The sequence below is a fragment of the Ochlerotatus camptorhynchus genome, unplaced genomic scaffold (assembly GCF_037179485.1).
Source record: "Ochlerotatus camptorhynchus isolate MF236.1 unplaced genomic scaffold, CSIRO-AGI_Acam_v1.1 ptg000222l, whole genome shotgun sequence".
NCBI classification, from domain to species: domain Eukaryota; kingdom Metazoa; phylum Arthropoda; class Insecta; order Diptera; family Culicidae; genus Ochlerotatus; species Ochlerotatus camptorhynchus.
The window spans coordinates 2,180,193-2,468,550 of NW_027040712.1; the positions used below are offsets into that span (position 1 = coordinate 2,180,193).

General features: G+C 40.5%; 4 protein-coding genes and 4 pseudogenes across 5 annotated transcripts; 3 read left to right on the forward strand and 5 right to left on the reverse strand.

Annotated features, from left to right (window-relative positions):
- Window positions 1–19,612: 19,612 nt before the first annotated feature.
- Window positions 19,613–35,843, reverse strand: Wdr81 (WD repeat domain 81). Its single transcript, XM_065225168.1, has 5 exons — window positions 35,592–35,843; window positions 35,296–35,517; window positions 20,747–26,241; window positions 20,233–20,694; window positions 19,613–20,169 (listed from the first exon to the last, which is right to left on the reverse strand). The coding sequence occupies exons 2-5, from the start codon at window positions 35,506–35,508 to the stop codon at window positions 19,938–19,940; spliced, it is 6,402 nt and encodes a 2,133-aa protein (XP_065081240.1). The 5' UTR covers window positions 35,509–35,517; window positions 35,592–35,843; the 3' UTR covers window positions 19,613–19,937.
- On the reverse strand, window positions 29,257–30,436 carry LOC135703779 (nucleolar protein 10-like). The gene is made up of 3 exons (XM_065225106.1): window positions 30,317–30,436; window positions 29,943–30,192; window positions 29,257–29,870 (listed from the first exon to the last, which is right to left on the reverse strand). The coding sequence occupies exons 1-3, from the start codon at window positions 30,434–30,436 to the stop codon at window positions 29,257–29,259; spliced, it is 984 nt and encodes a 327-aa protein (XP_065081178.1).
- Window positions 35,844–39,924: 4,081 nt separating the features above from the next.
- On the reverse strand, window positions 39,925–41,180 carry LOC135703791 (uncharacterized; annotated as a pseudogene).
- Window positions 41,181–45,205: 4,025 nt separating this feature from the next.
- dmGlut (Dietary and metabolic glutamate transporter) lies at window positions 45,206–118,334 on the forward strand. 2 transcript variants are annotated; one of them, XM_065225225.1, is made up of 5 exons: window positions 45,206–45,778; window positions 115,790–116,418; window positions 116,485–116,869; window positions 116,930–117,168; window positions 117,231–118,334. In XM_065225225.1, the coding sequence occupies exons 1-5, from the start codon at window positions 45,631–45,633 to the stop codon at window positions 117,435–117,437; spliced, it is 1,608 nt and encodes a 535-aa protein (XP_065081297.1). In that variant the 5' UTR covers window positions 45,206–45,630; the 3' UTR covers window positions 117,438–118,334. The 2 variants fall into 2 exon arrangements, with proteins under 2 accessions (XP_065081297.1, XP_065081298.1); XM_065225226.1 differs by lacking the exon at window positions 45,206–45,778 and adding an exon at window positions 89,166–89,555.
- A 10,203-nt stretch (window positions 118,335–128,537) lies between these two features.
- On the reverse strand, window positions 128,538–150,818 carry LOC135703792 (sialin-like; annotated as a pseudogene).
- Window positions 132,219–133,273, forward strand: LOC135703780 (uncharacterized; annotated as a pseudogene).
- On the forward strand, window positions 133,342–134,384 carry LOC135703781 (uncharacterized). Its single transcript, XM_065225107.1, has 3 exons — window positions 133,342–133,361; window positions 133,432–134,134; window positions 134,376–134,384. The coding sequence occupies exons 1-3, from the start codon at window positions 133,342–133,344 to the stop codon at window positions 134,382–134,384; spliced, it is 732 nt and encodes a 243-aa protein (XP_065081179.1).
- A 52,700-nt stretch (window positions 150,819–203,518) lies between the features above and the next one.
- On the reverse strand, window positions 203,519–205,533 carry LOC135703811 (importin subunit alpha-like; annotated as a pseudogene).
- Window positions 205,534–288,358: the final 82,825 nt, after the last annotated feature.

Genomic DNA, 288,358 nt, shown 5'->3' on the forward strand with positions numbered 1-288,358 from the left:
TTTTCAAAACAAACAAACACAACTCTTTTCGCTTTTTTAAAAAAGTAGACGACTCTATTTTCAATCTTTTTACAATCAAAATTATCTACAAACCCAAGGAATTCTAAAGGTACCACAATTTTTGAAATTTATTAAGAAATGGCTAAGTTGTGCCATTGCAAACTTGCCGTTACACGTTTTTCGTAAGCTTCGTAGTCGGCGTAAAGTTTTTTACCCACCGTATTCGGAGTGTTAACTCGAATTGGAAAAAATGGAAACTGCTTGCTCCAGATTCATTAAACCGGAGCTAAATTGCTTGAAACCCGTTCCGAAATCATTTCGCCGGAATTTGGGCAATAATTTCTTCGTTTTTAGGAGCGTTTGATCCAACGCGGCTGCCCGTTTTTCAAAATCCCGGAAATTTGTGACTGAGTGGTTTTTACTCAGTTTGAAAGTTTTACATTTCTTGTTTAATAACTTTTTGACAACTCTATGTATCGGACGAAAGTGAGTTGAGCACGATCGACTCCCCCGGTGCAAAAGGTGAAGTTACCGTGTGGAAAATTTCGACCGAGGATTCTCCATTTCGGTCGAGATTTCGGCCGCAGTGCAAATATTGATCTTTCTGACGTCTTGAAGTGGGATGTTTGTTATCCTCACTTTCGCTCCAGTCAAAAATGTTGGTTCGTTATTGTTATCCTCACTTTCCGACTATCAATACTCAAGCTCTAGCATCAATACTCGAGTACTGAAATAGTGAAAATCAGTGGAAATGTGTAATCCGAATTTTTACGGCAGCACCGAGACCCTCTTAAGTGGACGATATTCTCCGATGTCCAATTTTGGAGGTTATAGGTATACATAGGGTAAATGACGGTTTCATCAAAACCTTTACCTTTTATCATCAGACCCCAGAGGGAGCAAACGAAGTTCTTCCGCGTTATATATTAGTAAAATTTACTGCCTGACGATAAAAGGTAAAGTTATTGCCATCATTTAAACTGAGTGATTATTGAAAAGTTGATCGTTGAATTTGTAATTATTTTAACCTCAAAAGTTGATAGCAACTTTTTCTTTCGAGCAGTTTAAAAATGCTAGGTATAAATGCCAGACTAAAAAACTATGACCACCATCAAGGAATCTATCTTCTAGCGCAGCACACTGAAAACATCTCGATCCAATCTACACTGCACCATCTGAACGAAGTTCAATTAGTCCCTATTTCCAGTAATTTCAGTAGTGCGAAGTAAGTGTTCTTGTTTTCTGTAGACTTATGTGTGTCATATTTCAGCTAGTTCAATAACAAAAACCCTTACCAACTGATATCCGCAACCTTCGGTTAGAAGCGGGTACTTGTTAATATATTGCTCGGCCTTTGCAAATTGTCTCAAGCATTTCTGACCTCCAGGAAAACTTATCTCCCACTGATCAAGGACTGTTGTCCACGGAAATGTGTTCACCTCCAACCAGGATAATGCAGATATGACGTTCGGTTGCAGGATATTTTCGGATTCAACTGTTTCTGGTTGAAGATGCTTTGCTTCCGAACGATCTCGATGTCTCTCTGATTGTTTAATATAATTTATCCGATTAAACAGTTTTCCGCCTGGATTTGCTAGTCCCTTGCTTGGTATGTAATATATTTCCTGTAAAAATATGTCATCGTGATGAACACCATGATCGTGAGGGTTAAATTTACAGTGGTATTCAAACAATGCTATTCAAACATTATTACCTTTCCTTCTTTGACAAACAAAGTAACAATGACGTCGCTGTACTCGTTGAATACTTCGGCGGATGTTTTTCTGTCCTTTGTTAAGTGGTATCGAGCCACAGCGTCGACAACGAATTTTTTGCCAGCCGGCGAGTTGGTTGAATTCCAGCACACTTTAAAACTTGTTTGCCGAATACGGATTCAGCAAGCAGGTGTTTCAAAACATTTGGTGTGAGATAGTGTAATTTACCCTAAAAAATATTGTTACTTAAAATTAAAAATATTAATTGAGGGGGTCAGAAGGAAAGGGGTGTAAGTGACTTTGATCGATTCTCTTCATCGACTTTCTCTTTTGTTAATAACTAAGCTGCAAACACATTCCTGGATGCGTTTGCCATTCGGGATGCAAGATGAGAACCTCCATTATCAAACTATGTGGCAGAAATAGCGTGAAATCGTTAAATAAAACCGTGGTTATTAAAAGAGAAAGTCGATTAAAGTCACTTACACCCCTTTCCTTCTAACCCCCTCAATTCATAATTTTCGAACAAACCTCTGCCAATGCTGCCGGTGGGTTCTTAGCCATTTTTATGCCAAAAATCTCGTTACTGTTCGCCTAGCTGTTTGCACTGCTGCTTCCGTGCGCGTCGTACTGAATCTGCGTTTAAATATAAGCATAATAACTTCGGAATTAATAAATAGGTTTTCAGTTACAAACCTTTAACGGCGAACTGTTTTGTTCGCAGTTTGGTTCCTCAACGTAAGCTCGGTCTGCCCGCTGTTCCTCCTCCAGAATGAAATTTTAATTTCTTCTTCCGGTTGCTGCTCAGGCGGAATTAAATTATCGAGATGCTATAGGATATATAAATTAATGTTAATAAACGATGATGTCGAGGAATGAAGAAATTAGAAAACTTACGTTTCGTCGTCTCCAATCCAAAATCCAATGGTCTGGTCAGATCCCCAAGAATTTGGAAACGATTCAAGGCTGGTTTTGAAGCACTTTTCGGTTACGGTTAGCAATCCCGTTGTGTTATAGCCGATTCCTATCGATTTGTTTTCAAATATTAACAAAAAAATTAATAAATATTGCATACTTACCGTTAAGAAACGTCAAACAGTCGACAAGAACTTCATTTAAGAAATCCTGCAGCAACGTTTACTTTTCTATAACCACTTCCATCTTGAATTTTGGTTCTGTACGGTCTGAATTTCATAAAGTTCCTTATGATTTTTTTTTTCAAATAAATACTCTTCCAAATTTCAAAACTGTGGCACATGAATGGCTTATGTTCATATAATGAAAACTGTGATGTTTTATATGAAACGCATTACTGACGTATGAAAGATTTTTTTCCTTCATTTTTGAGTTTTCATAATGTTTGAATTTTGGTTTTCTTATGTTCATTTCCCTGCGTGTACTTCTAATCTCTTCTCTGCTCGTTTGACCCTATTGAACAGTTCGTATAATTGCCATCGTACACATTGTACACATATTTGGCCCCTATATTATTTTATTTCAAACCATTCGGATGGGTTCCTCCTCTTGGAATCGTGCGATCCTCATCCGTACCGAGACATAGCGTTTGCGCCGTGTGGCACATTCAGATCTCATCATTATGGACGTATGCACTGACGACGAACGACGGACGCCGAATACCGTACCAAACAAACACCATTCATTCAATGCATCTTTATTAGCTGTATGAAGGCGAACATATAAAAAGTGCGCGCGCGTGTGTTCCGACCGCAACTGGCATCGGATATCGTGTTTTTTATGCATGCAGTTCAACCACCGCTCACTTGTATTCATGCGGGACTTCATGCACTCTTGTTATCCAGAGGATATTGGAGGACGCTGATGACTTCGGGATTTGCCACAGACCTTCTTGAGGGGTGAATTTTTATCCAAAACTTCTCATCTTTATTCTGCTAATGTTTCTCATTATTTAAAAGAAGAATTTTTATATCGAGAGGCTGACGGTTTTATAACAACCATTATAGGCAGTCGATTACCAGTATTTAATGATACACTAGCGATTCGATATGTTGCGTTGCACTTATGCATTATTTAAAACTCGAAACCCCTCAATGTGACAATTTTATGGTAATTAAATGAGAAGCGGATCCGAAGCAATTCTTTCACACTTTTATTATATAGGGTTAATATCCTTAATATCGGTCTAACATTGGTTTCATACATTCATTGTGATAGAAATTATTTTTTTAAATTGTTTCAAAAGTATTGTCCAGATACGGCTGTGTTTCAAGGGAAATTAAAGAATATGAGATTTTTATCGAAAGGCCGTTTACCCTATATGACATTCGAAATGGTATTAACAAATTAAATTTATCGAGCACTGTGGAATTAAATTGAAACATTTATATCATCGATTTATTGCAACCTCAATGAAGTATACACTTGCAGTAACGATACAATAAGGAACAAAACCCATGTCACAAGCAACAAGCGCCCCTCATCATACAAATAAACTACCTCACATCAGCTCTGAACGAAACTCACCACCACCGAACAGCTCGCTACTGCATCATCCCATACAAAACAACAACGGCGCGGCGCATGGCATCTCCGAGAACATGAACTCCTGATACAGCCTAACAGCAAATTGTAGCAAGAAAGCAACAAAGAAATATTCATCCTCACAGCACCCCTATAGGTGGAATATATGACTAGACCTGTGCCAGACGCAGCCGGCGAACAATTCAGCTTGCAGCTCCGTTATAAGACGGCGAATTTCTTGCCAAACCAAAATTGCACCGGCAAGCAGCAAATTGATTTTAAAATTAAATCCCCCTCAGTGTTGCTTCACTCACACAACGGTTTCGTTACGTTACTGTTCTGTTCCGTGTACACACATTATAATTATTTGGCAACTGTGCGCGGTGCTCCGTTCATGAACTCCTGTTCAAAAGTAATCTGAATTCCTGGAAAAGTGTGCACCGGAGTCAACACGTCCGTCCCGACCCGACATTCGATGAAGGACGTCTACGCTGACTACACATAGCAAGCGATCGGATTTCGGTCCCAGTTTCGATTAGTCGCAACCCGTTCCCGACGGAACCATGTGAACGAGTTTGTTTAAAAGTGTACAACAGTAGAATACGGCTTTTGTGGTTGAAAGGTGTCGCAACACATGTGTGTACTGATGGTGGCGAAATTTGTTTAACAAAAAATGACTAGGTAGTGGTACAATCTATAACGCAATCGGCTTCATGTGAAACATTTAATTTTAACATCAGTTGATAGAAGGGGTAAAATCTGATTTGTAATTTTGTACAGTATTTAAATATTAGATTGCTGCAATGTTAGGTTGAAAATCTAATAATAATAATCTATGAGTGTGATATTAAATCAATCAAGCAAACTTAGATCTTAAGATGTATCATAGATTATGCAACTATCTTCAACCATTTTTTTTATCTGAAACCAGCTTTTTAAAACATTACTTCGACTATAAACAGCATGCATCCTTAAAATCTTAGCATGCTACAGATGTAAACCTGCCAGTGCGGTGCTTCTCCCAGCACTGATGAGACTCCCTTCTCCAAGCCGTAAGTCGACACACGCTCGTGACAATTTCGCAAACCAAGTAAATACATAATGTTCACTCAAGACAAAACTCCCACTATATTTTGACGTAGGACTACATCTGTGATTTCTATAAGGGGGGGGGGTACACTTTGCGAAAACCGAAAATGGAACATGAAACAAAATTGTGAAATATTTTGAACGTTAATAGCACAGCTGCCCCCAGTCCATTTTCAAAAAAATTATCACCAATCGATCAGCAATATTTCTACGCATCGATAACAATGCTTCCGGCTGTTGATTTTCAACATGAAACTATTGAAAAAGTGGTAAATGTCCAGCATTGTCCAAAAACGTCGAATTAACTAATAAATCGTACATGCTTATGCTGCTTTCTCAACACAGTCATCAGAGAATCATTCCTAGACGAAATATGTCGATGTAGCATTACGACGAGGCTCGGTAGCTCAGTGGTTACCGTTTCTGCTTACTGAACAGAAGCTCGGGAGACATACTTCAAGTCCCCGCGTACATCGTACGGGTTAGGCAAAAATGTGCGCCGATCTTAAAAACTGTCGCATTAATGGCCCTTCGCTCATTTTCAACTTCTATTCAATTTTCATACTGCCGTACTCTAACGGAACTATCCACCTACCCTCTTCTAAAGATCATTCTCTAGCTAATAAATCATCACACTAAAGCTTCATGTTAGCATTTCCAACCAACTCAGAAGCTCGGGGTTCAATCCCAGGCCCGTGATCTAAAAATAACCTACCTCACTAACACAACTATCCTTCCAGAGACAGCTGTGGAGATGTTGATGAATTTTCGGTCTCTAGTAACAACCGCACTGTGCAAGTTGATTAGTTCTGATCATTCACGGAGGACTAGCAACTAAGAAGGTCGGATAACGTTAACTCGACGGCCAACATTCATTGATACCATTGTTGTTGTGGATGATAGAAGAGAATAGCAGAAATAGTGCGAAATGGGTAAGTGAAGCCATGGTGATCACAAAAGAGGAAATCGATAGAGAATTGGCTTTCATCCTTCTGCTTCTAAGCCCCTTACAGTCGTCGTCACAGCAATGAAAACTAGCATCGCACCGCTTTTGGTTCTAGCAAACTTGCTGGTTGCAATTTTAAGATCAGGATTCAATGTGATGCAATCAGTGAAAACAGCAGAAATTTCCTTCCCAACTCTCTTGTGTAATTTTTTAATGGCTCTGAAAAGGGCCAGTTTTGTTAGATTTCGACGGTGAAATTAAGAGCACGAATACGACGAGCCAGCTGAATGTCCTTTGGCATAATTGTGACACTAGGGTGTTTCATTCTGGAAAAAGATTGATATTTTTGATAGGCCACCCCCTAGTTCAGTTCGTAACACAAAAACAAACATCTGTGCAAAGAATCAGCTAAATTGGTCAACGTTAAGAGGTCGCGCCAACGATTTCAAATTTGTTCGGGATTTCGTCAAATTAGTAGGGTTACGGTATGTAATGTGGGTCTAGTCCTTTCATTCGGCCTATCACGCAAATAAATAATTAATTAAGGAATATTACACAAAAAATAAGGAAAATATTGATCACTGATGATTGATAAATGTGTACCACACACAAATCAATTTATATCACAACATTTCAATACATTTTCAGCTCTCGTAAGTAATAAAACTGGTTGAGAATATCACTCTGTTCGGAGTTTTTAGCCGCCATGACTTCTAAGGTTAAGATGGGAAGGTTGCACTGACGATCATCAAATGGCCTGATTATGGCATTTATTGAATGGAATTACCTGATAATACACACTAGACGTAAAACTCACAGTTACTGTTTGAATATTTTATGTTTATTTTAATTGTTTAACAACGTTTTCACAAGTAAATCATGGACCCAACTTTAGGGACACATTTCTTTTCTATGTTCCTAACTTTGGCCCATGAAATTCATTTGACAGCATATAGCAATAAGAGTAACGTCAACAATGTGGTTTGCATTTGGATGATAAGGAACGAACAGGAAGGGAGATTTTTTCTGCCAAATCTGTATAATGAACATCACAATGTTTTGATTTAGATATTCTGCGGTCGAAAGACGATAAGCGAAATTTTTAATTTTTAATTTTTAACTTGAGTGATTTAATGTAGTTTTCGTAAAATTTTCTCTAAGAAATGTTTTGAGGAATGAAGAGTATTAAGTTAACAGTGATAGTGATAAAAAAAAATACATAAGAAAACGTTACCAAGAGCGTTTTTTTTGAGAATCAAACAGGATAGGACGAAGTTGCATCCATAAATAGACCCAATTTGGGGACAATAGACCGATATTACATACATTTCCCTGGTGAGTTTTTGTCTTAAAAAAAGTAAGTTTTTCAACTTTTTGCGGTTCCTGATAGCAAACGACATGATAAGCATATCTAAGCATACCATTTAGCAGTAGAATATCGTTTGCAGGTAAATTAATTGATGAGTTATGATTAAAAACGTAATCTATGGCTGCATATTAGACCGAGGTTAGGGACGTATACCCTATGTGAGAAAATTATGACCCACTAAAATCATTATAACTTTTTTCTTCAAATCGACAAATTGCAACGGCCGAGCTCTGGAAGCGCAGATCACAGAACACGTTGAATAAAAATTTCAACCGCTTTCTCCTCTATTTAATAACATACTTTTGTTATGTTCAACCAATCATAAACGATGAAAGAACAAAAATGCGACAACTTGCAAAAGAATTTAGCCTTCGAGTAGGTATAAAAGAGGTATTCATGGTCAAAATAAGCATCATTCTCTGCTTGAACGTCAAGCAGTACAGTTCGGTCTTTGCTCGCTCTGTCGAGTTGTTCTAAAGTTTCTAGTTTGTTCCAAACATTCGCAGTTTAATCGCGTCGTCAGTAGTGTGATGGGAAGACACCGCTCCCGGAGCAGGCTCCGAGAGAAAACGGAGAAGAAGAACAACGGTGAGGGTAGCTTGAGTGTACCTATTTCGAATAGGTACGCTACTCTTCCCACCGATGTAGGGAATCCCACCTCAGCCACGGTGAAGCGGTCTAAGAAGAGGAAGAAAAATCAAGGCCAGTCCGATGGTGCGAGTGGACGGGACGATGCCACCGCGACGAACGTCAGCGTCATTGGTGATTTCGGCGACGCCGTCGACAACGAAACTGCTGCCAGCCCGAGTGCAGCAAAAATGAAGCTTCCTCCACTGGTGGTGAAGCAAGTCCCACTCAACACGCTGATTGGCGATCTTTCATCGCTGGGCGTTGCAGCAGCTGAGTTTAAGCTCGGCAGGATCGGCACCAAGGTGATGCTCCGAACCAAAGCGGAGTACGAAGTGGCCGTGAAATATCTGAAGGATACCAAGGCGGAATTCTTCACGCACGACATCCCCGGTGAGAAGCCCTTCAAGGTAGTCATCAGGGGTCTACCAAACTTCGACCCTAAGATGGTCGAAGCCGAAATCAACCGGTACAAGCTAGCCCCAATCGCTGTCTTCCGAATGACAAGGAGAGACGAAAACGTGAAGACGTACCCGGATTGTCTTTTCCTGGTGCACTTCCAGAAAGGGACGGTGACTCTCAATGCGCTGCAAGCCATCCGATCGATCTACTCCATCATCGTACGATGGGAGCCATACCGTGGCGGCCATCGTGACGTAACGCAGTGCCAACGGTGCCTCAATTTTGGTCACGGTACCCGCAACTGCAACATCAAGCCACGCTGCAGCAACTGCGCTCAAGAACACGCCACTTCCAACTGCCCTGCGGATGGAGCCGTGGCGTTAAAATGCGCCAACTGTGGTGGTGCACATCAAGGTTCCGACAGACAGTGCTCCAAACGCGAGGACTTCAAACGCATCCGAAAGCAGGCGTCAAGCAACAATCAACCAGGACGCAAGAAGGACAAAACCCCAGCATTCAGGACGGAGGATTTTCCGCCTCTTCGTGCTCCCCAGCAAAGGCAAGTGAATTCGCGGGTGCAACCCGCCCCTCCTCAAGAAGCTTCCGGTGATTCTGCTGGCCAAAGCTCTCCATCCCCCCCTGGATTCTGGAGACAACCAACAACGCAAAACAACAACCCCGATCTGTTCTCAGCGGATGAACTGATGGAAATTTTCGTCAACATGTCCGGTGCTCTTCGTAAGTGCCGCAATAAGCCCGAACAGATCCAAGTGCTCGGTAAGTTCATCATCCAGTATGGCGTCTAAACCGCTAACTATCGTCACCTGGAATGCTTGCTCCGTAAGAGCAAAAAGGATTGAGCTTGCCGACTTCCTCCGCAAGCACAGCATCGACGTGGGCCTTCTAACCGAGACCCATCTAAAGTCCGGCGACAGCTTCTGGTTGCCTGACCACAACATTATCCGGCTTGATCGCACCAGCTCCAGGGGGGGTGGTGTTGCGGTCGTCGTCAAGAAAGGAATAAAATACCACACTCTGTCCCATATCCGCACCTCTATCATCGAGGCCCTTGGTGTGGAGGTGGAGTCGTCGACTGGATACGTCCAGTTCATCGCCGTCTACTGCCCTCGACAGTGTGCCGCCAGCAGTGGACTAGCGGCTAAATTTAAGAAGGACCTGTCCACCATCACCCGTACCGGTTCCCGCTTCGTAGTTGGAGGAGATCTGAATGCTCGCCATGAGGCCTGGCGGAACTACCAGCAGAACCAGAACGGTCGTCTCCTGTTCGACCACTCACAGCATGGGCTGTACTCCGTTTGGTTTTCGGATGAACCAACATTCATCTCACCGGCGGGCAACCCATCGACGCTAGACCTGTTCCTGACAAATATCGGCTTGTCCAAGCCGGTAGCCTTGAACGAACTCAGCTCCGACCACCAACCGGTGGTGTCTGAGCTGGGCTGCAACGTGGCTCCTGCTTCAAGCCTGCGCAAGGACTACCATCACGTAAACTGGGCCCAGTTTGGACGCGTGGTAGACAGGCACATCATCGACAACCCGCCGCTCGACACCGTGGAGGACATCGACCGAGCGTTGGAGGGACTCCACCAAGCCATAACCGTGGCTGACGAGGCGTGCGTCCGACGAGTTCCTGTGAGGGGTAAGTTTATTGCTATTGATCCCCACACCCAACTCTTAATTCGCCTGAGAAATGTTCGTAGACGCCAGTTTCAGAGGACTGGAGATCTAGCGAGGAAACGTGAAATGGCCGATCTGAACAAGGAGATTGCTTCCAGAATGGTCTCACTCCGGAACAAAAGTTTCGGGCGGCTTGTCCAGAATCTGGACGACCGCTCCAGACCATTCTGGAAAGTTGCCAAGGTCTTAAAGACGCACCCTAAACCCATTCCGCCACTAAAAGATGAAAATGATGACGATCGGCTCATAATCACCCCTCAGGAGAAAGCTAATGCGATTGGTGAGCATATTGCCAAATCGCACATGCTTGGCTCCAACATCCAAAGTCCGCTCGAAGTTCAGGTTGAGCAATGCGTACTCAACCTTGATTCCTCCCCTTGTGCCATCCCTCCGGAGGATATAATCACAGTGGAACAGATTTGCTCAGCGCTGAAATGCACCAAAAACATGAAGGCCCCCGGGTTTGACGGAATATTCAACCTAGTGTTGAAAAATCTCAGCATGAAGGTTCACTCTCTGCTGGCTGCTGTCTTCAACAGATGCTTGGAACTGCACTACTTTCCAAGTATCTGGAAGACAGCGAAAATCATACCTATCCGCAAACCCGGGAAGGACCCAACGCTAGCTTCAAGCTACAGACCAATCAGCCTCCTTTCAGCGCTGAGCAAATTGTTCGAGAAACTCATTCTCAATCGTTTGCTCAAGTTTGTCGAGGAAAATAACATTCTCCTTCCGGAACAGTTTGGGTTCAGAAAGGGGCACTCCACCAATCACCAGCTAGTGCGGGTGATGAATAACATCCGAAGTAACAAAGCTGTATCCAAGTCCACAGCCATGGCCTTGTTAGACGTTGAGAAAGCGTTTGATAATGTCTGGCACAATGGGCTTGTATACAAGCTTTGTAACTTCAACTTCCCATTACATCTGGTTAAAATCACCCGTAGCTACCTCCAGCAAAGGTCGTTTAAGGTATCGTTGAATGGTTGTCTTTCAGACACGTTTTCCATCCCAGCAGGAGTCCCGCAAGGCAGTCTGCTGGGCCCCTTGCTTTACAGCATTTACACTTCCGACATTCCTCCCCTTGGAGACGGTTGCGTGTTTTTCCTGTTCGCAGATGATACCGCAATAGCCGTCAAAGGAAGGATGCCTCGCGAAATAACGAACAAACTTCAACGATGCCTTAACGCCTTTGCTGATTATGCCACCACGTGGAAAATCAAAATCAATGCTTCCAAAACACAAACAATCATGTTCCTCCATCGGCAAACACCCAAACTAAAACCGGCTCCCTCTTGTACTGTAATCATGGATGGCACAAGGGTTGAGTGGTCCGCCGAAGTAACCTATCTCGGGATGTTGTTTGATGAAAAGCTCCTCTTCCGTGCGCATGTAGAGAAAACTGTAGTTAAGTGTTCTGCCTTGGTTAGGTGTCTGTATCCGCTGATTTGCCGCAGATCCCGCCTCTCAAGGGTGAACAAACTGGCCGTCTACAAACAAATCATAGCACCTGCGATCCTCTACGCAGCTCCGGTGTGGGAATCATGTGCACAGACTCACAGGAACAAAATTCAGGTCGCTCAGAATAGATTGCTGAGGATGATTCTTGATCGTCCTTTCGACACTAGAATAACAAATTTACATGAAGAGGCAGGCATTGCCAAAATAGATTCCAAAATTAACGAAATTAAGACTAAATTTGCACAAAAATGTAATTTATCAGAACATGCTTTGATAAGCAATTTGTATATAGTAGGTTAGTTGTAGTTGTAAATAGTAGTTATAAGTAGTCTCCTTTTTCCAATTCAAATCAAACCAATCCCACCACGGTGGTCATACTTTAAAATAGGCCTGATAGGACTAGGAACTGTAAATAATAATTAAAATCTCAAATGTACTAAAGTTGAAAAGACGCATCTGTGTCACTTGAAAATTCATACATGTAAACCACACAATCACAAGAAATAAAGATCATTTAAATGCAAAAATGCTGGTATCAGCTCATTTTCGCTTCGGACGGCGTGGTCAGCAATAGTAGCAGTAGATCGTGGCAAAGGAGGTGCCAATCGTCATCGCAAATTCTTCGAGATAACCACCATCCGTCGTCTGGCTCGCCGTGGCAGTGTCTGACGTATCTCCGGTCTGATCTACGAGGTGTGCTGAAGGTGTTCGTGGAAAATGAGGTCCGTGATGCTGTCACCTACACTAAACACGCCAAGCGTAAGTGGCCATGGATGTTCAATAAAACGGCCCTTTTCAGGGCCATCAAGCTTACATCAGTAAAGAGTTGGAATAGAATTTATCTATGCTTGTTTGTCCATATTCAGAACCACAAGCCCCCAACGACCACACAACCCTAATAAAAAATAACCATAAACGAACGATAACTCAAATCATTGAACTATTCCACAAATGGTTTGGATGATACCCAGAACACGTCGTTAAGCAAATTAACCATACAATTTTTATTAGGGAAACTTGGAAGCAGGGGTGCAAGTGATTTTGATTGATTCTCGTAATCAACTTTCTTTTTGAAAAAGATTACTACAAATTTGGATCGCCTACAATTCAAAACCGGCAAGAGTTGAGATAATAGATATTTCAGGCATAACATTTGATAACGTCACAAAAGCATTTGTAAACAAACCTTCTAAGGCCCTTTACACGCGAACCAAAGTACGCCCACGCAAACCAACTACATCATCGCATAGGGGCAACTATCACCTTTCCGTAAGTGGTATTGGTTTGCGTGGGCGTACTTTAGTTCGCGTGTAAAGGGCCTTAGAATGTTTGTTTACAAATGCTTTTGTGCCGTTATCAAATGTTATGCCTGATTTGATCAATTAAAAGAACTTAATGCTCTTCACATTTATTCCGTCCACTAGCGGTCCTACGTCAAGCTTCCGTTCGTGCCCCTAGGCACAGACCCTTCTACTTTTTTATTTTCGTTTCTTGCTGATAGTCTAGCTAGGCGTTATAGAAATGAAGCGTCGAACACGTATGCATGAGAGAAACAAAACACGAGTTCATTTTAGAGCTTCGAAGATGTAGAGCCCTGATCCAGACTGCCGATGGAAGCAAAACAGTCGTATTCCATAGATCATGGACAGTTGTGCGTTCACCGCCAGTACAAATCTTGTACAGATTTTGAAGATTTTACTGGGATTTATTTTATTAATTAGACATGATGGTTGAAAAAATCATGAAAAAATCACCAGCATTCACTATTAAATGAATTTTTCATCCATAGTGAACATTGATTAATTTTAGTGATTTTTTTCATGATGATATATTCCTTGGCAAATACAATAATGTTTTTATCTTATACATTTCTGTTTTTTTTTAAGTTTTGTAACAGTTACATTTATTTGTACAACATCACATTTAAGATAAGACATAATCAACAATAGTACGCCACAATACTCGGTTTGCGGCTGCCGCTCTCCATCCTCGGTCATGCCCAATGCTCGCTAGATCGCGCTCTACCTGGTCCGCCCATCGTGCTCTCTGCGCTCCACGCCTTCTTGTGCTAACCGGATCAGTAGCGAAAACCAACTTTGCAGGGTTGTTGTCCGGCATTCTTGCAACATGCCATGCCCACCGCATCCTTCCGGCTTTGGCCACCTTCTGGATGCTGGGTTCGCCGTAGAGTGCAGCGAGCTCGTGGTTCATTCTTCGCTGCCACTCACCGTTCTCCTGCACACCGCCGAAGATCGTCCTTAGCACACGTCGCTCGAAAACTTCGAGTGCTTGCAGGTCCTTCTCGAGCATAGTCCATGTCTCATGTCCATAGAGGACCACCGGTCTTATTAGCGTTCTGTACATGGTACATTTGGTGCGGGGGTGAATCTTTTTTGACCGTAGTTTCTTCCGGAGCCCGTAGTAGGCACGACTTCCACTGATGATGCGCCTTCGTATTTCACGACTCACATTGTTGTCAGCCGTCATTAAGGATCCAAGTTAAACGAATTCCTCCACTACCTCGAAAGTATCCCCGTCTATCGTGACATTACTACCTAGACGAATCCTGTCATGTTCGGTTCCGCCTACTAGCATGTACTTTGTTTTTGACGCACTCACCACCAGTCCGACCTTTGCTGCTTCGTGTTTCAGGCGGGTGTATAGTTCTGCCACCGTTCCAAATGTTCTTGCGATAATGTCCATGTCCGCAAAGCACACAAATTGACCGGATTTCGTGAAAATCGTACCCCAGCTGTTGAGCACGGCTCGTCGCATTACACCTTCTAGAGCAATGTTGAAGAGTAGGCATGAGAGTCCGTCACCTTGTCGCAGTCCCCGGCGAGATTCGAATGAACTGGATAGTTCACCCGAAATCCTTACACAGTTTTCCACACCGTCCATCGTTGCTTTGATCAGTCTGATCAGCTTCCCAGGAAAGCCGTTCTCGTCCATGATTTTCCATAGCTCTGTGCGGTCGATACTGTCGTATGCCGCCTTAAAGTCGATGAACAAATGATGCGTTGGGACCTGGTATTCACGGCATTTCTGGAGGATTTGCCGTACGGTGAAGATCTGGTCCGTTGTCGATCGGCCGTCAATGAAGCCGGCTTGATAACTTACCACGAACTCGGTCATTTTAGGTGATAGACGACGGAAGATGATCTGGGATAGCACTTTGTAGGCGGCATTCAAAACGGTGATCGCTCTGAAGTTCTCACATTCCAAATGGTCGCCTTTCTTGTGAATGGGGCAGATTACCCCCTCCTTCCACTCCTCCGGTAGCTGTTCTGTTTCCCAGGTCCTGACTATCATCCGGTCCAGGCAGGTGGCCAACTTTTCTGGGCCCATCTTGATGAGTTCGGCTGCGATACCATCCTTACCAGCTGCTTTGTTGTTTTTGTGCTGCTGAATGGAGTCCTTAACTTCCCTCAGCGTGGGAGTTGGGTCAGTTCTGTCCTCTGCTGCACTGACGTAGTCGTTTCCTCCATTGCAATGGTCTCCCGTGCCTACGTTCTCCTCGCCATTCAGGTGCGCATCGAAGTGCTGCTTCCACCTTTCAATCACCTCACGTCCGTCCGTCAAGAGGCTCCCGTTCTTATCCTTGCACATTTCGGCTCGCGGCACAAAGCCGTTGCGGGATGCGTTGAGCTTCTGGTAGAACTTCCGTGTTTCTTGGGAACGGCACAGCAGTTCCATTTCCTCGCACTCCGCTTCTTCCAGGTGGCGTTTTATCTCCCGAAAGATGCGGGTCTGCTGTTTCCGCTTCTGTTTATACCGTTACACGTTCTGTCGGGTTGCTTGCTGCAGCATTACCGCCCGCGCTGCGTTCTTGTCCACCAAAATCGCTCTGCACTCCTCGTCGAACCATTCATTCCGTCGACTTCTTTCCACGTACCCGATGGTGCTCTCGGCTGCGTCGGTGATGGCTGCTTTTACTGTACTCCAGCAGTCCTCTAGAGGGGGCACATCGAGCTCGCCCTCCTCTGGCAACGCTGCCTCGAGATTCTGCGCGTATGCTAAGGCGACAGCCGGTTGCTTCAGTCGCTCTAGGTTGTACCGTGGCGGGCGTCGGTACCGTACATTGTTGATGACGGAAAATTTTTGGGCGCAGTTTGACCATCACCAGGTAGTGGTCAGAGTCGATGTTAGTGCCACAATAGGTCCTGACGTCGATAATGTCGGAGAAGTGCCGTCCATCAATCAGAACGTGGTCGATTTGCGATTCCGTCTGCTGTGGTGATCTCCAGGTGTAACGATAGGGGAGGTGGTGTTGGAAAAAGGTGCTACGTATGGCCATGTTCTTGGAGGCGGCGAAATCGATGAGTCGTAGGCCGTTCCCGTTCGTCAGCTGGTGGGCGCTGAACTTTCCAATCGTCGGTCTGAATTCCTCCTCCTGGCCTACCTGAGCGTTTAGGTCTCCTATGATGATGTTGACGTCGTGGCTTGGGCTGGTATTGATTGTATGGAGTTACGGAGTCTGATGAGATCTTTGGTAACTCTATCAAGGTTCAGAGTATTGCTCATCTGTCTGGATACTGGCACGTGTTGCTCCCTTGCCCGGGATATCGCCTCCTCGACACCGGTCATCGTCTTCGGGCGTCTCCGGAAAGACACCGTAGTAGACAGTGGAGTCGACACAGTGTTGGAAATGCTCCTAGCTGACACGATGGAAGTTGCGTCGGGAAGGACTAGCGAGCCTCTTGCTGGTCGTCGTTCAGCCTGGTGTTTGGCGTTCTTTTCGTGCCGTTGAGTTAGTTTGATGATGTCCCTCCGCAGGTCTGCTGCCGACCCGTCCCTGATGGTGACTTGCTTGGGGCAGTAGGTCGCAATGATGGTGATAGGACCGACAGGAGTGGAAACTTCTACCCCGGAAGCTTCGATGATTTTCAGCTGGAAGCTCGGCAGAAGCCGACAGCAGATGTTTCCTTTACAGCAATGACCACTCCTCCCTCGGAGCTTAGTAGCCGAAAGTCAGGAAGGTAGACGTTTACCTCCGGTTTCAGGTGGGTTTCGGTGATAACGGTAATTTCGATGTTTTGTTTGTTGATGAAGTCAACAAACTCGATGATCTTGCTCGCTTGTTCCAGTTGACGATCTTGATGGTTTCACGGTCCATAATTGCCGATGAAACGTGATGCAGCAAGAATCTGCTCGGTTCTGGTTCCGCAGGAGCGCTTGATAATGATTGCTTCTGCCATGATGGTAATAAGTTCCTCTGTTGTGAGTAGCTCTTCGTTTTCATGCGATGGTGGGGCATCATCTCGACGCCACGATAGTCCCGGGGGAGGGGACGAAACCGTTGCCGCATAGGACTGACGGCTTGGATTAGCCGGATGGTTTGGCACATCAGCAGTTGGCGGGACCGATGCAGCAGCAGTAGCCAAACGGTTGTTGAGCGGTAGTGGTGGAAGAATCGGAATCGGACGCCGTTGGCTAATGGCGGGGAAATTCAGCTCATTGCGTGCTAGTACCGTTTTTCGACCCGGCTGGTTCTGCGTGGAGGTGCTTTTGCGGATTTCCATGAATTCCACACACTTTGGGCAAGACTTGCTGGTAACTCGATGTGCGGCACCACAGTTGGCGCATTGTGGATCGGCGTTCTCCATCCTCTCGCATTCTTCGGGTGCGTGTTGCTTACCACATTCGTTGCAGTGATGAGCCATGTGGCAATTTTTAATCCCATGCCCAAACATGAGGCCGTTTGAGCATTGGGTGACGTTACGGGGGCGAGGTTGGTAGCGTTCCCACTTAACCACGATGTGGAAAAGCGCCAGAATACACTGCAGGTCCTTCAAACACGTTGTGTTTCGCTCGAGGTGGACCAAATACAATTGGTCACGGTACTTACGGAAGACGTAGTGCCGATTCATCTTGAAGACTTGCAACGGATTTAGGTCGTGCTTCTTCAGCTCATCTGATAGCGTGGCGATTTCCATGTCGGGTAGACCACGCAGGACCACTTTGAACGGCTTGTCACCACGCGGTGGTTGAATAAACACCGTTTGGTGAGATCGGATGGAATTCAACTTTGTAATCTGTGTCAGGGAAATCGCTTTTAGCATGCAGTCGGTGATAATTTTAACTATCATAAAAACAGTTACACATTCCTGCAATTTTCAATAATGAAATTTTGAAAAATGATAAAGTCTTCAATATAACACATGCGTAGAAATATGTCTGATCGATTGGTGATAAAGTTATTTCAATTGGTTCAGGGGCAGCTGAGTTATTAACGTTCAAAATCTTTCATAATTTCGTTACATGTTCCATTTTCGGTTTTCACAAAATGTATCCCCATTTAATTAGGGGAAATGACGGCTTCGGCATGCCAGACTATTTTCGGCAACCCAAAATGAAACACTATTTTCACTGGATTTTCTTACGAAAACACTTCGCTGAATGCATGCAAACGATTCTTTATGCTTTCAGCTTCCTTTTTATCTATATTTTTACCACTGAGAAAAAGCAATCTAGCAAGGTTTTCTTGAAATGAAACACACGCACTACAAATTGTAGCTGATTTCGAGTTGCCGATAATAGAACAGCAGATTTACATGCAGTTCAAATGGAACGGTTGCCGAAGAAAAACTGGTTGCCGACAATACTCGCTTAGAAGATTGGAGCTTTGTAAAAGCGTTTCAAAACAGTTTTTGACAATTCTTTCGACTGAAATTGTTAGAGCATCTGGCAGCAAAAGATTGTAAACAAACCAATACTGCATATGTGTGCGTTTCTTAGAGAAAAAGGCTATAGAAAGAAGGTCGCTGCTTAGATTGCCGAGAATACGTAAATTCCCCTATCTTTAAAATATCCAATAAAAAATAAAAAATAAATTAAATTTTCGATAATTTTCGCAGAATTTCCGAATTGAAATACCAAAAGATATTTTATAATGTTCATCAATTATTGTGAACGACAAATGTCACACGCGAGCTTGATCATGCTCTCGGTGCTGATGGTTTTTTTGCTAATTCATTCATGGATCGCCCCGTCGCGTTGCCTTTTTTCACTTCTCTGTGAAACGAGCGTTCTAATTCTAAATCACAAAATCGCTCAGATTCATGCAAAGCAAGTTGATTCCTTAGGAAAAGGAAGTCTAATGCTTGGGGTTGCGTTACAAAAAAATTGTTTGTTTTGAAATAATGCATTTTACAGGTATATTGTTTTCGAAGGAAATGTTCCTAACAGCATTTTGAAACGATCTACGGAAGTCAAACATAAAATTTCATACTAAATACTTGCGTAATTGATGAGCAAAGTAAGCGACCACTATGATTGTGGTCCTTTAATTTAATATAGAAAATGGTTTTCACAAAATTAAAACAAAAAATCAATTAGTTCTTTGAGTTTGCACGAAAATGTTTTTTTTTTTCGATTGAACGTTGCGTATTTTTGTAAAAAAATCGATGAGTCATTCTGAACCGATGCACTTTCACTTTAATACGGAATTGAAACTCGTGGGATAAAATTTGAATTCAAGACGCAGTGTTCAATTTTTAACAAATTCTCAACAATTTGTGACTCTTTGCCAAATCCAACGGTACGTATGGAAAGGTAAATACATTTTCAATTCACCTATAGTATAATTATTAAATTTTTTGTTCAAAAACCCTATGCCTTTATGTGCAATAGAGGCACAAAAATTTGTTAAAATCGTATTCCAAAAGCCACAAAGAATTGGTTTTGTTTGCAGTCGTAGGACAAGATAAAGCATACAGCACATATCAGATAAAAAATAAAATAAGGCATGATACACAAAGAGTGGGCTGCAGAAATTTCTTTCACATTTTATAAATTCAATAATATTAATTTCTAATCAATCACGCCTATCTTTATTAATTGTTTTGGTATGCTTTACTTCACAATATCAATGCTCATAACCACACTTTTTGTGTATGAGATTCAAATAGTAATAAGTATTTAATAATGATAACTCACACTTTCTTCACCAAAAACATCAAACAATAATTGCATAAGTCCCGTACTTTTGTTTGCATGCAAACGTTGGAATGCTTTCAGATTTCTCCAGCAGTGCTTAGCTTATTTTTTATCTCTAATTTTATGGAAAGGAATGCATAATCACACAAATTTCAACAAATATCGCCCCAACTTCTCTACATGGTAAAATCTCTTTCTAGCAAAGCAAACTAATATTGCCATTATCACCACCGACCAGCAGAATTCGGTTCAGCGGAAGCAGCGCAAAACTGGTCAGTACCCCCTTGAACGTGTCCGAGCGAAGCTTCGTGTACGTATTGGTCGTATCCGTACTGATGGAACCGTAGACGCCGATGCGATTGGTAGGCGTTCCGACGATCAGCTCCGAGCCGTTGTTGATCAAACAGTGGACCGGTTCCGGACGGTTTCTGATGGGGGAAAAAAAAATTGGTTTGGTCATGATTACTTGTTCCGCAATTCAAGGGACTTACTTCAAATTGAACTGTAAATTTCCAGTGTTGGGATTCCACACGCTGACGGAGTAATCCAGGCTGGTGCTGACCAGTTGATTTTCGTTCGGTGCCAGCAGCTGCAGAAGATCGCTATCATTCGCTCGCCAGGAGGAAATGATGAATCCGGTTCGTCCGTCGAGGACGGTTACATGACCGGAGCTGAGCCCCACAGCGATCCACGCTCCAGAAGGAGAAACGGCAATGGTTCGTACCGAGCCGACAGGTGCGTTGGATACACGCCATTCGTGACAGTAGCTGAAGGTACGGGCATCGATCATCCGGACGCAGCTGTCAGCTGTTCCGGCCAGAACTAGACAGCTAGGGGATGGGAAAGTTTTCACCACCGAGACGGGAGTATATTTGGGGACATCGAGCTGACCGATCTGGGCTCCCACGAATGGGTCCCACAGGTGGACTCCGGAGTCGCAGGAAATGGTCAATCTAAAATAACGGAAATAGTTATCAATTCCTCATATATCCATAAATAACCAACCTCATTGATTCCAGGAACGCCAAAGAATGCACCGACTTCCGATGGTTGGTATAGGTGAACTGACAGGACGAAATCTTGCTACCGTCTCCTTCGCTTCTCAGCGACCACAGTTTGACGGTTTTGTCCTTCGCTGCCGAAATGAAGCTATTCTCATTGTCGAGCGCCAGCACTGCTTTAATTGAGCTCGTATGTCCGCTGTAGGTCTGCAACTTGATTTGCTTCAAGTTAAACCGGCTGTCCTTATCCGAACGGCCAATCTCATGTTCCCAGTACGCCAGCCAATTACCTCGTAGATTCCTAGCACTGTTTACCTGCTCCAGGCGGTATGTCACCATCCCGAGGAGCTCCTTCTGTTCCAACTCAATTTTGTTGGAATCATTTCGTACCTCAATCCGATTACCGATGATGTTCGATCCAAACGTATTCGAACAGTTGAGTGAGTCGAGTTGAGCTTCCTCCTCATCCCGATCGGCTTCAGTTTTAAACCGAACGTGATCTTCCCGCGAGTAGTCCGGTTGCTCATGATCGTGGCAGAGGTTCAAAATCAGGGCCATGTTTTTCAGTGTCTGAGACATCTCATACTGACCGAGGTAGTTGAGGAAGGGAAGGAAAGCACAGTAGGCAAGATTTGGCGTGAAGACATCTCTAATCTCTTCGATCGCCTTCGATCGAACACAGCCTTGGATGGGTGGTTGGGATCCATAGTTGGGTTGGAATTCAAGATTGAGAGCACTCGGTGGGGTGTAGCTATCAAGAGGCTCTTGACCTTTAATACGTGCTGGGCGGATTTCCTGACCACTAACGGAGAGTTCACGCGTTCCACCATCGCGACGGAACTCGATGATGTGGGAGTCTTCGGTACCAGAACTACATGGACTGGATTCAACGCGGGACTTGAGATCACTTAGGTGTTCGCTGCGGCCGTACGCTTTGTCAAAGATCAGGAAGAATCGTTGGAGAGCTGGAACGCAAATGTGCTCCCGGGTCATTTCGCGTCCGATGCGAATCGATATCACGTAAAGCGTGTCGATGAGTTTCCGGGCTAAGACCGACCGAGCTAGGAAACCGCTGGGCATGACGAACTTGGTGGATTCCAGCAGTCGGATGATCGGATGAATGATCGAACGGAGAAGAAAGTCTTGCAGTTGATCCATGACGGTGGTGTCGTTCAGGTAAGGAATCAGACATTTGACTAGTTGGAGAGAGCTGATCAGGCCCCCTTCTAGTGTTGGCGTGGTTTTCTTGCGGCAGAGAGCAATCAGTTCGCTGGCGTGAGGGAAGTATTGTAGCAGGATAAATTGATCACCGAAGAGAGCCGAAATTGAGGTTAGACACTCGATGACGCGTTGAGCAGCTTCATCGCCAGCTACACAGCCATCAGCGATCGTGAAATAGTTAAGGCTGATGCTCGTGGATTGACTTCGGGAATGGGAATCGCTCGGAACAAGGTTTTCCGAACCAACGTAGCACAGCGTGAGCATTTTCAGCAGATTGCGGGTGAGGTAGCGTGCGGTCAGAACTGGACCAAGGCGATGAGACAACCAAATCAAACTCTCCGAACTCATCTCTGATATCCGGGTTGATCTAGTTTTGGCTGATTCAGGAGTTTTCTGAACATTTTGGCTAGTAGAACCAGCGTTCTTCGTTGAACCATCAATCTTATCTTCCCGTGGAGTTTTGCACAGGAATTCCATGGAGTCTACACTTTTCTTGCTTCCAATTTCGCATCCTATTGAGTTCAACTCGATGCTCCTCCGGAAGGACGAAGGAATCGGAATGGTTGGTGACTTTGGATCTTCAATGCCCCCTTCAGGTTCCTCGGTGACGGCTATGGTCAAATTGAGCTGCTCCATACTGGCCGACATGGCCTGGTGTGATAGAACAAACTCATCCTCCAGAGCATCTTCGATCGCTTCATCAGCTTGCGAGTGATTCAGCGGTAGATCAAAGCTACAAGCGTCAGCTTTCATATCGAAATCTTCGATAATTTTCTTCATGGCCGTCTCCATTTCCGTGTCACTCAACTCATCACCGCCGACATTGATAATGGTCGTGTACTTTTTTTCCCGATCCGGTGGAGGATCTTCATCGAAACTGAACATTTCCTCGTTGTCCTCATCGATTGACCCGTCGTCCAGTGGTAGATTCTGAGCAATTGTTGGCGAGATCGTCTTGTCAGAGGCATCCGGGGAAACGAGAGTGTTGGAAATGGACAGTGATTCATGTCCTTGGCTTGCATTTCCATTGCCTGAGGTCGGATCAATGCTGCTATCGCTTTTCAGCTTGAAGTTTCGGCAAGAGCGGGATCTGCGGAATTCCCCAAACGGTAGGTTTTCGTGGAAATGATAGGGTTGGTTGAAATCCGCATCTTTGTAGCCTCCAACAGCTTCCACCAGGGGAGCTATGAAGTTTTCCAAGAAGCACCGCAAGCCGAAACGTACGATCAGTTTCAGCAGGAAACTGTGATGGTAAAGTTTGACAGATTTCCGAGACTTGAATGAAGTGTTGCGGGTAAATTTTAGCGTTCCTTGATCCACATTAGCTGGAGGGTTCTGCTGCTGGGAGATTCGAGTCTCATTGTCATCCGATTCGTATAGTAGAAGAATCGGATGCAAGAGGTGCCGCTGAGTTCCTTTGATTCCCAAGGCGGTCGATATCGAATCGAAGAGGTTCCATGCGGCCAAGATCGAGGTGTCGTCGGCCTTGATCAGTTCGATAAAGTGCGGTAGAAGTAGTTCTACGGTGGAGTATTGTTCGGTGCCGCAAGGTTCTAGCAGTCCCTCCGTTAGGGCAACACAGCTGTTGATTTTACATTCAGCTATTCGGCGGCGGAAATCTATTCGAAGTTTGTCGAGATTCACGTAACGGGAGCAATTTTTTCCATCGCAGTCGAAGAATGTGTGCAGATCTAGCAGGTAAGTGGATTCGTCAAAGTGATTCAGAGCTTTGATGGTTTGGTAAATTCGCAGATATTGCGGAGGGAACGGAATGAGGAGACCGGCAAGCAGTGGTTGCAAGAATTGGTGAGGCGACGGATGTGGAAGGCCTTTCTCCGTCACTGTAGTGTCTGATTCCGGGGGATCAATTCCGAGAAGCAGCTTTACTGCATATTGAATACACACCGGTAGTAATTTCAAATCCTTTTTCACGAGCATCACACATGACTCCAATCTGCTGTCGAAATCCTGCTGCAGGCAGCTTCCTAGTGGGCGTAGCTTTGCTGCTAGGAAAAGCTCCACAATCAGACATCCCAGTACCTTCAGATCTTTGGTCCGGACGTCCAGCAGAATTTGTTTGAATGTATGTTTTGACGTTGTTTGGTGCTGTTGACTCTGAGATCTTAAATTCTGGAACATTTTCCTATCTTTCAGCAGGGAAGCCTCGTAGGCTTCGGAAAACAATCGATTCGTAAAAGAGTTACTTTCATAACCCAACTCTCGATCGTAGCTACTGGTGGTGCTCACATTCCAAAGTTCAAAGTCGTCATCCAGTAGTTTGTTCTTTGCAGAATCCTTCTCCGATTCAGCTGAAGCTAGTGACGATTGGAAGGTCTTGAAGACGAAAACCCCCAAGTTTTCTACGGCATTCAACTGTGCTACGGGATTGTAGTTCTTAGGTAGAACCAGTATCGACGGAGCCTTCGCTTGAACATTGATGTGATAGCTTGTCGATCGCTCCATGGACTCGGACTTTCCGGCAGTGCGGAGAATCTGCGAAGAGTAGCGACTCTGTGGCGACGAGGAGTATTCCGGATAGAATCCGGACTCTGATCCGGAGTAACCAGAACTGGAACCCTGACGAGACAGATCTTCCGAGCTGCGAGTCAACCGTTGACGAGATTCTTGGAGCGTTGACAACCTTGGAGGAGCCTTCCCATTCCAGATGGTTGTAAACTGACGGGCTGGATGCGGATTGGTAAACAGCTGAACAACTCCCCGTTGACAGAGATTTTGATGTTTGTCCACCAACGAAAGGCAAACGTTCTTCGACTTAACCGCTGATGAACCGGTCAGCTTGTAGCCAAAGGTGAGATCAATCCAATGGTGCAGCTTCTCCGAAACGTACTGACTCTCCAGTGCTTCTCGATGTTTTACGATGAAATCTTCTGGACAGGTAGCCCAAATCGGAACCTCCAGATCCGGTAGATCTTCGTGAATACTTTTAAATACTGCCGGGTCGGTGAAGAACTCCGGAATACATTCGTCTGGTGTCCACTCGTGCAGGCGTTGAATCGAAATGGGATACTCCGCTGGAACCCAAATCGGACGAACGTACTTGCATAGGACAGACTTGGGCGTTCTTCGAGCCATGTAAACATAATATGTGATTTCCGATAGGACATCCGAAACATGATGCGGAACGGTTCCGTCCGTTCCGATCGCCGCATGAAACGTTAAATCCAGCTGGGCATCGCCTTTGTTCAGTCGGTATTTAGACTTTTTCAAATCCCTCCAAATTTGACCGTTCCTGGTAGAGAAATCTGTAACCCATGGCATGATATGGTGGTGCTCCGGGCATCCGATCTTCCTCCCAGCCAGATTGTTCAAAATCGTGAGGTAGTCAAAGTTAGACAACTGCCCGTGACACCACATTTCGCAGTAGTCCTTCAGTGAGTATTTCAGATCCAATCCCTTGAGAAGCCTGACTTTGGAATCTCTACTCAAAGTCAACCGATTTGAACTCAGTTCCTCCAGTTGCCGTTGAATCTCGTCGTCAAACTCCAACAGATTTGCCTCCAGATTGGGAATCACTCTCAGCCATAAATTTTCCGTCAGACAGATATCACCTAGCCCGATGTTGCCCATGTTTAGCCCACGATCATGAAACGACTTCATCAGATTCAACAGTTGGTAGACCAGGAATAGTGGTTTGTTATGAGATTTCTCCAGGATGGCTGAACTGTAGGTAACGCAATCCAGCAGATTGTTCTCAATATACGGATCAAAAATTAAATACAGATTCAAATTGGTCTCGACTGCTCCCAGGACCGGGTAAAGATTGGCATGCGGTTGCATTAGTGAGCTAGCAGGTTCCGTGACGACTCCACCCTCTTCTCCGCAGACGTCCATCCGTACAACCCGGCAACCGTAGGTTCGGGTCAGCGTTTCACGGAGCACGAAATCATATGGGAACAGTGCCGCTGATATGTTGATGTTCTCCTGCTGTTGTTTCTTTGTACTATTGTTGTTGTTGTTGCTGATAGTGGAACTATTGCCATTGTCGAAACTACCGATGCTAGTCAATTGCTGATGGGCATTGCTTGCGGTCCCTACCGGTTGTGGCGGTTGTTGATGTTGTTCTGGACGAGAAGCGGCATACTTGCGGTAGGCAGTTTTCCATAGATTCTTGTGGTTAGTTTGAGAGACGTACTGCAGCAGTTGCGAGTAGTGCAGCGGGTCTTCGTTTTCCGAAGGATGCGCGTCTCCGTTGTTGAGATTGGCCAGCAGCTTGTTGCGCGGAAGTGGAATCACCTTGCTTGGGTGCTTCTTGTAGACCTGAATGAAAGGAATAGAATGTTTGGAATATTATTAGAACTCGAGCATGGCATGGGCAGCAACATAAACCGTGCAGTATGAAGAGTAAACATTGAATCTTATTTATTGGTTCCGGGTCATTTGGCCGAATGCCGTTTGGCCGAATGCCATTTGGATGAATGCCGAACAACAAAACTTCAAAGAACTGCTCATGTTTGAAAGAAGGAAAATCTTCTTTTTTAATTCTGATTTGTCTTAATTTTATTACAAGCTGCGTTTACTGTGCAAAAAATAATAAGATCATCAAAACTCCAAAGAACTGCTCATGTTAAAAAAGGGTGGCTAAAAATATACCAACTACGTAACTAAAAGCTTATCTTTAAAAGAACAATGAATCCATTGACGATATAAAATTTCAGTTTTATACAATATACAATTTAACAAAAAATCCCAGAATTGCGGAAAGTTAAAAAAAAAAGTCCACAGAGCTGCCATTTAGGAATCTAGTGTGTGTATGTGTGTATTACCTCAAACCCCCACTGCCCGGCAGTGTTATTATGGAACAAATCTCTCTACAATGTCGCATTTATGGTCATTGTAGACAGCTTTAGTCCGGGAGTTAGAAAGTGATAGCTCTATTGCAGATCCAGTAACCCATTTCAGAATGTCTGGAGAGTCACGCCCATTTCGAGGTTACTTTCACTTACCATAAGTTCCGCATGTATGCATCACCGTTATCAAATGGATATTATCATTACACACTCACTTCCAGTTTCAAAATCTTGTTTTGAATTCTGGCACGTATTTAGTATTGTTAAGTTTTAAATTGTAAACAGTATTTGGACGGGTCTCACCATGTTAATTTGATCCTCCAATCCACGGGCTCCATAGTTTTGATTTTCTCTAAGCTTTGCATCTTATTTCGTGATGCACCTTTGTCGTAATACTTCCTTTAACGAACACAAATTGTCTTGCATTACCATGGTCATCTGAGAGGAGGTTCGCGTCTAGTGCTTTCCCACAGTTCACGGCCACCAACTGCCACTGGGCGTATCCAGCGAGGCATTTTTCACATTGCTCGCAATCTCCGACACCGGTGAGAGACCAGCAGCCGAGCACTTTTGTAAGCGGAAAACTTGCTGATTCACGGCAACGTCGGCCACCGAATCAACAAAACTCGCGATGGACACATTATCAATACGTTCCCGGGCTAATTCACCAACCGGACCGATCTCTCAATATAACTACACGCCGAAAGTGTAGCATCCGAACTCGGAGAACTGGGCCCCCGGGAGGCAATGAAAATCGACACCGAACAATGGAACTGAAGCTGCGTCTTATATTTTGGAGGTTACTGTCGTGTCGGAACTCGGAACGAAAAGAAATAATAACCACTTCGCTGCATAGTCTACCATAAACTGCCCGTGTATTTCGTTTTCTCTTCTTTACACACTTATTCTATGCTAGGGTTTACAAGTCACTGACTGCCGTCCAGTAAATCAGAATAGCTCTGTTACGCTTAAGAATTATCCCTATTCTACATCTCTCCTCCTTCTCGATAATCTGTAACTGCACCCAATCGATAATTGCTCAAGTACGCTGGTTTCTTGCTATCTCAATGGGGTCGTTCTGGTAGTGCCATAACTGCTGTTGATCTCGATGAATCTGTTGAAACTGAACTCTCTAGGCCAAGGCTGGAACTGGTCGACGATGATTCTGGAATTTATGGGTTGTTTCCTGGTCTTGTTACCAACCGCTTCAAATGGGATACATCCCGATGAAACACTCTTCCCGTTTCCTTAGAATGCAATTAGACGTCTGGGCCACAACGTTCTAATACCGTTAGCTCTTCCGGACTGAAATTAGTAGCGAGCTTATTGTCTTTCATCATTCGCTTTGCTACCACTATGTCTCTCTCTTTAAGTGAATTGGGTTTAGCTCGCAGTTGAGAATCTGCGTACTCCGCCTCCTTAGCCTTCTTTTCACGATCCCGATCTTGAATTTCCTCAACTAGCTTCATACCTGAATGTTGAACCGCTGGTAGCTTATCGCGTAAAACTCTCCCAAACATTAATAGCGATGGCGCAACTCCTGTCGTTGAATGGGGCATGGAATTGTACATGAGCAAATACATCCGTAAATCCCACTTCCAGTCTGAACCCACGGTTTCCTGGCTTATCTGCAATCTCTTCTTTAATGCTTGATTAGCTCTTTTCACTTCCCCGTTGGCTTGAGGCCAGTAAGGGGTAGTTTTCCGTAGTTCCACTGCATATTCCTTACAGAAAATGTGCAGTGCCTCACTCACAAACTGTGGACCGTGGTCCGTTTTGATTGACTCCGGAATGCCGTATCGACAGAAAATTTCATGGAAAGCTTGAACCGTAAGTTTGTAAGTTTAGCCGTTATTTCCTTCCAGGTCAACTGAGTCACTCAAGGCAAACTCAGGCAAAACACGATATATCACTAAATGATAACTTTATGAGCACGTGAAACTAAATTTCAGCACACAAATCAACAAGTTAAAAAAAAGGTTTAATTCGCTTACAAAAAATACGCAGCAAAAGAAAAACACGTCAGCTTTCATGCGTGGCCTACTGCGATCAGTGTGAATTTGATTATTATTGTCGCATTAATGGCCCTTCGCTCAGTATCAAATTCTGTTCAATTTTCACACTACCGTGTCAATCTATCCTCGTCAAAACTTTCTCAAGCTAATAAAATAAGCTTCATGTTGATATTAGTATAACATTTCGACCCAACTCACTAACAATTATTATTTCCGTGCTGACAACAGTTTTTCAGGATTATAATCCTAGTGAAAACCTCTGGAGACGGTTGCGTTGTAAATCCTGAAGAATTGTGAAGAAAGGTGTAATCTCTTGGTTGCCTTCAAAGAAATTTTCGGATTGCTTAACATACTTAAAAGTTCTTGATATTTAAATTCTTTATTAAATTACACAGGCATTTCCTGGAAATAAACCTCACGAACAAACATATTCTAATAATTAATAGATATTAAACAAGAGTGTATCACCCTCATTTTTTAGACATTCTCTTAAAATTGGTAGTTGGCCGTATCACCTTCTTCCGCTCTTCTCGATGCTTCCTCAACTCCGCCTGCCGTTTCTTATCGTATCCGCTGTTTTTTTTTCTCTCGGTGCTGAACGTCATCTGACGATTTTCCAGCCCTCCAATCGTCTCCATCGGTTTGCCGGCAGCTAACCGTTTACCCAGTCCGGCCTTGCTAATCTTCCGGCTTGTGTGGCTAATGTTGAAATCCGTCTTCTCATGCACCGCTATCGACGGACCTTCATCATCATCGTCATCATCCTGCTCCTCTTTCTGATCCACTTCCATCCGTAGCTCTCGATTCTGATCCCAAGTGATCTTCCTAAACTCCTTCTTAACCTGCTTCGTCCAACCCTGATCGTCGTCGGAGCTTTCGTCCTTTTCACTAAACAAATCCTCATCCGTACTGCCACATTCCTCGAATTCCTCTCCAGCCTTCAACTTTTGTGACCGTGACTTATCAAAACGGGTCAGCACCGGATTCAGTAACCGATACTCGAAGGCCGTTTTGTCTACCACGTAGTCATCCGACATGTTCCTAAATCGATCATCCGACAGCAAAGTGCTAGCCTTCACCGTTCCTTACTGAGTTCCTACGCACCTCACACGCATTGATACTGCTGGCAGAAGTGCTATAAGGTTCAGAAACTGACCCCTCTCGGTATTCAGGCGATAAATCTCCGACGACGCCCCCAACAGGAACAAATCACACGACGGCTTGGGGTAATCCAAATCTTTTCCAAACCTCGGAATGCTGTAGTGCCTACCGTGTGCAGCATGAAACTCCACAAATCGATCCACTTGCAAAAACACAACCTTGCTGTAGTCCTCGCTCAGAATCTTGAATTTCACCACCTCCGAATCGAAGCATCGTTCAAACTTCAGCGACAGATTGTACACATCCTAGCAGTTGATCGGTAGTTTGTATGTTCCCGTCGCCAGAATGTACTGTCCGTCTGGTGACAAATTGATGCTGGGCATCTCAAAGTCCTGAATCAGTTCGATTCGTCTCGATCCGGTCGAAAACTAGACCGTTATCTGGATTGTAGGTGACTTCGTGGATGTTCGTTGCCAGAGATTCAATGATAAATCCTAGGCTGCTCGAAGGCCGTCCGGTATCTTCTTGCATTCCGAAGCGTTCCACCATGAGCATCAACCGTGCGTTTTACTCCGCCATCTGTTGGTTCTGCTGGACAATCTGCTGCATAAGGTCTTCATTTCCACCGGTTGCCATTTCGCGAAATAATGAGTTCTGAAGTACGTCCACATGTTTCTGGATTTATCGTCAACGAAGAAGATGTAGTACCTGCTTCCGTCGTGATAATTCATTTCCATAGGCCACAGATATCGGAGTGCACCACATCGAGTACCTCTGCAGTACGTGAACTTTTCTTGCTAAAGGGATGCCGGAAATGTTTTACATTACAGTCCCCCACATTCGTATCGACGATCGTGATTTCATCCACCAATCCGTTGGCCAGCTTGCCGACACTTTCCAGGTTCAAGTGGCCCAACCTCTGGTGTCAAACGTTTAGATTAATTCTAGATAGAGCTGGAATTAGGGCGTAACAGCTTTTGTAAACAATGACTTCTCTCGAGGATTTCTCGAAAGTTATGGCTTTCCCTGGCAAATCGACATCACGATCGAGTAGGGGAAGACTTCCCTTACTCGATGGATATGTTGGTTTGTGTAGGCGTGCCTTGAATTCCTAAAAATCAACGAGAGAAATCATTGTTTACAAAGGCTGTTACGCCCTAATTCCAGCTCTATCTAGAATTGCAGATGAGCAAGCCAAAGCGTGGATCTATCCGCTGTTGCTGTTCGAGATGGACTTCATGCACTGGAATAATATCCGAACCAGTTCCAATCACATTCATGCTGTTCCTGTTAGTAGCGACGACGGTTCTAGTCAAAGGTTTCATATTTTACAACAACTTGCGGGAGGTAGTCATGTAGTCACTTTCGACATTTCGGCCCTTTAGGGGGATCACTCCTCGTCTCACTCATCGGTATGTACGTTACTTAGATTTGCGCTGAGAATTTTACTGCCCATAAAAGCATATCAGTCCCATATGGAAAAAAAACAGCATGCCGAGGAATACGCTGTTAAAAATTTATTTCTCCGTAAGCTCTTATGGATGGGATAACCTAGTTTGGGTATTTTTCACACAAAACATGTAACTTTTAGTGCACAGTATGAAATGCCGGTAGTTTACAGGATAGCTCATTTCTGACAAAAATCCGTATGAGATGGTTATACTTTTGTGAGTAGTTCACCTACTGTAACAACTTTGTTTTGATTGCTTCGCCGCTGATTGCAATTCTCATTTTTTCAAGCACCGTTATCATCGGGCGATATCCTTCCGGAAGACCAGCCAGCAACAGCGTTCCCACCCACTCGTTGGATCTCGGGAAGTTAATTCCGTTCAACTGGTGCGCGATAGACACAATTCGGTTCACACAATCGTCCATCAAGGTGCAGTTTGTGCAAAAGTCCAACTCTTCGTGTCAATCCTGTATCCTAGAATGCACAATCCAACATCGACGTTTGTTCCTCCTTAACATGCACATAATTAATGGGGTCTAGAAGTAACATAATTTTCGCCCTCGCTCGACGATCCACGGCAGCATTGACCACTTCATAGGTCCGTCCACTTTCCTTACCGGTTTCACCCCGCATAGTTCTCACAACCAGTCAGTCACGTGATTCCCGCCGCCAAGTCCGGCCTGCTTGTCAAACAATTTTCTGAAAGTTTGAGTCGTTCGATCCTTTTCTTCACCACGAGGAAGCTTCAACCGATTTTCTCTTGGTGTTGAAATCGCCTTACAGTCTTCCATGTTGAATCGCTGCAACATATCCTCGAGTTACTGTCTCTGACTGATTCGTATTTCACTCTTCTTCACGTTGCGATCAATACGCATTCCAAGGAAACACTTAAGCTCCCCACAATCAGTCATCTCAAATTCTTGAGCCAAACAATATTTCACCGTCATCACAATATCGTCCTCGTAAATCACCTTAATCACTGTTCCCTTATCGGACTTCCACATGTATAAGCACTGATCGTTTAAGCTTCGCATAAACTTTAGTCTGTTCTTTACAAAACTATGAAACCGCTCGTTCCACGCACGCGACGCTCGATTGGCTATCGCCAACACGGTTCGCAGGATATCCAACTTCGCGACAGGTGAGTAGGTCTCGCTGTAGTCGAAACCTCGCCGTTGGCTAAAACCTCGTGCAACCAAGCGAGCTTTATACTTTTCGGACTGTCCGTCAAAACCACGCTTGATCAAAAACACCGACTTGCTGATTATGGGCGTTCGATTTCCAGGCAACTTCGTTAAGGTCCATATTTTATTCTTATTCAGCGAACCCATTTCCTCCATCACAGCTTCTTCCCATTTTGGCCAATCATACCGCTTTCGTGCCTCCGCCAAAGAGTTCGGAACGTTGTCGACGTAAGGGAGAACAGCCCATAATGCACTCCTGGGGTAAAATGCCCACTTATAGAAAAACAGCGATAACTTTTCCTCAGATGCATTTTCCGGGTAACAGATTGTGTTTGTTTTCAACTGGAGGTTTCACAAGTAATTCTTGATCATAAAATCATACTGATTCCCTTAAAAAAATAGCATTTTGTGCAAAATATGACACAGTTGTTAAAATCGTGGACTGCAAATTAAGCTTTTGACAGCATATATCGCAAAAAATTGAACGAATTCACTTTTCGTATATTTTTTTAGATGTTTTACTTATGAAAGCATTAAAGCATAAAGCAGTTTAACACTCTATTTAGACTTTATCTCGCCTTATTTATGATGTAACATAAAGGAATAATCATTTGGAATACCTCATCCCTTTGCATTATTTACTTGCAGGGGTTATGGTTTGTCTATCATGCGGTGCATTTTACCCCAATGTTGTGGTGCGTTTTGGCCATTGTTGTAGTGCGTCTTGCTCCAATGTTGTGGTGCATATTGCACCATGAATCAGGCGTTTTGCCCCGCTATCATTTTGGAACCAATTTATAAAATACCTTGAAAATCATGGAGATGCATCGTTTTGTAGTTCGAATTCACTTGATTTTCGTAGAAAACATGGTAATGAACCATACACCATTACTTTCTTCTTGATTTTAGCTTCCATACGCCAGCAATTGATGATTTTGCTTAAACGGTGCGGTTTGCACCATCCTACCCTACTCTGTAGCATATTCGACTTTGTAGTCCTTGTGCAACCCAGGAGCATTCCGCTCACGTTATGGCGTTCGATCGTCCTGGTGGTCATCACATAGATCAACATCAGCTTCTAACTCTTCTTCGCCTTCTTCGATTAGACTGCTGAACTTGTCCTTTGAATCTTCTCCTGACGCTTCATAATCACTATCATCCGATTGCTCGCCACCGCTGCACAGTGGTGCCAAGGGTATCAAAACACGCGCTTTTTTATTTACGCTGAAATGGCTGAGTAAAGGTACTATGTGTCTTCTAAGAAGTTTCTCGGGTTACAACACTCCTTCTTTTGTTAAAAAAATTAAAGATTAATGCAGTAAAAGCAGCGTAATGTCAGTTCATGCACTGTTTTAATGATAAATTTGCCCTTTTTAGCAAGTAATATTACACCATATTTTCGACACGATTGAAGTGCATGCACTTTGATGTAATATTAAAATTTATATTTTGCTTTGTGAGTGAATCCGATCTTTAATTTTCTCATATTCGGGAAGTTTTTCGAGGACAATCCTGGAAAAACATGAGGCCAATTTACTCATCGCTGAGTTCCTGCACGTTATGTAATTTATTAGTTAACTAAACTCAAATTTGGGTCGTTCTCATTTGCCATGCACGTTAGGTTTCATAATGGAGAAAGCGAAATTATCAAGAACAGGGTAACAATAGGTAGTTAGCACAGATAAGTTTATAGATAAAACACAGCTTATTAACTTGTACTCCAACGCATTCAATCGAAGAAGTATGAGCGAGTTTAGATGAGAATATTGTCATATTAACCGGTTTCACATTGCCTGTTTTTTTAACAGTTTTTGTACCGTACACATTTAGAAATGATTATCAACCACAGTAATTTTTACCGAACTTTCAACAGCTAAAAATCAGGCATTTTAATTCATTAGTTTTAAAGCTTCAAAACATGGAAAACAGTGCTACAATGGTAAGAATCGACTGTTTAAACAAGGCTGACAGTGTTTTGGAATTAAAATTTAGTGAAAAAGGTTTTGAAATGAGGGTTGTTGCTGTTGAATGTTCGGTAATAAATTATCGAAATCGGTAATAATGTCGAAGTGTGTAACTAAAAAAAAAAAATTATGAAAATGCCTCTTAAATTTTATTCCAGATTTGGTAAGTGCAATAAATTTCCAATAATTATATTTATCAAGAGTTTCTGATATGAGTAGCGCATTAGTTTTGGTGAGTAGTTGTTGATTAGCGTAGTTGAGAATTGCAATACGTTGTAACGTCACGCAACATAGTCGCTCATCAAATCCTTATTAGCTGCTTAAATCATAAAGCCGACGTCAATTCTTATAGGAAATTTACAACACTTTCCATCTCTGCAATCATTACTTTTCTTTTTTTTTAGTTACTGTACATAAACTCTTAACAAATCAGCCAAAGTCGTGTCAATAGCATTTTAATACTTACCGAAACACCAAATTGGTGCTCAAACATTCACGCAGATTGAGGACAGACGAGTTCGAAACCAAAACAAACCATCGCTGCGCATCGGTATTGGTGTTAACGGTGTAAGCAGAAAGCATGCTTTCCCGCCCGATGTGTGCGTGTGACGGAAAACAACAATCTTGCACCTAAACATAAACCCGAAGCCCGTCACTCCGCCTCAATCGATTCGCATCATCAAAATAAAAACATAACAGCGAAGCGCATCGAAAACGGGCGAGCATCACAACACCACTTATGTTACGAAACCACGCAGTTGCCCAACTAGAGCAACTAGAGAGAAAATTTTCCGAAATCGGTGTACTTACGCTGACGTAAACCCTTGACCAGGCACTGCTGGGACCACCACGGGGCCACTCGAATGCTTCGGTGCTGTACAGAGGGAAATCGCTGGATACTTTTCCGCTTTGGGAAATTAATTTCAGCCAAGATTTGTGAGCAAGCAGCTGGAACCGACTGGGGCAGCGGGTTTCCCGAATCTGCCGTTTTGGAATGTTGAGATCTTGAATTATTGCTTCCATTATTGTTGTCTGCGAAGAAATTGAAACCGTTCTGCATCACAAAGAAAGTCACATTCATGCGTTTGTTTTGTTATTGTACTTACTGTGTTGTACGGCCAAATCTCGGAAACGGGGGATTCCCTATGAAACGGTGTTCGCAGCGTAGCTTGTCAAGAGCCTTTGGATGATTTCATTTTTTCGAAATGGATATCAAGTGTTTCTGAAAACTGAAACCACCACGTTTGGGAGGGGTAAAGCACCGAGCGAATGGTACCACTTTTGAGATGAAAAAGCTGGGAAAATAAAGAAAAACACGATTTTTGCACTCGCGGTTCGGAAGCCTAGATAGCAGAAGGAAAAATTATCGCCACTTTTTGACGTTTCTCAACCGACGGGGCGGCTGTGTGAGTGGGTGGAAATCGTGTAGCAATGGGTGTTACGCACACATGGGCTGTAAGGTATGCGATCAGCTGTTCCGCTCCCGCAGCGGCCAAAGTGAGGTCGAGTTATGATGGAATTATGGATTGCAATGGGTACACCATGGTATAAAGAAGCACGTGGGTTGAGTTGTTACAGATTAGTTAGTCATGAAACATGCTTGACTAAATTTCTTTACGAAGAGGTTGGTACCACCAATGAGATCTAATGCCGTTTGTTTTGTATGTAGTAAACAGCAACAAATTACATTTTAATATTACATACAAGAGGATGCACTTTACTCATTTCGAAACCTCGTGTAATTTGTATGGCTACAAAATTAAACAAATGCACTGTAAAATTTGATGATAATTTTGTCCTTTTTGACATTAAAAATTAATTTTTTGCTGTTTAGGTAGGGACCGACAGTCCAAAACGCAAGGCTGGGATAAAATGGCTCGCGTGGATTTTCGTTGCTTTCCCTTTATCAATTCGTAAATTTAACAAGCAGCAAGTGTTGGGAAAATATCAAAAAATCAAATCTCACTAATGATCATGATAATGCTTGATTTTCATACGCAAAAATCTACGAGCAAACTACTGCGGATGATATTACAAGCTTCGAATATCAAGCTAACAATACTCACCAGCTACAATTAATCATTTTGTCAAGTTTCTGCATTCATGCTCATCAGATGTCACTGCTGTTGTTGGCAGTGACATGTATTGGAAACTACACACAATCTGTTTTCCGTTAATTGCTCATGGACACTGCAGTGCAAAACATGTCGGTATCTATGTATGTGCATTTAGATTAAAGGGTGATACGGTCAAAATTTGGTCAATATCAACTTGACGTATTTCTTTCAATTTTGCATTTAAAAAACCTGAACACCCCTCATTTTGAAGGTGTGTGTGTGTAGAATGTTGCTCCTATTTTGATTTTGGAATTTACTCTTCAGTTGTCAAAATGCCGTCCAAGCAAGAAGAGCAGCGTATCAAAATTTTGCTCGCGCATCGCGAAAATCCGAGCTACTCGCACGCAAAGTTGGCAAAATCACTAAAAGTTGCCAAATCAACCGTTACAAATGTAATTAAAGTGTTAGGGGAACGTATGTCGGCAGCCAAGAAGTCTGGATCGGGGGGAAATCGAAAACCGGAAGCCGCTGAGACGACAAAGAGAGTTGCCGGTAGTTTCAAGCGAAACCCTAACCTCTCTCTCCGAGATGCCGCAAATAAGCTGGGTGTATCGTCTACAACCGTGCATCGAGCCAAAAAACGAGCCGGACTATCGACTTACAAGAAGGTAGTGACTCCAAATCACGATGATAAACAAAATACGACGGCCAAAGCGCGATCCCGGAGGCTGTACACGACGATGCTGACGAAGTTTGACTGCGTGGTAATGGACGACGAAACCTACGTCAAAGCCGACTACAAGCAGCTTCCGGGACAGGAGTTTTATACGGCAAAAGGAAGGGGAAAGGTAGCAGATGTTTTCAAGCACATGAAACTGTCAAAGTTCGCAAAGAAATATCTGTTTTGGCAAGCCATCTGTACCTGTGGCTTGAAAAGCAGCATTTTCATAGCTTCCGGGACTGTCAACCAAGAAATTTACGTGAAAGAGTGTTTGAATAAACGTCTGCTGCCTTTCCTGAAGAAACACGGTTGTTCCGTACTGTTTTGGCCGGATTTGGCATCTTGCCATTACGGTAAAAAGGCCATGGAGTGGTACGCCGCCAACAACGTGCAGGTGGTTCCCAAGGACAAGAACCCTCCCAACACGCCAGAGCTCCGCCCAATTGAGAAATACTGGGCTATTGTCAAGCGGAACCTAAAGAAGACCAAAAAAACTGCTAAGGGCGAGCAGCAGTTCAAGGCAAACTGGCTTTCTGCGGCGAAGAAAGTGGACAAGGTGGCTGTACAAAATCTGATGACAGGGGTCAAGCGTAAGGCCCGGCAATTCGGATTTGGAAAAGCGGAAGCCTAACTGAATATTTTTCCTGAATTTTATACTAATTGAACTTGAAAAAGAAATTTAATTTGATTTTTTAAATAAACGATTTCACCGATTTACACGCGTTTTCCCTTGACCAAATTTTGACCGTATCACCCTTTAATATTTGAAGTCCCTCCTTTTTACACATTCTGCACACAAAATAGCTCACCCCTCACAGAATTTCCCGCCGATATTCATAAAAATAGGATATACCCAGTCAGTGTTCCTGGCAAATGTAGATTGCTGTCCGGAGCGTCTGCTGTAAGATAATATCAATACACGATTGAATCAGTAAATCTGTTTAAGTATATAATATCTAAACTAAGTGAATTCCGTAAATCGAGCGAGTTCCGAACGCCGCGCGAAACAAAAAAAAAACAGCTAATTAGCAGAGTGCCATCAACATAAATATTCTACTACTATGGAGATCCTAAGATTTCGCGTCCGTACCGACTAAATTTCAAAAACTTCATAAGCCCAGAACGCGTTTGGTAAGCTCTAGGGGAAATGACGGCTTCGGCATGCCAGACTATTTTCGGCAACTCAAATTGAAACACTATTTTCACTTGATTTTCTTACGAAAACACTTCGCTGAATGCATGCAAACCATTCTTTATGCTTTCAGCTTCAATTTGACTATATTTTTACCACTGAGAAAAAGCAATCCAGCAAGGTTTTCATGAAATGAAACACACGCAATACAAATTGTAGCTGATTTCGAGTTGCCGATAATAGAACAGCAGATTTACATGCAGTTCAAATGGAACGGTTGCCGAAGAAAAAGATGTTGCCGACAATACTCGCTCTCACTAGAGAAGATTGGAGCTTTGTAAAATCGTTTCAAAACAGTTTTTGACAATTCTTTCGACTGAAATTGTTAGAGCAGCTGGCAGCAAAAGATTGTAAACAAACCAATACTGCATATGTGTGCGTTCCTTAGAGAAAAAGGCTATAGAAAGAAGGCCGCTGCTTAGGTTGCCGAGAATACGTAAATTCCCCTATCTAATTGCGCATTACTAAAGCTCTGTAGGTCGCGTTTAGTCCCGACAGCTGCAAAAAGTTTATAATGCACTTGATGAAATAGAATAAAAAACAACTCAGTACTACTAAAATACTACCTACTAAAGGATCCATTGAACCGAGATGTTAATATAGAATCTCAGCAAGATTAACTTTCCTTCCCAAATTATTCATTTAAAAAATGAAGAAGCCTTCTCTTGATTAGTTTCGAAGAGCAGGGCTGCTTCCACTCACCCGCCACAAAACAATGTTTTTTGGAACCATGAAACCACTAGAACCGAAAACGGCAACTAAAGCTACCATCTGAGATACATAGCAGCATGAGAGCCCTCGACTGTTTAAATCATTGGAAGGGTACAGAGTTTCGTACATATTTGTATTATATAGGTATAGAAGTTTTGATTTTTTTTTTTTTTTTTAATTCATTATTAAAGAGATTTTTAGCCTTAGGCTAGTTCATCTCTAAACATAGTAGTTTTGAAACCTTTTTTACCCGAAGACGTATACGAACATTGTTTTGGTTTTTTTTGTGCCATAACTATTTGCTCAACTGATTCTCATTCTCATCTTATTGACCTAGCAGAATCGTTGCTTCAACATTACATTGGGGAAGATTACATCACAAGTAACGTTCATAATCTCAGTCATCTTATAGAAGATGTAAATCGTTTCTGTATCCTGCCAAGTTTTAGTGCGTACCCTTTCGAGAGTAAACTATATTAGATTAAAAATTCTAAGTGGATATAAAACCCTAGCTCAGGCGGCAAAGCGAATAAGCGAACTAAATCAGCTTGAAGAATATTGCAAACCATGCAACTCCTACGTTGAAAAAACGAATTCGTACTCCTGAGTCTGATGATAAGTTTGCTAAAGTTGAATTCGAAACATATTCATTAGATAACAATGCGGCCAATAAGTGGTTTCTTACTAAAAATAATCAGGTAGTTTGTTTCGATCACGCTTCTCAACAAAATGGGAATATCTTAGTTTCGGGTAGTCCACTAAATGTGGTTCATGTGACTCTGTGGTATTCGCATTAGGAATATTGTTTGACTGATTAATCTCAGACGCATGCGTTGGTCCAGAACCAGCCCCGGATTTGTTGTACTTCATTTTTGTAGGCCTGTTCATATACTGCGACGTCAGGAACTTTGAAGAAAGTCGCTGCTTACTGTTCTTAAGGATCGTTTTGAAGAATTTGTCGCAATCAAGCTCCGAAAGATGCTTGTCAGCTTGTACAATCAAATTCAGAAACACGCACGTGTGTTTTTGAAGAATTTCAATGGTAACTTTGCCGTAGCATCTCCACAGGTTGACGGCTCTTGCTGTGAATTTCCATCAGCCTGTTGCATCATTCCTGTCCATGAGCATTGAGTGAGGAACTTTCGGGTGAAAAAGTAATCAAATAATTTGTAACAACCATCCGTTCCTTGAGCTATGCCAGTGACGCCGCATATGTAACTCATTCCATTTGAAAATTGCTGCATCCGTGTTTCATCTTCCAAAGACCTTCCCAAAGCTTCCAGTTCGTCCACCGAATCGGCTGGAGACAATACATGCTGAACATGACGTTTAGCCAAAATAGCATCATTTTGGGACGCACTGTAATGGCAATGAGTCATAGCGTATTCCTGTCCGGTTTGAATCTTCGCTAGGGCTTGCATGATTTTGGACTGATTTTCCAGAAAAGTACGTTTATTTACCAGTACAGTTGCCAAGTTTCCATTGTTAATTCCATCGTAACCAGTTAACAAGAAGATTTGGGATGATTCATCTTGTTCTGCTATTCCCTCCGTGTGAATGTTGTCCTTGATATAGAGCAGTTGTTGATCATTCACAGGAGCTGTAATCTACGATTGAAATTACGAATGTTTCTCAATTCTCAATAAAAGAAACTACTAGATTGAAATACTCACACATGCATTGTTGACAGGATTGCTTTCCGCTTCAAATTCTTCTTTGTAGAGTCCATTCCCAGTCCGTGACACTTTTTCAGAATCTCAATATTATCCACAACTTAATCTCACGCAGCAAACGTTACTTTATTATTCGAGTGGACTCTACATTCTTGAGTGTCCAAGAAGTTGTTAAAGTCTTTCGCTGCAAATACTTTCCTTGAGGGCTCACGACGCACACGCTTCTTTGGAGGTGCCACCGGAATATCTTCCACTTCGGTATCATGTAGTGTTTCCATCCGATCAAGTTCATCATCAGCTTCCTTACGTGTCTTAAATTCCCTTTTCCTGTCACAGTTCATCTTTTCCCATTTATCATCTGCAGTGGATGTTTCGATCTGGGACAATTTTCCTACCAGGTGATTTTTCGGCCACCGCAAGATCATATTGGCTTCCCAGCCACTAGGTACAGCACTAAGGCTAATTTCCCGGCTTCGATCGTTTGAATAATTTTGAATGGCATCCTGAAAATGGCTCAATCTTTTAAAAAGTCATCGAATAATACACATAAATGCAATTTACTTACGCGACATCAATAAGGTCATTATTATGATTACCTCGCACCCCAGCAGGCCTGGGTTCAATCCCAGTCAACGCCGCCGGGATGTTCTGGCGTCGGTAGCATTGGTGCTCAGCACGGAAAACAAGATCGACGGAAAACAAATCAAGGAGAAAAAAAATCAATAAGGACAACAAACAAAAAACGGAGAATATGTGGAGTGTTGGTCGACCATAAATAAACAGCTGTCAAATGACAAACTCGATGACGAGCTTTTTCTAGCCTACTGCAACTTACATTTTTATTCATATTGCTATAGGGAATTTACCATAATCGCAAGTCAGTCCCATCTGTAAAAAACTGGAAATGAGAAAACGGCGTTCAAAGATTTAACAAGTTTTCTGATTTGACACTTATTTTGGAGTGATAAATTTAAAAATAAGCGTACAATGCATCTATGTTTACCAAAAAATATTGGAAAAATATCGTGAAATTTTTATGAAATGGCAAATACTGAGTGGGACTGACTTGCGATTACATTTAACACAAATAAGACCGCAAGTCAGTCACAATTCCATGACGATGCTGCAATAGTTTAGCACAATATTGAAAAGTAGAAAGATACCATGTCCCCATAGAACGTCATTGAAAGTTTCTGGATTTGTTCCGCTGGTTCCAGAGCAATGGCCGGAACATATTCTGGTGAGTATGGGTCTTCATCAGACCAAAGCTTTTCGTAAACGTGTCAAACCCACCATGCGATAAATCAATGCACATGAGAATACAAAAATAAGATCAATAAGATTAATTATGAGTGACCAACACCATGTTGGCCACACCCGGACATACGTGTATCCCCGGGGAGGTGGTTAATTCTTTTTTTAATCAAAATTCATCAAGCGACACATCAAATCACATAAGAAACTGTCAAACTGAGAATCGTAAGAACTAAGGCTTGTACTCGAAAAAATGCACCATTTTTATCCGTTTGGAGTGAATTGTTTACATGTGCAAAATTTCATAACAATCGGTTCAGTGGCTATTGAGATGTCATCGAAATAAGAAGGCAATCGCCGGAGAATTTTGCGCGCCGTCATGGAAAATCCGACTGCGACCATGAGATGGATCGGAAGACAACTGGGAATCACCCATACAACTGTGTCTCGGGTGGTAAAATCGTTTAAGGAGTCTCAAACGACCGAGCAGCGGGCTGGAAGTGGAAGAAAATCGAAGACAGCTGACCCTGTGAAGGCCCGGAAGGTGTTGGTTATTTCAAGCGTAATCCGAACCTTTCGGTTCGCGACGCGGCTCTGAAGGCAAAGTGTTCCGCCTGGTTCGTTCAGCAAACCATGAAACGAGCTGGGCTTCGTGTATTCAAGGTCCGGAAGGCACCGAACCGGCGTGATCAACAAAACACGGCGGCCAAATCCCGCGCAAGGAAGCAGTATCGAGAGTGGTTAACGAAACCGATGTGTGTGGTTATGGATCATGGTTATACATCAAGGCAGACGCAAAGCAGATACCGGGGCTGGAGTTCTACGTTGCCAAATCACGGTTTGATGTTCCGGAAGACATAAGGAAGAAGAAAGTGGACAAATTCGCCAAAAAAATACTTGCTCTGGCAGGCCATATGCCAATGCGGTAAACTGAGTAAACCGTACATCACAATGGGTACCATCAACAGCGAAATTTACAGCACCGAGTGCCTCCAGAAGCGTCTGTTGCCCTTCCTGCGGTCCCACGGAGACGAGACATTATTTTGGTCGGACCTGGCATCATGCCATTACGCGCGATCGACGTTGGATTGGTACAGAGACAATAACGTTGTTTTTGTATCAAAAACCGCCAACCTCCCAAATTCACCAGAGATTCGTCCGGTGGAAAGATTTTGGGCCATAATGAAGGCCAAAGTTCGAAAATCGTCCAAGGTGTTTAAGAACGAGCTGGAGTTGAAGAAAGAATGGATGAAAGTGACCAAAAAGGTCGGCTCCACCATTGCACAAAATGTAATGAGGGGTCTTAAGGGAAAGATGCGGACTTTCAGCGATGGTAAGGAAATTGAATAAAGTAATTGTGCTGCAACATTATCCATATGTATTAGTTCATTTCCTGAAAGTTTCAAGAAAATCTGACTTAAAATAAATTTTTGGCGAAAACTTTTGTCTGGTGCATTTTTTTCGAGTACAGGCCTTATATTGTCCATATCCGGACATGTTCCAGATACCCTAGGAAAAGTGGAAAAAATCTGTCTTGAGACAAATCTCATGATGCGATGTGTTGTCTCACATTTCTAACATATGTTTTTTCTAATGGGACTGACTTGCGGTTACTTTTCACTGTGGGACAATTTGGCTTAGTATTGTTTTTCATTTTACATGGACAAACCACCTTTTTTCAATAGCGCATCTCAAAAAAACATAGAAAGATAAACTGAATAATGATGCTAACTCAAAATTGATAAAAATGCAGATTGGACTGACTTGCGATTACCGGCAGTAAAGGAACACCATATAATCGAAAAATTTATAACTCGAACAGATTCTTCCATCCAGAAACAAGATGTCTATCTGGAACCTGTGAAACAGACTTAGTTGCAAAAACTGGAACCTGTGAAACAGACTTATCAGGTACTGGAAGCACTCTTGAGGAGAAAAACACAAAACTATGGCAACTTGTCGTAGTTTTATCAGAGTTATAAAGAGGTCTTGAATGCCATTATAAGCATGTTTCGATAGGATTGTCAGGTTTTAAGCGAAACTTAAAAACTAGTCTTGAGAACCTGTTTCAGTATGGGCCTCCTTCGTTTTATGAAGGTTTTATGGCTGTTTTAGAGTAGCTTTGTAAAATAATTAGTTTTATGTTCAGTTTTATAGAACTTGTCTTGAAAACTTCTTCAAGTGTACCATACAATTAATTTTGTTACTTGGGAATGTTCCGCCATATCGTATCTTCAAGTGATCTTCGCAAGCACCACATTTTATCAAGGCTCAATAAAACTACATGTGGTGAAATAAGAAAAGCACATTTTAAAGTGAATTGCACATAACAATGTCCAGTGTCATCACTTACTCACACGTTAAATCTGCCTCGATCAATCTAGCAGAATGCGCCCTTAGCCTCACTTTACCCAAGAGCAGGGAATCTCAATTCCTGTGTGGAATAAAATGATCTGAGATTTGAAATTGTTCGAGATTCTACGACTACGACTAGACTTTGTTGCAGTGCTTGTTGATTATAATAGGAGGAATTCAAAAGAACAGAAAATGAACAGTTTAAGGCTGACCATTTTGAATATCCTTATCTTAGGACGACCCTGAAGATCAAAAATTAATTCCGAAAATCTTTAATCCATCAAGTCAACAATAATAACCGCTACTTCTGAAACACGGTAGGTAGTCCCAATGTGAGGAAAGGTGATAACTCACTTTCATCCCATCATCATCTTCGTCGATGTCACTGTATTATCAGTGTGAGGTAAACAATGCGTGCATGTTACTGCTGTAGAAGTGTATCATCAACCGACAAAGTGTATGTAAATGTACCACCGAAGGTTACAGGTCGATCTTCACAATAACAATTACGTTGGCGTTTCCCTCGCTGTGACGAGGTGGATGACACATTTAAGACCTACTTAACACTGTGGTGATAACCGTTGGGATTCTGTGCAAAATAACAAACAAAACTTTGGCGGAAGTGATTATCAGATTAGTAAATATGCGTTGGAACCCGAATGGAAACGTTATCAAGCACTGGCAGCACTTTCAATAGCACCCCAAAATTTTAATCGGGCTACTGTCCTCCTTTCTATAGGCAGGAGAACAAAAGATCGCTTCCATCCTGGTCCAGTTCAACGCAATAGTTTAAACACAGTGCGTCGGCCGTGGTACTTTTCCTTCGATGCGAAATATGACTCTCTGAACTAGCGACTGGAAAGCGATGCAAAACCCGGTTAAAGTGATTACGGATCTATGGTTCCAGTTCGTCGCAAATGAATCCTACAACTGACAATGTAACTCTTAACAAGTGAAACTTCTAAAAATAATTATCATGCTATCAGTGATCTCGCTAAGCAGTGCATATTACCTTCATCCAACGACGACGACGACAATCTACGTAGAAGGTAATATCTATATAAAAGCAATTGCGGAAGAAAGTGCTGCTTTTTATTGTGAGTGGAATTGTAGGAGATGTATATCGGTGTACAAAGTGTTTAGAGTGAATGTGAATTGAGTGCAGAACGCAGAAGAGTTAAAATGATCCAGTCCAACCACGATCCGGATTATCGTGGTGAGAACGAACCGCTTCTGAAGAAAGGATCAGGTGCGCTTTCTCCGGGACCTTCGTGGGTTAGCTATGGTTCCCGACGGAGTCGCGATGAGTGCTGCCAGTGGCTTTCAAAATGTGAGTAATGTTTGGTGCTTTCCTTTAGTTAGGAAAACTGATTCATAATTGCACTGTGCAAAATTAGTTTCTAGGACAGACATTTTTTGCCATCTTTGGCTTTCTCCTGAGTTAATGTCTCGAATGCACTTTTGTACAAATAATTTTTAATGGTTTTTAATGCAGAAAACATGTTTTTTAGTATGGAAAATCGTTGCCTATGCACAAATCATATAAATATTGCGTGAAAAAATAATTCAGAATTTTTTTCTCACAGTTTATGTTCAATGATTTTGGTCAATTTTAAAGTGTCCATTAGATATTTATTTCAGATAATATCTAATCACTGTGGTGGGCAGTGCGGTAAATAGAAGACCATTGGTGTAGCTAGAAAAAATTATCTCGAGGGAGCATAGGGGGGGGCCTGTCGATTTTTTTAATTCTGCTAAACTACGGTTAAATAAAAACTAAAACACCAAGGCACGGGTCTTCCCTATAGAGAATGTACAAACACGTCCATAAAATCTAGATTCATCATTCAAGATTCCATCATATTCAATTAGTTGGAAATTTTTTGAATATCGTAATCCGGGGATAAATTGATCATAATAAATTTATGCAATACAATACAAACTAAGTTGAAAAACTAATGGTTTTTTAATCAGCAGCTATGGTAGCTCCAATACAATTAAGATTTCTTATAATATTGGATGTGACCTCAAATGGCTTCCCAGTGCATTTCTAGTATTTTTTTCTTATTAAATGCCCTGATTCCGATTCAGATGCTTTAACTCTTGTGTGAAAAGTGTTTTCAGCAGAAACGCCAAAAAAATGTAGGCAATTTAATCAAAATCACTGGTAATTTTGCGAAAAACCCTGGATTTTTTGATATTTGAAACATTCTACCGAAATTTATTAAATAATTCGGATTCATTTAAGTGTTTAGTAAAATATGATACTTGAATGGTAATGAAATCAATCATTGCAGTCCTATGATCGTTTGTTTGGCTGTTGATATTGCATATATATTGTACGTTAAGTAGCGTCAGTTCTATAAAATTGAAATTTATGCAATAATTTTTAATTTGTTAGGAAAAACACATCGAGGCAATCATTGGAGTCTCATGATGATATATTTTCAAGGTTTCTCTATATATCTATCACCGAGCATGTTATGTTAAAAGTGCAACGCATTATGATCAATTTTACCCCGGATTAAGGTTTTTCCTGAACAATTATAGTCTTCAAAGAACATTGCATTTTTAAACAATTGGAGATCATAAGAACTTGATCAACTGGAAGTCTTGGAAATATATCCAGTGAACTTTACTAATATATGTGTGTCTATGGAGATCTTTTGAATATTTCCTGCTGTCTAGGAAGGATGTCTGAAATAGTATCCTGTAACTTATAAAACGTTTCGTGAACATCTACAAAACTCCCTTAAGTTTTACTAAATTTCCTCAACTTCTACAAAGTTCCTTTTGCACTTATGCAAAGGTACCTATCATCTACAAATATTCTTAAACATCTGGAAAGTTCCTTGAAAGTTTACGAAGTTCTCAATAGATTTTTTCGAATTAATATCTCTGACAAAATGCAACGAAGTTTCCTATACTGAAGCGAGGACCTTAAAGTTTATTACACTATCTTTAGATCTTCTACAAGATTCCCTGAACTTTTACAAAATTATTTACAGTTATATGAAGTTTTACGTAGCTTCTTAAAAATGCTACGACATTCTAAAAACTTCTCGAAGTTTGCTGTACTTCTACGTATCTCGATAATTTTCCGCGAAGTTCCACAAACGAAATTTCTTGAATTTGTACGTAATTTCCACAACTATTCCAAGACCATGGGGCTTCAAAAAAGTGACCTGCAATTATATAGAGGTTCCCGATCAATACTGAGTCTCCCTGAAATAGAATAGTGTCCCCCTAACTTCAATAGTGCTCCTCAAACTTAAATTAATTTTCCACTTCTACGCAGTCTTGAGCAGGGATGGAAAATCATTTACATTCATTTGCCTTTAACTTTTTTCATGAACAGAATACTGTTAAATGATGTATAAAGCTTTTGTAGCTATAGATGTTAACTTCAACTTTTGTTTATAACTAAAATCTGAATCTCTTTTGCATGATGAAATAGAGCTGGCAGAACATGTTATTGTTTTTCAGTGAATGCAATTTACATTTACTGAAAAACAATGGTGGGTTCTTATCGCTCTGATTCATCATGCATAAGAGATACAGATTTGAATTGTTTACAAAAGATGTAGATAATATTAAAACCTGCAAAAGCTTCAAACACTATGTTACGGAATTCTGTTGATGAAAAAAGTTAGAGGTAAATGAATGTAAATGATTTTCCATCCCTGGTCTTGAGAAATTTTCCAAGTTCCATGCTTTAACGATTTTTTCCGAAGATATATGAAGTTCTCAGAATTTCTACTACGTTACCTCAATTTCTACGATGTTCTCTGAATTTCTTAGAAGTCATTGAAGTTTTACGAAGTTCCCAGAAGTTAAAGAAAAATCCCTGGGCTCATTACCAATTTTTAGAGCCTGTAGACGTCTTATTATGCCATGTACTTTAAAAAAGATTAGTAACATCGAACTCAACAAGTTTGAAAATATACCGGTGAATAAAAAAAATACACCAAAAGTTCTGGAGGGGGGGGGGGCTAGATAATTATAGAGGGGGCCTAGCCCCCTTGGAACCCCCAGTAGCTACGTCAATGCAGATGGCGGTAGTTTTTAAACATCAAACGCAAGAGAATTGACTATGCACGCCATTTGCCCCGTAACGTGGGTAGATCACCTTTTCGTGGTACGTTACGGGATGTAAGATCTACCACCGATTCCTAGTCCCAACTTCTTCAAACTAGGGGAACAGGATTTTTCAGTAATCAAAGGAACACATCTTAGTCCTTGTTACTTTTTATGCCTTGTTGATAGTGATAAGTCCTCGGGTTGCCTGGACCGAGGATGATCTTGAAACAAGGAAAAAATGAGTTAGTTAGTCTTCACCTATGTGATTCCTAATCTTCTAATCGTTGTTCCCTAGTTTGAAGTGGTTAAGACTAGGGTTCTGATGCATGGTCATTATCGGTGTCATAGCTTGTTTTTGTTGTTAAGGAATCCAATTTTGACTGCCAAAGGGGCGCGCCTTTGGAGGGTGTTCCAACTCCGAAGGGTATAAATAGCGGAACCTTTCAGTTAGAATCGATTCCTTGCGATGAAGGCAAGAATGACAACTGTATCAAAACCGAATACTTCATCATTTCTCAATAGTGATGGAGTAATACGACATGCACTAAACTAAGGACACGGGATATACTACAATAGATCAAATTACTGGTCGCAGTGGTGTTATGTCCCGAACAGAGGAAAAAAAAAAAAAAAAAAAAATGCACGCCACAGGTGGCGGTACTACCAACTACGATACTTTTAAATTGACCGTAAATGCTTGTTCGGTGAACAACTTGCGAGTGTTACGTCTGTTATTTGTGGTTGAAAGCCTTCGAAAATTATATCTTTTCTGAAATGGACACAATGGACAGACATAAGTTGACAAAACTTAAAAATGTACTGTTATTATTTTTTCCTTGATTTGTTTTCCGTCGATCTTGTTTTCCGTGCTGAGCACCAATGCTACCGACGCCAAGAAGGCAGCTCCCACACCTGGACCCTACCTATCGACCCATCAACTCATGAACCGGGGACCAACGGCTTTACTTCCCTTCCGAAGGAAGGTGTGATCAGAGATGTTATGCCTCAGAACATTCCGGCGGCGCCGACTGGGATTGAACCCAGGCCTGCTGGGGTGAAAGGTAATCACGCTTACCACTACACCACCGGCGCCGCAATTGTACTATTATTGCTAGTGAAATTCTTAACAGTATCTTTTTATTTTTTGGATGAAAATATGCGATTTTTTTCAGTGTGTATTTTTTTTTCAGAAAACGCAAAGCCGTTTTCGTGCAATGATTTATTAAAAATATCAAATACGCCATTTGGAAAAAATAGACGCGAGTCAAAATTGCCGAATTCCAGCACAAACTTGACTCACTGCCCCTAGAGAACAATTATGAAACATGTCATGGAATTCTGTGAAATAAAATCAAAAATTTGTTTATTTTTTCGCTTTTTGGCATGGAACGGCTCTAATGTTCCATGAACATCTACCATTCCCCAATCTTGACTTCTTGAAAAATTTCACTCTACGAAGTTTCATCATCTGCTTTCAAGTTCCAAAATATTTCTCCAGCGGCGGCGGTGATGTAGTGGTTCAATCGCAGTCGGAATTTTCTGAAGCAAAAAATCTCTGATCACACCTACCTTCGGAAGGGAAGTATAGCCGTTGGTTCTTGGTCCATGAGTCCATGGGTCGATAGGTAGGGTCCAGGTGTGATGTTTCACCAAGTTCTTTCAATTCGTCCAAGATCTCCTCTTCTCCAAACATTAGGAAATACCGTGAACCTTTCCTACGAATTTTTGACGTCGGACTACGTCTTTCATTTCTATACTGGAGGTACACTTTGTGAAAACCGAAAATGGAACATGAAACAAAATTATGAAAGATTTTGAACGTTAATAACTCAGACTAGGAGCAGACCAAGTTCAATAATTTTATTACCGATCGATCAGAAATATTCCTACGCATCTATAGCAATGCTTCGGACTGATGATTTTTAACGAGATGCTATTGAAAAAGTGGTAATGTCAAACATTGTCCAATGTACAAATAAAAAGTGATAATTTTATCACTGTTAAATGTTCTTCCCAACTCCAGTCGTCATAATAGAGTACCACTGAAAAGATATAAAACAGCGCTGCTGTATGGTATCAGCTCATTTTCGCTTCGGGCGGCGTGGTGGTCAGTAATAGCAGCAAAATTTGTTGATGCCAAATGTCTTAAAAATGCATGAAACGTCGAGATTTGGTGTTATCTCGAAAAAAAAAAAAAAAAATTTCTTAAAAAATCGACTTTCTGGGACTTAGAATTTTTCGTCGGCTTCTAAAACTGTTCACAATTGTCTCCAACCTGCTTATATATCGAATTAAACCACCATTTAGGATCTAATACGAAATAATTCACTAGGGTGGTCCAATTATTCTTCATTAGGGTGGTCCAAAAATTCAAAAATATATGAAAAACCACAACTTTTCATCAGAAATTCCTAAAATCAATTGTAAAAATATCTTGAATTGCGTTAATCTGTTTTTTTTTAGGAATCATGAGTTTTACACAAGAGGAACATTTGATGAATTCAACAATGGATCTGGCTGTAATGTTTTTATGAGTATCTGTAAAAAAAAAATCATTAGAAAATTAAATGCAAATGTATCAATTAAAGCATTCACCTGATAGAAATAAGGCTTTGATGAACTTTTTCTTAACCGGGAGGTCTACATTTTCGTCGAACAGACATAGTCCGATATGTTGTCCAAATATTGCAAGTGAGTTAAAATTCCTTTATGTACTTGGAGGCGAACCAGCCCCAGGCTGAAAGCCTCCCTAATAAAGTTAAATCAATCAATCAATCCTTTATGTACTGCTTTCGCAACGTCTTCATCAACAGTTTCATATTCCTTCAATATTTTTAACAGGTTCAGATCGTTGTTGGTGCCATCGCAGCACACGGAGAAAGAAACCAACTTTTCAAATAAATTTTTACAATGAACACACAAAATCGAGCTAGTCGATTTTTAGTTTTATCTGGTAAAGCAAATTCATGCCGAAGAATAAACATTTTCAAAGAATAAATGATATTTGCCATCCACCTTGCATTGTGGAACGCACCAGGAGCTCTTATTTGTAATTTTTCATCGATTTTTCCACCCAAATATAAAATGGCAAGTTATAGAACCTCTCGGTAATCACCACGGTGGTGTTACTCTCTTATTTGTTTTTCATAAAACTCCAATAACGCCAATCTTTCTATTTCCGAAATAGCTATTTAAAAAAATCATCATCCATACCTGAGTGGTATGAAGTTTTTTCCAAAATGTGCCATTTTGATTGGAATTTCTTAAAAATCTCAACATTTGGAGACTTTGACGTTTCAAATTTCAGAATTTCAAAAGCTTTGCCAAGTAGCAGTTCATGTATGTGGTGTCTACAAGGGAGGCCTATAAGCTGCCTCTTAAAAAAAATTGTTTAGGTACTGACACGCACCTTTTTTTCAACCGGTGTTTGATGCAGTAGTTTTAAAAAGATGTAAACATAATTCTGAAAACAAACGATAAAATAGTCAGAATTCTGAGGTGAACATACAAGATTTAAGATCATACCTGTCCGCAAGCCCCCATTCGACGACTGCATTGTACACCGCTTCTGCTTGTTGTGCCCCCGCGGAGTTTTTTTTTTTTTTTATATCTTTATTAAGGAGACTTTTAGCCCTGGGCTGGTTCGTCTCCGGACACCCCAGAAGGGGGTATCCCAAAGGGAGAGAAGGTACAGAGTTTTTATTTTGCGGAGTTGAATGATGGTTGCGGTTCCAGAGGGGAACTTATTTTGCCTTACTGTCCTATGTTGCTGTCATCTTTTGTGTTTTCTGTTTTGTTTTGAGGACCCCAGCAGAGCCCCACCGGTAGCAGCTGCCAGGATAGACCTGGCACCCGTTACCGGCAGGGAATGCCGGGCCTACTGTCATAATGTATATGGGTTAAACCCTCTTGTAGATTCCGGCCTCCTTCGCGAAACATATCAGTTGTGCCTCTGCTACCGGGTCGTTCTGAAGGGCGTCTCGGATGTTGCCCGGGATTCCGTAAAGTTCTCGTGGTCCGTGGAAACAAGGGCAGTTTATAAGAATGTGCTCGACCGTCATTATTGTTCTGCAGGTGTCGCATCTTTGGCGGAAGTTTCTGCCACTGTTGCTCCCCATGTTGTGGGTGATGCGGGTGTGGCCGCTTCTTAACCGGGACAGGAATCTCTGGTCGTTAAACCTTGGGACATCCGTCCAGGGAAGGGTTACCCCTTTGGTCTTCCGGATGAAGAGGTCTCTCCTGGCGAACCATTCGTGGTCCCATGCCGTCCTGAGGGTTGACTTGATCCAATTTTTCAGGTCCTGTCTGGGGACCGAATTGTTGGCGAGTCGGCCATTTCGTCCAATGGCAGCGAGGTGGTTTGCTTCTGTGTTTCCGGCAATTCCGCAGTGTCCCGGTATCCACATGAAAGTGGTGCCAGGGGGGGTGTGGTTTTGTATGGCCTGAATCCAGGGATGGCGGGCAGTGGTGGATTCCAGTGCCGCGAGGGCGCTAGCAGAGTCGGTTAGTACACAAAGCGGGGAGGAGGATGGTAGGGAAGCTGCGTAATGGAGGGCTGCAGTCTCGGCCGAGAAGACCGAGCATTGATCGGGGAGTCTCCAGAAGTGTGAGGTCTGTCCATCAGTTACTCCAAAGCCGACCCTGCCTCCTGCCTTGAAGCCGTCGGTGAAACGGAGTTCATAGTTGTGGTACCGTGTTTGTAATAATTCGGTGAGGCAGGATCTCATTGCCGTAGAGTTGTCTCCTGCTCGGAACTGCTTGGCCATGGATTTGTCTACTCGGATGGGGGAAGAATCCCACTCTCTGGCTCCGTTCCAGTGGAGCTGGGCCACCGGGGGGAGCTCCTGGTGAGCGATTTCTTGGAGGATTCGTTTCCCTTCTGTGAGGAGATAGAATTCTCCGTCTCCGCTTAATTTTTCGTCGAGGCCCACGGCTCTGGTACAGATTGTTTCCACAATGTAATATCGGAAAGGGAGCACTCCGATTTCAATACAGGCGGTATCGGCTGGTGTTGAGGGCAGAAGTCCAGCCGCAATTCGTGTTGCCTGGTTATATATCGGTGCTAGTCGGGTGACGACCGAATCGCTGGACGCACATTGTTAGGAAGGCACTAAGATTACAACTTTTTTTTTCAGCACGCAAATGAAACATATATTTACGAAAAACTTCACTATACGTCGGCAAGTTAACAGAATGGCCGAACGACGGCAGATATTCTCCAACTAGCCAAATGTCAACCATTTTTAAAAAACTGTTAACTTGTCTTGTTGTCTTTTTCAAACGCACTACTGATTGATCATACATTCTCAGATCGCATTCTTTTTTATACTAAAGCATAGGTAGAACAAGCCAAGGTAGAAAAGTTTACGTAGAAATAAGTACTTGAGACCGTTGCTTGCCTGTAGGAGAACACTGTTAGTGTGTGTTTTTTAATTAATACCCAAAAGGAAGCCAGATAAACAATATGCTTTATGTGGGTACTTTTTTGGCACCTCTATAGGGTAGGAATTTATGTTAAAAATTCATTGTACTTTCGTCAGATTGTACTGTAAACTAAACAGCACTAACGGTTGTCCTGTACAATTTTCGGAATTATTCTACGATTTATGTCTGTCTATGCTTCTATTTTATGTGGTCTCAGATACTAAAAAGTAATATCATCAAATGTTTTGAAGTTTGGATTCTTAAAAATTCCAAAACGCAACATGATGATATTTTCAGATACATGCGTTTGGTAAAAAGTAATAGTTTTTACATACTTATTTTGATTTTTGCACCACCCTAATGAAGAATAATTGGACCACCTTAGTGAATTATTTCGTATTAGATCCTAAATGGTGGTTTAATTCGATATATAAGCAGGTTGAAGACAATTGTGAACAGTTTTAGAAGCCGACTCATCAATCTTCTATATTCCATATAGAACTCATGAAAAAAATTCTAAGTCCCAGAAAGTCGATTTTTTAAGAAAAAAAAAATTCCGAGATAACACCAAATCTCGACGTTTCATGCATTTTTAAGACATTTGGCATCAAAATTTTTTTTGATTTCCGAAATTTCATATACCCCCCCCCCCCCTTGGGAGATTTTCGAGAGTGAAAATAGTCAAACTTTGACGTGTTTGCGCCACCCCTAAATCATGTCCGATTGAGCTCAAATTTTGCATAGGGTCATTTTTCGAGGCAATAAACATTTTGTATATTGATAGCGAAATTTGATGGTCAAATTTTTCCCATACATTCATTGGCAGTCTATTATACATGTATTTAGCTCAAAATATTTGGATCAACTTTTGGGGGTTTTTTGGTAAAATGCCCGAAACTTTTGCTTCCGCCATCCATAAGAGCATGTAGCAGGCGTTTTTGGATGCATTGATTTTTGTAAATTTTACCATTGCTGGTGCCCTTTGCGACGAATATTTTACTTCTCTTTCCACAGGTGAAGATAGCCTGCCAAGAGCTACACATCTCAATCTCAATCATAATCTAAATTTATAATCTATCTACTTACATCGTACTTCATCTTTTTGCAGTAATTCTACAAAACTTTCATCAATCTTCTGCATATCTATTTATTGCAAGCGCATCTCACGACAGCAAAACAACATCTTTCATACATATATAGAGGCATCCCCCTCAACATTTCATAAGCATCATCATTTTGCCTCAGTCCAATGGACCGAAATGTTCTCAACACTGCAAATTTCCAATTTTGAGTGTACCTGTAGCAAGAAACATTCAAATTTTAAATGAGAATCCCTAAAGCCTAATCAAAGAACTCTGCACATAACCGAATAGGTGGGATAATCAAACTTGACGGGGCTTATTACGGATGTCACTTCACGGTGAAAACTTGTCCCTTGTCGTCACGGTGAAGTAATTCCCATTTGATTTGTACGACAATCACGGCTCTTATTCTGAGTATCACTTCCTTATCACCGTGTAGTGACATCCGTAATAAGGCACGACAATTAGTAGTCCGAATGAAACCAACGTACATAAAATTCACTGTACGCACTTCCTAGTTAATATTTAACGATCTAAAAATTCGCTTTCCGTTCTATCTTCGCATCCACCCTCTCCCGCAAATCGTGTAGTGTTCGCGCTTGACCTATATGCTGGTTTTTGACAGAGAAATGCTAGCTGAAACTGGCCCATTAGTTTTGTGATTGGATGATTTAAATTAGTATATCTCTAAAAAATCTTGCCTTATATTGAAGACAACATATCAATTCGTTCGGAGCATTTCCTTTTGAGCGGCAGATGGCACGTTGTGCCTGTCTCATGCCGGTCGTTTGAGAAAATGGAAGAGTTGCCATATATGATGTCTTCGCTTAAATCCTAATGTTAGCAAACCATTCGAAAGGGAATCGTCAGGACGTTCAATTGGCATGTTTAGAATTTTTTAGCGGCTATCTTGGTTTTTGTTTCGAAGAAATAAGTTTTATTTAAGCTAATCTCCCTTTAAAAACTAAGGGGGCCATTTTAAAGCTGAGAACAACAAGAAATAGAACGAAGTGGTTTTATGACCTCATATATACATTTGTGATGATTCATTTTCATTTCCTCTATTTTCTTACGTGAAACCAAGTACTCCATCATAGTTTGATATGTATCTTATAGAAACAATATCAGCATAGTTAGAGTTTAAATTGATGGCAAGCATATGAAAACCTATTTTCTACGAAAAGTCTAATATGGCAGTTAAATTCAATATGGCCGTCACATTTCTAAGGCTGTGTTCCATTTGATAAATTTTATCTTAAAATTGACAATTCAAAAATTAATAATGAGGGGCTGTTGTAGATCGTCTGATTTTCGAGAAGGTGTTTGTCAAAATTTAATCCTGGTTTATCAGAAATAAGACTGGTACAATAGCAGGTTTATTTGAAAATTTTCCATCTGTCAAATGTATGTGAAAATTCACGAAATGAAACGCAGCCTAAATGTACCAAATAAAAGTCAGGGCATCAGTTTTGCAAGAATTTATTGATACAGGGGAAATGGCTCTCATGTTGGCCTATGGATCTAAGATTGGGCCCATTGCTAAAAACCTGCTATTTATCAATTTTATCTAGATGAACGCGGCATTGGGACGATACTTATGGATAGTTTTGGTCGCTGTTGAAAATTTAGTCGATTGCGTTTAGTATGGGCCCAAATTAGGGGCATTTAGGCCGACATTACATCCATTTCCCCTATATTGATTTAGTTATTCTATTGTTATATATAATTTTCTTAATGCAACACACACGGAGTTTCAATTTCATGAGCGATGTCACAGCAGTGTTCGAGATTTGTGCACTAGAAAACTTGAAGTGATAGGGCTTATCAGCCATTTGTGGACTCTTCAAGGAATCACCTTAAACTGTTCGATCCCTTAGTTAACGAGGAGTTCATCGATTCAACGTACTGTAGAACGATATTTCTATGTTCAAAACGAGAGCTTTTTCTACCTCGAACAAAAAGTGGATGGTTTCAGCGAGAATTGCTCACAAACATACCGCGCACGGAGCTGCGTCAGCCGAAACTGTTTGAAATGCCACCTGCGCACATCGAATGTTAGCGTGTCATGTTTAATCAACTATTTCACAAAATGATTCACTCTTCTAATAACCGGTAGCAGGCGGTACAGCGACGTCAACGGTTCATCCAACTGCGGCCGGCGGCGGCAGGAAGCAGCACGAATTTTAATTCAATAAATGTCCGCATTTATGCACAGAATATCAATATCCTCGCACGCAAATTGAACTGTTGGGTAGCATTGAGCTTACTGTTATCCCATTCAAGTTTGTACCGGTTTTGATTCGGAAGTGCGTACATGTACTATTGAGACTCCCCCGCTGTTTGCCGTTTTCTTTTATCATTCATCAACCTGGTGTTTGAATATTATCCCAGCGATGATAATCAAAGCCATATATCATCGCTTACGAGCTGGACGACCATAGAGCCGACATTTATTTATGATTTAAATTCCAAATCACCACCAACACACGCTATGTGATCCTTGGATCATAGCTCTCTGATTTTGTTTTGTTTTCGGCCAATGGCTCGTAGTGCATGACCGTTACCAATGTCACATGCACTGAATTCACTAGTTTGCTACACATCTGAAAATTGAAAACAACCAACGATTTCGGAAACTGCAGATGCCAAATTTGTTCGCTTTGCCAGAATCGGATCCGGCACACGGATGCTCCTGGACCGCTTGAATCCCTGTTACCGATGAGCCTTTGAAGTGAGAAGTTCAAAGGAATTTCCGGGCGCTTTGAAGTGGTGACGATGATAATGTTCCGGCTGGCTCTTAAGTTGAAGCTTGGAAACGAAATTAATTTTCATTCATTATTTGCCAGGCCAGACGACCGGGCTCGGTTCGTTCGTCACAATCTGGGGAATGCGAATTGGAGCTCAGCTGGGTGGATCTATTTGTTTGTCTCTCGCAGCTTAACATTCCTTTCAGTAGTGATGGGTTGAAGAACGGTTGAGGGACAAATTGTTTGCAATGCTGATAATAATGCCATTTAAATTTGCTTTATTAAAATTGAGATAACTGATCTACAACAAGATTAATGTATTTATAATTTTCGGTCGATATCTTTCCACATTTACTTTGTTGCTACCGCGGTAGAGTGAGTTTACTGAATCTGAAAGGTATGGTCAAATTATAATTGGCCGCACGTTGGGCAGCGCTGGTCTAAAGCATGGCCCTCTTAGTAATGGCAGATGGATTTGAATTAACGGATTCGAAAACGGTTTTAACTCAAGTGCCTACTATACCTTATATTTTAAGAAAAAAAAATCCAAACCAATTATTCGTCGCGGTTTTGAAGGAATTCTCGAACATTTTTCTCAATATGACCCATTAAGCAGCGTACAACGGTCTCGTTTGGCGATTTTATCCCACAAATTGTCTATCTGAGCTGCCGTTTTGATGACTATACCTTTTACCTTTAGTTTCTTCTTCATAATTTCCCAATAGTTTTCAATGAGTCTGATTTTGGGACATTTGGGCGGATTGAGGGTTCTTGGAACAAACTGGCCTCCGTTAATTAAAAAAAAAACAGCAAAAAAAGGTTATCGTTTATTTAATTCCACTTAACTAATTTTGGTATCCATGAAAAATACGTATTTCGACTAGATTATGCAGTCTTCATTGTCGGATGGCTCCATCTTGCCAACTTAAGTTGCCCAATCCTATTGGAGATGCATCAACGAATAGTTCTGTGTCATCGTGGATGTTGAAATATCCTAATTTAGAAATGGCTTTCAATGCCTCCTCTTTCATAAACACAAATTCCTGTTTCAGTTCCTTGTTCCAGTAAAAACACTCTGATTTAGCAAGGTCTCGTAGTTTTTTCGTTTTTTTCGGCTCTGCTCAGAATAAATCGCTCGGCAAAATTCATCAGTCCCATGTAACTTTTGACCTCGTGCTGACTTTCTGGTTTCCGAAATCCCCGGATGGCTTTGAGTTTCTCCTCTACTACTCTTAGACCATCATGAGCTATTTGAAATCCGAGAAATTTACGGATTGCAGACCGAAAACACTTTTCTTTTCATTGATGTGTTCCATGCGTTCCATTCACATTGTGTTCCCGAATTCTTTCCATTACAGCTTTCAAATTTTCATCGTGCTCAGCTTTCGTTCGTCCAGATACAAGAATATCGTCCAGATAGTTGCGGACACCTTTACATCCGGCCAATACTACAGTCTGTAAGATTTCTTGGAATGTGTCAGGAGCGTTGGTGAGCCCAAATGGTAGTCTTTTAAACCGGTACATTCCATCCCCTGCGAAAAAAAAAATAGTCAAATGTCGTGATTTCTTGTCGAGGACCACTGGTTAAATCAATCGTTGTGGTAAGCGTGATTACCTCTCACCCCAGCAGGCCTGGGTTCAATCCCAGTCGGCGCCGCCGGGATGTTCTGAGGCATAACATCTCTGATCACGCCTTCCTTCTGATGGGAAGTAAAGCCGTTGGTCCCCGGTTCGTGAGTTGATGGGTCGATAGGTAAGGTCCAGGTGTGGGAGCTACCTTCCTGGCACGTCGGTGCTCAGCACGGAAAACAAGATCGACGAAAAAAACAAACCAAAATAAAAAAAAAAAAATCGATCGTTGAAAACCGTTTGCACTCAGGTAGATCAACCATAATGGATTCCAAAGTGGGCATCTTGAACGGACTACGGATAATAGCCATATTAGGGCCTCTCAGATCAACTACTAGTCGTATATCATGCTTTCCTTTGGGAACAACCAACAGTGAAGAACAATACGATTTGTCCATAGTATCATCAACGCGCTCAATAATACCGGATACCAACAGTTCATTCAGACGACGTTCAGTTTCGGATTTGAACGTTGGAGGTATGTTCGTAAAAATTTTCCTGGATGGTGGCAAGCTTTCATCATAATTAAGAACAACAGGAGCCACACTGAACTTCGGAAACTCTTTGTTCATGGTCACCGAATGAATTTCTCCGGGGAAATTGATATCCGAGCCAGGACGAATTGGAAAGTTGAGTCCGAGTTGCAGAACACTATACCGAATTGCTGTGTTTCTGCCGAGTAATGCTCGAGCGTCTTTAATGGCATAGAATTTTTCCATGGAGCGAAGTCGGTCATCACTGATTTGTTTATTCGTTTATTTAATAATTCAACTGACAATTAATGTCTTCATGAATAAAACTTAATCTAAATAGTTATGGTCAACGAAACGAAAACGGTCAAGTAACCGGTGACGAAGCACATTTGCTGATACGTTAAAGTCAAATTCGCAATAAAAGTAGTTAAATTGTCGGCTGATTGCACGAATTGGCTCATTCTGCGTATAATTTCTGCCTCGTGGCTCCAAAAACAGAAATTCGCGTTGACGAAGAGGTCTCTCAGGAGCATACATATTCAGCTGCGGCCAGCAACGTTGGACAGTCGATGTCACCCGTGAGAAGCTTTCCAGCAAACATAGCTTGAGCGACCGTCCGTCACACCACTAGCGGTTCGATGCCCAGAAGACGGCAACGCTCCTCGTACGGTGGCAGGTTCGATGAGTCACGCCAGTTCAAGAAACGAAGAGCATATCTCACAAACTTTCGTTGACCAGATTCGATTCTAGCGATCCAAGTGACTTGGAAAGGGCACCATACAACTGCACTTGATTCTAATATAGACCGCACAAGTGAGCAGTAAAGTGATCTGAGGCATAACGGGTCCCGGAACTCATCGGCAATTTTGAAAATAAAACCCAGTTGGCGATTGGCTCGGAAAATGATGTCGTTATAATGGATTTTGAAGGTGAGCCTGCAGTCCAGAGTAACACCGAGATCCTTTATTTGTTCTACACGGGCAATGCAACGTCCAAAGAGCACATAGTCAAACATAATTGGTTCATTTTTACGGTGATAGGAGATGACGTTGCATTTTTCGATGCTCAGGCCCATCAAATTTCTCGTGCACCAGTCAGCGAAAATACATAGCATAATATCCCAACAGTCCGAGAAGCTTTTGATAATTTTGTAGATTTTGGCGTCATCTGCGTAGAAAAGACGACATCCAGATGGTAACAACAGAGCGATGTCGTTTAAAAAGATCGAAAACAGCAGAGGTCCCAGGTTGCTACCTTGCGGGACTCCCGAGTTGTTTGAGAAAACATTTGAATCCGTCGCGCCAATCTTGACTAGTACAGAGCGATTCATTAAGTACGATCTGAACTATTTCACAGCCGTAGACGAGGCACCTAGTATCTCCAACTTAGCAAGCAGGATTTCATGATCCACCCTGTCAAAAGCGGCTTTTAAGTCCATGTATGCAGCATCAATGACAAGCTCTGCTACAAAGCTAGCTATAACTTGAATTTCCCCTGAAGTCGCGTAAGATTTGAGTGGTCTGTCACTTCCATACTTAATGCAGAATAATCTGAGCATAGATACATAATCATTTACAAGAAACTTGAATATGTCTTCTCCAACAGTGTTCACTTCCGCTCCTGAGTCGATCAGGAAGGAAACTTCATCAAACACACCAACCTGCTCAGAGGTGGATTTCTTTATTTTAATCTAACCCATTTGGGTCAAGTGTTTTCCGTCAGATACACCAACCCATTCGAAAGTTGGATTTAGTTTTGTTTCATCTGACCCACCCGGGTCAAGTGTCTTCCGTCAGACACACCAACCCGCCCAAGGGTTGGATTTAGTCAATTTGTTCCGACCCTGCCGGTTCAAATTACTCTTTACTTTGTTACTTAACCCGCGTAAGAATTGAATTCACCTAAATCATCCCTGTTCGCGTTTGATTTCCACTTACAAGATGGCGGCCATCACCATTTTATAAAATAAGATCCTATAAACGAACCTTCTTTTCACCTACCAAGAACTACGTTTACGTTAGGCATACTAAGCCCAAAAGTATCTATTTCATCTCATAGTTTATACTTACTTCATAGTGGGAGCGGTTTTTGGTTCTTTCACTGCGCCATTGTCGGATGGCTCCATCTTGCCAACTTCCTTTATTTCACTTGCGAACGAACTGCTACCGTGCGGGACCGAAATCCGTACACATAAGCACGAGAGAATCATTAACGGTCAATAATAAATAATGCTATCACATTATGCTCTGTATCACATCTTTTTCCTATACATTTATCTTTATTTTTCCATTATTTGCAAACACCAGGTCTTAAAATTACCTTTAATTATTAGAAAAAAGTATTTGAATTGCACATATCTTGCATCAAAATCCGTACAGCGTTCTACGATTGAATCAAAATTCGTACAATTTTGAATCGAAATCCGTACACTGTGTTGAGGCTGAATCAAAATCCGTACATGAATGAAACAAAAAACATGTTGCTATCTTGAATAAAGTATTTCTTCAGAAGTTGCTTGGCTAGGAGTCCAAAACAGCTATAATCGTTTAAATACACTAGTTTACAGCATATTTGAACTTTGTACGCTAATGGTCATTTCCCATGTAAAATCGTGCGCTGAATCCAAAAATGTAGTCCAAAAAAATTTCAGTAGGATGGAGATGTTAAAGGGTGATACGGTCAAAATTTGGTCAAGGGAAAACGCGTGTAAATCGGTGAAATCGTTTATTTAAATAATCAAATTAAAATTTTTTTCAAGTTCAATTAGTATAAAATTCAGGAAAAATATTCAGTTAGGCTTCCGCTTTTCCAAATCCGAATTGCCGGGCCTTACGCTTGACCCCTGCCATCAGATTTTGTACAGCCACCTTGTCCACCTTCTTCGCCGCAGAAAGCCAGTTTGCCTTGAACTGCTGCTCGCCCTTAGCAGTTTTTTTGGTCTTCTTTAGGTTCCGCTTGACAATAGCCCAGTATTTCTCAGTTGGGCGGAGCTCTGGCGTGTTGGGAGGGTTCTTGTCCTTGGGAACCACCTGCACGTTGTTGGCGGCGTACCACTCCATGGCCTTTTTACCGTAATGGCAAGATGCCAAATCCGGCCAAAACAGTACGGAACAACCGTGTTTCTTCAGGAAAGGCAGCAGACGTTTATTCAAACACTCTTTCACGTAAATTTCTTGGTTGACAGTCCCGGAAGCTATGAAAATGCTGCTTTTCAAGCCACAGGTACAGATGGCTTGCCAAACCAGATATTTCTTTGCGAACTTTGACAGTTTCATGTGCTTGAAAACATCTGCTACCTTTCCCCTTCCTTTTGCCGTATAAAACTCCTGTCCCGGAAGCTGCTTGTAGTCGGCTTTGACGTAGGTTTCGTCGTCCATTACCACGCAGTCAAACTTCGTCAGCATCGTCGTGTACAGCCTCCGGGATCGCGCTTTGGCCGTCGTATTTTGTTTATCATCGCGATTTGGAGTCACTACCTTCTTGTAAATCGATAGTCCGGCTCGTTTTTTGGCTCGATGCACGGTTGTAGACGATACACCCAGCTTATTTGCGGCATCTCGGAGAGAGAGGTTAGGGTTTCGCTTGAAACTACCGGCAACTCTCTTTGTCGTCTCAGCGGCTTCCGGTTTTCGATTTCCCCCCGATCCAGACTTCCTGGCTGTCGACAAACGTTCCCCAAACACTTTAAATACATTTGTAACGGTTGATTTGGCAACTTTTAGCGATTTTGCCAACTTTGCGTGCGAGTAGCTCGGATTTTTGCGATGCGCGAGCAAAATTTTGATACGCTGCTCTTCTTGCTTGGACGGCATTTTGACAACTGAAGAGTGAATTCCAAAATCAAAATAGGAGCAACATTCTACACACACACACACCTTCAAAATGAGGGGTGTTCAGGTTTTTTAAATGCAAAATTGAAAGAAATACGTCAAGTTGATATTGACCAAATTTTGACCGTATCACCCTTTATATATGGAGATATTAGGGTAACAGAGGCATAGTGAATAGATGGGGCATAGTGAGCATCGCGTGCTCCAGCTTGGACTTACGACCGTGCAGAACATATTTGTTGGCTGTAGGATCAATATCATAATGATATTGATCCTACTACCAGTTGATTTGTTTCATGCAGTTGGAGATCCAGAGCCAAAGGGCGGGATGCTCACTATGCCCTTCCTCCCCCTAGCTAAAAAATGAAATCTCACTTTAAAAAAAATTAAAACGCAAATATCTGTGGCTGCAATAAAGTAATATTAATTATTTTAACGCCAAATTAAACGAGATAAAATTTTATTTCGATCTTTACAACACTATTTTTCCGTGAGAGTAATGGTAGAACCACTATAAACATTTTTATTTACATTGCTTAAGAACTTAGCAGAAATTCAATTTTTGTTACGAAAACTTAAAAAAAAACTAACTAATAACTAACAACAATACCATCATTCTCACTGACAATTGATGTTCAATTAAACGAAAAAAAATTTCTTACCTCTAATTTAGCGTTAAAATAATTGATATAATCTCATTACAACTGGAGATATTTGTATTATAGTAATCAAACTTGTTTAAAGTGAATTTTCATTTTTAGTTGCATTTCGAAAACTATCCTACTGACATTTTTTTCGACTACATTGTTGGATTCAGCGCACGAATTTACATAAGAATCATCAAAGGTTCAAGTTCATTTATTTTTACATATACTTTTTTAACTAGTGATATCAGCGTTAGATTAATTGATGCTCCAATCGATTCAAAGGAGAGGTAACTGATTACTTTTTATTTAAGAAGGTGACTGTTTTGGATTTTTATGCTAACTAATATCATGTTTAAGGATTCATTTCCTCCAAATTTTATTCTATACTAGTGCTTTGGGTTAAATATTCTTACTAGAGTTTTCCTACGATCACAACTTCGAGGTCTTCGAAATTTGACATGTGATAACGTGCAAGATGCGCCATACTTCGGAACTTGGGGGTACTCCAGCTCAACGCTACAAAAAATTTTTAACCGGGACTAAACTGGACGGTGTAGCTAGGACAATGTTGTCGAATCAATAATAGCAAACTGAAGAGAAGACTGCCGAAACATCTTTAATACACCGATAATGGAAACGCTCCACCAACCCACTGGCATCAAGCGATAAATTAACCGGTTTCTAAGATGGTAGCCCTATAATGGCGGATAAGTAAATAAAAAAAAAAAAAATATACAACCTTCTTAGAAACCAACAAAAAAAGACAATGAACTGACATCAAGGATTAGTTTTTCGTTTTGTGCATGAAAGTTAAAATTGGTAAGTTAACGACTATAACTTAATTAAATTTAAAACGTCAAGAGAGTAATAATCATAAAAATGCAGATCTTTCATTGCTTCTTTTTCGCAGCTTTCTTCTGCTTCTTCTCCATTGTTACCATTGCCTTTTCAAATTAAAATGCTTTCTTGCTTCCAACTTTCTTTCCTCTTCTTCTTTTTCTTCCTCCTCTTCCTGTCGTTCCTCAATCCTTTGTTTCTTTGCGTTCTCCTTTTCAATTTTTGCCCGCTCTACTTTCATGTGTATTTCCGGTCATTCCTCGCTGGTAGCTACTGCTGGGAATGCTCTCTTGCCTATTTCTGTCTTCTCTCTGTAAGAGAGCATCCAACAATGATGTAGCATATTTTTGATCAATTTTAAACTTCTCCTCCCCCCTCGTAGCAAATTTGGCTATATCCAATACATGGCCGGTCACAAATTCTGAAACCCCCACCTTCCCCCTCAAATGCTACGTCATTTATGCATGTTCCCTAATTTGTATATGCGTGTTGGGGATATCCTGTAGGGGAGCTGCCTTGTTTTACTCTTCGGCTGGTTTTTAACGCTCTTCATTAAAAGATATTAATAATATAACATTTACAATACGAATAAAATAAGAGAGTAGCGATTCAATACGGTGGTGAATGGAACGGAAAAATCCCTGGATGCTTCTCGGTAAGATTTCCCCGCACGCATCATTACCACAGTCTTCTTCAAATCCTCCGGCATGTATTTAGCTTCCATGATCTGAAAAACATTGGATAAAGTAGAACCGTCATTGTTAATGCACAAGTGTACGGATTTAGAATCAGCTGTTATATTTGGATCGAAATCCGTACAGTACTAATTTTGATAAATAAATACCATATGAATGATCCATTGCTTAGAATTGAGATATAAAACGATAAACACTTACCCTTCCGATTGACCTTCAGGAAACGACTTGCAAAAATCACTTAAATACGCTTAACAACTGGAAGTAAATCAGAGAGATTTTCTTAGAAAATCGTTAAGAACGCAACCGATTGACAGAAATGCCCGACACGTGATGAGGTTTTTATTTTTCTTATTTTAATTGCATGACATTCTGCTTAATTGTTGACGGAAACATCAAGCTAATGCATGAATTAACACATATTCATGTATAATATTTGCATTGTTATGATGCATATAAATAAACAAATTCAACAGGGTGTACGGATTTTGGTGCTGTACGGATTTCGGTCCCGCACGGTATTCGAAACGTATGTCTAAAATCTGATCTCTCACATCTTTTTCAGTTGCAACTCGCCTGCTTGTCTTTTTTTAGTACGTTTACCTTAATGAAGTAATAGGTCCATTCTATGTTTTTTGAGTACGTACACTGCTGCAAATGTGGACATATAAAATTACTGTTATTATTAATTTGCATATCATCATCGATAATTAACTGCTTTTGTATATTATTTAATCTAACTTTTTTTTAATTTTTAATCTTTCCTACTTATAATACCTACATTCATCAGTGTGATTCCCACTAAAGACTTATCAAAAACCTAATCTATTCTAATCTTATACAAACGCAGCCAGTACAAGAAAGCATTCTGGAAAATGATTAGATTAGATAACGCCAAATCATTTTTCTTATCAACATTGATGTTTGCAGTAAAGAGCCTGCATTTATAAAGAGGCGACATCTTATCCATTTGACAGGTCTTCTGCTCGATTGGAATGACTTTTCCTATGACTTTGACAGATAATCGATTGTTCCAATTTTGACATGTCAGCGCTCTTCAGTTTGCAGCATAACTGAGATATGACACAAACATCAAAACGGCCAGGCCTACTGCGTTGCATTTATCGCAAAGCTGATTCTGTGAAATGATTCGAGTTTAAACAAATATATTTAAACAGCGATGCATTTTGTGAATCTACAAGGGTGGAAGGATGCGTGGACATACCGTGCCAAACGCTCCGAGTTATGTAAGAGTTAATTTAACAATCATATTGGATGTAATGAATGCTCTATATAATATAGTATAATTGAAGGATCGCACCAAATGCCTCAAATGTTTCCCAAATTCCTAATTTATAGATAAAAATGGAATGATCTCACCAAAACTGGTCTGCTTGACTGTGATCATAAACTTTTCCGGACTTCTCTATTCCACGATTTCTCCAATAGCTTTAGCCAGAGTAGACGCGACACGCGACTGTTTTTTCTTACCTTATTGTATTCCCATGATCTTATGGGAGGAAACTCGCGTCCAATGCTTCTTTTCTTTAGCTCCACCGACCACTCGGAATGTGCACTCCGTGCATCATTGAATCAATGTGAAGATTAGTATGTGATGGTGTTATATGGAAAGTGCATAAAGAAAGAAATAAGTACAGAAATACGACCGAGATTAGTTTCATGAAGTGATAATTCCCCACTGACCTTACTCGAGCAAATTAAGAATGTTTATAAAGCTAGTTAAGCAGAATAGTTCATCGGTTGCGAAGTGAAGCATTTCTCAAAGTGATGAGCATTGGCGTAGCTTAAAAATTTATCTGGAGGATTTTTGCTAAACGACGGTTAAATAAAAACTCGCAAAGATGTTATTCAATCAAACTGCGTCAAGGCAACTTTTTGTTGGGTGTGATCAATAATATGAAATTGAGCCTTGCTATTATTTTAATGGTGAAACAATATATTTGATCATATTTATTTCGTAACAACGATTGGGACCTCGATTGGCGGAGCCATAAACTGATTTTGAACAAGCAATCATCGTTTGTTCATACTTTTTGTAATGAAATCACAAGTAGTAAACCGATTCTTATTGAAGTTCAAGACTAAATAGGAAGATTTATTCTACATTTTTAAAGGTTAGTTTCCTCCCTAAGCGGACCTCCGCATCCTAATTCTTTTGTTAATCTACTTAATGTGATTAGACTTTCTGAAGTTTCTTATTTAAGTTCATTTGATGATTATGATATCTCATTAGTCTAATTTAATAAATTATTAAAAGCTCTAATTCACCTAATCAATCATAACCCATATATCTTAATTCGACCCACCTTCAAGTGACTAAAATGTTAGATTCCTGGCTGATTTTTAAATTATATAGGGTATATGCTCCAACTATACTCACATGCTTCCACTATGTCGCACCACAAAAATATTTATGGGTATGTCACAATAGAAGCACTCCACAGTGGAAATCCCAAGCCATAGTTCAAACACTTATCCCAAATCAAAATGAAGCACATAGGGGAAAAGTTGGCTTCGGCAATACCTTAACCTATTATCGTCAGGGGGTAAACAACGTCCTTGAGAGCTCAATTTTGGCATGTGGATACATTGTATTTCTGAGCAACTATTGGCCAAATTTGAGTGCTCTAGAACTTTGTTTACCCACCTGACGATAATAGCTTAAGGTATTGCCGAAGCCAACTTTTTCCCTCTAAGATGAGTTACAATACCATGCAGCAGTTCCACACAGATTCGCAAATCGTTTCGGATCGACCTTTTACGATTATGATGAAACTTTGCACAGTTGTTTGTTACTGCCCAACATGCCATTTTACATATATGGTTCCCTAGTTTTGCAACGACTAACTTGCACTTGAAAAGGGCTTATGCAAAAATGATACGCATCAATAGAAAAATATATATCTCGTGAACTATTTGATTGAGCGTGATGGTGTCTTACAAGAAGTTGGGGACAAGTATTGTGCCTTCCAAGAAAAAATATACACTATAAAAAAAAATGTTATTTTGTTTACAAAAAAAAAAAACCAAAATCATCAAAAAAAAAAAAAAAAATTATAAATTATTTTTTTTATATTTATTTTGTGGTTTAGATAAAGTAATACCTACTGACACTGTGCATTTGCAGGGCAAATCATAAGCAAAAAAGTTATGAATTATTGAAAAAATAAGTATTTTCCAAAATACCACCTAAAGTTATCGAATATCTTTAAAATAGTGTTAATATTAAAACACATTAAATTTACAACAGAAAAGCTCATAATGCTTAAATTGCCCAAAGTTGTTATTTTCGAGATACTCGTAGGTTAAAATTCTCTTATCACATATTTTAAGAAATTTTCGCCCTTTTGAGATGTTTACTCATATTGCATATCATTTGATAATATTTTGTATATATATTTTGTAGCTTAGGTAATTAAATACATATTGACACTGTGTATTTGCTGGGCAAATAATTAATAAAAAAGTTATCTTAACTATAAAATAAATGTAAAACATAATAATAAAAAAAATTATTTTTGTTTGTAATTTTGATTTATTTTGTTAAAAAAAAATATATGTTTTTTTTACACTGTATTTTTTTTTGAAAGGCACAATATTTGTCCGCCACATCTACGAAGACACCATCTCAATCAAACAAATCGTTCGCAAGATATATGTTTTTCTATTGATGTGTATCATTTTTGCATAAGCCCTTTTCAAGTGTTAGTCGTGTACAAAAATAGGGAACCAAATATGTAAAATGGCATGTTGGACAATAACAAACAACTGGGCAAGGTTTCAACATAATTGCATATGGGTCATTCCGCGCCAAGTGGTCACAAAAAATTGCAAAAGTGAAATTGACCTCTTCCGATTTGGACCAAATTTGGAGGGAATGTTCAATTAAGCTCGAATTCTAAAAATCCAAAGTTGTATGTTGATCGTAGCACCCCTCGATCAAGGGGCACATTTTTCATTTTTCATTATTTATTAGAAACCACTACTTTCTTTTGTTCATATCTCCGGAACAAATAAAGTTACAAATTGCATTAGGTATTGTTTTAATAAGGAAATTAGACAAGAAATCTAAATCTTTAATTTTTGTTTCTTTACAGTGTTGCCAAATATTTTTTTTATTTATGTTTGAAAACTTTAAATGCAGTTTTCTCATAATACGTGTCGCTTAATTTTCATTTTAAGGACACCATCCTTTTTTACATAAGAAACACTTAACGACAAAAAGTTATTTGCGTAGTTCCTGAGATATTGCATTTTCAATGAATGAAAGTCATAAATTTAGAGGGTTATTTTTTTAACGTTTCCTCGTAATAAGATTCATTCTCATGAATTACTGTGTTAAATAATACTTGATGGAAACAAAATAGGTATGATAAAACCAACAATAGTTTTTATGCAGTGTTGACAAATTTAAATATTATTTAGTCTCTGAAAACTTTACACTAGTAATAATCTAAATGAATTGCATTATAAATTAAGACATTCCACTACATAAAATACTGTATCAAACACTGATCAATTTGTTTATTACATTTTATTATAACAATGTAAAACATAAATTACAATTGACTTATTTTTCCTCTCAAGGCTAGCACTTCGTGATGATTTCTTCCCATTATTATTCGAATCCACTGGCTTTGCACGTTTCGTTGCCACAACTCTAAAAGCTGAACCAGTTGTGGCACAAGAAACAGTTTTCATAATAATGGTATCAATACCAGAAGGAGCTAGCTGCTGCATGTATTGAACGAATACCGGGAATAGATGCAGCTGATGCAACACTGTGGAACAGTATTTGTTTTTCTTCGGAACAGATCTCAGATGACACAAATCTAACGTTTGTATTGCAATTCTTCATTGCCCAGTCATAGAGCTCCTTTGGCGTGTGAATAGTGGCTCCTTGTAAACTAGCTCGCGTTGCCAATCTCTTCAAAGTTCATCCCAATCCATCGCTTGGTCCTTTGCCGTGTGCCGTAACAAAGTAGTGCCACTCAGTGGGCACCCCAAATTTGCTTTCGTCGAAAACCAGGGTACCGCACCATCGTAGTACGAGATTTTGGACAACTGTGATAACTAGGATTTGAGATACTCTATGAAATTGCGCTGGAAAGCATGAAATGTTGTTGTGCTGTGCTCTAGAGTATCGGACATTACGACGCAGTTCAATGGTACAACTTTATTCTGATGTACAGTGTAGGCAGCAAAAGTGTGAACGGTTGCCAGCAAATTATAATAATGAATTCTCTGTACACTTAAAAACACAAAAAGAATAGTTTTCAGAGAAATCTGCCACTACAATGACTTCACCTTCACGTAAGCTATGACGAGTGAATTTGAAAAACTCGGATTGTTTCGCTACAATATAGACGTGCTTTCGTACGGCTGGGATTGAAATGAATAATTCAAGATGAATTTTACCTGCAGATGGCTGGTGATAATCCATGTTTTTTTAACCGCCAGATGACATTGCACACATACTTTCCGACCTTCGATAATTTTTGGCAAAGTTCTTATTGTACTCGTCATGAAACCGTGCAGAAATTGGTTTCAAACTCTTGCGACGAATAACTGTATACAGTTTCAATGGGTTGCAGCACTGTCGTTGCATTGTCGCATACAGGTCTCCATATTGCTTAGTATGGCCATCACAAACACTTTTCAGTTCCGTAACACCAGAACGAAGCTTGTAATTGTGTTCCACTGTTCGGAACCTAACACCACTGCGACCAGTAATTTGATCTATTGTAGTATTTCTCGTGTCCTTAGTTTAGTGCATGTCGCATTACTCCATCACTATTGAGAAATGATGAAGTATTCGATTTTTTTTACAGTTGTCATTCTTGCATTTATCTCAAGGGTCCGACTCTAATTGAAAGGTCCCGCTATTTATACCCTTCGGAGCATTAAAACACCCTCCAAAGGCGCGCACCTTTGTCAGTCAAAATTGGATTCCTTAGCAACAAAATTAAGGAATGACAACGATATTGACCATGCATCAGAACCCTAGTCTTAAGCACTTAAAATTAGGGAACAACGAATAGAAGATTAGGAATCACATAGATGAAGACTAACTAACTCATTTTTTCCTTGTTTCAAGATCATCCTCGGTAGACAAAGCTAAGTCTTGTCACTATCAACAAGGCATAAAAAGTAACAAGGACTAAGATGTGTTCCTTTGATTACTGAAAAATCCTGTTCCCCTAGTTTGAAGTAGTCAGGACTAGGAATCGGTGGTAGATCTTACAACGTACCACGAAAAGGTGATCTACCCACGTTACGGGGGGTAATTGTGTTTCTTGTGTGTTTTAGGGTGTCGGAAGGTGTTAATGGGTGTTTCTGCATGTCGACCTAGCTGTCAAAACGTTTATTGAAAATTTATGCTTACTGGCTAGCATAACATCCACTTTTGTTTATGATCAGAATTCTTTTTTTTTTGGCTCTCCAAAAATTTACCAATTTAATCATGCACAGTGAAAGCACGGAATTCCAGAAATAATGCCCACGTCTATGTAAACAACTTACAGGAATTCAAATTCACATCCCTGATCGTCATCCGCAACACCTATCTAAAAGAATGTGCTGTGTATGTATGTCTGGAGTTCCACTCCGATCTCAAAAAGTACTCCCTCAGCCGTCGCATTCTCATGTCATGATGCTTGACATCCTGGCTCAAACCAGTAAAGTCCTCTCGAATCCATCCCAACCGAATTCCAGTCGCAATCAAGCCCAGATAACCAAACCGAGCACGCCCCTTTCTAAGCAATCTCTCAAGCCTATTTGTAAGCGGCAGCTCGTAGGATGGATCTCTCTGATTTGGTATTGTGTATATGAAATCCACGACGAAAGGGCATCAAACACATTAGAAAGAAATATCTGTCTTCAGCTATCGATCGATAATTGATATGATAATTATTATCCGCTTCATTCATATACAGTTATAGATATTCTAGCTTGTTAGAGGTGTTTTTCAATGTTGAGCTTGATGTTGAATCTTCTTTCCTAATTGCGGGGGTGAGGACTACTCGGTGTCCCGATCAGTTCTTTTGTGGAATCGTACCGATTTTTGGAGGTCCCTTCTTCAGAAAAAAAAAAAATCAACAAAAACAAAAAAAGGGCATCAAATGAATGGCAGTGCTGCCAGAAAAGATTGAAAAATTGGTTCTCATGGTGGTTGAAGGGTGTTTAGTGTGTCGAAGAGTGTTTTTGATGTGTTTATCACAAGGTGGCAAAGTGGCTTACTCCCTGAATAGAACACACCATTTTCCACTCGGTATCTGCAAACTTCTAATGAACTTGACAGATGCGCCAGAGATGCTTTAAACATAGACGCCTAATATATGAAAAAAAAAATAATCAAAGATGTCATATTTTATACGTTAATAGATGACATCTTCAAAGACATCAATTTGATCTCGAAATTCTGGATCGTATGCAAAACATGAGCAAATTACAGTTTTGTCCTACATTTCTCATTTTTGTCTTGTTTTATGGCTGACCATAAATAGTTATTTTGGCGTTCTTTTACCAAAAAATATAGATTTAGGTCCGTTGTGAACTTACCTTCTGAAAACTTTTAAAATAATAGGATTGGATATTAATTCCATTGCTTAAGAAAATGCATCGAAAAAAAAAAAACACTGTATCAACTTAAAAAAATCACGTTAAAAGTTTTTAGTCGCTAAATAAAATTTAAATTTGGCAACACTGTTCTTGGTAATGTCATCAATTTTTTTTTCTTTAAATATTATTACACACAATTAGTCATGAGAATGAATCTACTTATTAAGAGGAAATGGAAAAAAAAAAATGCAATATCTCAGGAACTACGCAATTTACTTTTTGTCGTTAAGTGTTTCTTATTTAAAAAAGGATGAAGAACACGATGGTGTCCTTGAAATGAAAACTAAACGACACGTATTATGAGAAAAATGCATTTAAAGTTTTCAAACAAAAATAAAAAGTATTTGGCAACGCTGTACAGAAACAAAAGTTACAGATTTAGATTTATTGCCTGTTTTCCTTATTAGAACAGTACATAATGCAATTTGTAGCTTTATTTGTTCCGGAGATATGAACAAAAGAAGGTAGTCCCAACAAACAATTTGAGTTGATCAACAGCTGAATAAGCTATTTTTAAGCTGAAGAAGCTTATTTTTGCCTGAATAAGCTCTTATTCAACATTCAATGTTTGTTGGGGTGCTTTCCAAAGAATCACGAAAAATGGAAAATGCGCCCCTTGACCGAGGGGTGCTCCGATTAGCATAAAACTTTGGATTTTTAAAATTTGAACTTAAATGAACATTCCCTACAAATTTGGTCCAAATCAGAAGAGGTCAATTTCATGTGCTGTGTCAATTGGCGCGGAATGACCCATATACAAAAATGGTGTTTAATATTGTTCCCTGAGTAAAACCTCAATAAAAACAACAATGAAAGCTTGTCACGCAAATAGAAGGAGTACTGTTGGGCACTTTCTGAAATATTTCAATAGTATACTTCCCCTGCAAACCAAATTTAATGTATCTGCGTAAAATAAATAAAATAAGAGTGATTTGCGGCAAAACCCGCCAGTATAGCACCCAACGTCAGTGCCTATACGTAAGCGTACTACAACGCGGTTCTCAAACAAAGGAGTAACAAGTGTAATACTATCACTGCTAAACTAGATCTTTGGTTTTCTCATGCAGTGGTTCATCAGAGAGGGGGAGCTTAGTAATCCCCATCGCCTGCCCTTGGCGCCATTCTATCGCGACATGAGCCAGCAACGCCGGCCACAAACTCACCGTCTCCAACACTCCACTATAAAGCATGAAATTAAGCCCGCCCACCAACAACAAGGTGCAAAAACTAGCCAAGGAGAGGGTGGAGGCACATCTTATAGTTAAGATCAAATATTTCTCTTCTGAGTTCTCAGCGAAATTTGGTTTTGTGATTTTGTTGGTTTTGAGTTTTTCCAAGATATTAAAATGTGAGTGAACTTTTGTGGGGGCTGTTACTAAAAGCAATAACAAACGCATCGAAAAATTACTATTTGGCCGAGCTTCTAACAAAAGAGAAAATCAATGAAGATAATAGATTATCGCAGTTAGGCCCTAATGATTCTGAACGGTGTATATATACCATAAAACACTTAAATTATTTCCTAAAACATCTAGACCTAGCCCATAAATGAGTTATGATCCCTAAACTGAACTCAAAAGATATCTAGTTTTGACCTAAATAGTGGCCTTACCTATTAACCCTTTGATAACATTCTATGAAAGAAGAGCATAATTATCTGGACCTGGGAAAACACATGTGTAAGATTTTTGATTTTATACCTTAAAACCTGAATGTTGATGCAATTTGTGACCGAAGAAATATAAATACTAACATGAGTAAGTACAAGTGTTTTCCCCTATGTTATCACGCAACTGTACGAGAAGGCCATCAATCCCACCACTACTCGGCATAGCCGCAAACAAGCTTCCCACGTCCGAAAGTGCTCTATCACCATAATTTATCGCACCTCAACTCAGCGAGTCCTTATTCGCAACGAAAAAAAATGTCTTTAGTCTCACAAAAGCCTGTGTAATACGCACGTAACCTTCAATTTTCACATATCGCCGTTCATTGTGAACGTCGTGTGAACGCAGCTTGGAATTTTAACAGTCGAAAAGATAAAAACAAAAACACATCCAATCTCCGTCCACTAATCGTGAAGATCGTGACGATTGTTCACTTTCCGAAGCAGCGAGAGACTGGCGGGCGTCTGCAAATCTGCCAGCAGATCTCCCTGAATGTGATAGTTATGACGTTTGACGGACTAAATATAAACAAAATCAATTCAAGATCAAGCATAAAAATGTTCAACGAGCGAAGTCTTGCCGACGATCGACGACCGGTTTTTGGCATAGATGTGGGTGCACCTTGAAGCACGGGCATCAATGAGTGCGGTTTTATGGTTTGTTTGGATGCGCGAAATACCTACAGTGTATCGCAAAATTGAGCGTACACACTAATGCATTTTTGTGTGTGAAACTTTGTAAATAGATATTTTTTTCAAATCTTCACTGGTGGTAAAACAGATATTTATTGATTTTTGCTATAGGCTTGGACTTTACTGGAAGAACTTGTATGAAGTTAGATTTATTTTTGTGATTTTCAACTTTCAATCTCCGGAGACGAACCAGCCCAGGGCTGAAAGTCTCCTTAATAAAGATATAAAAAAAAAACTTTCAATCTAGTGGACGAATTTTAGAAAAAAATAGTGGAATACTAAAGATCTTAATTATGACTAAAAATGAGCATAATTTCAAAAACTAAAATTTAATGACATCTGTACGCTCAATTTTGAGATACACTGTATTTATGCAAAACACGGCATCTGCTGAACTGAACTGTTGACATTGTTGCGCCTTAATGCCAAGCACGAGGTTCAACAAGTGGATGCGCAGTAGAGAAGAGCAAGATAATCACAGAGCTGGCGGTTTGACGCATTTTAACGATGCCTATCGGCTTAAGAGATATCGTGACAGGTAAGGAATTTTGCCAGAGTGCTTCGAACTTGAAAAAAACCCGACGGGCTGCCCGATTCTGTAGGTCATTGATGAATATTTTTAGCAGTATGTTGAATGGAACCGATTCAGGGATGAATTTTTATTTTAATGCGGAAATAATATCTGTCCACAAGCTCTAGATCTGTCAAAATTAAAGCGTTTGCAGAACTTTTAAGAGCTGTTGACAGCTAGACAATCAGCGATGAAGGTCTTCAATTATGTCAAGAGCGATGGATTTTCCGATTGCATTTTACAGCCACTTGAAAGATACTTGCTTTCGACTCACTGTCACAAGAATTCCTCCTCATGCTTGTAGATAATACTGCACAATTGATATAAAACCTTCTCCGTTGTTGGTCATTGATTTTGCCACCTACTCATACTTTGATTAACCTCCGCTTGATGGGAGATATAAACACCAACCCTAGGGACAACGTGTGCTACACTATCTGTCAACATTTCAATGACATTTTTACCAGTGTCTTCCGCTTATCAAGATTACTCCTTATCAAATGAATGGGGGTGCTTCTGCTGGAAGAGGATAGTCTTTGTGAGAGGCAATCTGTCGTTCGATTTATTTTACAACTGTTCCATTCAAATTGTTATCAGTGTTATTGCTAATATTAGTTGTTGACCTTAGACACCTAACAACAATGGATCAATAGACATTAAGAACTGATCAGTTTATAAAGCGTACACCTAAAAAATTATGATCGAAATGACATCAACACCACAAAATTGCTATTTATGCAACCAGTAGCAACAAGAATTTTTTTCAGCATGAGTCGTACCACATTTTTTGCACTCAAACGAGTGTCCAAAAGTAGAACTATATACAGTCAAGATTTCTATAGTACGGATTCGTTCTTGCCGGATTTCAACAGTACGGTCGATCCGGCATTAACGAATACACGTACCATATGGAAATTGAGCTACGAACCAACCGGCTGCTTTGCGGCAGATGTTACAATCGATAACCAATCGTCTCTGATATGATGGATAACCGAGAAATCTCTAGTAGTGACTAGAGGTGGGCAAAACAGGTCATCTGGCTGAGTGGATCAAACCCATCCAGCTCACTAAAGGGAGTCTATTCTTTTGCTCTTCAGTTCACATTGAAATTATAGGCATTATGACAAAAAGTCAACATCGGAAAACTGCATAAAATCGTAAAAGTAGTCCAACCCGCCACTGATCAACCATCGCGAAAACCAAAATGCGCTCAAAACGTGCCAACAACATATCAGTAAAAGCAACAAATGCATGCGAGAGAGCTACACCTATGTCACACGCGATGATATGATTAACATCGTGGCACACGATGTTATGCCTTTGCTCAAGACATGCAATTCAGTCTACATACAGATTTTATTTCTGATGTTAATTCTCCAGCAGAATTTCTCTCACTATTCTCGGCTTCAGCTCCAGATCAGGGCCCAAAAAAGTCACTTTCAATCGAAAATCGCCAAGCGATGACGAAGCTGTCAACAATCACTTTCAATTGAAAGTCATTCTGTCTTCTCTTCGAGCAAATCCCCTTCAACATCAACAGAACCACTTTCGATAAATTTTCATGCTGTTTGATTTAACTTGACTTGTGTTCATTTCGTCTTTTACTGTCAAATGAACTTATTATCATATTGAGCGAAGCTGTTTGATCCAAATTCGCGCAGTTTTTCTGACTTTTCTTGATTGTTCACCCGGTTCATTTAAGCGTATGCGTATCAATGACGTTAATATAAGGTTCGGGCCAACAGGCAGCTTGCTGGTGTTAAAAGCAAAAAGATTGTAAATATTGCTGAGCACTCAAGTGACGACGTCACTCAACCAAAACATTCCATACTGCGAACAGTGAGATTTACGTCACTGCCAACAGCTTTTTCTTTCGAAAAAGCTTAACATTGCAATTTATCATTGTCGGATGGTTTGTTTTGGGTATTTTGGGAATCGGGTTGACGTCTAGAGGTAAATCCATGATGGCGGCTTCCGAATTCAGAAAAAGTGGAAAATACTGACGCCGACCCATCAATATGGATGATTTTGGAATCGGGGTGACGTCATAGATCGAAAATCTTCCAGTATATAAAAAGTGGCAAATACTATCAAATACCCACTAACATAGGTATTTTTGGAATCGGGATTATGTATAGAGAATGAAAATCGATATCCGACACCAATTTGAAGTCCAAGATGGTGGTTTCAGATTTCAGAAAAAGTGGGAAATACTGACGCCAACCCATCAATATGGGTATTTTTGGACTAGGGGTAACGTCTAAAGATCGAAAATCGATATGCGACGCCATTTTGAAAACCAAGATGATGGCTTCCGGTTCAAGACAATGTGGGAAATACGGACAATAAGGGGTGATGCACATATTATGCCACGCTGGCAAGATGTCATCTAGAGAATGGAAATCGATCATTTATAATTTCTCATTTTATGAAAACTCTTAAATTGATCATACAACAATCTTCCGTGCATGTTTCCGAAGCAGTGAAATTAGAATGGTGCATATGAAATGCTGCAGGTAAATTTAAAGATCATAACTTCTGAAAAAGGTATCAAACTAGCCTTTATAATTCATTTTTTGATACTTGGAAATGATCTAGTCTACCTGATTTGCATTAAAACTACAGCTTTACAGCCTTAAAAACATCCCAACTTTTAACATGTACAAAAATCAGGATATATGTAATCGCTGATTGAAACCAACATGGAACATCTAAGCACCCTGTTAATTTTACCATATATTCAGCATAGGATTCTAAGGCCGCTGCCATAGTGAGAGCGAAGAGGCGCGCTTACTGTTCTATACAAAAGAATTCCTATTATTGATATTATCCCTTACTTTCGTGCCTCATTGCTCTCAGTATGGCAGCGGCCGAAACAAATCAAGCGTAACTATTCAAATCGACGTATCTGTTTCTGTAAACAAACTCTTCAATCGACGATTTGTCTTAACTACTAACACACCCACGCAAACAAACACCATCAGCAGGTAGGGGAAACTTTCGCCTACTAGCTAGTGAGCTTGCAGTTACTACAAATCGTCGATTGAAGTGATTGTTTACAAAATCAGATACATCGACTTGAATAGTTATGCTTGAAATACCTAAAATCCCATAGAACCAGAACGTCAAAATCAAACAAATGTTGGATTCAATCTGTGTGGCTCCCGTTGGTGAATTTCAACTTAAATTTGTCAGATAGAAAATGTTCAAAGAAACCTGCTATTGTACCAGAATTATTTGTGGCAGACCAGGAATCAATTTGGTAACATATGGTAACCCTACGCACGACGCGAAACGCTCATATGTAGTAACTTACTTGACTAAAAATGATCTTTATTTCTTGTAATTATTTGGTTTACATGTATGATTTATCAAGTGACACAGATACGTCTTTTTAACTTTAATTCTTAGAAATTTCAATTATTATTAATTACAGCTCCTAGTCCTATCAGGTCTGTTTAGAGAATGACCGCCTTGGTGGGATTGGTTTGTGTCTCATATGTAGTAGGTCCATTTTGTGCAATATGCTTGTACCAAAATAATGCTTCAACAGCGCTCAAACCTATGCTCTGGAGAGTGGGCTCTGCAGTGAAGTCCCTCGAGAGATTTTAGGTGAGTGAACTCGAGAGCACATTAAATTCATTTATCTAGAGAGATTTGTTTTAGTTTTCACCACAGAAGTTCTCAATAAGCACTCTCTCACACTTAGATTGTCGTGCTCTCACCGTTAACGTGGTGATTTGCTCGCATGAGTTGCAATGGATACATCCTCAGAGGAGGCAAAATATACGTACGCTAGAGCCGCATTTGGGTGAAATGACATCACTGCTGAGCTGGGTGTTCAACACGGATGAGGCTGTCGAGCTGTATGTTGTTTGGAGCGAGGGTGACACGCTTGGCATAGATGACCGACCCGCAGCGACTCACGAAGAGCTACTGATTCCGATCTATAGCATAGCGGTGCAGCTTCTTCCTCCTTTGATGGTTGCTTATGTGGGCTCTGCAGCTCACTGCTTGCAGGCAGCCTTTCGTTGTTACTGGAGAACAGTTTTCAACGCCACACGCCGAAAGCACTGCTACTGCTGCTACTAATTTCGATTACCAAACACCACCACACAGTGGTGTGGTCGTTGGCAGTATGTGGTTCTGAGTATGGCGATGAGTGTGCAAAATATTACACAATTCCATGCGCCCTATTCGCACGCGCCCGAGGATCGGACGCGAATGCCCCTTCGACTTGTTTCGTCTACTTACTACTCTCTGACGGCTGTGCTGAGGAAGCAGCATATGCATGTAGGTAATTAGTGGATTTGTTAGTTAATTTGACGCTTTTGGACAATGCTGGACATTTACCAGTTTTCAATAGTTTATTGTTGAAAATCAACATTCGAAAGCATTGTTATCGATGCGTAGCAATATTTCTGATCGATTGATGATAAAATTATTGAAATTGGACCAGGGGCAGCTGAGTTATTAACGTTCAAAATCTTTCTTAATTTGCTACATGTTCCATTTTCGGTTTTCACAAAGTGTACCCCCAATGTGGGTTGTTTTGGAATCGGGGTGACATCTAGAGACCGGAAATCGATATCCGACGCCATCTTGTCATTCAAGACGGTGGCTTCCGAGAAGTAAAAAATACCCTACAAATGGCGTCGAATATCGATTTTCAGCATTTACGTGTCGTCCTCGTTCTGGAAATACCCATATCTTAGGGTATTGGACATGTTTAATGAAAACCGATGGCCTCAATCTTGGATTCCAAAATGGCATCGAATATCGATTTTCGGCAACCCCGCTTCGTGAAATTGGGTTGTTAGTGGGAATCTTAAATAAAACAGCAAAAAAAGGTTATCTTCCATTGTTCCCTATTGTAGAATATTTGACACCCGTCCCCGTTCCAAAACATGCCTAAAGGGTGATACGGTCAAAATTTGGTCAATATCAACTTGACGTATTTCTTTCAATTTTGCATTTAAAAAACCTGAACACCCCTCATTTTGAAGGTGTGTGTGTGTAGAATGTTGCTCCTATTTTGATTTTGGAATTCACTCTTCAGTTGTCAAAATGCCGTCCAAGCAAGAAGAGCAGCGTATCAAAATTTTGCTCGCGCATCGCGAAAATCCGAGCTACTCGCACGCAAAGTTGGCAAAATCGCAACAAAGAAGAAGGTGGACAAGGTGGCTGTACAAAATCTGATGGCAGGGGTCAAGCTTAAGGCCCGGCAATTCGGATTTGGAAAAGCGGAAGCCTAACTGAATATTTTTCCTGAATTTTATACTAATTGAACTTGAAAAAGAAATTTAATTTGATTTTTTAAATAAACGATTTCACCGATTTACACGCGTTTTCCCTTGACCAAATTTTGACCGTATCACCCTTTATTGTAGGGCATTTGAGACCTCGGCAACCGATATTGTGCCAATACTATGTTTGGTGCCTGACGACGCGATGCGTGACAAATCGATTGAGCCTCGAATTGAAGTGAAAGTGGAAAAAAAACGAAGGAAGCAGTTTTTAATTGAAACAAGTCGTTGCTGCAAATGAACAGGAGAATGTTCGTCGTGATTCGATATCAAGAAGCGCATTGTCTCACATGAAAAAGATATTGCTTGTAATGAAGCGGTTCTGCGGAGGGTTCATTTTCTTTTCTTTGTGCCGAAAATGCAGGGTACTGCATTAGCTCAGATAGAGAGAGAGAGAGAGAGAGAGAGAGAGAGAGAGAGAGAGATCCGAAGAGCTGGACGGGTCCGAGAGTTGACATCCTAAACAGCTCCCAGTGAATTTTTCGGTAGTAGATGATTCGGATCCGCAGCTAAGCTGATAAGTTGGAGAGCTGCATTTCGCTTTTCGGTTATTTGCTTTTGTGCGGATCTTCCGCTCTCCCACAAAATGATGGGAGGAGAGGTGAGAGCACATCGAGCTGAACATTGCATTAGGTCCTAAGTAACATTGACAGATTCTATTCGTCGACTTTCTCTTTGTATCCATACGGCCACCTTAAGACATTGCCAGGTATTTTCAGCACACATATCTTTCATCTAGCATCTAATACGACAAACACAACAAGAAACGGTTATGTGCTCAAGTTATTAATGAAAGGAAAAGTCGACGAAGGGAATCGATCAATGTTACTTAGGACCTAATGCAATGTTCAGCTTGACATATGCTGGAGGAGTAACATCAGTAATATGAACCGGGTACATACACAGAGAAAAAAAATTACCCTAAATTTAAGTAAAGGGTGTCCACGATGAAATTGCCAACACAAAATTGATTCGCAAAATTCGAGTTTTCATCCGATTGCCATCAAATTTTCAGGGATTGAGAAATAACTATTAAACTTCATTTTACCATTTTACTCGTATTTTATTTACAGTCCATACGCAAATGCCCGCACCTTGGTCTTAACCCCGGCCATAAGATTCTGCACAACCTGTGAATCAACCGTTTTTTGCATGTAAACCCATACTTTCTTCAGTTCCTCGACTGTCTTCACTACCTTAGGTCGTTTAAGAAGGTGCTGCTTCATAATCGCCCAGTACTTCTCGATGGGGCGGAGCTCCGGAGTGTTGGGAGGGTTGAACATTTTCGGCACGAAATTGACCTTATTGTCCGCATACCACTTCAGCACGTCCTTGGAGTAGTGGCATGAGGCCAAATCCAGCCAGAAGATTGTTGGGACGTTGTGGGCCTTCAGGAGAGGAAGCAGCCGCTTCTGGAGGCACTCTTTTATGTACACTTGTCCGTTCATCGTGTCCTGGGTCACGAAAGGTGCACTCCGCACGTGCAGATGGCTTGCCAAACCAGGAATTTCTTCGCAAATTTGGACATCTTCTGAGTGCGGACATGCTCCGGAACGCTGAACTTATCCTTGGCCGTGAAAAACAGGTTGCCGGGGATCTGTTTGAAGTCGGCCTTCACATATGTTTCGTCGTCCATGATGCAGCATTCAACTTTCGTCAGCATGTTGAGGTACAACTTCCTGGCACGGGTTTTGGCGGACTTGTTCTGCTTCTCGTCGCGATTAGGGGCCTTTTGTACCTTGAACGTTCGAAGCCCAGCCTTAGTTTTGGCTTTCATGACAAAACTTCGGCTTAGGTGCAGCTTATTAGCCACATCCCTAACGGAGGCGTTCGGATTTCGGTTGAAGGCCCCAACTACGCGGTTGTGATTTTTGGTGTTGTACGGAATACTTTTTCCTTCACTTCTGGGCTTCCGATCGGTGGTCAACCGTTCCTCGAACCGCTTAATCACTCGCGACACCGTGGAATTCGCGATTCCCAACTTTTTAGCGATGGAACGATGCGAGAGATCCTTGTTCTCGTGATGAATGCGCAAGATTTTATCACGCACGAGCTGTTCTTTCGACTCCATTTCCGCGAGTTTTGATCACAGGACTTTAAAACTTGCAGGATGTAAATAATGCACTATGAACTAAATCCACCCAAATTTTCATTAAATTCTACCCAACGGTTAAAAAGTTAGAGCAATTTCATAGTGTGGCAATTTCATCGTGGACACCCTTTATATTTTATTTAATTTTGGGTAATTTTGAGTTTTGCATCCCACTCTCACTTTTTGTTGTTGTCAAAAACGGAACGAGAGATTCGACTTTATCATGACTATCGTTCAATAAACTACTAGTGAGTATATGAGATATTCTCAAATTTGAGTCTTTTAAACTTAATTTTGGGTAGAAAATATTCACGAGTAAGTAATTATTTTTGCCGTAGTCAAATGTAAACTACTATAAGCGGTTTACTGAAAATTAGCTTTTTGATCGGAACATGGGAGATGAGTGAAAAGAACTTAATTTTGGGTAACTTTTCGGTTCCGTGTACATAATTTGGATAATACCAGTAGGCTATCCAATGGCTTATGGCTTATAGCTTTTGGAACCACACAGTTCGAAATAGTAGTGTAAATTTCTGTTCAATGTGCATCATAAATGGAGCGTCACATATCATATACGTTTACATTATATATCATGTAAAGTTCTGACACATTTCAAGCAATGTTGCAAATATTGTATACAAAAGCCCATCTTTGTAAACAACATTGTTTGTAAGTTGCTCGGTTGCGTGAAATGAAACATAAGTCTCCGTGAATGAATGTTTACATCACAATTAAAATTCAGAATTCTGTGCAGTTAGGGTTGATGCATACATTACGTCACGCTCTAAGGGGGGAGGGTGGGTCTAAGTTGCTGTGACAAGCAATGCATTAGGTATAGGAAAAACGTCACGATAGGGGGGAGGGGGCTATTTTTTGCTCGATTTAGCGTGACATAATTAATGCATGGGTCCTTATACGAGGTAGGTGACGATTGTTCGTATTTTACAGTCACATCCCACCCCTGCATCTACCCCTGAAGCAATCCCCACCGAAAAGGCAAACTAGGAGTCAACGAAATGAATGGAAATGATTTTCCATCCCTGGCCAGAACACATTGGAACACACCAGGGGCCATATTGCGCATCTCAAAACGAAAGACTGTTTGTACGAACGCTTGTATGAAAAAGTTTTTCGTTTCGAGATGCGCAATATGGCCCCAGTAATGCCAAACGGATCGGATGTATGGAGAAAATGGGTACACGACGTTAGGCATACGGTCGTTAGGCATACGGTCGTTAGGCATACGGACGTTAGGCATAATGTACGATAGGCATACGGACGTTAGGTGTAGTCTACCCGATGAATTCCAGAAAGATGATAATGGGGACCGTCTATTGATTGCTGACATCAGTAACAATAATGAAAGAGCCTTAATTTTTGGGACTCACGAAAACTTGTGACGTCTTGGACAGGCAAAGTATTGGGTTGCATCAGCAGACGGTTCCACTAGTATTCATTCTGATGACAACAAAACAAGATTCTTTATATCCAAAAGTATGGCATGAAATCCTGGAAGCAGCAGGTATGTTTTTTGTTATTGAATGAAAAACCACAGAATTCACCATTCTTCATTTCATGAGCTGCTCTTTGGCATTACCTTTTATTCAACCTTAGCTGTTTTTTTGTTATTGCATGAAAAATCACAGAATTCACCATTCTTTAGTTCATGGGTCGTTCTTTGAGGAAAACCTTTCTTCTTTGACAATTGCAATATGTGTGTAAGAATATATTACAACAAATGGGGGAAATGTTGGCTTCGGCAATACCTTAACCTATTCTCGTCAGGGGGATAAACAAAGTCCTAGAGCACTCAAATTTGGCCAATAGATGCTCTGAAACACAATGTATCCATTGGACGTTGTTTACTCCCCTGACGATAATAGGTTAAGGTATTGCCGAAGCCAACATTTCCCCTGTGTGATTTTTTTTTATTTCTAGATGCGATTCATTTCAAGATATATTTCAAAACTATGCTGAGTTTTCATTGCCAGCTATTGCTACTAATCTTATATCTAAGTGCGTCACTTATGATATGATAAATAATGGATTCCAAACTGCGCTTTTTAAATAAATTATGTTTGTATAACTTGTATCATCTTTTATTCAACGCCAAGCCTAATTTAAGCATTGTTTACCATGCTTGAAAAAGGTTTCCAGAGTTGCACAGTAGCAAGGTATGTATGCCTAACGTACATTATGCCTAACGTCCGTATGCCTAACATCTGTATGCCTAACGTATTTATGCCTAATGGGGTACACTCGTGCACAGCACTCAGAGTGAGCGCTCACGAGTCGTAAAATCGCTGATTGTGACGCTCTGAAAGCAATATTGACAGATTTTATGTGTCAAACATATACTTCACGACCTCTTCTTGTAACTTACAAGCACTAATTTGCATTATTCTATTTCATGATTTCATAATTCCGAAAAACATTTTTTATAGCAAGTGAGTGGAAGTAACCCTGGGTGTAAACATTCATACACGTAAACTTGTGTTTCATTAAACGCAAACGAGCAACTTGTAAACAATGTTGTTTACAAAGATGGGTTTTTGTATACAATATTTGCTACATTGCATGAAATGTGTCAGAACTTTACATGATATATAATGTAAACGTATATGATATTTGACGCTCCATTTATGTGCATCATACTGAACAGAAATTTACAGTACTTTTTCGAACTGTGTATGTTTTGTCAGTTGTGTACAAAGTTATTAGCAAATGAGCAGTTCGTGACCAAAACTGTGTATGCCAAGCATATCGACGATGACTGGAAATCCTGATAACAGCTGGAACTTCTCTAGCGAAGTAAACGCTTATGCAAGTGTAGGTGGAAATTCCTCCTCCAGAATCCGCTGGAACCACATGAAACCGTTCCCAGGTGTCATTGCTGCCAATAAAATGTGGGATGAATGGAATCGTTACATTGAAAAGTTCGAGATAGGAGCGCCCAAGGTGACTACACACTTCGAAACCGTAGCATAAATTTCTGTTCAGTATGATGCACATAAATGGAGCGTCACATATCATATAAGTTTACATTGCATTGCACAAGTTTACGTGAATGAATGTTTACATCACTGTTTACATATAGGTGTTCTAATGTGTCAAATTCATGATTCAGTCATGTTGGATTTTTGTATGGGACAGCGACCGAGTTTTTTTACAATTTGCTCTAACTCCCCGAGATTTCCTCGCCCATATAGTGACAACCCTAATTAATAAATGCCATAAACGAACTGCACAGATAAAAGTTCTGAATTTTAATTGTCATGTAAACATTCATTCACGTAAACTTGTATTTCATTTCACGCAACCGAGCAACTTGTAAACAATGTTGTTTACAAAGACGGGCTTTTGTATACAATATTTGCTACATTGCATGAAATGTCTCAGAACTTTACATCATTTGTAATGTAAACTTATATGATACTAGCTGAGTGCCCGGCCTTGCTTGGGATTCAATATAAGGTTGAGTGTATGCGCCGAATAAAAAAAGCATGCTATATTCTACGTAGCCCCCCCCCACTTATCTAAGGGGCTACCCCCTATGAACATCTCCTTATAACTCCACATGCCAAATTTGGTTCCATTTGCTTTCTCGAGTTATGCAGAAATTTCTGTTTCATTTGTATGGGACCCCCCCCCCCCAACAGAGGGGGGAGGGGAATCGAACCATCATAAGAACCTTTCCCGGTCCCAAAAACCCCTGCATATCAATTTTCACGCTGATCGGTACAGTAGTTTCCGAGTCTATAAGGGTCAGACAGACAGACAGACAGACGGAAATTCATTTATATATACACACCAAAAAATTCTGAATTTTACTGGCGATGTAAACATCCATGCATGCAAACATTCATACATGTAAACTTCCTTTTCACGTAAACTAGCAGCTTGCAAGAAATGTTGCAAACAAAAGTGGACAGTTGCATACAATATATGGAATATTGCGTGACATGTCTCATAAATTTACACGATCTATAATCTAAACTTGTATGATATATGACGCTCCATTTATGTGCATCATAGTAACGGAAATTTACACTACTTTTTTTAGCTGTGTATATAGATAGAAGATGTGTCGCTCCATTTATGTGCATCATAGGGTTTTTGATCTAATTTCCGTCCTACTAAGCACAACCCGCACTTTATCTCTCTTTACTGAACGAGTTTTAACAAAAAATGGAATATTTCTGTCAAATATGACTTGCAAATTTATTCACCTTTCCATACGTACCGTTGGATTGGATAAAGAGTCACAAATTGTTGAGATATTGTCTAAAATCTAACACTGCTTCTTGATTCTAAATTCGTTCTACGAGTTTCAATTCCGTCCTAACGCATTGAAACACCATTAGATTTTCCTCGTCCTACGGATAAACGTAGAAAAAGGGGATTCGCTAGGAGCGCTTCTTTTGTTTTGAGAACAATGAGCGTAAATATTCATACTATGCGCTCTAACAGGATTTATGTTGTAGCTAAAGAGCTAGCGCATCGGAACAAACCTATTATTGATTTGTGCACGTTGAAATCATTGATATAATTGATCTTTTCTGATCGATAGAATGGAAATGGGCGATTACAACGAAGTAGCGCTCTACCCTACTGAACAGAAATTTACACTACTTTTTCAAACTGTGTTCCCCAGGAAAGTCATCAAAATTCCCAACCTAAAAATTTCCTCGAACGGACCGGGAACCGAACCCACCGCTTCCAGCATGGTTTGCCGAGCCTTTAAAGCCTCACTTGACAGAAGGCCCCTAGCTATAGCAATCTATCTTGGTAGTTTCGTCAAGTGCCAATTTGATGTGATACTAAACCAATTATGTACCCAATAAAATAAGAACCATCGCCACCCAACGGTAGCGTGGAGGCGGTCGGTTCACTATACCGGGTCATTATCGCCCGCAGAATTAAAGCAAAAACAAAAAGACACATTCATTTTTCCACGTTTATACCACCCAAACAACCGAAACGTCGCAACATTTCTTTCAGGGTCGACCCACGTTGGTTGTCTGCCGCACGTTTAGTAGTCAGTCACTGCTGTTTAGTAGCTCGAACTAATTCCGAAGTCAAGTTGCATTCGCGAAACGTGCGCGCACTCACCGATCGAGGTGCGTAGCGAGGAAACCCCGTCCCGAGTTAAGGGTTCTCTTTGGATCGGTCATCAGTACCAACCGGACGATGGTCTTGCATAGTGGGGCTGGTTCTGTTGTTGGTGTGTAGCCAACCAGTCAAGTCAGTCAGCCACCTCGTCCGTTGATAAGTGTAGTAAAACCCAATTCTCGCTGGACTATCCTATCAATGCGCTGCCTGCCGTGCCGATAGCATCTGTGTTGTGCTCAGGTGTCGAGTTCGAGTACCTCCTCTCTATAAATGAGCCAGAAGCGTTCCGAGTGCGGTTTAATTCCTTTGCAAGCGTCTCGGCGGAAAGACGGTTGCGTTGCGTTCCAGTTGTCGTCGCGTTCTCGGGGTTTCCCGCAATTCGGAACTCAATCAGCAACAGACCGGGTTGGTTTTTTTAGGATCGGAGTTGGAGTGCATTAACCGATCAGAAGATTGTGAAGCAATAGTGATTATCCTTGAGAAGTGGATAGTGGAGTGTGGAGGATTTTACGATCTAGACCGAGAGCCGAAGTGCAAAAGCGGCCAAAATGTTGAGTGGGTGGCAGTTGAGAGTGTCCAAATGTGAGTACCTGCAATAGTAGCAGCTGCTGAAGCAGTCGACACGTGACCTCATTACGAAGTGATTTTAAGTTTTATATTTTTTTGTATTCGCTAAACCTGTGACGGCCGTGTATGATTCGAAAATTCGCTATCCGCTCGATGATATGGACTGATATTGATTGATGAGTTGTTGATGGCGATGAGCTGGGGGGTGGTGGGGGAGATACCTTAAACAGATGCATGCTGAGCGTTGGTGCAGGGGGTGCCGTTCGATGAGGGAGTTTGCAAATCGAGATGCGCGCTGGAACTATGGAATAATACGGGTGCGGAGTTTTCGCTGATTGATGGCTATTAGGTGGCTTATCGTGACTGTTTAGAAACCCACAATACTGGTCTGGTGTCTTTTTATTGGTTGATGCGCGCGCGTGTTTTTACTTATTACAGCTGACCGGTACAGAACGGAAAAGTGTGGCACAGACTTTCATATTTTATTTTTGTTATTGTTTTGGTTTCGATGCCACCATGAGTCGTTTTTCGATGTGCCAATGGACGGCTACGATCGTGAGTTTCCGGTCAACGTTTTTGGTCTCGTTTGGATCGTATGGTTTTGGCGTTGTGGTGAATTCAAGCTGAACATTGCATTAGGCTCTAAGTAACATTGACAGATTCTCTTCGTCGGCTTTCTCTTTGTATCCCCATGGCCATGGTATTGTCAGCACACATATCGATGAAAGAAGCTTTTATCTAGCACAAAAAGAAACGGTTATGTGCTCATGTTATCAACGAAAGGGAAAGTCGACGAAGAGAATCGATCAATGTTACATAGGACCTAATACAATGTTCAGCTTGAATTGTGTTCGGTTTTACGATCAACTTTTCAAAAGGGAATGGAAAAGTGAACGGACAGCTCGTGATCGTGTGGATGCATTATTTTGAATCATATCTTGTGAATGACTCGCAAAATCGATGCCTCTTTATCTCCCCATCATGATGTCTCCGAAAGAAACCCGTATTAAAATCAATCATTGTAACTGAAACAACCATCAAATGGAAAACTGAGGCTCGCCCCTTCATATGTGGCTTGTATCGAAATGTTCTATCAGTGTTAGTTTTAACCCTTCTTCTTTTTTACAACTTCAAGTGGTTTATATCAAGTGAACACATTGGACACATCCGGACATGTTCCGGATGCACCTTGAGTAGTTTCCAGTTCCTTTCAACGACTAAACTCCATCATACGACATTTAGTCAATGAGAACTAATGAATAAGATCATTTCGACAGTGAGCATGCATAAGGGCGTACACGCGATGATCGGTTCTCTTCGTCGATTTTCTGTTTTGTTAATAACTCGTTAGATTTAACGTTTCTCGGTGCGTTTGCCTGTTACAACTCTGCATTGAACAAATTCTAGAAAATTGTTTCGCTTAGCTGTAGCAATGCAAAAAGAAAATCGATGAAGAGAATCGATCATCGCGAGTACGCCCTTGCGCATGTACACTGTCGATTTATGCTCATGTTGAGCTTGCAGACTCACATCAAATCACATGAGAAATTAATATAAACATTCCTGACGCTTATTTTTAGTACCAAGGATCACATTGGCCACACATGATCCGTTTACCATCAGGAAAGTGGCCTGAATCTAATCTAATCTAATCTATCATCAACACAGTAAGTTTAGGAAAGCATAATGGAAAATGATAGATATACCATACCTCCATCATTTTTCTTGTATATTTGATATATGTTGCACATCAAAGATGCGCAACATATATCAAAACGGCTAGGTTTACTGTGCAGAAATTAAGGGACAAGATGATTCAGAAACATCGGGCCTGTGCAAATTAATGATTTAAACACGATGGCTCAGAATTCAATAAATGGCAGAAACGTGGATATCTCGTACCGTACATTGCGTTCTATTGTTAGAAGAAGTGTTGATAAGCCCGGCATCTCACCACTTTTACTAGAAATAAGTTTTAGTTAAACTAAATAAGCACAGATTAATACAAGTATTTGAAGTATTTCTTCAAATCTACAGGCAAAAAGTGTGCGCCCGCCTTTGCTCATTACTGTCTGCGGCTGTGGAATAGTTCTAGCGGCGTTTCATCACTACCTAAAGCCCTACGTTGCCGAGAGCATTTCCAGTCGATGGTGTGTTATAATGCAATTCTCGTGTCACTTTTCAAATAGACCAATGTAACATACACACTAGGGTGCCCCAAAATTGCACTATGTCTGAAAATCTGGGGGCTCACCCTCCAAATGATAGCTAATAGTGTTACAAACAAACTTTGGTATGGCGGCAACTCTGGGAAATGTTGTTTAAGGTCGCTCCGACGAGATTTTTGAAAAAAGTCCATTTTTCATAGCTATTATCCAATAAATATTTTTAGTTCTTTAAATAACAGTGAAATCTCACCCTTTTAATTTTTCCAAGATTCCCAAGGGTCAAAACTATAAGAGAAAAAATTGCTCCGGCATGTTCTGTGTCCAATTTGTTAGTTACGATTTTTCAAATCCTCTAAAATGATGTTTTTGTTGTACATCACTGCATTCAATCATCAAAAATGGGTATCAAACATAGCGCTATTATTAATCAAATCCAGCAAATATATGGGAAATTTTATAAGAAAAACTTTGCCGAAGACACTTCAACTTCATTTTTAACCGTTAAAAAGTTATTTGTGATTTACTGTGGAAAGAAAGGTTCAGAATTTCAATACTTGCAGTATGTCCACCAGCAAATCAAACTATCATTGAAATTGATAAATACAAATCACCTACTTTGTTGCAAATCACTTGACAAAATTTGTTTCGAAGTTTCTAGAATTCAATAGGAGGATATATGAGCGGAGAGGGATCACACAATTTTTTAGTTTCCATGTGATTGCCGTAGCAAGCAGAACCAAAACAGAAAATCATGTCACCAAAAACCAAGCTCAAGTCGGATCTCATCACTGGTATTGCGAGGAAGCATTTGCCCAGAAACCGTTTGCCGTCGGAGTTGGCTGTCATCAGGTACTTTCGATTCAAGCATGAAACCCAACAACTTTCAATCGGAAAAAGCATACAAGTTGTGGCTACCGAAGCTTGCATATCAATGGTACACTGCTTGAGAAGCTTTTTGGAAACTCAACCGGAACTTTGTTTGTCACCTGCTGGCTCCAGAATTCTGCACGGACAGTATCGTTTCGTAGCTCTTCATCGATGTGGTTCACGCTTATGTTGAAGAAGTAACTCAACCGCATCTTACACATCTTCAAAGCTGGCAATAGCTCTGATTTTTCTTCTTGAAGGCCTCACTTTGGCGTTGCCATGTCACAACGAGCTTGGCAACCCTCCTAACAACGTTCCGCTTGAGCTGGTGCGAAAGTCCAGCTTGATTCCAAATCTCCACATCTTCGGTAGCCATAATTTGAATGCTTTGTCCCATAGAAAGTTGTTGGGTTTCATGCTTGAATCGAAAGTACCTGATGATGTCCAACTCCGACGACAAACGGTTTCTGGGCAAATACTTCCTCGCAATACCGGTGATGAGATCCGACTTGAGCTTGGTTTTTGGTGACATGATTTTCGTTTTTGGTTCTGCTTGCTACGGCAATTAAATGGAAACTAAAAAATTGTGTGATCCCTCTCCGCTCATATATCCTCCTATTAAATTCTAGAAACTTCGAAACAAATATTATCAAGTGATTTGCAACGAAGTAGGTGATTTGTATTTATCAATTTCAATGATGGTTTGATTTGCTGGTGGACATACTGCAAGTATTGAAATTCTGAACTTTTCTTTCCACAGTAAATCACAAATAACTTTTTAATGGTTAAAAATTAAGTTAAAGTGTCTTGGGCAAAGATACTGCTTATAAAATTTCCCATATATCTGCTGGATTATAATAGCGCTATGTTTGATACCCACTTTTGATGATTGAATGCAGTGATGTACAACAAAAAACATCATTTTAGAGGATTTGAAAAACTGTAACTAACAAATTGGACACAGAACATGCCGAGGCAATTTTTTCTCTTATAGTTTGACCCTTGGGAATCTGCAAAAAATATAAAATGGTGAGATTTCACTGAAATTTAAAGAACTAAAATTATTTATTGGATAATAGCTATGAAAAATGGACTTTTTCAAAAATCTTGTCAGGGCGACCTTAAACAACATTTCCCAGAGTTGCCGCCATACAAAAGTTTGTTTATAACACCCTTAGGTATCATTTGGAGGGTGAGCCTCCAGATTTCCAGTCATAGTGCAATTTTGGGACACCCTAATACCCACCATTTTGAGAAAATCGAAGTTGAAGTTCGACAGATTATTATTTTAACTGTTTAGAAACGATACATTTCTCTTTACTATTTAAAATGTAGTCAATAAATAATAACGTTGAAAATTCAGTAGAAACGGTAATATCACAATTTTGATTTGAATTTCATGCTACAATATAGCAAAAACCACATAGGACGTTTTGACTAGTCAAGTTGTATGTACATCGAACATGTTACATTGGACGCTTTTTCTCAATGACATATTCAATGAGTGTTACATTGGACGATTTGTTCTACATGATACTAGATTCCCTTTCACAGATGTCATAGTAGAGTACCTAAGTTTAGATTGGCCCCACCTTTAGAAAATGAGCACCAATCATGTTAGGCACCCACGTAACATACAAAACATTTTTCTGAAAAAGAATTAGAACGACTTGTTGTATTAATGTATTATAAGTGATGCATAAAACATCCCATGTTTTAAATGTGGTTTAAAGATGTTTTGTTCATACTTCCTAGAACTCAACATTTTCCAAAATAGTTTTCTTTTGCTTTTAACTTTAAATGTTATTTAAACGTACAGCTTACTGTTTTAGTACCACTATAAAACTTGTCGTATGCAAAATCAATCTTAGTTGAATTTATAAAGCTCTTGAAGAGATTCTGCACTTTCCAGATTGACGTGTACATTGACGGCGCCATTGAGCGGACTGTCACTTCACGCAGTCATTGACAGTTTCTTATGAAGTTTGTTATAAAAAAATTGAAAACACTCTTTTATGACATCTCATAAATTAATGCACCTGCTTACAAAACATCTTTATGACGGATCGAAGCAGGCGTGTTGCACTAGAATATAATTTTCATGCCATTGACAAGAACATTATAAATACCTACTTATTATTAAACTTTTATCAAGCGGAGTTGGTTTAGTTAGGAAGTAATAAGTCTTTCACGCCAAGGACCTGTGTTCAAATCATATACTAATTTTTTTTGTTTTAATTTTTTGCCGTTGGTTTTTATGATGTTTCCAAAACATGTTATAAGAACAGTATTTAGTTGTATAAGCTCCGCTTCTTGCGCTTTTTAGGTTGTATAAATGTATTAAATGATGTAAATTAAAGTATTATTGATTCTATACGTAAGTCATTAAAAAGTATTTTCAACTTCATTACGACAAGCCGTGTTGCTTGGGCAGTCCAAATGACCGAAGTAACAATCATGTACCCATCATTTAAAACTGTACATTGGACAATTTTTGACCTGTGAATAAATGAAAATAAATTTGAATGGATGTTTTTGTATCACATACAATGATAGAAGTGCAATAGTTTGTATCGCTTAACTCGATTTGTTTACATTTGTTACTTTAGTCTATTTGAAAAGTGACGCGAGAATTCTTCTTTACTCAACTATTGTCAACGTAGTCATCTCATAGAGAAAGCAGTAGGTTGGTTGTTGTGTGCTGTACCATCATCAGCATTGTTGACGGCTACTCCCGCCTTGAGTTATTACATTCAAAGTGTTTAGAAGAGGGTAGGTCAATAGTTCCGTTAGAGTACTTACCTTACCTTACCAATAAGACTAAGGCCTTGTTGTCCTCTGCTGTCCGAAGAAGTCGTCTCAACTCTACTCGCTCCATGGCCACAATTCGCCAGCCTCGTAGTCTGCGAAGGGTCCACAGGTCGCCTTCTACTTGGTCGATCCACCTTGCCCGCTGCGCGCCTCTTCTTGTTGTTCCTGTTGGGTCGCTTTCTAGAACCATTTTCACTGGGTCGACGTCCCCAGCCCACCGTAATTGCCCAATTTTTACAATGTGGACGATGGATGGTTCTCCCAGCAGCTGGTGCAATTCGTGGTTTATTCGCCTCCTTCAAGATCCGTCATCCATCTGCAGTCCACCGTAGATGGTACGCAACACCTTCCGTTCGAAAACACCTCTACGAGCATAGTTCAGGTCTCGTGGCCGTAGAGGACCACCGGTCTCATCAGCGTCTTGTAGACAGTCAACTTCGTGCGGCGGCGAATTCTATTCGACCGGAGCGTCCTCCGGAGTCCAAAGTAGGCACGATTCCCTGCCATAATGCGTCTTTGAATTTCTCTGCTGGTATCATTTTCGGCGGTCACCAGTGATCCCAAATACACGAACTCTTCGACCACCTCGATTTCGTCACCGTCAATCTGAACTCGGGGTGGGAGGCTAACATTGTCTTCCCTAGAACATCTTCCTTTCATGTTTTTTTTTTCTTTTATGCGTTGATGGCAAGTGCAATCCGCCTAACCTTCAGTCTGATGTCCGTTTCCGCCATCGTCTCAAAGTTCCGTGCCATGATGTCGATGTTATCGAGAAGCTGGATGGACTTCCTGAAGATCGTGCCACTCGTGTCTATCCTAGCTCTTCTGATCACACCTTCTAACGCGATGTTCAATAGCAGACACGAAAGTCCATCACCTTGCCGTAACCCCCTTCGAGATTCAAAGGGACTCGAGAGTGTCCCCGATACTCGAACAACGCACATCACTCGATCCATCGTCGCCTTGACCAATCGCGTCAGTTTATCCGGAAATCCGTACTCGTGCATAATCTGCCATAGCTGATCTCGATCGATTGTGTCGTATGCGGATTTGAAATCGATGAACAAATGATGAATGATCCGTTAGAGTACGGCAGTAGGAAAATTGAATAGAAGTCTCATGTTAGATAGCATTTCCAACCATCTTTGATTGATATGTTGTTTATTATGATTTTGAAAAAAAAAATGCACTGACCGTCACTCGTTAAATGGGGTACGACCTTCACCCTATTTGGAGTGCTAGTTATAAGGGTGTTTCCTAAATATTCGATGGATTTTTCAATTTGAATTCAGTCTCCCATCAGCTGTATACGATTTGAAGGAATTTTGTTGCTATCTGAAATTGCACCAGGATTTTAAAGATAGTTCGTGAACATAGAGCGAATCGAAATGAAAAAATGCATTTGCTTGTCACAAATGCAAACTTTTCTCAACAACGGATATGTTTGAGATTAAGATTGGGCAACTCAAGGCAACAAAACATTCAGAACACAACAAATCAATTCGACTGCTGTGCAAAAAGTTAACTAACCAATTAAGTTAAATAAATATGAATGAAGTTTTATGTACATACCTACACTGCCGTTCTACGCATATCTGTCCCATGTTACTTTTGGACGTTTTTCACTTTTGTTCATAAAACAGTTCTTTTTTTAGGTTAGGTTTCGAATAAAAATAGAAAAACATGTTAATTATGTTGTGCTTATTTAAAAACAAAATCAAGTCTAACTGTCCCATGTTGAAATTTTACGCATAACTAACGAATCAATTTGAGTGCATCAATGATTGAAACAGGGTTTATATGATCAAAAGAAACTCAATGAGTCATTTCGGGAAGCAGAAGCTTTATTTTATGATGGAAAATATTAAGAGAAACGGGAATCCATATTAAAACACCAGCTTATAGTTAAGATTTCAAACTGTGCATTATTAGAGTAATATTAATCAATTGATAAGAAGCAGTGTAATGATCTTAAAATAAACCAAAGACAAAATAACATGATTTAAATTCAATTGTATGTAGCAACGGTGTATAAACATCTTCCAATATTGGCATGATTAGCAAAGTACGTTATTTTTTTATCTAAAACAACTCGAAGTAACGCAGTTAACAATGATGGCACTTTCTGTCAATTGATGGATTTATTCATCTAGCTGATAGCTGCTACCATATTTTGTAATTAAAATAAGGTTCCTGTGGACTGATTCAGAATATCCGTTGTCGTATAGTCTTTTCGTAAATTTAGTCGTTAGAATGTTCTAAATATACTAGCGTGGATGCGTTTGGTTGAATATAATGAAATCCTTACTGTGTATGTTAATTTTTCCAAAGTCTTTATTTAAATCGTCGAAGTCCACGATCGACAATCTTATTGTGTTCTACACAGAGCATTCATCATTTGTTTCTCAAGATACCCATGCCCATACTTATAGGCTTATAGGCTTTATAGATGTAGCAAACGACGATTGCAGCAATGTCAACTCACTTATTGTTGGTTTCAGTTAATGATGCAAACCTATGCAAACTATCCACTTTCAAAACTTCGCCAAGAACTCAAGCACGCTCATGTAAACACAACCACAACCATAAGAGTAAAGACGTCAAACGCAACGTGGCCATCAAAGCAACACGGAAAGTAATAGTTCTTAGTGGGACTGCTATGCGTAGAATTTGCTACTTCATAGCAAATTTCTCGGCATAACAGCCCCACTGAATTGTTTTCGTATAAAAATAGGCTTCACTAATTTCATTGAAGGTAATTTCAGAAGTTTTCACAAAAACAAATTGATTCTGTTAAAATGTAAACAATGCACTAACTTATTTTAACTTATATTTCTTCCAATAGAAAAGATTCGGAACATTATTCGTGATTTTCTCAGATTTTATTTTTAGAACATGAGACTGATATGTGTAGAACGGCAGTACAGGTATATATAAGGTTAGTGAGCCAGAAACGGAGGAGCACTGATGAATAGAGATGGACGATCCGCTCCCGAGCTGTTCTATAGACCCGATTATCTACAGTGAGCCGATGACCCGCGGTTAATTTTTTACGAACCGCAGCTCATTAGCTCACTGATATCACAAGTCTAAACCATTCAATCCATAATTCATAGCGGCATGGTTGCTTCCACTCACTAGCTATAAAAACATGGTTTTAGGAATTATGCAATCATTAGATGATATAATGATGTGTTGTACTTATAAGTAACAAGAAGAGGATGTAAAGCATATGTTTGACTCATAAAACCTGTAAATTTCGCAGCGATCTAATGATTCGTGAGCGTTCACTCAGAGTGAGCGCTCACGAGTCGTAAAATCGCTGATTGTGACGCACTGAAAGCAATATTGACAGATTTTATGTGTCAATCATATACTTTACGACCTCTTCTTGTAACTTACAAGTACTTATTATCATTATACCATCTCATGATTTCATAATTCCGAATAACATTTTTTTTATAGCAAGTGAGTGGAAGTAACCCTGCATAGCGGAACTTTTCAAAAAAGGACTCATTACTCCACTTACGCATTGAATAGTCATCGCGTAAACCAAGACGCAAGCGAAATACACCATGTGCCTACTGATCGTCAGAACCAATGGTAAAAGCAAACTTCCAAGCGGCTGTTTGGGAGAGAGAGACATAAATAGTATGCACATGTGCTATGCGATGTAATTTGCTACCGGTATTATCCAATTTATTTATGTACCCAGCTCTTATTGCTGATGTTATTCCTCCAGCATATGTGCTCTCACCTCTCCTCCCATCATTCTCTGGGGAAGCGGAATCAGCTCAGCTCCGGATCCGAATCATCTACTCGAATAATACCCTGTTGTTGCTGTTGACAACTTTCGGACCCGTCTAGCTCTTTGGATCTTTTGACGTAGAACTTCGTCTTTGTCGACTATACTGGGATGCAAATCAAAAAATATGTGTGGTGAAGTAATGTTAGGTTTTAAACGTTTATAACTTTGTCATTTATAGATGAAATAAAAATCCAAATACGCCAATCGATAGGATATTACTTTACACATCTTATGAAATAAATACTTTTACAATTTTCCGTAAAAAAAACTTTTGAAAGATGTAAAAATAATAATTTTATCACTTTTTTCACGAAATAAATGTTTTTCCCAAACCCAGTCGTCATAATCGAGTACCACTTTGGTTGCACATCGTTCTGCTTGAACCTGAAAATAATTAAAACAGCGCTGCTGTCGTGCCTGTGCTTATTACCGCTTCGGACGGTGTGGCACTGGGTCCTGCAGCAAGGTAGGGTCCAGGTGTGGGAGCTGCCTCCCTGGCGTTGGTAGCATTGATGCTCAGCACGGAAAACAAGATCGACGGAAAACAAATCAAAGGAAAAAAAAATCATCCAATTTTATTTGCTGCTGGCTGCAGGCAATGAAGAAAGTCTAACTTTTACAGACCAAACCATGAATCAATACCGTCGCCTTCGACTTAGTAATACCGTACCCTAACTAACTGTGCTATCTGAGCGCCCAAGTTCACGAGTGCATCTGACGAATTGGTCTAATGTCAATTTAAAATCCAAAAGATGTGTCGAATCGTCTACACTGAATCAACATCTATCTTCAAAGCAAACGTCAATCATCGACCAATGTCGAAACTCTCCACCCTGTTACCCATTCAAACAGGCATATCCAAAAAATACAACCTGTTTCCGAATCGTTGAGCAAACACTACACTTTAATCACTTTGGGTAACCATCATCGTCAATATTTGCGAATTCGAAAACAAACGCCTCTAGACGGAGTGAGGTGCACCAATGAGGAAAACCCATTTTTTTTCGGAATTCCCGAAAACAACATCCGCCAAATTGAGATATTTTTTGGTGGATACAATATATAAAAAAAAAAAAAAATTACAAACAAATCAATACTAACAAGTGTGTCAACAAATCATTCATTTGAACAACCTGATAGTTTATTGAGCAAACAGTAAAATGGTTCAGCAAACCTGTTGAGGGAATTGGTTGTTGACACAACTCATTACAGTCACCCGACGTTCGAGTGGCAAAAGACTGGAATGTGTCAACTTTACTTCTATAGCTAATGGGTCTTTTCCCTGCTTGCAAATCCTTTGTATTGACATCATTTCCGAAAATCATACACGTCACTTCAAATAATCGCTGACGACAATTGATGGTTAATGTCCAGTCGAATGGCTTTCAGTTATGGTTGGCTGCTTCTCAGTTATGAGCCAAAGCCATTTTACAAGCGCGAAACGGTTTTTAATGGTGACAAATTCTTTTGTTGTAGGTAAATCAGTTCACTGCCCCAAAACATGATGTCATGTGGAAACAGTTTTATTCCGTACTTCAAAGTTTGCCAGTAAGCTGTAAATTGTTCAGTGAATAGCAACATTGCGATAAATTATGAATTAATTTATTCCATCGACGCTTTCCAGTATTATTCCATCGATCTATCTTCCCATTGGAAATTTTATCTTCCCACTGCTTTGCTGGATGTTGATTCAGTTTATCACGCTGAGCATCGTATTACTAATTTACGACTTCATTGACTGCTCTTTCGTATCGTATCTTTCGTCTTATCAGAAAGCTCACACAAGCAACCTCGAACCGATTGGACAGTTCGTCCGTTATCTGGGCAGTAGCCGCTCATAAAGCCTACCTTCACTCATAATAAAAAGACCAAGCTGTCGAAACACATATCAAATCTTATCTTCTAGTATGGTTATTTTTACAAGGGCCTTATATCAATTATCAATCAGCTAGTGGTGTTCTATTATCCTCCTACTTTATCGCCTTAAACTGTCGGTCATCCTATCCGTTGGACTGTTTAGTGATTTCATTTTCTTTCGATTTGATAAATTTACAATCGGTATGATGACTCCATTATAATCGGGTGGGGATTAATTTATGAAGGTAGAATTGCCCCGTTGATTGATAGCCGCAAATCTCTCGCTTGGCCGAGCAGAAGCCTATTGTTATTGCAACCCCCCAACCAGCTGACTCCCATTGAATCCCACCGTTGGCTGCGATAAGTGATAATCAATTTGTGCAATTTAAATAAAGTAGCATCTGTTTTTCGATGTCAAATAGATCCTATTTCCCAACTATCGCCGAATGATTAGGGCCCTGTAATGTAATTCCAAACATGCAACGATTTTTCCTATGTAGCGGATTAGCTTATCGCAGTGATCGTTAATAGTATGAGGGGGGTTGGCTCAGATGAAATCTACTCCCAGATTGGTCGTGTATGTTTGAATGTTATTCAGAGCGTACGTTCTGACCGGTCCCTTCGAACTATCTCCGTCTGATTGTGCACACATAGCGGTAATTTAAATAATTTCGCAACCGCTAGGTTCACTCGCTCGCTAATGATATCGCAAACCGTGATATGGCGAACAAAGTAGTGTTTTTGTTGAGTTGTGCTGTGGAAATAAATACATAATTTCGTGTGAAATAGTGCCGTGTGCCGCGAAAGGATCATCCCAACGCGTGCCCGTTGTGTTGTTTTTAACAGGATAAGTAGAGAACGGTTGCCTAGCAACTCGTTTTGGATTTAATTTTGATTTTCCCCCCAGCGCGCTATTGATTTTGTATAGTGAGCTGCGGCGGTAAAATTTTATTTTGTGTTCTCTTCCCCTGTATATGTCTACTGCTAACAGTGTGCGCGTTTAATTTGGCGTGGTAATATGGATGTGTGTAATGTCTGCAAGGAGTCTATTACTATTAGTGGGCTCCCAGTCACATGTGTAGGTCCGTGCAATGGAATGTTCCACTTCAATTGTGCGGCACTCACTAAGACTGCGGCGCGCCTAATAGCAGATAATGCAAATGTTGTTTTCAAATGTGGTAACTGTCTATCAGGTCAGTGTTGTGGCGAGCAGAATGATCTGATCTCGCGCGTCAATAGGATAGAAGAAGAGATGAAGAAAGTTTTTCAACTCTCGGACTCTATCACTGGCATACGAGATCACATTGCTGCTCAGATAGACATCGCGGTTAAAAGCGGGATGGCAGATATAAGCCGAAATGTAAATGGTTTTGAAAATTTAATTTGTGAGAAATTGGATAATATGAAAAGTTCATTTTTTAAAATTGATGCGGAAAACAAATTAGCGGTAATGAATGATCAGTGCAGTGTATCTAGGACGATTCAGTCGGAATCGGACCAAAATACCAGACGCAAAAAACGTAAATTAGTAATCAGTAATAGTGATAATGATGATGTTTTTCAAGAAAATGCGAGTTTTGCGGATGTTGTAAAAAGAGACAGTCGTGCTAGTAAAAGTAAACATGTTAGTAACAGTAACAGTAAAAATAACAGTAACAGTAACAAACAAGATAATCGTAAGACTCGTCCGGTCATTGTGATTAAACCGAAAGAGTCCAAACAAGCTTGCGAAGACACTCGTAAGTTTTTGAAAACTCAGTTGGATCCAAAAACACACAAAATCAGTAATTTTAGAAATGGTAAAGATGGCTCCATTATTGTTGAGTGTGCAACAGGAGCAAATGTAAGTGATGTCAAAAATGGTATTGAAAGCAATCTGGGTGAAAACTATAGTGCTGTTGTTCCCACTTCGGTGCCGAGATTGAAAATAGTGGGCATGAGCGATCAGTATTCCTCCGATGTCTTCATTGACTATTTAAAAAGTCAAAATGAAGACATCGCTATAAATGATGTAAAAGTAGTTAACATGTTTGAAAATCCACGCTTCACGTACAACAAGTTCAGTGTTGTGATTGAAGTCGATTTCGATACGTATAAATGTTTGTTATGCGCGAAAAAAGTAAATGTAGGGTTTGATCGGTGCTCTATAGTTCCCGCGATTAATGTATTGAGGTGTTTCAAATGTGGAGAATTTGGGCACAAGAGCATGGATTGCAAAAATTGTGAGAGATGCTCTAGGTGCAGCCAACAACACAAAACATCGGAGTGTACGTCAACTGTATTGAAATGTGTTAATTGTTTGAAAATGAATAAAGAACGTAAAATGAACTTGGACGTCAACCATGCCGCATTTAGTCCTGAATGTTTGCTCTATAAAAGACTTTTTGAACAGAAGAAAAGCAGCTTGCGTTTCAATAAATAGCAGCCAAGTTCCAGGAATGTGAATCAATTCGATTTTTTATACTTGAATATTGCGGGGTTGTCAACAAACTACGTAGCATTACGTCAGATTGTTGAGGAAAAACGTCCTCTTTTAGTTTTCTTATCTGAAACTCATATTGTAGAAACTGAAGCTTTTGATCAGTATAGTATTCCGGGATATATTGTTGCTGCTTGTTTATCACATTCTAGACACACTGGCGGTGTTGCTATTTATGTCAAAGAATCAATTCAATTCGACCTTCGAATCAACGAAGTTATCGATGGTAACTGGTTCTTGGGCATTACAGTTGTGCGTGGCATGAAGATGGGTAATTATGGTGTTTTGTATCATTCTCCCAGTTCTAGTGACCAGCGTTTTGTTGATGTTTTAGAGAACTGGCTAGAGACATTCCTTGATTCAAGTAAATTAAATATATTAGCTGGTGATTTTAATATTAATTGGCGTGACAACCATAATTCGAATCATTTGAAGCGTTTAGCTGATTTTTTCAATTTAAAACAAACGGTAGATGAGTATACGCGTATTTTCAGGCACAGTAGAACTTTAATTGACCACGTTTATTCCAATTTTGATTCCATTTGTTCAGTTCCGGATGCTGATTTGAAAATAACCGATCATGAGACCTTAGTGATTAATGTATTAGATAATATCAATAATAACGATGACTTAGTCAAATTGAAGTGCTGGAGGAAATATTCGAAACAGGCTGTTTCAAATCTTGTTGAGAGAAGCGTGGATTTTCCATTCGCGGCCGGTAATTTAGATGAATCTGCAGCTGTTCTAACTAACACTTTGAAAACGTGTACCAATCAATTAGTTGAGCAAAAGTTTGTTTCTTTGAAAAACTCGAACAGCTGGTACAATTTGGAACTTTTGCGTCTTAAACGTAAGAGGGACAAATGGTACAAAAAGTTTTGCAGATCAAATAATGATAATCATTGGAATAGGTACACAATCGCGCGTAATAAATATTCACAATCGATAAAACAAACTCGTTGTGAATATGTCCAGAGGAAGATTGATCAGCATCAAAACAACAGCAAAGAGTTATGGAAAATTTTGAAATCTTTATTAAAACCTAGTAATTGCAAACCGCGGTCCATAACTTTTAATGGCACATTAGAACAGTCAGAACCAGTAATTGCATCTATGTTTAATGATTATTTTGTCGAAAGTGTTTCATTGATTAATCAATCCATTGAATTGGTCGATGAACCTGACGAAATAAAACAGCCAGTTAATAGTAGTTGTAGATTTGAAGGTTTTCACCAAATTACTTTAGATGAACTTAGAGTTATTTGCTTTTCATTAGGAAAATCGGCTGGAGTAGATAATGTTAATTCTAGAGTTATTCAAGATTGCTTTCATGTCATTGGCCACATCTTGCTGGACCTTATTAATGAATCTTTGCAGACTGGACATGTGCCACAAATTTGGAAGGAATCCTTAGTGGTTCCTATTCAAAAAGTTGCTGGAACGATTAAAGCCGAAGAGTTTCGTCCCATCAACATGTTGCACACATTAGAGAAAATTTTAGAACTTGTTGTTAAAGGCCAGCTGTTGGAGTATTTGAATAGCAACTCTTTGTTGATACCAGAACAATCAGGATATCGGGAAGGTCATTCCTGTGAAACTGCGTTGAATTTGGTGTTAGCAAAGTGGAAAGACAACTTGGAGCGTAAAGATACGACTGTTGCTGTTTTTTTGGATCTGAAACGCGCTTTTGAAACAATTTCTAGGCCCTTACTGTTAAGTACAATCAAGCGCTTTGGAATTACGAGTACTGCTTATAAATGGTTTGAAAGCTATTTATCTGACAGAACTCAACGGACTGTTTTTAATGATTCTGTTTCCAGTCCCGTGGGGAATAACCTTGGAGTGCCCCAGGGAAGTGTATTAGGGCCTCTTTTATTTATTATGTATATTAATGATTTGCGACGCGTTTTACGATTTTGCGACATTAATCTTTTTGCAGATGATACTGTGTTATTCATTGCAGCTAAGGATTTAGAAGTTGCCGTCTCACATTTGAATGAAGATTTGCGTTCTCTAAGTAGATGGTTGAAGTGTAAGCAGTTAAAATTGAATACAAGTAAAACTAAATTCATGGTAATTTCGCGGAACCGAGTAAATGATAATGTCTCCGTGGTAATTGATGATGAGGCTATTGATCGCGTTCGGGAGATTAAATATCTTGGCGTGATTATTGATGACAAACTTAAGTTCAACTCTCACATTGACAATGTCATCAAGAAAATTGCCAAGAAGTATGGAATTCTATGTCGACTGAAAAACGATTTAACTATTGCCAGTAAAATACAGCTATACAAATCAATCATCTCTCCTCATCTAGACTTTTGCCCATCCATTTTATTTCTAGCCAATGAAACACAAATATCGAGATTACAGCGTTTGCAGAATAAAATAATGCGTTTGATTTTGCGATGTAATAGATTCACTTCCTCAACTTTGATGCTGGACGCTTTAAAATGGCTGTCAGTGAAGCAAAGAATAGTTTATTTGACTATGGTGTTCATTTTTAAAGTAGTAAATGGTTTGCTGCCTCGATATTTGTGTGATCGAATTGAAAGAGGAAGTGATTTTCATAGATATAATACTAGAAACGCGGATGAAATAAGAACACCACATTTCTTGACTTGCGCTTCACAGAATTCATTGTATTTTAAAGGAGTAAATGTTTTCAATTCGATGCCTAGACATATTAAACGTGCAACAACATTAGCAGAATTCAAGAGACATTGTATTTCACACGTTAAAACTGTCTTTTGAACAGTTATCCAGTGATTTTTATTTTTTTTTATGAATGGACGAAGTATGTATCTTGACGAAGTTATTTATAACGGATTATTTTGTATGGATAGCTGTCATAACGACTTTTTAATAATTATTGTAGCACTGCAAAAACTATTTTGTTCGCCACGATGGTGATGATGGATTTTTTTTTATATTTGAATTAAAGTAGTAGTTAAAAAAAAAAAAGTAGTAGTCTACAAAGGTTTGAGCCTCGCGCGCGTATTACGGATATAGAGGACTGAATTTAACATTTGATAAAAAAAAATGCAACTTTGAAGCTTATTTGGAAGATACTTTGAGTTAGTATTAAGTTTTCTGGCTGAATGTCGGGGGTTCGTGAGCATTCCTGACATTGCTGAAAATTATAATAGCATCATTGCGGGGTTGCTAGTGTATAGGATGCTTTGTTGATTGTTCATTAACTCTTGATTGCTTGTAATACTTATGAATATTCTAGGTGGACAAAAAGACGAACTAAGAGGTGGACGCCTAAGCTTTTTCACATTTATGTATATTGCTGTGAAGCAACTGTAAAGTCTAGAGGGAATTTATATCTGTAACTGTAACCAGCTCGTTTTTGTTTGCTAACCTGGTTAAAATGTTTATATTTAATTATCTTAAAGATAAATCGTCCAGCTCAAACCTTTGTAGGGGTAAGAGGTGGGACCATCATCATCAGCAACTAAGAATTCTCCAACCCTGCTCGATTTGCCGTCAGCTGAGAACTGATGAGCAGCATCGCGTGTAAACTCATTCGAGCAGTTGCGAAATGTGCCGGTAGAGTGGCTGGTGGCGGAATTAATGAATTTATAATTTGCGCGATAGATTGCACGTTTTTGCACTGGACTAGAGTGGAACCGATATTTTACGGAGATTTAGGTTTTTGCCTAGTAGAAGGAGAAGGAACCGACGGAATCAAGTTCAATGTATGGGATAACCTTCACGCTTGGGATGGTATTGGCCGGTGAGGATGTACGGCAAAAAGTTACGGAACTTATGGATATCTAGTCGATGGAATCAGAATTCTGGTGGGAATTTGCGACTAAGTATTTGTTTGATATCTGGATCTTGAGCTTGAGCATTGACGACCGTACAGTTCGTAGGTACTACTCTACGATTGACCAGATCCAGTGAAATTTGTTCAAAAATCAAAATTAATAAAACTTGGGACTAGCAATCCATTCTGAGAGTGCAAGCTCTAGCGAATAAGTTGTATAGTGGGACGAAATCAAAAATAAAAAATGTGGGAAATGGCCATTTGCGACGAAACTATTGAGTATATGATTTTGATATCTTATAGAATGTTTTTTAAAACTTTGCTTAAGAGGGGTATAAACTAAGAATAACTTTTTAACAAGTCCCCGGCAAGGTGACAGATAACCTTAGTTTCTCGTACCCACTTGCAAATAGTAGATGTCCCTCACCGACGCAACGGTATTTCTCTATGGAAAACCAATTTTTTGCTTCAGCATGTGTGGATGCCAAACAACAGACTAAGAGCTAATTTATGATTTTCGTGGTGAAATGAAATAAATCCACACAAATTGAACTGAGTTACATCTTCTTATATCATCGAATGGCAATAAAAATACTTTGGTTTCTTCAGTTATGTTTTGCCTTGAATTTAATTATCCTTCAGATTATTGCATTCAGCATAGTTGTGCAATGTTTACTTTCCCGTGCTTCTCTTACGAGGTACGTAAAGTAATCTACTGAAATTGAAAATTAGTCAAATTGCATGATAAATTACATATTTAGCTTAAATGCATTTCAGGTCTTCGAAAGACATACAAAGTTCACCACTGTACTCTTTTATGCTAGTTCCTCAAATTGTTCATTTTGCAGTACTAGCTGCGTATACAGTATCTCCCCATTCCGGCTCTCCTTAATCCGACATCATGGTCTCTTATGGAGCTTTTTTTGTATAGACTTGACAATCAGGGTATCAAATTTATTGGATTAGCGGGGGGATACTGTAATAAGTACGCTCTTACTCGCTGCAAATCCATTCATTTTTTGTTCATCATCGACGATAATAGCAATAGCGTCGAAATCACCGATAGTATCCTCGCTCAATTCTCATTTGTTTCGATTAATTCGATGACAATCACATATTTTCGTTTTACAAATCATATGTTTAAACATCTGGTTCTGTTCTGCTCAAAGACACACGAGGCTACAAAAAAAAAGTTTCATGAACTGATTATGAATTGTGCATACGACTGAAAATCAAAACGACATTCCCGTATAAACGCGAACGACAACTTGAACTTACCGAAAATGGTTAAAAAAAAAATTATAATGACCTTACAAAAAAAGACAATTGCATTACCATTCAAAATAGTTGTTTCTTCATACATTTTCGGAAAGAGATCTATATTAGAACCTTTTTACTTATGGCTTGAGAACTTCAATGGTAATGGTTATGGTAGTCAGTGTGGCCGATGGATGGTTTTGTATTATCGGTATCAACTTTACGTGGAATATATGGCGAATTGGTAATCTCTAATTTACAGGCAATCAATTCGCGATATATTCCACATAAAGTTGATTGATGCAAAGGTTCGCATTAATGCGGGTTTCTCGCTGGCATCACTGGAATTCCTATGTCACTAATGTTAATTTTGACATCGGTCGCGCGTTCCGGCTTGGTGACTGCATACTTGACTAGCCTAGATGTATGCCTCATAGATGTATGAGCGTACTTCATTCTAGTCGAAATTCTAGTACTACACTATGTTTGTTTTGATTGAGGGGCTCGGGGATTTTCCTATGTTTCGAGGGGTGCATCGATTATCTCTAAAAATGCACATTTTTGTTGGAAGAAACAAATGGCTATCCCTTCGTTTTAGGGATTTACGTCCGCTTTTATTATTTTTTAACGCTATCTTTAGAGGGGCTTATCATGCAGGTTAGCAGATATCAGCAGCTATCTCAACGTCATTTTGTTCAGAATCTTATACCCCACTGCACAGTGGTCCAGAATGCAGATTTAAATTGAAATTGAAACTTTAGACTAAAAGTTTCTTCTACAAAGTTGTTCCTTATAAAGAGGCCCTCATTTTTATGATAATGAATTTTAGGGTGTTTCTTATTATCATTAAAATAAAAAATCCAACTTTTTTCTTTGAATAAATTAAGTTATTATTCTTCGGCAATTTCAAGCAACTTCGTAAAAACAATACTTTTGTGTATCTCTTAAATTGACCGATTTAGAGCTATTTTCTTGAATTGAGCTAGGGTGTCTCTAAAAAAACAGTTGTTTTGTTATAGTTTTCTTATTTCAAATTTCTCAGCAAAGGTGTCTTTAAATAACATTTAGATCTTTAGAAGGCGCAAATTTTTGTTGCACAAAGCTTGTCAATATCTTTCGCTGATCAAGGGTTATTGACGTTTTTTACTTAAAATATGCCCATTTCAAATGTTAATATCTCTGGTTGGGGCAAAAAAAAAAAAGTTTTTTGCAGCACAGAGGATTGCAACGATTTTTGCCTGATATTATTAATTATTTTATTGGACATTTGTTCTAAAGTCTTAACATTCGAAATTCTATGTACTTCGGTAGTACTGTACCAGGGAGGCAACTTCAAAATCATCTTCAGAACTTTATTCTGAACTCTTTGAAGTACTTTTTTCCTGCTAGTGCAACAACTAGACCATATTGGCACAGCGTAAAGCATGGCCGGTCTAAAAACTTGTTTAAATATTAGAAGTTTATTCGTCAGTCAAAGTTTGGATTTCCTGTTTATAAGAGTATACAAACATTTGATATATTTGTTACATTTGGCTTGAATGCCCTCAATGTGATCTATAAAAGTAACACATAAAACACCTTTTTGAAAAATAATTAGAACGGCTTGTTATATAAATGTATTATAAGTGATGCAGAAAACATCCCACGTTATATATGAGGTTTATAGATGTTTTCTTCATACTTCCTAGGTTCAACATTTTCCAAAATAGTTTTCTTTTGCTTTTATATTTAAATGTTTTATTACGTGCACCTTACTGTTGTAATACCACTATAAAACTTGTCGTATACAAATTCAATCTAAGTTGAATTTATAAAGTTCTTTTAGAGATTCTGAACTTTCCAGATTGACGTAAACATTGACGGCGCCATTAAGCCGGACTGTCTTTGCACGCAGTGATTGACAGTTTCTTATGAGGTATTCGGAGGTTTGTTATAAAGAAAGTTGAAAACACTTGTTTATGACATCTCATAAATTAATATAACTGAAAATGTGCAGGTTGTCTTATAAGGAGTTGAAAATACTTTAAAATAACACTGGCAATTAGATGTACGCTTTGCTGCTAACAAAACATCTTTATGACGGATCGAAAGCGTGTTGAACGAGAATATAATTTTCATGCCATGGGCAAGAACATGATAGATACTTATAACTTACCTCTCATCAAGCGGAGTTGGTCTACTTACGAAGAAATAAGTCTACCACGCCAAGGACCAGTGATCGAATCCCATGCTCAAGTTTTTTTTTTGTTTTTTTGCCGCTGGTTTTTATGATGTTTCCAAAACATGTTATAAGACCAGTATTTAGTTATATAAGTTCCGCGTCTTGCGCTTTTTAGGTTATATAAATGTATGAAATGACGTATATTACAGTATTATTGATTCTTTACGTAAGTCATTAAAAAGTATTTTCAACTTCTTTATGACAAGCCGTGTTGCTTGGGTTGGTTTGACCAGGAAATTGAAACTCCGTTCATAGTGACTATGTGACTACTACTAGGTTTCAGAAAGGAAGCTCTAGACTTATGTGGAAATTTTTCGGAAGCGTTGGGAGAAATCTTCCATTTTTGTAAATAAGAAGAGAAAATATCTAAACTTTTCTACAGTCTGCTGCAAATAACACGAAGACTTCTTCCTGTAGCGGAAATTCCTGTGTCATCAGCGAACGAAGATTTGTGGCAACCCTGAGGCAAATCAGGGAGGTCCGAAGTGAAAATGTTATACAATATAGCCCCAAGAATGCTATCCTGAGGCTCTTGCTTTAACATGTAGTCGTTCAGATTTTGATAATTTACCTGCAATGTTCTGTCAGTTAAATATTTTTGTTTTTTTTTTTATTATTATTATAGTCACTTTAACACTCTTGGGTCATTCATGACTTGTCCGGGGGTGAGATTTGAACTCGTGACTTTGGCGTGAGAGGTAAGGATGTTAACCACTACGCCGGGGTCGCCCCCAGTTAAATAATTTTGAACTAATTTCATAATATAGAGCGGAAAATTAAACGAAACTACCTTAAATCATTTCAATTAATGATTTCTGTAAAAATTCCATTTTAGGAGCAGTAATACTTCCTAAGTCAAAATTTTCAAAATTTCCGTTAAAACGTTGGTTAGTATTTTGATTTCTACCTGGTACAATAGCAGCATAGGTAGCTCCATTTACTCGCTGAATATTGTTAGCAGCGAGGGGAGTAGGTATAGATGAAACATTTGAAGCAGGGGTGATATTTGTACCTACGGGTACGAATGTAGAATTTGTTCCTCGCTGACCGTTGTTAATAGCAGAGGAATTTTTACCCGGTCGGAAACGTGGAGCGAGCGCTTTGCGAGTCTTACATTCTTAAAAATTGGATTTGTGGTTTTCACCACAATTTGAACATTTAAATTTCTTAGGATCTTCCTTCACAGGACAGTCGTCCTTTGCGTGAGAGGAATCACCACAATTCATGCATTTAGCTGGCATGTAGCAATTTTTAGTTCCGTGACCCCATCCCTGGCACTTACGGCACTGGGTGAGGTTTTGGAACTTTCCTCCAGTCTTCCTGAAGTGTTCCTACTTCACTCGGACATGGAGCATAAGACTAGCTTTTTCTAAGGCCTTAAGGTTGTTTAGTTCACTAGACTTGAAGTGAACTAAATAAAAATCATTAGAAATCCCGTTGCGCGAATCGCCAGGACGGGATTTCATTTTCATTTTGATTTCTTGGAGTGGCACAGCTCCAAATAATTTTGCCAGTTCATCTTTGATCTGATCCAGAGATTCACCACTGGGCAGTCCTTTCATGACAACCTTGAACACACGTTCAGTTTTGGTGTCGTAAGTAAAAAAATTGTGCTTCTTCTCAGTAAGATACTTGAGAAGACATTTAAATCCGTCCAAAGTTTCAGCCAATACACGGCATTCACCCGACGTCCAATTTGTAGTGAAAACTTAACTTTCACGAAATTCAAAAGTTCCGTGCGAATACCATGGAAATCGGAAGTGGTTATCACAATAGGGGGAATGTTTTCCTTCTTGGCATTAAGCCGGGTAAGTTTACTAGAATTTTTCCTGGATGATTGATCATTCTCATCATCCGTGAGCAATTCAAATTGATTGCTCAAATTAATTTCATCAGAAGGGGGATCAAGAGTTTGCCCTTTTCTTTTGTGCTTAGGCGCCATAACGGCAGTAAATTTTTATCCAAATCGACTTCCAAGCAGATTACTATAAGAATCTGAAGGATCGAAGAGGAATTTTCCAAATCGATATCCAAGAAGGATTACCACGGGTAGGGTCCAAACAGGGATCGAAGAGGAATAAGAGTCGAACAAGGTAGACATTTTATAGGTAGAGCACTTCCTTCAGAAAAAAAGCAAATACATCTGCACGGCAAGAGAGCACGATGCGGACTAATTGGGAATGGGCTCATTGAACAATCTGCATCAAAGATGAGGACGTTATCATCAATCACCATTTCCATATCAAGCTAATTGACTTCGGATTGGCGACTTTCGGACAAGAAGGGCAACTTTTTTTTCTACCTTCTACGGGACGTCCGAGTACTGCAGTCTGGAAGTGATGGTAGGCAACCGCTACTCCTGCCCTGAACTAGAAATGTGGGCTCTCTGTGTGACACTGTACGTGTTGTTGTTGTTTGAGAACCCATTCGTGAACGTTGATTAAATCCGTTGACAAGAATCCCAAAACTCGGATCACCATCCTTCTTCTTCTTCTTCTTCTTATTCGCATTTCAAGCTTATTGCTTAGCGCATATTAGCTTATTGCGTGCTCTCAACTTAGTGTTCTAAATGGACTTCCACAGTTATTATTGAGAGCTTTCGATGCCAATACCAATGCATGAATTTGTATATTGTGTGGCAAGCACAATGATACTCTATGCCCAGGGAAGTCGAGAAAATTTCCAACCCGAAAGATTCCCTCGACCGGACCGGGAATCGAACCCGCCGCCTCCGGCTTGGTAATACCGTGCCTTTACTGACTAGGCTATGAGGCCCCACAATCACCATCCAGGAACTACTAATGGAGGCGGAATGGATGACGCAAGAAATCAATTAGTCACAGTTCAATTTTCCCAAAATCATCCCCTGCTAACCTAACCGTACGAAATCAATCCGTAGAAGTGCTACGTAGATGCAAATATCTGCTCCAGCCAGACGGGACTGTCCCCGTCGTCGCAGAGCCTTTCGATATTGGATGATGTCGATGGGGAACATGAGGATGAGCATGTCCAATGTCGAATAAATCAGAAAATTTATTTAAAAAAAATTTATTTAAATAATACATTTTTGGATTCATTTTTAATGATTTTTATTCGGGGACTGAGGTTAAAATGTTTCTATTTTAATCAATCCTGAACTAGTCCAAGTTGAGCGTTAAATGCTTCCGGGTAATTTGGCTGGTTGGTGGTTCTGTTGGTGTGCCGGATAGTGCATCTATGTCTGGAGCCTTACAACAGGCAATGTTAGTGAATGTTTTGCTTCGAAATCCGTGAAAAATATGGAAGTCAATACAGAAGTACATAAACTTCCCAATTCCGTAGCAGTTTCTGTACTCCTGCGTTGGCCTTCAAACATAAATATTAAATCCACCCGGTCGTCGTCGTGATGTCGGCATCTTCCGTTGCTCCGGTTGTGGATCATAGCAGTAAGGGTGAATTCCGCAGGCTCCGGCGAAATTATTTTTTGCGGGTATCGAAAATCTGTCAACAATCAAATTTTGACACATCCTCACTGAGCATGCGCAGAAATAATGCAGTGATGTTAGTTACTTTAGAGATCACAAAAAAATATGTACCATGGGTGCCAAATCAGTTAGCCATGGTGTGCCCTACTGTGTTTTTGGCACACTGTGCTGAACCCTCTGGTTGGAACTTTATAAACACTGTATGGAACTTGCAACTTGGGTTGCAAGCTGCAACCCATCCTAATGTACATACTTGGAAAAATGGTAATGATGCAAAACGTAACAAAACATTTAGGTACTTTATTTGAAAATTCATTGGGCATCCTCTTTGATCTCCTTATTAATTGTATATGAAACAGTAGGGTATAAGTTGCTGAACGAAATTACGTTGAGTTCAGCTGCTAATACCTGCTATCCTCCAAGATACACCCTTATAAAAATAGTGTTAAAAAAAAAAATTGATGTAAATCCTTTACACAAAGAGATAGCGATATGCTTCCTGTAGAATAAATGTGTAGTTATAGAGCATTTATTACTTTGTACAATATTGAAAAAAAAATTGGGAAATTCAAACAAAATAGTTATGGTAAAACATTTATTACCCTAAGCAACCAAAAGATTCGTATTCAACGAGTATTCGAGTTCCATAAAGTTCGAATAAAGTTTCGACAGAAATTTCAAGTTACATAAAGTTAAAATAAAGTTCAAACAAAACATTCAAATTCCATGAAGTTCAAATAAAGTTCCAACGGGACTTTCTTCCAACTTGCGTATTCAACTATAACACCCACATTCAAGTTCCATAAGTGCACATAAAATTTCAACGGAACTATCTGGCTGCTTTAGAGGCTATAGAAAGCACACGAGGAACTTTAGTTCCGATGCGTACTCTTAGCAACTTGAAGTTCAAAAAAAGTTCCAAAAAGCATCCCTAAGTGCTTAATAGGAACTTCATGCGAGGCTGGAAGCATGGCCCCAATAAAGTTCCCAGTGGCATCTCCGGCGGCATCTCCATAGAGGACCACTTGTCGTTTTGGATGCCCGGCAAACTCAAAACCCCAGAGCGAGTTCAGTCTAACGCAAAGGATTGGAACGCGCTAGTAGACATTTAGTGCTTAGGATTCAAAAGAAAGCACGAAATCCAACCGAACGAAAACTAATCAGAAACCGTCTTTCTACCGGAGCAAATGCACTGGGCGACCTGTTCTCATCACAGGTCAAGCTCTTCCCCAAACACAAAATCTACAAGCTTCAGGACAAAAATTGTGGACTGAGATTCCCAAGGAGTCCGACTTGGAGTAAAAGTGAATTGGGATAGTGCATGTCGTTTCGAATAGTAACAGTGAACATTTGTAGCATTTGAACTTCATGCTACATTAATTTAATATCTAATCAGAAAACCGCATCACGATAGACCGTAAATAGGCAATTACGACAAAGTAGCACTCAACCCTTTGGTTCACTTCAATAGTCGGACCCTGTAGGCATCAAATCAGTACTAAGTCAATCTCTTTGCTTTTCTCTTTCTACCCCATCCAACAGTTTTCATCGTCCCGCAGCGGGTGATTCTGGCGATCTTCGGCTTCCTGGCGATTCTCAATGCCTACACGATGCGCATCTGCCTGTCAATCGCCATCACCGAGATGGTCAACAAGACGACCTCGGTCGAGCAGGACGAGGGCGTCTGCCCGATCGATGACGATGCCGACATGTCCGACTTTACCGGCGGCGAGTTCAACTGGGATGAGCAACTGCAGGGCATCATTCTGTCCTCGTTCTACTGGGGCTACGTGGTAACGCATCTGCCCGGTGGTCTTCTGGCGGAAAAATTCGGCGGCAAGTGGACCCTCAGTTTGGGCATCCTGTCGACGGCGTTCTTCACGTTGATAACACCGTGGGCGGTGAACTTGGGCGGTTCGACTGCGCTGATCATCATCCGAGTGCTCATGGGTCTAGGCGAGGGAACGACCTTCCCGGCTTTGAGTGCACTGCTGGCGACGTGGATTCCACTGAAGGAGCGCAGCAAGCTCGGTTCGCTGGTGTTTGGCGGAGGACAAGTCGGTACGATTCTGGGCAATTTGATCTCCGGCTATCTGCTGCACAGCTTCGATGGATGGTCGTCAGTGTTTTACTTCTTCGGAGCAATGGGAATTTTGTGGTTCATTTTGTTTGTAAGTTTGAACGAATTATGGAACGAGTGGTTTGAAATTCTGAAACATTTTTTCCTATCATTACAGACCCTGCTCTGTTATAGCGATCCGGAATCGCATCCATTCATCAGTGACAAGGAGAAGGTTTACCTCAAAAAAGAACTGGGAACACTGACGCGTGACAAGTCTCTACCACCGACCCCGTGGCGCCTTATCCTGACGAGTGTACCGATGGTAGCATTGGTATGTGCTCAGATTGGTCACGATTGGGGCTTCTTCATCATGGTGACGGATCTTCCCAAGTACATGAGCGATGTGCTACGGTTTTCAATCAAAGACAACGGTCTGTTCTCCTCGCTGCCCTATCTGGTGATGTGGATCGTCTCACTTTCATCCGGAGTTCTGAGTGATTGGTTGATCTCGACCGGAAGAATGTCGCTCACGTTCGGCCGAAAACTGTTCACTACTATTGGTAAGTAGATCTTTGGAGATTGAAATGAATAAAGATTAATCGATTGTTGATTTTTTGCAGCTTCCGCTGGACCTGCTTTCTTCATTGTTGGAGCTTCCTATGCCGGTTGCGATCGTGCTTTGGTGGTAGCCCTCTTCACAATAGCCATGGGTCTCATGGGTACCTTCTATCCGGGAATGAAAGTCAATCCACTGGATCTGAGTCCGAACTACGCGGGAAGTTTAATGGCCATCACGAACGGTATTGGTGCCATCACGGGAATCATCGCTCCGTACGTGGTGGGAATCATGACTCCGAACGTAAGCCCAAATCCTATCTTCAAACACCTCGTCATTCAAATAACGCGAACTCTCTCTTTTAGCACTCCTTGGAAGAGTGGCGTATCGTCTTCTGGATTTCATTCGCCGTATTCCATGTGACCAATCTGGTTTACGTGTTCGGAGCATCCGGAGAGGTTCAGCCCTGGAATACGCCTCACCTCATGAACAAATCCGTAGAAGCTGGCGATGAGAATCAAGATACCTTCAGCAAGAAGGAAACTCCAGCTGCCATCAAAGCATCTCACTAAATAAAACCTAGTGCAGTTTAATAGTTGTTATACCGTAATTTATTCGACTTAGACATAGTAGGATCCGTTTAACAGTACCAAGTGCTGGGAATTTAAAATTTATGTAGGACGAAACCAGTGATAGATGATCGATGGGTAGCGAGATTTCGTTGCCACTCTGAACGAATAGATGAAGAAAGTCACTATTAGCTTGTACCTTTACAGTAACAGAGTATAGTTAGCGTTTTGTACATAAAGGTTGCTTTCTCCAGGCGAAGTATAACGAATTTAGTAAAACCATGTGCTGTGAAGCCGGCGGAAGTCTGACCATTAAGCACATTCCAGCGAATTTCAGCGAATGAAGCAATGCAATACAAACTTACTCGTAGTTAACCGAAGGCCGGTGTGACATTGAAACTGCACTCGCTCTAAAGTCAAGAAGTTGTGTGCATTTCACTGTCAGTCGCATGCATTTATGCAACCACATAAAATAACCCGCATAAGCCAAACATACAAAGCTGACGAAGGTGATGACAACAGCAAAAGTCGGGTACGGTTTTTGCGTGCCGGACGGAGTTGATGACACTTTTCAAGGAACCACTCACTTTAACGACGACAACGACAGCGACTAGATAATTTTGCTGCAATTTTCCCGCCAAAGCGTTCGTTCTGAATGCGCGAGACTGGAATGGGAAGAAGTATGCACAATTCATGCTCAATTTGTTGCAATGCATGTGTGCATACCAACTGATCCCGCGTAGACGGCGGCGGTCTGAACGATTAAAAATTGAGAAGAGGTCGACGGTGGAGGAAGAGAAAACCAAGGGCCACTGAACTGAAAATGTTCCAGTTTTTATCGATGTATGTTTTTTTTTGTACTTTTTAAGAACGATGTTGAAAATAAAACCTGTAATAAGATGGATGTAAGATCTACTATTGTTTTGAGTTGTTGAGATTGGATGACCTAAGCAATTTGCTCCCACTAAATAATGCAATAAAGTATATAACGTGATAGTATCATGAAGGAACAACGTTGCATTTACCAGAAAATGCTAAATATGCAAGACAGCCTGTTAACTACTTAATTTTGCTAGCTGTTTTTTAAATAATTTTAAAATTGTTACTTATGGCAACAATCTCTTCAAAGATTTCATTGACATTGACGAATTCAGAGAGGCCAATTTTGTAATAATAATTTGCTTACTGTTTGTGTTCGCTAGTGGATTTATGTGTTGGAAGTCCATACTGTGCATCAATAGAAACAATTGAATGTACTCTAAAAATCAAAAAAAAAAAAAAAAATACCTATAAAAACAGGCAGATGTGCCAAAATTTGAGTTATGTTAAGAGTTAGCTCGATAAAAAAGTAGTGAAGACACCTTAAATAAGTATAATTACACAAGTAAACTTAAATTTAGTATCCATAGAACATGAGAACTAATCAATAAAAAAGATAAAATGTCCCATAAAAGAGTTATGAAGTGTGAGGTTGTAAACCAAGACACAACTGTAGATTTGACGTAGTATTAAGAAAGGTAGTTTTGATGTCACAGCAAAAGTGTAGTAAGTATTAAATTGATTTCTCAGCTCATTATTAGTTAAAAAATTCATTCAGTGGATCAACATTCTCTGCTTGAACGTCAAGCAGTACAGTTCGGTCTTTGCTCGCTCTGTCGAGTTGTTCGATAAACCTATAGTTTGTTACATACGTTCGCAGATATACTGCACGTCGCGTCGTCAGTTGTGTCGGTCGCGTCAGACAGCGCTCCCGAAGCAGACTTCGTGACCAAGCGGAGAAGAAGAACAGTGGTGAGGGTAGCTCGGTACCTACCTCCCATTCGCTACTCTTCCCACCGATGTTGGGAATACCAACCCAGTCCCGGTGAAGCGGACGAAAAAGAGGAAGAAGAATCAAGGACAGTCGGATGGTACGAGCGGACGCGACGATGTTACCGAGACCAACGCCAGCGACATCGGTGATTTCGGCGACGCCGTCGACAACGAAACTGGTACCAGCCCGAGTGCAGCAAAAATGAAGCTTCCTCCACTGGTGGTGAAGCAAGTCCTACTCAACACGCTGATTGGCGATCTCTCATCGCTGGGCGTTGCAGCTGAGTTTATGCTCGGCAGGATCGGCACCAAGGTGATGCTCCGAACGAAAGCGGGGGTACGAAGTGGCCGTGAAATATCTGAAGAATTCCAAGGCGGAATTCTTCACGCACGACATCCCCGGTGAGAAGCCCTTCAAGGTAGTCATCAGGGGTCTACCAAACTTTGACCCAAGATGGTCGAAGCTGAAATCAACCGGTACAAGCTATCCCCAATCGCTGTCTTCTGAATGACAAGGAGAGACAAGCTATCTGATCGATCTACTTCATCATCGTACGGTGGGAGCCATACCGTGGCGGCCATCGTGACGTAACGCAGTGCCAGCGGTGCCTCAATTTTGAACACGGTACCTGCAACTGCAACATCAAGCAACGCTGTAGCAACTGCGCTCACGAACACGCCACTTCTGACTGCCCTGCGGATGGAGCTGTGGCGTTAAAATGCGCCAACTGTGGTGGTACACATCAAGGTTCTGACAGACAGTGCTCCAAACGCGAGGACTTCAAACGCATCCGAAAGCAGGCGTCAAGCAACAATCAACCAGGACGCAAGAAGGACAAAATCCCGGCATTTCGTACGGAGGATTTCCCGCCTCTTCGTACTCCTCAGCAAAGGCAAGAAAATTCGCGGGTGCATCCCGCTTGAGCAATTTCCGGTGATTCTGCTGGCCAAAGCGCTCCATCTCCCCTGGATTCTGAAGACAACCAACAGCGCAAAACAACAACCCCGATCTGTTCTCAGCGGATAAACAGATAGAGATTTTCGTCAACATGTCCGGTGCTCTTCGTAAGTGCCGCAATAAGCCCGAACAGATCCAAGTGCTCGGTAAGTTCATCATCCAGTATGGCGTCTAAACCGCTAAGTATCGTCACCTGGAATGCTTGCTCTGTAAGAGCAAAAGAGATTGAGCTTGCCGACTTCCTCCGCAAGCACAGCATCGACGTGGGCCTTCTAACCGAGACCCATCTAAAGTCCGGTGACAGCTTCTGGTTGCCTGACCACAACATTATTTGGCTTGATCGCACCAGCTCCAGAGGGGGTGGTGTTGCGGTCGTCGTCAAGAAAGGAATAAAATACCACACTTTGTCCCATATCCGCACCTCCATCATCGAGGCCCTTGGTGTGGAGGTGGAGTCATCGACTGGATACGTCCAGTGCATCGCCGTCTACTGCTTTCGACAGTGTGCCACCAGCAGTGGACTAGCGGCTGAATTCAAGAAGGACCTGTCCACCATCACCCGTACTGATTCCCGCTTAGTAGTTGGAGGAGATCTCGCCATGAAACCTGGCGAAACTACCAGCAGAACCAGAACGGTCGTTTGCTGTTCGACCATTCGCAGCATGGGCTGTACTCCGTTTGGTTTTCGAATGAGCTTCATCTCACCGGCGGGCAACCCATCGACGCTAGACCTGTTCCTGACAAATACCGGCTTGTCCAAGCCGGTAGCCTTGAGCGAACTCAGGTCCGACCACCAACCGGTGGTGGCTGAACTGGGCTACAACGTGGCCCTTGCTCCTAGTCTGCACAAGGACTACCACCGCGTAAACTGGGCTCAGTTTGGACGCGTGGTAGACAGGCACATCATCGAAAACCCGCCGCTTGACACCGTGGAGGACATCGACTGAGCGTTGGAGGGACTCCACCAAACCATAAACGTGGCTGATGAGGCGTGCGTCCGACGAGTTTCTGTGAGGGGTAAGTTTATTGCCATTGATTCTCACACCCAACTCTTGATTTGCCTGAGAAATGTTCGTACACGCCAGTTTCAGACGACTGGAGATCTGGGCAAAAAACGTGAAAACGTGCCCAATTTTAAAAATCACCGCAACCGAGGGTAAGGTGACGATATATCGTTTTTAAATATTCCAGAAAAATATTCCCCTAATCGTTTCTAACAAACAAAAACTCACAGACAGCAGTATCGTAACATGCTTTAGTTAGGCAACATACGTCCATCATCGGAAAAACATACTAAAATTAACATGTTATCGTTAATTTTCTTCATCGGGGCTCTTCTCCCCACAGTATACCATCTTCCCACAGTATACCAAACCACCGTCCTCTGTTCGAATGAAACCTCAGACCATTCAAATCGAAACATTGAAATCGCCTTTTCGAATGGTAGCTGCAACCGGATGACAGTTGTTTCGAAATCAGATGATTTTCCTCTCGAATACATTGTTATGAGAAGAGATAGGACCTTCAGTTGGAATGCGTTAGTCTTCTTAAATTAAAATTCATTTGGTATTGGTTCAGCCCCTTAACGCAAATCATTCAAAACGATGATGTAAATAATTAACCACTTCATTTGAGCACTTAAAATGACGTTTTCTACCACTCGAACTTTGAAATAAAATATTATTTTGAGATTTTTTCCTCTAGAACCTCGAGAAAAGTAGTCAAAATTTGTGTGTTTCATAAAAAAATAGAAATTAGTTGGTCCAGTTTTGTGAAATCGCTGGTAGAAAGTCACGCCAAAACTGCTTGACAAAGTGGTCAATTCTATCGAACACCATTTGATGCTCTGAGCAGACAAACGAGGAGGAAGCATTGCCATCGCTATTGGTAAAGAGCGGAAACCGTCAATTCTAGATTGAGCTGGAATTAGGGCCTATCAGCTTTTGTAAACAATGACTTCCCTCGGTAATTTCTCGAAAGCCATGGCTCTTACTAGGAAATCGACATCACCATCGAGTAGGGGAAGACTTCCCCTACCCGATAGATATGTTGGTTTGTGTAGGCGTGCCTTGAATTCCTAGAAATCAACGAGAGAAGTCATTGTTTACAAAGGCTGTTAGGCCCTAATTCCAGCTCTATCTAGAATTGTCCATTTCGTGGTGGAGGAAGTTTCCTCTGCCAACGATGAATGGCTGTTCAGGGCTATTCAATATGGAAAAGTGAACAATCGGTTTAATAATCTAATCTTAAAAAATTGCAAGTTAGGATTGGGCGATCTTCAGGGTACAATTAATAACTATATTTACGCAATTTGAAAGAAATAAAAATAGCCAGATTTTTCATTTCCATGTACTCGTACTAATTGTGCTAGATTTGTTTGTTTATCAGAAGAACTTATTTCGAAATTCCTTAAATGGAGACGGTAAGATTTTTCTGCAATGGAATTAATGCCACAAATGCTTTCAATTGTCAAGATCAATTGCAAAAAATTGTAAAAATGTGACTACAGTCATCATAACCCCATATCATGGAATATTAGCTTGATAACGTGGAACTAGGTACTCGTCTTTGTTGCCACCTATTTCATATAACATTAGGAGCGATTATGGTGTTGCAGATTTTTAGGTTATGTTCATTAAATTTTCCAAATGCTTTGGTATGAAAACAAAACGATATTTCGATACACATTGGGAAAAAATTACTTTCATTTGTTTCCTTGAAGATAGAACAGAAATATCGATTTTTACGATTTTTTAATAATCAAAACATTGATCCTAAAAATCGAACATCGAGATGAAAAAGATCGATTTTTCAAAGATCGATCCAAGATCGCCCAATCCTATTACAAGTAATCCTATCTTATAATTATTGTCCTCTGAGCCCTATATGTTTTACAGCCAAGTTTCAAATGAATATCATACTTTATTTGGGGGACAGTCCCACTGCATGATGATGATAATGTTGACAAACTGCATATCAAATTCGTGAAAATTAGCATTAAATCATAATTTTCATCAAGCCTGCGTACAATCCTTCCAATATTAAATTCGAATTGAAGAAGAAAACGTTTTTACGATCAAACTGATGTGCATCTTTGACTTTTCCAGATGAACTTTAATAAGATATATTCATTTCATTTCACGGCTTCATTAATGCTGCATCGTAAATATAATGTTAACAGAAGTAAATTGCTCAATTGCTCAATATGGAGATGATTTGTCATCTCGTTATCACTTTCAAAACCATCTAGCACCATTTTATAGTATGGTGCGTGCTTAGTAAATCAAGTTCCGTTGTGTTTTCCGAGTGAGTGAGTATTAATATGTTTGACTAAAAAAAGGCAAAATGAACATTCAATAAATATTGGCGTCCTATACAACCATTTCTCCATTATCACCAGCATGATACAATCTTTCCTACGTAAATTCATTTAATTTCTACATTCATCTTAGTGAAAATCGCACATGTTCACCATTTTCCGAGAAATGCAGCTACGCAGGAGGTAACCTCTCCCTGTAGAAGCAAACTTGTTATGCATAATTTTCCATGAAAACATCTCCGATCCATACCGAAATAGTAACAGTTTGCAAACAGGTAGTTTGCAAACACGTTTTCTTACACGATTCAAGTAAAAGTTTCCACGGGAAATCATTAGTTTTTCTTAATGGACCGATTTGCCTCAAACATGTTTTACTTGGGGAATTTGGAACCTATCCTCCTTCAAGTAGTTTTTTTTTTAATTCCTTTGGTTTGTTTTCCGTCGATCTTGTTTTCCATGCTGAGCACCAATGCTATCGACGCCAGGGAGTCAGCTCTCACACCTGAACCCTACCTATCGACCCATCAACGCATGAACCGGGGACCAACGGCTTTTCTTTCCGGCGTGATCAGAGATGTTATGCCTTAGAACATCCCGGTGGCCCCGACTGGGATTGAACCTAGGCCTGCTGGGATGAGAGGTCATCACGCTAACCATTACACCACCGGCGCCGCTGCTTCTAGTAGTTCTCACTTCGAAATGAAGGTGGCGAAAGCTTGGAATACTTTTTCACTGCAAGACGCCAATAAGGAAAAATCATCTAAAATTCGAAAGCATATTGTTAAAGAGCTCGAGCAAGTCGAAGTATTGCGAATGTTTTCGTTCAGTGCAGTCGATGGTGAAAACACAATAGTATTCAACTTACATCCACACATGAAAGTAGGGTTTGCTGGATCAATGGCAATAGTTACGATTGTTGTCCCGCGCCCTCGACCAACAAAGCACAGTGGAAAAAACTAACCCAGAGCCGATTTTTTTTTCTGCCGCTGCTTCCAGAAGGTTTTTTTTTCCTTGATTTGTATTCCGTGCTGAGCACCAATGCTAAAGACGCCAGGTAGGCAGCTCCCACACCTGGACCCTACCACCTATCGACCCATCAACTCATGAACCGGTGACCTACGGCTTTACTTCAGAGTTGTTATGCCTCAGAACATCCCGGCCGCGCCGACTGGGATTGAACCCAGGCCTGCTGGGGTGAGTGGTAATCACGCTTACCACCACATCACTGGCACCGCTATTCCAGAAGGTTTGAGATATCTATTCTTATGTAGAAAAAATCCGGGGAATCGTATGCCGCTTGTTGTATCATATGCACATACAACGGGTAGAGCTTCATTTTGCCCGTTTCCCCACCCCATTTTAGTATTCCTATCCTTTGTCTTCTTCTTCTTCGCATTTCAAGCTTATTGCATATCGCATATTAGCTTATTGCGTGCTCTCAACTTAGTGTTCTAGATGCACTTCCACAGTTATTAATTGAGAGCTTTCGATGCCTTTACCATTTTTGCATTGGTATAATTGTGTGGCAAGTCCAATCATACTTCTATGCCAAGGGTAGTCGAAAAATTCCTAGACCGAACCGGGAATTGAACCCAGCCACCTCCAGCATGGTCTTGCTTTATAGCTGCGCCTTTACCGACTGAGTTAAGGAAGGCCCCTATCCTTTGTAATATGCTTTAATCACATGTTCCCTTAATTACAATAACACGAACTATAATAATGTATTGGACTTTATGCAGTTCATACAATTATTCCAACAATGATTTATTGAAACTATTTACAAATATACAATGGCAATTAATAAAATAACATGAAACAGATAAAATAAGCTAGCCCTCCTGAACTCTGCAGTGGTTTTCCGTGCACTAAAGCAAGCTCGTCAGTTCGACTGCCTCGTAGACTCAATCGTTCGTTGAGGGGCTGTATTAATAGTCCCAAAGAGAAGATATGTACTACACATATAGTACATATTATGTATGTGGTGATGAAAAGTGAGTTGGGTTCGGACGGTTTACCATAATCATTTAAAAAAAAAATTACGAAATGCATAAAATGCTCCCCTGGACCGCCTAAAATTTAGATTCTCAAAAGTTAGACTAAATTAAATATCTTCAAATCGGAAGAGGTCAATTACACTGTTGACCCATATAATGAAAGCTTTACACCTAGGATCATCAATAATCCCATGGGAAATCACCTTAAGCTATAAAATTCATTTATGGCTTTATAACTTGATATCGAGTAGACATAGTAGACATCGAGTTGTGGAGAGTTGACTGTATATTGTTTGGTTTATAATGAGGCTTGCTGTTTTCATCATGGTTTCTCTTACAATTTTATTGCGTTCTAAAACTTTGGAATATTAGGAATGAAACGAGAAAATTCAATATTGTAAGAATTGCAGTCATTGATTTTTTGTATCGTTTTAATCATACCGTTGTATTCTTATAATTGTAATTGTTTAGTGTAAAGGGTGTGCCAACCGCTAAGTTGGCTTATCTAGGGACTAACCCCCTAGTCGATACACCTACTGTCCTTCCCGTTGCACTCGTCAGCTCGTGCCATACTCTAGACACACATGGGTGGTCGTATCCGGGTCCTCCCCTGGTTAGGCTCGTGTCCGTCCAGGTTCTGGTACATTAACTTATATCTATGGTAATTATAGTTTACAACTCACCTTTTGATTATAAATGTCAATAATGCTGAAACTATATGAACGTTATTGATCATTATTAGGTGTGTGCTGTGCAATGGAGTAGTAATTGAAGGAAATGAGGTTCTCATGTGGCTTATAGGTAATTCTAAAATAGGTAAATCATGCGAGCACACACCTTTTACAATTCTTATCCTACTTACCAGTTCCGTCCAGTATAAATTGGCTGTTTCCAAATGGCCTAATCCTTTCTGACTGCTTACTCTCTTACGTTTTCTCGCTTTTTTTTTCCTTCTTCCTATTGAAAATCTGGCCGTGTTCCCATTTGTTCTCAGGTAGGTAATATTGGTACATGAGGGGAAGAAAGAAATAGAACAAGTAAGGTGTGAACCGCATGCGTTGGTTAGTCGTTTGGGTCATGGTATTGTGTTCCCTATTTTATTTGCCTCTATTCAGCTCTCAGATCGCCCCCTCCCCCCAAACTATTGTGGATGAGAAAAAGAACCCATGAACGGCGCCGGTGGTTTAGTGGTAAGCGTGATTGCCTCTCACCCCAGCAGGCCTAGGTTCAATCCCAGTCGGCGCCGCCGGGATGTTCTGAGGCATAACATCTCTGATCACGCCTTCCTTCGGATGGGAAGTAAAGCCGTTGGTCCCCGGTTCATGAGTTGATAGGTCGATAGGTAGGGTCCAGGTGTGGGAGCTGCCTTCCTGGCACGTCGGTAGCATTGGTGCTCAGCACGGAAAACAAGACCGACGGAAAAAACAAAGTTAAGTGGAAACGTTGCCGTTACGTAGCGCAAGCATCTCCTGATGTCCTCTATAAATTTATCACTTTTGACCAATTTGACGCTAGTATCGATTAATTATCTGCTGAAAATTGCCACTTGGCGCTACTAGCACTTAGTGTCTAGTGTAGGTTTTGCAACGCCAGCGCCATCATGTTGTCAAAGAGGGTTTTTAAGTGAGGAAATCGCCGTTAATGGCGCTTAAGTCACATAGGAATCTTTACACAAGTTTTTAGAGACATTTGGAGGCTCAACGTCTGTTCTCTGTGGCTATCTTATTATCGAGCTCTTTTCAATAATTGCAACATGTGAATAATGCAGAACAAATTTAAAATTGTTCTAGAGCCAAATTGGTTTTGAAGAAAGGTCAAACTACAAAGGAACAGCTCAGCCACTCTGAACCATATGAAAATTATGCTTTTCCAATATGGTACATTCGCTCACTATAAACCTGTCATTTCTAGCCTATCTGAACTATTTAATAAATGGAAACCATAAGATGGGTTACGCTCCTCCTAAGCGGGCCCTCCGCATCCTATCTCTGTCTTATCTCAAATGCCAATGGTTTGAATGTATCAATATATACATTGGAAATGACGTTCAATCAAATAAACCCATACCCCACTCACTTGGCCAGGCTTCAGAATCGTCCAGTGGGCAGTTTGCTCTACACTCCAAGTTCCCTTTCTTTCAAATTTACGCCAAATTTTATATTTTACCCCATTGAGTGTTGATTAATCACAATGAAACATTGTGACAGAGCACGGACTTGAGGTTACTAGAATATTAAATAATCTAGGTCATATTTAGGATTATATCTGAAAAATCCAAATTTGGCCAACGCCCACCAATCATACCGTTGCATTCTTCGAACAATTATCTCAAACAAATCATAGCAGCACTGCCTGCAAATGAGCACTCACAATCAATCATCGAAACGCGCGCTCAACCACACCGGAGGTTGGCAGTCCGGCGCACAGGTAGAAGGTAGACCCCGACGAGAGATAACGAACGCTTGCTTAGAGACCGCCGCCGCCCGCCCACCAGTCGCTTCTGCCGAGTGCTGCTGCTGATGCTCGAAACTCGAACCGACCTGGCATTCGCTCCTGTTACCACAGTCACATGAACATTTCCCATGTGGCCTCGTTCGGCTGTTTCAAATTCCAACAGGACGTTCTTCATGGGACTGGAAATTGGAACTCGCTTTGTGTAGTGCTGCGGTGCAGAATGGGAATCGGAGCCGTGTGACGTCTGCTGAGGAGTAGCAGCTAGCAGATGGGGTTTGTCACACAACCGGAAAGGTTTAAAATCCCACATGACGCGAACGCCGCAACGCGCTTGTGATTGTGACGGACGACGACGCCTGGGTGTGCTTTATGTGAAATTTAAACACAACGATTGAACAGGAACGCAGCACTGGGTTGGCATTTTTTCGGCCCAGAAACGAATTTGTATTGCTTTCTTACGGAGGCGCGGGAAAAAACCCCAGAGCAGAGCAATATGAATTCAGGCGTTTTTAAATCCATGGTGTGCTATGAAGGAGCAGACGTATATTTCAAGTAAAAAATAGAACTCAATTGTCTTCCGTTTCCGGGGAAGGATCGTTCCAAGGTTGAATTTTTCCGGATCCGAATAAAATGAAGATGACATTGGTGAAGATCAGTACCCAGAAAGCGACCCAGAATACGATGCGCCATTCTTCGAGGGTTTGCTGCAAATAGATAATGGTTTACAATTAGACATTTTCATCCTCCTAACTTGAAGGAATCTTGTGTGTGACATAGTAAAAAGCATCCGTATCTGATGTATAAACTAAGTTTAACCATGCAACTAAAGTTATGTCCGAAATGTTTTTTTTCCATGATACAAATGCAGCAGCAAGATAAACGCGTAATAACGGGAGATTTGTAAGGGAGGTACTGGTTTCAAATGTGATTTTCGGTTTCGATGATGCCTTGTGGTACGATTACTATTTCTGTTATTACACGAATGAATCCGTTTCAATTTTAAAATTAATAAAAATTGCATAGTAATGACAAGACATTCTAAACATTCCATTGATTTTTCACCTATGATTGCTGTTCGCACAGGACCGTTCACAATTTGACAGGATTTCGGACCTTACACTTTAATCTTTCACCGTATGAAATCACTAATTGCGGTTATTTGCAAGTGGAGCAGACTTTATTCTTCTCGAAAAAAGTTCACAGGAATAATGATAAACACATCTGTGTACGCGCGCGATTGGATACCTAATTTATTGCACCTATCAGCTGTTCACTCGTACCTACAATCTACTCGTGGAAAGGAGATTAGCTAATAAGAGAGGATCGTGAAAGGGACCTCGCTTTGTGTGAAAGAAGGTGAAATACAATTTCGTGTGGAACATGTTTGGTGGTACGGTGCTTCTGTGTAATGTGATCCGAGTGATTCATTACATGCCGAAATAATTCCAAAGTTTTCCGAACGAAATCAAAACTTTATCATTCCAAAGTTTTCTGAAACTACTAGGTTTTGAAAAAAATTTCATCCCAATTTTTCTCAAGTGATTCCACAGTTTTCCAAGTGATTCAGAATATGACGAATATATTCTTAAGTTTTCGGAGATAAATCAAAACTTTTCTGCTTAAGTGATTCCAAAATTTTATTTAGTGATTCAGAAGCAATTATTTCAAACTTTTTCGATGTGATTCAGTACTTTTCGAAGTTTTTTTTTCCAAATTTTCTGTAGTAATTCAATACTTTGTGATGTTTTTGAAATTGATTATTTTTTAGATATTTGACCAACGGCTAGTTCATCTCAAACGTCCTGAAGTGATTCCAAGCTTTTCCGAAGTAGTTCAGAGCTTTCAGAAGTAATTTCAAAAGTTTTTACGTTTTTCGACGATTTCCAGGTAAGTTTTTGGGAGGTGATACAATGGACCGTATGAATAAAAGAGTATAAAGGGTGATACGGTCAAAATTTGTTCAATATCAACTTGACGTATTTCTTTCAATTTTGCATTTAAAAAACCTGAACACCCCTCATTTTGAAGGTGTGTGTGTGTAGAATGTTGCTCCTATTTTGATTTTGGAATTCACTCTTCAGTTGTCAAAATGCCGTCCAAGCAAGAAGAGCAGCGTATCAAAATTTTGCTCGCGCATCGCGAAAATCCGAGCTACTCGCACGAAAAGTTGGCAAAATCGCTAAAAGTTGCCAAATCAACCGTTACAAATGTAATTAAAGTGTTTGGGGAACGTTTGTCGACAGCCAGGAAGTCTGGATCGGGGGGAAATCGAAAACCGAAAGCCGCTGAGACGACAAAGAGAGTTGCCGGTAGTTTCAAGCGAAACCCTAACCTCTCTCTCCGAGATGCCGCAAATAAGCTGGGTGTATCGTCTACAACCGTGCATCGAGCCAAAAAACGAGCCGGACTATCGACTTACAAGAAGGTAGTGACTCCAAATCGCGATGATAAACAAAATACGACGGCCAAAGCGCGATCCCGGAGGCTGTACACGACGATGCTGACGAAGTTTGACTGCGTGGTAATGGACGACGAAACCTACGTCAAAGCCGACTACAAGCAGCTTCCGGGACAGGATTTTTATACGGCAAAAGGAAGGGTAAAGGTAGCAGATGTTTTCAAGCACATGAAACTGTCAAAGTTCGCAAAGAAATATCTGGTTTGGCAAGCCATCTGTACCTGTGGCTTGAAAAGCAGCATTTTCATAGCTTCCGGGACTGTCAACCAAGAAATTTACGTGAAAGAGTGTTTGAATAAACGTCTGCTGCCTTTCCTGAAGAAACACGGTTGTTCCGTACTGTTTTGGCCGGATTTGGCATCTTGCCATTACGGTAAAAAGGCCATGGAGTGGTACGCCGCCAACAATGTACAGGTGGTTCCCAAGGACAAGAACCCTCCCAACACGCCAGAGCTCCGCCCAATTGAGAAATACTGGGCTATTGTCAAGCGGAACCTAAAGAAGACCAAAAAAAAAACTGCTAAGGGCGAGCAGCAGTTCAAGGCAAACGGCGAAGAAGGTGGACAAGGTGGCTGTACAAAATCTGATGGCAGGGGTCAAGCGTAAGGCCCGGCAATTCGGATTTGGAAAAGCGGAAGCCTAACTGAATATTTTTCCTGAATTTTATACTAATTGAACTTGAAAAAGAAATTTAATTTGATTTTTTAAATAAACGATTTCACCGATTTACACGCGTTTTCCCTTGACCAAATTTTGACCGTATCACCCTTTACTTAAGAGTACGCTCCATAAGAAAAGCACGGGAGCATTTACTCAAATTGTTTTATTCATACGGCCTAATATTCAATATGAATGTTGCAATATGTTTCCAAACGGTTCCATACTTACGACGGGTAGTGTACGCAAAGCACTTGCTTAAAAATGGAATATTGACTTCTTCTACCTAGCTTTTGCCGATCCAAGCTTTGGTCCAAATTTGAGGCAAATTGGCCAACATTTAACGATTCATAAATCAGGTTGTCTCAAAATGTATGGATAAAGGATAAATACTATGGCTGAAAAAGGGAAAAGGCCCTTTTGCAGCATCAATCAGACTTGACTTCATTGAAATACTAATAACTTTTTTGGATGAACTCGGATCGTCTTACGGTCTTGGACAAAGTTGTTCAGCATAAAATTTACAATGAGAATCTCAGATGTGTTTGCACGTGAACAACGTTGCCTAGTAGCAAAGCATTGAAGCCGTGGATTACTCCATGCATTTTAATGATTTTCCCAACCGGCTTTAGAAATGGGTAAATTTTGACCGATTTGGTTCAAATATGGAATAAGTGGCTCTGTGACGCAGAGGAATCAGTTGCACATACACAGAAAGAAAAGTTGTTGTTGACATCCAAACAGTTGCACAGAGGTCATTCCACTGGTTGTACGATGTATATCGATTTTGCCAACAAAATTACATCCATTGATGTAGTATTGTAGGTACATGATTTTTGCTATTATATCATTATTTCATACATCAGCTTGAATAACGTTGATCGATATTAGTTTTGTTGTTGTTGTGTAGTTCATTCCGCATCCTTAAACAAACGATAACCCAAATGGAAGAACTATGGTCTAAATTTTGAGATCATCCATGGTCACACTTGTATAGTTTTTGTATAGTTGTTGTGTAGTGCTCATAATTATTATACAAATAATGCTCATGCTCATAGTTTGTATTTCAGGTGTATCCGTGGCATTACTCTTCCTACGCGCGAATATGGAGAATATACGATGAAACCCCAGGATGAAACGCAAATGTTTTGACACCTCGATGCAAAACAACCAACATGAGCTAGCATTAAAGGCTTTAAACAAGACATTCAATACCGACCAGGTTGAAGTATTATTGTACGATAAGCAGCGACCTAAGAAATGGAGCAATGCAACAATTACCGAAAGCCTGAAAACAAAATTCGCGTGTGGAAAAAAAGGATATGAGAATGAGCGTCAAAAGTATCGTCTATTCCATCGGAGCGAACATTGCAAAGAAGGATGGAAGATATAGGCTTCGACAGTGGGATATTGTACGGTGTGGTAGAGCTTCTGAGGTTGAAAGTCAACACGATGAAAGATGCTGACTTGGACTGTGGCATCGTGTTCGACGAAATGTCTATCGAGGATGCCCGATCATATTGTATTTCATCTGGAAAGTTCTATGGGAACGTGACAACAGAAGATCAAAGCGTTTTGGCCAGCCATGCTCTAGTATTTATGCTAGTAGGAATCAGGAGTAGGTGGAAACAGGTAGTAGCATTCCATTTTACAGGCAACAGTGTGTCGGAAAAAATACTCAAGAACATTCTATGGGACATAATCTTCAAAGTGGAAGCCATAGGATGCAAAGTACACTTTATAACATCCGATTGTGCTCCAGGCAATAAAAATTATGGAACGACATTGGCTTGAAGTTCCTCAAGGCTGATGTATTGAGCAGTACCCCAATTACGCATCCTGTTGATCATAAGCGAACGTTGGAAGTCATGCCGGACGTAGTACATGTGTTCAAATCAGCAGTGCAAGGTTGGGTCAACAATGAAGTTCTTTATTTACCACCGGAAGTAGTGACAGCAAACAATTTGTGCACATCGGAGGTAAACATACACCACATTGCGGAACTTGTAAATTTTGAGAAACATAATCTCCTGAAAGTGGCATCGAAGTTGAAACCAGACGATGTGGACTTCAAAAAGAAGAGTAAATACGACGCGATGAAGGTGATCAACTCACAGAAATTTGTGAACACCAATGTTTCTGCAGCACTTCGTTTTTACAGCCAATTGGCAAACCGCCCTGAAGTAATTGCCACTGCATATTTCATAGAATGTCTTTCTAAATGGTTCAATTTGTCGTCGAATAGAAAATTTTGCATGGCTCTGGGTAAAAGCAAGTATCGTAATTCACTATCAGTATATGTTTTATGTTGTAATGTACATATTCATATTTTACAGGTAAACCAGAAGTTTAAAAGAAACACTAAAGTTCCTTTGTTTCTTCAAGAGCATGATACATTCAGTAGGGGTAGGCTATCAAGGAAAGTGGAAACCGTGGCAATCATCCATCATTCTAGCCACAAATTCTATTTTACGACTACAGGACTATTTTTTGAATAGGAGAAATTATTCATTTTTATTAACTGCTCATTTTACCCAGGACTGTATTGAAAATCTGTTTTCACAAATTCGTGTTAGGCAAAAGAGGCCAACGGCATTACAGTTCAGGAACCTATTAAAATCAATCTGTATATCGCAATATTTAACTGATGTACCTGGGTCATCATACGATCCTGACGATAGGGAATGGCTTATTGACTTCCCGAGCAATGTTCATCATCTAGCGCAGAAAAAGGAATCTGAAAAGGAAAATATGTGCCTGCCTGTTGCTGTACCATCAGATCTACCTATTGCACCACCAGTATTACATACACTGAATGAGTCAGAACGGAATGTGCTGTACCATATTTCAGGATTAATCATACGTAAGGTAGCTAAGAAGGGGTCGGTTTGTACTATTTGCGTGAGCAAATGTATTTCAACTCAGCCATACTTAGCCAATTTCAGTAAATTCACAATACTGAAGGACTTTACGGGACACGCCTTAATTTATGCTAATGAAGAAACGTTTTTATTTTTCGTTAATTTGGAAACAATTATAAGGAGACATGTAAACACATCAGATGCTGACGAAATTAATCAATTTGAAAAGCTTGTAGCTATAATGGACTTAGTTCAGACGCATCATTTCATAGACTGTCACAACATAATAACGAATAAAACAGATAACAATACTTCCCCAACAATTAACATACATTTTTTAGTTTGGCAGGTGTCGTGCTCGATTGGAATGACACTGACAGATAAAGTGGAATTCCAATCGGAACATGTCGTCTCTTTGTATATTCCAGTCTCTTTAGAGAATATATGATGAAACCCCAGGATGAAACGCAAATGTTTTGACACCTCGATGCTTGTTCGGCGCGATTTTACGCACACCATCATATCGTCTGAATCACAATCCGAAATCGTTTGTTTTCTTTCAGTGCGCAGGTTGGAACTGAACCAGGTTAAATAAACAAATCGACAGTGAGCATGCATAAGGGCCTATACGCGATGATCGATTCTCTTCGTCGATTTTCTCTTTTGTTAATAACTCGCTAGATTTAACGTTTCTCGGTGCGTTTGATGTTGCTTTTGATAGCCAATACAACCTGTTACTACCAACAATCAATACGAAACTAACGATTTTAAATTGGCTCACCACTTTAGTAGCCTATTGGTCCCAAGCAAACGATCAACGTACCCTATTCTAGTCGAAATTCTAGTACTATGCAATGTTTGTTTTGATTCGCTATGAAAGTTTGACAGATAACATCAGGGGTGTGTGGATTCATGCAGAACATGCAAGGGTGAGTGAAATAGCTTGGGACTGCTTGGGACCGTTGTTCTGGTACTGAGTGAGCCAAAAATAATAATGCTTTTCTTCGGGACCCAGTGGTCTTAGAGTTACCTCTATGTTACTACTCTGCATTAAACAAATTCTAGAAAATTGTTTCGCTTAGCTGTAGCAATGCAAAGAGAAAATCGATGAAGAGAATCGATCATCGCGTATTCGCCCTTATGCATGCTCACTGTCGAAATACACTAAAAGGAAGGTAGCAATCAAGGAGATACAGAGAGAGGTGAAGCAGATCGTGAAATATGGTTGTATTAGTAATCCAAAAAATCAACCTAAACGCAATTAGTGACGTCACTAATTGCATGTATCATACAGGGGTTTTACTCACACAACTTAACCGACTGCTCCACCTCGGTAATCCAGCTCATTGGGTAGCAATCACCTCGGCAGGCACTCTTTCTAAAGCCCTACAGTAAAAGTATGGACGACTGTCACCACAAAACTGAAAAAAGCTGTTCCAATCGAGCAAAACGGTGCATTTTGACGGTTCGATTGGAATAACTTTTGACAGACGTCCATACTTTTACTGTAGGGCTTTAACTCTTTCTGGTAAATCTGTAGTGACGAAAGGTTTACTCTTTCAGCCAAACGTGCAAATTGCCTGCCAAATAAGGTATTTTTTGGGAAATTTCCTGAAATACTCAGATGTAGCATTTTTGGCCATAGCAGAATAGAAAGCCAGCCCAGGAAGCTGCTTGAAATCCTTCAGGACATAAGTTTTCGTCCATAACAACGCATGAATTTTTTTTCAAATATTCGCAGTACAAACGTCGAATCCGTGATTTAGCTGTCAAATTCTGTTTGTCGTTGCGATTTAGAACTGTTTTTACTTTATACGATTTCCGCTCCAAACGCTCCTTTGATTTTTGGACAAAACCAAGTGACATTCTTATTTAACGAGCCACCGTTTGAACAGAGGGATTCGGGTTTTCCGTGAATATCCTCTTCACCTTTCGGTCTATGGCAGGATCGCGCGTCCAATGTTTTTATCACTTCTCGGTTTCCGCTCGACCGTCAAACGTTCCGAAATTGACAACACCGTGAATAGTGGATTTAGGTAAATATTTTTTTTGCAAGATTCCGTATTGACAAGTCAGAATTTGCATGACGTCCGTACAAAATCTGCTCACGCACGTGTTTTCATTCATCGCCATCTTGAACACTAAACATGGAATGTAAACACCAATCATAGTTTTTTTCATCAATGATCTCGAACTATGATATCCCAGCGAAATGTTTCACTCCTACGTGCAATATTTCAAAAATTACAGTATTTGAAGGTGTCCGGATTAATGTGGATACATACATGGATAAATCGCTCAGATGACCACCTTGATAACCGGATATCTTTGCTAGCATTTAGAATCAAAAATGCCACTAGCGCTGTATGGTAAGTGTATTCTGAGCTGAGAGGCCAATCATGCTATAAGCATAGAGGTAACTCTAAGACCAGAAGGTCCCGAAGAAATGTGCTCAACTTTTTGGCTCAGCTCTGGTACTATCTTCGGTCCCAAGCTAATCGATGCACCCCTCGAAACATAAGAAAATCCACGAACCCCTCATTTTATCTGTCAAGCTTTCATAGCGAATCAAAACAAACATAGTGTAGTACACGCTAACTCTAGTTTACTCACCGGGCGAGTCGAGCGTACTCACTTTCGTCCGATGTATCGAGTTGTCAAAAACTGAGTAAACGAGAAATGTCAAACTCAGTAAAAGCCACTCCGTCAGCAAAATACTGAACTTTGAAAAAATGTCAACCATGTTGGAGGAAACGTCCTAGAAAACGGGTGAATGTTTCACTCAAAACGGGCGGAAATTCCTTCAGGTAAGTAGAAATTGCTTAGGGCAGACAATTTTCATTTCCTTAATAAAATTAAAAAAAACCAAACTACCGCCCACCCCCCGCAACTTTAAATATCGCTGAGTGGATTTGAATCAGTCTACGTGAGAGCGTCGTTAACTCAAAAGTGAGTCAACATAAGGCTACTCAATTTTGAGTAGCACTACTTACCGCTGAGATGAGTACATTTGACTCAATTTTGAGTTGACCAGAATAAGCGTGTTCTATAATTTCGACTAGAATGGGGTACTTTAATCGATTTGCTTGGGACCAATAGGCTAGTCAAGTAGTGAGCCAATTTAAAATCGTAAGTTTCCGCCGCTGGCTATAAGTTTGTCCGTCCACATAACTTCACTGACGATAGAATCCTGTTTTTTGATCGTGCTGGCAAGTTAAAACAAGGATGCAAATTGCACACTGAGCATGACCATTCAAAAGGCCTTATGCATCGGAATCACTAGTCGAGATGTCAAGCTAAGCAAACAACTTGATGCTAAATAGTATACTAACACTGCCTAGTGAGCGGATTCAGAACTGAGTTGTTCATCATCTAATAATTACTATTCATACTTTTCCTAAGACATCTTCTATTTAATGGAGGTGTCATGTTGAGCAAGTAATTTGGGTACAAGTTGGAAGCTCTCATGAGAGCGTAAGCTTCAGCACAAAAGACGGAGCAGAATAAAGGAAGGGAGGAACTGATGTGTTTGATTCGTTAGTGATACCGTAGCTGACCTTGCCATTAGATACAAATCCGTCGGTATAAATGTGAAAGGAGTTATTCTATTTTTCAGAGCGGAGAATGTGAAAATGATGTTGTATTTTAGACGGAGGGTCACCGGTTTTTACTTGGAGGAGAAGAGAGAGAGAGATCTATTTTGAGAGGATACTGGTTCCATGGTCTAGTTCTAGTTCTGATTTCCAATTCAAGGGAGATTAAGTTTGGTCAGGGAGTTGAGAGGTTTTGTTTGCTCTTGTTACTTGTCACGACCGTTAAAACTTAGCCAACGGGCAGCTTTAGTCACCACACAGACTGTCAGGTAATGTTCGAAAGTAAGTTGGCCACATTCGGCCATCACAGCAGAGATAGGACTAGTGATAAAGACACCAGAGGCTGAACGGAATGCATTACTGTACATAGGACGTAGCTTTTTATTAACAAGATCTCCGCGTCTGCTAAAAAGACCAGCACCATAAAACATTTTGGACAGAAGCCAACTGTTAATAATTTGCATTTGGACCCAATCGTTTTAATTACCCGAAACCGTTTTTCAGTGGATTTCCGCACAATATCTACATGGTGTCTAAACCTGAGTGATCGGTTATGGTAAACCCCAAGGAATGTGCTACCTACTGAAATAGTGGTTTGATTTAAAGCGTGTACCGGTAGTTTGCTTTTCTTTTTCCTATTGCTACTAACATGGATGAAGTGTGACTTTCCAGTGGAAATTGTAAGTCTCTTCCATGTGTCCATTCGTCAACAATGTTTACTGCGGATTAAATTCTTTTTCTAGCTAACGATTTGAAATTATGGAAAGTTATGAGAGTAGGGTTAACTACCCCATTTCCGGCCTATTAAGCACAACCCGCACTTAGTCTCTGTTAATCTAGCGCAGTTTAGTACGAAACGAAATGTTATTATTACTGATGACTGCCAAATTTATTTACTTATGTACCGTAAGATTTGATAAAGAGAAACTAATCGTTGAGACATTGTCAAATGTCTAACACTTCTTCTTGACGCCAAACTCGGCCTACGGATTCTAAACTCGGCCTAACGCATTGAAACGCCATTGAAACGCTAATGAATTCACTTCGGCCTAGCGGATGAAGATAAAACATGATTTGGGCGGAGCGCTTCTTTTGTTTTTGGGAATGATGGGTGCAAACCTTCATAAAACATCTGAGTGTCAGTCTGGTTCAAAATTGTTGGGTCAGAACGTCATCTCTGTACCTACATGTGAAAAACTGGAACTCGAAAATGAACCTGATGTTGTGAAATTGGTCGCCAAAGGAACCGACACCAGTAACAACACCTTTATTTCATTCAAAGTCGGTCTAGACCCAGCTTTGAAGAAGAGAGCTTTGGATCCGTCATCTTGGCCCGAAGGAGTTCTATTCCGTGAATTCGAAGATCACTCGGCTCAAAAATTTCGGAGTACATCTGGTGTGAATCTAACACCCACGCCAGTGACACCGCAGACGACGTTTGCAGCAAATCAACCGATGGATGGACCCCGGGACGCGCAAAAATAAGCATTTTGGAAGCCTGACAACGATGTTTGGCTTTACTTCCAAAACGTACGTGGTCTAAGAACCAAAATTGACGACCTGGTTGTAGCGGTATGTGATTGCAATTACGATGTCATCATATTGATAGAAACGGGCCTTGACGACAGCATCAACTCACTGCAACTTTTTGGTACTGACTTTAATGTATTTCGCTGCGATCGCAGTGCTCGTAATAGCCAGAAAGCGAAGTTTGGAGGAGTGCTTATTGCCGTGACCAGCGTTTACAAGTCTGTTGAGATAAAGATTATTAATGGTAGTAACCTGGAACAAGTAAGTGTGTCTGCCTGTATTCGCGGAAAACGGTTCGTGCTTTGCGCTGTATATATTCCTCCAGATCGTAGTCGGGACGTAGGTGTTATCGATGCCCATTTAGCGACTCTTCGTGAATTACGTGATGCAACTCCAGATGGTGACCTTTTGCTTGCTTGTGGTGACTACAATCAACCACACATAGCATGGGATTGTCTTGATGATGGAATCTTAAACCTTGATCCTTCCACGACGTCTGCTGCCAGTGCTGCTCTGATGGATGGAACGAGCTTCCTGAATATCCGGCAATACAACTCTATTCGCAATCACCTGGGGCGCATCCTAGATTTGGTTTTCTGTGATTCCGATTGCAACATTGTAGTTAACGAAGCGATGTCCCCATTGCTGGCTATTGATTTGCATCATCCACCGATTTTATTCTCCTTACCAACTCAATCCGATTGTGTTGGCCGTGTGGAATCCCTTGATGCTGGTGAACATACGCTCGACTACTCAAAAATCGACTTCGTCATGCTCAACGAGTTCCTGATGAGCTGTGATTGGAGCAGTATTCTGGCAACAAATGACGTCAACGATATGGCAGCACAATTTTGCAACATAATTTGCAATTGGCTCACCGATAACACTCCAAGACGAAAACCTCCTATATCTCCTGCTTGGAGTTCTCCTCTCCTGCGGCTTTTGAAACGCGATAAAAATTCCCGCCGACATCGAACTTCTGAAACGAAACGCAACTTTCATCGCGCTTGCAACGCCTATCGTAAGCTTAATTCAACCCTATACAAGTCATATGTCTTGCGTGTCCAGACCAACTTACGTAGAAATCCCAAGAGCTTCTGGAAGTTTGTGAACTCCAAGCGAAAATCGTCGAATATTCCTTCATCCGTATTTTTTGGCGATTTGGAGTCTACTTCTATGCTCGAATCGTGTGATCTATTTTCCCGCCACTTCAGTTCTGTTTTTTCAGATTCAGCCGCCAACGCATATGAAGTAGAAAGAGCGGCTTGCAATGTTCCTGAGGGTCTCATCGATTTGCGTACATTTGTGGTTAGCAATATGTATGTCGTTAAAGCTGTTAGGAAGTTGAAGAAATCTGTTTCACCGGGTCCTGATGGTGTACCTACAAACATTTTTTGCCGCTGTGTTGCTGTTTTAGCTGATCCCCTAGCTCGCATCTTTACCGCTTCGTTGCACCAAGGAGTTTTCCCCGAAATATGGAGACATTCCTTTATGTTCCCTGTCCATAAGAAGGGCGACAAACGTGACGTGACAAATTATCGTGGCATAACAAGTCTATCTGCAGCTTCAACATTATTCGAGATCATTGTGAACGATGCTATCTTCTTTCATGTCAAGAGCTACATTTCAGCAACGCAACACGGATTTATGCCAGGACGCTCAGTTACATCAAATTTGCTGGAGTTCACCTTAACATGTATAAATCACTTGGAAAATAGGGCTCAAGTAGATACCGTTTATACAAATCTGAAAGCGGCATTCGATTGCATCGATCATGGTATTCTTCTTCGGAAAATGTCTCGCCTGGGAATTTCGGATGGTTTGGTTGATTGGCTGAAATCATATCTTTCCAACAGAACACTTCGTGTCAAGCTGGGTTCGTGCACTTCATCACCATTTGCTGCAACCTCCGGTGTTCCCCAGGGCAGCAATTTAGGACCATTGCTGTTCACAATCTTCTTCAACGATGTGACGCTCCTCTTGCCGAGTGGTTGTGTGCTCATATACGCCGATGATCTCAAACTATACATTGTTGTCAAGAACGTCGAGGATTGCCGTCAGCTCCAAGCAATGTTAGACCAATTTGTTGATTGGTGCCGCTTAAACAAGCTTTCCGTCAGTATATCAAAATGTGTGGTCATGACATTTAATCGCACAAGAACGCCAATCGTATTCGATTACTCAATTGATGGATTTGTACTAGAAAGAGTAGAACAAGTAAGCGACCTAGGTGTAATGCTGGACCCTAAACTTACGTTTGACTTACACCGTTCAATGGTAATCACTAAGGCTAATCGTCAGCTTGGTTTTATATCAAGAATCTCAAGAGATTTTTCGGATCCGTACTGTTTAAAAGCACTGTACTGTTCACTCGTTCGTCCGATTATCGAGACTGCATCTGTTGTTTGGACTCCCTACCAACTTTCCTGGAACATCAGAATAGAACGTATCCAAAAAACATTCATTCGTCGAGCATTAAGACAACTTCCTTGGAGAGATCCACTAAACTTACCTCCGTATGCTGAGAGATGTCGCTTGCTAAGCATGGACACGTTACAACGACGGCGACAAATTCAACAGGCATCATTCGTCGCGAAGTTATTAAGTGGTGAAATTGACTCTACCCACTTACTCTCTTGCTTGAACTTTCGTGCGCCAAGCAGATTTCTACGCTCAACGTTCCTATTGCGTCAAGACTCACACCGCTCTTCTTTTGGACAACATGAACCTGTTACGAGTATGATTCGCACGTTTTCTACAGTTGAAGAGTTGTTCGAGTTTGGGGAACCTGCTGCTCAATTCCAGAGACGTATTATTAACTCCAGATACATTTAGTATTTGTTATGGCTTCTGGTTCAATAATATGGTTCAATTTACTTTGATGCTTTTTGGAAAATTTCAAAAGCAGTTTTTTCCGACGCATTATTTCAGATTGCAAAAAGCTCGCACTATTCGATTCCTTTTGATATTTTAGACAAAATGACGCAAGCTTTTTGCGTTCTAAAATAATGCGTCGGAAAAAACTGCTTTTGAAATTTTCCAAAAACCATCAAAGTAAATTGAACCTTAAGACTTATTGTCAGATGGATGTATTAAATAAAAATAAAAAATAAAAAAAATAAAATCACGTGTTCTCATTGACTTCGTTCGGTAGCTTATTAGCTAAAGTATCGTAACAAACGTATAATTGACTTGTTATCTCTGAAATCATGGATTTATTTGAAGCTTTCTGCTCGATAGGCTCAAAATGGGCGATTAGGACGAAGTAGTTCTCTACCCTAATATCGTCTGCATAGTAAACCAGTAGATGGACATTGGGGAGAATAGTATCAAAAAGGGACTGCATAAACTGATACAATATATACAGATGCGCTCAGGGCTCTACACGCTAACTTGAAAGTACTCATTAATGAGTAAAAAAAGACCCATTTTGAAGAAAAGTGGCTTAACTCATTAATGATTAAACAATTTTACCCATTAATGAGTATCTGTTACCCATTAATGATTAACAATTACTCATTAAGGTTCAATTTACTTTGATGGTTTTTGGAAAATTTCAAAAGCAGTTTTTTCCGACGCATTATTTTAGAACGCAAAAAGCTTGCGTCATTTTGTCTAAAATATCAAAAGGAATCGAATAGTGCGAGCTTTTTGCAATCTGAAATAATGCGTCGGAAAAAACTGCTTTTGAAATTTTCCAAAAAGCATCAAAGTAAATTGAACCTTAATGGGTAACAGATACTCAGTAATGGGTAAAAAAATTACTCATTTAATGAGTTAAGCCACTTTTCTTCAAAATGGGTCTTTTTCAACCATTAATGGGTACTTTCAAGTTAGCGTGTACATTTTCGAAGCTCTAAAATGAACTCGAGTTTTGTTTCTCTCATACAAACGTGTTCAACGCTTCATTTCTATAACGCCTAGCTAGACTATCATGATCAAGCAACGAAAATGAAAAAGAAGCACGCTTAAAAGGAAAGGCTGGCTGTGGATCTTCTCATCGTTGCTTTGTTCATCGCTTTCAATGTAAGTAACGTTGATTTTCAAGTTAAACGAAACCTCATTATGGCTTTCAATCCCCTTTCACGAACACTCTATCACCGCTCTTTCAATTTGTTTAAAATGCGTTATGTCCCGTTTTCGTTAATTTTTTTTAGATAAATATGTAGATGGAAGATAAATTAAACATATTACGTGTAATCTTCAAGTGTTTTCACGTGAGAAATGCTTTAAATGTGTTATTTCATTTTCCGTCATATACGTCATGAAACCTCTGTTGATGTGTTTCATGAAAGAGAAAACTATCAGAGTCGAGCGCTCTTTCGCTCATCCGTTTCACCGAAACTTGTAAGAAAGACCAATGGAGCGACGGAAGAAAGAGAGACAAGCCATTGAACATTTGTTTGTGCACGCCGACTGAGGTTCTTTTAGAGATGAACTAGCCTAAGGCTAAAAATCTCTTTAATAAAGCCTTAAAAAAATAAAAGACTGAGGTTCTAGAATGCTGCGAAGCTGTTCGACTTTAACAGAAAAAGAAAGCCAGTAGTCTCTTCGTCGCAGCGTTTTGGTCGATTGAAGCTGATATTGTGATGCCCTGGATGCGCTCTTTTGTAACCTCGCGCAATCGGTGCGTCTCTCTAGCGAGCACGTGATTGGTATGTCTAAAAAGTTTGATCAATTTTAAATAGCTAACCATTATTAAACAACAATCATCTTCATATCAAACTAATTTTACATCCTTCCTGAATCAAATGGTGTAATTAAAATTGAAATTCATTCATAAATGCCCATGTTATAAGCGTTCAGAACCTGACACTATTTCGTCACCCCATTTTTTTTTATTTGCACTCTAGTAAAGTAACGTTTAATCACACGACTCACTGTTGACTGCACGATTCCAAGTTGTTTTCCGATGTCCCGATGAGAGAGTTGAGGATATTCCAAGTGCTTGCGCAAAATCAATTCGCGACGTTGCTTTTCTGGTGACGCCATTTTTTCCAACTTTCGAAAAACTGACAGCGATAAAAAAAGTGTAAACAATACACTCTAAACTACTTCTACAAAATGGGTAATTTTCAACAGCGTTTTTTCCGTGATGCAATTTGAGTGTGGGGCACCCTTTACATATACATAATATAAGTTTGAGATGCTTAAATTGAGGTGATCCGGACGCTACGTGATTTCATTACATAAATCATGAACAAACGATCGTTGCTTTTTCAAATTAGTAAGCTTTTAAGGCTCCCCCTATCGTTATTGTTTCACCTTTGAAATAATAGCAAGCCTCTATGTCATATTACTGGTCACAGAAAACTAAAATAAAGATTTAATAATAATAATGATAATAATGATCACAGAAAAAATGTACCCAAAAACAAGTTGCCTTGACGCAATTCGATTGAATAGCATCTTCACGAGTTTTTACTTAACCGTAGTTTAGCATAATAAACAAAATGCAACAGACCCCCCCCCCCCCCAGGCCCCCTCCAGATAAGTTGTTTAGCTACGCCAACGGGCTTCCAATCCCACTTTCTGTAGCTTGAAGAGTAATAATGGTATGTCGATTTTGTTAAATGCTTGTGAAAATGAAGTCAGTATAAATAGCTTCTTAGTGGTTGCCATTATCCATGGCATTCAGTGTAAAAGAGACAAACTTCAGAAGATAAGAAGCAGTGGAGCGGCTCTTGATGAAGTCACGCTGTTGACTTGTTATTTATTGATTATTTTTTTCGTTTATGATAGATTTGAAAAAAATATTGGAATGCATGAAATAATGGCAATTCCACGGTAATTTCAGATGTCAGATTTGAAAAAAGGTACCAATAAAAGAGGTTTTCCAAATTTCAGGAAATAATGAAATTTTCAAAGACATGTTTGAAAGGCGTTCAAAAGAAAGGCAGAGTTCTTCTGGAAGATTTTTCAGGAATACAGGTGCTACCCCATCAGGTCCTTTAGATGCGTTCAAGTTTTTCAGTGCTTTTAGGGTTTCTTGTTGAGATGGTTGGTCACCGGAACATGTTTCGGCGTTATCTTTGGAACCGGTTGACCTATTCCAAAAATATTCAATGGAGTTCACTGGGACCATAGTAAATATAATATGGCAGTTGCTGCATTCAAACTGGTTCAGTGATTGCAGAGAAACATGAGCGTATTAATTTCGTCGATTGGTATATGAAACTCGGCACTCTGGACCTCGGATCGAAAGCCGGGTTTTTATACGATATGTATAAAGGCAGACTAAAAGTAAATTGATAGGCCCCTCACGCGCCGCTAACACGCCCCTAGTGTTGGGAATCGAAAATCTTTGACCGTGGTTTGTTCACACTTCTATAGAGAAAAACTGGTGCAATTTTGATCAAAGCAGTCGATCGCGTTCAGAAATAATATCAAATGGAACTCGATAGTAGATAAAATATTGTGCACAAACACCTGGAAAATCCGGAGTGGTTCGGTTCCAAGCTGGCTGAAGAACTGAAGACGTCGAAAACAACAGTTTTTCGAGTACACAAAAACCTACAAGGAAACTCTGAGTGTGCAAAGGAATCAGCGGACCTACGAAAAAACTGGAACCAGGGATCGTCAGCTGCGCAGCAAGGTGTTGAGGTGCGTTAAAGTCGACCCCGGTCTTTCGATCCGAGATGTGGAATGAAGATATAAAGCCAACTTTCAAACGGTGTGGAACATCCTTGCCAGGGAGGATACAAGTCGTACAAAGCCAGAAAACATCCGAACCGGTACATGAAGCAGACTTTCGTGGCCAAAAAGTGTGCAAGCACAGACAAACAGACGTAACTCTTCATTGTGTATCTTCGTTCGTGCATTTAACGGTTGATTTGAATATTATCAGTTCCACGAACTACTCGCCGCAGCGCTGGCATCGGATCACATTGACATTTCTATACATTCTATAGAACTTTTATGCAATATTGTTTACGAGTTAGCGAGCAAGCTTGTTTTTCACTAGAAGCCAGAGAGATGTCGTTACTGAGGTTATATGTTTTGAAATACTATGTTTTCAAGAACAAGTTTTTCAAGTTTTTCGTACAAGGCTCTTGTACGACCGTGTTTTGACGAAACTCAAGGACTGCCCTTTGATCGATGATGAAACATACGTCAAACTCGATTTTAAGCAGCTCCCCGGTCAAAAGTTTTACATCGCGACTGGACATGGGGATGTGATTCAAGTTCGTGTTTGTCGACCAGTTCGCGAAGAAGGCCATGATTTGGCAAGCGACTTGCAGTTGTGGCCTGAAAACGGAACCATTCGTCACATCCTCGACGATGACATCGCAAGTTTACATCGAAGAATGCCTGCAAAAGCGTGTATTGCCATTCACCCGCAAGCATACGGGTGATGTTATCTTTTGGCCCGATTTGGCCAGCTGCCACTACTACAAGGTGGTTCTGGAGTGGTATGCTGCAAACAAGATCGATTTTGTCCCCAAGCTAATGAATCCTCCGAGTTGCCCGGAATTTCGACCAATCGAAAAATACTGGGCAATTTCAAAGCTGCAACTTCGACGAAGCGGCGGGGCAGTCAAGGACATCCTGCAAATGCGGGCAAAATGGAAGAAATGCGCTGATTCCATGTTCGTTTCCACTATGCGGGCGCTGATGGGCTCCATCAAGAGGAAGGTTCGAGATTTCGTTCGAACTGGAGAAATGTAACCATCTAATGCTGTAACTTTGAAATATTAATAAAAGTACTGTAAAGCAACCATTAATGGACTTTTTAAACTAATTGAATAATGAATTACAGGACTTTTTGTGCGAATCAATTAACTTTTAGTAAGCCTTTACTAGGGTGGTTCAAAATAATGATTTTGCTCCGCCAAACTCAATCGATTCTAAATCAAGTCCTGACCAAAATTTGAATTTATTTGGATGCGAACTCATACTGTACTGGTCTATTGAAGTATAAATAGGAATTACTGTAGGAAAAGTTAACTTTTTTTGAAGTGAACTCGGTGAAATCTCCAACAGCCGATTAGCTGGTATTTCTGCAAAATATTTGTTTGTTGGCTGAGATCTCAGCAATATTCTATTTTGTTAGCTGAATCTCGGCAATTATTCTCTAATAATTTGCAGAGCTGTTGAAATCTCGGCAATAAAAATTAAGTGTGTAGTCCTTGATGATGATGCCATAATGATTTACGGAAGTGCTTGCTATTTGCTCTTATGTGAAATGTATCTGCTACAATTTTACCCAAGACCACGTTTTGATTAGATTCCATGGTAGTTATTAATTGATTTCGAAACCGATTACTTTCTCATATGATTAATCGCCATCTTTCACGGCAACACTGCATCTTACACTTGTGACATAGTAGCAACCGGTGGAAACTAATGATTTGAATTTGACTCACACTGGACTAGCCTATCGGTCCCAAGTACATCAATGAACGTACCATAGAGCTCTAAGACCAAAAGGTCCCGAAGAAACGTGCTCGACTTTTTGGCACAGCTCTGGTACTATCATCGGTCCCAAGCTAATCGATGCACCTCTCGAAACATAGGAACTTCCACGAACCCCTCATTTTATCTGTCAAAATTTCATAGCAAATCAAAACAAACATAGTCTAGTACTAGAATTTCGACTAGTATGGAGTACGTTAATCGATTTGTTTGAGATCAATAGGCTAGTTAAGTAGTGAGCCAATTTAAAATCGTTAGTTTCCACCGGTTGAACGCACCCCATTCTAGAAGAAATTCTAGTTCTACACTATGCTTGTTTTGATTCGCTATGAAATGTTGACAGATAAAATGAGGGGTTCATGGATTTTCCTAGGTTTCGAGGAGTGCATCGAAAAGCTTGGCACCGAAGAGAGTACCAGAGCTGAACCAAAAAGTTGAGCACGTTTCTTCGAGACCTTCTGGTCTTAAGTCCCACGCACATTAGATCCGGATCGGACGCGTTGCAGCAAAGTGACAGCTAAATCTTTTGTCTATCTATCTCTATGATAGTAGGCTGGATTTTTTGCCCTATTCTTTGCACCAAGTAGACCAGTGTTGCCTGCTGAGCAGTTGTTAGAGCATGTCGCAAGAACACCATCTTCATAATCAATTAATCACTTAATTTGTAGTTGGGAAAATTTCACATTCGTACCGATTGCTAAAATTTCCGTAGAACCTTACAGCAAATGGCTAGAACGATGAGAACCAAAAGTTCATTTTAGCCATTCTAATTCCCATATAAAGTGCAGTATGAGTCACGTCCAAATGAGCTAAAATTTTGGGAGAATTACTTGAAATCGGTTGAGCTTGGTGTTGCAAAATCTCTATTTTGAACCACCCTAATGTATATCCTACTCTGTATGAAGGGTAAAAAGAGAAGTTTTTCGATTGAAACATATAGGGTAGAGCGCTACTTCGTCGTAATCGCCCATTTCCGTTCTATCGATCAGAAAAGATCAATATTATCAATGATCTCACCGTGCAAAAATTAATAATAGGTATGTGCGTTAGTTCATTAGATACAACATAAACCCTATTAGAGCGCATTGTATGAATATTTACGCTCATTGTTCTCAAAACAAAAGAAGCACTCCTAGCGAATCCCTTTTTTCTACGTTTATCCGAAGGACGAAGAAAATCTAATGGCGTTTCAATGCGTTTGGACGGAATTGAAACTCGTAGGATGAATTTAGAATCAAGAAGCAGTATTAGTTTTTAAGCAATATCTTAATAATTTGTGACTCTTTATCAAATCCAATAGTACGTATGAAAAGGTGAATAAATTTAGAAGTCATATTTGACAGAAATACTTTGTGTTTAAACTCGTTCAGAAAAGATAGATAAAGCGTGGGTTGTGCTTAGTACGACGGAAATTAGATCAAAAACCCTACAGAGCAAGCAAGAAATCCACCTCTACTTCAAACAATTAAATCGATACTTACATTAGGTGTCATCAGCCCAACGGTGTATGGAACAATTATGCCTATAAGACAATATTTAGTTTCATTAAACGTGGCATTTTTAATATCATAATGTACCATAATTTCAAGCACCTAAGTCTCTAATCTTCGCAGTTTTGAAAAATAAAACACGTAAATATATATTATGGATATTTAAAAATGAGCTGAGTTAGTGCCCTTCATGTCTGTCCACGTTCCCTGATCTTGGACAATACCAAAAATATCCATTTGTATTGTCCACATAACGCGTTTTTCTATGAAAAAATTACCGTTTGGGATTTTTTATCGATGGGCCCAATCTTCAGATGCATAGGTCAACATTTGAGCCATTTCCCCAAGCGGAGTTAGGCGCCTCGTGAAATTATGGCACTGCACGGTATCTCCAAATAATCCTTACCTGTAATCGCACCAATCCCGTTCACAATTGCCATCAGGAAGCCTGCATAGTTCGGGCTCAAATCGTTCACGTTGACCTTCAGTCCCGGATAGAATCCACCCATCAGTGTAACGGAAAGGGTAAAGTACACCACCACCGCCACCTTGTTACATCCGGCATAGGATGCCGCCAGTAGCAGCACGGCCGGCGAAAGCGATCCAATCGTGGTCCACATCTTCCGAGCCATGGTGGGAGAAATGCACTTTTTCCTAATCTGAATGTCACAAATCCAGCCGGTTAGGACCGAAAAAATCCACATGCTTAAAAACGGGAAAAAGCTCAAGAGCCCGTTGTCCTCTACCGACAGACCGAGGATGCTCTTCATGTACTTGGGCAGATCGGTAGCTATCAGGTAGAAGCCCCAGTCATGACCGATCTGCGAATGAAATTGATTTGGATTCGTTTAAGAGTGTTGTTATAGTGATCATACCTGTCCAGCAATCAACGCCCAGAACGGAAGACTGGTGAAGATCTTCTTCCACGGAATGGGACCCATGCCGGTGCGTTTCCTTGCATCAGCAAACTTCTCCATCAGGGATTGCTTTTCTTTTTCCGTGATGAACGGATGATGCTCAGGACTATCGAAACCGAACACTTCCCACATAACAAACCAAACGATGGCGAAACCTCCCCAAACGTAGAACACCAATCTCCAACTGTGTAGTTTTGCAATCATGTATCCCGTTCCAATTCCACCGAAAAGCGATCCGATCTGACCTCCACTAAAAATAAACGACCCCAGCATTCCTCTCTGCTGCGGTGGAATCCACTGGGCAATGATGGCACTCAGCACCGGGAACGTGGCACCCTCTCCGAACCCTTCGATTGCCCGAGCGGCAATCAGCATAGGCGCTCCTCCGATATCGATGGCGAGGGGCGTAAGCAAGGTTAGCACTGCCGTCACAAGCACGCTCAGCCCCAGCAAGGTTTTGGGCTACTTATCAGCTATGAAGGCACTTCCAAAATGCGCCAGGACGTAACCCCAGAAGAACGCGGACAGTATAATCCCTTGGGTGTATTCATCCCAATCGTAAACGTCATCGTTTGTGTATCGTAGCGCACGTCGTATCTTGAACACTCCACAAGGACTGCGCAGTATTTCCTCACCCGTGCCATTCGAGGTGGAACCGTTTTGATGGGATTGGCCGGGAGTTGCCGTCATCTCCGTTATGGCCAGATTCAAGCTAACACGCATCGTGTACTGGTTGACTATCGAAAAGAAAGCCAGAATGACCGTCAAGTGCTGCTGGGTGATGCAACATACTGGAATCGATCAACGGTTGGCAATTAGAGTTTTAGGTTACGATTATGCTTAACTTTTAAATACCTGTTTGGCAACATGTTCGTAATTTAGGATACATGCCGCAATCTTGAAATGACAGTTGTCACAGGCATGACATGCTGATCTACAATGGTTCACGAAAATAAGTTTTCGTCTATGCCAGAATTTTTCAGTGCCATCTGGAAGCACTGACTTCATGGCGCAAATTAAGTTTTCAAATCACCTCGTTCCATCAGTCAAACCGATAGACCTCCTCCGAGTTATTGCTGCGAAATCCCGTCCCGCCATCGTGAGTGCTTCTCTTTTTTCGATATCGATTTTGATGATGCGATAACAGGGATGGAAACTAACGACATGCGAATCCGGTCACCCAACCACCCAATCGAAAGCAGAGCCGAAGAAAGAGACGGAGAGGGGAGACTGAGTGATGATTTGTCAATAATAATCAAGCCGTAATGATGATTGCCGAGCTGTCATTAGCGCTGATCACTTTTCGTTTTTTTTTCGATTTGTGGTCTCTGCGCCTGCAAGAAGGCTCACTTTATGTCAGCACTGGCGTGATAGGAAAGGACGACGATTTGACTGGCCTGACTCTGACTGACAGCTGTCGGCTGTTACGTCAGTCAAAATGACGCATGGTGTGTTTCTAACAGGGATCCAGTACCGCCGGAAAGTGAATGCAATTTCGCTAGAGTGTAGGTACCTTCAGTATGTGAAATTTGCGCGTTCACTACTTCTTCGTTTTTGGCACGTGGTTGTTGATGGTGGTTGTTGTTGTTGTTGTAGTTGCTTTTGGTTTAGTTACTGGTGCTGGTAGAATCCATACCCACTCTAACGATGGCGAGGTTTATGATTCAACATCTGCCAGTGCTAGAGCAATTTGGAGAGGCAGTATATTTTTACTTTTGGTGGTGTTCTGCTTTCTTAGAAAGGGGGAGTGTACCAGCCAGTTATGGCACTAGTGGTCCTCAAATTGGCCAACAATCTTGAAAATTCTTTTAAGTTCAAATTTGCTCGCCCAGGATGTTGGTCTCAATACTCTGAATGCCGTTCTGCATGCTCACGTTGAAAAATTAAGAATAACTTATTTTGAATCTGATTCAGACCATCTGGCCAATTAGGAGAGCCCTAGTGCCATACCTGGCAAACTTCCCCTATTCCGTTTTTGATCTGGTTGAGATTGGAAACAGTAGATAGAGCTTCTTTTAGGAGTAAAGTTCTTCTTTATTTTATGATTTTGTTACGTGGTTTACAATTGGTAATACATGGCAAGTGGTTAGTCAGAAGGGCTCTTCATCTTTGGTGAAATTTTTGATTTTGTGTTTATAGGGTAGAGAACTACTTCGGCCTAATCGCCCATTTTGGGCCTATCGAGCAGAAAACTCCATGATTCCATGATTTCAGAGCTGACAAGTCAATTATGCGTTTGGTACGATACTTTAGTTAATAAGCTACCGAACGAAATCAATGAGAACGCGTGATATAAAGGTTTGCACCCATTCCCAAAAAACAAAAGAAGGGCTCCGACCGAATCAAATTTTATCTTCATCCGATAGGCCGAAGTGAATTCATTGGCGTTTCAATGGTGTTTCAATGCGTTAGGCCGAGTTTAGAATCCGTAGGCCAAGTTTGGCGTCAAGGAGTAGTGTTAGACTTTTGACAATATCTCAACGATTGGTTTCTCTTTATCAAATCTAATGGTACATACAGAAAGGTAAATGGAAGCCATCAGTGGTAATAACATTCCGTTTGGTGCTAAACTGCGCTAGATTAAGAAAGACTAAATGTGGGTTGTGCTTAATAGGCCGGAAATGGGGTAGTTAACCCTACGTGTCGTGTTTTACTGTTGTAATGTTCTACAATTCTCTTCTAGAGAAGAATGTTTGAAATAATAAACCTACTTATATATAAAATTTTATTGAAGCATTCCGCTAACAACCCAATTTCATTACTTCATTATGATGGCTACCAAGCCTTTGGGATTTTCCTTATTAGAGAGTTGAATAGATTTTACTCCTTTAGTTTACTTAAATCTTTGGTTTTAATTAGTTAGGTAGGTTCCGATTCAACACATTGTAGTTTCATTTTTATACCTGTGATCTTGACTTTTATACCTAGGGGATGAGTACTTAAGGGGGTTAGATTTTGAATAGTTCTTTAGTGGGAATGACACTGATGAAGACTGCACATTGTAGTCGAAATACGTATCTGTCATGGATACCAAAATTAATTAAGTGGAATTAAATGGAAGATAACCTTTTTGCTGTTTTATTGAAGCATTCCGCTAACAACCCAATTTCATTACTTCATTATGATGGCTACCAAGCCTTTGGGATTTTCCTTATTAGAGAGTTGAATAGATTTTACTCCTTTAGTTTACTTAAATCTTTGGTTTTAATTAGTTAGGTAGGTTCCGATTCAACACATTGTAGTTTCATTTTTATACCTGTGATCTTGCCTTTTATACCTAGGGGATGAGTACTTAAGGGGGTTAGATTTTGAATAGTTCTTTAGTGGGAATGACACTGATGAAGACTGCACATTGTAGTCGAAATACGTATCTGTCATGGATACCAAAATTAATTAAGTGGAATTAAATGGAAGATAACCTTTTTGCTGTTTTATTGAAGCATTCCGCTAACAACCCAATTTCATTACTTCAAACCTACTTAACCTAACTTAACTTAAGGTGATTCGCTATGAGATCCATATTCTTGCTACCACTTCGAAACTTTAAGTGCACAAATATCAGCTTCCACGACACGTACTACAATGAAACTGTTATTCCACGTTTACTACGGTGCAGCATACATCCAGTAGCTATTTCAGGTGAAATTGGGCTCAAATTTCCAAGATTTGTGTAATTGAAAATTCGAGGTAAAAGTGCATTTATAGCCTACGTGGCGGCCATTTGAGGACTCTACAAGGAATCTCGTTAACCTAACCTAACGTGTCAGATTCCTGATGATCTGTTGATCGGATCGCCTACAGCAATATCTGAACCTTGCGATGGAGTCAGCTCTCAGTAGCTCCAGTGTCTGAAGACCAGCCAGGCAGTGTATCTCAGAGTTTCTAGTCTGTGGTGGACTATTGAGGATCATTCTCAGGATCTTCTTCTGGATCCTTTGTAATTTCATATGGTGGCTCCTAGATTGGCATCCCGTATTCTATTTCGGGAAGGATGATTTGTTTGTAGACAGCAAGCTTATTTTTAAGGGACAGGGTGGACCTCCTGTTGATGAGTGGATCCAGTGATCTTATCAAGATATTACTCTTGGTTTTGGTTTTGTCAACGTGTTCTCTGAAAATCAGCTTGCTGTCTAGTGTTAAGCCGAGGTAGACTACATCTTTCGACCATTCCACCACTGTGCCGTTCAGGCAGATCTTATTATTCTCCGACGGAACAAGTCTGGGAGATTTAGAGTGTGGAAAGATGATGAAATATTCAGTAAGTATCAAAGGCTATCATACTCTGCAAGTTAACGTCCGCTTTGTGCGTTTGTTTACATGGAGCTCAAAATATGGACTCGTCTCATGGTAATTTCAATACGCATCTCGAGTAATGGATGCTGAACTTGTGGCATTGGTTATACCGATTTCTCTTTTGGCTTCATTTTCCTCGAATATTGGTATGATAGTAGTGAGTTCTCTCCGAGAGCAGTTGATCGTCGAAGATCTAGCTCACCCATCGTATTGTATCCGTAGTGTGAGTTTGTTGTTGTTAACGTCTGGAGAATTCTGATTATTCTCTCTTACTTGGAAGCTACTTGAGGTGTGTTGGGATGGATATTTGCTGGGCTTGATTTTCTATTACCGTAAATTACCCCTTGACGATACTCATTCCATTAGAAAACACCGATCTACCACAAAATCCCGGTGTAGTCGTGTATAACGTCATCGTTCGTATACCAAATAGTGCTCCAACCATTTGAAATTTGTGTTGGTGAGCACAGACCCTGTCAGTACCTGGAGTAGTACCGTATGCGTGATAATGTTTGCACCATCGTACAAATAAGGTTCCCGTTTCACCTGTGCATACAATGCCTTGGTTTTCTTTGCATGCACGTAACCTATATATAGCTCATACCGTAGTAGGCTGTGTATAAAAGAAAATGATTTACTTAGTTTGACGTTCGGTGGATTCACCTGTGCGTTCAATAAGGAAAATGGCAAAGGAACATGGGATCAGTTACTTTACGGCACGAAAGATCATAAAGGAAGATTGCGGGGCGAAGTCGATGGCACGGAAAAAAAACTCACATGATTACCAACCGCATCCGGGAGCTACGAGTCGAACGATGCAAGAAAATTTTGAACTTCCAAGCGAAAAATCCGGTAATCCTGTTCACCGACGAGAGCATGACATTGACCCGTACCTGGAGAGAAATGGATCCAGACTACATTATAAGAACCTGCCGTGCATTCCGGAAGCGTGTGGAGGCTGTAATTGCAGCAAGTGGAAACTCGATCGATGATTAACATAGTTTAAGACCCTGAGAAACATCCCCCCATTGAATAGATAAAAAAACTCAAAAACGAAATTTTTGAGAATTTTTTACCCTTCTTACAAAGAAGGGTATAGATATCACTTGAAAAACTGACTATCGATTCGAGGCCCGGAGGGCCGAGTGTCATGTACCATTCGACTCAGCTCGACGAGATCGGAACATGTCTGTGTGTATGTGTGTATGTGTGTATGTGTGTGTGTGTATGTAACGAAATGAATGCGCTCACGTTTCTCAGCAACCGCTCAACCGATTTGGACAAACTCGACGCCAAATGATAGGTTTTGGGGTCCCATTGAACGCTATTGAACGGTTTTGGAATCGGTGAACAGGTTCCGGAGATATGGCCGGAATAAGATCCGGTGAATATGGGCCTTCACGCTGGATTTAACGGAAAACGTATCAAAACCATCATGCGACACATCAAATTACTACAGAATTCAAAAATAAGATCAATGCAAGTCGTGTTAAGTGTTCCAGACCACATTGGACACACTTGGACATGTTCCGGGTACCCCGGGGAAGTAGCTTGAATATGAATTGAATTAAAACCCCCTTTGGTAGCCTCACCAAATAGACTACACCCGGATATATTCCGGGTACCCCCAGGCAGTGGCGTAGCGTCACTGGATGACACGGAGGTGGGGGGCTTGGTCACTGATAATGACAATAAAATAAATAAACTTGAATAAGTAAGAAGGGTCTGATCACACCATAGGTGGATAAATTCGGGTTTTTAATTTTAACATTGCTCAATGGTGCAAACATTATCACGCATACGGTATGCCAACCTTTGATCCAGATTGAAGGTGGAAAATAGTTCCGATCCGACCGTCTGATGCATTCCGTGGAATCATTCCATACCCTTTGGAAGATTTATTCTTGCTCCCAGAAAATTGTTTACCCTTGGAAAGTGGTCGATGAGCCCATGTCAATGCGATAGATGATTGGGAGTTTATTGTAGTCATCACTCTAGACGACAACATCCATTGGACCATCTGAACCTTGGTGTATTGGATGTTTCTGTACCCGTTTTACCTTCTGTAAATTCGAGTCATATCCGAATAAGCGGATAGAAATTTAATAAGCGGCCGTGTATGCCTTGATTTGAAGTCAATAAACAGATGATCGCATAATCAAATTTGGTTCTCGGATACCAATAAGCAACATCGTACAGCTTCTCTCGGTAGTAGCAATCCCAATTGTGGTGACCAGAGTGTCGTGGTTGTTGAATAATCGAGTGTACTGGTGTGCATGCATTAGTGCATTAGATATCGCTGATCAATTCAAAACATGGCCTCGAACGGTCATGGTGTAGGAAATAGCTTGTCCCCGGATTTAATAGGTAGGTAATTGTTGGCAAACAAATTGAAGAGTGTAATACCAAAGCCAATGCTTCCGCGGGCATATACTCTTTTCTTACTGACCAGGAAAGACAGTTCCTCTACATCTGAACCAGTCATCTGCTGCAGGACGTTGTTGATTTCAGCTTCTTCGATGCCACACGCCTTACCAGTGGATAACAGATGAGCACTCCCGAGTAGTAAGTCAGAAATTTGCATTCTATACGATTTAACTTAAAAATAATTTGATGTAGGGGAGAATGGTATAGAACGCACCCCCTGGGCAGAACGCACCAGCTGACTTTCATTTGTGTTTTTCATGGCTTTTAAGTTACTTTTTTGTTGTCTTATCAAGCAGCACTTCTAGCATAGTATCTGCATTAAAAATCCTGCATGATAAATCCTAGAATTGGATTTAAAATTCCAAGAAAAACTCAAAATAAAATGAAAAAGTGCGTCTTACCCCGGGGGTGCGTTATGTACTGTTCTCCCCTATGTCATACTTATTTGCGATGTTGACTTACACTGTAGTTATTTACGATACTGTAGTTTGGTTTACGCCGGGATCCAAAACCCTTTTAAGGCTTCGTAAATAGCAAAAGGAAACATCCGTCAAGTCCGCCCAATGTGGTCTATGATGGCAGGGAGTCCAAGAGTGAAGCAGAAGCGTGCGATTTCTTCGCGACTCTTTTTGCATCCGTCTTCCAATCAGAGTCATCGTTCGACGCCGAGCCCGAACTGGCTGCGTCAAACATATCGCTGAACGCAGTTGATCTGGATACTTTCGAAATATTGCCTGCAGTGATTATCGGTGCGTCAAAAAAGTTGAAGAGTTCATTTGTTCCTGGCCCGGATGGAATTCCTGCTGTTGTTTTCCGTCGCTGTGCAAACGCAGTAGCTGAGCCGTTAGCCTTCATTTTCAACCACTCGTTCGAGCAAGGAGAATTTACCATGAGCTGGAAACTGTCGTAATCTAAACGGACCTGAAGGCGGCTTTCGACAAAATCAGTCACAAAATATTACTCAGGAAATTATCACGATTGGGAGCCTCGGATAGACTGGTGTCATGGTTTTCATCGTATCTGAGGGTGCAGCATATTAAGCACGGATCTTGTGTTTCTTCGCCATCTGCTAGCACGTCCGGCGTCCCACAAGGAAGCAAATTGGGGCCGTTACTATTTGTCATATTTTTCAATGACGTTGCATCTTCACTTGGTTTTAGATGCAAGCTCATATATGTTGATGATCTAATGCTATATGTGGATTGTCTTCACCCGCAAATGTTGCTCAACATGTTTGTTCACTGGTGTCGCTCGAATAAACTTGTCATCAGCATCACACAATTTCACGTGATGACCTTCCATCGTTCCAAAGGCCCGATAATTTATGAATATCACATCGATGATACTGTGCTTGATAGGGTGGACCATGTGACCGATCTTGGTGTTGTGTTGGATTCGAAGCTCTCCTTCCATTTTCATTACGCATCGGTTATTTCCAAGGCAAACCGTCAACTTGGCTTTATCTTCAAAATTGCTAAGGACTTCACCGATCCACACTGTCTAAAAGCGCTATATTGTTCCATCGTGCGACCGATTCTAGAACACACTTTACTCGTATGGGCTCCAAACGACGTTACATGGAACCTAAGAATCGAGCGAGTACAAAATAAGGTTCATACGGCTTGCTCTCAGAAATCTACCATGGCGTGATCCGTCTAACCTTCCAGCGTATCCCGCTAGATGCCGCCTGCTTGGTCTTGAAACGCTTGATCGAAGACGAAAATTACAACAAGCTACGTTTGTCGTTAAATTACTCAACGCGGACGTCGATTGCTCCTATCTTCTATCGCTCCTTGAATTCCGTGCTTCAGGTAGGATATTACGTCAGCGGTCCCTGATGCAGCCAGAATTCCATTGTACTTTGTATGGTTATAACCAGCCTGTATCTGCAATGGTTCGTTTGTTTGCATCGACATCGGGAATCCGCGTTCAATTTTGGTATGTCAATGAAGCAATTTGAATAGAATAAGAAGATTGAACATAATTTAGATATGAATTAAGACTTTTTGTCCGATTATTTACTAAACAATAAATAAATAAATAAATAAATAAATAAATAAATAAATAAATAAATGAATAAATAAATAAATAAATAAATAAATAAATAAATAAATAAATAAATAAATGAATAAATAAATAAATAAATAAATAAATAAATAAATAAATAAATAAATAAATAAATAAATAAAAAATAAATAAAAAATAAATAAATAAATAAATGAATAAATAAATGAATAAATAAAAAAATAATTAAATAAATAAATAAATAAATAAATAAATAAATAAATAAATAAATGAATAAATAAATAAATAAATAAATAAACTAATAAATTAATAAATAAATAAATAAATCAATAAATAAATAAATAAATAAATAAATCAATAAAAAAATAAAAAAAATAATAAATAAATAAATCAATCAATAACTGATTCCAACTTAGAAGTTAAGATTGGAATAATCGTAATAGCCCAACAAACAATTTTAGCTGCAGATTAGCTTATACAGCTAAAATTTGCCTTATGCAGCTAATTTTTGCCTGTATAAGCTAAGCTGCAGCTAAAATTGTTTGTTGGGAGGCTACCCGGAATAATCGTGCTCTCTTGCCGTGCGGATCTATTTGCTTTTTGCTTAAGGAAGTGTTACTACTACCTAAAGCTACAATAAATTTAAACACGGAGACGAACCAGCCCAGGGCTAAAAGTCTCCTTAATAAAGATGAAAAAAAAAAAAATTTAAACAACACTTTTCAGTGCTCAACCTGTAAAAAAAAATGTCTACCTTGTTCAACTCTTATTCCTCTTCGATCCTTGTTTGGACCCTACCCGTTATAATCCTTCTTGGATATCGATTTGGAAAATTCCTCTTCGATCCTTCAGATTCTTATAGTAATCTGCTTGGAAGTCGATTTGGATAAAACGCGCCTAAACGCAAAAGAAAGGGGCAAACTCTTGACCCCCCTTCTGATGAAATTAATTTGAGTAATCAATTTGATTTGCTCTCGGATGATAAGAATGATCCATCATCCAAGAAAATTTTTAGTAAACTTTCCCGGCTTAATGCCAAGAAGGAAAAGATTCCCCTTATTGTGATAACGACTTCCGATTTCCAAGCTCTTCGCATGGAACTTTTGAATTTCGTGAAAGTTAAGTTTTCACTACAAATTGGACGTCGGGGTGAATGCCGTGTATTGGCTGAAACCTTGGACGGCTTTAAATGTCTTCTCAAGTATCTTACTGAGAAGAAGCACAATTTTTTTACTTACGACACCAAAACTGAACGTGTGTTCAAGGTTGTCATGAAAGGACTGCCCAGTGGTGAATCCCTGGAACAGATCAAAGATGAACTGGCAAAATTACTTGAAGTTGTGCCACTCCAAGTAATCAAAATGAAAATGAAATCCCGTCCTGGCGATTCGCGCAACGGGATTTCTAATGATTTTTATTTAGTTCACTTCAAGTCTAGTGAACTAAACAACCTTAAGGCCTTAGAAAAAGCTAGCCTTATGCTCCATGTCCGAGTGAAGTGGGAACACTTCAGGAAGACTGGAGGAAATTTCCAAAACCTCACTCAGTGCCGTAAGTGCCAGGGATGGGGTCACGGAACTAAAAATTGCTACATGCCAGCTAAATGCATGAATTGTGGTGATTCCTCACGCAAAGGACGACTGTCCTGTGAAGGAAGATTCTCAGAAATTTAAATGTTCAAATTGTGGTGAAAACCACAAATCCAATTTTTGGGAATGTAAGACTCGCAAAGCGATCCTACAATCTCGTTCTAACCGACAGGTAGGAAACGCTCCATATTTCCGAACAGATACAAATTCCTCTGCTGTTAACAACGGTCAGCGAGGAACAAATTCTACATTCGTACCCGTAGGTACAAATATCACCCCTGCTTCAATTTTTTCATCTGTGCCTATTCCCCTCGCTGCTTCAGCGAGTTAATGAAGCTACCTATGCTGCTATTGCAAAGGGTAGAAATCAAAATACTAACCAACGTTCTAACGGAAATTTTGACAATTTTGACTTAGGAAGCATTACTGCTCCTAAAATGGAATTTTACAGAAATCATTAATTGACATGATTTCTGATATGCTTAAATCTAACTCCATGTTTGATGCTATTCAAACTGGAGTAAAATTTGCAAATAATATTGTCATGACTTTAATATTCAGTAATGGATTTTAAAGCATTAAATATTTAAAATTGGAATGCTCGATCTCTTAAAGATATAAAGACGAGCTATTTAACTTTTTGAGAGTTCATACCGTGCATATTGTCGTTATAACTGAAACGTTCCTTAAACCTGAACATAAGGTTAAGAAGGACTCAAATTATTTAATTTATAGAAATGATCGTCTTGATGGACCCTGTGGTGGTGTTGCCATCATTGTTCATAGACGCATCAAACATAAAATTCTTTCTTCATTAGAAACTAAAGTTTTTGAAGCTTTGGATGTTTCTGTTGAAACAAAATTTGGAAAACTTACGTTTTAGCTGCCTATTTGCCATTCCAATGCGTAGGCCAGCAAAAGATTTTTCTCAAGGGTGACCTTCAGGGGCATGAAGTAGTTCACCTCCTCATGGTGGGCCCTGGAAACGTTAATTATCGAACCCAAGGGAGAGATATTGCGGCTAAACGAACTACCGCAGAGTAGGGACGCTGGAACCCCATCCAGCTCGTCCCAGGAGGTTGAGAAGCCCTGCACAAACCCTCGTTGTGCAAAGGCAGGAGTGACACCGGGTTCTTAGAGTGCTTAGCACACGCAGCTGGTTAGCGGTCACATCTGTCCTAAGCTGCCCTGTTGGACAGTTGGATGGCTATCACGTCTGCTCTAGAACTCAGGCGAACAACGAACAGCGAACAACAAGAGGAAAGCCCTGCACAGCTGCTCACTGTGCAGTAGCGAGTGTCACGTCGGACACAACACCTAGTGATGCGCCATAGCGCAACCGGCCCCCTCCCATGACGTAATGCTTTAGGGCGGTTCCGGGGAGGGCAAGGGCCTAGAGCACAGGGTAAGGTTTAGTGGGTCGGGAGAGCTATTTCTCACATCCCCACACCCTGAGTTATCTTCTCAGGAGTCTGGGAGCAGATTCCCCCCTGTATAAAAAAAGGTGACTTTCAGAAACTTACCCGTCATAGGTCGAAATTCTTCATTATTGGTGATTTTAATGCAAAACACCGCTCATGGAATAATGCTCAAAGCAATTCCAATGGTAATATATTGTTTGATGATTGTTCTGCAGGTTATTACACTATTCAATATCCAAACAGCCCAACATGCTTTTCTTCAGCAAGAAATCCCTCCACTTTTGATTTGGTCTTAACTGATTCATGTCAACTTTGTAGCCAATTGGTTACCCATGCTGACTTCGGTTCTGATCACCTTCCAGTAACTTTTGAAATATCCCAAGAAATAATTTCTAATCCCAACAGCTCTACTTTCAATTACCATAGAGCTGATTGGGAGCAATATCGAACATTTGTGGAATATAACTTCGATCCAAACATTCCTTTGCAAACCAAAGATGAAATTAATTATGCTCTTGAATCTCTGACTACTTCTATAGTTGAAGCAAGAGCTGCCTCAGTACCAAAATGCGAGGTTAAATTCGATTCAATTATAATAGACGACGATCTTCAGCTCTTGATCCGTCTGATAAATGTCCGTAGGAGACAATATCAAAGAACACGCGATCCTGCCATGAAAGTTATCTGGCGGACAAAAACTACCTATTCTCTGTCCTGAGGAACAAAACTTTTGAAAATAATGTTTCTAAATTAGACCCGAGTTCCAAACCCTTTTGGAAACTCACAAAAATTTTGAAAAAAAACCTCAAAAGCCTATTCCAGCGCTTAAAGAAGGTGGTAAAATTTTGATCACAAATTTGGAAAAAGCTCAGAAACTTGCTAAGCAATTCGAGAGTTCCCATAATTTCAGTTTGGGTCTTACTAGTCCTATTGAGAATCAGGTTGCTCGGGATTTTCTGAATGTTTTCTCTCGGAAAAATATTTTTGATGATTCCTGGGGGACTGATTTGGACGAAGTAAGGTCTATAACTAAAAAGTTTCAAAATATGAAAGCTCCAGGTGATGATGGAATTTTCTATATCCTCATCAAAAAACTCCCAGAGAGTATCTTGTCTTCCTTGGTAAAATTATTTAACAGATGTTTCCATTTGGCATACTTTCCTGATAAATGGAAAAATGCAAAAGTTGCATGGGCATTCAACTACTCATCAACTCTTAAGAGTTACCAATTTAATTCGTTCAAACAAATCTGAAGGCCACTCAACTGGAGTTGCTCTTCTGGACATAGAAAAAGCATTCGACAGTGTTTGGCATGAAGGTTTGATTGCTAAATTGAAAAAGTTTAATTTTCCACTTTACATTATGAAATTAGTTCAAAATTATTGAACTGACAGAACTCTAGAGGTAAATTATCAAAATTCCAAATCCAATCGGCTTCCTGTTAGAGCAGGAGTTTCTCAGGGTAGCATTCTTGGCCCTTTATTGTATAACATTTTCACTTCGGACCTCCCTGATTTGCCTCAGGGTTGCCACCAATCTTTGTTCGCTGATAACACAGGCATTTCCGCTTAAGGAAGAAGTCTTCGTGTTATTTGCAGCAGACTGCAGAAAAGTTTAGATATTTTCTCTTGCTATTTACAAAAATGGAAGATTTCTCCCAACGCTTCCAAAACTCAACTTATAATATTTCCACATAAGCCTAGAGCTCCGTTTTTGAAACCTAGTAGTAGTCACATAGTCACTATGAACGGAGTTCCAATTTCCTGGTCAAACCAAGTGAAACATCTCGGATTAATACTTGACCAAAAATTAACTTTTAAAGATCACACTGAGGGCATTCAAGCCAAATGTAACAAATATATAAAATGTTTGTATCCTCTTATAAACAGAAAATCCAAACTTTGCCTGACGAATAAACTTCTAATATTTAAGCAAGTTTTTAGACCGGCCATGCTTTACGCTGTGCCAATATGGTCTTGTTGTTGCACTATCAGGAAAAAAGCACTTCAAAGGATTCAGAAAAAGTTCTGAAAATGATTATGAAGTTGCCTCCCTGGTACAGTACTACCGAAGTGCATAGAATTTCGAATGTTGTGACTTTAGAACAAATGTCCGACAAAATAATTAATAATTTCAGGCAAAAATCGTTGCAATCCTCAATTGCAACGATTAATTATCTTTATACTTAGATAAGATTTAGTTTTAGTTTTTGTTTTAAGATATCAATTGTTATACTGACATGCAGGTTTAAAAAACCTGTTTAAAATACTGAATTGCCAAGGCACGAACAATGTAAAAACACTTAGCTATATATCATAACAATTAAGGCTGGTAAGTTACTGGAGCACCTAGGTTAAAAATGAAATGTAATTTATTTTGAATTTGGAACAAATAAAGAGTTAAAAAAAACACAACACAACTCGATGCTGTACAGGATACTCTACTCTTAAAAATCGAGGAGCAAAGAGATGATAATATAAAACCAAAGATAACAAAATGCACACAGTTTGAGAAAGTAGTGTAAATTTCAGTTCAATATGTTGCACATAAATGGAGCGTCACAGATCATATACGTTTACATTATAAATCATGTAAAGCTCTGACACAATTCATGCAATGTAGCAAATATTGCTCATCTTGGTAAACAACATTGTTTGCAAGTTGCTCGGTTGCGTGAAATGAAATACAAGTGTACGTGAATGAATGTTTACATCACAATTAAAATTCAGAATTTTTATCTGTGCAGCTACAAGCAAGGTGATTTGTCCCTTATTTGCAAGGATCAAACAAGAGCGACGTGGCTCAAATATGTGACAAAAGTACACGGCGAATGAGAACGACCCAAATTTGAGTTTAGTTCACTCATAATCGTCAAAAGTGCAGGAACTCAGCGATGAGTAAATTTGCCTCATGTTTTCCCAGGATTTTCCAGGGAAAAATTCCCGAATTTGAGAAAAGTAAAGATTGGATTCACTCAGTCTACTGGTACTACTCCAAGACTTAATTAAAATTTTCGTCAATTTCCTCATTTTCCGGCAGATTTTTTAGGTTTTCCACAGTAACCATGAAACAAATTTTACTCATCGCTGAGTTCCTGCACTTTTGGCGATTATGAGTGAACTAAACTCAAATTTGGGTCGTTCTGATTTGCCGTGTACTCACCTTTTGGGAAAATGCCGAGCCTATTGCCCTTGAGTGCCTTTTGAAATTTCTCTCATCTTATAATATAGACATATGCAACAAAGGAAATGAACTTACTTTTCCAAATGCCATTAGGCAGGAAGTTTTAGACTTTCCATTTTGCAACACTGCAATTTCTGAGAATATTCGAATTTGGCGTGTGTCAGATGAAATCTCACTTTCTGATCATAAATACATTATGTTTGAAAGGGGTGGAGGTGATTTGCCACCTTCTGAATTTAGAGATCCCAAGAAAACAAGCTGGGATCAATATGCACAGTACTTAGATTCAGATATATTTACAAATGACGTAAAGATTGATTCAATCCAACAATTTGAATCAGTTTTCTCAGAAGATGAACGAAAGAATTATAAATTCCTACAACTGTAGCTGCTCTATCAGGGATGTGCCGTGGTGGAATTCAAAATTGGAACGCCATCGGAAAGTCTCACGTAAGATGTTCAATAAGGCGAAAATCACTTCTGATTGGACTCAATCTAACCTATTATAATAAAATTTGGAAATCTAAGAGGCGGTCTTGCATTCAAATATGTGAAAATATAAACAGTACTCCTATAGTCGCGAGATTACAGAAAACTCTTGTGAAAAACCACACGATTGAACTTAGTAATCTTAAATGTCATGATCGAGGTTTTACCAAATATCCCTCCGAAACTTGAAGTTAATGATGGAAACACATTTTCCAGGTTCGGCAAATTCTCAATCTGTTGGTGAATGGTGTTCTATGGAGACCTTTCCAGTGTCTCAGACAACAGAAAACACCATACTATCCAACTAACATTTTCAGCTTTATAAGCCAACATTTCCAGCGTTGTGCTGTAAAGTAGCTGACACAAAGCTGCAGATACAAACAGAAGCTAGCAAAATAGTTTTGGAGAGCGTTTACTCAACTTGTTCACAACCATTATTCAATTTGTCAGTCGCACTGAATAACATCACCCAATATACGTTAATGTCACTTCTATGCAAATATTAATCAACTTTCAGCTTGTAGCTGCAAAACAAAGCTAATAAAGTGAATATATTACTCACAGGGAATCAATCTTGCTGAATAAAAATAATTATCAAAAGTGCTTTTTCAACACCTAAACAACCTGTACGCTATCATTTAAGAAATAATGCAACAAGCTCTAAAGTTTGACCAATCTTGGTGTAATAAGGAGGGCCTAAAAATTAATCCGTCAAAAGCCGTAATCGTTCCTTTTGCTATAAAGAGGAAATTCAACCTAAAGGAGTTCCGGCTTGGAGGAGAACAGATCCATCTTAGTGAACAGGTCAAATACCTAGGAGTTATATTGGATGCCAAGTTGAATTGGAATGCTCAGCTTGATTCTGTGATCAACAAAGCAACCAGTGCCCTGTGGTTGTGCTCCAAAACTGTTGGTAAAGGGCGAACACGAAATTATTGCGACACCGAAAATGTTGAGCCAATTTTCTTATAATGTTTAGAATCAAACCAAAATGTTAGGGTAGTTTTATACATATATTTACTTCAAAAATCAAAAGAAAAGTTAATCGATGGAGCCTTGAGTGTAAAATTGAACGCATTTTCGCTTGATGCCCTCCATCAAAGTCTTTACAGTGTCATCCGGTACCAGTTTCTCAGTTTTTTTTTCCATTTTCTTAACATGTCCTTCTCGTCTTTGACTGTTTTCTTGCTCTTCCGAAGTTCCCGCTTCATTATTGCCCAGTACTGCTCCACCGGGCACAGCTCCGGACAGTTTGGCGGATTCATGTCCTTTAGAACAAAATGGACAGAATTGGCCTCATACCACTCCAGGACACTTTTAGAATAGTGGTATGATGCCAAATCTGGCCAAAATAGCGGAGCTTCGTCGTGCTGCTGCAAGAACGGCAAAAGGCGCTTCTCGAGCCACTCAGATTTGTAGATCTCGCCATTTACTGTGCCCTTTGTCACGAAAGGCTCACTCCTCAGTCCGCAAGAGCAGATGGCCTGCCAAATGAGATATTTGGAGGCGAACTTCGACATTTTCTTCTTCTTAAATTTGTCGTCCACATCGAACTTGCTCTTGCCGGTGAAAAAGTCTAACCCCGGAATTTGCTTAAAATCGGCTTTTATATACGTTTCGTCGTCCATCAAACAGCAGCCATATTTTGTCAGCATCATCTCGTAGAGCTTCCGTGCCCGAGTTTTAGCCGTCGATTGTTGCCGCTCATCTCGGTTTGGGAAGTTCTGTACCTTGTATGTATGTAGTCCAGCTCTCTTCTTTGCATTCTGGACGTAGCTCTGCGACATGCCGATCTTTTTAGCCAAATCACGGCTTGAGACGTTGGGATTTGCTTTAATCATCCGCTTCACCTTTCCCTCCGTCTTTTTGTTCTCTGGTCCCGGTTTTCTTCCAGCTCCTTTGCCGTGGTCCAACGTCAACCACTCCTGGAACCGCTTCAAAACTCTGGAGACGGTTGAATGGTGAATGTTCAACATTTTTCCCAACTGCCGGTGCGACAGGTCAGGAAATTCCAGGTGTTTGGAAAGAATTTGTTCTCTCAACTCGCGTTGGTTCACCTCCATTTTCGTTGAATCGAAAAACACGACTTCGAGTTTGACAGCATGTACACAATACACATCAATGAGAAAGTATGCAAAATTTGGTTGATTTTTACCCAATGGTAAAAAAGTTATGCCCTGTTGAATGTGTCGCAATAATTTCGTGTTCGCCCTTTAGAAAATGGGAATTGAAGCCAACAATGACAATGTGGATTTACACATCAGTAATCCGTCCAAAAGTAACCTATGCTTCGTTAATGTGGAGGTTACCGCACAGAGGAAGCAGGCAACTCTACAACGTCTAGCATGTATTGCTATAACGGGTGCGATGCGCAGCACCCCATCAATAGGGTTACCATATCAAAAACTTGAAAAGGAAGACATTTCATTTGAGGTTTGGAGATTAAGGAGGACAATTATTCCTTTTCTTAACATTAAAGGAAGACAATGAGTTTTTATCAAACGTTTGAATAATATGTGCGCTATCACAAAATTCATGATTTGCAAAGGTTCGATTGAGATTGTTCGTAACGTTATCAATTAAATAAATCTTCTCGTTATACTTCTGAAAAATGTATCAAACTAGCCTTCATAATTCATTTTTGATACTTGGAAATGATCTAGTCTAGCTGATTTGCATGAAAACTACAATACCTTAATACCATCCCAACTTTTATCATGTACCAACATGGAACATCTAAGCAACCTGCTTATTTTACCACTGATTCAGCATAGGACTCTAAGGCCGCTGCCATAGTGGGAGCGAAGAGGCGTGCTTAGCGTTCTATACAAAAGAATTCATATTATTGTTATTATTCCTTACATTCGATTTCACGCTTCGCGTGCTTCTTTGCTCTCAGTATGGCAGCGGCCTAAACAAATCAAGCAACGTATTTGCTTCCTAATCCACGCCGTGTTGTTAGTTTCTGATTGAGCCTGCAGTTGCCACAAATCGTCGATTGAAGTGATTGTTTGCAAAATCAGATACGTCGATTTGAATAGTTATGCTTTGAATACCCAAAATCCCATAGAACCAGAACGTCTATATCGAACACATGTTGGATTCAATCTGTGTAGTTGTGTTCCATTTGGTGAATTTTAACTTAAATTTAACAGATATTTTTTTTCAAATAAACCTGCTATTGTACAAGACTTATTTCTGGCAGACCAGGAATCAATTTTTGACAAATAATTTCTCGAAAGTCGGAAGATCAACAACAGAGAGATTTCCAAACATTGTAATTTATTTTTGATATGTTAAATTTAAGTAAAAAATCAGAAAATGGAACGCAGCCTGATTCTACGAAAATAAATTATAATGTTTAAAGATCCCTCTGTTGTTGATCGTCCGACTTTCAAGAAATTATTTGTCGAAATTGATTCCTGGTATGTCTGAAATAAGCAAGTTTATTTGAAATTTTTCCATCGGTCAAATTTAAGTAAAAATTCACCAAATGTAGGGGGGTTGACAGCTGTAGTATACTCTTAGTATCACCATCGAATGGCATTTTCTAGATAAGATGAGGTTAAACAAATGAGCTCTGTAAACAATTTTCTTTGAAAACAATTTTATGAATATGTTACTGGAAAAAATGCAAGGATTAAAAAGGAGGACATTTGGGGGCAAAAGGAGGATGTAGAAAATTTATTGAAAAAGGAGGACATGTCCTCCTTTAGGATACCAAATGGTAACCCTACCCATCAAAAGCATTAGATGTTATCCTCAATCTACTGCCATGAAGCAAAACGTACAGGTAAGCTCTTTTATAACCTCGCAACCGGTCGTCTCTCTCTCTATTCTCTCGATAGTCATAGCAAGTGAGCACGTGATTGGTTGATTACGGCCTAAAAGTATGATCATTTTTCAATACTTTACCTATTACTACTGTAATCTTTATGCTTAACAAATCATACATCAATTTTGAATCAAAGGATGTGAAAAGAATTCAAATCCATCAATATATTAACGAAGTTATAAGCGTTTGAAACCTAACACTATTTTGTTACACAATTTTTTTTATTTGCACCTCAGTATAGTCTACAAAAGTATATAAAATTGTCAAAAAATTGTAAAAAAAATCTCACCAAATTGTCAAAATTGTTGCTGAGTTAGTGTTAGTTGCAGAATCTTCCCCCTTCTGCCCCTCTATCTACGGCTATGAACCCAAGAAACAATTCAGTTTCTTTAGTTATCTTGTAGACCATAATTGAGACTTGAAGAATGCATTAAAACCCAACAATACTTGTAATGTCACTTGGGTAGCAACAAGCAAGAAATGTTGCTAACAGAGGTGGTCGGTTTCCTACAATTATATGAAATATTTCATGATTTTTCTCATAACGATCAACAACGTAAATTTGTATGATACATGACGCTCCAATAATGTGCATCCTATTTTGGGATTTTGAATTCCAAGACTAATTGTAAGACTTAGTGGACCCCCCCCCCCCTTTAGGATCTAACATCAAATATTTGAATAGTCTGAAATAACTTGTCTATGCTTACGTAAGACATTTCTGAGACCCTCACGCTCCCATGTAAGAATCGTAAGAATACTTAGTGACCACTTTATACAAATTTACTCCACTTTTATGAACTGCGTGGAAGAATAGCGATTCATTTATAAACTAACTGTTCCCATGTTGGTGGTCCTGTCCTTACTGAAATTTGATTGTTTTAAGGGCAAGATTGATAGAATCCGCAACTGGCCGTTGTCATGGCTAATTTGTCATGCTTGCGGCTATTTGTGGATTCTACAAATCTTGTCCTTAAACCAATGGTGAATGAGTTTATTGAAATAGATAAATTCACAGGAAATTCCTATGGTCCCGAGTTAAAACGCAAGCCAGACTCAAGGATGGGTCTAACATATGGACTAATGTTGAAGAGTTTATGGACAAACGTAATGAAAACTGTCGTGGAGCGGGACCCCACTCAACCCCGCTGAACCCACGGCATCATCATAAACTCATCATTCACGCCTTAAATTTTCGCATTCCTCCAGCCCAGACACACCCATCATTTTCGATTTTCCACTGAAGCGAAAGCCACTCAATCGAGTCCTACCTATTTGTGAGAAGAGAGGACGGATTTACACCCCCTCGCGGGGTGTTGGATCCAAAAATCGAGTACCTACCTACCAAACCCATCGACCGAGCAGCTGATACTTTCACACAACCACATCAGACGGCAGTTCCCGTCCGTTCGGGGCGGAGAGTGAGAGTGAGAAACCCGACCCTGGTTCTGTCTTTTAGGTAACCACGCCGTTTCGAATAGGAGCCCAGCACCGAGCAGCTGGTAGCTTGCACGCCGTTCGTCGGTTTCATGTTCCGTTGTTGCCGTCGTCTATCCATTATGGGTCGTGTCGTTTTCTCGAGTGGAAGGCGGTGCAGCTGTTATTTCGATCGTGTCCCGTCCCGGGTGGTTGAGTGGGTTTGGTGGGGCACTGTGAAAAACATACTTTGAGGATTAATTTAACAATTGAAAATGTAACCCTTTCGTTGGTCATATTGGCTTTGGTTTTAAACTGATTTCTAGGTAAAAAAAAATTGTTTTTTTTCTACAGTGTCACCCCCTGCTAAGCAGTTGTACAATAACAATGTATGATAAGAGTAGGGTAAGGAGGGGTAATATGGCCAACAGTGATTATTTATGTGTGTCAGAATTATAAGATGAACTTTGAAAAACTGTTCGTAGCAATTGGTCTATGAAAAGTAGGAGAAGACTTCTTAGTAATGCCGTTGGTCATAGTACCCAGTGGTGCGTATTACCCCATGCTACCCTACTCACCAACTCGCTTCGTGCAGTAGGAAAGGGGGTGTTGAACGGTTCGAAGGCCGTTCCCATTTGTCTGCCGGAGCACGGTGCCGACTGGAAAGCGCCGATAGTCGTCTGTCTGCTTTTGAACGTGGGCTGAGAAAACACGGGGCGGACCGGGGAGGGATTTCCACGCTTTGTCTACCGACCGGCCGATTGCCACCGAGCCGAGAAACAGCACCGGATGACATTCAGCTTGGGACGACACTTGGACTCGGATGCCGGCGCTCGCTCGCTCGCTGACTCTGAGTGATTAAAATATGTGGGCGTGTGTATGAGAAGAGGACTCGGAAGTGATTGAATTGAGGCAGTCCCACCTGACTTCTGATAGGAACAGGGGCGCAGCACTTGGCGGAGGGCTTTTGTTTACTTTGTGATTTCTCCTGAGCACATGAGAGGTTGAGATTGAGTTGCTGGGTGGGCAATATGTTTGCTGTTATTTTCTGCCGGGTAGGGGCGAATACTGTACAATGTTTCTGTTAGACAAAACGCTCTCTCACGATGCCGTGTAAATCATGATAGTGAGGATAATTTTTCCTGAAAATGCATTGCATGTATTTGTATGTACTGTTTGTGCGTATTAAATTTAATAAACAGTTTTTTATGTTGGTTCCAAGCATAATAATTCAGAGTGATCAATTCTGCATCGAATTTGGTGCATATCAATCGTCTTAATTGATTTTTATGTAACAAAACCCCTTCAATTTCAGCAACAAAAACACAAAACCGTTCGTTTTTAGCACGGGATTCGAATTTGACACTGTGCCAAAATCGAACGCGTTTTGAAAATAATATATTTTTTCTCGTTGCGATTACAAGTTTGAATAAAAGATTAATTATTAATAACGTCTATTTCATTAAGGGGAAGTTCACCGCTCCGATGTTAGATGTTTTGGATATTCTAAAAATATTGGCAAAATATATCAAAATAATTAACTCGATTTTTCTAATTTTTCAAAGAAAATTCACGTGCAGAAACATTTTATCAACTTATCATGGCATTAAGTTGGACTTAAAAATCACAAAAAATCTAACTTTCGGTTTGCTGAGAGTCCAATTTTTTTTTATTTTGAGATATAAAATGGTTTTACAATGAAATTTTTTTCAAGGATCTAAGGAAAAAAACTGATTTTCCTGGATATTTGATAAAGCTTTCCAATATTTTTTGAAAAATAAAAACGTTCCGATTTTTTTTCTTTCGAAGCGGTAAACTTCTCATTAAGAAGACTCACGGTTTTCAAAAATCTACGAAGTTCTAAATTAAATTTCAAATTAAAACCGTTCGATTTTGGCATGGTTGGATTTTCGTATAACAAAATTTTCCGGTTTGTTGCCAAAATCAAACGGGTACTGTCATCCCTAGTAACACGCTTGTCATATATCGGTTGTAGAAACTTCTTTACGACTTATTTCAGTCAGAAACAAGTTGCTGCAACTTTTATTAACAGAAGTGTGATACTCGGGATTTATTGTGAATGTAAGTGCACAGTTCATTGTTCTCCGAGCGTATTTTCCACCAATTTTAATTTAAATTCATGGGGATTTTGGAATTGAAACTGAAACTTTTAAATCATTAAACATAATAAACATTATTTCTCAATGTTGCCCCACCATGTGTGACCAAGCAGCTTGCTCTGCATCGCTTCTTTTTATGCGATTTTCGTTAAGTTGGAGTTCGCGAACCCCACGTTGAAAATCGACGATGTACTAGATGTACAGACAGACTCGATTATCCGAGGGCTCGATTATCCAAAGAAAATGGTTTGATTATCCGGAGCCATCATTTGTTTTCTGTAGTATTGGATTTGAGTAAGTAAAAACAAGAAGCATAGGGTAAATGTAGCAACCATTGATGCATTTTATCCATTTTGAGCCAATTGGTGCATGGTGGAGATAAACAAAGTGATATTGAAAGGTACGATGACGAATGCATCCCCATACCATACCATCTATACCATAGTTGAAACATTTCCAGAACTAAACTTGATCAACCAAAAGTCTAGAAAACAAAGATCTCTGATCACCTAATGGCCTTTTGAATATATTCAGAGCCACCGAACATCATGAGAGAATATTCGAGATATATTATTTGAATTGATGAACAGTTTAAGACCTTCAGTACTACCTTCAATCTGAAGTCTCGAAAAATATTCAGGAGACTTTATGGAGGTCTTCATGTGTTGGAAATTATTGGAATTTATAAAGAAAGACTAATAGTAATTTGGTACGCCCCTCGTGCGCCGCTAGCACGCCTCTAGTGTTGGAAATCGTAAACTCCTTGACAGTGGTTTGTTTACACTTCTATAGAGAACAACTGGTTCAAGTTTTTTCAAAGCATTCGATCGCGTTCAGAAATAATGTCAAATGGAACTCGAAAGAAGAAAACAAATTGTGCACAAACACCTGGAATATCCGGAGTGGTCCGGTTCCAAGCTGGCTGAAGTGCTGAAGACGTCGAAAACAACAGTTTTTCGAGTGCTCAAAAACCTACAAGGAAACTCTGAGTGTGGAAAGGAATCAGCGGACCTACGAAAAAACTGGAACCAGGGATCGTCAGCTGCGCAGCAAGGTGTTGAGGTGCGTTAAAGCCAACCCCAGTCTTTCGAATCCGAGATGTGGCCAGAAGGTACAACGCTAACTTTCAAACGGTGCGGAACATCCTTGACAGGGAAGGATACAAGTCATACAAAGCCAGTAAACAGCCGAACCGGCACATGAAGCAGAATTCCGTGGCCAAAAAGCGTGCAAGACTCTTGTACTACCGTGTTTTGACGATACACAAGCACTTTGATCGATGACGAAACATACGTCAAACTCGATTTTAAGCAGCTTCCCGGTCAAAAGTTTTACCTCGCGATTGAACGTGGGGATGTGCCTGGAAGATTCAAGTTCGTGTTTGCCGACAAGTTCACGAAGAAGGCCATGATTTGGCAAGCGATTTGCAGTTGTGGCCTGAAAACGGAACCATTCGTCACATCCTAGACGATGGCATCCCAAGTTTGCATCGAAGAATGTCTGAAAAAGCGTGTATTGCCGTTCATCTGCAAGCATAGGGGCAAAGTCATCTTTTGGCCCGATTTGACCAGCTGCCACTACTCCAAGGTGGTTCTGAAGTGGTATGCTGCCAAGAAGATCGATTTGGTCCCCAAGCTAATGAATCCTCCGAATAGCCCGGAATTTCGACCAATCGAAAAATACTAGGCAATTTCAGAGCAGCGACTTCGACGAAGGGGCGGGGCATTCAAGGACATCCAGCAAATGCGGGCAAAATGGAAGAAATGCGCTGATTTTCACTGTGCGGGCGTATATGGGTTCCATCAAGAAGAAGGTTCGAGATATCGTTCGAACTGGAGAAATGAACCATCTTAGCTTTAACTTTGACTTTGCTGTAAAGCAACCATTAATGGACTTTTTAAACTTATTGAATTACGAATTACAGGTCATTTTGTGCGAACCAATTGACTTTAAGTCAGCCTTTAAGCGACCTTGTTTCAAATGAAATGAAATCTGAGACATGCGATATGTATTACGGAATATTTGCACATCCTTAGAATGATACTTGAACATTCTGAAATCTTGAAAAAAAAAAACACCATGAGGTTTCCAACGTGAACTCTTACCACTTGGTGTTATTTTAAATAATTTATGAGCAACCTGGAATCTTTGAGAATATATTGGAGTTGTGATTTGAATTGGTAGGTAGTATAATATCTTCTGAAGTCGAAACAAATATTTTGAAAAATACATGGGAGATATGGTTTGAAGTGCTGGACAGTGGAATTTTGGAGATCTTTAATCACATACCGGAGATGAACCAGCCTGTGGCTGAAAATCTCCTAAAAAGAGAAAAAAAATCTTTAATCACATGGAGGTCATTGAAATAATGTCACCCCACTGCGATCTAGCAAGAAGTACAGTCGACTTGTTTCGCTCTCCGGTATTTCGGAAGTTTTCTCGGTATTCGGTTGGTTTAAATTATCAGTTTTTTCTCGCTTAGTGATTACTGGCATAGTACCCGGCTAAACAATTATCTGAAAGTGAGTTTTTTTCTGAGAAGAAAGTGTGTTTTCGGCATCATCGGAAGGAAAATTGTTTTTGCGATTGCCAATTCGCCAACCATTTTGCCATCGGTGCGTGATCACGCATACCTGCACACAGATCATCGTCATCGAGTGTCAGCATCTGCCTCCGCATTTATACCGGTCATCCATCATCGTGTGTCCAGCTGAGTGCCGAGCCTAATACAAGCACACCACTACAAAGATCGCCCGCACACGCGCATCGAAGGTCACCCACGCTGCGCGTCGCTCCGCTGCTGCTGTGTAATCACTCGGTGGTAGTAGTATAGCAGATAAGTTTTTTTTCCTGTTTCTTTCTCTCGCCCATCAGTTAAATTTAATTTTGTGTTTCTGTGTTTGTAGTTTTTTTCTGTTTATTGTGTCTGTGTGGTTTTAAGCATCGTTTCAGTGGTAGAGCGTTTACCGCTCCCACTAGTACGGCAAAATGGACGTCTCGTCAGAAGACGATATGGACATTTTGTCGGAAGATGACACCAGTTTGCCACTCGATGGCAAGAAAAGACGAAAACGTCCTGTCATTCATGGTTCGTCTCAGAAAAACCCCCGATCGCGAGCCTATCCAGATGACTCGACTGGGCCATGGGTTGTCTACTTTCAGCCCAAAAACAAACCTTTGAATTTGATGCAAATTTCCACTGATCTGACGAAGCGATACTCGGCCGTGACCGAAATCACGAAGGTTAGGCATAATAAACTTCGTGTTGTCGTTTCTAACCTGAAGCAGGCTAACGAGATTGCTGCCTCCCAGCTCTTTACGATTGAGTACAGGGTTTACATACCAGCTCGTGATGTGGAGATCGAAGGTGTGGTCACCGAAGCGAGTCTGACCCCCGAGATCTTGGAGAAGCAGGCGGTTGGCCGTTTCAAGAACCCCTTGCTCCCCCCGGTGAAGATACTGGATGTCCAAAAACTGGGCTCAGTATCTGTCAGCGAGGGTAAAAAGAGTTTTACCCCCACAGACTCGTTTCGCGTGACCTTTTCTGGTTCAGCCCTTCCTCAGTATATCGAGCTGGGAAAACTTCGACTACCTGTGCGCTTGTTCGTTCCCCGGGTCATGAACTGCCAAAACTGTAAGCAGTTGGGACATACGGCGTCCCACTGTGGCAGCAAGGCACGCTGTTCCAAATGCGGGGAGAAGCACGAGGATGGCGCCTGCACAGTCACGGCACCAAAATGCGTGTACTGCAAAGGATCTCCTCCTCATGGTCTCTCGTCGTGTCCGGTGTACAAACAACGCGGGGAAAAACTAGAGCGCTCTCTTAAAGAACGTTCCAGGCGGTCTTTTGCAGAAATGCTTAAGACAGCCAAGCCATCGACCAACGAAACAAATCCCTTCGCTCTTTTGTCAGATGACGAGTCTGGCTCTGACTTGGCTGAGGAGGGAGTTTCTTTCAGTTTTCCGGAAGGTTCTGCCCGGAAACGAAAACGCATCCGTTCGCGGAAAGTTGCAGATCAAGAACCCCAAATCAGCTTGCCCAAATCAAGGAGTGGTGGAAAAAAGGAAACTTCTACTCCTCCTGGATTCCGCAGAACTGACTATACCCAGGATTTTCCACCTCTTCCGGGGACATCCAAAACCCCTGATGCCCCAATTTTAAGAACAGAAACCCCTTCTTCATCTGGGTTGTTCTCATTTGATAACATTGTGGACAGTATCCTCAATTACCTCGATATTTCTGATCCTCTGAAAAGCATTGTTCTGGCAATGCTTCCTACTGTGAAAACCCTCTTGAAGCAGTTGACATTAAAGTGGCCCCTCCTTGCAGCAATCATCTCCTTCGATGGATAGTTTTCCAAACGAGGTCGGGGATTTGATCACTGTTCTACAGTGGAATTGTCGAAGTCTTATTCCTAAGATAGAATCGTTTAAGTTTTTGGTTCACAATAACGATTGTGATGCATTTGCTCTGTGTGAAACTTGGCTCTCTTCAGATATCGATCTTCCTTTTCATGATTTTAACATTATTCGACTGGATCGTGAGGATTCGCGTGGAGGAGGAGTACTTTTGGGGATCAAAAAGTGCCATTCCTTCTATAGAGTGAATCTTCCACAATTTCCAGGTATTGAAGTTGTCGCATGTCAGGCTTTTGTTAAAGGCAAGAGCCTTTGTATTGCTTCTGTGTATATTCCTCCCCGAGTTTCGATTAGTCAAAAACAACTTTCAGATATCTGTTCAGTTCTTCCTACTCCACGGTTGATTATGGGAGATTTTAATTCCCACGGTACAGGCTGGGGGGAACTGTATGATGACAACCGTTCTACTTTTATATATGACCTCTGTGATAACTTCAATATGACAATTCTTAACAATGGAGAAGTAACACGTCTGGCTGGTCCATCCTCAAATGGAAGTAGATTAGACCTCACACTTTGCTCTAATTCATTATCGTTGGATTGCACGTGGAATGTGATCCAGGATCCCCACGGTAGTGATCACTTGCCGATCAAAATTTCGATTGCCAGTGGGTTCAATTCGTCGGAATCCGTTAACGTCGCGTACGACCTCACCCGTAATATCGATTGGACAACGTTCAAGACCGCGATAGATGAAGCCGTGTCGTCGGTAGAAGAGCTTCCACCGTTGGAGGAATATAACTTCCTCTCCAATCTGATCTTGGACAGCGCGCTTCGAGCTCAAACTCGGCCGGTTCCAGGAACGTCTTTCCGTAGGAAACCTCCTACCCCTTGGTGGGACCAGCAATGCACTGAGGTTTATCGTAAAAAATCCGACGCGTTTAAGCTTTTCCGGAAACGCGGAACACCCGAGTATTTCGAAGCGTACTCAACTCTTGAACGCGAACTCAAGAGCCTCATCAAAGCCAAGAAACGCGGATACTGGCGGCAATTCGTGGACGGTTTATCGCGCGAAACGTCGATGAATACGCTTTGGAACACGGCGCGAAGGATGCGTAACCGGTCTTCAAACAACGAGAACGAGGAGTACTCGGATCGGTGGATTCTCAAGTTCGCGCGAAAAGTATGTCCTGATTCCGTGCCGGCACAGATGATTCCTCGCGAAACGACGAATTCGGTAGACGAGATCAGCCAGCCTTTTTCAATGCTGGAGCTCTCACTCGCGCTCCTTTCGTGTCGCAATTCGGCTCCGGGGGCTGATAGGATCAAGTTCGACTTGTTGAAGAACCTCCCAGACGTCGCTAAGAGGCGCATGTTGAACTTGTTTTGTCAGTTCCTGGAGTTCAATATTGTTCCAGATGATTGGAGGCGAGTGAGAGTTATAGCCATTAAAAAGCCTGGAAAACCCGCGTCAGATCATAACTCGTATCGTCCCATCGCGATGTTATCGTGCATTCGAAAATTGTTGGAGAAAATGATCCTTTTCCGCCTCGACAAATGGGTTGAGACGAACCACCTACTCTCAGATACTCAATTTGGTTTCCGTAGGGGTAAGGGAACGAACGACTGTCTCGCGTTGCTTTCCACAGAAATCCAGTTGGCTTTTGCTAAAAAAGAGCAAATGGCTTCTGTGTTCTTGGATATTAAGGGGGCTTTTGATTCAGTATCGGTTGAAGTCCTTTCAGACAAACTCCACGCTTGTGGCCTTTCCCCATTAATTCATAACTTTTTGTACAATTTGCTGTCAGAGAAACATATGAGCTTTTCTCATGGAAACTCTACAGCTTCTCGATTTAGTTACATGGGTCTCCCCCAGGGCTCATGTTTAAGCCCCCTTTTGTACAATTTCTATGTCAGAGAAATTGACAATTGTCTAAGTGACAACTGCACGTTGAGACAACTTGCAGATGATGGCGTAGTGTCTATGACAGGGCCCACAGGGGTCAACCTGCAAGGACCCTTACAGGATACCTTAGACAATTTGTCTACTTGGGCTATCCAGCTAGGTATCGAATTCTCCACGGAGAAAACTGAGTTGGTCGTTTTTTCTAGGAAGCATAGCCCAGCACAACCGAAGCTTCAACTTTTGGGTAAGCCGATCACTCATTCCATGTCTTTCAAATATCTTGGGGTCTGGTTCGATTCCAAATGCACCTGGAGATCCCACATTGAGTATCTGAGACGAAAATGCCAACAAAGGATCAATTTTCTCCGAACAATTACCGGAACGTGGTGGGGAGCTCATCCGCAAGATCTTCTAACGTTGTACCGGACAACGATTTTATCGGTTTTAGAGTACGGTAGTTTTTGCTTCCAGTCGGCGGCTAAAACTCACATCATCAAACTGGAACGTATCCAGTATCGTTGTCTTCGTATCGCGTTAGGATGCATGCACTCGACTCATACGATGAGTCTCGAAGTGTTGGCGGGCATGTTGCCACTATCGGATCGGTTTTCGGAATTGTCCCTCAGGCTCCTCACCCGTTGTGAAGTTATGAACCCACTGGTAATCGAAAACTTTGAGAAGCTTCTTGAGCTAAACCCTCAAACTCGTTTTATGTCATTGTACTACGTGTACATAACTCAGGATGTCAGCCCTTCACAGCATAATCCCCATCGTGTATGCTTCTCCGACTTCGGCAATTCAGTTAGTTTTGATTTATCTATGACGCGGGAGATTCGTGGAATCCCAGAACATCATCGTTCCATGATTGTTCCGTCAATTTACGCTGCAAAGTTTGGCCAAGTTGATTCTGCAAGATCGTTCTTCACAGATGGATCACTAATAGAGTCGTCCGCTGGTTTTGGTATTTTTAACGAATTTCATAGCGCCTCTCGAATGCTTCAAGCTCCTTGTTCCGTATATGTTGCTGAACTGGCGGCAATATATGTACTATACGCTAGAAACGATCGCCTCACTTGCACCAGATCACTATTTTATTTTTACGGATAGTCTCAGTTCTGTCGAGGCTATTCGATCCATGAGGCCGGTAAAGCACTCCTCGTATTTTCTCATGAAAATACGAGAGATTCTAAGTGCTTTATCTTTAAGATCTTTTGTCATCACCTTTGCATGGGTCCCATCTCATTGCTCGATTCCGGGCAATGAGAAGGCGGACTCACTTGCTAAGGTGGGCGCTATGCAAGGCGATATTTACGATCGACAAATCGCCTACCATGAATTTTTCTTCATTTATCGTCAACAGTCGCTCGCCAGCTGGCAAAATAAATGGAGTGAAGGGAGTTTGGGACGATGGCTATTCTCGATCATCCCTAAGATGTCGAAGAATCCTTGGTTCAAGGGGTTGGATGTGGGTCGAGACTTCATTCGTCTGATGTCTCGCCTCATGTCCAATCACTATTCGTTAAACGCTCACTTGTTTCGTGTTGGGCTGGGAGACAGCAATCTCTGTGAATGTGGACAAGGTTACCAAGACGCCGATCACATCCTTTGGTCTTGTGCTGAGCATCGTGGAGTCAGATCTGAGCTGTGCGATTCCCTTCGGGCTCGAGGTAAACAACCTAATGTTCCAGTTCGGGATATTTTGGCTAGACGTGATCTGGAGTTTATGAAACTCATATATGTTTACTTTAAGAATACTAACCTTAGATTGTAAGTTATATTAACCTTGTGTTTAGTTTGTGTATTGTGCGTGTAGTTTTTTTTTTATGTTTGTTTTCAAGATGAATAGAAATAAGTTCATGTTTTAGGATTAATTAAATATTTATATAATAAATCATATTTCAAACCTCCTTCTCCCTTTCCCCATCCAAAAAATTGTAAATCTCCACTAACCTCGAGACGACCGCGAGTAATCGGTTCAATTCCTTTAACTCTAGATTTAAGACATTATTCATGTATAATGCAAATGATAACTCGGCTCTGTAAAGTTTATTCGATTGAGCCTGTACAAATAAATTAATAAAAAAAAAAATTGAAATAATGTATGGGCAACCGTGATTTGAATTGTTGGACAGCTGAAGTTTTTTAGCCTTGATATCTGATCAAGCTGAAGTCTTAAGCAAATATTGGGATGACTTTTTGGAGATGTATGATAACTGGCAGATCTTTGGATCCATTTCTGAGCAATTTGGTATATGAAGGAATAACTGAAAGATGTGATTTGAATTGTTGGGCATGATCTAGGGGAATTTACGTATTCTCGGCAACCTAAGCAGCGACCTTCTTTCTATAGCCTTTTTCTCTATGGAACGCACACATATGCAGTATTGGTTTGTTTACAATCTTTTGCTGCCAGCTGCTCTAACAATTTCAGTCGAAAGAATAGTCAAAAACTGTTTTGAAACGCTTTTACAAAGCTCCAATCTTCTCTAGTGAGAGCGAGTATTGTCGGCAACCAGTTTTTCTTCGGCAACCGTTCCATTTGAACTGCATGTAAATCTGCTGTTCTATTATCGGCAACTCGAAATAAGCTACAATTTGTAGAGCGTGTGTTTCATTTCAAGAAAACCCTGCTAGATTGCTTTTTCTCAGTGGTAAAAATATAATCAAATTGAAGCTGAAAGCATAAAGAATCGTTTGCATGCATTTAGCGAAGTGTTTTCGTAAGAAAATCCAGTGAAAATAGTGTTTCAATTTGGGTTGCCGAAAATAGTCTGTCATGCCGAAGCCGTCATTTCCCCTATAATCTTTAATCTATGATCATCTGGAGGTTTTTAGAATAATTTCTGAGCATTATGGTCTGAGAGCTGGGATTTGAATTGTTGTGTTCAAGCTGAAGTATTTATCAAATATCCTGAGGAGTTTTAGGAGATGTAATATCACTTGACTTTGGAACTTCTGAGCAACTTGGTGTTTGAGAGAATATATGGAAAATGTGATTTGAATTGAAGATCTTCAGATTAGCTGTGGAGAGTAGGGGGTTGTTAAACTAACCCACCCTAGTATGCATGGACCTACTCTAAATTGTAGGTGTCTTCAAAACATCAGATGAGCGCATAGAGTGATCATTAGACTGATGCAAAATGAGAAACTTTTGCTCCACAGTGCTCAAACGTATTGAAAATGGGTTATGGTAAGTCTCCAAAAATTTGATCACATTTAATAAGAAACTGATTCGGCACAAACCATTTTGAAGTTCATATGGAAATTACTATGGGGGAAACAAATTTTTTTGATCATATCTGTCTAACATATAAAATATAAAAAATGTGCTTGTTAGAAATTTTCACAGCTTCAACTTTGATTAAAACCACTTTTCAATCAAATTTAAGGGACAGAAGTTATTAATTATTAAAGTTACTACTGCCAGTAGCGGCGCTGGTGGTTTAGTGGTAAGCGTGATTACCTCTCACCCCAGCAGGCCTGGGTTCAATCCCAGTCGGCGCCGCCGGGGTGTTCTGAGGCATAACATTTCTGATGAGCCAATTTTTTTTCCTTGATTTGTTTTCCGTCGATCTTGTTTTCCATGCTGAGCACCAATGCTACCGACGCCAGGAAGGCAGCTCCCACACCTGGATCCTACCTATCGACCCATCATGAACCAGAGACCAACGGGCAGAGATGATATGCCTGAGAACATCCCGGTGGCGCCAACTGAGATTGAACCCAGGCCTGCTAGGGTGAGAGGTAATCACGCTTACCACTACATCACCAATTTAAATATCAATTTAAAATCGTCAGTTTCGCATTGATTGTTGTTACTACTATTCCTATTTCGAAAAACGTTTTGACGTAGGACTACGTCTTTGATTTCTATATGGGGGTACACTTTGTGAAATCCGAAAATGGAAGTTACATGTTCCAAATTAAGAAAGATTTTGAACGTTAATAAATCAGCTGCCCCTGGTCCAATTTCAATAATTTTATCACCAATCGATCAGAAATATGGCTACGCATCGATAAAAATGCTTCCAAATGTTGAAATTTAACAAGAAACTATTGAAAAACTGGTAAATGTCCAGCATTGTCCAAAAGCGTCGAATTAACTAACAAATCCACCAATTACCTACATGCATATGCTGCTTCCCCAGCACAGTCTTCAGAGAGTAGTAAGTAGACGAAACAAGTCGAAGTGGCATTCGCCTCCGATCCTCGGGCGCGTGCAAATAGGGAGGATGGAATTGCGTAATATTTTGCACACTCATCACCATATTCAGAACCACACGCAAATTCTTCGAGATAACCACCATCCGTCGTCTGGCTCGCCGTGGCGGTGTCTGACGTATCTCCGGTCTGATTTACGAGGTGTGCTGAAGGTGTTCCTGAGAAATGAGATCCGTGATGCTGTCACCTACACTAAACACGCCAAGCGTAAGTGGCCATGGATGTCATCTAAGTTTTGAAGTGACAGAGATGCACTTTGTTTGGTTTCGGAGGTTAAATCATCACCAACTTTGGCAACAAAACGGCTCTTTTCAGGGCCACCAAGCTTATTACAGTAAAGAGTAGGAATAGAATTCATCTGCATGTTTGTCCATATTCAGAACCAACGACCACAGAAAATGCTCATGTAATCAAACTGGAAGCAGGGGTACACATTATTTTGATCAACCTTGATCAACTTTGAATCGCCACGGCTGGATATTTTCGATGAAAGAAGTAACAATCTAGCATCTAATTCAACGAAGACGGCAGGAAACATTTGTGAAGCCGAGTTATTTACGAAAAAGAGTGTCGATGAAGAGAATCGATCAATGTAGATAGGACCTATTGAAAAGTGACGCGAGATTTGTTTTCCGTACTGAGCTCCAATGCTACTGACGCAGATTTAGGTGGAAGGATATGTTTTGAGCCTGGAATTGAAACATAAGACTATTTAAAAGTTTCTTCTACAAAGTTGATCCTTATAGTAAGTCCCTCATTTTTATGATTTAGAATTCTAGGGTGGTTCTTAATATCATTAAAATCAAAAATCTAACTTTTTTGTTTGAAGAAAATATGATAAACATTGAGTTAGGGTGTCTCTAAAAAACAGTTTTTTTGCTCTAGTTTTCTTATTTAAAATTTCTCAGTAAAGATGTCGTAAAAAAACTTTCAGATCTTTTAAGGGCGTAAATTTTTGCCGCTCAAAGTGGTGTGAATAAAAGGTGCTAGTACATTTGTTTCAATATTTGAACACTTTGTGGCTTCGGAGAAGTTTTGGTACTTAAAAATTCTCTTCTTTAAAGCTAGAGATGAACTAGCCTAAGGCTAAAAATCTCTTTAATAAAGAATTAAAAAAAAAAATCTCTTCTTTAATATTTGCAAACGTCAGTGTGGTCCTCAAATAAGAAGTTTTTTTAAAACTATTTTTGTTTTTGTTTTGCAAAATAAAAACATGTATTGTTTAAAAACGTTGTAGCGTTTTAGAGAAATTTTTTAGAGTTGACTTAGGATGTTCCTAAAAAAAAAATGTTTTTAGCACTATCTTTTTTATTTCAAATTAATTTCGAAACATTATTTTCAAAACTTTTATACCAAACGGTAGGGAATCGCTTTTTAATTTGTTTTTGCAAATCCCACCAGATAACTTTCATGGCAGGATCGCGTGTTCTTTGATATTGTCTCCTACGGACATTTTTAAGACGGATCAAGAGCTGAAGATCGTCGTCTATTATAATTGAATCGAATTTAACCTCGCATTTTGGTACTGAGGCAGCTCTTGCTTCAACTATAGAAGAAGTCAGAGATTCAAGAGCATAATTAACATCATCTTTGGTTTGCAAAGGAATGTTTGGATTGAAGTTATGTTCCATAAATGTTTGATATTGCTCCCAATCAGCTCTATGGTAATTGAAAGTAGAGCTGAAATTATTTCTTGGGATATTTCAAAAGTTACTGGAAGGTGATCAGAACCGAAGTCAGCATGGGTAACCAATTGCCTACAAAGTTTACATGAATCAGTTAAGACCAAATCAATAGTTGAGGGATTTATTGCTGAAGAAAGGTATGTTGGGCTCTTTGGATATTAAATAGTGCAATAACTTAAAGAACAATCATCAAACAGAATACTACCATTGGAATTGCTTTGAGCATTATTCTAAGAGTGGTGCTTTGCATTAAAATCACCGATAATGAAGAATTTCGACCTATGACAAGTAAGTTTCAGAAGGTCACCCTTGAGAAAATTCTTTTGCCGGCCTACGCATTGAAATGGCAAATTGCCTTTGAAATGGTTTTAAAAACTTTGGTTTCAAATGACGAAAGAATTTGATGATTGAAACGACTATGATGGCAACGGCTCCATCAAGATGATCATTTCGATAAATGAAATAATTTGAGTCCCTCTCAACCTTATGGTCAGATTTGCACGTTATGAACGTTCAAAAAAGTCAAATAGCTCGTCTTAATTATTGTTAAGAAATCGAGCATTCCATTTCAAAATATTTAATGATTCAAAATTCATTACTAAAATTTTAAAGTAATGACGATATTGTTCGCAAATTTAACTGAATAGCATCAAACATGGAATTAGTTGTCAGCATATCAGTAATCATGTCAATTAATGATTGCTGTAAAAATTTCATTTTCGGAGCAGTAAAATGAGTCCTAAGTCAAAATTATCAAAATTTCTGTTATAATTATGTTGGCCAGAATTTTGATCTCGATCCTGAATCCGAATGCAATAGCAGCATAAATACAGGGATAGATTCCTTTATACCTTTTGGCAAATTTCTATTGACTATTATTATTGATTGATCCGTAAAATTTATAAGCCAACTGACACCTTGCAAAAAAGTTAAAGAAGATCATGTTTCAAATAAAATATATAAATGGATTTATTCTTATAGGACCAGATGTTGCCATGTTAACATATGCCATATGTTGATGCATTCTTATGGGACCTATGTGGTTTGTCTTATGGAATGTAAAAGGCTGATGTTTTGGCAAAAATGTAAGTGAAACACTTAAATAAAATAATTAATTTTCGTCTCGTGTAGGTAGGTATCTCCATTTACTTGCTAAACATTGTTAGCGGCAGGTATAGATGAACAATTTGAAGCTAGTGAACTGTTTGTTCCTAAGGGTTCTTCTTCTTCTTCTTCGCATTTCAAGCTTATGGCTTATCGCATATTCGCATTTTGCGTGCTCTAAATTTAGTGTTTTAGATAACTGTTTGATTATTAATTGAGTGCTTTCAATGCCTGTAGCATTTTTGGGATTTTTGCAACATTCAAATAAATTTCTTAGCATCATCACAGGAATCATCACAATTCATGCATTTAGCTGGCATGTAACAATGGTTTGTTCCATGATCCAAGGAACATTTTTTTGGGGAGGGGAGTAAAACCACTGCGTACATTATTTGAGCTGTGGATTTACTCCCCTCCCCAACAAAATGCGCCTTGGATGGGGTCATGGAACAAACAATTGCTACAGGCCAGCTAAATGCATGAATTGTGGTGATTCCTCTCCCAAGGCACATTAGGCACTAGGTGAGGTTTTGGGTATTTCCTCCAGTCTTTCTGAAGTGTTTCCACTTCACTCGGACAAGGAGCATAAGGCTAACTTTTTCTACGGCCCTAAAGTTGTTTAGTTCACTAGACTTGAAGAAAACGTCCAGTCGTTCCGTCAGGCTGAAAATTTCAACCGCTGTCCAATGGTGTAAGCAAGCCCTCCCGAAAGTACCAGCATGTAAATCTCTTGGATCTCAAATGTTTTTTTTTCAGGACCACTATATTTCTACGCTATAGAATTTCTTTTAGGATCTCTAGATGGTGGATAAAACAGGTTTACAAAATTGAAATCATGTGTGGGACACATAAAAACAATCTTTGAAATGTTATCAGTGTACTGATGAAAAACCATGAAGAAAGAGGTGTCGCATGGCATGTTTTGGTGAAAAAATGAAATTTTACCCTACTGCAGGTTCCCCGAGGGTACTTCGGTGGTTACTGATGAAAAACATGAAGAAAGAGGTGTCACACGGCATGATTTTTGTAAAAATGAATTTGTCACTTACTAAAGGTTCCCCCGAGGGCACTCCGGTCGTTCCGGAAGTGGCCAATGTAGTCAATGATCCATTCAAAGTCTATAGAAAGCCTATTGGTAAAAAACCATGAAGAAAGAGGTGTCGCACGGCATGTTTTGGTGTAAAAATGAATTTGTCCCCTACTACAGGTTCCCCCGGAGGCACTCTGGTGGCTCCGGAAGTGGCCAATGTGGTCAATGCTCCATTTTAAGTCTATAGAAATCCTATTGGTAAAATACCATGAAGAAAGAGGTGTCACATGGCATGTTTTGAGTGAATGAAAGAACTGACCGCACTCAGAACCCTCCCTCAGGACCGATTCCAGGAAAATGGCCATATCTCGGTTGATTCTGAGCCGATTTTAGTTCTCGGTGCGTCATTTGCTTTGAAAATGGTTCTATTTTTGGCGTTTGAACAAAAAACACAGATTAGTAACGGACACCCTGAGAAAAACTCATCACAAATTTAGCAATTTAGACATGCCCTCAGGAAACCCGGAATATCTCCGTTATTCAGTAACCATGGTCACTTCCATGGCCTCACCATATAACTTGATTGGTTGTCCAGTCGAATGTTTCTTGAAGATTAAAAATCGAACAATATTCAACGAATTTACAACAGTCGAAAGTTGGACAAAATTTTGCTAGTACCCTATATTTCTCACAACCTCTGTATGTAAGTAGCATTATCATCATTCAGAATTTAATGTCACAAACAAACTTTTAAAATTACAGGTATCTTTAATCACTATTTTTCATCAGCTACACGGTAGTCGTCCCAAACGACCAAAAGGACACCAGAAAAAAGCAAATAACTTCCCTTCTCAGGACCACTAATTCAAAAGCGGAAAGAGTTAAGATAATAGATTATCAATCAATTAAAGAACTAAAGGCTCAACATATTTGTTCTGTCCACTAGTGGTCCTACGTCAAGCTTCCATTCGTGCCCTAGGCACAGACTCTTCTACTTTGTTTTGTTGGTTTTGTCCGGCCACTGTGCGACGGTAAATTTGAAGTGAAAAATTGAATTTCGCGAAGTTCAAAAGTTCCATGCAAAGATCATGGAAATCGGAAGTGGTTATCACAATAGGGAGGACCTTTTCCTTCTTGGCATTATGGGGGTTACGTTTAATGGAATTTTTCCTGGATGATGGACATTCTCATCATCCACGAGCAAATCAAGTTGATTGCTCAAATACCTTTTATCAGAAGGGGGAACAAGAGATTGCCCTTTTCTTTTGCGTTTAGACTTCCAAGCAGATTACTATGAGAATTCAAAGGATCGAAGAGGAATTCAAGAGGAAGAGTCGAGGAAGAAATGAGGAATAAGAGTCGAACAAGGTAGACAATTTGCTGGTAATATTGAGCACTGAAAAGTGCTGTTAAAATTTGTTGTACCTTTAGGTAGCAGTAATACCATAGAGGTAACTCTAAGACCAGAAGGTCCCGAAGAAACAAGCTCAACTTTTTGGCTCAACTCTGGTACTATCTTCGGTTCCAAGCTAATCGATTCACCCCTCGGAACATAGGAAAATCCACTAACCCCTCATTTTATCCGTCAAACTTTCATAGCGAATCAAAACAAACATAGTGTAGTACTGGAATTTATACTAGAATGGGGTACGTTAGTCGATTTGCTTGGGACCAATAGGCTAGTCAAGTAGTGAGCCAATTTAAAATCGTTAGTTTCGTATTGATTGTTGGTAATACTTCCTTCAGCAAAAAGCAAATAGATCCGTACGGCAAGAGAGCACGATGTGGACTGATACCGGTAACTATTATTTTTCCATGTAACTCATCTACCCAAGCAAGCAACAAAGGAAAAAAAAACGGAAAATCCCTGGAACTCCCTCACACCTACAACACCAACATTTCTCGACGGTTTGTCTTTCGCGGAAAACTCCCCTTCAGATATGGAGGAAACGCGGTACCATCTCATCGGTACTTCATGGATCCAGATTGTTTTTCGCGCTTTCTTTTCAGCTTCTTGATAACCACTATGAACCAATTCGGTCATAGGTATTCGTAGGCAATTTTTTTTCCTGATTGTCGTTACCAACTGAATCTATGGTGATGGGTTGGTTGGTAACTGTTTTATCACATAATAAGAAACTAGTTGTCAATTGTTAGTAGTAAAATTTACGTTTATTTGCTGTTTTTTGTTAGTTTCAACATTCAGTTTAACATTTCAATTGGTTAGCCTTTGGCCCTTTGGCTCTTCATCTTTGTTCTAGTTAATTGGTTATTCTAATGTGATTATTGCGTTTAGCGATAATTTACAGGATACCCTTTATGGGATTGTTTTTGTTTGAATATAAAAATTTGCTAACCTACCTACTTAATCAAGGTTGTCAAATCACGAATGATCTGGCGGATTGATCGCAGACAGGCGACTCTGAACCTTTCCAGCGTGGAAGTCTTTCGCTCTTCGAGTGTTTGAGGACCGGCCAGGTGGTGAATCTCAGAATTACGAGTTCGCAGTGGACTGTTAAGGATCATTCTGAGGATCTTGTTTTGGATCATCTGAAGTTTTATGTGGTGGCATTTAGCACAACTCTCCCAGATTGGCATACCATACTTAATAGCCGGTAGAATGATTTGCTTGTGGGCAGCAAGCTTGTTTTTGAGGGACAGGGTGGTTCCTGTTTATCAGAGGGTAGAGCGACCTGATCAAGATGTTACACTTGGTGGATGTCTTGTCCACATGGGATCGGAATAGCAATTTGCTATCGAGGGTGAGACCAAGATAGACTACTTCACTCGACCATTCAATGGGAGTGCTATCAATATCGATCTTGAGGTTAGCAGGCGGAACAAGCCGAGGTGAATTCGAGTGTGGAAACAGAATGGTTTGTGTTTTAGCTGCATTGGTACAAATCTTCTAGCTCTTGAAATAGTCGGACAGAAAATCCAGGCCTGATTGTAGTTTACTCGCCAGAGCACGGATCACTCGATCCTTATAGATGATGAAGGTGTCATCTGCGAACATTGACACCCGGCAGTGGAGGATCGTCTGACGTGAAAATGTTGAATAGGATAGGCCCAAGCAGGCTACCCTGAGGGACCCCTGCATCAATGTTGAACGTATCAGAGGGGACATTGTTCAAGTAGACCTGGAATGATCTGCCCGACAAGTAGTTTTTGATGATCTTCACGAGGTAGATCGGAAAGTTGCATCGATGCAGCTTGTATACTAGACCATCATACCAGACATTTTCGAACGCCCAAAAATGCCATGGCAGATGTATTGGAAACGAACTTATTCCGCTTGATGATGTTAGTAACCCGTGCGAGTTGGTGGATGGTAGAGTGGCCTTTCCTAAACCCGAATTGCTCTTTGAGAAAGATGTTATTATCATTTAAAAACACCAGCAGACGGCTGAGTGTCAACTTTTCAAATAACTTCGAAATGGAGGACAAGAGGCTGATGGAGCGATAGCTTTTGGCACTGGTCGGATCTTTGCCAGGCTTGCGTATTTGAATTATTTAGGCTAACTTCCAGCATGCAGGGAAGTAGCCAAGCTCCAAACATTTGTTGAAGATAAGGGTAAGATGGTTGAAGAAGTCAATACTCAAGTTTTTCAACTTGAGGTTGACTACACCATCCATACCCGCAGTCTCCATGTTTTAGTGCTTCTAATAGCTGCTATCACCTCATCAGCCGATATTCTACTATCATCATGCACTACTACGGAGGCGTCAGCGACTCTAGACATTGTCTCCAGTACGGCAGGCCCATGGGGGCTCACCATGGTTTAGCCAAGATTATGTGAAATCACAAAATGTTGGCTAAGAGCATTGGCCTTTTCAACTGAGGTTATGAGTAGGGATGGGGTCAAGTTCTGGTCAACAGAGGAAAGCGGAGGGATCGCTCCCGACTTATTTTTCAAAATTTTGGTCATCTTCCAAAATGGTTTTGCACAATCTGGGAGAGAGCGAATCTTGTTGGCAAAATCGTTATTTCTGAGTTCCACCATCCTTGCCTGGATAATTTTGGTTAGCCTATTGACATTGGTCTTCAAGTGGGGCAGCCCAGAACACTGGAACTACCTGCGAATGGTGTTACGGAGCCTGATAAGATCTTTGGTTGGGCTGTCAAGGTTCAGACTATGACTCACCTGTCTGGATGCTGGTACGTGTTGCTCCCTGGCATGGCCTCTTCGATGGCTTGCAGACACTGATCGACTTCTTCGTACGACTCCGGTAGGACGTCGTAATCGATTACTGTGTCCACACATCGCTGATACTGCTGCCAGTTTTTTTTTTTATTAATTACTTTATTTGTACAGGCTCAATCGAATAAACTTTACAGAGCCGAGTTATCATTTTTGTTATCCATTATTGATTTCTTATTTTTAAAGTTAAAGGAGCTGGACCGGATACTCGCGGTTGTCTCGAGGTTAGTGGGGATTTACAATTTTTTTTTGGATGGGAAAAGGGAGAGGGAGGTTTGAAATGTGGTTTACGATACAAATATTTAATTAATCCTAAAACATGAACTAATTTCTATTCATCTTGAAAACAAACATAAAAAAAAAACCCACAAGTACAAAATACAAACTAAACACAAGGTTAATAAAACTTACAATCTAATGTTAATATTCTTAAAGTAAACATATATGAGTTTCATAAACTCCAGATCGCGTCTAGCCAAAATATCCCGAACTGGAACATTAGGTTGTCTACCTCGAGCCCGAAGGGACTATACTGCTACCAGTTGACACGATGGTAATTTCGCCGGGAAACTTGAAACCTATTGGTCGAGGAACCTACTTCGGCCACCACCGGATAGTGGTCCGAGCTCAGTTCCTGATAGGCGATAGGTTGGGAGATGTTATCGCCAATGTTGCTGATGAAGATGTCGATGGTGGCATGTGCTCCGGATCGACTCAACCGGGTGGGAGTGTCCGGACACAGGATGTTGTAGTGGGCTTCTGCAGATCGTTGTATAAGATTGTGCCGTTCTGGTTTCGCCGACTATTGCCCCAGGCTTGATGCTTGGCGTTCAGGTCGCCAGGGACGACGAAATTTTGCCGCCTTCGTGTTAGCTTGATGATGTCTCTTCGGAGGTCTGCGGCCGAGCCGTCCCTAATGTTGGTTTGCTTGGGGCAGTAGACCGCGATGATGGTGATTGGCCCAAGCGATGTGCTCACCTCAACCACGATGGCTTCGATAATTTTCAGCTGATGACGGGTATGTCATTGTGCCGTTCGTCGAGAAAGTCATGGTTTTGCTCTTCAAGGAGCAAGCATTCCAATTTACGATCTTGATAGCTTCACGATCCACACTTAGTGACAAAGGACAGGACAGCATGTAGCTGTTCAGATCGAGTCTTGCAGGTGCGCATGATGATGACGATCTCGGCTACGAGCGTCACAAGTTCCTCCGAATTGAACGGAGAATCGTCGACAGGTTCACCTGAGACAGCACCAGCGTATGATAAATCAGGGGCGGTGGATGAACCTGGAATTGGCTGGGCCGCAGCAGCAGCGAGACGATGCTGAACTGTCCGACTGTAGGGAACCATTTGGATACTCACAGGATTGGTTTGTTGGTTGAGCGGAAGCGGGGCTAGATTCGGAACATGTCGACGGGGCTGGAGAGCTGGGTACTGGACTTCCGTGAATACAGGAGGCGAACGATGATTACGGAGGCGACCGAGCTGGTTGTTGATTGTAGCCTTCCGACGGATATTAATGAACTCCACTCGCTTGGGACATCCGCGATTGGAGGCTTGGTGATTTCCACCGCAGTTGACAAACGTTGGCTCGATGTCATCAACTTCCTCACAGGACGCAGTTGAGTGAGTTCCAGCAGACTTGCCGCAGTTTGTCTTCATATGGCAGTTTTTGGAGCCATGCCATGGGAAAGGCAGTTCATATGCTGAGTAACAGCACGATGTTGGGGTTTGTAATGCTCCCAACTGATGATGACCTGAAACAGGTCCCGTATTTTGGATCTCACGCAAAACCGCCTTCAGTGGCTTGCTCGATGGCAGATCATGCGTCCACGTTGTTGTCCTTCAGGAGACATCCTATTCGTTTGTACTCCTGCAGGCTGGAGCACATGATTTTGGTACCGATGCTGCAAAGCTTGAAGCGAGGCAGCAGCTTGTGTTTTTCCAGTTTGGCACCTAGCTTGGCAACATCCTTCACCGGCGTGAAAAGCGGGGGAATCCTCTCTCTTTTAGCAATGGGAACGGCGTAACCATCACCATTTTCTTCCGGGAGTACTGGATACTGCTTGGCTTGTAGTACTCGTTTTCCAGCGGCATCCTGCGACGCGCTGGGCTTGATTAGCACCTTCTTTGAAGGGCTCGCTGCTGTCTCATTGGCACGTTTACGAACCATTTGTTTCGTGTTTGCAAGTTCAAGTAGACTTGCCAGAACGCGAGAAGGTGGCAACACTTCCACGGCGCAACGCGACAGCACAAAACGAAACAAAATCGAAACGACAGCTCGAGCGAAAATACGGACTGAACAGCTTTGTCAATTGATAGTGGATAGCGTCGTTATTTCAAAATTTACGAAAATCCATAAGGGACTGATATGCATAGGCAGTCTAATAGGCGTGGACCAATTTGTCGCAGTTGACTCGAGGTTATACGAGGTAGCATTTTTAATCGAAAGGTCAGAGGTAGGAGTATTGAAATGTGGTATTGTTGTCTTTAGAGATATGTCGCAGGTACTATAGCGTTGTGCATTATGGTCAGGGTATGCGTCTGGCGTTGACCGGTAACGATGAGAGGACAACTCAAATAAACAAAAACTAATAGGGTAGAGCGGTTCTTCGTCGTAATCGCCCATTTCCGTTCTATCGATCAGAAAAGATCAATAATATTAATGATTTCATCGTGCACAAATCAAAAATAAATTTGTTCCGATGCGTTAGTTCATTAGCTACAACATAACACTCTTTGTTCTCAAAACAAAAGAAGCGCTCCTAGCCAATCCTCTTTTTCTACGTTTATCCGTAGGACGATGAAAATCTAATGGCATTTCAATACGTTAGGACGGAATTGAATCTCGTAGAACGAATTTAGAATCAAGAAGCAGTATTAGGTTTTAAACAATATCTCAACAATGTGTGCCTATTTATCATATCCAACGATACGTATGGAAAGGTGAATAAATTTAGAAGTCATCTTTGACAGAAATATTCCATTTTTTGTTTAAACTCGTTCAGAAAAGAGAGGTAAAGCGCAGGTTGTGCTTAGCAGGATGGAAATTAAAATTAGATTAAAACCCCTAAAGAAAAATAAATGACGATGGAATTAAATTATTATGCTAGAAATTTGCATGTACGCATAAATCGACTTCATATAGCAGAGATCGTGAGTTCCCAACACGTCTCTGATAGGAATAGGCAAAATCCCTTATCAACTCCATCATCAGTAGTCAAATCGAGCTCCTTGCTGTTCGAAAGTGAATGCGAAAGGCATTGCTGAAATTTAAATGCGTAAGTAGAGTCAAATCTCACCGCCAGGTGGATTCATTCAGGTTTTTTTTTTGGCATGGCCCGACAATGAGATCAACATGAAAAAGAACTTGAATGGTGAGAAATTAGTATGGGAAGGCGATGCTTGAAAAAGGTATTCTAATTTTGGCGGAAAAACTGAGGAAAATTGTTTTCTCATTTTTCGTTTGCTTTTCTCCTCATGTGACACGCGACCGGCTGGGAATGTTTTCCCACCGAGAACGATATAACGTTATACTAGATACATTCGTACAGAGCTAATTGAAATCGCGGAGCATGCGTAGGAGCCGATATTGCTGGCAGGTGGAAATTTTTCCATCGAGTTTTCCACGGCACGGAACCAACTCCTACGAAGCATGCCATCTTGGCAGCGAAGGAATCGTGGAAAATTCGATCCCCTTCCTAGGACCGAAGGCTACGTGCTTGGCCGTGCACGGACCACACGATTTGCTTTTCACGAATTTTCCACGATTTTCCGGCATCGCGACGTCAGTAGCTTTCCGTTAAAAGACACCAACCGGACAGGATCGTCAGGAGGCAAAAATCACGAGTCCCGTCAATTTTCCGACACATTCACGAGGGTTCAGTAGAAAAAGAAAAAAAAAAATAGATCAACAAGTGTCACTTTAGGGGTAGTTTATATTTAGCAGTCAAGTAGGAGTAGGCAAGACGCAGCGTGAACTGCACGGCGGGTGGCGGTTGGTGCCATATGCGCAAGCGTCGCCCGAAGCGAAACCGAGGTTCTATTTTTAAAACCAATACCGAAAAAACGAGGGGGAAATATTGCTTATTCCATGTTATCCGATATCCTTTTTCTCCCTCGCGAAGGTTCAAGTGCGTTGCACTAGCAGCTGGTACATGAATCGTATTTAAAACCATAAAACTTATTTAACGACCGATAAAAAAAAACTCCCCATTACAAGAACAAATGACCGCTTTTCCGGGTTCAACATTTTACGACCATTATTTTACAGCCGGGTCCGAGCAGGGTCTTTTTAAATTTTTGGTTTAAGTCCATTTGTTCCACACATTCTGCATAATTTTAAAACATTCGCGCTATTTTAACCCGAGCAATCACATGCGACTCTATTTTTGTCGCACAATTAAAATAAACGGAAAAAGTGTCCGCTGCGAAAATTTTAGTTGTATCAATTAGGATCGCATGGCCAGCGAAAGGTACAACCGAACGCTGAGCCGCTGCTGGCCGATCGGTGGATTTTCCCGGGGTGGAAAAATGACCTCATCTCGAAGAGCAGGACAGGGCAGAGCAGAATCAGAAAGGTTCGGACCGATTTTCCCGAAGCCGAAGAAAATCGCGAAACAGCACATTTTCCCTTTCTCTTCCGTCTTGGTGGCACCAAGCGACGACTTTCGTATCTGATGGGCAGTTTTCCGGGAAGACAGTCGGTCGGGAAAACAGAAAAGAAAATGCATGGATTTGAGGGAGCTCGAGAGATTTTACGTTTTCTCCTTTGCTGCTCGCTTGGGTGGTTGAGTTAGATGAAAGAATGAGAGTATAGGTTGATCAGGTTGGTAGAATCTTGGATGTCGTGAAAAGTGCAACATTTTCTTAGAATTCATTGAAATAAAGCCAGCAGAAGGAATAAAAATAAATTCTTCAAAAGACGTCTATTCTTTGGTCAAGTGTTCCAATGAAACCGATTTTTTATGCGTCTTTTATTTTATTTTGTCATACATTTTTTGAATCATCAAACATACAAATGCGATTTAATCAAAGTGTTTTGTTTACTTCATACGTGAAGTTTAAGATTTTGAGGGAATGTAAAAGTTGGGATGAACACCATGAAGCTTTAATCCGATTAGCAAGAGAATGGTCTGAAGAGGATAGGTCGATAGTTTCGCTATAGAACGGCAGTGTGAAAATTGAAAAGAAGATGAAATTTAGCAAAGAGCCATTAATGTGACAATACTTATCAAATGCACACTCCTTTACCTATCTCATACATTGAAGGGCAAAAAAGTGCGTGTTTGTCATGCTCAATACTAGAGCTTCCATATCCCGACGGTTCTCAGCATCCCGGGATTCAGGATATCAAAAACTTTTTTCCCGGGAAATTCCGGGATCCCGGGATAAGTAAACAATTGCAAATTTCAATGACCTCTTCTCACATTTTTATTTATCCATTTTATTTTATGCATTTCTGCGAAATCGTACATTTCTACTGATCAATTCTTTTAAAATATGACTTTAAAAATGAAAGCACGTTCATGCTAGCATCAGATAAAGAGGGACGATTCTTGTTACAAAAATTTGATGAATCCGAGAAGACTCGCTTGCTGTCGGTAGAGGTAGGCTTAATGGATGTTAAGTTGTCTAACAGTTTTTGCAAGTTGTTAGGCAATTTTCCGCTTGCTCATACAGCATCACCTCCTTTTGGATAATTTTTCCACGGTCTACTGAATCAGTTGATGCGTTGTGTAGTTCAGAATGTTCCTTAATAGCACATTCTTGTTCTTGCTGGAGAGTTAGGTTCTCCCGATCCATCGATGAATTGTTAGAGTTAGATGATTCTCATGTCTCTAAAGATTTAATTACCACTAACCATATAAAAAAAAAGTAGAAGAGTCTGTGCCTAGGGGCACGAACGGAAGCTTGACGTAGGACCGCTAGTGGACGGAATAAATGTGAAGAGCATTAAGTTCTTTTAATTGATCAGTTATCTATTATCTCAAGTCTTCCGTTTTTGAACTGTAGGCGTACCAAATTTGTAGTAATTTTTTGTTTCAAAGAGAAAGTTAATTAAGAGAATCAATCAAAATCACTTGCACCCCTACTTCCAAGTTTGGTTACAAGATTACAACTCTGGAGAGCATTTTGTGTGGTCGTGGCTTGTGGTTCTGAATATGAACAAACAAGCACAGATAAATTCTATTCCAACTCTTTACTGATGTAAGCTTGATGGCTCTGAAAAGGGCCGTTCTATTGAAGAGGACATCCATGGCCACTTACGCTTGGCGTGTTTAGTGTAGGTGACAACATCACGGACCTCATTTTCCAGGAACACCTTCAGCACACCTCGTAGATCAGACCGGAGATACGTTTGACACCACCATGGCGAGCCAGACGACCGATGGCGGTTATCTCGAAGAACTTTGCGATGAAGCTTGGCGCCTACTTTACCAGACCTTTTCCTCCTTTGCCACGACCAGTCAATTGTTGCTTGTTAGGTGTGAAGGAGTGGACTAGCCACCACCTTCCTACTGCTTCTATTGCTGCTCACCACGCTGCCGAAGCGAAAATGAGCTAATGCCATTTTTTTTTTTTTGCCATTTAAATGATCTTTATTTCTTGTGATTGTGTGGTTTACATGTATGAATTTTTTAAGTGACACAGATGCGTCTTTTCAACTTTAGTACATTTGAGATTTTAATTATTATTTACAGTTCCTAGTCCTATCAGGCCTATTTTAAAGTATGACCACCTTGGTGGGATTGGTTTGATTTGAATTGGAAAAAAAGAGACTACTTATAACTACTATTTACAACTACAACTAACCTACAACTACTATATACACCTAATCTACTATATACAAATTGCTTATCAAAGCATGTTCTGATAAATTACATTTTTGTGCAAATTTAGTCTTAATTTCGGTAATTCTGGAATCTATTTTGGCAATGCCTGCCTCTTCGTGTAAATTTGTTATTCTAGTGTCAAAAGGACGATCAAGTACCATCCTCAGCACTCTATTCTGAGCGACCTGGATTTTGTTCCTGTGAGTCTGTGCACATGATTCCCACACCGGAGCTGCGTAGAGGATCGCAGGTGCTATGATTTGTTTGTAGACGGCCAGTTTGTTCACCCTTGAGAGGCGGGATCTGCGGCAAATCAGCGGATACAGACACCTAACCAAGGCAGAACACTTGATTACGGTTTTCTCCACATGCGAACGGAAGAGGAGCTTTTCATCGAACAACATCCCGAGATAGGTTACTTCGGCGGACCACTCAACCCTTGTGCCATCCATGATTACAGTACAAGAAGGAGCCGGTTTTAGTTTGGGCGATTGCCGATGGAGGAACATGATCGCTTGTGTTTTGGAGGCATTGATTTTGATTTTTCACGTGGTGGCATAATCAGCAAAGGCGTTAAGGCATCGTTGAAGTTTGTTCGTTATTTCGCGAGGCATCCTTCCTTTGACGGCTATTGCGGTATCATCTGCGAACAGGAAAAACACGCAACCGTCTCCAAGGGGAGGAATGTCGGAAGTGTAAATGCTGTAGAGCAAGGGGCCCAGCAGACTGCCTTGCGGGACTCCTGCTGGGATGGAAAACGTGTCGGAAAGACAACCATTCAACGATACCTTAAACGACCTTTGCTGGAGGTAGTTACGGGTGATTTTAATAAGATGTAAAGGAAAGTTGAAGTTACAAAGCTTGTACACAAGTCCATCATGCCAAACATTGTCAAACGCCTTTTCAACGTCTAACAAGGCCATGGCTGTGGACTTGGATACAGCTTTGTTACTTCGGATGTTATTCATCACCCGTACTAGCTGGTGATTGGTGGAGTGCCCCTTTCTGAACCCAAACTGTTCCGGAAGGAGAATGTTATTTTCCTCGACAAACTTGAGCAAACGATTGAGAATGAGTTTTTCGAACAATTTGCTCAGCGCTGAAAGGAGGCTGATTGGTCTGTAGCTTGAAGACAATGTTGGATCCTTACCGGGTTTGCGGATTGGTATGATTTTTGCTACTTTCCAGATGCTTGGAAAGTAGTGCAGTTCCAAACATCTGTTGAAGATAGTGGTTAGAAGAGACTGCACTTTCATGCTGAGTCTCTTCAAGATCAAGTTGAATATACCGTCAAACCCGGGAGCCTTCATGTTCTTGGTGCATTTCAGCGCTGAGCAAATCTGTTGTACTGTAATCATATCCGCCAGAGGCACGACACAAGGGGAGGCATCTAGGTTTTGAACGCTTTGCACAACCTGATCATCGAGCGGACTTTGGATAGTCGAGCCAAGCAAATGCGATGAAGCTACATGCTCGCCGATCGCATTTGCTTTCTCCTGTGGGGTAATTAAAAGCCGATCGTCATCATTTTCGACTTTGAGAGGTGGAACGGGTTTGGGATGATTTTTCAGGACCTTGGCTACCTTCCAGAATGGTCTGGAGCGGTCATCCAGATTCTGAACAACACGCCCGAAACTTTCATTTCGGAGTGAGTCCATTCTGGAAGCAATCTGCCTATTCAGATCGGCCATTTCACGTTTTTTACCCAGGTCTCCAGTCCTCTGAAACTGGCGTCTACGAACATTTCTCAACCGAATCAGTAATTGGGTGTGGGAATCAATAGCAACAAACTTACCCCTCACAGGAACTTGTCGAACGTATGCCTCGTCAGCCATGGATATGGCCTGTTGGAGCCCTTCCAAGGTCCGGTCGATGTCATCTACGGTGTTGAGCAGTGGATTTTCATCGATGTTGCTGTCCACCATTCGTCCGTACTGCACCCAATTGACATGGTGGTAGTCTTTACGCAGGCAGCTTCTAGCAGGAACCACATTGACACCGACTTCAGTCACCACCGGTTGGTGGTCGGAGCTGAGATCGTTGTGCGCCTCCGGCTTGGATAGTCCGATGTTTGACAGGAAAATATCCAGGGTGGAGGGATTTCCCGCCGGAGAGATAAAAGTTGGTTCGTCTGGAAACTGCACAGTGTACAGTCCATGTTGTGCGTGGTCGAACAATAGACATCCGTTCCGGTTCCGCTGGTAGTTCCGCCAAGCTTCATGGCGGGCGTTCAGGTCGCCCCCAACGATGAATCGGGAGCTAGTACGGGTGATGGCGGTCAGGTCCTTCTTGAATTGGATTCCTAATCCGTTGCTTGCGGTACACTGGCGTGGGCAGTAAACAGCGATGAACCGGACGTTTCCAGTTGGTGATTCCACCTCCACACTAATGGCCTCGATGATAGAAGTGCGGATGTGGGGCAGAGTGCAAAACTTGATTCCCTTTCTGACGATGACCGCTACACCACCCCCCTGGAGCTGGTGCGATCAAGCCGGATAATGTTGTGGTCAGGCAACCAGAAGCTGTCACCGGACTTTAGGTGGGTCTCAGTTAGAAGAACCACGTCGATGCTATGCTTGCGGAGGAAGTCGGCAAGCTCAATATGTTTTGCTCTTACAGAGCAAGCGTTCCAGGTAGCGATGGTTAGCGGTTTAGACACCATACTGGATGATGAACTTACCGAGCACTTGGATCTGTTCGGGCTTATTGCGGCACTTACGTAGAGCACCGGTCATGTTGACGAAAATTTCCATCAGTTCATCCGCTGAAAACAGATCGGGGTTGTTGTTTTGCGCTGGTGGTTGTCTCCAGAATCCAGGGGGGGATGGAGAGCTTTGGCCAGCAGAATCACCAGAAGTTGCTTGAACGGAATGCACCCGCGAATTCGCTTGCCTTTGCTGAGGAGCACGAAGAGGCGGGAAATCCTCCGTCCGAAATGCCGGGACTTTGTCCTTCTTGCGTCCTGGTTGGCTGTTAGCTGCCGCCTGTTTTCGGATCCGTTTGAAGTCCTCGCGTTTGGAGCACTGTCTGTCGGAACCTTGGTGAGCACCACCACAGTTGGCGCATTTTAACACCACAGCTCCATCCGCAGGGCAGTCGGAAGTGGCGTGGTCTTGAGCGCAATTGCCGCAGCGTGGCTTAATGTTGTAGTTGCGGGTGCCGTGTCCAAAGTTCAGACACCGTTGGCACTGAGTCACATCGCGATGGCCGCCACGGTATGGCTCCCAGCGGACGATGATGCAATTGATGGAGCGGATGGCTTTCAGCGCGTTGAGTGTCACCGTTCCCTTCTGGAAGTGTACCAGGAAAAGGCTATCCGGATACGCCTTCACATTCTCGTCTCTTCTTGTCATCCGATAGACGGCACTTGGGGCCAGCTTGTACCGGTCCCTGATTTCAGCTTCGATAAACTTCGGGTCGAAGTTTGGTAGGCCCCTTATGACGACCTTGAATGGTTTCTCACCGGGAATGTTGTGGGTGAAGAATTCCACCTTGGAAGTCCTCAGGTGGGCGACGACCAAGTCATACTCCGCTTTGGTACGGAGCACCACCTTGGTGCCGACTCTGCCCAACTTGTATTCGGCTTTAACGCCCAGCGTCGCTAGATCCGCGATGAGCTCATTAAGATGAGCATTTTTCACTACCAACGGAGGTAGCTTCACTTTTGCCGCACTCGGGCCGGCAGAATTTTCGTTGTCGATGGCGTCGCCGAAAACACCGATGTCGCTGGCGTTCGTTGCTGTGACGTCATCACGTCCACTCGCACCATCGGACTGGCCTTGGTTTTTCTTCCTCTTCTTATGAGCTAATGTCATACAGCAGCGCTCTTTTATATCTTTTCAGGTTAAAGCAAAATGATGTGCAACCAAGTGGTATAAAAGCTACAAAGACTCCTCCCATTATGAGTAGTTTGCTATCAAGTAGCGACACTGGCTCTTTTCTTTTTGCGTACACGGTGAATGAGAACGACCCAAATTTGAGTTTAGTTCACTCCTAATCGCCAAAAGTGCAGGAAATCCCGTGGAAAACCTAAAAAATCTGCCAGAAAATGAGGAAATTGACGAAAATTTTATTCAGTCTCGGAGTAGTACCAATAGACTGAGTGAATCCAATCTTCACTTTTCTCAAATTCGAGAATTTTTCCCTGGAAAATCCTGGAAAAACCTGAGAAAACATGAGGCATATTTACTCATCGCTGAGTTCCTGCACTTTATTTCTTATTTCTGAGATAGCTAAACTCAATTTTGGGTCGTTCTCATTTGCCGTGAAATCACCTTGAAAGATATCGGCGCCGGTGGTTAGCGTGATTACCTCTCACCCCGCAACCGGCATGTTCTAAGGCATAACATCTTTGATCACGCCTTCCTTCGGGAAGTAAAGCCGTTGGTCCCCAGTTGAGTTGGTGGGTCGATTGGTAGGGTCCAGGTGTGGGAGCTGCCTCCCTGGCGTCGGTAGCATTAATTGGAGCTCAGTACGGAAAACAAATCTCGCGTCACTTTTCAATAGGTCCTATCTACATTGATCGATTCTCTTCATCGACACTCTGTTTCGTAAATAACTCGGCTTCACAAATGTTTCCTGCCGTCTTCGTCGAATTAGATGCTAGATTGTTGCTTCTTCCATCGAAAATATCCGGCCGTGGCAATTCAAAATTGATCAAGGTGGATCAAATAATTTGTACCCTGCTTCCAGTTTGATTACATGGGCATTTTGTGTGGTCGTTGGTTTTGAATATGGACAAACAGGCAGATGAATTCTATTCCTATTCTTTACTGTAATAAGCTTGGTGGCCCTGAAAAGAGCCGTTTGTTTCCAAAGTTGGTGATGATTTAACCTCCGAAACCAAACAGAGTGCGTCTCTGTCACTTCAAAACGTAGATGACATCCATGGCCGCTTACGCTTGGCGTGTTTAGTGTAGGTGACAGCATCACGTATCTCATTTTTCAAGAACACCTTCAGCACACCTCGTTAATCAAACCGGAGATACGTCAGACACCACCACGGCGAGCCAGACAACGGATGGTGGTTATCTTGAAGAATTTGCGTTTGGTTCTGAATATGGCGATGAGTGTACAAAATATTACGCAATTCCATCCTCCCTATTCGCACGCGCCCGAGGATCGGAGGCGAATGCCACTTCGACTTGTTTCGTCTACTTACTACTCTCTGACGACTGTGCTGGGGAAGCAGCATGTGCATGTAGGTAATTGGTGGATTTGTTAGTTAATTCGACGCTTTTGGACAATGCTGGACATTTACCAGTTTTTCAATAGTTTCTTGTTGAAAATCAACATTCGGAAGCATTGTTATCGATGCGTAGCCATATTTCTGATCGATTAGTGATAACATTATTGAAACTGGACCAGGGGCAGCTGAGTTATTAACGTTCAACATCTTTCTTAATTTGTTACATGTTCCATTTTCGGTTTTCACAAAGTGTACCCCCATATAGAAATCAAAGACGTAGTCCTACGTCAAAAAAACACGTGCACAATAGGTGCTACGTTGCGGAAAGCATCGATGATTCCGAGAAGGCAGTGTAGACAGACAGACAGTTAATGTACAACGCGGTACTTACAGTCGATGGGTTGGGATTGGCCAAAATTATGACAGGGGATGCAAGGAACAGATTGTGAATGTACCTATATAGAACAGGAGTGTAAATTTCCAGTCTTAATCTCACTTTTGCTTCGCAATGGCGGCACCGAGGATGATGGGGTTGGAATGATGCAATAATCTCTAAAACGAAAACTGATCACCATTTTGCTGCGGTCCGGGATTGAACTCCAGGGCGCCGTCTTTCTCCTTCGGTGCGCACTCCGGATTGATGTCCTCCGCATCAGTGAAGTAGGATTCTATCAGTTGGAATGCCTTCTTGTACACGTCTTCATTCTCGTGATTCTGCAGAGCTTCCAGTTTGTCGAGGGCTCCGATCTCTTCGAAAAGAGTGCACAGGTTCTCCGTTCCTCCAATCTTCTCCGCAAATTGAAAAATGTTTGAAATTCCACTTAGCACAACCCGTACCGTGCGGCTATCCTTAGCCTCCAGCAGATCAGAATACGGTTTCATCACGGGGTACTTCTCAACCAAATGAATAATCTGTTCCGTTGAGCCGCCGGTGGTCGTGTTTGTGATTGCCCACGCGGCTTCCTTCTGGGACTTGAAATCGCCCTTAATGAGCACCTCGATCAAAAGGTTGAAGATGCCAGAGTCGAACACCTGTGCAATTTGTTGTTGATTTCCAGCCGTGATACTTGAAATGGTCCAAGCTGCCTCCTTGTCGATACTGTTTTTTCTGTTACGGAGGAGTTTTCCAAGATATGGCAGGCAACCGGCCGCCAGGACAGCGTCCGTTTGAACGTCGCTTCCAGTAACGATGTTGCCAACGCTTCGCAATGCTGGAGTAATGATAGCCGAATTTTCACATCCCAAGAGGCGTACTAGTCGATGAACGGCACCGGAGGCAACTACGAATTCAATTTTTATCATCATCATCGTTACGTAGGAAAGTGCCCAGCAAGCGTCAGCAAGAACTTGTGAATCTTCATGGTCCAGCAGCTTGTAAAAAATCGGAATCATCGGTTCCACTCTGTCGAAAGGAGGAGGTGGGTTCTTGTTGCGACATAAGTTTGACATCAACCAGACGATGTTCCGCAGGAACGAGAGCTGTGTGTTTGTGTTCTGAATCAAATAGATAATAGATTCAACACTGTTGTAGTTTAGCACGATGTCACGAGCTTTCGAGCCATCGCCGGCTATGTTACCCAGAGCCCAAACGGCCTGTTCAGCAACATTGATCGAGGGGGAGCTGAGTAAGGCAATACACTTCGGAACTGCACCAGCATCGATCACGGCTTTCGTTTGTTCGGTCGTTCCGGATGCAATGTTCGTGAGGGCCCATGCAGCTTCAAACTGAAGATTGACCTGATCGAAACACTCCAAGAACTTTACGCAAATCGGCACCAGTCCAAGTCCGATCATCTTATCAATAGGCGGATTTTTCTCCCGGCTAAGCATTTTTCTGGCTGTTTGGACAGCGATAAACTCCTTCTGAGGATTTCCGCTGTTGACATGGCAGATAATTTCCTCAAATTTGAGCGCAATCGGACTATGGGCATTGCTTTCCTGCAGCGGTGAGGAAATGGTCGGCTCCTCGTTGGTAATGTTGCGACAACTGATCCTCTTTCTTGTTCTTCCGGAGTTCTACGGTCACCTCGTGACGACGCTGACGGAGTTCCGCATTACTCTTGGCTCCATGTTTGTAAGAAGACAAACGACTGTTTTGGCCTCCAGCGTTTCCCGTATCCATGATCGTTCTAGGAACAGATTCTTTAAAAAAAAGACCCGGAATATAACAGATTTCAATTAAAACACTTAACAGTCACAGCAATACAGCTTTTAGCGATAAAATTAAGGCACAAACCGGCAAATACCACAACGGTTAACTGCTAGCAAACTTTCTTTGTCAAAGGACATGCACAGACGGTACGACCCGATCCGATGAAGCTTGAGAACCGTCTCTGTCCCATGTTCTACCATCTTAAGTAACCAATCAGATTCCTTAATACATTTCATCAACTGCGACCTGGAGCACGTTGGCATTTCACTGGTTGAGCCCATGTGTTAAGTTTTAAAAAACTTCATTAATGAGACCAGTTCCTTATTTTGTCGCGAAAAAATCCTGTCGTAATTGGTGTCATGCAACTCGTTTGCAATTGCGTTGATCTGCTGCTTTAGTTTCGAAAGTGAAAAACTCAAACTCCCTTCAGCAGTTAGCAGAGTCGCATCTCGTCTGCCTATTGCTTCAGATACCAATCATATTGGTTGCAATGCATCAAAAAGTATCTATGCACGAGACTATGCACGTCATTGTCAGACAGTGGATTGGGCTGTCCAAACTCGGTTAGTGTCTCCTTGATGTTTTCATAGACACGTAGGAATCGTTCGACCATCTGTTCAGTTCTGTATCACCTAGTCGTGACGTCAATTATCAATTGCAGTGGTTTTGTATGAACAGCGATTATCTGATCTTGCAAGATCCAATTTTTCACCGGCGATTGCCGAAAAATCTTGACGATTTTTCGGACATGCCTATGCGTATGATACAGCGCTAAAAATAAAAGTACAACTAATTTTCAAGTAAAGTACATTTATAAAAATAGCATATCAGATGATGTATCAGTTTCTTCATCAGAATATTCGTTATAATTGCAGTCATCATCGGTATCGTCTGTGGAATCAGTCATAGCAGAGTTGTCTTTCCGGAGGACATCCATCACCGCTTAATGAAGCCCATGGTTGTAGCACAGTTGGTGACAGAACTCTGACTCCCTTCCAAACTTCACCATTACGGCAGCTCCGTCAGTTGTAGCAGCAGCAATATTTGTCCGTGGTAAACCAAAACTTGAGGTAACGATGTTTACAGCCTCTCGGATGTTTTCAGCCGGAAGAGACCCATGAACACGAAGCAACCCGAGATTGAACATGACCTCATCGAAGCAGTGCACAATGACATTGACAAACCGTTTATTCCTGATGCTGGTCCACTCATTCAAAGTGAGGCTCATACATTCACCCCCTCCTACTCGCTTTACAATTTCGTTCTTGGTGAGATCTTTTGCTTTATTCCAAAAATCGTGTACCAGGTTCATCACAGCTGTGTTCGATTTTGGGAGTTGCATGCCACGAGTGGAAATTGACTGGCGGATAAACTCACTTTTCGTTATAGCGTGGATTGAAAATCCGTCAAGTACAGCAAGCCGTGCTACAATCTCTTCCAAAGACTGACGTTTAATGAATTGCATCACTGTGGTGGATCCTCCAGGTCTCGATACTTTCCTTCGGGTTGGTGCAGATGTTGGTTGATGATCTTTAGACGTCGGTCGCTTTAGGGTAATTTTGCGCTTATTTTGCAAGTGGCGTAATAATCCACTGGTGGATGATCCCTTGCAGGAAAGTTTCTGTGGGCATTTGGAACATTGTGCTTTTTCACCATCAGCTGGAAGCTTCGTAAAATATTATCAAACGTCCGCCATTTCTGCAAATCAAACAAATCAAAATAATAAAAAAATAAAAAAAAGTATTTCTACTGGATATGAAAGACAAATAACTTACCGTTTTCAAGCAGATTTGGAACTTTTTACTGTCGTATTTAACGACAGCAAAACTGGATCTTTTTCAAGGTCTGACTTTTTGGGGTTTCACTTCTAAATCACATTCTCGATCGTAGTAGACGATCAGTCTCGCTTGGTAACCTTCGAACGACAGGAGGGCTTGCTGGCTCGTTGGTCGGATGATCGGAGGGCTGATGATTTTCATTGGTATCTACGGTGCTGCGTTCTTTACGGAATCAGACTGGAGAATGACCCACATGGTAGTAGTAAATTTTTGTTTATTTCTGTTATATATGGTAGTACATTGATTTATCATTTTAATTGATTAGCCTACCTGGCTCTTCATCTTTGTTTAATTTGATATTCTAATTTAATATTTCCGTTTTTCAACTAGTTTACAGAATACCCCTTTGGGGATGTGTTTTATTTGAATTGAAAAAAGTGATAACCTACCTAACTATGAGTATAACTTAACCTAACGTGCTAGATCACAGATGATCTGATGATTTGATCTCAGACAGGTGTCTCTGAACCTTCCAGGATGAATACTCTCCGTTCTTCTAATGTCTGAATTCCAGCCAGGAGGTGGATCTCAGAATTTCTAGTCCGCGGGGACTGTTTAGGACCATCCTAAGGATCTTGTTCTGGATCCTTTGGAGTTTAAGGTGATGGCATTTTGCGCAACTCTCCCAGATTGGCATACCGTACTCGATTACACGAAGGATGATTTGTTTGTAGACAGCAAGCTTATTTTTCAGGAACAGGGTTGACTTCCTGTTGATGAGTGGATACAACGATCTGATGTTGCACTTGGTTTTCGTTTTGTCAACGTGCGCCCTGAAAAGAAGCTTGCTGTCTAGTGTTAGCCCGAGGTACACGACCTCTTTGGACCATTCCACCACTGTGCCGTTCAGGCAGATCTTGTTATTCTCCGACGGAACAAGTCTGGGAGATTTAGAGTGTGGAAAGATAATGACCTGGGTCTTTGCCGCGTTGATACGGATCTTCCAGATGTTGAAATATTCAGACAGGACGTCCAGGCCTCTCTGAAGTTTGGCAGTCAGAGCTCCGATGACCCTACCCTTGTAGACGATGGATGTGTCATCTGCGAACAGAGACAACGATCCACCATCAGGGAGAGCCGCCATATCGGAGGTGAACAGGTTGAATAGGATGGGGCCAAGGATGCTTCCTTGTGGAACCCCGGCACCGATGTTGAAAGCATCCGATGTGATGCCATTCAGAGAGACTCGGAACGTCCTGTCTGATAGATAGTTGTTTGGAAGACCGTACTGGTTCAATTTGAACACCAGGCCATCATGCCAGACATTGTCGAACGCTTTTTCAACGTCCATGGCAGATGTTTTCGAAACAGACTTGTTCTGTCTGAGAATGTTTGTTACTCGAGTCAGCTGGTGGACGGTCGAACGACCTTTCCGAAAATCAAACTGTTCCTCGAGTAACAAGTTGTTTTCATCGGCAGATGTTAGGAGCCGGTAGTAAACTGCTGATAACCATGAGAGAAGGCTGATTGGTCGATAACTTGAAGGAGAGGACGGATCCTTCCCAGGTTTCCGGATGGGTATGACTTTAGCTGACTTCCAACACGAGGGGAAGTAGCCAAGTCTGAGGCACTGATTAAAAATCAGTGCCAGATGGTTGTAAAATCTGGAACTCAAGTGTTTGAGTTCCAGATTCAGGATGTTGTCGAAACCTAGGGCCTTCATGTTTTTAGATGATTTTATATAGGCCAACAGAAAAATGTAAGGAATCTGAAGAACATTGGTTGCATTTTCAGCAACCTCAGATTCATGAGGGCTGACGATGTTTTGTCCGAGGTTATGGGAGCTGACGAAGTGTTGACCTATCGCCACAGCCTTCTCTTCAGGAGTTATCAGATGATCCACTGGGTCGCCGGGACGATCCAGTGGGGTTAGTGGGGGGATGGGCCTAGGCTTGTTTTTAAGATTTTTTGTAAGTTTCCAGAAGGGCTTAGCACAATCTGGGAGAGAGCGGATCTTACTAGCAAAATCGTTATTTCTGAGATCCACCATCCTGGCCAGAATGATCTTTGTTAATCGATTACAATTGGTCTTCAAGTTAGGCAGGCCAGTACGCTGGTACTTCCTACGAATGGTGTTACGGAGTCTTATGAGATCTTTGGTAGGGCTGTCAAGGTTCAGAGTGTTACTCACCTGTCTGGATACTGGCACGTGTTGTTCCCTGGCCCGGGAAATCGCCTCCTCGATGGTTTGTAGACACCGGTCAACATCTTCCGACGTCCCCGGTTGGACATCGTAGTCGATGGTTGTGTCGACGCAGTGTTGATATTGCGCCCAGTTGACTCGATGGTAGTTGCGCCGGGAAGCTTCGAATCGGTTTACCGAGGATCCAACTTCGACCACCACCGGGTAGTGGTCCGAGCTCAGCTCCTGGAATGCCACAGGTTGCGAGACGTTGTGTCCCATGTTGCTTACGAAGATGTCGATGGTCGCATGGACCCCAGACCGACACAACCGGGTGGGAGAGTCCGGGGCCAAGATGGTAAAGTGGCCCTCTTGCAGGTCTTAATTGAGGATGATGCCATTTCTATTGCTCCGACCGTTGCCCCAAGCTTGATGTTTTGCGTTCAGATCGCCAGCGATGATAAAGTTCCCGCTCCTCCGGGTGAGTTTGATGATGTCTTTGCGGAGGCCAACTGACGACCCGTCCCTGATGTTGGTTTGCTTGGGGCAGTAGGCCGCGATGATGGTGATTGGGCCAAGTGATGTGCTCACCTCCACTCCGATGGCTTCAATTGTTTTCAGCTGGAAGTTTGGTAGCAGCCGGCAACTGATGTTCCGTCTTGCAGTGATGGCCACTCCTCCACCTCCAGAGCAGGTGCGATCAAGTCTGACGAGCCGGAAGTCGGGAAGGAATACGTTCAGTTCGGGCTTCAGATCCGTCTCGGTGATTATAGCAATGTCGACCTTCTTGGTGTTGAGGAAATCGAGTATGACCCACATGGAATTTTCACCCCCTTTAAATAGCCGATGCAATCAGAATTCGCAATGGGGAATTTAATATACTCTCTTTCTCTCATTAGAGAATTGCAAATATTCTTATTATTGCCATTGTTATTATTTTTATTAATGAAATAAAAATCCAGTAAATCAATGGAAGCATGGTTCTTTCTTTTTGTCGGGAGAACTTTGTCGTAACTTCGTCCAATATTAATCAAGAACCAAATCAACAAATGAAAACGAATAATTAAATGATGACTTGTTCCACGTCATTTGCGAATAATTATCCTACAGTGGAACATAATTTGAATATAAATTATGAAAAAAAAAAATCCCGGGATGACCAGGAACTTTTTTCCCGGGATTCGGGAAACCCGGGAAATGAAAAAAAAGCCCGGGATTTTTCATCCCGGGACATCCTGGTATGGAAGCTCTACTCAATACTCATATACTGTATTCGGCTGTGGAATAGTTCTAGTGACGTGTATCACTAAATAAAGCCCCACGTTGCCGAAAGCATTTAATGCAACTCTTCTTTACCCAACTATTGTTTTGCTTCTCTCGTCATGACCAACGTAGTCATCTCAGAGAGAAGTGCAGTAGAGTAGTGTTGCGTGCTGTACCATCATCAGCACTGTTGACGGTTACTCCCGCTTCGTCGCTAGTACTATGCCACAGACGCAGACAATATATATATACATAGCAAGTCAAAAGAGCACTCTTTAGCCAGGGAGTTTGAGGAATTACCTCAAATACCCTCATCCATCAATGTATGAGCTAGGTAAAGGAGTGTCCGTTTGATTAGTATTGTCACATTTATGGCCCTTCGCTCAATTTCAACTTCTGTTCAATTTTCACACTGCCGTACCTCGGAGTGGACCTCAAGCTGAACATTGCATTAGGTCCTAAGTAACATTTACAGATTCTCTTCGTCGGCTATCTCTTTGTATCCTCCCACGACCATATAAAGACATTCCCAGGTATTTTTAGCATACCTTTCGAACTCAGGTGTACTCTGCACATCGAACGTGATACTTCGTACCTGCACGCAAGTGTGAACATTGAGGCTTGCTATGTTACAACAGAAAGGGCAGACGAAATCGATGAACGCTTCTTATAGGTAGGCCTTTGCCTACACATCTTTCAGAGTATTAACAGACGAGAGGTGAACATGCAGGTCTCATGGTTCGAGCTTTGAGTTGTTCCATTTTAGAATTCTTTTTAATATCATTCATTCTTTCCAACGCCGACGCCTTGAATTCGAACGATGTTTTTTAAAACTTGAAACAAAAACGATGTGCGGACATAAACGTTGTTGAGGTGTGTGTATGAGAGAAGGCTTATGTAATGCACATCAGTGAAGTTGGTGAAGTGGTTGAAACTAGGGCACTGATGCATGGTCAATATTGGTGTCAATTTTTGATTTTGTTACTAAGGAATTCGATTTTGTCTGACAAACGGGCGTGCCTTTAGAGGCTGCTCTAACTCTACGAAGGGACATTTAAACTAAAATCGGTTCCTTGCCATGAAAACAAGAATGACCGTATCTAAACCGAATGCTTCATCATTTCTCAATAGTAATGGAGTAAAACGATATGCAGAGGGTTGGGTAGGGTATTCGGTTAGGATTCACCTCAAGTTGGCGATGGAACCAAAAGTATGTATTGTTTATTTGTTGTTTATTTAATCTCTCGATAGCCGGCTATCGAAAGAGCATATTCATTTTGTTTAGTGATCATGAATTTTAAGAGTCATGACGGAGAGCTTGGGATTAAACCCATGATTTTCTGCTCAGTAAGCAAAAACGATCCCTCCAGGGTCATCGAGCATCTCATAATCCACAGAGCTTTGCGTCAAAGTACGAATATATGGATGAACTATCTATTATTGAATAACAATTATTTACGATCAATACATGAATGAAATTAAATATAAACTACAAACAAATCGTGACTACTAAAATCTCAAAAAGATATTCTCACAAATATATTTCACGCAACCAGGAATCTCAAAACCATTAGACGTTATAATGATACTCTGCACATGTTAGACACCAGAAGAGTCCAAAAAGCAAGCGTCCGACACTCCAAACCCGTCAAATCCATTTGTAGTCACAATCAATGATTCTACGAATCGCGAGCGCTCACGAGTCATAAAACCGCTGACTGCGATACTCTGAAAGCAAAATTGACAGGCTCTAAGCGTCAAACACCCGCCCTCCAATCTCCTCCCGCATCCAACAACACAAATCTCCATTACAACCTCTAACGAATTCAAAACTCCGAAAATCACTTATCTATAGCAAGTGAGTGGAAGCAACCCTGCATGCAACCATTCTTCATGATACGCTTTTTCTGCCTATCTTTCTATTAGGCCTGTGGACATGCGTAAGCTTTGAAACTTCTAACCAAACTGGGAAAATTTTCAGATCACAAAAAAAAACTTTACAAAAACTTTCAAAGGTAATTACAAGTAAAATAAATATTGGTTATTTTACGCAAAAACGAGCAAGTAATATTACATCTCTTGTATCGTATGGTAATGCTAATAGACGGTAACAAAAATAATATGCTTAAATAAAATAAAATATTAATAAAATTATATGCAAAATTTACTAGATCATTACTTTATTGAGCGGTGCCGGTGGTGTAGTGGTAAGCGTGATTACCTCTCACCCCAGCAGGACTGGGTTCAATCCCAGTCGGCGCCGCCGGGATGTTCTGAGGCATAACATCTCTAATCACGCTTTCCTTCGGAAGGGAAGTAAAGCCGTTGGTCACCGGTTCATAAATTGATGGGTCGATAGGTAGGGTCCAGGTGTGGGAGCTGCCTCCCTGGCGTCGGTAGCATTGGTGCTCAGCACGAAAAACAAGATCGACGGAAAACAAATCAAGGAAAAAAAAAAATTACTTTATTGGTGAGAAATTTCTAATAAGCCCTCCCAGTTCCTCTGTATACAAAACAAATCTGAAACTGAAGCAGCCGATTTCATCAAGGAAGTTCTATTAACAACCAAGAATGAATCGTTTGAGGCATGCTGAAGCAATAAGAAGGTGATATGTGTCACTATCACTATCATCATCGTTGCAAATATAAAGTAATTAAACATAACCCTTTGCTTCAGCACTGTCAACCCCCATGTCCATGGGGAGGGTGTATTTATTCATCTTAAGTGGTTATTAAAACATAAACTATAACCGATTTAATTCCGGAAAAAATGGAAAATTTCATGATGATTCATATATTGTTGAAATATTTCAAACCACTCAGGTTATGAAACTAGAGGTCCCAAACTATGATCGTACGGAATAAAAATTTAGGTAAATTAACTTTTTATCAAAGTTGTCCTTAAACATCCCATGTAACATTTCAAGTTTTATCGAGCAAAATTTAAAATCATGTTCTACAGAACCCTTATGAAACCTAAATTGTTACTTGGAATTGCGTGTATATAGATTATGCCAATGTTTTGTTTTGCTGATGATACTTTGTTGGTACTAAAAACTGCGAATAACCAAATTACACTAGTTTACAGCATTTTTGAACTCGGTAAGGTGATGATCATTTCCAATGCAAAATCTTACGCTAAATTCAATGCCGTGGTCAGAAAAAAATAAAGTAGGGCCATTTTTGAGATATACAAAAATTTTGATTTTTTGAAATTTGGACAAAAGTACGATTACTAAAATGTCAATATCTTTGAAACTAGTGCACAAATTTTAAATCTTTTTTTATGAAAATGAAGCTTAAAAAATTTGCTATCGTTCACTTTAATACTATGTCTTAATTAAAAATTTAATTTTGAAGTCATTTAAAAATTTACAGCATTTTTTTTAATTTTCCTGCGAATTTTCCATAAAAGTCTTGTTTTAATCAACATTTTTAATAGGATAACAGGATTCAAAAAATCATTCCATAATTTATTCTTAAAGTCCATTAAAAACTGGAGAAAATGAGCCTTTAATGGATGAAATCGGTTGGAAATTGTCGAAGTTATGAGCATTTTTGTAAAACACTTTAAAATGTTGCTGAAATACAACAGCTTTAGAGTTCCTTTTCTAGGTGTCGTTGTAAGCATCCAAATCGCATGTAAAGTTTTCATGTGAGATTTTTTTCTCTACATATCAATTTGATTAAGGCATATCAGGATTTAAACCCGAGTTGATACAAAACAAATTTATTTAGGTTTTATTAAAAATGATTGAGAATCGAATGACTTTGTCTTCGATGTTTTGAACTTGTTTCTCGAATCAGAAACCAACAATAGCCACCCATCATTGCTTCATCCCAAAACCCTTGGTAACGACGTTCCATCATCTTCATTTGTTGGTGAAAACGTTCGCCGTGCTCATCACTCTCGTCACCAAGATTTTCCGGGAAAAAATCCATGTGAGAATGTAGGAAATGTATCTTCAAAGACATATTCACACCTGTGTTCAGTGACATAAAAGGATTTGAAATTAATTATATGTAACAAACACAATATTTTTGATTTATACCTATTTTCTCATAATTTTTGAGCAATTCATCGACGGTTTCCTCATAATCTGGGCTTCTGAAATTTCCTAAAAAGGTTGTGACAACACGCTGGAACAATTTCCACGCTTCTTCCTCATCTGGTGTCAAAACTGTATTGAATGCGGAATCATTGAGCAGTTTTTTGATCTGTGGGCCAACAAATACACCTTCCTTTATCTTTGCGTCAGATAAATTTGGAAATACTGATTTCAAGTACTGGAATGCCGGCCCTTTTTTTTGCAACGCTTTGACGAAATTTTTGAATAGCCCAAGTTTTATATGTAGTGGTGGAAGTATTATGCGTTCTTTTACCACAAGAGGATCATTTTTAACGTTGTCTACCAATTGTGAAATTATCCCGTTTTGGCCAATCTTTTCGGACGTAGTGTTCCTTACGAGCTCGACTGTCCCATTTACACAAAAAACACATATATTTTGTGTATCCCTGTTGCAATCCAGTCAACATGGCAACCACTTTAAGATCGGAACAAATTTTCCAATTGTGTTGATTGTAATTTATCAAATTGAGCAATAGAGCCATTGATTCATACGTTTCCTTCATATTAACGGCATGAGCTAATGGAATAGAAGGTTTCTCATTCCCTTGATGCAGTAAAACGGCTTTCAAGCTCAACTTGCTGCTATCGATGAATAAACGCCATTCAGCTGGATTATATGGCTCACCAAACTCTTCAAACAAGCCGTTTACGTCATGGCAAAAACATGCCTTGTCCTTTGTAGAATAATATTTGTCAAATTTCTTGTGACGATTCCTGTGACAAGAAATTTTGACCTCCTTGCACAGCATGTTGTGTTCTTTCAAGCGTGATGCCAGCAATTCGGATTTCTCCTTCGATAAGTCGAGATCTCGCACCAAATCATTAAATTCGGATTGTGTAAACAGTTTTGGGTTTCTTTCCAATTCCACCTCGAAGTCTTCCTCGCATTCCTCCTTGAATTCCTCTTCACTTTTTGTAACGGTCGATTCAACAGAGGGCGCTCGTTTCCGTTTTGGATAAACAGGATACGGGACCGAACTTGAATGTGGAACAGGTTTTGTCATAGAAGCCACTTGTGGATACTCAACTGTTTTGTGACGTCCTTGTTGCTTAACTTTTGTCAAGCAGAAATAACAATCCGTTGCATGACAAAACGGTCGACGCCATATGGTGGGCATGTCAAAGGACAAATAGCGACTGACAAATAACAAATAGGTGAGTTAGTAAGTAAGACATTAACACTTATCAAAAATAGATGAAGTAAGGTAATGTCGATCAGGAAAGAACAAAGCACTACCATGCTGTACATAAATTTGCAATCTTGCAATCTTCACACTGCCGTACTCTAACGTAACTATCAACTCTATGCTTTCATCTACTCCATCTATCGTATAAAAATTACCACTACAGTCTGTTATTTGAAATTAGCATCTTCAACTATGTAAATCGTTGACTTCACGTAGAAGTAATACTAAAACATATAGTCAAAGTACATAAATTGTTTATATGAATGTTATTCAAAAAATCAATTTACCTTGCGCCTGACATCCACCTAGCCAAGCACGTTTTGCACGAACTACATAATACTTTTGGAATCCACGGTTCGTCAAAGTCTTCAGGATCAATTTTAAAATAAAGCCTGTATGCAGTTTGCAACGAAGCAGTGAAATTGACCGATTTTGTAAATATATAGTTGCCACACGCGTAACAAAACTTTTGAGGATCATTTTTACACTTGAATTCACGTTTTGTCGTATACATCGTTAAGCAATGTTAAAGAAAGAAAGCTGTCAAATTGAGTTGGTTGCGTTAGGTTCTCGCCGAGCGGTCTCACAAACACTAGCGTAAATTATATTGTTGAAAATATCCCATTTAATTTTGCGTGACAGCTGGTAGTGTTAGTGAAATGCACCGTATGCGTACACGTCCGCAGAAAGGCTTACTGGAAGTGGTGCATGAACCTAGGAGCGGGACAACGGCCAATCTTGGAACATTCAATTTCCATGATTTTACAAAAAAATTCATAACTTCGACAATTTCCAATCGATTTCATCCATTAAAGGCTCATTTTCTCCAGTTTTTAATGGAATTTAAGAATAAATTATGGAATGATTTTTTGAATCTTTTTATCCCATTAAAAATGTTGATTAAAACAAGATTTTTATGGAAAATTCGCAGGAAAAATAAAAAAAAAATGCTGTTAATTTTTAAATGACTTCAAAATTAAATTTTTAATTAAGACATAATATTCTAGTGAACGATAGCAAATTTATTTAGGTTCACTTTCATAAAAAAAGATTTAAAATTGGTGCACTAGTTCCAAAGATATTGACATTTTAGTAATCGTACTTTTGTCCAAAATTCAAAAAATCAAAATTTTTGTATATCTCAAAAACGGCTCTACTTTATTTTTTTCTGACCACGGAATTGAATTCAGCGTAGGATTTTGCATATGAATTGTTGGTCAACCACTAAAGTTCACACTTTTTATGTTGTTTTGTAAACTAGTGTTATTTGATCCGTTGCTCTAACTGATCGGATTTGATCAATTGTAGGCAGAAAATATACTTTTGACGAAGAATTACGTCTTTTTGCAACATATTGGGGGTGCAATTAAAAAAAATAGAATCGACCGCGTTACGAAAAGTGGTCAGGTTTTAACCACTTATAACTCTGTCAATAGCGGATGAATTGTAATTCTAAACAAGCCAATCGATTGGTATTTTTTCTACAAAGCTGCAAAAACTATTTCTTTATTAATTTTTAATCGGTCACTATTGAAAATTACACAAATGTCCAACTGTTGCAATGGTGATCAAAATTATCACCGATTGCCTGCAAATAGTGGTTTCCCTAGCATAGTCGCCAAATATAGATACCGAGCACGTAATCCTACGTCAAATCTACGGTCGAGTCTTGGATACAACCTCTTACCTTTTTTTTACTCTGACAGTTAGGATTTGCTGTGTCTGATTAAGGATAATATTTGCAGTCATGTTGAATGTTCTTAATACAATGGGAAATTGAGTGATTAAAAAATTCCTATTCCTGAAAATGGCGCATGCGTTCACCGCATAGCTTGGCCTGGGAATGCAGAACCGACCGGTGCAATCATTGTGAAAAATGCGCGAAATGCGATACCACTATCGACAGGAAGTTTTCCAATTTGTATGCCCTTTTCCACGCATGTCCTTGTTTGGCGATCCGGAAGAAAAAAAGGCAAAAAAAAAACTACCACATTCCGCGCCGTCTGGAAATCCAGAATATGTATCACAATTTCCGGCACGTGGAAGTCATGTTCACTTGGTGCGTTGCATTGCATCCGGAGGTTTTGGAATTCCTTTCGCCCGAGAGCTCAAGATGTTTCCCACGGACGCCTCAAGGATGTGGTATTTTTTGTGTGTCGTTACTCGATTTAAGATTGCTCGCATTCCAATGGACCATGGACGATGCGACGGAACATGCGAATTCCGGTGGACTCAGTTCCATTTTTGGAATACTTATGTACTAGAACGCCATGCCGTGGGTAGAATAAACGAGGAAGTCCTCCGCCGCAACCATTGTTCCTTTTGGCTCGAGGGAAAAACATATTTAGAAATGCGATGTTTGTGTAAAAAGTACAAAGATTTTCTCCTCTTTTGTTATTGAGTAAATCGAATAGGTAGAGCTACCAAGAGCACATGCACTTTGTGAGGTGCAACTGCAGTCGAGATGCATGCAGTACCTTTGGCAGTGTTGCTCAGCCGGCCCTACATCTGGGTTACGGAAAACAAAGAACGGGAAGGGAACGCAGAACAAACACACGCTTAAACGCAAACCGATGACGACGAACCGTTTTCAGGATCAATTCCGTTCTGGTTCGTTTTGCTCGAGATGCTCTCTACAAAGGGAAGGGGAAAGACTCTCGAGTGTAAAACCGGTCATATTCGGCTGACTTGTGTGTAAATTTAACTGTGTGTCACAATACGGGGAGGGATTGAATTAACAGGGTAGCATAGAGCGTGCGATGGCACCGGTTGGAACGGAAAAAAGTCACACTAGAATTTAAACCATATGCTAATAGGGGTGCAGTTTAGCGAGCGGACAGTCAAGGTAAATTGGATGGTGAATGTGACTGTTGGTAGTGGCGCCGCAACCGTTTGGTTTGAGTGGAAAGCGAAAAAAAAAACTTGACCATGTCTTCAAGGACACTCAGGACAGACTGCGTACTAGATGGGAAATAGGATTCAATTGAATATTTACAGATCACCAATAATTGGACTTGGTATGGGAAATTTCTATCAGACATTTGCAGGTCTGTACCAATATTCATAGAATTTCATTATTATTTGCTTGAGAATTTTTGTGCATATCAATTTCCAGTTAGTTCGGTAAGCCGTCAATTGGAGACACATTAGTTACATTTCGTAGGCACTGGCGTGCACAGGGTTGGGCAAGGTGGGGAAATTGCCCCACCTTTTATAAATAAGATTTTTATTTGCTCGTTTACAAAATTATGATGTAAAATAACTTTCTTGATAACTTGATTTTAAGATAAAATAATATCATTCCATAATATAACGGCACTGGAAACCTTTTGTTGCGTCAATTCCTTTGAGATGGTGCCTGAAAATTGCACCACAAAGGTGCATGAAGGGACAAACTTCCATGAAATTTTTTGGTCAAAAAATTTCTGGTGTAATTTTTTTTTTTCAAGGTGGTTCATTTAGGGTTAAAAGAAGAGAGTAAATTTAAGGTTGAAAAAATTCACCTTCGTGGTGGTAAATCGAAGAAGAAGCTTTTTATTGAATATTTCTGGTGAAAAAATGTCATCAAGGTGGTGCATGGAGGGATTAATCAAAATGAATAACTCTGGTGTAAAAATTGAATCACGCTAAAAATTTGGAGGTTTAAATTTAACTGAAAATTTCTGGTGGAAAGTTCGCAACACTGTGGTGAATGTAGAAGCAAGGTTTAATCATTTTTCTGGTGCATAATTTGCATCTTTCTGATGAATGCAAGCTTCATTGAAAATGTATGGTGGGAAATTTGCACCATTTTTGTGCATGAAGAGGCAAAGCCTGAAAATTGCACCACAAAGGTGCATGGTGAAACAAACTTCTCTGACAAGTTTTGGTGCACCGTTCTGGTGAATGCAGGAGTATGCTTTATTGAAATTTTTGGTGCAAAATTTGCATTGCTCTGATAAATTAAAATATTTCTGGTGGGAAACTTGCACTGGTATGGTTAATGAAGGCACAAACTTTATTTAAAATTAAGCTTCATTGAAAATTTCTGGTGGAAAATCTGCACCGTTCTGGTGCAAGGATGGGCAAGCTTTTCCGAAAATTTTTGGTCTTAATTTTGCATCCTTTAGCTGAATAGAGAAACAAATTTCAATTATAATTTCTGGTGTAACATTTGCACCATTCTGATGATTGGAGGGAAGCTGTTTTACTGTAGATTGAAAAATCTGAAAATAGGGGCAATCTTTATTTAGTGGAAAACCTGCCCCATTCTGATGATAGGAGAAGCAATTTTTATTGAACATTAACGGTGAAAAATTTGCGTGGTTCTGGTCCATTGAAATTTTCTGGTTTAAAATTACCTGACGGCAAGTTTGTATTGAAAGTTTCTGGTGTAAGATTTGCAACAATCTGCTGCATGGAGGGGCAAGCTGAATTGAAAATTCCTAATGCAAAAATTGCACAGTTCTGGTGAATGGAGGGGCTAGCTTTATTGAAAATTTCCGAGAAGAACCTAAAAAGTATTGAATTCTGAGGACATTTTCAAAAGAAAAGATTTCTGGGGATGATTTCATGAAAATTCTGCAAATAATTTCTAGTGAATCCTGCAGATAGTTCCATGATAATTTTGAACAGAATACCGAGAGAATCAAATTTTGAATGAAATTACAAAGGGATGTTGAGGAAAATTTCAAGAAAATTCCTAGGGTAATTTCAAGCTCATCCTGGAAAGAATTTTTGGAAAATACTGAGGAAATTCTTCTGAAACATTAGGGGAATTTCAGTTCCAAGGTGTTCTGACAAAAAAAAAAGTCCAAAAATATTCCGAAAAGAACCTCAAGGATATTAAATTTTTAGGACAGTTCCAAAATATTTCTGGGGAGAATTCAAAGAAAATTCTGCGGATAATTTCTAGAGCATCCTGCAGATAGTTCGAAGATAATTTCGAAAAGAATACCGAGAAAATCATGTAATATACTATGTCTTGCAATGAGCACTCACATATAGGATTTCCAGTGAAAACTAGATGTATGAGTGCTCATTACTAGACAGCCTATATAACATAATATAAGCCATAGTCTATACGGGGGTAGAAGGTAAAGCGGCTACAAAATCACTATATAATGGAACGTTTCATCGATATTGTGCGCATACTTTGGGAACATTCTGGGAAAATGTGCCTCCCAGTTGGTGGCTAACTACGATCCTGTGCTGGAAAACACTTGGCGTGTAGATGGTTGGTGTCAAAAAATGCCAGTGTACACAAGTAACCGTATTAAAAATGACATGATTACGTCGTTACACAATGTAATGTTGCGGAACATTGCGAAAACCTTGCGAGGAAAACCAGTGGCAAATCATTACAGATGAGACGAGCGATTGTGGCCACCACGAGCAGTTGGTGATTTTCATCAGGTATATTAATAATGATCGGCAGACGGATACATTCGTGGGTGTGAGACGGGTGTTGAAAACAGACGCGATGACCATCTTCAATACCATTTCTGAGGTCCTGACAGCGATGCAGATTTCTTGGGAGCAGTTGATGGCAGTAGAAACACTGGAATAAGAGACCAGCGGAGAAAAAAAAAACATGAATTTGGCAACAAGATAAACATCAAACCAATCCTGGCATCACTAGCATTTGTAACTACTTGCGAGTGACTTCGCAAATGCACCGACAAGCGAGTTCATGAGTGATTGTTAAACGATTTTAATACTCCTCCCTAATTGAAGCAAACCATTTGTAAACATTGTATATTGGAACCGCTTTTGACAGTTAGATTGGAATTATAACAGTGTCTCCGCTGGTCTCTTATTCCAGTGTTTCTAGATGGCAGTATGTTTTGACAGTGCCAGCACAATGGCTGGCAGTACTGCTGGAGTACAAACCAAGTGCAAGGACAAAAACAGCAATATATTTTTATGAAGAGCTTTGAGTGTGTTGGTTTATTTTCTTTTAATTCCGTTATAATTGCTTATTTTTTGACAGATACGCGTATTTCGTCTACTACTTGCAGACTAAGATTGGATTGATCAAGAGCAATATACTGTCTGTTCACTGCTATGCGCACTGTTTTAACCTTGTACTTGTCGACGCAGTGTGCATGCGAAAGGAGAATGTAATTCTTATTGGTCATTTATGTCAGTTTGTCGGTGCTATCACCACCATCTGATGTGACTTCAGCTGAATCCAACCACCAAGGCAACAACATTGTAGCAAATGTATCATTTCGGTTATTATTGCAACCATTTGACGAACCGGTCATTATCGACATCGTCGATGGGATTAAATTGCCAATTCTATTGGCTGTCTGAAAGCAGTTTGCATTGCAGAAGATGAATCACCACCGGAGCAAAAAATTAATAAAATTAGCTAAATTGAACAGTATTTAGGGAAACAGTGGTGCATGGACAGCACCATCCACCACGCACTTTGAAGTACTCCCCATCTCCAGATTAAATGCACCATAGAAAAAAAAATTGCCCCTCCTTAACAAGATCCCTGTGCACGCTAGTGTTCGTAGGTAAACTTAAATTCAAATTTTGTTCAGAAACGACCGGTGTACATGTACTAAATACTAATAGAAATATTATTTTAATTAGTCATTAAATTGATCGCTTTTAGTAATGACTTGTTCCAACAGTTACTGCAGTTCTTCTATTATCAATATAAACTACGGAATATCTTCTGAACAAGAGTTGATATCATTGCAGTTTATAAATAGTGTGGTTGGGCTAAGATTCTACGTCATGAAACTTTTCGACGCATGGAGGCCAATAAACACTAGATGGTTAGATCTCCTACAAATTATCGGTGGATGGCTTTAGTAGTTAAGAAAATCGGTATAACACCGTGATTTTTTTTCTCTCCAAAAAGTAGAAGGGTCTGTGCCTAGGGACTCGAACGGAAACTTGACGTAGCGCCGCTTTAATCGGTGCATTAGTTTTTAGGCTTGATGCTTTGAATTGTTAAAGTTCTATAATTTTAACACTATTTTTTTTTTAATTTGTGGATTAGGCACTAATGCTGTCAACGGGGCAATCTTGCTAGGATTTGTAATCAAGACAAATTGTTACTTATATTACTATTGAGATAATTGTTGCAACCATCTACATACAAAACGGAATGGATATTAACAGTAAGGCGTGTAATTTCAAAGTCAAAATCTCATAAATTAAAAAAAAAAGACTTGTGAAATTATTGCATGGAATCGATGATTTTAGTACAAATCACTGAAATTATTTTTTTAGCTTAAATGATCTATAAGGTAGAGAACTACTTCGGCCTAATCGCCCATTTTGGGCCTATCGAGCAGAAAGAAAGAAATCCATGATTTCAGAGTTAACATGTCAATTATGCGTTTGGTACGATATTTTAGTTAAAAAGCTCAATGAGAACGCGTGTTATGAAGGTTTGCACCAATTGGGTTCTTTAATTTTGAAAAATGTATTGTTTTTTATACATCCTCCGAAAGAGCTTCGTTTTCTTAGCACAGCGATATTTTTTTCAAACCCACACACTTTCATTTCGATTTTTAAATTAAGATTTAAAGCAAAATAACAACTTCACTGTTTGACACTAAACTAACACACTGACAGCTCACTCCCATGCAAAGTGACACCGAGGGGCGCTAATAAGGTGATTTTTGCAAATGTAATTGTACTTATTTAAAATAGTTCCAGTGTACCCTAATTGATAAAGTTTTGGGTTTGGGTTCCATTTTTAATGCAGATTACGAATATGTATTTACCTCAATACCCTTAAAGAACCCAATTATTCCCAAAACAAAACCTTCATTCGATAGGCCGAAGTGAATTCATTGGCGTTTCAATGGCGTTTCAATGCGTTTGGCAGAGTATGGCGTCAAAAAGCAGTGTTAGACTTTTGACAATATCTCAACGATTGGTTTCTCTTTATCAAATCTTACGGTACGTACGGAAAGGTTAAATAAATTTGGTAGCCATCAGTAATAAAGGGTGATACGGTCAAAATTTGGTCAAGGGAAAACGCGTGTAAATCGGTGAAATCGTTTATTTAAAAAATCAAATTAAATTTCTTTTTCAAGTTCAATTAGTATAAAATTCAGGAAAAATATTCAGTTAGGCTTCCGCTTTTCCAAATCCGAATTGCCGGGCCTTACGCTTGACCCCTGCCATCAGATTTTGTACAGCCACATTGTCCACCTTCTTCGCCGCAGAAAGCCAGTTTGCCTTGAACTGCTGCTCGCCCTTAGCAGTTTTTTTGGTCTTCTTTAGGTTCCGCTTGACAATAGCCCAGTATTTCTCAATTGGGCGGAGCTCTGGCGTGTTGGGAGAGTTCTTGTCCTTGGGAACCACCTGCACGTTGTTGGCGGCGTACCACTCCATGGCCTTTTTACCGTAATGGCAAGATGCCAAATCCGGCCAAAACAGTACGGAACAACCGTGTTTCTTCAGGAAAGACAGCAGACGTTTATTCACATACACTTTCACGTAAATTTCTTGATTGACAGTCCCGGAAGCTATGAAAATGCTGCTTTTCAAGCCACAGGTACAGATGGCTTGCCAAACCAGATATTTCTTTGCGAACTTTGACAGTTTCATGTGCTTGAAAACATCTGCTACCTTTCCCCTTCCTTTTGCCGTATAAAACTCCTGTCCCGGAAGCTGCTTGTAGTCGGCTTTGACGTAGGTTTCGTCGTCCATTACCACGCAGTCAAACTTCGTCAGCATCGTCGTGTACAGCCTCCGGGATCGCGCTTTGGCCGTCGTATTTTGTTTATCATCGCGATTTGGAGTCACTACCTTCTTGTAAGTCGATAGTCCGGCTCGTTTTTTGGCTCGATGCACGGTTGTAGACGATACACCCAGCTTATTTGCGGCATCTCGGAGAGAGAGGTTAGGGTTTCCCTTGAAACTACCGGCAACTCTCTTTGTCGTCTCAGCGGCTTCCGGTTTTCGATTTCCCCCCGATCCAGACTTCCTGGCTGTCGACAAACGTTCCCCAAACACTTTAATTACATTTGTAACGGTTGATTTGGCAACTTTTAGCGATTTTGCCAACTTTGCGTGCGAGTAGCTCGGATTTTCGCGATACGCGAGCAAAATTTTGATACGCTGCTCTTCTTGCTTGGACGGCATTTTGACAACTGAAGAGTGAATTCCAAAATCAAAATAAGAGCAACATTCTACACACACACACCTTCAAAATGAGGTGTGTTCAGGTTTTTTAAATGCAAAATTGAAAGAAATACGTCAAGTTGATATTGACCAGATTTTGACCGTATCACCCTTTAACAACATTCCGTTTGGTATTAAACTGCGCTAGATTAAGAAAGACTAAGCGTGGGTTGTGCTTAATAGGCCGGAAATGGGGTAGTTAATCCTATTTCTTTTTTTTTCTTTTTTCCTTTGGTTTGTTTTTTTTCCGTCGATCTTGTTTTCCGTGCTGAGCACCAATGCTACCGACGTGCCAGGAAGGCAGCTCCCACACCTGGACCCTACCTATTGACCCATCAACTTATGAACCGGTGACCAACGGCTTTACTTCCCATCCGAAGGAAGGCGTGATCAGAGATGTTATGCCTCAGAACATCCCGGCGGCGTCGACTGGGATTGAACCCAGGCCTGCTGGGGTGAGAGGTAATCACGCTTACCAATTCCTATTTCTTGAATTTGTTTGTTTTACATGTGAAACTTTTCAAGTAACACAGAAGCGTCTTTTGGTAAAAGTGGTTGGTAAACGTGATGGTGGCTGGAAAATGCGTACCATTGATAGCCTCTTGTCCAGTAACTCCTATCCCTACCTCCCCGTGGTGCCGGCCGGGGTACGAGTAACCATAGGGAAGATCGGGTAACCAACCCCGATGGGACCTTGGTCGTATGCTGACAGGGAAGGGAGGGACTCTTCTTCGAGCGTCTGTTCACCATGGAGGTGCGGCTCAATACGACGTCTGTCCTCCATGTTAGGAGCGGCTGATCAACGTCCTGGTGCCAGCGTGGGACTCTAAACAGTGCTGTGCTCGATGGTCCCCCGGCGAGACAATGGAGGTTGGTGCAGGCCCTACAAGCCAGCCGTAAAAAAATAATAGTACAGGAAGCAAGCAATGTAAATACGGGCCGGAACAATCGGCATAGACCCAAGCAACGGAAACGGACCAACGATTGGAAACTCGGAACATGGAACTGCAAGTCTCTCAATTTCTTGAGAAGCACCCGCATTCTTTCCGATTTATTGAGGGTCCGCAAGTTCGACATCGTAGCGCTGCAGGAGGTTTGCTGGAAGGGATCGGCGGACATACGAACAGGGATGGTTATACCATCTATCAGAGCTGCGGTAATACACATAAGCTGGGTACAGCTTTCATCGTGATGCGCAAAATGCAGAAGTGCGTGATTGGGTGGTGGCCAATCGATAGCAGAATGTGCAAGTTGGGGATCAAAGGACGTTTCTTCAATGTCAGCATAACGTGCACAGCCCTCACTTAGCAACTGACGATGACGATAAAGACGCTTTTTACGCGCAGCTGAAACGGGAATACGACAGCTTCCCAAGCCATGACGTCGAAATCGTCATCGGAGATCTTAACGCTCAAGTCGGCCAGGAGGAGGAATTCAGACCGGTTATAGGAAAGTTCAGCGCTCACCAGCTAACGAACGCCAAAGGCCTTGGGATGGGATAAGTAGCGCTCCTGACCCACTAAACCTTACCCTGTGCTCTTGGCCCTTGCCCTCCCCGTTGACGTGACGCTCGATACTGCACAGTGAGCAGCTATGCAGGGCCTTCATCTTATCGTTCTCCGTTAATTGTTCGCCTGAGTTCTAGAGCAGACGTGGTAGCAAGCCAGCTGTCCACGGCGGGATAGGACAGACGTGACTGAGTACCAGCTGCGTGTGCTGTGACTTGGTCAGAGTCGTCTACACTCTAAGAACCCGGTGTCACTCCTGCCTTTGCACAACGAGGGTTTGTGCAAGGCTTATCGACCTCCTTGGACGAGCTGGCTGGTGCTCCAGCGTCCTTACTCTTCTGTAGTTCGTTTAGCCACAATATCTCTCCCTTGGGTTCGATAATTAACGTTTCCAGGGCACACCACGAGGAGGCGAACTACTTCATGCCTCACGCCAACGGCCTTAGATTAATCGATTTCGCCGTCTCTAAGAACATGGCCATGCGTAGTACCTACTTCCAGCATAGCCTACCATATCGGTACACTTGGAGATCTCTGCAACAGACAGAATCGCAAATCGACCACGTTTTGATCGATGAAAGGCACTTCTCGGACATTACCGACGTCAGGACTTATCGCTGCGCAAATATTGATTCGGACCACTACCTTCTAATGGTTTCCGTTGCCAACAACATTCAGTACCGACGCCCGCCACGGTACAATCTGGAGCGACTGAAGCTGCCCGAAGTCGCAACTGAGTACGTGCAATGCCTCGACGCAGCGTTGCCGGATGAGGGCGAGCTCACCGAAGCCCCTCTTGAGGACTGCTGGAGCAACGTGAAAGCAGCCATTAACAGCGCTGCTGAAGGCGCCGTTGGGTTCGTGGAGCGGAATCGACGGAACGATTGGTTCGACGAAGAGTGTCAGACGGTTTTGGACGAGAATAACGTAGTGCGGGCGGCAATGCTGCAGCAAGGAACCCGTCATAATGTGGAGCGATATAAACAGAAGACAGCAAACCCATCTTTTCCGGGATAAGAAGCGCTGCCTAGAAGAGCTGGAGTGCGAAGAAATGGAGCAGCTGTATCGTTCTCAAGAAACACGCAAGTTCTACAAGAAACTCAACGCATCCTGCTAAGGCTTTGTGCCGCGATCAGAAATGTGTCAGGGGTATCTTAACGGACGAACGTGAGGTGATCGAAAGGTGGAAGCAGTACTATGATGAACATCTTAATGGCACAGAGGTAGAGAGCCAAGATAGCAGGAGGAACGGCTTCATCGGTGCGGCGCACGAAGTACAAGTAACAACTCCTACGATAAGTGAAGCTTAGGATGCAATCCAACAGCTTAAGAACAACAAAGCAGCTGGGAAAGATGGTATCGGAGCGGAACTTATCAAAATGGGCCTGGATAAGTTGGCCACTTGTCTACATCGACTGATAGTCAGGATCTGGGATACAGAACAGCTACCGGAGGAATGGAAAGAGTAATATGCCCAGTATATAAAAAGGCGACAAACTAGAATGTGAGAACTATCGAGCGATCACTATTCTTATCGCGGCCTACAAAGTGCTTTCCCAGATCATTTTTCGCCGTTTATCGCCGCTAGCAGGCAGATTTGTGGGAAGTTATCAAGCCGGTTTTGTGGACGGGTGCTCGGCAACGGACCAAATCTTTACGTTACGGCAGATCCTCCAAACGCGTCGTGAATATCAAGTCCCTACGCACCACCTATTCGTCGATTTCAAGGCCGCTTATGATACTATTGACCATGAAGAGCAATGGAAGATTATGGACGAGAACGGTTTTCCCGGGAAGCTGACCAGACTGATCAGGGCTACGATGGATGGTGTACAGTGCTACCTACGTGAAGATATCGGGTGCGTTATCGGACTCGTTTGAAACTCGCAACGGACTTCGACAAGGCGATGGTCTTTCCTGCCTCCTGTTCAACGTTGCGCTAGAAGGTGTTATGAAACGTGCGGGCTATAACATGCGGGGCACGATCTTCAATAAGTCCAGCCAGTGCATCTGCTTCGCTGACGACGTGGAAATTGACGACGTGGAACGTTTCAGGCCGTGGCGGAGCAGTACACCAGGCTGAAACGTGAAGCAGAGAAGCTTGGATTAATGGTGAATTCGTCGAAGACAAAGCATCTGTTAGCTGGAGGAACCGAGCGTGATAGGGCTCGCATAAGCAGAAGCGTGACAATCGACGTGGATGAGTTCGAGGTGGTGGATGAATGTGTGTACCTCGGATCATTGGTGACGTCGGATAACAACTGCAGCAGTGAAATTCGTCGGCGTGTTATTGCCGGAAGTCGTGCTTACTACGGAGTCCACAAAACCCTGAGGTCGGGTAAACTTCACCTCCGTACTAAATGTACCATGTACAAGACGCTGATAAGACCGGTAGTTCTCTAAGGGCACGAGACGTGGACGATGCCCGAGGAGGACCTGCAAGCACTGGGTGTTTTCGAACGATATTGAACAGAAATTTACCCTACTTTTTCGAACTGTGCAAGAAGGAGTAAGAAGGTGAAAACTCTATTGCAGATCCAGCAACTCATTTCAGAATGTCTGGAGAGTCACGCCCATTCCGAGGTTACTTTCACTTAGAATTAGCCCCGCATGTATGCATCACCGTTATCAAATGGATGTTGGTATTACATACACGCTTCCAGGTTCGAAAATATTCTTTTCAAACCTGGCACGTATTTAGTTTATGGTTTTTTAAATTGTAGAATGTATTTGGACTGATCTCACCATGTTAATTTGATCCTCCAATCCATGGGTTCCGTAGTTTTGATTTTTTCTAAGTTTTGCATCCATAGGCGTAGCCAGAGGGGAGCAGGGGAGGGCAACTGCCCCCCTAAACTCAGCAACACAAAGGCTTTCGGTGGTCAAATTTTCCATAGTAATTTTTTTCGCCCTTCCCTAGCTCAAAACCTGGCTACGCCCTTCTTTGCATCTCATTTTGTGATGCACCTTTGTCGTAATACTTCATTCAACGAACAAAAATTGTCTTGCATTGCCATGATCATCTGGGAGGAGGTTCGCGTTTAGTGCTTTCCCCAGTTTCCTTTAGCGGCCACCAGCTACCACCCGTCCAGTCTTGGGCTTATCCAGCGAGGCATCTTTCATATTGCTCGCAATCTTCGACACCGGCAAGAGACCAGCAGCCGAGCGCTTTTGTAAGCGGAAAACTTGCTGATTCACGGCAACGTCGGCCACCACCAAAACTCGGACACATTATCAACACGTTGCCGGGCTAATTCACCAACCGGACCGATCTCTCAATAGATCTACGCGTCGAAAATGTAGCATCCGAACTCGCAGAACCGGGTTCCCGGGAGGCAATGAAAACCGACACCGAACAGTTGAACTGAAGCTGCGTCGTATATTTTGGACGTTAAATTCAAGGTCAACTGCAAAACACGATAAATCAAGCTGAACATTGCATTACGTCGTAAGTAACATTGATAGATTCTCTTCGTCGACTTTCTTTTTGCATCCCCACAGCCATGTAAAGACATTTCCATGTATTTTCAGCACACAGATCGATAAAAGAAGCTTTTATCTAGCATATAATATGACAAACAGATCAAGAAACGGTTCTGCGCTCAAGTTATTAACGATAGAGAAATTTGATTAAGAGAATCGAGCAATGTTACTCAGGACCTAATGCAATGTTCAGCTTGATATCACTAAATGATAACTTTATGAACACTTGGTTTCAATTTCAGCACACAATTTAACAAATTTAAAGCAATTTAATTCGCTGACGAATAATACGTAGCAAAAGAAAAAAACTGTAAACTTCAAAACTCTTTTATTCAAAAAACCCAAGATAAGATATTTTAAAACCTTCACAGATTTGCTAGTTGGGATCCATACTAACTTTCTGTGAAGGAAAAACTGAGGTACATGAAAGTTGCAAAGAAATTGCCTTCAGACATAGCGTACCCCTTGAGCCATAGCTGCAGTTGCGACCCACGCCGTTTGTAAACTCATGTCCCTTATACACTTTTACAGCATTCCTTGAAACCCTGTACACACCATGCAATTAGTTTCGTGCCATACATTTGTGCCATATTTATTGTTAATATTGCTCTGCTTGTTCACAAGAGAAAATTTTCAGTTGCTGCAAAAAAATAAATAAAATAAAATATATAAACTGCATGGCCCGCACTGTGCTTAAACCATCGACATCTACGTCACGTAGCAAGCGATGCAGTTCGAATTTCATACTCACTCGCCACTCACAACCGCTTTGCCACCATAATTTGCAAACAAATTTGCAATCTCTCGGGCTTCCTGGCAGCCTAGTAGCGAGACCTCTTAAATTCCACTTGTCGAGGTCTTTTTAAATCTTTCGCAATCGTGCGTCATGTGGTTGGGGCATCTACATCGTCGTCGTCGTCGTCGTCGTCGGTCGGTCGTCACTACTACTTAGTGGACGGTTTTGATGCATTCTCAGTACAGCGGTGGGGTCCCTCGCTCACTTGGAACTGCTCTTTGCTACTATGCTACCTTAGAGCGGCCAGGCGCGAATGTACGCCTTGTCGCAATTCAACACGATTGAAGCAAGCCATGTGGAGCGGGTTCGCCACGTTGCCATAGTGTGGATTTGTGCATCGTTGCCCCAAGCGACGGCGATGGTACGAGCGAGTGAGCACTGGGTACCTACTAGTCCCCGATGGGGGGACTGTTGCGCCTGATCCAAACGATCCGGCTGTGACCGAACGGTGGGGTGGTATTCAACCGCGATTCAGTGCATCTGCGTACCAAAGCTATTTTAATGAGGCTGTCATAATTTGCAGCGAGTGTTTCTTTTTTTTTTGCTTCGTTTCATTCAACTTCTAGGTAGTGGAGCAAGTGTGGAGCCGGGTTTCGCGCCATTTGAATACTGATACTGATAGTGATAAGAGGAAATGTTTGGAAATTAGTCAGTACCAGACCTTCTTGGGAACAGAACTTGACTCAGCTGTATCATCTGATGGGTATTGATATAATTTATTTTCATGATGATGTAAGTACTCAATGCATGATAAGGTGCCGTAATGCATCGAAAAGCAGACTTTTCGTTAATTCGGACGATTCTTTTTTTTTTTTATTAAAAGGTGACTTTTTGAATTCTGAAAGATTTTGATAGGCTTTGAACATCAATTTTTAATTAAAGTCCGGAATTAGAGCCTATCTGTAGTCATGTTTAATTAACCACCGTACGCCGTGTCCGAAGTGGCGGATTAATCAACTTTCATGTACCTCGGATTTTTCTTCACCAAAAGTAAGTTTGGGTGCTTAAATTTAATAATCGATTGGTTTCAAAATATTCTATCGGGGAAAATTTGAAAAATCTTGATTTAAAATTTTGGATTTTTTACCATTTTTATAGCAGGTTTTGCATGGAGACGCAATGTACTTTGTGGAGAGATGGATTAATCTACTTTCATCTACCTGTGTTGAAATCTGCTCTTCAGAACCGAATGAGTGAGCTTGAAGATTTCTTCAATGTAACGACTATAGATGTATCATCCACCAAAGGGAAATCTTACCTTGTCGAAAATCGTCCCGTTGTTATGTGTAACAGCGTTGAAGGTCTTATCCAATACATTAAGGCTAGAAGAAATGTGGATGATTGTTTTCTGAAGATAGGAATTGATGGAGGACAAGGGTCAATTAAGATAGTATTGTGTGTTGAAGATAAGCAGAGGCAGCAATGCAAACAAGGATTCAAGGACTCAGGGGTTCGTCAAGCCCTGATCCTTGCTTTTGCTCCTGGTATTCAAGAAAATTATGGAAACCTATCTAAATTTTGGGGACATCTAAATTTGACTTCGGCCGAATGTTTTGTCGCAGGTGAGCGTTTATAAGATTAAATGTAACATCATTGCCAAATTTGTTATATGATACTGATAAATAATTATTTTTTTCAGGTGATATAAAAGTAATCAACATACTAGCTAGTGTAATGGGCTAGCTACTGCCACAGGTGAACCACAAACGCTTGGTTTGATAAAGCAATTTGCAGAACGTTGGATAGCATCAGGTGGAAAGGAGAAGGAAGCTAGAGACTTCGTCAATTGTGTAAACAAACCTTTATTTTCCGGTAATGACTGCACGAAATTATTGGATGTATGTCCACCGCCATCATTGCACTTGTTTTTGGGTCTAATGAACAGTGCCTACGACAACATAGCTAAAAACTATCCAGGCATTGCAGAATCATGGGCAATTTGGTTTTGCTGGAAGACATTGTCGTGCTTTACTAACCGAAAAAGGAGTTTTACTCTATGCTGGTCTAAAATAATATGCCCTTACGATGCAAAATCTTGGCTCGATTATTGAAAAATGTTTTGGCATGGAACTTATTGATGGGTATCGTCAATCGGAAGATATTCAGAACAGACAATCGAAGCAATTCACTGCGATTTCGCCAAAACATGGATGAATTATAAAGTTCCTGAAAGCCACAACAGCTATCAACGAAATCTGCTTAAGGCAGTCATCGCATACAATAGTAGCCACATTTGACACCAATCTAGGAATTAAGCTTTCCTTACAATTATGAATTGAATTAAACTTTGTTTAAATAATTTTCATCATTTAAATGAAATCAAATATTCGATATAATAAACAATCAAAAATAAAATACATGTATTTTTTATGCTTGTCTACAGTAAAATCGCGGCTATTTAGTTAGAAGACTTCCCTTGTCATAGAGTATCACTATCTTTGTCTAACTCTACGAATGCAAAAATGGTACAACTGTGCAAGTGCTCAAACCATAAAGTTGAGAATAGACGTCAAGTTTCGTGTGTGACGTAAATGAAAACAAAAATAAAAAAGGAAATGTAAAATAACTATTCTAAGATACATATGAATGTAGAAAATCTAACTTATGCCTAAATTATAAAGTGTATTGCGTCTTCATAAAATGTATAGAAACGGCAAAAAAATTCAAAAATTTCAGATCAAGTTTATTCAATTTTCACCCGATAGAATATTCTAAAACTAACCGATTTTTAAATGTAAGCACCCAAACTAACCCGAAGGAAAACCCGAAGTACATGAAAAATGATTAATCCGCCACTTAGGACACGACGTGCACTGTCGTGGGGTCATGCAGATCATGTCCAGGTATCTTCAGCGGAATGTTCAGATGACTTCAAGAGCATATTTTCATTATGTCGTAAGTAACATTCGCACCGATCCGAGAAAAATAAAGTTCTGTTTTGATGACCGAAAAGTTATTCCTATTTCCAATTAAACACATATAATCTCATAGTGATAGCAATGTTTAACATATTTAGCCGGGTTTAAATCATACAAAGGCAAATCGCTAGCTATCATGCTAAGAAATACTCGTTTTTGAGTCAAAAGTTATTATACGTCGTTTGGTGGCCCCTATTGTTACTTAAGTCAAAGTGTATTTACCAGGATATTCGGGAGAATTATCAATTACGTCTCCTTATATGCAGCCAATTCATCATTTTAGGACCACCGAAATCATGTTACTGTTACTTAAGGCAAACGGCATCTCCATAGAAATCGGGTGACTTAAGTATCATCGAAAACTATTTTGATCGGAAGGTGATTACGTCAAAAAGCAATTCGACTGGTAAATGAATTTAAAAATGGGATGTGATCCCATATTCGGACAGTATATAGTGTAATAGCAGGAGCATCGATTGACACTGATAGCTCGACTTTGTTTACCTTTGTTACATTCGACGTAATGAAAATTTGCTCTTGACTTATTGTCACAGTCGTGATGGAAATATTTGTTGTCTGTATCTGTACGTCTGAATACAGATACAGACATCAAAGATTTATCTGTAAGGACTTCTCGATGAGGTATCCACAGGTAGCCTAATATGTTAGGGCACGATATTACCTGCCAAAGGTGGCGGATTCGTTTTCCAGTCTGTTCTAGGAAATTCTTCTGTTTCAACAATACAAATTAATTCGTTTGTTGACATTACAAGCTCCTAATTATTACCCTAATGTCTAACTGTGGGTAATCAAAAATGATCCATAAACAATTGAAAAATGCTCCTTAAAAAACACCCCAATGATTCATAGAACTCTGATTAGGAGTGATACAGAAAATAGGATTTAATCCACCATATTATGCTCAGTAAGCAAAATCTCGTCGCTGCTAAGTCACCGAGCTCCTTTCATCACAATAAACCATTACGACTAACGATCGCTAAAGCCTGGCAACGACTGTACAATCGCAAATTTTGAGCATTTTACGCAAACTCATCCTAAAATTTAACCAACGTATGTAAGCTGAAATGAATACATAAACTGAACTACTGTAACAGTTTTATTTCATTTCGATAACTGTAGCCGATTTACCAATCAATCTAAAGTGTCGCAATAAATATCGACTCACTCCTTAGGCTAATATGCGATAAGCAATAAGCTTGAAATGCGAAAAACAAGAAAGACGACAGAACGAGCAGTGGCAAAAAGAAGGAAAACATGAATAATGCAATGTAACAAAATGACAAAATATCGAATTGAACTTAGAGGGACAAAAGGTCAAATTTAAAATAAAGCGATGAATTTTTTGGTGTTCTCCGCGCGATACAAGTTTTCTTTTTTTTTTTAGAATTGTTCCTTGACTTTTTTCCCATACAGAACCGTTTCAACATTTTTATCACCAGTATTGGGAGCCGAGTTATAGCAATTTTTGTAACGCGCTGTAGCAATTATAGCGAGTTATAGCAATTTTTGTAACTTCCACCCTGGGCGGCTGCTCGCATTTGCCTTGACCTGGGCCCAGGCCAGATTCCTATCGACTTGCTTTATTTCCTTGTTGAGGCTCCACCGCCATGAGCCCCTGGGTCTGCCTCTGCTGTGATGTCCTGCCGGATTCCAATCCAGCGCTTGCTTGCAGATTTCGTTTCCGCCCCGTCGAAGTGTATGGCCGACCCACCTCCACTTTTACTCTCAAATTTCTGTGGCTATCGGCTTCTGATGACATCGACGATGGAGCTCGGCATTCGAGATCCAGTATGGAGGCCACCAGGCACGAATTATATACCGCAGGCATCGGTTGATGACGACCTGCAGCTTCTGAGTGTTCTCCGCTGATACACACCACGTCTCGCTGGCGTATAACAACACAGATTTCCCGTTTGAGTTGAAAATGCGGATTTTGGTGCGTTGACTTATCTGGTTTGATCTCCATCCGTTTCGTAAATTCGCAAAAGCCTTCGTAATTCGTGTACCTATGTCGCTTTTGGTCCCAGCGTCTGACGCTATTTGGCATATTGGAAACTTTTGACCTTCTCCACTGCTTGCCCCGCTACCATTAAGTGTAAAGTTGGAAGGGTTGCCCGTGTTGACATCCATCAATTTGGTCTTGTTGACGTTGATGGTGAGACCCGCCGCAGAGGAACGTTCGGCTAGGTAATTCAGCGTTCTCTGCATATCAGAACGCCGTTGTGCTAGTAGAGAAACATCATCAGCCATATCGAAGTCGTTGAGATGCTCCATGCTGATACGCTAGGGGGTCAGACGAGGCTCCGTTATGCAGAACTCTGCACTTGAAAGCTTGATACTGCGCTTCGATGAGGTTGACGATTTTATTCGGGACACCGTTGCGTCTCAGGGCACCCCACAGATTCTCGAAATTGAGTCGGTCGAAAGCTATTTCGTAGTCAAAGAATACCAAATAAAGGAACTCTTGGAATTCATTGACCTGCTCCATAATAATAATATTGATAATATGGTTCACACAAGATCTTCTGGCACGGCATCCTGCCTGCTGCCGCCGGAGAGTCGCGTCGATCTTCTCCTGTATCCGATTCAGGATAACTTTGCACAGTACTTTGAGAATAATACACAGTAACATGATTTCTCCCCAATTGTCCAACACAGTCAGATCCCCCTTGTTTGGGACCTTCACTAGGACCTTTTGACCCTTTTTTAATCATTTGACCTGTTGTCCTCCTTCGCATCAATCGACGATTTGTACATTCGAACAATGGACCTTCGACCTTTTGTCATTGACCTTTTATCATTCGACCTTTTGTCATTTGACCATTTGTCATTCGACCTTTTGTCATTCGACCTTTTGTCATTCGACCTTTTGTCATTAGACCTTTTGTCATTCGACCTTTTGTCATTAAACGTTTTGTCTTTCGACCATTAGTCACCCTTTTTTATGTGGTTTATTATTGTACGTGGCTTTTTTAAATAACGCGGCGATTTACGCGATTTCTTCATAATAACGTTTTTTATGGATTTTCTCTTAATAACGTGGATGTTTTATAGAGGTACAAGGAATTTCTGTGATAGTTCAGGGAACAGGGTTTTCCCGGGCAAATCTGAAAAAAAATCCGGTTGTTAACATTTAATAAAAAAAAAAAAAACGAAATGCGTACCATTCTTAAAAACGTTGCCAACTGTAAATTTTCGGAAGTTATTGATGGGAAAAATAAAAGCAAAACTACAGAAAGTATTTTTTATAGCTGAAAGTGTGAATTCAACTCTATTAGCCACTAAATGTATTCAAAACAAATCATTGATCTTTGGAGATACATGGAAAAATTAATTCCTATCACCTTTTATGCACGATACACCGTATGATTTGAAAGCCTTACGCAGGCGAACCAGCCTCATGTTGAAAGCCTCCCTAATAAAGAAAACTTAACTTAACTTAAAACTCATAGAATTTATTGAGAAACAGAGATTAAGGTCACTAGGCCAAATACTATCTGGATGAATAGATTATAAGACAGAATTGTGAAAAATAAAAGATTTAATTTAAAAAAAATGTTTCAGAAAAATGACTTGATACAAATGAGAATAAGATGAAATTGTTAGGGATATCGGATAAAAAAAGTGTCTTGACTCCGTTGTCTATATGCTGATGTACAAAGTTAAACACGTAAAAAATATGTACCGTATGCGTGATAATGTTTACACCATCGTACAAATAAAGTTCCCGTTTCACCTGTGCATATAATGCCTTGGTTATCTTTGCATGCACGTAACCTATAGCTCATACAGTAGTAGTATAAAAGAAATTGATTTACTTAGTTTGACAGTTGCACTATGGCGAAGTGGCAGCGTATTCGTGATTTTTCCCACGCGCAAATGTCGCAAAAAGACATTTCAATCGCCGTGGGAGTGTCCCGGTGGACCGTCAAAAGGGTTTTAGACCGAGAAAAGAAAGGACATCTATCCGCGAAGGTGGCCACAGGTCGTCCGAGGTCAGCTCGGGTTCCGAGGGTTATCGCTGCTATCAAAAGGAAGATTCGGGTGAATCCAGTGCGTTCAATAAGGAATATGGCAAAGGAACACGGGATCAGTGACTTTACGGCACGGAAGATCGTAAGACCGTAAGATCGAAGGATATGTGGCCACCATCCAGCCCCGATCTTAATCCGCTAGATTACTCAATATGGCGCGTCATGAAGGCCAAGGCCTGTTCTAAACGCCACCCGAGTACAGCAAGCCTCAGACAAACATTGACCCGTACATGGAGAGAAATGGATCCAGACTACATTATTAGAACCTGCCGTGTGGAGGCTGTAATTGCAGCAAGTGGGAACTCGATCGATGATTAACATAGTTTAAGACTCTGAGAAACATCCCCGCTTTAAATAAATAAAAAAAAAAACTCGAAAACGAAATTTTTGAGATTTTTTTTAAATTTTGACCATTGAGTGCAAACATTATCACGCATACGGTAGAACCTACTGACGTTACAAAAAATTCAAGGGTTTTTATATGATTATTAAGGACACTTTCAGCCCTGACCTGGGTCGCCTCTGGAAAATTCAAGGAACTGTTTGGTAGATCAGGGGTTTTTATATAACTTTAGGGAACTTCGTAAAACTTCAGATACATCGTATAAGTTCAAGAAACATTATAGAAATTCAGAGAACTCGATAAATATTCTAGAAACGTCGTAGATTTTCAGTAGTAATTTATGGAAAGTCCACAGTTGAAAGTCTCAACAGAATATTGAAAGCAATTCTGCGCTGAAATGGAATCTTTGTACAAGTCTAGAAAGCTTAATATAAGTTCAGTGAACATTATTTAATTTCAAAAAACCTTGACTGCCTCTCACTCCAAAGGGCCTGGGTTCAATCCCAGTCGGCGTCGTCGAGATTTTCTGAGGCGTAACATCTCTTATCACGCCTTTCTTCGGAAGGGAAGTAAAGCCGTTGGTCCCCGGTGCATTAGTTGATGGGTCGATATGTAGGGTCCAGATATGGCCTGGCCGTCCTGGCGTCGGTAGCATTGGTACTCAGTACGGAATACAAGATCGACTGAAAACAAATCAAAGGAAAATATGTGAAAATCGGTTAAAACATATCAACAAAATAATATAGAACCTTAATCGCTTGGGCAAATATGCGTGCCATGAAAGTTTATAAAAGAGTCTAGAACATTTATCTACGTGAAATTAATTTATTAAACTTTATTGTTGGAAAGCCTATATTTTAAGGGTCACCCTAAGTAACATAGAAAATTGCTTCCTTCATCAAAGATGTTTCAAATAACTATTTCGAATAACTAAAAAAATTATATTTAGAACTCATCAACTGTATGGACCATCCTAATGTCTTGCACAAAAAAATATTGGACAATATAAATGAAAACACTTTTCCGAAGACACTATATACCAAAAACTAATGATTTAAGCACCAATAATTTATTTCACCTAAATACGGCTTCTGGACTACTGTGCACTGTTTGGTCGATCTTCTGACTATCCAAAGTGTCAACACGATTCCACGAATAAAACTGATGGAGCAAGGGATAATCAAATCTGCACACTGTGCCGAAACACATCGTGACTCCTTGTTTAGCACACGATGTCAAGTATGACACAAAATATAATATCAATTAGCATCACTGTTTTGTGTTGACATTTTTCCAATCGTTGCTAAGGTTTACTTTTTTGTTACTTAAAAGTAAGGGAGAAATGTATTTTTTGTTTTCAGCGCTATATTTACTTTTTGTCGATTTTCCAGCGAAATTGTATAAATGTCGAGACTCTTCGTGTCTTTATGCCTTCTGAGATATGAACCTCTACAGAAATTCCACACGGCTTTCGAGAGATGTCCATAGTTTTAGGGAATTTCAAACGAATCAGTCAATCACCACGTCACACAAAATAGGCCAGAATACGTATTAACTCGATGGCCATAGAATCCGAACCGGAAGTTAGTTGTATGGGTAAGGAGAATTGCAGCGCTAATGTACGGTGTCAACAACAGACCTGTGCCGAACGATCCTACCATTCTGCAGATGTATCAGTAACCGCAGCAGTTTCTCCCGCAGAACCACTCGGTGCGATTGATGGTTCATAAATCAGTTAGACGTACAGCTCATTCTATGGGCTGAACGATCTCGGAGATTCTATTGACTGTGACACCAGCCTGAAGTCAGTCGATCCCGTATTACAGGTTCGCAGTCTCTATACGGTCTTCGGCAGTTGTTCGATTCACCGACGGCAAAAGCAATATTAAGAATTGTGAAGGTAATGGAACCAATCTGAATAGTAATATTATTGAACGCAATCGGAACCGGAAGCAGTTTCAGGGAGATTAATATGCGATTCCGGGATGACCAAGCAATGATAAAAAAAATATGAAGGAACGATAAACAGATACAAGAGGGAGGTAGTCATCAAACGACTGCAATTAGTCCTGGACCGAAATTGGGATACTGTTGGAAATTATTCAAAGGAAAATGTGGATAAACACTTAGACGATGTTATATAAGAGACGTGCGGAGAGAATAAAAGTAAATCTGTTTGCACAGCCAACTAATTTATTTTTCTGCAAGATTTGGCAACCCGCAATTTTGTGTTAACTTCAAGTAACTTTTAATTTGAGCGACTGTCATTACAGCATTACGGTAAAATGAATACTTTTTAAACCGTATCGGTAGTTTTGCTGTTCAATGGAAGTAGTTGAAGACTCAATTTTCGACAACTTGGAGTGAAACCAAATATACCACTTTAGAGGGTATATTCTACAGAGTGTTGAACAAAATTATTCAATCTGCAATTGTTGCTTCCTATCATGTATGAGTGAAATCTCTCTTTTGAAGTCTTTCGCAAATTTTACTATCTTGAAAAAAATTACACCGATTTTTATAATAGAGACTATGTAGATGTATTTCGTTGTGCTGGAGCAAATATTTGGTGAGAATATAACAAGAATCCAGCTGATGAATAAAAATAATATTCCCTGTCCAATTTCACTTATCATACGCAAACTTAATTATAATTATTTAAATCTCAACAGTTAACTAGCGTCTGGCTGAAAATCTCCTTAATAAAGACAACCAACCTCAACAATTAAATTCAACTCTAATCTCAATACTTCCCACGCTTTTCTTCGTGAAGCGCTCGTGTTTATTTACATTGCTCGATTGGAACCGCGTTTGACGGTTCGGTTGGAACTTTTGGCTTCAGTCTTCGCACGTCTCATATTTAACATCGTCTTTGGATAAACAGATTAAAAGTAATAAGTTGAAAACAATGAGAAATAAGAAGACCAACGCTAGATAATTTGTTACCGTAAAGGACAAATCATAGCGGTTTTCTGGTTCTCATGTTTATTTATTAGGGTGTTCAAAAGTTCTAAAAAACGGACGAAGTAGTTTCACTCCTTCTTTGAAAAAAGGGATGGTCAGTTAGACGATTTTAGTACCTAACCCTTCTGCTTCTCGCGGAGGGGGTGAACTTCGAGTGTCACTTCTTTGAAGTAGATGACCGGCAACGGGCTCGTTGAATTCTTGGAATTTATGTTCGCCACTTTTTTACGTTCATAACTTGAAAATGTAAACAAACAATCACAAAAGTCATGAGTGCAAGGTTGCCAAACTCATGCGGTACTGAGATTGATACCTTGATTACCACACTTCAGCACGTGCCTAACCTAGATTTCGGCACAGATTAAGTACTCGGCACGGCTTGGAATGTGCAAAATTGAACACCCCTTGTGTTGGAGAGTATTATTAAAATTGAAATGCATATGCACATTGTGCTACCATCGGATACTAGATTTAGGTTCAAATTCAATTTCTCTTAATCCAACTAAGAGTGTATAGAATCCAACCCGGGGGCAACTTGACAAGTCCAGTACAATTCCAGTGTACTCCGAAAATTTGGTGCTGGTGGTTCTGTCAAACTCACAAATTTCAGAAGTGTTATCTGAATAGGGCGAATGCAGATATGTAAATAAAGTAAATAAAATACTGAACATAAAAACAGATAGCCTCATCTGTTTTTTGAAACTTCAAGTTGGTGGGGAACAATGTTAATTAAACGGACGGGTGTAACAAAAGACAATCACTGAAATTTATTCGTTTTAGAAGCTCATTATGAATATCTTTTGTTGAGAGACGCTTATTTTAATTTATTTTATTTATTTCTTCATGTTTGAATGAATATACGAAATGTTAGTGTTCACACAGCAAACCTGCTACTCACCGCGAATAAGAATCAATTTTGTATTTTTTTTTCACCCCTCAATAGAAAGATGGGGAAGTAAACTGTTTTTAATAATACGGCTTTTTATTGCAAGTCTTCACCGCACAAGTATGCTCAGAAACATTATTCTCAAGACTGATAATATTCAAGAGCAAAATATAATAGAATTAAACAATGTGTTTTTATTTCTATTTGATTATATAAGAAAAACTTCCATCAATCTGTTCCAATTTGTTTGGATTTATTTCATTTCACCACGAAAATCATAACTCGCTCTTTTCACATGGCATTCTTGCTTGTTGCTTGACATCCACACATGGTGAAACAAAAAGTTGCCTTCCCATAGAGAAATACCATTGCGGCGGTGAAGGGCAGTCCCTTTGTTTACGTTGTGTGGCGACATCTACTATTTGCAAGTGGGTACGTGAAACTAAGATTATCTGTCACCTTGCCGGGGAGTTGATAAAATCACAGTAGACATTGGCTGTTAGGATAAGTTTATTTCTCGTGCAACACGAGAAAAGGGCCTATCATTATTGATCGATTCTCTTAATCGACTTGCTCTTTCATAAATAACCCGACTGCAAATGAATTTCCCATTATGTGTGTTGTTACAGGTGCAAGCTAACATCATCTTCTGTCGAACTGTGCTGTGAGCTTAGCGAGAAATTCGTTTATGTTGCCGTGGTAAGTCGATGAAGAAAATCGATCATCAAAGATAGGCCCTTTTCAAATGTAACCCGAGGTTTGTTTACATCATGGCTTACCCGGAGCAAGCACGTCACGATTCGATTATGCACGCTCTAAACGGAAATCTCGGTCCATTCGCAATTTTCGATCAAATTCCTGGGCAAGAGTTTTATACTCGGTTGACCGTAAGAGTGCCCCGGAAAAGTGTAAAATCAAAAAGAAGTCGAAATTCCCCAAAAAGTTCCTTGTTTGGCAAGCAATCTGCAGTTGTGGGCTGAAAAGCGAAACTTTCTTTACTTCTGGGACGATGAACAAGCCAATTTACCAGGAGGAGTGCATACGGAAGAGACTAATGTCTTTTCTGGAGCAGCATGAGGTGAATTGCCTATTCTGGCCGGACTCGGCAAGCTACCACTATTCAAATTCCACCAAACAGTGGTACAGTTAAAATGGCGTAATAGTGGTTCCCAAGGAGATGAATCCGGCCAATACTATGGAACTAGGGCCAATTGAGGAATTCTGATCAATTGTGAAGAACACACTGAAGAAAAGGGCGGAACTGCAATTGGCCTCAAGAATTACAAGCGGAAATAGAACTTGGAAGACAAACAAGTGGAAGCTCTATCGTGCAAAAGATGATGGGCCGTGTACGAAGAAAATTTCGAGCAATAAGCCTGATAGGCGCCGGTGGTGTAGTCGTAAGCGTGATTACCTCTCACCCCAGCAGGCCTGGGCTCAGTCCGTACCGCCGGGATGTTCTGAGGCATAACATCTCTATGAAAATTTAAATTGCATTTTTAAACCCCATTTTTTTTGTATTAAATCTTCAGTCACTTGACTGGTTTTAATTTTGTAACAGTTTTTGGTTAAGTTTAATAGTATTAGTTATTTTAGTGTATTTTGTTCTTAAATTATTTTAAAGTGTAATTGTGTCGTGTTCTAAATAAATCTCGTTTACTCACTATACTAAACTATAAGGATCCATCAAAATCATGAGGAAAGAATTGGGGCACCCAATCTGATATCATACAAGAAACCAATTATTTGAGAAAGAACCAATGTCGAAGTAAAACAGATGTTAAGCAACTCAAGGATACTTTGACTATATGTTTACTATTACTTCTGCGTGAAGTCAACGATTTACATAGTTGAAGATGCTAATTTCAAATAACAGACTGAAGTGGTAATTTTTATACGATATATGAGGAGATGAAAGTATAGAATTGATAGTCCCGTTTAGAGTGCGGCAGTGTGAAAATTGCATATAGAGAGTAGAAAGCGAACTAGACAACTTTTAGGAAGTACAAATCAGTTTTATCATCTCTCTTTACCAAACCAAACCCTCTCCAAAAGGGGAGTTTGGTAAAGAGATATGATACAACCGATTTGTACCTTCCTTAAAAATTGTCCTAGCTCGCTGTCTATTCTCTATATGCAATTTTCACACTGCCGTACTCTAAACGGAACTATCAATTCTATACTTTCATCTCCTCATCTATCGTATAAAAATTACCACTGCAGTCGATTATTTGAAATTAGCATCTTCAACAACTTAAGGATAGCTTTCAGAAGTCACACCCAGGCATGGAAAATCATTTACATTCATTTCGTGCATTCATTTATATTCATTTCGTGCATTCATTTACATTCATTTGCCCCTAACTTTTTTCATCACCAGAATTCCGCAAAATGATGTATGGAGCTTTTGTAGGTTTTGTTATTAACTACAATTTTTTAACAACTTAAATCTGTATCTCTTATGCATGACGAACCAGAACGAACAAAAGTCACTACTGTTTTTTTTAGTGAATGTGTTTTACATTCACTAAAAACAGTAACAAGTTTGGCCCACTTTAATTCGTGATGCATAATAGATACAGATTTTAGTTATGAGCAAAAGTTGTAGTTAATAACAAAACCTACTAAAGCTCTATACATCATTTTGCAAAATTCTGTTGATGAAAAAAGTAAGAGGCAAATGAATGTAAATTAATGCATGAAATGAATGTAAATGATTTTCCATTCCTGGTCACACCTTTAGTTTTGGTTTCCTCAGCTCAGTAAAAGTGAAGTTTGCTTGCTGAGATTCAATGAAACTTTGCCGAAACTGCACCAACCAAACTTCAGATTCGGCAAACAAAATTAGGAGGGTTGATCCTTTCAAGAACTTTTCCTTCAAACTACTAAATATCTCAATACAATCAAAAATCGAGTCATGTTTATGTGAAAGGGCCACTTTTTCACTATCTTCAAAAAACTTCACTTGTAGTACAGTAATGGCCCGGTCGTACAATCTTTACTTTTGTTTAACGTTTTATTGTACCAAAGTTTACCTTAAACATCCATCTTGAACATGAATGAGAAAGCTCTGGAACTTTGAATATGTAAAATAATTGAAAAATTATAGTCTGATGCGCGGAGGGGCTAAAAAAATTGGGTCGTTACTGCATTCTCAAACGTAAATTTTAATTGTTTTGGGTTGTTGGACACAACTGCAGCTCATCACAAATTGGACCGATATGCATTTTGTCAAAACTATTTTTTTTTTCAGTGGAGAGACTTCCATCGAAATAAGTTGTTGCAACTTGATTGTGACTAGAATAAGTTGTACACAAGTAACTTAAATTATTCAGTGATAAGTGTGCTGCTAGGATAATCACCCATATTTCCATAAAATTATGTGAACTCTAGAACATTGTTCTGGAATAGTTTGGGAAAAAGGCCCAACGGGTTGTTCAATTACATAAGAAACAAACTTTTAACGCGTTATTCTCGGCTTGCTGATTTGCGCTATGGGACGGTTGGAATTCCATGCAAGGTTGAAGGGACTCACAATCAATTTAACCGTAATAGCCAATAAACATGCTAAATGACCATGTGTACCCAATGTTGGCCAAAAAATGCCCCGAGACACGATGCATCATCATGCAAGCACTCAGAAACTGGAATGTAAAGGTTTTTTTTTGACGTAGGACTACACTTCGTGAAAACCAAAAATTGATCATGTAACGAAATTTGGAAAGATTTTGAACGTCAATAACTCAGCTGCCCCTGGACCAATTTCAAAAATTTTATCACTAATCGATCTGAAAAAAATTTACGCATCGATGTTACAATCAATGTCAATGTTTACAACTGTTGATTTTCAACAAAAAACTATTGAAAAAGTGGTAAATGTCAAGCATTATCCATAATCGTTGAAGTAACTAACAAATCCACCAATAACGTACATGCATATGCTACTTCCCCAATACAGTCATCAGAGAATCATTTCTAGGCAGTCGAAGTGGCATTCGCCTCTGATTTTCGGGCGTGTGCGAATAGGGAGGATGCAATTGCGTAACATTTTGCACACCCTTTGCCATATTCAGAACAACACGCCCCCAAAGACCCTACAAAATGCTCTCCAGAGTTGTAATCTTGTAACCAAACTTGGAAGCAGGGATGCAAGTGATTTTGATCGATTCTCTTCATCGACTTTCTGTTTCGTTCATAACTCGACGGCAAACACATTCATTGATACGTTTGTTGTTCTGGATGATAGCAGAGCGAAATGGGTTAGTGAAGCCATGGTCATCAAAAGAGGAAATCGATGAAGAGAATTGACTTTCACTCCTCTGTTGATTAGTCGTCGTCATAGCAATGAAAACTAGCATCGTTCTTTGTTCTTGAGTTACATTTGCTGGTTGCAATTCTGCTGTTCGACATTTTCGATGGACCACCAAAAAACAAGAAATTATACTATTTTCTAGGGAGGCCTTAAAATCCAATTATTCGATTAACGATTAATCGTAAAGATTTTTCCAGCTAATCGATTAAATATATAATGAATTTTCAATTATTTGAGCGCGTTACCGACATCGCTTCTTATTTCTACTCGTTTGATTTAGCGCAGTAGAGGAAATAAATAAAAGTACTTATTTATCTCAACAGGCCTAGAGAAGAACCATGACGTGAAACAGGATCATAACTTCACCGAAAAAAAGTGTTAAGCTTCTTTATGCTAAAGGCTAAGATTTACCAACTTGTTGAGAGAAGGAGTGTAACGAGAAAAACTAAAAAGGGAGGAGCTTTAGCTGGGTGAAAACTGATATTCTGCGGCCTTACAACCTGTCGCAGACACCAGTTCGACCCCTGTCCAGCAGCAGACGGGCTGATAATGTTGCGAGTGCCCAATCATTGAACCGAAGAATTTGGGATTGACCAGTCCGATTTGCTGATCCAACTGCCTACACATCATCATCATCTTTCAAAGGTTTTAAGTCTGTACATCGGCCCTTTTTAGGACAACCAAGATTTTCCAAAAGTTAAATTTCTGAACATGTCCCAACTAAAATTCATATCAAAAGGTTCTTTCCAGGGCAATCATAGTCATACTAAAGAGTATAAACACAAATACTCAAATTCCTATTTCTACACAAAAGACCAGCTTCTGCTGAAGTTAATAGTTTAAATTTATTATACAAGACCACGTTGTCCTACATCACCATTGCGTACAACCCCATAGGGCTGTCCCTTGAAGTTTTTACAAAACTCTCCTTTCTCCTCTACCACTCCGATGAACGAATTTTCCAGCAAACGCTTTGTTACATTGTAGGGAAATCCCACAAACCCACCCCAACAACAGCAGCAAACATATCCGACTTCCATCCACTCGTGCTACGTTTCTCGGAAAATTACCCCTTTTGTAATGTAAGAAACCTTACACTCGTCAACAGAGCCGCATGAACACAGTCAGCCAGTCAGTCAACCGGTGCTCTTCTCGGCCGTTTTCGAGTAGCTCCGCGCGGTAGGTCGGTGTGGGTAAGTACTCACACTGCCCTCGACGCTCGATGCAAAAGTACATGCAATCCGAACGAGAAAGTAAACGGAACACCTTTCCCTTGCCGATGGTCGCCTGTTAACTTACAACGTTGTAATCTTTTGAAGTAAAGAAGATGAAGCCCTACTTCTACCACGAGCCGAGCGATTCATCAGTAACGGCTTTTCCCCTATAGGGGGAAAAGCGACATCAAACGACCAACAATACTCAACTGGGCTGGATTAGAAAGGGAGGAGGGATTTGGTTACATCTCACTTTACGTTCGGAAAGGGATTCTGATTATGTATTTTACATCAAACCAAGGAAGGTGTGAAATGTAAGTCAAGGGCTGTGCAACTAGCATTGGCTTTATCCCCCTCCACTCAACGCACATCCAGCAAAACGGAACCAGCTTCATCTCGCTCGAATGGGATGCTGCTGCTGCTGCTCGGCTTTTCATCTCGGTCCGTTCGCATTCAGAGTAGTTCAGTAGAGCACGAGATGAAGCCAAACAGCATCCCTGAGCGAATGCCGGACCAGGAACACATGCGAACGCTGATGCTGCAAGCAAGATTGCTTTTGGCTGCTTGCTCAGATAGAAGCGAGATCAACTCAGTCTACAATGAACAACACGTGATACCTATCATCATCTCACTCCTCGGGGTAGGAAAAAGATGCAACATTATCGTTCCACTTCCACATGGTTGGGTTTCATTTGCTGTGTTGTGGTGAGGAGGCATCTCTTTCATCTCTTTGCCCGAATGCGTTATCTTTTTCGAACACGATCGCCCGTTTCACTATGGGATTCTGTTACTTTTCACCGTTGTCGAGTGAGATTGAACACAATCTGTGTGTGGTGATGCTGCTAGGGAAACGAGATGAAAGTGGTCCTCATCGTCGGCGTCGTCGCCGGGATGAAACAGACTGAGGAGGATTTGGTTGTCTGGTTGTCTCGCTGGCAGCAACTTTGTTGTCTGCTGCGTTGAGCAAAGTAGTGGACAGTCGGAAACGTGCGTGCGGGGAACTGAGATGGCAGTTGGGATCTTGCGAGAAAAGGATATTATGTTTTTGTATGATTTGGTAGTTTCGTTTCTGGTCCGAGAAAACGGAGAGCAATATTTCCTTCTCCTCACTTGTCATTGACCGGTACCAGGAATGCATCGACGGAGGGATGTAGATTTTGTTGGCAATGGTGGGAAAGAAGAAATGTTTCATAATGATGTTCTTTAGGCGCTACACGGGTAATTAATAGATAGCTAACAAACTAAGCAATGTATGAGTCGGATGTCTTCACTGTTTGGCTGATTTGGTGTAATTACAGTAGATGCTTTCAATTAAGTTGCTTATTCGAATTTCGCAAAGTAAACCCGTTTTGTGAATTCTGAATTCTTAAAATTTAATGATTACATTCTAGTAAAAGTGAACATGTATTCAGACTCGACCATGTTCCTTCTTATGTAAAGCTAATATAATTAAGTAACATTCTATAAAATGATTGGAGAGCATAATCTACCATAAACATGTAATGATTATCTTCGAATTTTCTAGTGAAATTTGTGGAATTTTATAATATTTTCCTTGATGCATAATTAGGAATTCATCTTCTTACATAATTCTAAAGCTATCAGGTCATTTACGATTATCAAGGCAGGAGAAGGAATGAACAATATTTTTTACTTTTGTTCATCAATTTGTGTTTTTTATGCTGCATAGATCAGTTTTCCAGCTCTTTCAAAAATTGAAACACGTTTGATCACTAATCTGTGTCATGTTTTAGTGGTATTGAAAATATTAAACAATATTGTATATCCTTATCAATGTGGGCGTCCTGTGGAATACCTGTATAAAGAGAGAAAAGGATTAGTAATTTCCTTTTAATTCCACAACCTTATTTGTTCATCCATGACAGATACGCGTATTTCGTCTACAATGTGTAGACTTCTTCAGTGTCTTGTACTAATGCTCGACTGGCTAATATTTTATAATCATACAAAGGAGTCGGAGTGGGAGTCTGAATAAAAGTACCAACTTCGACCCCGCCTATTATGAAACATAAATTGACTAAGACGTTGAGTTATTCCACTTGCAGTTTTAAGGCTCATGCCAAAACCATTGTGGCCATTACGTCACAATTGTAATTTGATGCCACTTATAAAAGTGGTTAATTACGTTGAAATATGTATGTTGGGGGCAACTGGGTAAGACGTCCATCCCTTAGATTAATGAACCAATCAATTCTTGAAATAAATTAATGATACAGAGTTCTTAGCTATTGTAAAGTTGGTGTTTTAAAATACATTCTAGCTTGATAACAAGTGAAACGTCAAAACAAACATCAAAATCAATCATTGTGTATGTAGACGGCCTGCATTTGTTAATTTCTGTGTGCGGTATTTATTGTATTATAGTTGACCCATATATTGTATTGAAGCATATCAATCCATCTCCAGTGGCTACACCACCAGTGGTCAATGTCATCTATTTGAGTCAAACTTGTCCATTACGCTTATTTTGGCATTCTGAACAAACGCCCTTTTTCCCTGAAGTACCTAGATCCCTCTCAGCTACAACCCTGGAGTTTCGAAATTTAAAAAAATTCAACTTTCAGAAGAGATTACTCTTCAACCAAATAAACTATTCTTGATCGTAAAACGTCCATATGATTTTTTTTTTATTGAAGATTCTTAGAGGTGTACTCACATTTTGTTTTTGTTAGAGTAACTACAGTAAACGGGCTGATTACCGGCAGGTATTTAAATTGTCAAGAAATTTCCTATTTTCACCATGGGCGGGATTTTTTATTTCTCAATATTTTAGGCTCAAATTCTCACCAAACTTTGTAAAACTCTTCTACTTGATGTGTTTCCAAGGGCAACTGATTTGGCACGCATCGGTGACATCGACCAAAACTTTTTTAAATTCTGTACCCACTTGCACTGGAATGACCCATATTTCATTCATCATATAAAAGTGAGGTTATTATAAGACAAACAAAAGTCTTTCCGATGTACTTCCAGAGAAAAATAGAAAGATTTCTTTAAATTATGTTGTTCCAGTTCCAGTTTGATTGGTGTCCAGGGGTTGACACGCTTGATGTTTTTTACTACACTCGCATCGTCGTCGTGCGCATCAGTCTGTTTGTATTTGGACTCGCATGCTTTACCATCATCTCTCTTACACAACACAAACGGCAGAACAACATTCGAGCAAAAAGAATGTGATCAAATAACTATCATATACTTTGACTATATGTTTTGTATTACTTCTGCGAGAAGTTAACGATTTACCTAGTTGAAGGTGCTAATTGCAAATAACAGACTAAAGTGGTAGTTTTTATACGATAGATGAGGAGATGAAAGTATAGAGTAGATAGTTCCGTTAGAGTAAGGCAGTGTGAACATTGTATATACAGAGAGTGTAGGGATCAAGAAGGATAGTAAGAAAAATTGTGCTGAATTTGACAAGCTCGTAAGGGAACATGCATAAATGACGTCGCATTTGAGGGGGGAGGTGGGGGTTTCAGAATTTGTGACCGGCCATGTATTGGATATAGCCAAATACGCTACGAGGGGGGAGGAGGGGTCTAAAATTGATCAAAAATATGCTACGTCATTTATGGATGCTCCCTAAAGAAAGGTGAGAGGTAGTGAGAAAAATGTTAGCGGGGTTGAAAGAGTTTTGAAATAGCTTAATTATACGAGGGAGAGAAGTAGAGAGAGGGAGAATTCGACAAAGTAGTAATAGAGAGGGAGACAAAAGTAAACGGCGCCGGTGGTGTAGTGGTAAGCGTGATTACCTCTCACCCAGCAGGCCTGGGTTCAATCCCAGTCGGCACCGCCGGGATGTTCTGAGGCATAACATCTCTGATCACGCCTTCCTTCGGAAGGGAAGTAAAGCCGTTGGTCCCCGGTTCATGAGTTGATGGGTCGATAGGTAGGGTCCAGGTGTGGGAGCTGCCTTCCTGGCACGTCGGTAGCATTGGTGCTCAGCACGGAAAACATGATAGACGGAAAAAAACAAACCAAAGGAAAAAAAAAGGGAGACAAAAGCGGGAAGAGAACGATTGTATTGGGAGAGAATCAGAGAAATAAAAATAAAAGACAGTCTTGTGATTGGATTTAGTGGAGCAAGATCAATGAGTTGTTCTTTACTTCAGAGATTCCAAAAGAAAGTTTTGAAATATCCGGAAAGACACGAGATAGAGTACAACCACCACTGGTCGGGGGAATACCACTCACCATCCCTCTCCAACGGGGGAGTTTGGTAAAAAGAGATGATCAAACCGATTTGTACCTACCTAAAAAGTTTTCCTTGCTCGCTTTCTACTCTCTATATACAATTTTCACACTGCCCTACTCTAAAGAAACTATCAACTCTATACTTTTATCTCCTCACTCAGAACATTTTTCACTTAGATGTTACATGAAAACATATATAGATATTTTCCATCTAGTTTTTCACGTAAATTTTACGTTTTTCATATGTAGATCAGTTCGAAAGTTTTAATTTCAATCCACATAAAGCTGTAACAGGTAGTATAGTATTTTAAAGTAAATTTCACTTTATTTTCATGTAACATCTAGGTGAAAATTACTCAAAGTGAAAAGATCTTTCCCCAATCCACTAGAAAACAACATAGATGGTTTAGTTCTTTCTAAGTGAATTTTATTACACTTTCACTTAAATTTTAGTAAATTTCTTCGTAGCATCCAACCTGTTGTTAGGCGTTCTAAAATGATTTTTCGACATAATAAAAATAACTGGATAAATATTTGTTTATTTATTTTATTTTTCAGCTTAATACAGATGGTTCTTATAACTATTTACACCGCCTCCCTAATAAAGAAAACTTAAATTAACTTATTGACACGTTTAAGCTATTTTTTACACAAAAAAAAAACTTATTTTTAATCCAATGTAATGCAACTGGGAAGCTATTTATCAAACATTTCAATTTCAATTATGTCTACCAATACATTAACATTCGTAAGCTTCATATGCTAAATAATGGTCATTTTACATTGTACATTGTGTCCTACTTGCGAGGACTGAGCGACGAGAAACAATTTTCCAGTGTATCGTACTGCTTCTAGAATCTCGTACAAAAACATCTCATGGTTCTCAAACATTGTCATAAAATAACCCGTTTTGTAGATTGTACCTTTAAATTGAACTGAATTAGTGACTTCTATTGAATAATTTGAATCCAATTTGATTGGCTGTGACAACTTTGAATAGTAATGACGTGAACGTACATCAAACATTTGTAATATTGCTTCATCATCAGGTTTGAAAAAGCACTGATTCAGATAGTTATACGAGAACTGTAGACATGCTTTAACACACAGTGTATAACATATGTTTTTACGCGAACTCATAACATGCGCGTACTGTTTGAATCCTCGATGTTTCGCTTCTTGCCTAAAGCACATCATTTTCACTATAGGCCCTGAACTCAAAATGATAGTTGGGTAATGAAGTACAAAATAGTGCTTCGTTTTGAGATTCTGGTGGAACAGTTCTATATACATGCTATGGCGAACATCGATCAGACAACGCAGCTGAACCAAATCAGTTTGTAAAAATTCATTTCGCAAGCAAAGGTCTGTTAGCTTGACAAGTATTGTGCAGTATTTCCAAACCATTTCGTCGCGAGGAACGTATTACCCTACTTTTAAATTTCGTGAAAGTTAAGTTTTCACTACAAATTGGACGTCGGGCTGAATGCCGTGTATTGGCTGAAACCTTGGACGGATTTAAATGTCTTCTCAAGTATCTTACTGAGAAGCATCACAAATTTTTTACTTACGACACCAAAACTGAACGTGTGTTCAAGGTTGTCATGAAAGGACTGCCCAGTGGTGAATCCCTGGAACAGATCAAAGATGAACTGGCAAAATTACTTGAAGTTGTGCCACTCCAAGTAATCAAAATGAAAATGAAATCCCGTCCTGGCGATTCGCGCAACGGGATTTCTAATGATTTTTATTTAGTTCACTTCAAGTCTAGTGAACTAAACAACCTTAAGGCCTTAGAAAAAGCTCAACTTAATGCCAACAGTCTTATGCTCCATGTCCGAGTGAAGTGGGAACACTTTAGGAAGACTGGAGGAAATTTCCAAAACCTCACTCAGTGCCGTAAGTGCCAGGGATGGGGTCATGGACCTAAACATTGCTACTTGCCAGCTAAATGCATGAATTGTGGTGATTCCTCTCACGCACAGGACGACTGTCCTGTGAAAGAAGATCCTAAGAAATTTAAATGTTCAAGTTGTGGTGAAAATCACAAATCCAATTTTTGGCAATGTACAAATTCCTCTGCTGTTAACAACGGTCAGCGAGGAACAAATTCTACATTCGTACCCGTAGGTACAAATATCACCACTGCTTCATTTTTTTCATCTGTACCTATTCCCCTCGCTGCTTCAGCGAGTTAATGGAGCTACCTATGCTGCTATTGCCGCGGGTAGAAATCAAAATACAAACCAACGTAGTTCTAACGGAAATTCTGACAATTTTCACTTAGGAAGCATTACTGCTCCTAAAATGGAATTTTTGCAGAAATCATTAATCATGATTTCTGATATGCTTAAATCTAACTCCATGTTTGATGCTATTCAAACTGGGGTAAAATTTGCAAATAATTTTGTCATGACTTTAAAATTCAGTAATGGATTTTAAAGCATTAAATATTTAAAATTGGAATGCTCGATCTCTTAAAGATAATGAAGACGAGCTATTTAACTTTTCTAGAGTTCATAGCGTGCATATTGCCTTTATAACTGAAACGTTCCTTAAACCTGACCATAAGGTTAAGAAGGACTCAAATTATTTCATTTATAGAAATGATCGTCTTGATGGATCCTGTGGTAGCGTTGCTATCATTGTTCATAGACGAATCAAACATAAAATTCTTTCTTCATTTGAAACCAAAGTTTTTGAAAGTTTGGGTGTTTCTGTTGAAATAAAATTTGGACAACTTACGTTTATAGCTGCCTATTTGCCATTCCAATGCGTAGGCCAGCAAACGAATTTTCTCAAGGGTGACCTTCAGAAACTTCCCCGTCATAGTTCTAAATTCTTTATTATTGGTGATTTTAATCCCAAGCAACACCATTTGTTTCTCAGCGAGTAACAACAACCTTAGTGTGACTAATAGATGGTCTAAATTATGAACAACGCATCGCATATAAAACTTTATTGTACCTTAAAAAGCGCAGAAGGTGGAGTCTCTTTGCAACTTATGTTTGTGGCATAAGGTGTTGCAAATAAGGTGCATGTAACATGATATTTGAATGACACAAGTTGTAAATAAGGTTTTAACTGACTTAACTGCAATGTTTCACTGAAATATTTAAAACAGTACTGTGATCTTTTCCAATACATGTAAATGACATTCTAGTTAACCACATAAATATATTGGATATTTTTGTGAGGTGATGCGGAAAAAGCATATTGATGTTTTTATTTAGTCTGCAAATTCAGAGATGACAATCGTAGAAAAAGTCATTTGAATAAAAGTATGACATGAATTACTTTAAAATATTGATAACTAGTCCATTTTTTTTTCAAACGCATCTAGTTTTATGGTGAAATTACACATTTTGCTTCGATTAAATATACACGCCTTCAAAAACTTACAAATTTATGCCACAAATTTGCAGCTTAAAAATATGTCGAAATAAAAAATTGATCTCTAAAATTAAATATTTATATTCAAACCAGTGGAAAACATTAAAGCTGTAATAAGTATTTCATGTTTTTATGTTAATAGGGTGTGAAAAATGAATTAATTGAAAAATAAGTTAATTATGTTTATTTCTGGTGGATAAAATATGGCTGCCAGTCTTACCAACAGCTTTCTTATTGTGTATATTACGGGTCAACATGTTCAGTACAACCATATTTATTTGTATGTGCGGTTTTGTTTGCGAATGTGATCAATTTTTTATTTAATTCTAACCGAATTAAATTAGCATGATGATGAGTTCTTAAAACTCAAAATTATGTTTAAAAAAGTAATAATCAATGGGATGGTCAGTGGTCACTCTACATAATGTACCCAGGCACTTTTTCGGCTCTCTAAGGTAAGGCAGCGCTCTGTTGTGAGCCGATCACCGACAAGATATTCTGACAAGCTGGTAGATGCTACACTCCGTCACATCAGTAGGCAACTAAAACACATCTACCAGACCCCTATTTCATGAAGTTTCCAACCCGTAGCCGCAAACCTTAATTTTAATCAGCATAGTTAATTTAAAATAAATACTTTACAAGTAACAATCAATCAAGGCCTAATAAGTGATCAGCTTTTTTAAACCAAATAAGCTTTTTTTATGCAGTACCGATAGATCATATTAATTTTAATTTTTTAGCTGACAGAAAGTTTATTGAACGCAAAAATGCTTAAAAACTAATTTAAAGAAGTATTTTCTGCATATCTTTAAATATAAACATATATATTTTTTAAATAAAATAAATGGTATAAATTTTTATTAGTTTCAAAAATCAATCAATCAATAAGTTAATAAATAAATGAAATAAAAACAAATTGAAATAGCGTGTAAGCCAATTGGAATTAATGACTTTAACAAACAAAGCGAACCCCCACTGCCTATTACTGAAAAATGCTAAAACTTTCATTATTTCGTCATTTTTTAACAGAATGTAAAATTTGCAGTTCGCAACCCTTCCCCCGAAAGTCTTTCTAAGATTTTACAATTTTCAGAAGATCGTTAGATATCGATTTGGGTAAATTTTTTCATGCATTTGCGCATTTGATGTATTTGGAGGTGTTTTGGCATTGAATCGCTTAAGATAAAATTTTCACCTACTACATTTAATGAATGAAAAACAAGCAAACTAATTGTAACATGGCGGTGGCATAAAAGTTGATTTTAATGGGTCATTTGTGAAAAAGTTATTTTGCTTTCATGAATTCCTTAACAAATTAATAAGGTTTTAAATTGGCTTTTATGAAGAAAACTTGCAGGCTGAATTGTATTTATCTAAAGCCATTTTACTTTATCCTAACCCGTTCAGATTTATGGCAGCATTTATGCACGGGAAAAAATCCGATCTCCGAAATGAGAAAAATGACTCATGATTTCATGAACACAGCGTATTTTCATGTTATGAAAATACACCATGAATAATATTCATGATATCATGAGCAACTTTTGCGTAACGCAGCAAATATTCCCAAAATCATGAATCATCCGAGTTGAAATCATGAGCTAAATTCATGGGTTTAACTTTTAACCAAAAAATGCAAAAAGAATAAAATAAAGCATCAGACTGGATTCGAACCAAGAACCTTGAGATCACTAAACCCATACTTTCACCACTAGACTATCAGCACTTGTATAAGTTGGAAGACAAAAGGCGTATAAGAGATACCTATGTAGTGCGGTTTATGAAGACGGTTTGCAAAGTACGTGTAACGCTTGTAGCGGTCTTGATTCCACTGCATTATGAAATCATGAATTTCCATGACGAAATCATGAATCATTGTTACGATTTCATGGGATGGCAAGTTTTTTCATTTCATGATTTTTTATTCATGAAAATGGAATCGGATTTTTTCCCGTGTGGTGGCAAAGTTGCCTGCAAAAAGTTAAACGTCAAAGTTTGTTTATCTTTCGATAGTTGCGCTGTGAGATCCAGGATTCTTCCAGGCGGTTTTCTCCCGATGGATTGGGAGCAGTTACTCAGATAGTTTGCGATTATGTTTAACAACATTTCGCATTTCGAACAGCTGGAAGCGCAATCGTTCCCGAAAAAGATCCCCTTCTTCCGGATGGTTACAGAAGTGCACCATCCAATGATGCAGATATGTACGGTTGAATGAAATTTTCAAAGAGTCTTTCACCGAATAAAATCGCTGCTTTGGATCGGAAACTAGCTAATCTCCGCTAACTAACAGTTTCAGTGGTTTGCTGTCGGTTGTTATTTCGATTGTCATCGCAAGATCTGGAGAAGGCTGGTATGTTTTTCAACTTTAGACAATGTTTTATGAGTTCGAGAGCCCCGCTCACTTTACTCTTCTCTCACAGATGGTCAGTCGTTGGTGGTGTGTTGGTTCTTCTGAAGAAGTAAATTTATCTGAAATTGACTTGATTTTTTCATCCTACTTCGTTTATCCTTCGAGATTTCCTTGTCATAAATTTTGCATTTATTAACTATGAGGAACCATCTTTTAAGCTCAATTTGTAAACAAAGTAATTGGGGAGTTAATGATGCACTTTAAAAAGGCAACAACAATAAATGCTTTTTTCTCTAATGCAAAACCTAATTGTTTTATGGTTGTTTTTATAATGATAGAACACGTTTAAAAAGTATTTTATCATGACATTAATAAACAATTGCTAACGACGTTTATGCTTGAATTACAGAAGAGTTTTAAGGAGGGATTGATAACTGTTTTAAATTTATTTTTAAAACAAGACAGTGTTTGACTTTCTTGCCAGTCTATAAAAGGGTTTTAAGACAACAAAAAGCTGAATTACTAAGCAGAATTGTTTTACACTTCAAAATGCTATATTTAAACTAAATGGATTGTTAATTGCCGTTATAAAACCAGCATAAATCAGAGTGGATGCTAAATGGTTACTGAATTGTTACTTGGGATGTTACAATAATGTAGCTGTTTTTCAAGACATCATGAAAAGTTCACAACAAGTCTAGATAGAGCTGGAATTAGGGCGTAACAGCTTTTGTAAACAATGACTTCTATCGATGATTTCTAGGAACTCAAGGCACGCTCACACAGACTAACATAACCATCGGATAGGGTAAGTTTTTCCCTAAACGATGAGGAGGTTGGTTTGCGTGGGCAAGCCTTGAATTTCTAGAAATCATCGATTGAAGTCATTGTTTACAAAAGCTGTTAGGCCCTAATTCTAGCTCTATCTAGAAGTATTTTTTTACGTTGCAGATGAGTGGATATTAAAATTAATTATTCATATTGAACTACAACAACACCGCAACGATTTGTCAACATAACTGCACCATTACGTATTATCGATGTTCCAGTTATGTTGAAAATAAGTAGCAAATGCGTAGTTTGAACAATCATAGAATTTGTTGAGTATGTGCGTGCTTTAAACGACACTTGTCAGTAGCAATGTGACATCGAGTGGTAGCGACATCGGTGCAGCTCCTCCGCCAGCAGTCATCAGTTTTCAGCATTATAAGCCACTAGTTCTGGCAATCCACCCGCTATTTGGTGCCGTTTCCAGTTCGCCAGCAGTTCCGGCAAATACGAGCTCCGTCTCTAACGGTTCCTCAACGGCCACATCTCCGTTCGGCGGTATCATCATATTTGCTGCCCCCAGCTCATGCAACAACCAATCCATCGTCACCTCAGGCTTCTCACCGTTCTATTTAGCCTTTTGGAACACCCGGTTGGTTGAGAGACTACGGCCACGCCAGCCGCTGTTGTCATTGTCTTTAGTCACCATCGTCCCCCGCCATCCGCAATCCTATCGTCCTCGTCGTGGTCTTCCATTTCCTATGCAGATGTTAGCACATGCATTACGATTTCTTTGCTTTTGCCAATGTTGCCATGGTAGATACTAGATGGTTACAACATGATTTGACAGGTCATCCAAGCAGTACATTGAAACAGTTGAGTTTCATTATTGTGACCTAAAGTAAATGAAGCAACAAAGCTGAAACTTTGTCGTATCAAGATGTATTTCCAGTACCATTTAAGGGATTTCTGGGCAACTTAAATAAAAAAATAAAAGAATTGAGATGTTTTCTGTGTTGCTTGGGATGCAAACCACGGCTCATGGAATAATACTCAAAGCAATTCCAATGGTAATATTCTGTTTGATGATTGTTCTGCAGGTTATTACACTATTCAATATCCAAACAGCCAAACATGCTTTTCTTCTGCAAGAAATCCCTCCACTATTGATTTGGTCTTAACTGATTCATGTCAAGTTTGTAGCCAATTGGTTACCCTTGCTGACTTCGGTTCTGATCACCTTCCAGTAACTTTTGAAATATCCCAAGAAATAATTTGTAATCCCAACAGCTCTACTTTCAATTACCATAGAGCTGATTGGGAGCAGTATCGAACATTTATGGAATATAATTTCGATCCAAACATTCCTTTGCAAACCAAAGATGAAATTAATTATGCTCTTGAATCTCTGACTACTTCTATAGTTGCAGCAAGAGCTGCCTCAGTACCAAAATGCGAGGTTAAATTCGATTCAATTATAATAGACGACGATCTTCAGCTCTTGATCCGTCTTAAAAATGTCCGTAGGAGGCAATATCAAAGAACACGTGATCCTGCCATGAAGGTTATCTGGCGGGATTTGCAAAAACAAATTAAAAAGCGATTCTCTGCCCTGAGGAACAAAACTTTTGAAAATAATATTTCTAAATTAGACCCGAGTTCCAAACCCTTTTGGAAACTCACAAAAATTTTGAAAAAACCTCAAAAGCCTATTCCAGCGCTTAAAGAAGGTGGTAAAATTTTGATCACAAATTTGGAAAAAGCTCAGAAACTTGCTAAGCAATTCGAAAGTTCCCATAATTTTAGTTTGGGTCTTACTAGTCCTATTGAGAATCAGGTTGCTCGGGATTATCTGAATATTTTCTCTCGGGAAAATATTTTTGATGATTCCTGGGGGACTGATTTGGACGAAGTAAGGTCTATAACTAAACAGTTTCAAAATATGAAAGCTCCAGGTGATGATGGAATTTTCTATATCCTCATCAAAAAACTCCCAGAGAGTACCTTGTCTTTCTTGGTAAAATTATTTAACAGATGTTTCCAGTTGGCATACTTTCCTGATAAATGGAAAAATGCAAAAGTTGTTCCAATTTTGAAGCCGGATAAAAATCCAGCTGAAGCTTCTAGCTACCGTCCAATAAGTTTGCTTTCTTCAATAAGTAAACTTTTTGAAAAGATAATTTTGAATAGAATGATGCTTCACATCAATACGAACTCAATTTTTGCAGCTGAGCAGTTTGGATTTCGCCATGGGCATTCAACTACTCATCAACTCTTAAGAGTTACCAATTTAATTCGTTCAAACAAATCTGAAGGCCACTCAACTGGAGTTGCTCTTCTAAATATAGAAAAAGCATTCGACAGTGTTTGGCATGAAGGTTTGATTGCTTAATTGAAAAAGTTTAATTTTCCACCTTATATTATGAAATTAGTTCAAAATTATTTAACTGACAGAACTCTGCAGGTAAATTATCAAAATTCCAAATCTAATCGACTACCTGTTAGAGCAGGAGTTCCTCAGGCTAGCATTCTTGGGCCTATATTGTATAACATTTTCACTTCAGACCTCCCTGATTTACCTCAGGGTTGCCACAAATCTTTGTTCGCTGATGACACAAGAATTTCCGCTACAGGAAGAAGTCTTCGTGTTATTTGCAGCAGACTGCAGAAAAGTTTAGATATTTTCTCTTCTTAATTACAAAAATGGAAGATTTCTCCCAACGCTTCCAAAACTCAACTTATAATATTTCCACATAAGCCTAGAGCTTCGTTTTTGAAACCTAGTAGTAGTCACATAGTCACTATGAACGGAGTTCCAATTTCCTGGTCAAACCAATTGAAACATCTCGGATTAATACTTGACCAAAAATTAACTTTTAAAGATCACATTGAGGGCATTCAAGCCAAATATAACAAATATATAAAATGTTTGTATCCTCTTATAAACAGGAAATCCAAACTTTGCCTGACGAATAAACTTCTAATATTTAAACAAGTTTTTAGACCGGCCATGCTTTACGCTGTGCCAATATGGTCTAGTTGTTGCACTACCAGGAAAAAAGCACTTCAAAGGATTCAGAACAAAATTCTGAAGATGATTTTGAAGTTGCCTCCCTGGTACAGTACTACCGAAGTACATAGAATTTCGAATGTTGAGACTTTAGCACAAATGTCCAACAAAATAATTAATAATTTCCGACAAAAATCGTTACAATCCTCAATTGCAACGATTAATTCCCTTTATACTTAGATAAGATTTAGTTTTAGTTTTTAGTTTTAAGATATCAATTGTTATACTGACATACAGGTATAAAAAAAACCTGTTTAAAATACTTAATTGCCAAGACATAAACAATGTAAAAACACTTAGATATATATCATAACAATTAAGGCTGGTACGTTACTGCAGTAACTGGAGCACCTAGGTTAAAAATGAAATGTAATTTATTTTGAATTTGGAACAAATAAAGAGTTAAAAAAAAACTAAACAAGCTGAAAATTTTCTTTTGATAGTCGGCTATCGAGAGATTAAATTAGCAAAACACAAACAATATATACTTTTGGGCATCGCCAAGTTGAGGCGCATCCTAACCAAATACCCTACACAACCCTCGAACTCCGTAGCACTTATGAGGGTGCCGCTAAGTCACCCGAGCAGGAACGAATATCTCGATACCTCAAATTGGTATGGATGAGCCTGACATAAGAGGTAAAATACCAAAAAATAATACCAAAAAAATGTTCCCGCAATACCATTCCAATACCAAATTATGTTAATGTAATACCAAAACATTACCACCCAGGTATTCTTTTGGTATCCAAATATCAATTTTTGGTATTGACAAAGTATTTTGCATGTAATTTTTTGGTATTATTCTTTGGTATTTTACCTCTTATGTCATGCTGGTCAATACCAAATTTTGGTATCAGATCAGAATTAGGTATTCATTAGTTATTTTCTCCGGCTCGGGAGTGGTCTCTCGTTAAGTGAGTACTACATCAACATCTCCTTCCCTATCGCTAGTTATGGTAAAGATGGGAATAGCGACATTCATGCTTCTAGTATTCTTATTGATATTGGAATCAATGTTTACTCCCCAGTATTATTCCTGAAAGTAGCCAGACTGAGATTAAGAAAAAAAAGGCGTGAGTGTCGCTAGAATCGAAGTATATCATAACAACGCTAACGCTAAAGAGATTTAGAGGAAGCCTCATTGAGATATTAATATTAAGTTCTTCATATGCACTAAAACGAATCGTCCGTACCTTATCTGATTCTATAGCAATCAGACGCTCTCGTTCAGTTCCTAATCGCACTCTGGCTCAGTACAGCTAGCTCATATGATGCATCTACGATTTCATTCACGCCGGAAAAACGCTACTGTTCCCTCACCCTCTGGAACGTTCCATTAAAATAAACCAGGCGAAAAATCCGACCAACCTTTTCCAACAAACAACAAGTGGTATGGCACACTGCACTGCAAACTGAAACGAAACGATATCGGTGTATCGTATACCGCCTCGGGGATGCTGCCACTCTGGTACTGCCGTCTTCCGTCCAACCTGTTTTTCTATGAAATTGAACGCCCACGCATTTCGCACCAGCACCGTCGTCGTAGCCGCTCAGACAGCGTTCCGGTTATGCTGGTCACGTTTCTGCTATAAATAACATCGGTTCCCCGTATCACCCGCCACACGCACCAACACACGGTCCACGAATACAGACATAAGTAGCGTCCAACCGCACCATCGTCATCTGGGGGGTGTGGCTATGTTTATGGCGAGCGAATTGGATCGGAGCGGGTGCCGTGTTCCAATTTGCTCTGTCTGCGTCTGCCAGCCGGATAAATTAGGGTACGTATTTCGACACACACAAAAATGCTGCTGCTATTTTCCACCCATAGCGGTGTGATTTCGCAACTACTTGCGACGCACTGCTGGGAAAAAAGGCACACGTGTATGGGTGCTTGATTTCTTCACATGTATTCTCATGTGTATTTCAGCTTCAGTACCGGTCTGATGAACTGTTCATAGAAATGGTAGAAATTATTACTACATCATTTCATAAAATCCAATACAAATTATGTATTGCTGATTGCAAAATACCGAACCCTTCTATTTTTATGTTGTGCTACTTGTTGGTCTGAGTCTACAATTGCATCACGAATTCAGCAAACCCCAAGATATCATCGTACTTATAAATGATATGTGCTAACCTCTCAGTATCTTCTAACTGTCGCATATAACAAATAAAAATTTGCTTTCAGTCGCTAACCTAAATCGAAAATTAATTTGATGATAAATCATCACTACGGCCCGGTGGTCGGAGGTGAGGCCAGCAGCTCATTGCTCTATTCATACTGCATTGGACATCCCGTATCCAACATGTGTGATGTAGAACAGAGACGAGTTGTGTTTGTTCACATCGACCGATACTGAGTGGTTGCGGTACAAGCACATATCGTCGGTAATAGACGATTGTTGTGTATTGAGAACGCTTGCGCAAAAAGACTAGGGAGGGAAACGGATTCGAAACTCATATGTCATTAGCCAAATACATCCGTAGACCATAGGTTCACCGTTGTATAATTGGCAATGCACCCGTGTACTGAATGGGAATTGTGGGTTCGAATCCCACCGGTGCCCTTAGATTTTTTCGCAAATTTTCTCACACGCACGTCTCTTGCCGATGATATGTGCTAACCTCTCAGTATCTTCTAACTGTCGCATATAACAAATCGTACTTATAGTTAGTTATAGCATCTTTAAAACACAAAGATGGCTTAACAACAGATTATTTGAAATGTCTCTTTATCGTTTCCATCTTAAGCTATCTCGTCTTAACTGGATATTTGCAACTGCTCTCACCTTAATGTTCTTTGAGCACTGTGGTAGTTGTTGGTGGAATAGAACATTGTATAAGCCTGCATTCGTATTAAGTACAGTAAGCACCAGGCCTGGTTGCTGACGGTTGCTCATGGTTACTCTATGATCCAGCTCCAAAAACCGATTTTTTTTTTCATTCAATACTAACTGAGCGCTAGAATATCAAAGTACATGCGCTGCTCTTATAAAAGTCGTCAAGCAAAATGTATGAGGTAAGTTTTGAACTACTGCTAAACATGCTTAACATAAGTTCAATCAATTTAATTGAATTCAAGCGCAACATGAGGAAAGAGTCTATCATCCATATGTAAACAGTGATGACCGTCGATTTTTCACGGATTAAAACTCATTCAGATAAACCGACATCAGCAACTGATAAACGAAATTTACTTTACTAGATGCTACTGTCATTTTGCCAGAATGAGTTTTAATCCACGAATCATCGACGTTTAAAGTCGTTGTTCACATTTGGTTCATTGGGTATTTCCTCGTGTTGTGCCAGAATTCGCCTAAACCAAATTGCGGGTTTGATTATGACTTATTCTTTATTCTTCTTTTTTTCTTTATTCTTCTCATGGAAAAGCCTGTTGAAGTGTCACTCCTTTCGAGTAACTTCTTGAATAGGCAAAAAACCCATTTTTTTCAACAAACATTACAACCTTCCAGTGAGCGATGCTCTTTTAAGGAAGTGTGCGAAAATTATTTTGATCAACCTTGATCAACTTTGAATAGAAACGGCCGGATATTTTCGATGGAAGAAGCAACAATCTAGCATCTAATTCGACGAAGACGGCAGGAACCAGTGGAACTGTGAAGCCGAGTTATTTACGAAAGAGAGTGTCGATGAAGAGAATCGATCAATGTAGATAGGACCTATTGAAAAGTGAAGCGAGATTTGTTTTCCGTACTGATCTCCAATGCTACCGCCGCCAGTGAGGTAGCTCCCACACCTGGACCCTACATATAGACCCATCAACTCATGAACAGGGGACCAACGGCTTTACTTCCCAAAGGAAGGTGGGAACAGATATGCTTCCAGAATGGACTCACTCCGAAATGAAAGTTTCGGGCGTGCTGTCCAGAATCTGGACGACCGCTCCAGACCATTCTGGAAGGTAGCCAAGGTCCTGAAAAATCATCCCAAACCCGTTCCACCTCTCAAAGTCGAAAATGATGACGATCGGCTTTTAATCACCCCACAGGAGAAATCAAATGCGATCGGCAAGCATGTCGCTTCATCGCATTTGCTTGGCTCGACTATCCAAAGTCCGCTCGAAAACCAGGTTGCGCAATGCGTTCTTAACCTAGATGCCTCCCCTTGTGTCGTGCCTCCGGCGGATATGATTACAGTACAACAAATTTGCTCAGCGCTGAAATGCACCAAGAACATGAAGGCTCCCGGGTTTGACGGTATATTCAATTTGATCTTGAAGAGACTCAGCATGAAAGTGCAGTCTCTTCTAACCACTATCTTCAACAGATGATTAGAATTGCACTACTTTCCAAGCATCTGGAAGGTAGCAAAAATCATACCAATCCGCAAGCCCGGTAAGGATCCAACATTGCCATCAAGCTACAGACCAATCAGCCTCCTTTCAGCGCTGAGCAAATTGTTCGAGAAACTGATTCTCAATCGTTTGCTCAAGTTTGTCGAGGAAAATAACATTCTCCTTCCGGAACAGTTTGGATTCAGAAAGGGGCACTCCACCAATCATCAGCTAGTACGGGTGATGAATAACATCCGAAGTAACAAAGCTGTATCCAAGTCCACATCCATGGCCTTGTTAGACGTTGAAAAGGCGTTTGACAATGTTTGGCATGACGGACTTGTGTACAAGCTTTGTAACTTCAACTTTCCTTTACATCTGGTTAAAATCACCCGTAACTACTTCCAGCAAAGGTCGTTTAAGGTATCGTTAAATGGTTGTCTTTCAGACACGTTTTCCATCCCAGCAGGTGTCCCGCAAGGCAGTTTGCTGGGCCCCTTGCTTTACAGCATTTATACTTCCGACATTCCTCCCCTCGGTGACGGTTGCGTGTTTTTCCTGTTCGCAGATGATACCGCAATAGCCGTCAAAGGAAGGATGCCTCGCGAAATAACGAACAAACTTCAACGATGCCTTAACGCCTTTGCTGATTATGCCACCACGTGGAAAATCAAAATCAATGCCTCCAAAACACAAGCGATCATGTTCCTCCATCGGCAATCGCCCAAACTGAAACCGGCTCCATCTTGTACTGTAATCATGGGTGGCACAAGGGTTGAGTGGTCTGCCGAAGTAACCTATCTCGGGATGTTGATCGATGAAAAGCTCCTCTTCCGTTCGCATGTAGAGAAAACCGTAATCAAGTGTTCTACCTTGGTTAGGTGTCTGTATCCGCTGATTTGCCGCAGATCCCGCCTCTCAAGGGTGAACAAACTGGCCGTCTACAAACAAATCATAGCACATGCGATCCTCTACGCAGCTCCGGTGTGGGAATCATGTGCACAGACTCACAGGAACAAAATCCAAATCGCTCAGAATAGAGTGCTGAGGATGGTTCTTGATCGTCCTTTCGACACTAGAATAACAAATTTACACGAAGAGGCAGGAATTGCCCAAATAGATTCAAGAATTAACGAAATTAAGACTAAATTTGCACAAAAATGTAATTTAGATGTAGTAGATTAGGTGTATATAGTAGTTGTAGGTTAGTTATAGTTGTAAATAGTAGTTATAAGTAGTCTCCTTTTTCAAATTTAAAACAAACCAATCCCAACAAGGTGGTCATTCTTAAAACAGGCCTGATAGGACTAGGAACTGTAATTAATAATAATTGAAATTTCAAAGGAATTAAAGTTGAAAAGACGCATCTGTGTCACTTGATAAGTTATACATGTAAACCACACAAATTCAAGAAATATAGATCATTTAAAGTCAAGGCATTAGCTCATTTCCGCTTCGGATGGCGTGGTGAACAGCAATAGCAGCAGTAGGAAGGTGGTGGCTAGTCCACTCCTTCACACCTAACAAGCAACAATTGTTGTGGCAAAGGAGGAAAAGGTCTTGGTTAAAGAGGCGCCAAGCGTCATCGCAAAGTTCTTCGAGATAACCGCCATCCGTCGTCTGGGTCACCGTGGTGGTGTCAAACGTATCTCCGGACTGATCTACGAGGTGTGCTGAGGGTGCTGGATAATGAGGTCCGTGATGCTGTCACCTACACTAAACACGCCAAGCGTAAGTGGCCATGGATGTCCTCTTCAATAAAATGGCCCTTTTCAGGGCCATTAAGCTTACATCAGTAAAGAGTTGGAATACAATTTATCTGTCCTTGTTTGGCCATATTCAGAACCACAAGCCCCCAACGACCACACAAAATGCTCTTCAGAGTTGTAATCTTGTAACCAAACTTGGAAGCAGGAGTGCAAGTGATTCTGATTGATTCTCTTAATCAACTTTCTCTTTGAAAATGTGTCAGGTAAATTCTATATGAATATATGATACATTTACAATGCTGATAATTTGGTAACTTTTATATGATCGTCTTATGATAAATGAAACTCGGTCAAATTATAATAACAGAAGCGGCGCCGGTGGTGTAAAGGTAAGCGTGATTACCTCTCACCCCAGCAGGCCTGGGTTCAATCCCAGTCGGCGCCGCCGGGATGTTCTGAGGCATAACATCTCTGATCACGCCTTCCTTCGGAAGGGAAGTAAGCCGTTGGTCCCCGGTTCATGAGTTGATGGGTCGATAGGTAGGGTCCAGGTGTGGGAGCTGCCTTCCTGACACGTCGGTAGCATTGGTGCTCAGCACGGAAAACAAGATCGACGGAAAAAACAAACCAAAGGAAAAAAGAAAAAAAAAATTATAATAATTAACTGAAATGGATTTGAAACCCATAAGCACAAGCTTTACTTTTCACCACAATATAATATATGTGTCATAAATCAATCGAAGTAAAGTTTATGTGAAAATCATATGAAATTAACTTCTTCTTTTGACACATATATTTAATAGATTTCTAAACATAAATAAACATCAGGCAGTGGGAGCTTCAACAGTTGTGTCTTTTTTTATTGTAGCTGATTTGGGATTCGATCAAGAACTGTTGACATAATTTCAGTTTGGGTCTTACTAGTCCTATTGAGAATCAGGTTGCTGGGGATTTTCTGAATATTTTCTCTCGGGAAAATATTTTTGATGATTCCTGGGGGACTGATTTGGACGAAGTAAGGTCTATAACTAAAAAATTTCAAAATATGAAAGCTCCAGGTGATGATGGAATTTTCTATATCCTCATCAAAAAACTCCCAGAGAGTACCTTGTCTTTCTTGGTAAAATTATTTAACAGATGTTTCCATTTGGCATACTTTCCTGATAAATGGAAAAATGCAAAAGTTGTTCCAATTTTGAAGCCGGATAAAAATCCAGCTGAAGCTTCTAGCTACCGTCCAATAAGTTTGCTTTCTTCAATAAGTAAACTTTTTGAAAAAATAATTTTGAATAGAATGATGCTTCACATCAATACGAACTCAATTTTTGCAGATGAGCAGTTTGGATTTCGCCATGGGCATTGAACTACTCATCAACTCTTGAGAGTTACCAATTTAATTCGTTCAAACAAATCTGAAGGCCACTCAACTGGAGTTGTTCTTCTAGACATAGAAAAAGCATTCGACAGTGTTTGGCATGAAGGTTTGATTGCTAAATTGAAAAAGTTTAATTTTCCACTTTACATTATGAAATTAGTTCAAAATTATTTAACTGACAGAACTCTGCAGGTAAATTATCAAAATTCCAAATCTAATCGACTACCTGTTAAAGCAGGAGTTCCTCAGGGTAGCATTCTTGGGCCTATATTGTATAACATTTTCACTTCGGACCTCCCTGATTTGCCTCAGGGTTGCCACAAATCTGTGTTCGCTGATGACACAGGCATTTCCGCTAAAGGAAGAAGTCTTCGTGTTATTTGCAGCAGACTTCAGAAAAGTTTAGATATTTTCTCTTCTTATTTACAAAAATGGAAGATTTCTCCCAACGCTTCCAAAACTCAACTTATAATATTTCCACATAAGCCTAGGGCTTCCTTTTTGAAACCTAGTAGTAAAGGGTGATACGGTCAAAATTTGGTCGAGGGAAAACGCGTGTAAATCGGTGAAATCGTTTATTTAAAAAATCAAATTAAATTTCTTTTTCAAGTTCAATTAGTATAAAATTCAGGAAAAATATTCAGTTAGGCTTCCGCTTTTCCAAATCTGAATTGCCGGGCCTTACGCTTGACCCCTGCCATCAGATTTTGTACAGCCACCTTGTCCACCTTCTTCGCCGCAGAAAGCCAGTTTGCCTTGAACTGCTGCTCGCCCTTAGCAGTTTTTTTGGTCTTCTTTAGGTTCCGCTTGACAATAGCCCAGTATTTCTCAATTGGGCGGAGCTCTGGCGTGTTGGGAGGGTTCTTGTCCTTGGGAACCACCTGCACGTTGTTGGTGGCGTACCACTCCATGGCCTTTTTACCGTAATGGCAAGATGCCAAATCCGGCCAAAACAGTACGGAACAACCGTGTTTCTTCAGGAAAGGCAGCAGACGTTTATTCAAACACTCTTTCACGTAAATTTCTTGGTTGACAGTCCCGGAAGCTATGAAAATGCTGCTTTTCAAGCCACAGGTACAGATGGCTTGCCAAACCAGATATTTCTTTGCGAACTTTGACAGTTTCGTGTGCTTGAAAACATCTGCTATCTTTCCCCTTCCTTTTGCCGTATAAAACTTCTGTCCCGGAAGCTGCTTGTAGTCGGCTTTGACGTAGGTTTCGTCGTCCATTACCACGCAGTCAAACTTCGTCAGCATCGTCGTGTACAGCCTCCGGGATCGCGCTTTGGCCGTCGTATTTTGTTTATCATCGCGATTTGGAGTCACTACCTTCTTGTAAGTCGATAGTCCGGCTCGTTTTTTGGCTCGATGCACGGTTGTAGACGATACACCCAGCTTATTTGCGGCATCTCGGAGAGAGAGGTTAGGGTTTCGCTTGAAACTACCGGCAACTCTCTTTGTCGTCTCAGCGGCTTCCGGTTTTCGATTTCCCCCCGATCCAGACTTCCTGGCTGTCGACAAACGTTCCCCAAACACTTTAATTACATTTGTAACGGTTGATTTGGCAACTTTTAGCGATTTTGCCAACTTTGCGTGCGAGTAGCTCGGATTTTCGCGATGCGCGAGCAAAATTTTGATACGCTGCTCTTCTTGCTTGGACGGCATTTTGACAACTGAAGAGTGAATTCCAAAATCAAAATAGGAGCAAAATTCTACACACACACACCTTCAAAATGAGGGGTGTTCAGGTTTTTTAAATGCAAAATTGAAAGAAATACGTCAAGTTGATATTGACCAAATTTTGACCGTATCACCCTTTAGTCATGTAGTCACTATGAACGGAGTTCCAATTTCCTGGTCAAACCAAGTGAAATATCTTGGATTAGTTCTTGACCAAAAATTAACTTTTAAAGATCACATTTAGGGCATTCAAGCCAAATGTAACAAATATATAAAATGTTTGTATCCTCTTATAAACAGGAAATCCAAACTTTGCCTGACGAATAAACTTCTAATATTTAAACAAGTTTTTAGACCGGCCATGCTTTACGCTGTGCCAATATGGTCTAGTTGTTGCACTACCAGGAAAAAAGCACTTCAAAGGATTCAGAACAAAATTCTGAAGATGATTTTGAAGTTGCCTCCCTGGTACAGTACTACCGAAGTACATAGAATTTCGAATGTTGAGACTTTAGCACAAATGTCCAACAAAATAATTAATAATTTCCGACAAAAATCGTTACAATCCTCAATTGCAACGATTAATTCCCTTTATACTTAGATAAAATTTAGTTTTAGTTATTTAGTTTTAAGCTATCAATTGTTATACTGACATACAGGCTTAAAAAACCTGTTTAAAATACTGAATTGCCAAGACAGGAACAATGTAAAAACACTTAGATATATATCATAACAATTAAGGCTGGTAAGTTACTGTAGTAACTGGAGCACCTAGGTTAAAAATGAAATGTAATTTATTTTGAATTTGGAACATATAAAGAGTAAAAAAAAAAAAAAGAACTGTTGAGGTGTGATGCTTTCGGTGTCTGCGCTCGATTCCACTGGGCCACGGCTGATTTCAAGATTGAGCTCGTTCAATTAGCATGAAGTAAGAACAGCTCTCCCGACATGGAATGTAGTGCAACGTTATGCTTAGTGATTTTTTTTCTCAAGTTGGGTATAAAGTGGTAATGATTGAAAATCGGAGCTATCATAAACAAGTGACAATCTTGCTATCGCAATATAAAGATGATGACATCCATGATGATATCGTCCTCTTCCCTTGGCTGATCATCAACGTTTGCGCTGGCATCCGTGACACCTCCCAGCAGAGTTGCGACCTATCACAATCACGATCGTCAAACAGCTGATGGTAGTAACGCTTTGTACATTCCTGTCGATGTGCTTGTCGAAGCTCTCTCCATGACCATCCATCAAGTTGACGAAAGAAGTAAAAAGAAACTGGTGAATGTCGTCTTCGGTTGTGATCCATCACCGATCTTGTCATTCCTGACAATCGCGACACTCATCTGTGCTCGTTTTGAAGCAGTTGCTGCCAGGGTTGCTTCCACTCACTTGCTATAAAAAAATGATTTTCTGAATTTTGAAATCATTAGATAATATAATGATATTTTGTGTATGTTAGATACAAGAAGAGGATGAAAGGCAAGTGTTTGACTCATAAAACCTGTCAATTTTGCTACCAGAGTGTTACAATAAGCGATTTTATGATTCGTGAGCGTTCACTCAGAGTGAGCGCTCGCGAGTCGTAAAATCGCTGATTGTGACTATCTGAAAGCGAATTTAACAGGTTTCATGTGTCAAACACTTGCATTCCAACATCTTCTTGTATCTAACGAGTACAAAATATGATTTTAACATATAATGATTTCAAAATTCAGAAAATCATGTTTTTATAGCAAGTGAGTGGAAGCAAGCCTGGTTGCTGCTTTGCTTGCTTAAGTAAGTGTGTTGGTGAGTGAGCCCAACAGCTTCCGTTTAATGTTGCCTGCTTTGTTAGTAACTCACACAGTCGCGCCTGTCGAGACGAACTAGGAATGCGTAGACATTGTTTTGATTTTCTTCTGTCGTTTCGCTTTTTCTCATGATCGTACTGCAGAAGTCTTCACTGTTTTCGTTGTGCTTTTCATCATCAGCAGCAAGTGTAACGTTTTGCTTGTGAGCAGCGACCATATACTTCTCTTACGTTTGTGAAATGCACAAGTATTAGTGCAGTGCTTTGGGTAGATTGTATGTATAAGTGCAAGAAAACCTTTGAATTTACCCAAAGTTCTGCACTAATACTTGTGCACTTCACAAATGTCAGAGCAGGGTGCCTTCCATTCATTTTGATTAAAAAAATGTTTTAGGAAATTATGGAATAATAAGATATTATGATGGTATTTTGTATGTGTAAGGAACAAGAAAATATTATAAAGTTTGTGTTTGACACATAAAACCTGCAAATTTAGCTTTGACAGAGCCACAATGAGCGATTTTCTGATCGCCTCTTCGCGAAGAGTGAAGAGCGAAGAGTGGGTGAGATAAATGACAAAATCGCTTATTGCCACTCTCATGCAGCAACATTGGCTGGTATTATGTGTCAAACACAAACTCCACAATCTTTTCTTGTTGCTTACACAAACAAAATATTATAATAATATCTTATTATTCCATAATTTCATAAAACATTTTTATAGCCAAAATGAATGGAAGGCACCCTGTGTCAGAGAAGTCTATTACAGGTGATTGTTGTTTGCCATGGCTCTACCTCTCACTGCGTGACAAAACGTTCTGTCAGCGATAGTCGGTTGATGTGTGAGAGTCATGATATTTGGTATCACTGCCTGTCAGTTATTCATCCCTTGTGGTGAAGTTGGCGGAGGACTCCCAAAAGATTATATGTGCACTCACCAGATGGCACTGCGATCACATAAAGGGTGGTGCATCCGTTGCCTTGTTCGAGGAATTGATTAGAAAACAAATTTAAATTATATTATCTTTATCTGGATCGGTGATTTACATTCCCTGCTTCTCAAACGTCATTTTGATCAAATATTCCGTTTTCAGTTTATGTTTTTTTTTTATAAAACCAATATTTTTTAATACGCCCTTCTGAAACTCTAACTCACAAAAATGAAACTGTTTATGTGGAAAAGCCACTTTGAATAGTAACCAACATATGTGCAAAGTTTCATTCAAATCGAAAAGAGTCATGTCCAACCGATTCGCTATTTGACGTGGAATCGCAATCATCTTGGACTGTATTATATGTAAGTCCTAAATCAGCATCCAATGGTCAAGGATTCAATAAAACTAGGAATTAAGCAATAAACCAATCAAATAATAAAAAAATTAAAAAAAATCGCAGAACCACGGCATAATGGATAAATAAATAGCCGCACTTCTCAACATAGTCATGCATCGTTTACATTTCACCCTTTCTGAAATCCTTTCTTATCATCATGGTTGGGCTAACAGCCAAGACTTTGGGTTCTGTCTTCGCCGGTTTCTGTCCTCCTGATCGAAATGATCAAAAAGACTGAACGGGTTAGAGTTTTAGGGCACTCAATCCTCCGTTGCAATTGGCTCCCCCTTCGGAAACTAGACGGCTTCGGTTGTTTCGACATCATCGGCTGGTTCCGCAAGAATTTCCCCTTCCCAAAGTCCGGTCGTCCCATGGAGAAAGAAACCAATCACCGTCGTTTGAAGAGCTGCCACCGGAGCTAACCCTTTTGTTTAGAGCTTACAATTGGGCCAAGAACCAAGCAGCTCGAGCAGGAATTATTAAAGGCACTGGTTGTGGGTCTCAGGTTGTGGGCTTCAACCCAGCTGGTGCGAGGAGCCTAAAAAGCCTCCTCCGAGCGCAGCCATACAAAAGCTCCAGGTAACAACATCCAATAACCGTTGGCCCGAGAACGGAGGTAATTTTGAGATGAGGTTTTTCTGGGCTCCACTGATATGATGGTGAAGCCTTTCTCGCGTGGTTACAGCTCCTACCGGTCTCCTCACCTGGCACCTGACACGGGCTCACGCTTACCTGATTTGGTATGATGTGACTTGGGCTGCCTGTTTGTCTGCCTGCTTGGTCTTACGAGAGAAATAGACCGACAGATAGAGGTGTATGTTGGCTTGAAACGCACAGGTGTGCTGATTTGTGCCTTCGCAGTTGCACCTGCATGTCGATCCACGCGTCTGAAACCCTGGTGGAATTAGGTAAATTTATCGTTCAAAGCGAGTTGTTCGCCAAGTCTGGAAAAGGATTGGAGTGGAAGTTGCTCAATTTTGGGTATACATTTACAGGGCTGGTTGGTTTTCGATCGATATGAAAGAAACTGAACGGATGGATCCCATGGCTACAAAAGGCGGGTGAGTGAGTTGAGGATGAAAAAAGGGCGCCAATGTCACCATAGTAATCTGATAATTCGTTAGAAACTGTGTGGCACCTTAGTAGAGCTCATGTGGATTTCTGGCAATGTTTATGTTCATTCTAACGTCTGTGGAATCACTTCCTTGATTGTATTCAAGTAAAAAGCGAGGAATGCATTAAATTATAATCGATATGAACGTTGGCATCTAGAGAGGAATGTCTATGAATAGAAAAGAGTTAGTTATTACTACTTAATTTCCCCACACACTTAGAAATTATTACCGACTTCGGTAATTTTTTTTCAAACTTGTAGCAGCTGAACTGTTTAGGCATTTTAATTATTTAATTATTAGGCTTTTAACAAGGAAAACATCACCACAATGGTAATACTCGGTTTTTGAGGCAAGGCTGACAGTGTGATAAATTAATCACATTTTACAATGATTTATAATTTCCTGCTTCTTCCCTCCACATTATTCTTTTGGGAAAATGTTTCCTCCATAAATCAGCCAAATTGTCTACGTCACTGCAACGCACTGACGATGAAGATTTTGTAAATAAATCACTTTGGAGATGTTCGACAACATTATGTGATGTGACGAAAGTATTCAACTATGCATTATTACGAGTGTCATTAATATTTTTGGTTTAGTTTGTTTTTCGCTGTTTTCAATGCACAGTGCCCAATAATTTGATCCATTATTCCTCTATTCGGGACTTTAATCCACTGTCAGTAATTTGATCTATTTGTGGTAGGGGAGATCAGTTCACAATGCACACATGGGGAAAAAAGGCCCCACCCAGTTTTTCGTTGCCTTTCCACTATTGAGAATTATTTTTCTCGTGCAGAAGGAATAAAAATAGACTAATTTTAATAAAATTTAGTGCTACTTTTTTTAAAAAGGTGTTAGAACTTTAAAAATAAATAATTTTTAATTATTTGGGCCAAGGCAAATTTAAAATCGTTTAAAATCGTATAAATATCCAAATCAAGCTGCAGTTGAATAAGATGTAATTCCAAATTGGTTGAAATTGTTTGAGATGAAAAATTATGATTCAATTATAATCCTCTTTGCGATGCTATATATGAGTTCGCTTGATGTCAATCAGGAATTTTGTAACGCGTTCTATTTTAATATGTTAATGATCATATATATGTGAACATAAGATTAGCTTCAGTCATGTCGTTTGTTGTCAAAACAATATATTGGTCAACAAAAAAAAAAAGAAACAGTCAAATGTACTTCTTTGTGATGAAAAATAAAAGGAAAATCTAGATTTTTCACCTCAACCACAGCCAGAAGTCGATAGTTAGTTTCAACGATCCTCTGGATGATTTGCCTACACATAATGAGCTTCCTGATATGACCTATACTGTATATAATCGCATATCGCTCAATTTTGAGAGAACAACGCTATCCACTAACAATTGGCATCTACTTTCATGTGATAAAACTATGGACTTTGGTAATGAAAAATGTGAAAACAACATCAAATCAGTTTGTCCCATCAAGCAAAATAATCGCATATCAGTCTCATCCTGAAATTTTATCGTCTATAATTCAAGTTAAAGTTCTGCTTTTTGAATTGCCATATGTTTCGCTGATTTTTTAATGATAAATAAAATTCATCATTTAATGATCAATAAATTTACTACGATTTTTCAAATATTTACATGAGAATGGCACTTCGTAACTTCAACTGCCTTTTTCTCAATGCCTACTTTTTCCATTTGGGACTGATATGCGATTGAGGGCAGTATAATCATCAACCTTCTGAAGGTATTTTGGTATATCTCAATACTCATTTGCAATGTGACATTCCGAATGAAGTCCTGATGAGAACTCCTAGATATCTATAAATAATAGATATGAAGGATAACGGGAAGTATTGACACCATGGTTTAGGAAAAAGTCTTCAAAATCGACTTAAACACGTAACCACCGATATGTTTGTATCCATCAACATAAATATGGATGGACTTTCCATCTACAAAAGTAGTAAAAATCATTTCTGGCCAATTGTTGCCAATATTCATGACCTTCCTCACATTCAGCCAATGACTATCGGAATTTACTATGGAGCGAGTAAACCCATGGATGCTGATGAATGTTTGTCGCCATAAATAAGCACCGGATTTCGTTGAAAAGTCAAGCATTTATCTGCGACACACTTGCTCGGGCAGCTCTAAGCAGTTTCAGCTAGAGGAGGAATGATATCATATACTACACCAGATCGAATAAGATTTAATCACGTATACACGCGAGGCATCATTATTTGAAATGTATTGCTCCGAATATACGTGCTCATATGCCAGCGAGGATCGCAGCAGGACTCCGGAGCTAGAGATCTTTGGTTCGAAACTAGGTATTGTGTGGCAAACACTATCGGTAGTGTTGGAAAGACTTAAACTTGTGCTTAATCTCGGTTGAAACCCTTGGGGCGGCACGGCTGCTGAACTCACACGAGTGTTGGTGACGGCGAGTTGAAGCCCTCGTGAACGGCTTTCACCTCAACTCATCCTCTTTTCGCTCCCGACCGCCTCACATGTAAGACGTGTCAAAGCTTGCTCCATCAAGCGCAATACCGTGCTGGGGGATTGCTGCCATTTGCATATTTACAGGTAATATAGACGTTAAGCTTTAAATATGTTCAACATTTTTTTCCATCTTCTTTTCAAACCAAACCAATATTACCAGGTATCACCAACTTTAGAAAATTGAAGGTTCATTCAAAAGATTTTTTTTTCTTGATTTCTTGATTGATTTTTGCATTTTGGTCTGACTATATGGATTGCCATAATTTTAGAGATATAATTTGAAAGTCGTACAAATAATATTTTAAATTATATATTGGCATTTACAAAATCATATTAGATGCAAGATAAAGTTATACATAGAGTTGTATAAAGTACCCTAGTGAATCATATAAAATCATACAATGTAGGAGTCTTTTTCCACATGCACATATATGGCCTCCAGATTTGTACGTATAGTTGAATTCTATGCACTTAATACGATTTATTTTTACCGAATAAAGATTTACTTGGCAGAGTAGCAATTCAGTTATGTGAACTCAATTGTTGGCTGGGTATTTCATTCAACAAATGTAATGTAAGATTTTATTACAGATTTACAAAAAGTATGCAGAATTGGAAATGTTTCGCGACATGAACAGATTCTGTAATGTAGTAGCTGAAAGGTTTTTTTTTAAATAATGTTAAATTAGCTTATTTTCATTAGCATCTCGAGAAGGCTTTACACTAAAATATGCATTCTGGAAAAACTTGCTTGTACGCTGCAATCCATTGCAAGAACTGCAATTACATTTGTTTAAAGAATTATTTGCAGAGGATGTAATATATCCAACTTTACACTCTACCTTAAAAAAAAATATGTTTTGAGTGTACAAATGCATAAATGGTATAGACTTAGAAAGCTCTCAGTTAACAACCCTCCCCTTGGCTAGTTTATGCACCTTGTTGTTGATGGGCGGGTTTAATTTCATGCTTTATAGTGGGGTGTTGGAGACGGTAGGTTTATGGCCGGCGTTGCTGGCTCATACTGCGATAGAATGGCGCCATGGGCAGGTAATGGGGATTACTAAGCTTCCCCTCTCTGATGAACCACTGCATGAGAGTACCAAAGATCTAGTCTAGTATTTACAAAAATGGAAGATTTCTCCCAAAGCTTCCAAAATTAAACTAATATTATTTCCACATAAGCCTAGAGCTTCCTTTTTGAAACCTAGTTGTAGTCACATCCCAACTAACAATTTTCACAATGTAAACTCTTCACTCATTTCATTTATTCAGCCTCAAGCTGTATTCAAACGTTATACGATATGAGGCTAAAGGTTGCCTCTATACAAGCAAATCTGGCGAAATTAGGCTGCTACGTATGACTGTTGGGACGGTTGGAACAAGCTCTTATTTCATTTCCATTTACGCTTCTATACAGCTGTTATCTTGCTGTTTAGTTGTGTGCGAACTTGAAAGGTGCTTATTCAACCTTTTCCCGGTTATCCAATAATCACTACACAGCTTTCTCTTGAAGCCAGGTTAAATATTATTTACGCTTATTTTGTTGTGAGAATCAAATTAATCGAAATTAGTTATAAGCACACCACCAAATTACTAACTCTGCACAGGAACCTGGAATCGAACTCGAAACGACCGCATTGGCAAACCTTGACACCAGGCATGGAAAATCATTTGCATTCATTTCATATATTCATTTACATTCATTTGCCTCTTACTTTTTTCCTCAACAGCATTCCGCAAAATGATGTAAAGAGCTTTTGTAGATTTTGTTATTAAATACAACTTTTGCCCATAACTCAAATCTGTATCTCTTATGCATCACGAACTAGAGCGGGCAGAACTTGTTACTGTTTTTCAGTGAATGTAATATAAATTCACTGAAAAACAGTAGTGGCTTCTGTTCGCTCTGGTTCGTCATATATAAGATAAACGGATTTGACTTGCTTACAAAAGTTGTAGTTAATAACAAAACCTACAAAAGCTCTATATATCATTTTGCGGAATGCTGCTGAAGAAAAAAGTTAGAGGCAAATGAATGTAAATGAATGCACGAAATGAATGCAAATAATTTTCCATGCCTGCTTGACACTACCAACTTTGCTACGCCAACACTTTGAACTGACATGAACAAATATACATGACTTACTACAATAAAACCGTTGAGTAGAGGCTTTATAATAGTGCACATGAATCACTTTTCTCGACTAGTTACTTCAGCTTTGTAAAGGAGCAGAGTAAAAGCTGTAAAACTGCACACGTCTAAAAATAAATCTAGTTTACTAAATAAAATGCTTCCAAAGTAGCACTAACACAGTTTATTAGCCGAGTACAGGTTGTTTAGTTGTTTAAATAGCACTTTTGATGTTTATGTTATTCATCAAGTGTGGTTGGTTGTATATAAGCCATTAAATGAGTAATATATTCACTTTATAAGCGTTGTTGTAATATTTGCATATAAGTGGTATTAGCGTTTATTGGGATTTGAGTTTCGCAACCCGTTGGATACGATTCTGTTTTAAGTTTGCTCTCTGTTTTGTGCGTGCGTTTGCTTTGATTGTTTTCGGTTGCATTTGGCTGATTAGCGCTGGCACTCTGCCTCGCGTGTGCTCCCGGACAAGAAATGTGTGGCATAGTGAAGCGATCGATACCTGCGTCAGAGGTGTTGGGTTTACTAATCGTTCTCTGATGGTGTTGGTGATCAGATGTACTCCAAACACTGAAGGGTCTGCGCATTCTGTTGTGAAACCTGCGGTTTGCTTCCAATACAGTAGCGCAGGCGAAGAGTGATGAATGGTCTCTCTTCGGTTCTCTCTTCGGTGTGAAAAGAAAACGCTTGCTGGAGGGTATTGGCAAGGATGATGCATGAAACAGCTTCGAAAACATGGAAAGACAGGCTAATAGCAGATAATTTTGGTGAGAGCTTTCTTTTTGTATTAATTTAAATTTGTTTACATTTTCACATAACCTTTACTTTATATTGCCAAGTAGAGATTCCTAAATATATTCCATTTCCCACTAACACAAATGTTCCCTCCCGTGGTATCTATGAAGGTAGTATGGGTTCCCTGCACCTTCTTAAGCAGATGTTGAACTAATTTTCCTGCGATTGTAAGGATTTGGCAAGCGTTTTTATTATCGCTGCTTTTCTCCTCCCTCCTTTCATTGGTAAAATGGTGAGAGATCAACCGAGGATTGAGCTCGCTCATGAGAGCATGCGCAATGTGTCGATTTTTCTATCGTTGCGTCCGTGTTTGGGGTTTTTCGTTACGGGGGCGACCCCGGCGGTTAGCATCCATACCTCTCACGCTGAAGTCACGAGTTCAAATCTCACCCCCGGACAAGTCACGAATGACCCAAGAGCGTTAAAGTGACTATAATAATAAAAAAAAAGTTTTTTGTTACATGGCTGAATGTTGATAGAAATTAAAGTCGTAGTCCTAAGTCAAAAAAAAAATCTAGTCTAGCAGTTATAGTATCACACTTGTTACTCCTTTGTTTGATAGCCGCGTTGTAGTACGCTTACGTATAGGCACTGAGGTTGGGTGTGATACTGGCGGGTTTTGCCGCAAATCACTCTTATTTTATTTATTTTTACGCAGATAGATTTATTTGGGTTTGGAAGGAAATTATTTTATTGAAATATTTCAAAAAGTGCCCAACGGTGCTCCTTCTACTTGCGTGACAAGTTTTTATTGTTGTTTTCATTGAGGTATTACTCAGGGAACAATGTTAAACACCATTTGTGTACATGGTATTGTAGCTAATCTTATATGTGCTTCATTTTGATTTGGGACTAATGTTTGAACTATGGCTCGGGATTTCCACTGTGGCGTGCTTCTATTGTGACATACCCATACGTATTTTTGTGGTGCGACATAGTGGAAGCGTGTGAGCATAGTTGGAGCACATACTCTATATAATTTAAAAATCAGCAAGGAAACTAACTTCAAAGTGAAGCATTTTAGTCACATGAAGGTGTCACCTGGGTCGAACTAATATATAATAAATATAGGTCAAAGTCAAAAGTACTTGAAACACGTTTAATTTTAGATTGCAAGCACAAGTACAGGTATTTAATAAAGCATGGGTTATGATTGATTAGGTGAATTAGAGCTTTTAATAATTTATTAAATTAGACTAATGAGATATCATAATCAAACGAACGTTAATAAGAAAATTCAGAAAGTCTAATAACATTAGGTAGATAAATAAAATAATTAGGATGCGGGGGGTCCGCTTAGGGAGGAAACTAACTTTTAAAGTAGTAAAATAAATCTTCTTATTTAGTCTTGAACTTCAATAAGAAAACGCAAGCAAACCAATAGCATTTATTAAATAAACATCCTCTCCTTGTTAATAGCTTAGGAAATAAGTAAAAGTAGAGGTATGTGATAATTGGTATCTTTTAATCTTTTGTATGTGTTGTATTCTCCTGAGTTTGTTGAACTCAATAGCTATATTATTCTCTCAATTCGTGAAATCTCTGATATATGCGGTTAAATCATTTGAGTTAACTTATTTCTTAGTGTTCAAGTACTTCCATTTGTAAACAGCAGTCAATGTTAATCAATGAACTAAACCCTACGTGACTGTAAAATCGATCTTTTCTTATGTGGTATTGACGCATCGATGCATGTTTAACTTTTCGCGGCTGTCGGATTCAACGCGCCTACGTCTACGGAGCTTACGCACAAGTGATTCACAATTCGGTAGAGCTTGCCAAAAGTCTTTTGAGCTTATGTAGTTAGAATTTGTTTGGCACGGTCGTGAAATCTTGAAATGATTGATACGTGCGGTAAAATAACTAATTTAAAACAAAGCTCAATAGTCAAATAAGTAGAATACCTAGGGAGGAAATCAAAATTAATCAACACGCCAGCATAGGCTATCACATTTATTTTGGTGGCACTCTTTAAATGATAATAAGCCTTTTTTCTCGCTTCGGTTGTCTCGCACGGCTTTCGGAATTCACGCGGTTTTCGTAATATACATAATTTAGATATTTCGTTCGAAACGGATTAACTTATTCAATCGGTTTACTACGCGGATGTATCTACGCACACACATCACAGCATTTTACTATAACTATCTTGAAACAATACACACGGAATCCAGTGTTAAAGCTGCCAACATAAACTAGTCCTTCTGCTGTATTGTCACAGATAGAAGCAAAATTTATTCAAATGGGTCAAGTCTTGAAAACTAAGCTGTCACGCAGCTGCAGCTTGATACCCAATAAAAAAAGAAAGCTCTCAGTTAACAACTGTTCCAGTAGAGACGTTATGATGATAAAAGAAGAAGAAAAAGTGCATAATTATTGATAAATAAGTCAAATTTCAAAATCAATAAACACTCAAATAAATATTCAAAGTTTTGAAAATAGGTGACATTCAAAATCGTTATTTGAAGATCCAATTTTCAAAATTCAAAATTCTGTTCCTATTTCATATTAAATTAGGTTCCAAGGACTTGTTTATCTTTCGGTAGCTGAATAATGTTTATTTTATAGTACCTGGAGTGGTGAAAATTACATATCATATACTGACAAATGAATACGTTACCAGCCAAAACGTTACATTTGTTTAGTCTTCATTTCACAAGTAACAACATTTCAAATCACAACTAGAATAGCGCCCTCAAGAAGTACAGTCGACTTGTTTCGCGCTCCGGTATTTCGGAAGTTTTCTCGGTATTCGGTTGGTTTAAATTATCAGTTTTTTCTCGCTTAGTGATTACTGGCATAGTACCCGGCTAAACAATTATCTGAAAGTGAGTTTTTCTGAGAAGAAAGTGGTTTTCGGCGCCAACGGAAAGAAAATTGTTCACTTGCAATTGCATATTCGCAAACCAATTTGCGCTTCATCGGTGCGTGATCACGCATACCTGCACACAGATCATCGTCATCGAGTGTCAGCATCTGCCTCCGCATTTATACCGGTCATCCATCATCGTGTGTCCAGCTGAGTGCCGAGCCTAATACAAGCACACCACTACAAAGATCGCCCGTACACGCGCATCGAAGGTCACCCACGCTGCGCGTCGCTCCGCTGCTGCTGTGTAATCACTCGGTGGTAGTAGTATAGCAGATAAGTTTTTTTTCCTGTTTCTTTCTCTCGCCCATCAGTTAAATTTAATTTTGTGTTTCTGTGTTTGTAATTTTTTTCTGTTTATTGTGTCTGTGTGGTTTTAAGCATCGTTTCAGTGGTAGAGCGTTTACCGCTCCCACTAGTACGGCAAAATAGACGTCTCGTCAGAAGACGATATGGACATTTTGTCGGAAGATGACACCAGTTTGCCACTCGATGGCAAGAAAAGACGAAAACGTCCTGTCATTCATGGTTCGTCTCAGAAAAGCCCCCGATCGCGAGCCTATCCAGATGACTCGACTGGGCCATGGGTTGTCTACTTTCAGCCCAAAAACAAACCTTTGAACTTGATGCAAATTTCCACTGATCTGACGAAGCGATACTCAGCCGTGACCGAAATCACGAAGGTTAGGCATAATAAACTTCGTGTTGTCGTTTCTAACCTGAAGCAGGCTAACGAGATTGCTGCCTCCCAGCTCTTTACGATTGAGTACAGGGTTTACATACCAGCTCGTGACGTGGAGATCGAAGGTGTGGTCACCGAAGCGAGTCTGACCCCCGAGATCTTGGAGAAGCAGGCGGTTGGCCGTTTCAAGAACCCCTTGCTCCCCCCGGTGAAGATACTGGATGTCCAAAAACTGGGCTCAGTATCTGTCAGCGAGGGTAAAAAGAGTTTTACCCCCACAGACTCGTTCCGTGTGACCTTTTCTGGTTCAGCCCTTCCTCACTACATCGAGCTGGGAAAACTTCGACTACCTGTGCGCTTGTTCGTTCCCCGGGTCATGAACTGCCAAAACTGTAAGCAGTTGGGACATACGGCGTCCCACTGTGTCAGCAAGGCACGCTGTTCCAAATGCGGAGAGAAGCATGGGGATGACACCTGTGCAGCTACCGCACCAAAATGCGTGTACTGTAAGGGAACTCCTCATGGTATCTCGTCATGCCCGGTGTACAAACAACGCGGGGAGAAATTACAACGCTCACTTAAGGAACGTTCCCGGTAGTCTTTTGCAGAAATGCTTAAGACGGTCACGCCATCGACCAACGACAAAAATCCCTTTTCACTTTTGTCAGATGACGAGACTGACTCTGACTTGGCTGAGGAGGGAACTTCTTTCTGTTTTTCAGCACGGAAACGAAAACGCATCCGTTCGCGGAAAGTTGCAGATCAAGAACCCCAAATCAGCTTGCCCAAATCAAGGAGTGGTGGAAAAAAGGAGACTTCTACTCCTCCTGGATTCCGCAGAACTGATTATACCCAGGATTTTCCACCTCTCCCGGGGACATCCAAAACCCCCGATGCCCCAATTTTCAGAACACAAGCCCCTTCTTCATCTGGGTTGTTCTCATTTGATAACATTGTGGACAGTATCCTCAATTACCTCGATATTTCTGATCCTCTGAAAAGCATTGTTCTGGCAATGCTTCCTACTGTGAAAACCCTCTTGAAGCAGTTGACATTGAAGTGGCCCCTCCTTGCAGCAATCATCTCCTTCGATGGATAATTTTCCAAACGAGGTCGGGGATTTGATCACTGTTCTACAGTGGAATTGTCGAAGTCTTATTCCTAAGATAGAATCGTTTAAGTTTTTGGTTCACAATAATGATTGTGATGCATTTGCTCTATGTGAAACTTGGCTCTCTTCAGATATCGATCTTCCTTTTCATGATTTTAACATTATTCGACTGGATCGTGAGGATTCGCGTGGAGGAGGAGTACTTTTGGGGATCAAAAAGTGCTATTCCTTCTATAGAGTGAATCTTCCACAATTTCCAGGTATTGAAGTTGTCGCATGTCAGGCTTTTGTTAAAGGCAAGAGCCTTTGTATTGCTTCTGTGTATATTCCTCCCCGAGTTTCGATTAGTCAAAAGCAACTTTCAGATATCTGTTCAGTTCTTCCTACTCCATGGTTGATTATGGGAGATTTTAATTCCCACGGTACAGGCTGGGGGGAACTGTATGATGACAACCGTTCTACTTTGATATATGACCTCTGTGATAACTTCAATATGACAATTCTTAACAATGGAGAAGTAACACGTCTGGCTGGTCCATCCTCAAATGGAAGTAGATTAGACCTCACACTTTGCTCTAATTCATTATCGTTGGATTGCACGTGGAATGTGATCCAGGATCCCCACGGTAGTGATCACTTGCCGATCAAAATTTCGATTGCCAGTGGGTTCAATTCGTCGGAATCCGTTAACGTCGCGTACGACCTCACCCGTAATATCGATTGGACAACGTTCAAGACAGCGATAGATGAAGCCGTGTCGTCGGTAGAAGAGCTTCCACCGTTGGAGGAATATAACTTCCTCTCCAATCTGATCTTGGACAGCGCGCTTCGAGCTCAAACTCGGCCGGTTCCAGGAACGTCTTTTCGTAGGAAACCTCCTACCCCTTGGTGGGACCAGCAATGCACTGAGGTTTATCGTAAAAAGTCCGACGCGTTTAAGCTTTTCCGGAAACGCGGAACACCCGAGTATTTCAAAGCGTACTCGACTCTTGAACACGAACTCAAGAGCCTCATCAAAGCCAAGAAACGCGGATACTGGCGGCAATTCGTGGACGGATTATCGCGCGAAACGTCGATGAATACGCTTTGGAACACGGCGCGAAGGATGCGTAACCGGTCTTCAAACAACGAGAGCGAGGAGTACTCGGATCGGTGGATTCTCAAGTTCGCGCGAAAAGTATGTCCTGATTCCGTGCCGGCACAGATGATTCCTCGCGAAACGACGAATTCGGTAGACGAGATCAGCCAGCCTTTTTCAATGCTAGAGCTCTCACTCGCGCTCCTTTCGTGTCGCAATTCGGCTCCGGGGGCTGATAGGATCAAGTTCGACTTGTTGAAGAACCTCCCAGACGTCGCTAAGAGGCGCATGTTGAACTTGTTTTGTCAGTTCCTGGAGTTTAATATTGTTCCAGATGATTGGAGGCGAGTGAGAGTTATAGCCATTAAAAAGCCTGGAAAACCCGCGTCAGATCATAACTCGTATCGTCCCATCGCGATGTTATCGTGCATTCGAAAATTGTTGGAGAAAATGATCCTTTTTCGCCTCGACAAATGGGTTGATCATCTCACTGCGTCCTAGCAAGAAGAACGGTCGACTTGTTTCGCGCTCCATTAATTTGGAAGTTTTCTCGCTATTATCTGACGTAAATAATCAGTTTTTTCTCGCTTAGTGATTCCTGGCATAATTCCCGATAAATTTATCAAAAAGTGAGTTTTTTTCTGAGAAGAAAGTGTGTTTTCGGCATCATCGGAAGGAAAATTGTTTTTGCGATTGCCAATTCGCCAACCATTTTGCGCACCATCGGTGCGTGGTCACGCATACCTGTGCACACGGATCATCGTCATCGAGTGTCAGCATCTGCCTCCACATTCAAACCGCTCATCCATCTCGTGTGTTCAGCTGAGTGCCGAGCTTCATACAAGCACACACCAACGAAGACCGCCCGCACACGCGGATCGAAGATCATCAAAGCTGCACGTCGCTCCGCTGCTGCTGTGTAAACGCTCGGTGGTAGTAGTATAGGATTATCAGATAAGTTTTTGTTCTTGTTTCTTTCTTTCTCCCATCAGTTAAATTTTAAGTTTGTGTTTCTGTGTTTGTATTTTTTTTTCTCGTGTATTGTGTCCGAGTAATTTTGATTATCGTTGCAGTGGTAGAGCGTTTTTCGCTCCCACTAGTACGGCAAAATGGACATTTTGTCGGAAGACGAAATGGACGTTTTGTCGGAAGATGACACCACTTTGCCACGCGATAGCAAGAAGGGTCGAAAACGTCTGTCATCCCAGAAATCAGATGATGTCATCCCTGGTTCGTCATCTCAGTCTGGTAATGGGCAGGGACAGATAAGCCCCCGATCGCGAGCCTACCCAGAAGACTCGACTGGCCCATGGGTTGTTTACTTTCAGCCCAAAAAGAAATCTTTGAATGTAATGCAAATTACTAATGATCTGACGAAGCGGTTCTCGGCCGTGACCGAAATCTCGAAGGTGAGGTATAATAAACTTCGCGTTGTCGTCTCTAACCTGAAACAAGCTAACGAGATTGCTGCCTCCCAGCTCTTTACACTCGAGTATAGAGTGTACATCCCAGCTCGTAATGTGGAGATCGAAGGTGTGGTCACCGAAGCGAGTCTGACCCCCGAGATCTTGGCGAAGCAAGCGGTTGGCCGTTTCAAGAACCCCTTGCTTCCCACGGTTGAGATACTGGAAGTCCAGAAGTTGAACGCAGTATCTTTCAGCGAGGGTAAAAAGAGCTTTACCCCCACAGACTCGTTTCGGGTGACCTTTTCTGGTTCAGCCCTTCCTCACTACATCGAGTTGGGAAAACTTCGGCTACCTGTGCGTTTGTTTGTTCCTCGGGTCATGAACTGCCAAAACTGCAAACAGTTGGGACATACGGCCTCTCACTGTGGCAGCAAGGCACGCTGTTCTAAATGCGGGGAGAAGCACGAGGATGGCGCCTGCACAGTCACTGCACCAAAATGCGTGTACTGTAAGGGAACTCCTCATGGTCTCTCGTCGTGCCCGGCGTACAAACAACGCGGGGAGAAACTAGAACGCTCTCTTAAGGAGCGTTCCAGGCAGTCTTTTGCAGCAATGCTAAAAACAGCCACACCATCAACCAACGACAAAAATCCCTTTGCTGTTTTGTCTGATGACGAGTCTGACTCTGACTTGGCTGAGGAGGGAGTTTCTTTCAGTTTTCCGGAAGGTTCTGCACGGAAACGAAAACGCATCCGTTCGCGGAAAGTTGCAGATAAGGAACCCCAAATCAGCTTGCCCAAATCAAGGAGTGATGGAAAAAAGGAAGTTTCAACTCCTCCTGGTTTCCGCAGAACTGATTATAACCAGAATTTTCCATCTCTCCCGGGGACATCAAAAACCCCTGATGGCCCATTTTTAAGAACAGAAGCCCCTTCTTCATCCGGGTTGTTCTCATTTGATAAAATTGTGGACGATATTCTCAAGTACCTCAATATTTCTGATCCTCTCAAAAGCATTGTTCTGGCAATGCTTCCTTCTGTGAAGACCCTCTTGAAGCAATTGACATTGAAGTGGCCCCTCATTGCAGCAATCATTTCCTTCGATGGATAATTTTCCAAACGAGGTCGGGGATTTGATCAC

Bases quoted from the DNA above. Each gene is read 5' to 3' on its own strand.
- LOC135703779 (XM_065225106.1), bottom strand. From the start codon at position 30,436: ATGGTGGAACGCTTCGGAATGCAAGAAGATACCGGACGGCCTTCGAGC. The intron at 30,193-30,316 runs GTTTTCGACCGG...ATCAACTGCTAG, and splicing joins ACAATCCAGATAACGGTCTA to GATGTGTACAATCTGTCGCT. The intron at 29,871-29,942 runs GTCAGTTTCTGA...GAACTCAGTAAG, and splicing joins TCGCCTGAATACCGAGAGGG to GAACGGTGAAGGCTAGCACT.
- Wdr81 (XM_065225168.1), bottom strand. From the start codon at position 35,508: ATGGAAGCAATAATTCAAGATCTCAACATTCCAAAACGGCAGATTCGG. The intron at 26,242-35,295 runs GTAAGTACACCG...CCTTTCATTCAG, and splicing joins GGTCAAGGGTTTACGTCAGC to GTCTACAAGAAGCACCCAAG. The intron at 20,695-20,746 runs GTTGGTTATTTA...CCGTTATTTTAG, and splicing joins GCGTTCCTGGAATCAATGAG to ATTGACCATTTCCTGCGACT.
- dmGlut (XM_065225225.1), top strand. From the start codon at position 45,631: ATGATCCAGTCCAACCACGATCCGGATTATCGTGGTGAGAACGAACCG. The intron at 45,779-115,789 runs GTGAGTAATGTT...CCCATCCAACAG, and splicing joins CTGCCAGTGGCTTTCAAAAT to TTTTCATCGTCCCGCAGCGG. The intron at 116,870-116,929 runs GTAAGTAGATCT...GATTTTTTGCAG, and splicing joins AAAACTGTTCACTACTATTG to CTTCCGCTGGACCTGCTTTC.
- LOC135703781 (XM_065225107.1), top strand. From the start codon at position 133,342: ATGGCTCTGGGTAAAAGCAA. The intron at 133,362-133,431 runs GTATCGTAATTC...CAGGTAAACCAG, and splicing joins ATGGCTCTGGGTAAAAGCAA to AAGTTTAAAAGAAACACTAA.